This window comes from Pongo abelii, chromosome 5, assembly GCF_028885655.2.
Source record: "Pongo abelii isolate AG06213 chromosome 5, NHGRI_mPonAbe1-v2.0_pri, whole genome shotgun sequence".
In the NCBI taxonomy this organism is placed as follows: domain Eukaryota; kingdom Metazoa; phylum Chordata; class Mammalia; order Primates; family Hominidae; genus Pongo; species Pongo abelii.
Window position 1 is genome coordinate 111,708,269 of NC_071990.2, and position 261,532 is coordinate 111,969,800.

The 261,532-nt window shown below is 40.6% G+C and overlaps 1 protein-coding gene and 1 pseudogene across 25 annotated transcripts; both read right to left on the reverse strand.

Annotated features, from left to right (window-relative positions):
* Positions 1-14,651: 14,651 nt before the first annotated feature.
* CDK19 (cyclin dependent kinase 19) lies at positions 14,652-226,948 on the reverse strand. 25 transcript variants are annotated; one of them, XM_054558016.2, is made up of 18 exons: positions 204,560-204,622; positions 196,339-196,434; positions 184,704-184,765; positions 182,772-182,876; positions 153,990-154,125; positions 153,042-153,117; positions 76,944-77,054; positions 73,658-73,798; positions 43,785-43,842; positions 37,154-37,285; positions 31,847-31,990; positions 31,621-31,690; positions 27,969-28,041; positions 27,495-27,592; positions 26,767-26,845; positions 25,781-26,047; positions 22,420-22,537; positions 14,652-19,341 (listed from the first exon to the last, which is right to left on the reverse strand). In XM_054558016.2, exons 6-18 carry the CDS (start codon positions 153,063-153,065, stop codon positions 19,145-19,147), a joined length of 1,512 nt encoding a protein of 503 aa, XP_054413991.1. In that variant the 5' UTR covers positions 153,066-153,117; positions 153,990-154,125; positions 182,772-182,876; positions 184,704-184,765; positions 196,339-196,434; positions 204,560-204,622; the 3' UTR covers positions 14,652-19,144. The 25 variants fall into 25 exon arrangements, with proteins under 25 accessions (XP_054413991.1, XP_054413995.1, XP_054413990.1 ...); XM_054558020.2 differs by lacking the exons at positions 153,990-154,125; positions 182,772-182,876 and adding an exon at positions 153,597-153,690; XM_054558015.2 differs by lacking the exon at positions 182,772-182,876.
* On the reverse strand, positions 129,375-129,472 carry LOC112133993 (U6 spliceosomal RNA; annotated as a pseudogene).
* Positions 226,949-261,532: the final 34,584 nt, after the last annotated feature.

Sequence of the window (261,532 nt, forward strand, 5' to 3'; positions counted from 1 at the left end):
ATTCTGTTATAGCAGCACAAAATGGACTAAGACACTTGGGATGACTACAAAACTCCTCTGCTCCTCTACCTAAGTTCCTCATTCATGTTCAGTAGCTGGCACCAATAAGTACACAAAGATCTAAGAAAAATGTACAATTTAGAAAAAGACTTTCATTGACAGAAGTTGAACTAAAAAAGATGTTGTATTTTATGCTCAGCAAACAAAATGAGATTTTTGTATTTATGTAAGATCACCTATTTTCTTCTCCCTACTCCCAAAGACTAAGATTAATTTAGTGCTCAAGCACCCACAGTTGCCTGTCACGGTTAGTAGTGTTAAAATTGAGAATCCTCAGTGGAGCCAGAGACTAGGAAGGAAAGGAGGCCCAAGCAGAGGCAGGAGAAGGGACAGAACCTGACTCTCTCATTAGAAGAAGGACCAAAATTTTTTTTTAAGGCACAAGACACACTACTTTTTGCCAATCAGATTGGTTCATAATTTAAAGATTGCTCACAGTGAGTTTTGGTAAGGCCAAAGGATATGGGCATTCTCATACACTGTTAGTGGGGGTGTAATTAGTACAGCCATTTTCGAAAGTAATTTGGGAGAATGTGTGAGAAGAGTACACATAAGTCAGTGGTTCTTAAACTCCAGCATGCATCAGAATCACCTGGAGGCTCATTAAAGCAGATTGTTGAGTCCTACCCCCAGAGTTTCAGATTCAATGGTTTAGAGTGGGGTCTGAGAAGATGTATTTCTAAAAAGTTCCCAGGTGATACTGATGCTGCTGGTCCAGGGAGAACACTTTGTGAACCACTGGTAGAAATGGTTAGGAGGCTGGCTCTGATGCTTTTCAGCTGTGTGACTTATACAAGTTATTTAATCTCTCTTAGTTTTTTTTTTATTTGTTAAAAATGGGGACAGGCTGCGCACAGTGACTCATGCTTGTAATCCCAAGAGTTTGGGAGGCTGAGGCAGGAGGATCGCTTGAGTCTGGGAGTTGAAGACCACTCTGGAGAACAAAGTGAGTACTATTTCTACAAACATTTAAAAAAATTAGCCGGAATTCAGCTGTGAATCCGTCTGGTCCTGGACTTTTTTTTGATTGGTAAGCTATTAATTATTGCCTCAATTTCAGAGCCTATTATTGGTCTATTCAGAGATTTAGCTTCTTCCTGGTTTAGTCTTGGGAGGGTGTATGTGTCAAGGAATTTATCCATTTCTTCTAGATTTTCTAGTTTATTCACGTAGAGGTGTTTATAGTATTCTCTGATGGTAGTTTGTATTTCTGGGGGATCGGTGGTGATATCCCGTTTATCATTTTTTATTGTGTCTATTTGATTCTTCTCTCTTTTCTTCTTTGTTAGTCTTGCTAGAGGTCTATCAATTTTGTTGATCTTTTCAAAAAACCAGCTCCTGGATTCATTGATTTTTTTGAAGGGTTTTTTGTATCTCTATCTCCTTCAGTTCTGCTCTGATCTTATTTCTTGCCTTCTGCTAGCTTTTGAATGTGTTTGCTCTTGCTTCTCTAGTTCTTTTCATTGTGATGTTAGGGTGCAATTTTAGATCTTTCCTGCTTTCTCTTGTGGGCATTTAGTGCTATAAATTTCCCTCTATGCACTGCTTTAAATGTGTCCCAGAGATTCTGGTATATGTTGTGTCTTTGTTCTCATTGGTTTCAAAGAACATCTTTATTTCAGCCTTCATTTCGTTATGTACCCAGTAGTCATTCAGGAGCAGGTTGTTCAGTTTCCATGTAGTTGAGCGGTTTTGAGTGAGTTTCTTAATCCTGAGTTCTAGTTTGATTGCACTGTGGTCTGAGAGACAGTTTGTTATAATTCCTGTTTTACATTTGCTGAAGAGTGCTTTACTTCAACTATGTGGTTGATTTTGGAATAAGTGCGATATGGTGCTGAGAAGAATGTATATTCTTTGGAGTGGAGAGTTCTGTAGACGTCTCCACCCCAGATTTGGGGTGGAGAGTTCTGTAGATATCTGTTAGGTCTGCTTGGTGCAGAGCTGAGTTCAATTCCTGGATATCCTTGTTAACTTTCTGTCTCGTTGATCTGTCTACTGTTGACAGTGGGGTGTTAAAGTCTCCCATTATTATTGTGTGGGAGTCTAAGTCTCTTTGTAGGTCACTAAGGACTTGCTTTATGAATCTGGGTGTTCCTGTATTGGGTGCATATATATTTAGGATAGTTAACTCTTCTTGTTGAATTGATCCCTTTACCATTATGTAATGGCCTTCTTTGGCTCTTTTGATCTTCGTTGGTTTAAAGTCTGTTTTATCAGAGACTAGGATTGCAACCTCTGCCTTTTTTTGTTTTCCATTTGCTTGGTAGATCTTCCTCCATCCCTTTATTTTGAGCCTATGTGTGTCTCTGCACGTGAAATGGGTCTCCTGAATACAGCACACTGATTGGTCTTGACTCTTTACCCAATTTACCAGTCTGTCTTTTAATTGGAGCATTTAGCCCATTTACATTTAAAGTTAATATTGTTATGTGTGAATTTGATCCTGTCATTATGATGTTAGCTGGTTATTTTGCTCATTAGTTGATGCAGTTTCTTCCAAGCATCGATGGTCTTTACAATTTGGCATGTTTTTGCAGTGGCTGGTACTGGTTGTTCCTTTCCGTGTTTAGTGCTTCTTTCAGGAGCTTTTGTAGGGCAGGCCTGGTGGTGAGAAAATCCCTCAGCATTTGCTTGTCTGTAAAGGATTTTATTTCTCCTTCACTTACGAAGCTTAGTGTGGCTGGATATGAAATTCTGTGTTGAAAATTCTTTTCTTTAAGAATGTTGAATATTGGCCCCCACTCTCTTCTGGCTTGTAGAGTTTCTGCCGAGAGATCTGCTGTTAGTCTGATGGGCTTCCCTTTGAGGGTAACCCGACCTTTCTCTCTGGCTGCCCTTAACATTTTTTCCTTCATTTCAACTTTGGTGAATCTGACAAGTATATGTCTTGGAGTTGCTCTTCTTGAGGAGTATCTTTGTGGCATTCTCTGTATTTCCTGAATTTGAATGTTGGCCTGCCTTGCTAGGTTGGGGAAGTTCTCCTGGATAATATCCTGCAGAGTGCTTTCCAACTTGGTTCCATTCTCCCCATCACTTTCAGGTACACCAATCAGACGTAGATTTGGTCTTTTCACATAGTCCCATATTTCTTGGAGGCTTTGTTTGTTTCTTTTTACTCTTTTTTCTCTAAACTTCTCTTCTCGCTTCATTTCATTCATTTGATCTTCAATCACTGATACCCTTTCTTCCAGTTGATCGAATTGGCTACTGAAGCTTGTGCATTCATCATGTAGTTCTCGTGCCATGGTTTCCAGCTCCATCAGGTCATTTAAGGACTTCTCTACACTGTTTATTCTAGTTAGCCATTCATCTAATCTTTTTTCAAGGTTTTTATCTTCTTTGCGATGGGTTTGAACTTCCTCCTTTAGCTTGGAGAAGTTTGATCGTCTGAAGCCTTCTTCTCTCAACTCGTCAAAGTCATTCTCTGTCCAGCTTTGTTCCCTTGCTGGTGAGGAGCTGTGTTCCTTTGGAGGGGGAGAAGCATTCTGATTTTTAGAATTTTCAGCTTTTCTGCTCTGTTTTTTCCCCATCTTTGTGGTTTTATCTACCTTTGGTCTTCGATGATGGTGATGTACAGATGGGGTTTTGGTGTGGATGTCCTTTCTGTTTGTTAGTTTTTCTTCTAACGGTCAAGGAGGAGCTGGTACCATTCCTTCTGAAACTATTCCAATCAATAGAAAAAGAGGGAATCCTCCCTAACTCATTTTATGAGGCCAGCATCATCCTGATACCAAAGCCTGGCAGAGACACAACCAAAAAAGAGAATTTTAGACCAATATCCTTGATGAACATCAATGCAAAAATCCTCAATAAAATACTGGCAAACCGAATCCAGCAGCACATCAAAAAGCTTATCCACCATGACCAAGTGGGCTTCATCTCTGGGATGCAAGGCTGGTTCAACATACAAAAATCAATAAATGTAATCCAGCATATAAACAGAACCAAAGACAAAAACCACATGATTATCTCAATAGATGCAGAAAAGGCCTTTGACAAAATTCAGCAGCCCTTCATGCTAAAAACTCTCAATAAATTAGGTATTGATGGGATGTATCTCAAAATAATAAGAGCTATTTATGACAAACCCACAGCCAATATCATACTAAGTGGGCAAAAACTGGAAGCATTCCCTTTGAAAACTGGCACAAGACAGGGATGCCCTTTCTCACCACTCTTAGTCAACATAGTGTTGGAAGTTCTGGCCAGGGCATTCAGGCAGGAGAAAGAAATAAAGGGTATTCAGTTAGGAAAAGAGGAAGTCAAATTGTCCCTATTTGCAGATGACATGATTGTATATCTAGAAAACCCCATCATCTCAGCCCAAAATCACCTTAAGTTGATAAGCAACTTCAGCAAAGTCTCAGGATACAAAATCAATGTGCAAAAATCACAAGAATTCTTATACACCAATAACAGACAAACAGACAAACAGAGAGCCAAATCATGACCGAACTCTCATTCACAGTTGCTTCAAAGAGAATAAAATACCTAGAAATCCAATTTACAAGGGATGCAAAGGACCTCTTCAAGGAGAACTATAAACCACTGCTCAACGAAATAAAAGAGGACACAAACAAATGGAAGAACATTCCATGCTCATGGGTAGGAAGAATCAATATCGTGAAAATGGCCATACCGCCCAAAGTAATTTATAGATTCAATGCCATCCCCATCAAGCTACCAATGAGTTTGTTCACAGAATTGGAAAAAACTACTTTAAAGTTCATATGGAACCAAAAAAGAGCCCGCATTGCCAAGTCAATCCTAAGCCAAAAGAACAAAGCTGGAGGCATCACGCTACCTGACTTCAAACTATACTACAGGGCTACAGTAACCAAAGCAGCATGGTACTGGTACCCAGACAGAGATATAGACCAGTGGAACACAACAGAGCCCTCAGAAATAATATCACACATCTACAACCATCTGATCTTTGACAAACCTGACAAAAACAAGAAATGGGGAAAGGATTCCCTATTTAATAAATGGTGCTGGGAAAACAGGCTAGCCATATGTAGAGAGCTGAAACTGGATCCCTTCCTTACACCTTATATAAAAATTAATTCAAGATGGATTAAAGACTTAAATGTTAGACCTAAAACCATAAAAACCCTAGAAGAAAACCTAGGCAATACCATTCAGGACATAGGCATGGGCAAGGACTTCATGTCTAAAACACCAAAAGCAATGGCAACAAAAGCCAAAATTGACAAATGGGATCTAATTAAACTAAAGAGCTTCTGCCCAGCAAAAGAAACTACCATCAGAGTGAATGGGCAACCTACAGAATGGGAGAAAATTTTTGCAATCTACTCATCTGACAAAGGGCTAATATCCAGAATCTACAAAGAACTCAAACAAATTTACAAGAAAAAAACAAACAACCCCATCAACAAGTGGGCGAAGGATATGAACAGACACTTTGCAAAAGAAGACATTTATGCAGCCAAAAGACACATGAAAAAATGCTCATCGTCACTGGCCATCAGAGAAATGCAAACCAAAACCACAATGAGATATCATCTCACACCAGTTAGAATGGCGATCATTAAAAAGTCAGGAAACAACAGGTGCTGGAGAGGATGTGGAGAAGTAGGAACACTTTTACACTGTTGGTGGGACTGTAAACTAGTTCAACCATTGTGGAAGACAGTGTGGCGATTCCTCAAGGATCTAGAACTAGAAATACCATTTGACCCAGCCATCCCATTACTGGGTATATACCCAAAGGATTATAAATCATGCTGCTATAAAGACACAAGCACACGTATGTTTATTGCAGCACTATTCACAAGAGCAAAGACTTGGAACCAACCCAAATGTCCATCAATGATAGATTGGATTAAGAAAATGTGGCACATATACACCATGGAATACTATGTGGCCATAAAAAATGATGAGTTCATGTCCTTTGTAGGGGCATGGATGAAGCTGGAAACCATCATTCTCAGCAAACTATTGCAAGGACAAAAAACCAAACACTGCATGTTCTCACTTATAGGTGGGAATTGAACAATGAGAACACTTGGACACAGGAAGGGGAACATCACACACCGGGGCGTGTTGTGGGGTGGGGGGAGGGGGGAGGGATAGCATTAGGAGATATACCTTATGTAAATGACGAGTTAATGGGTGCAGCACACCAACATGGCACATATATACATATGTAACAAACCTGCATGTTGTGCCCTTGTACCCTAGAACTTAAAGTATTAAAAAAAAAAAAATTAGCCAGGCATAGTGGCACACACCTGCAGTCCTAGCGACTTGGGAGACTGAGATAGGAGGATAACTTGTGCCCAGGAATTAGAGGTTGCAGTGAACGGTGATCATCCCACTGCACTCCAGCCTTGGCAACAGGGGCAAGACCCCCATCTCTAAAAACAATAATAATAATAATAATAAATTAAAAATTTTTAAATGGGGATAACCTGGGCAATAGCAAGAACCCCATCTCTAAAAACAAAAAATAATTGAATTAAATTTTTAAGAAATGGGGATAATAATAGTGTCTACTTCATACACTTGTGAGAATGAAATGAATTAATATATATGAAGTGCATATCAGAAGTGCTCAATAAATGTTAGCTCCATAAATGTTATCATAATTAAAGGTGCTCATTGCCTTTCAGTTGGTAATTTCATATCTAAGTATATATCTTATGAGAAATATTTATATTACAACATAGATGAAGGTATTCCTTGCCTTGTGGTCTCATCATTCCAATCTCTGCCTCCACCTTACCATTGCCTTATCCTCTGTGTTTCCCCCAGGAATGAATGCAAGGTTCTTCCAGCATTCAAAAATCAATGTGATTCATTACATTAACAACATAAAAGAGAGAAAACTCATGATCATTTCATATGTAGAAAAGGCATTTAACAAAAGTTAGCATCAGTTCATGATGAGAACTCTTATCAAAATAGGAGTAGAAAAAAACTTATTCAATTCAATAAAGGGCATCTATGAAATTTTTTTTTTTTTTTTTTTTTTTGAGATGAAGTCTTGCCCTGTCACCCAGGCTGGAGTGCAATGGCACAATCTCAGCTCACTGCAACCTCCACCTCCCGAGTTCAAACAATTCTCCTGCCTCAGCTTCCCAAGTAGCTGGGATTACAGGCACCTGCCACCATGCCCAGCCAATTTTTGTATTTTTAGTAGAGACGGGGTTTCACCATGTTGGCCAGGCTGGTCTCGAACTCCTGACCTTGATCCATCCGCCTTGGCCTCCCAAAGTGCTGGGATTACAGGTGTGAGCCACCTCGCCCGACCAAAAAACTTTTACCGAACACCATACCTAATGGTGAAATATGAAACACTTTCCCTCCAAGATTCAGAACATTACAAGGTATTCACTCACACCAATTCTTTTGATATTGTATTAGGAGTATTAGCCCATGCATTTAGGGAAAATAAATAAATAAATAAATAAATAAATAAATAAATAAATAAAAGTTATACAGATTGGAAAGGGAGAAGTACCAGTGTCTTTTTTCACAGATGACCTGTTTGTGTATGTAGAAAACTAAAGGAATCCTTCCTCACACACACATAAACACTTCTAGAACAGTGAATTTAGCAAGGTTACAGGCTATAAAGGCAAAATGCAAAAAACGATTGTATTTCTATTTACTGGCAACAAATAAGTAGAAAATGAAATTTTAAAAGTGCCATTTCTAGTAGCATCGACATCTAGGAATAAATTTAACAAAAGATCTGCAGACCTCTACACTGAAATTTGCAAAACATTGCTAAGAAACATTGAAGAAGACCTAAATAAATGGAGAGATACATCATGTTCATGGACCAGGAAACTCTATATTATTAAGATACCAGTTCTCTCCAAGTTGATTTATAGGTACAAGGAAATTCCAATCAAAACATAGCAGGTTTTATTTGTAGAAATTGACAAGCTGATTTTAAAATGTATATGGAAATGTGCAGACTCTAGAGTAACCAAAATAATCCTACAAATAAGAACAAAGTTATAAAGCTTACCCTATCTTGTTTTAAGACTTATTTTAAAATTCCAATACTTAAAATAGTGAGGCCAGACGTGGTGGCTCATGGTTGTAATCCCAACAGTTTGGGAGGCCGAGGCAGAAGTTTCGCTTGAGCCCAGGAGTTTCAAATCAGGCTGAGGAACATGGCAAGACTTCATCTCTACAAAAAATAAAATAAAATTAGCTGGGTGTGGTGGCACATGCCTGTAGTCACAGCTACTTCAGAGGCTGAGGTGAGAGGATCACTTGAGCCTGGGAAGTTGAGGCTGCAGTGAGCTGTGATCACACCACTGCACTCCAGCCTGGGCAACAGAGTGAGAGCTTGTCTCAATAATAATAATAATAATAATAATAATAATAATAATAGTAGCTTAGGATAGACAACAGTTAAATGGAACAGAATAAGAAGTCCGCAAATAGATTCACACACATACAGTCAATTTTTCAACAAAGACACAAATGCAATTCAGTGAGGCAAAATGACATAGTTTGGGTATTTGTCTCCTCCAAATCTCATGTTGAAATGTGATTCCCAGTGTTGGAGGTGGGACCTGGTGGGAGGAGATTGGATCATGGGGACCAATCCCTCATGAATGATTTAGCACCATCCCCATGGTGATAAGTGAGTTCATGTGAGACCTGGTTGTTTAAAAGCCTGGGATCTCCCTCCTTTCTTTCTTGCTCCCACTCTCGCCATGTAATGTGCCTGCTCCCACTTTGCCTTCCGCCATGATTGTAAGCTTCCTGAGGCCCTCACCAGAAGCCGAGCAGTTGTTGGTGCCATGTTTGTATGGCCTGCAGAACCATGAGCCGATTAAACCTCTTTTCTTTATAAATTACCCAGTCCCAGGTTTTCCTTTATAGTAACGCAAAAATGGACTAATGCAGAAAGGAATGTCTTTTTATCAAATAGTAGCTGGATAACTGAGTATTCATATGAAAAAAATGATCCCTGACCTCCACCTCACATATTACACAAAAATTATTTTGAAATGGATCTGAGACCTAAACATAAATGCTAAAACCATAGATCTAGAAGAAAGTAAAGGTATCTTCATATGATAGTCAAGGGTTTCTCAGAATACACACACACACAGAAAAAAGGGATGAACTCTACCTCATCAAAATTAACATTTTGATGTTAAAATTGACATTATTAAAACAAAAAAAACTTTACGTTGCATGTATCTGACATAGGACTTATATTCAAAACATATAAAGAATGCTTACAAATCAATAATAAAACTTTTAAAAGTGGAAAAAGTCTTAGACACTACAGAAAAAAAAAGATAATACAAATGGCGAAAAAGCACATGGAAAAGTGCTCAACCTCATTAGTTAGTTGGGAAATGTAAATTAAAGCTATAATGACATACCATTAGAGACCCATTTGAATTGCCGAAACTAAAAACATTGACAACATTAAATGTTATTAAAAATGTAAAACAATTGAAATTCTTATGCACTGCTCATAGAGTATAAAAGGATACAATAATAATATTGGAAAATGCTAGACATTTTTTAAAGATGAAATATACAGCTGTCCTATAACTCAACAATTCTAAGTATACCCAAGAGAAATGGAAACATTTGTCCACAAAATTTATACAAAAATGTTCACAGCAGCTTTATTCATAATAGCCCCAAACTGGAGACAACCCAAATGTCCAGTAACAGATAAACGATTAAACAAATTGTGGTATATTTATGTAATGGAATATTATACAGCAATAAAAAGAAACAAATCACTAATATACTCAACATAGATAACTGTTAAAAACAATATTTTGTACAAAAGAACCTAGATAAAATGAGTACAAACTATGTGATTCCATTTGTATGAAATTCTTAAAAGGCAAAATTAAAATACGATGGTAGACATCAGAACAGTGGTTGCCTCTGTGGGTGAGGAGGTATTGACTACAAATGAAAATGAAGGAATTTGAGGGGATGGTAATGAAAAGATTCTATTTCTTGATTTGGATTTTGGTTATATGGGTGTGCACATTCATCAAAATTCTTTGAACTGTACACTTAAGATCTGTGCATTTTACTACTTATAAAATATATCCATAAAGAAAAAAGAAAAATTTAATCAGACGTTTACAACCCAAACACGGCATCTGCAGCTGAATTCAGTGAAATCTGGCACCATCTGGTTTATAACGTAAGGCCTACAAGTTTTAATTAATGTAGGTTAATCTTGCAGCCAAAGAGGAAAGCTCAGTATAGGATAGTATTTGCTTGGAGGACCCAGATCTTTCATTCATTCATTCATTCGAGACTGAATCTTGCTCTGTCACCCAGGCTGAAGTGCAGTGGTGCAATCATAGCTCACTGCAGTCTAGAACTCTGGCCTCACGCAATCCTCCCGCCTTGGCCTCCCAAAGCACTGGGATTGCAGGTGTGAGCCACTGTACGCAGCCTATGGGCCCAGATCTTTTTTTAAAAGAGGATTTTCCCAGGACCAGTGAATTCATGTAAGAGAATAAATGCAGAGGACAAGGCTGGAGGAAGGTACAAGTCTGAAATGTACCTTTTCTGCCTAGTCTCCAGTCTGCCTTCTGATATGCTGTGAGTTGGACCTATTCAGCCTATCCTCCCCACCACCACGAAAGAGATCTTCCTAAGATGCAAATTTGAAATTCATGTGGTCTTTCCAGATTCATCTCCAGCCTTTCTTCTCTCCCCCATCCAGACACACACACACACACACACATCATTCTCAAGTTCTTGCTGTTCTCATATACACCTCACTCGTTCATGCTTCTTTCTTTGCCTGGAGTCCTTACCCTCTGGTTCACTCTGTCAAACATCTGTCTTTGACACACGCTGTGACCCCCCAGGCAGCTGTCCCACTCCTCCATGCCCTCTTGTTTAGTCCCTATCACACTGTCTTTTTGTCTCATGACCTGCCTTAAGTCTTTGCCCTTCTTCAACTCTAGTTACAGGGCTGGGAATGTCTTACACACATTGGCCATGTCGGCGTCTCCAATTTTCCAGCATAGTGCCCGGTTCACAGTAGGTATTTATGGAATGACGATCCGGACAGGGGGTGATGGGGACACATTTACAGTTGTTCTTCCCAGGAACGTTAGTAATTTTTAGGAAGACAGAAGAATAATCTCCAAGTGTGTGTAGTAGGTGCATGTACCTGTTCAAATGTGAGGATAATCTTTGGGCAGGAGACTCTTGGAGACCCTTTGAATTCACACCAGATTGGTAGAAAAGAGGGGTTCAGAATTCAGTTAAAATTAAGTCAGCAAAAACCATGTTGGAAAAGACAGGAAATAGAAGGTAAGGACTGTCTTACCAGTTCAGGGACAACTGACCTCTATAGAGGAGGGAGAGAAGTCAGAGACCGAGCAAGGTGTATTACTCCATTCTCACACTGCTACACATACCTGAGATACGGTAATTTATAAAGAAAAGAGGTTTAATCAGCTCATGGTTTTTCATGCTGTACAGACTTCTGTTTCTGGAGATGCCTCAGGAAATACAATCACAGTGGAAGGTGAAGGGGAAGCAAACGCACCCTACATGGCTGGAGCAGGAGGAAGAGATGGAAGGGGGAAGCGCTACACAGTTTCAAACAAACAGATCTCGTGAGAACTCAATATCACGAGAACAGCAAGGGGGAAATCTGTCCCCTCGATCCAATCACCTCCCACCAGGTCCGTCCCTTAACACTGGGGATTGCAATTCAACATGAGATTTGGGTGGGGACACAGAGCCAAACCATATCACAAGGGTAACTCGTTTTGCTAGCTAAAAGGTAAGATGAGCATCCACATCAGTCAGCTCGGGCTGCCATGACAGAATACTATAGACTGGGTGGCTTCAACAACAGAAATTTACTTTCTCACAGTTCTGAAGGCTGGAAACTTCCAAGATTTGGTCTGGCAGAATCCGCTTCTGGTGAGGGCTGTCTTCCTGGCTTGAAGATGCCCACCTTTTTGTTGTGGAGAGGGAACGAGCTCCCTGGGGTCTCTTCTTATAAGGGCACCAATCCTGTCAGTTCAGTGCCCTACCCTTATTAACCTTACTTACCTCTGTAAAGGCCCTATCTCCAAATATAGACACATGGGGGGTTAGGGCTTCATGTGAATTTGGAGAAAACACAAGCATTCAGTCCACAGCAGCATCATTGTGGGAACTCAGCAGCACTTTTTGAAAAAGCTTGTGCAGCAAAGAATGTGCTGAACAGATACATTTTGACGTTTTCAGTCAACATTTTCATTTCTTTCCCTGATACTATATTCTCTCATTTAGATAAATAAAATTTCCTTTTAGGTTTGTATGTTGCTTGTCCAAGCTGGTTTCCTACTGCCTACTAGATAAAATGATGTTATACAAGGCTTTAAAATGCCTACCTCTAGGTAGCCAAAAGAAAGACGGCTTCTGGCTGAGTGTGGTGGCTCAGATCTGTAATCCTAGCACTTTGAGAGGCCGAGGTGGGCGGATTGCCTGAGCTCAGGAGTTGGAGAGCACCCTGGGGGCAACGTGGTGAAACCCTGTCTCTACTAAAATACAAAAAAATTAGCCGGGCTTGGTGATACATGCCTGTAGTCCAAGCTACTTGAGAGGCTGAGACAGGAGAATTGCTTGAACCTGGGAGGCAGAGGTTGCAGTGAGCCGAGATTGCACCATTGCACTCCAGCCTAGGCCACAAAGTGAGACTCTGTCTCAAAAAAAGATGGCTTCTAAAGAAGATTGGCAAGTATGGCTAATTTATCTTTTTTTTTTTTTTTTTTTTAATAAGACAGGGCCTCATTTTGTTGCCCAGGCTGGAGTACAGTAGTGTGATTACAGCTCACTGCAGCCTCAACCTCCCAGGCTCAAGTGACTCTCTCACCCTAGCCTCCCAAGTAGCTGGGACTACAGGTATGTGTCACCATGCCTGGCTAATTTTTTTTATTTTTTGCAGAGATGGGATCTCACAATGTTGCCCAGGCTGAGCTCAAACTCCTGGGTCCAAGTGATCCTCCCACCTCGGCCTCCCAAAGTGTTGGGATTACAAATGGTGTGAGTCACAACACCTGGCCATACTTCTTTTATTCAAATGCAATTTGAATTGTTTGTTTGTCCCTTTGGGGTGAATTTTATGACTCTGCAGTCAAACATAGAAATAAACCTATTTTAAGAAAGTGAACCAGGCCGAGTGCAGTGGCTCACACCTATATCCTAACACTTTTTATAGAGACTCCATCTCTATAAAAATTTTTAAAAAATAACCAGGTGTGGTGGCATACACCTGGATCCCAGCTACTAGGGGGGCTGAGGTGAGAGGATTGCTTGAGCCCGGAAGGTTGAGGCTGCAGTGAGCTATGATCAGGCCACTGCACTCCAGCCAGGGTGACAGAACAAAAGACCCTGTTTTAAAAAAACAAAACAAAACAAAACAAAAACAAGCAAGCCAGGCATAGTGGCCTGTGCCTGGGAGGCTGAGGAAGGAGGATCCAGCGAGGTCAGGAGTTTGAGGCCACAAAGTGTTATGATCACACCTGTGAATAGCCACTGCACTTCAGCCTGGACAACACAGATGCCATCTATCCAAAAGAAAAACAAAGTGATGCCTGTTTCTAGTATTTTTATTATTCATGGAACAAAATTATGTTCATCCTTATCCACATACAATATTACATGACCCAGGAATTCTATGCAAGTGTACAAGTGATGCTATGACTTACCATATTAAGCATCTGCTCTGTGTTGGGCATCTTGACAGCTGCTGCGCAAGAGGGGAATAAAACTCAGGCCCTGTTCCCAAGAATTTACAGTCTGCTAAGGTGATGTATATCACCTGTCCAGTTCTCCCAGGAGTGGTAAAGGGTTTGTCCAGTCATCTGCTTTGTCTTACCCAGATGGCTGGTGAGAAAGGCAGCTGAGACCAAACAACAGTTTTCCAGGAGAAGATCTATCCTACAAATAGCACAGCACTGAGTATGAAATCTGTGCCAAAAAGAGAAGCAGCCAAGTGGGATGTGATTATTTTAAATAGAAATGAAAGCTCTGTATTTATGCCACTTTAACATTGTTCAGTTCACTCTGTGATGCCTTTGGATATTGGAGTAACAACCATAGAAGATTCATCAAACAAATTATAGAAAGAGCAGCCAGGTACCACAGAGTGCTCTTATAAAACAAGAAACTCCCAATCCAACCCCATCCACAAAATGCTTATTAGTCTTTTTCTAATTCTCATTTATATTTTTTTAAAAAGATGTTTCTCCTAAAGATGTATAAAAATCTGCAATTTTACTTATGAGGTATTTGCAAGCCTTGCTTGCTTTGCAGTATTATGACATCATAGCATCCTGAACAAAATAACATATTAAAACTCACAGAAAGACTTCATCTCTCTGCAGGACAAGTGTAATTATAAAAGCTTGTAGGCACACAGATAAAATTTTAATGCTAGATGGGGTCTCGCTATGTTGTCCAGTCAGGTCTCAAACTCCTGGCCTTAAGCAATCCTTCTACCTCAGCCTCCCGAAGTGCTGAGATTACAGGCATGAGCCACTGTGTCCAGCCACTAAACCTTATTATAAGATTTTTTTATATTTAAAAAATCCACACAGAAGCAAAGTCAATTAAATTTTATTTCAACCAAGAATATAAAATAAATGCAATGTAATTTATTTTAGTTTTAACAGTCATTTCAAGAAGGAAGTCAGGTCAACTCAAAAGCAGGAAACCCTTGCTCCAAAGCAGTAGCTCATCCTGTACTCCATGGAGCAGGCCTCGCTGGGGTGCAGTGGCTCTGAGCACAAACCTCATAGTGGAGCACGAAAAGCTACAGTCATCTCTATAACCATATAAAGGGGGATGCGTGCAGCAAATGACTGAAAAAAGAGACAAGAACAGGTACACTTCACAAATAGGAATTATAGGAATATACAAACTAGGCAGTTTAGAAAGGATATACTACATAACATATATAAAAAGTACTTTAAATTGTTGTTAAAAAGGACACCTTCAGTCCAGATTTTGTGTAATACTTTTAGTGTCTACACAGACAAATCTTTAAAAAAATTAAATAGTATTAATTTACTAAATATTTAGGAGATAACAGTGCATTAAGGGTTTTTTTTCATATAGTACATACATATCACCCCTTTGCAGTGATAGCATAGAAGAGTAAGTATGGCCTTAGGTACAACACATATTTTAAAAACCCTAAAACAATGAACTTTGTTATAAGATACTTGTGACTATTTCTGAGGATTATGGGGACCTAAACTGCTATGTTTTATATAAAATATTACTTGTACTTGAATCCTTCAAGCCTCTGTTGGTCTAACTGCCATTTCACTGCCTTTCTCTACTCCCTAGGAAGACATCATCATAGAGTTTTGGACTTGTAATTTCCATAGAATTCTTCCTTCATTTTATAGTTTCTGCTGCATAAATTTACTCAAAAGCACATCAAGTTGCATGTCTTATTCTCCAACTATTTTTTTCTTTTCTTTTACCTTTAGCAGAGAAAACAGCATCATTTTAGAGGCATAGAGAACAAGTAGCAGTTGCTTCACCAGGAATGAGGCAGCACACATAGGTAAATGTCATCCCTTTCCATTCTTAAGAGTCCATTATGTTCGTAAGAGCAAAAGAGTAGTGCAGAAGGCCAAAATTCTAAGTACTAAAGTTTCAAAACCACAGAGATATAAAAATATACATAATCCTTGGTCTTTGTATGTCACTGCATGATCTACTTCATCACAAGGATTGTTTCAGCCTCATAGTATCGGCCCTGCTGCCAAAGCTACCTTATCTTGAGTTCATCTGTCCTGCAACACTTGAATTCCTTTCACAAACACACACCTCCCCAGAAAGCTAACTCTGAAACTGGTTTGTAACACGAAGAGCAGAAAGCCTTCACTTGGATTCATTCCTTCCTGCCAATAACCCCTCCTAGTTTGGGTGTTCCCATAGGCTGAGGGATGCCCCTCCTGTACCCTTGGGGGACACAACAGTATCTAATAAATTTGAAAGAGAAATGCAGTCATTTGGGGACCACAAAGGTAAAGTTTGCCCTCAAAAAGCTTCAAAGGTCTCCTTAGAGGTCCCACAGTTTGAGGGCCCTTACGTTGTGTTAAAAAGGCTTTGTTCCCAACCGGGTGCGGTGGCTCACACCTGTAATCTCAGCACTTCGGGAGGCCGAGGCAGGCGGATCACCTGAGGTGAGGAGTTCAAGACCAGCCTGACCAATAGGGTGAAACCCCATCTCTACTAAAAATACAAAAATTAGCCAGACGTGGTGGTGCGTGCCTGTAGTCCCAGCTACTTGGGAGGCTGAGGCAGGAGAATCACTTGAACCTGGAAGGTGGAGGTTGGAGTGAGCCAAGATCGTGCCACTGCACTCCAGCTTCGGTGACAGAGCAACACTCCGTCTCAAAAAAAAAAAAGGCTTTGTTCCCCTTTAAAGAGAAAGAAAATGATCCAAAATTATTACTAAGGGTAAAGGGAATCAGTGGGTAGCACTAACCCTGAGGCAAGGAAAGAGGAGAAAAGAGCCAATACCAGTGCAGGGATAGGAACCCAGTCACGTGTGGAATGGAGATTTCTGGCTATGTCCTGGAGGATATTGTATACTGGGAGCAACTGACGAAATCCCCTTACAGTTTATATTTCAGTTCTGCCAGCAAAAGTCATTATATACAAGGAAAGCAGGGTAGTTCTGTGAATGTATAAGCGAACTATTTAACAATGCTGCTTATAAAGTATTAAGGGGCATAGTATTTTGGGTTACATATCTATTTGGGTTTGTCTTCTTTTATTAAAGGTAATCTCCTTGAGAGCATGAACAGAGCTTCTACTTTCCTTGCAATTTCCTACAACCACTTAGGAGAGCATGTTCTGCCTACAAGGACCACCCAGTTGTTAAAAGGCTGCTGTGAACATTTCAAAGATACATCGATGCCTTTTGTGATACTGAATCACTGGCTTTCTCTAAGGTAGACTGACATAGAAACCCTTCCGTAATATTATTTACAGAACAGATTTGGGGATAGTAACTACCCAAGTAGGTTTAGAAGTAAACAAAAAGACCTTCATATTATAAAAGTTTCACTTGTAAGTCAATCACATGGCACAGACATCCCAGGAGGGCTTACTGTCACAGATCACAAGCTCCTTAAGGACAAGAAGTATGCCCTGTCCTCTGTGTTCTCTACCCAGCAGGGCACTGGGCACATGGTGAGGGTGCAATGAACATCTGATGACCAACAGCTCTGGACAGTGAGGCTTTAGGGCACAGGATAAAACTGCATATAGGCAGCTACATTATGCAGAGGGCTGCTAATTTCTTATTTTAAAAAATGGAAGGGGTAAAACAGCAGGAAACTATCAGAAACTCCTTCCAATGGAGCATGTAACCTGCTTCATCTTCAGTCTTGATGAGTGTCACTATGCAGACTTCATTATTAGTGAGCATTATTATGCTGAGATCAGTAAGGTCCTGGCTGGCTACAGTATCACATCAATAGTGCAAAATGTATACTGGCTTCTGTCTAATCTTATTTTACTTGTGTATGGACCCAGAGTATCATAACCAGGTAGATAAGTTCAGAAAGAATAGTTTTTAAAAATGCATGTAATTTGCATATACAATAATCAGCTATTTCTTCTAGCTCAAGAAAACATTTAAAACAAGGCTGGTGCTGCTAGTAGCATTCAGAAGAACACAAATTTCTTGCCCCTGACCTTACAATAGGAGCTCTAAGTTTTTACATTTCCTTTTGACTCTGGGGAGTGAGGGGCTCCTTAAAGCAGCTAAGAAAGAACTCAGCCACTAATTCATAGATCATGGAAATGCAAATATTCACTTTGTCTAGTATAGTCTTATACTATCCGCCCACAGTTTTTAGGCACAATTATTAAGTTTTCTCCTAGGGGCAAAAGAAATCATTCAGTGCAATGAAAAAGATTCTTGATAGAATTAAGTTTCAGTAACAACAGCAAAATTAGGCATACATAATACATACTTTAAACATGAATAAAACCTAAATTTTTAACATGCTTTAAAAATAGTCACTCTATACCTAATACAAATACAAATGGAGAACACTGCTCTTTATTTTAAAAGCAGATTAATTTGCAGGCTTCTACTTGAGTAACCTTGATTATGCAAGAAAGTTACTCACGCAGACCCAGATATGAAGAAACCAATGGTTCTTTAGAGAAGCCGACTTTATGTACAATACACACTAAAAACTTTTCCTTCAAAGGAAAGTAACATGTCTTTTGATCAAAATTACTCCTTAAAGAAATCCTAGTACAGTTGTTACTCTCTTCAGCGTTTTGGTGTGGGCCATCGAGACTGTATTTCATCAAAGCTCTTGAAACCCTTAAGGTAGACTTAGCTACATGAAGGTTAAAATTATAATTCTTAATTACTGAATGCTATTCAGAATAAGATGATGCTGGGAACTCAGTTCCATATGAATGATTATATAAAAATTACCACATACTTCAGTTCTTCATAGCATAAAGCACAGTAACTGCAAAGATCTAGGCAGTTTTTGGTTGTAGGTTCCCTCTGTCCCACCGCTTGCCTTTTTATTAGACCTTCCCTGAAACTAGATAAATAAGAACGTAATAGTAAAGTACTTTGGGACAGCAACAGTTTCTGTTTAAGACTTCCATGAGCAGAACAGTTATTGTCTGTGAAAACGTAGTGCTTTAAAAGGTGCATTTTTACCTGTGTTGCTAAATCAGTTCATGAAGTATAAAACTATACACCACTGGAATCCTGTTTCTAAAACATTAAAATCCTATTAAAAGAGCTTTGAAAAGATAAACCATAGTGATTGCTACAGCATGAGAAAGGTGCACCAGGAAATCCTTCAAAAAAATGCTGAAGGTTACAGAAGTGCTGGGATTAGATCAGACGCTTTATCAGAGAAGTCACAATGGAACACATGCAGGGAAAGGGTGCCGGGGAAACTTCACAAGAATCTTCTTTAAGTCAATAAAGAAGAGATATCAGTCCTGCAAAATGCTCAGTATATAAGGTTTTCCTCCCACGTGTACGAGTTTTAAATGGCATCATAGTTTGCATTTTTTTTGGTTCTTTTCAATGCAGACATATTGCTGGAGCCTGTGCTCTGGGCTGGGCTGGCCTGGCCCAACGGGAGCTGGTCAGTACCGGTGGGCCTGGTGAGATGGGTGGTACTGTGAGCTCTGCTGAGACGAGGAAGAGTAGCCAAGTGTGCTCTGGGACTGAGAGGATCCCTGAACGCTGCTTTGGTAATTCAGGCGAGAACTGGAGTGCTAGGAGAAGGAAACAGGAAAAGGGAATTACTGATGGAGGAAGAGGATGACCCAAGATGCTCATCACAGTAGGATAGAGATATAAGCTGTTTTCATCATTAGGCTCCTGGTTCAGACACACATAGCTGACAGCAACTTAAGTTGTTAACACATTTTGCTTATTTGAAATCACAGTTTGCCACCACTGTAACCACACATTCTGGCAGGCATGAAATTTGGCTAGATTTTTGTGGGAGATAAGCTACACTGGAAAGAAAGGAAAAGGGGAAATTTCAGTGGACCCTCTTCTCTTTATTCCAATTCTGGGGTGTAACTTAATTGTTTGCATAACTGAGACATGCAAACAAGAATAATCAATTTGGCATACTGAAATCAATAGTATTCATAATGTATACTGACATGCTATTATTTTTCCCATTATAAATAACAAAGCTGTGATTAAGAAATCATTATTTTAGAGCAAAGGGTTTTCAGAGGTAGAAGCTAGGGGTATCAGGAGTTCTACCTACAAGACAAAGTAAGGCAAGATTAAGATTAGGTGGGGTGTGGCAGCAACATGTGGGTTTTATAAACTTCAGGTAACATTTAGAATAAAGCAATTTTCACATATGATTGTCCTCAAGAGAAGATAAAAAATGCATTTCAATTCAATATATTTTTATCACATTAAATGAAACCTTCATCTTCATAGTACCTAACGCAAATACAAAAAAAAAAAAATGTGTAAAAGGAAAAATCATCTATAGAATAAGAACAGTATGTAAGAGACAAGCATAGCTGGAAGTAGTATCTTTGGCTATATTCAGAAGGCTGGTTTTTCTTGTAAGCAAAGTGGGAAAGAATATATGTAATAAAGCTATTACTTTTTAAACTTCCTTAGCAAAAATTAAACAGCGAGAAAATTATGACAGTGAAAGAGATCTGATTTAACCCACTCGATCTTGCCTTTAACCTCCAAACTGTTCTTGGTCACTCCTGGGCATGGGCCAAGGTAACTTTGGGAGAAATTTAGTTTATAGTTTAAATGACAATAGCCCATCCCAAAACTAAACTGCCTTTATAAAACTACTAAAAGGCCACAAGTTTAGGATTATGAGAGAGGCCTGAATTCTGCTAAGATGTAGGTGCAGTTAAACAATTACCAGTCATTGTTCTAGAGGTCAATTGGCTACTCCCCAATTACTCCTTAAATAACATCACTATTGTCAACCTTTTCAGAAGGCTTTTCAGACTTTTGCATTTCGGATGACTCCACCCAGACTGAGACTCACGACTCAACCAGTCCTGTGGCCCCCACCCAGAAGTGGACTCAGCAAAGGAAGACCATTTTTCACACCCCTTTGATTGCATCCCCAACCAAGCAGCAGTAGTCATTCCCTAGACCCCTGCCCATCAAAGTATCTTTGAAAAATCCTAGCCTCCAAATTTTTGAGGAGGCTGATAATAAAACTCTGATGTCCCATTTAGCTGGCCCTATGTGTATTAAACTCTTTCTCTATTGAAATTCCTGTCTTGATAAATTGGCTCTATCTGGGCAGAGGGCAAGAAGAACCTGTCGGGTGGTTACACTTTGGGTTAAAAATGTAAATGATCTTGAGGTAGCACTGGGGGGTTAGGAAAGAACAGATCAGCAAGGTCCTCCTGCTCAGTGCTCAAAGGCTGCCAAACTGGACTTGGAATATCTGGTCCAAGATAACAGGGCACTAAGGTAGTTTTGGTTAAAAGCAACTCAGTTGTGGCTGGGCACAGTGGCTCACACCTGTAATCCCAGCACTTTGGGAGGCTGAGCTGGGCAGATCACCTGAGGTCAGGAGTTCAAGACCAGTCTGGCCAACATGGTGAAACCCCATCTCTACTAAAAATACAAAAATTAGCCGAGCATGGTGGTGGGTCCCTGTAATTCCAGCTACTCGGGAGGCTGAGGCAGGAGAATTGCTTGAACCCAGGAGGCAGAAGTTGTAGTGAGTCAAGATTGGCGCCACTTCTCTCTAGCCTGGGCAACAGAGGGAGACTCCATCTCAAAAAAAAAAAAAACAAAAAACAAAACAAAACTCAGTTTTGCTCCTTCCTAAGTTACACAACTGAATAGTTACACTGGTTACAGAAGTCTTTAAATTTTAATTACGTGTTTTATTTTGAAGTTTATTATGAAAAATGTTCTTTCAACTCATACGTTATTTGGGGCAATTTTGCCCTAAAATATAATGCAAACATGTAAGAATCTAATGTGCTGTAACATAGCTTTTTTAATGACAAGGGGTTTTTTAGACAGAAAATAAGCCAATGTCCCGCTTTTCAAAGTGCTAATTGTACTTGCTTACAATACATTGATGAAACAGCTCAAAAGCCTTGAAACTCTACTAATGGATCTGTTGGGGCACAGAAAACAATACCCCAAAATGAAGGCCTCAGGAGCAAAAGTTTTTCTCTGACCTTTTCATGCCCTCTTGTCTCACAGTCCCATTCTCCCCAGAGCCAGCCATAGAAACTAGAATTCCCCTTCCCTAAGGCAGGCTATAGAAACCAGAACCCCACTTCCCCAACACCAGCTGTGAAACCTAAAAATATTACTCTAACTTCCCCCTACCTTTCTGTGTAAAAACTGGCCATGAAGAAATGATCTGGCATACCCTGTCTGACTGTAGGTCATGAGACTCCTGTCCCAGAGGGGGTCCTGCCCCACACCCAGTGGCAGGAATGCATGCTCAGAGAGACCAACAGGAACCTAGACAGGCCATGCTGGGTCTCCCCCTCAGTCTATTAGCATCAGATCATACCCTTTCTGTCCAATCATGTTTCTACATGGCTGTCCACACTTTCTTGACCCTAAACCATAAAAATGGACAATTTCTGGCCGGGCACAGTGGCTCATGCCTGTAGTCCCAACACTTTAGGAGGCCAAGGAAGGTGGATGACTTGAGGTCAGGAGTTTGAGACCAGCCTGACCAACATGGCGAAACCCTGTCTTTACTTAAAAAAAAAAATAATAAAAAATATATGTACACACACACACACACACACACACACACACACACACACACACACACACACAAATTAGCCAGGAGTGGTGGTACATGCCTGTAGTCTCAGCTACTTGGGAGGCTGAGGCATGAGAATCACTTGAACCCGGGAGGAGGAGGTTGTAGTGAGCCAAGATCACGTCACTGCACTCCAGCCTGGGTGACAGAGTGAGACTCTGTCTCAAAAAAAAAAAAAAGACTACATGAAACACACTTTGAATTTCTGCTTAAAAACCTAGGACATCACTATATGCTCATTAACATACTAAATCACACACTCACCAGCACCATGACAGTTCCAAGAACATCCATATTTGGCACAAAAATGGGTGGCACCACAGTTCCAAGAAATCTCCACCTTTTTCCAGGAATTTTCATGAATATTCCACCCTTTGGTTAAAGAAACCCATAAAGATAGAAACCCAAACCAGACTGCATGACTCTCTATTCATTTATTTTTTTTCAGATGGAGTCTCACTCTGTCACCCAGGCTGGAGTGCCGTGGTGCGATCTCAGCTCACTGCACCTCTGCCTCCCAGGTTCAAGCAATTATCCTGCCTCAGCCTCCCAAGTAGCTGGGATTACAGGCTTGCACCACCACAACCGGCTAATTTTTATATTTTTAGTAGAGACGAGGTTTTGCCATGTTGGCCAGGATGGTCTTGAACTCCTGACTTCAGGTGGTCTACCCGCCTCAGCCTCCCAAAGTGTTGAGATTACAGGCATGAGCCACTGTCCCCAGCCAGATTCTCTCTTGCATATACCCACACTCCCCTTTCTTGAGTCGTGTACTTTTCCCTCTGCAATAAATCTCCATACTTTTGCTATTTTTGATTCATCCTTTAATTCCTTCTCCCGATGGTGTTAGGAGCCTGGACACAGGGTGGGGTCGAGGTCCCACCAGCATTTGGGGACCTCCCTCAGCCCACTGGTATCAAAGTTGTATGCCTTTCTGTCCTGATAAGTAAGCAACAAGGAGGAAGGGGCTCCAGGTGGGGAAAAACAATGAACAATTGTTCTGAGACACTGCTAGTCACAAACAACTGATGGGCACAATGAACTCATTTGGCACATAGCTCCCTCCCGCAAGACCCTGTAAAACTTCCTTCCAGCCCCTGCTCTTTGCAGACAGCCCCTTCTCTGTTGTGCTGTCTGTTGCAACAACATGTTTTCATACATTCTGTAATAAATCTGCCTTTCTTTACGCAGAACTGTCTTAGTAAAAACCTTGACTGCCTGAGACACTGGCCCTAGCTAGTCGCACCCATGACATTTTCTCCAATTAACCTGCCTTTTGTGAGTTGATTTTTCAGCGAACTTTCAGAGAGTGAAAGTTTTTCCCTTGGCCCCTAGATGGTGTATGAGTTGCAAGTTCTGCGTAATGGGACACCTGACTGCCCCTCATGACAGTCTCTCTATTAAATGAATAGCTGTATCTATTCATTTAATAGATATGTTGGAAGGTTTATTATTTTTTTCCACAGACATCGGGACTCAGCTATGAAAGGTTTATTTTTAAGTCAACAGAACAATATGGACATAGAAAAGCATTTCAAAGAATTTTTGAATTTGGGGAAAAAAAAGAAATACAGTAATCTGTCTATAATTGACTGTAATTGGGTGACAAAGACTCTTTCCTTTGACAAAAACTGCAGTCAGGCTGCTCTCAGGCGGTCAAGGTTTTAACCAAGATGATTTTGGGTAAAGAGAGGCAGGTTTATTACAGAAGGTATGAAAACATGTTGTTGCCTGGGGCAGCAGAGTAGAGGAGGTGTTGTCTGCAAAGAGGCTGGAGGGAAGTTTTACAGGGTTGTGTTGGAGGGAGCTCTGTGAGTCTTCTGCTTGACTAGGCCTCACCTTGGGCTTTCCTCTGTCCTTGAAGAATCCTGTTAGAGCAAGAATCTTGCTAAATTGGCTTGGCAAAAATCCCCCACCTTTAAGAGCTTATGTACCCAGGCCTCCCTTCAGCCTAATACTATGCAGTCTGTTTAGCCAGAAACCTTTTATCCTGGATGTTTCCTCTTGGTAACTTTCCATCCACTGATCCCCACCCTGCTCTTTGGCTATACCTCTCCACTTGTCATATGGGAGTTTGAATTGAATCCAGTCTTCCTCCCCAACTGCCAGCCCCTGTTGCAGTGGTCCCTTTATGCACTGCCATGGCCCCGCCTTGAAGAAAGTCTGCCTTACCAACTTTAACAAGTGTTTAGGCAAATTATTATTATTTTTTAACACAGGTTAATATAATTCAAGCAGACACACAAAGATGAACCGGTATATAGTAAGTATTTGTTGCTCATATAACTGAGGGGAAACAGATTTTATAACAAAATTCAAATATGCTCGTGCTACTACCCAGCTAGCAAGCTGTTTTTAGTAGATCAAACTGAAGCCTCAATTTGTTTAATTGGAACCAAGTGGAAGTATTAGGTCCTCTTCTGCTTGCAGGGATATTCTGAAGAGAAGTTTTTCAGAGAAGTAGTTGTGTGGAAACACATTAGTTTGTTGAGCTATTCAAAATGTGAAGGCAGTTTATGCAGCTATTTGTTATGTCTTTCTTGTTAAAGTTTCTCTTTATTGCAGTTCCTTATCAGTGAGTTTATGGTTCCCTTGCCAGAGGTTTTGTTTTCTATTATCTCTATCCTATGCACTCATCTGCAAGAGTTCCCGGAGGGACTGTGGTTCTAAACTTAAAACAAAACAAACAAACAAAAAACTTAAGTTTTCCCTTCTTCCTAGATGTTTTCTTAACTTGTTACTACCTTGAAAAAAATTTTTTTTCCAAAATTTCCCATGGTTATCACAATGGGTATCTTTACCTCTCTCTCCAAATACCAATCCTTAGACTTAGCTCATTTAATTTCCTGAATTAGTACTGCAATTGGTGTTCTCTTTTTATCTGAATAACAAAAAGTATTTTCTAGTCTCAAAATTATTTCTAATGAGACTTAACAGTTATTTCGGAGAAGCCTCAGTCTTAGCTCCCTTCTCTTCTTTATCTATGTAGCTACTTCCTCCCAGAAAGAGCATATCTTTCTAAAAAATGCAATTAATTTTGGCCAAAGTAAGACACCACTCCCCTTCCCTTTTCAACTGCATATCTACGTATCTTTTTCTGATACACCAAAACTGCTAAGGCAGCTGTAAGGGTAAAATGATGAAATTTTCTTTAAGGATGGGGGCATTGGCCTCCCTACCTTCCTCTCCTCAGGGTGTCAGGATAAACAAGTCAGAATATGAGATATCTTACAATTACATGAAATATGATGAAAATCTTTCTCTTCATAGAATGCCCTAGAAACAGGATTGCAGAGTCAAATGTAAGAGTTAAATTAAGTATTACTTAACTCTAAAAGGATCTAGGATAAATCTTTTCCCCACTTCATAAAGCATATGAACATTAGACATTCGGGGAGTACCTGATAATCCGAGGGCATCACAGGTCCGCCTGAGTTTGCGCCTGAAGGCCCTAGCCGTGGCTTCTTGTTTGGAGGCACCTGGTTCAGGCTGGAGTCCTGGCTGTGCTGCAACCCTGCTCCGGTGCCCCCGACCCCGGCCCCAGCCCCACCTGTGGTCCCATTGGTCTGGGTGCTGTTCTGCTGTGGCGGGGGCGCCTGTGCAGGGGCTGCTGCCTGCTGTGGAGGGGCTGTGGGCTGCTGATGCTGGTTCTGCTGCTGTTGCTGATTCTTTTAAGGGGAAAAAAGCAAGCTTGGTATGAAACCAAATTAACAGGAGCTTTCTTTAATTATTTGATATGCACATGTGGCTGCTGACCAACCTGGGGGAGCAATCTATGTGGGACACTAGAGTGATGGGGAGGACTGGAGAATGCAGCAGCCAGGGAACACAGTGTTCCCAAAGGGCAAGGCGCCGAGCCCCAAACAGGACTCTTTCCCTGAAGTTCATTTAGGTTGCACAGTGATCCTCCAAATCAGTCACAGACATCTCACTGAAGGCCACAGGCACATCAGAAATACATTTCTTATAGCTCATTAAAAAACAGCTATAAGAAATCTTTTCAATCATGATTCTGGAAAGGCAGAGCAGTCTGGAGAGTGAGCCAATATATCCAGTTAAGAGGAAAGAACAGAGTGATGCTAGCAAAAGCCATCCTGCATAAAGGGGTGGTAGTGACACCAAACAAACAGAAAGAGCAAGAAGTGGGAATCCAGGAGTAGAACTGGCTGTGACACACACCGGAAGCTCAGTTATCTGTGAGCTGGTCATACTTCAAACTTCAAGGTACCTTTACAATCCCCAAACTTCCACAGAAAATAAGATACATTCAAATTTAATTAAATATTAGAAAAGGTAGTTAAATGTATAGGAATTATGGAACGATACCTAAACTATCTTTTTGCCTCCCTCGCTCTTTGGAAGTGAAAGTATACCATGCAGTTTATACCTTGTCACCTTTTTCTTCAGGATCATCTTCATTCAGGAATTCTCGTTTGGGGTATGGAATCTGGCAGCCGGCAAATACACTAAAAATCATTAAAAAGAAAAAACATATCATGATCTAAAAATCTGTAATATCATTACCTTGTTAATTTAAAATTCCAATTTGTTTTTCTTCACTTATTTCCTACTCTTCATCTGCGGCTAGTGTTCAAATCTTGACTGCTGCTAGCTAGGTGACATATAGGACACAGAAGTTTCTCTATACTAACTTCATTAGCACCAAAAATAACTTAATTTGTATTTGCCTTAACAAGAAAAACTGTACCTCTTATAGATGAAAACACAAAGTCTACACTTGGGGGTAAGAAGGATGAAGGAGTAGAGAGGTTTTGTAGTGCAGTGGACATGCTCTGGAAGACAGATTAACTTCTGTTGCCTACTGGTTTGGCTGAATTTCTGATCTGGCCAATTGGTCTGTAAAGGTCTTATCTCTTCTCAGCTTTAGTTTTCATCTGTAAAACTGAAAAATGGTCGTTCCTAAAGTACTTGTTTTCATTCATCCCTCTCTACAGCTTTGTCTGTTTCAAAAGGTGGAAGCTTGCTCTTGAGCAGTCTTTAGGTGGTATCACTGAAAAAGTTAAATACTTCAGTAGCAAGTGCTTCCCTTGCTTTCAACCACCATGCGGCCTCCTCAGCCTGGAGCAAAGGACACAGAAAAGACGGGATACGTACTCTAATGTTGGCAAAGGGTCCTCCTGAAAATAGGGATCCTGCAGAGCTTGCTCCGAGGTAATTCTCTTGGTTGGATCCATGGTCAGGAGTTTCTGAAGCTAGAGTGACACACAGGAAATGTACAGCACATGAAAAGGTTATTTACAAGTCAACACCTTGTCTTTTGTATTACTGTGTAACAGGATTAATATAAAATACATTTTGTATAGCTCACTGCAGATTATGCATACTACATACTTTTATGTGAAACTGGCAGAAATCATCAGCATTAAAGCCCTTATAAAGTTCATTTTCTGCTGATAAATCATTTAAAGTGAAGGCTGAAAGACAAGGGTGACATCTCAACAAAAAAATACTTAATTTTACCCCAGCATCCACTAATTTCTTTTGTTTCTAAAGAGGAGGACTAGTTGAGTAATAGAAGGCACGATTTGTGCTGAGAATCAGATTTCAGTATGGGAGAGAAGCACCTACCAAGAGGAACACTTTGCTGTCAGGCTTGACCTTGTGTTTCTCCATGTACTTTATCAGGCTACTGTTGGCATACCTGCAAGGACACACACAGTCACACATCACTGGGAACACTCATCCAACTGATTTTTTTTAATGATAAGCTCCAAGATTGGCTTTCCTATAAGGTATGTGTTTAAGCCATTGTTTTTTCTGAATAAGAAGGAACACATTACCAAATATTAGCAAATGTGTGAAGAAATAGGAACTGTCACACACAACATGAGAGTTTATACTGTTACAATCCCTTTGGAAAACAGTTATGCAGTAACCATTAGTGTTGAAAATGTGTATAGCCTATGACCTAGCAACTCCATTTCTAGGCACATACCTGAGTCAAAGAGATGCTTTTGTACATGTATATCAGGATACAGGGATAAAAATGTTCTTAGCAGCCTTTTAGTAATGGCCAAAATATATATATATATTAAAATATATATAATATATATTTAAATATATATATAAAATATATATAATATATATTTAAATATATATATAAAATATATATAATATATATTTAAATATATATATAAAATATATATAATATATATTTAAATATATATATAAAATATATATAATATATATAAAATATATATATTTAAATATATATAATATATAATATATATTTAAATATATATAAAATATATATAATATATATTTAAATATATATATAAAATATATAAATATTTAAATATATATTATATTATATATAATATATATTTAAATATATATATAAAATATATATTATATATTTAAATATATATTATATTATATATAATATATATTATATTATATATTATATATATATAGACAATCCAAATGTCCATCAACTGAAAAATGGGTACATTTTTATACATTCACAGAATGGAATGTTACACAACAGTAAAAATGAATATGCAAGGTTGAGTGAGGAGAAAAAGCAAGTTGCAGAAGAAAACACGTAATATGTTACCATTTATAAAAAGTTGAAAGACAATAAACCAAACAATAACTTTCAGAGATACATATACATGTGGACTAGAACTATAATAAAAATTGTGGGGATAATAAACCCAAATGCAGAGCACTCAGAGTTTACTCTCTGGAAGGGATGTGGATAGGGAGGTGGGGCATACAGGGTACTTTAGTAATCTTAGTGATGTTCTAATTCTTAGGTTCAGAGGTGAGCAAAGGGGTATTCATTTTATTATTCTAAATATATTAGATATTTTTTCATTATATATTCTTTCCTACATATGAAATATTTCAAATTAAAAGGTCTAAAAATAGGTAATATATGTTCATGATAAAAAGAATTACAGAATATAGAAAGTATAAGGAAGAAAATTAAAATCACTCACAATCAAGCCACTCAGTGACAAAAAAACCACTGACAAAATTTTTATAATGTCCCTTTGATGTTTTGTGTGTGTGTGGCATATACATATATGGTAAAAACACAGGAATTTTTGCTTTGTTTTTATAAAATTGGAATCCTACTAAAAAATTGTCTCAGCTTTTTAATATTGTTCCATAAATATTTTCTCTTGTCAAATACTCTTCAAACTTATTATTTTGAGTGGCTGCCTATCTCCTACTGGTACGGGTATTACTTCTTTCATAATAGCTGTAGCATACAAGTCCTTGTAGCTAAATCTGATGTGCATGGCAGGGAGCCGATACTGCCTAGCATGTGAGACTCAGAGACCCCTAGTAGACCCTGATTGTCATTCACCAATTGTATGATATTGGGCAAGTTAGTTAATCTCTAAGAAAGCCTTAGGTTCTGAATCTGAAAAGTGGAAATTATAATTATGCCTACCCTATAGATTTGCTAGGAAGATCATACGAAAAAATGTAGATAAAGGGTTTAGCACCACCCTGGTATATAATAAGTACTCATCTATTTGTGGCAGCTCTGATTACTTCCACAGAATAAATTCCAGGAATTATCAGGTCAAAGGGCATGCATATTTTAAAGCCTTTTTTAGGTGCTCTAGAATCTCGCTACACAAATGTAGCTTTTACCAGCAACCTGAGCATCACCTGAGAGCCTGCATTAGAAATGAAGGTTCTCAGTACTCACCCCTGATTCTGACTCAGAATCTACATTTTTAACAAGGTCTCCAGGTGATTTGTAGGTACACTGAAGTTTGAGAAGTACTCATCCTCACCAGTAGCATATGAGTAATAATTTTTTTTTTAATAAAAATAGAGATAGGGTCTAACTATGTTGCCCAGGCTAGTCTCAAACTCCTGGGCTCAAGAGATCTTCCCACCTCAGCCTCCCAAAGTGTGGGGATTACAGGCGTGAGTGAGCCACTGTGCCTGGCCAGAATGTCCATTTTATTGTACCCTTGCCAACAAGGGTACAATAAAATGTTAAATGAAAATAACTAGTTTGGTTTTGAATGTTTACAGAATTTATAGAACATTCAGGTTGGGATTCCATAAGGCAATTAGATAAATGATTTTGAAACTTGGAAAAGTGAACTGAGTAAGATAAATATTGGGAGTTATCCACATAATTGATGGTAAATTGTGGCCATCAAAATCATAGAGTCTGACTGGAAAAATATCTAGAGTGAGAAAAGAGCCCAGGATAGAACCTTGATAGCAGCACTGTCCTTAAGAGATGGATACAGGCAAAGGACCCCACCAAGGACTGTGAGAAAAAGGGGTCAGAAATGATCAATGCCATTCTCTATTTCTCTTTATGATGTCTGCTTTTGTTCCTATAAGCCATCCTGTCCTGAAATTTTCCTGGTAAGTTGTCCGTAGAGAAGCTCTTCCACAATTTTCAGTAGGTGTGCATATTTATAACAAACACCTCACATGCCATCACTCTTAATCTCCTTTCTGCTCAAAGTAAATGTCTTCATCAGTTTGTTTTACTCATATTCCAGGCCACGTGTTCTTCCTTCTGCCAGCCTTCCAGGTTTCCTAGTCCAGCATGTCAGTCACCAGTCATTACTCAGATAAAGATAAAACCACAACTGTGACCTAGAACTGAGAACTTTATTCATGCTAAAACAGAGCAGATATAAACTACTTATTGACCCTTAAATTCTTAAAAGTTTTTAATACTGCAGCCTAAACCTGAACTATATATGTTAACAGTATCTGGAATATCTTCTTTAAATCACAGGCATAATTAATACACTAAAATCTCAGTTTCTAGTTTAAATAACAATCTACATCTGTTTTTTAGAAAGATTAATTTAACTATTCTCTTTGAAATTACTACCTCTAATTAATGTGCACTATGGTTTGAATGTTTATGTCCCCTCCAGAATTCATGTTGAAACTTAATTCTCAATGCAACAGTATTAGAAGATAAGGCCTTCCAGAATTGAGGGCCTTGCTTTCAAGAGTGGGATTAATGCCTTGTAAAAGAGGCATCACACAGCATCTGCCCCTTTTTGCCCTTCTACCTATGTGAGGACACAGCAATAAGGCGCCACCCTGGAAGCAGAAAGCAACCTTCATGGGATTCCAAACATGCCAGTGCCTTGACCTTGGACTTCCCAGCCTCAAGGACCGGGAGAAAACAAATTCCTGTTGTTTATAAATTACCCACTCTAAGATATTTTTTTATAGCAGCACAAAAAGACTAAGACCGTGTGGAATTACTTACGTTGTTCTTCTAAAGTCTTTTTGAAGTGTGGGATATTCTGGCATCTTTCTAATATCTTCCCAGTCTTTATCTTACAAAAAAATTAAATATTGTTATAGAAAATAATGTGTTAATTTAAAATCTCCTAATTATGTTAGTTTATAAATATACATTAAAATATACTTTTGAGAAGAAATGATTTTGAAATATGACTCAAAATATGACTTTAAAAAGGAAAATAAATTACCTGCAGGAAAACCCATGACACTAAATATCCGATCCAGCTGATCATGATGAAAGGGATTGCTTGTTTTTATATCTTCCTGACGACAGTGAAAAATAGGTTCCGAAGTCAACAATTCAGCAAATATACAACCTATTGCCCATATATCTGGGAAGGAAGAAACATAAGTTTTTGTATATATTTCCTTGGTTATAATTTCTAGATATAATCCCAGCCTACTTATAAAAATACTTTTCAGTAAATCAATATACAAAGTACAATAAGTGCATTAAGAAAACATTATTGTACTTTGTATTTTGACATATGTGTGGGTATGTGTGTATATATAAGTATGTATATATGTGTGTGTGTATGTGTATATATATACATGACATGAAATAGCTATATCATCATGTAACAAATTGAAAGCCAAGTAATAAAAAACATTTACTTGTAAATTTTCTGATGACAATAAATGGGGAAAGTCAATTCAGCAAGCAACAAATTCTTTAGATTTAGGCAAAGGTCTTTCTAACCACTTTTTTTGTTGTTGTTTTTAGGGTCTCTGTCACCCAGGCTGGAGTACAGTGGTGTAACCACGGCTCCCTGAAGCCTTGACCTCCTGGGCTCAAGCAATCCTCCTGCCTCAGCCTCCAGAGTAGTTCAGACTATGGGTGTGTGCTACTATACCTGGCTAATTTTTTAAAAAATTGTTTTGTAGAGACAAGGTCTTACCATGTCTAACCACTGTTAATAATTTAATCATTAAATTATTCAATTGATAATCTAATACCAGGCATAATACACAGATCTGATATACTGAAACAATATCATCATCAGACATGGTGATGTAATTCTTTTAAAGCCATCCAATGTATAATGATAGAGTAGAATTTATAAGTTTTGAGTCTAGACAGACAGTATAGACCATATAAAAGAATTGGGGAGGCTGGGTGCAGTGGCTCACACCTGTATTCCCAGTACTTTGGGAGGCCGAGGTGGGTGGATCACTTGAGGTCAGGAGTTCGAGACCATCCTGACCAACATGGTGAAACCTGTCTCTATTAAAAATACAAAAAATTAGCCGGGTGTGGTGGCACACGCCTGTAGTCCCAGCTACTGACGAGGCAGATGCAGAAGAATCTCTTGAACCCAGAGGGCAGAGGTTGCAGTGAGCCAAGATCACGCCACCGTACTCCAGCCTGGGCGACAGAGTGAAACACTATCTCGGAAAAAACAAACAAAAAACTATGGTATAGCATAAAAAAGTACTGTGTTTACTAGCCTATTAAATATGTGAATCACATTCTGCGATAAGCTAAACAAGGAAAAAGGTTAATTACACTATTCCTTCCTCATCTAAGTTTTTGCCCCTCCAGTTTCAGTTACCTGCAGTCAACCACTGCAGTTCGAAAATATTATATGGAAAATTCCAGAAATAAACAATTTATAAGTTTTAAATTGTGTACCATTCTGAGCAGTGTGATGAAATCTCATGCTATGCTCTCCATCTTCCCGGGATGTGAATCATCTCCCTGTTCATCCACACTGTATACTCACTACCCGCTGGTTAGTCACTTAGTGGTCGTCTGGGTTATCAGATCAAAAAAACATAGTATATACAGGGTTCGGTGCTACCTGCAGTTTCAGGCATCCCCTGGGGGGGTCTTGGAACATATTCCCAGCAGATAAGTGGGGACTACTGTATATCCATTAGCTAGAAGACGTATCAGAATGCTCTCTCCTAAAACAAATTGCCAAATGGAAAAATCCATACAGTAATGCCTTACTTATTTGACCACATTCAGGTACAGTTTCCTTCCACATAATTTAGCCTTCTGGATAATGGAAACATATTCCTTCAACAACCATTTTTTAATTACACCATTGCCTGCCACCATAAGAGGCTATAAAAAATGTAATCCTCCTTAATGATGCAGCAAGGTCATCATCATTATGAACATCCATCACTACAGAGTAGAGTAATAATACTGCTCAGCGTCCATTTCTGAATTCTTTTCTCTCTCCCATGTCATACTGGTTGCACTCTTCCCCCGATATGGCTGCTTCTGATGGTCCCATCTCTCTTCCTCATTATCACCTCTACTATGCAGTATACCAGGACTACTACTGCATGTGCCTGGTCATGCCAATTCCTGGTTTGTCCTCCATTCAAAGGACAAGAGCCAGGGTCTTGAGTTCCCAGTGAACTGCTAACATAAGAAACCTCAGATAGCAGGTGGCAGTAAATTCAAAGCTTTTCTGCCTCATATTAGCCTATAATTTCAGAAGGCCATCTGGCTCCTGCACCATCTGTAGCTACTTCTCAGGTTTCTTTCCTCTATCGATGACTTGTTCTCCTGACACACCCATAAACACGCCCGCCCCAACACTGCTTGTCACCATCACTGCCACTCCCCTCCCCAACTGTCACTCCACAAACCTCCACTGATATCAAATGCCTCCCGGGTTCAAGCGGTTCTCTCACCTCAGCCTCCTGAGTAGCTGGGATTATAGGCACACACCACCATGCCTGGCTAATTTTTGTATTTTTGGTAGAGACGGGGATTCACCATGTTGGCCAGGCTGGTCTTGAACTCCTGACCTCAAGTGATCCACCTGCCTCAGCCTCCCAAAGTGCTGGGATTACAGGCATGAGGCACCTTGCCCGGCCCTAAGTACTCATTTCTAACATGGACCAGGTATGGAGAAGAGTATGAAAAAGTGAGTAAGTATGTACTTATAAATGTCTGCTATTAACATATTTGAAGCCCTAAGATAACTGATTTGGGGATTATTCTTTCTGTCTGTCTTAACTTTCTCCTACCTTCTATCCAGAATGGATAATTGGGAATTGACTAAAATTAGAAATTAATGATTATGTTTTTATCTTTAAGCGGTAAATTTCATTTACCAAGCAAGTGAGTTGCAAGCTGGTTAAAATTCAATTTCATTTTTCCTTACCCTGAGGAAATAAGAAGCATAATTGGTTTTCAATTCATATCCAATTACATTTATTTAAAAAAAAGCATCTATTTTCATTTCAACAAGAGAAAAATAAATCAGAAAATATTCATAAAACTGTGCTTCTCAAAGTGTGGGCTCTCAAATTATATGGGTCCTGCACAACAGGATCACCTACCTAAGGGCATGGACCTGCTGTGTTAGATTCTCTGAGAGTGGGACAGACATTGGTGGGAAGTCATTTAGCTTAACAGAAGGTTTTGACTGAATGTGCCTTTTCCTAAAAGAAATCTCCCTTCTAGATATAGACTGTCCTAGTGTTTGGATTAAGTCTAAGGTATATGGATTTCTACAGAGATTGCATCCTCTTCTCCCTTCCTCGTGTCCTGGGTTATCTGTCATTAACCTGTTCTAAGGCATCACCTGTTACTTTCAACTAACACTCTTCCCTTCTCTGGCTTACTTTCAGTCTCCTCCTATCCTCTGGTTCCTTCTGAGGTTGTCTAAGGGATTTGACTGTTTTAAATAGTGGGTAAGGAGACCTAAATGACAGAAAAAACAAACTTATGATTCTAAAAGTCTCAAAAATACAGCTCCATAGTAAAAGTCACTGGTTGGAATGTACACAGGCAGGATCTGATTTTAGCTCCTCACTCACAGGGCCACTCCATCCCTTCCATTTGCTGTCTGTAGTTCTTTCCTCACCTTTTGCAGACGGCTGCCACTATCCACTGATGACCACCTGGCCTTGGTAGCCTCTGATCTGCTGCCTTACCAGAGGCCCAGCTGCACAGGTAAGGGTTTTATGTCACTCTCACATTCCTCTACTGTCAAACACGTACCAGTCTACTCAGAGGCTTTTTCACTAATTTAACAAAACTATTCAGCAGTATTTATCAATAATTTACAATATTCCAGCACTGTGCTAGAGTCTCTGTCTCTGGACAAAATCTAAATGTGTTCTGGTGTCTGAGTTTTGCAGAAATCAGACGTCTTAATGAATGAGGACTTACTATATTTTAATTTTTGTGTTCTTTTTTAACCCATGAGTAGGCTAATTATCAGTCTAATCTTTCCAAGTGTGAGAGTTTCCTTTGTAGCTCTTTGGGTATCACCAGGTTTTTCATAAGCTTGTTTAGCAGAGAAAGGATTGTGCTTGTCTATTTTTAATAATTTTATACTTGCAGTGCCTTTATTAAATAGAATTCAACAAAAACAGCTAAAGGTAGCCAAAACTGATATGAGACTAATGCCAGTAAACAGAAAATTCAATAAAAGGAAAATTTAAAGAAATATACTTAAGAAATTTGGATACCTTGTAGAACTAGCCCTTCTAACAGCTACAATGTACTCTCCCCTACTCTCTCCTTTTCCTTCCTTTAAAGAAATCTCTAGGTTTGAGGAGGGCCAGCACGTACTGACTCCCTCCATTCACAGCTGGGCCGTCTGAGGATACTGGAGTCACCAGGTAGCAAATCTCTGAAGCCACTGTTCTGAGGCAGACTTTAAATCTTACAGAGAGTGTGTTTATAACAGATTTTCTTACTCAGTTTTTTTAACTTGATGAGATGGCAAGATGCTGAGCACAGCTAATCTACCCAGACTCTATTTCCTACCTTAATGGAGAAACTGCCATTCTCATAACTGTAATGGCAAGAGAGAAAGATTAGTTATATTGCTTCTTGCTTAGGAAACAATGTGACTAACTTTTCCCCAAATAGAAGGGGTTCTTTCCAATACTGCACTACTCCTGTTTTTGTTTTTCATTTTGTGAAGAAAACAATTCTAAACTTCTCTCCAGTTCTTCTGATCAACAGCTACTAAGTACAAAATAAAATGTGCATGTTATTGTTTCTGTAGCAACTCAACAGAATCAGATACTGATACCTCTATTCTCTGAAAGAAAATGTTTTCTTCTTTTAAAATAACCATATTCTCCTATACAGTTAAGAATCTAAATCATCATTCTCAGTAAACTATCTAAATTGGAAATCATCATTCTCAGTAAACTATCACAAGAACAAAAAACCAAACACCACATATTCTCACTCATAGGTGGGAAGTGAACAATGAGAACACATGGACACAGGAAGGGGATCATCACACTCTGGGGACTGTTGTGGGGTGGGGGGAGGGGGGAGGGATAGCATTGGGAGATATACCTAAAGTATAATAATAATAATAAAAAAATAAAAATGAAAAAAAAAAACCAGAATCTAAATCTACCAGAAATCTAGGAATATAGAAGACAATAGGGCTTTTACAAAAATGTATAAAATGGTTTTTATCAAGTAGCTTTATTATTATACCATTTTATATTTATGATCGTTAGATGACAAGATAGTAAATCATTTTAGACCAACTTACCAATGGCCTTTGTATAATGCCTTGCACCAAGCAAAAGTTCTGGAGCCCGATACCAAAATGTCACAACTACTGGATCCAAATCTGCTAGTGGCTTTAGAGGAGAATTGAATAATCTGGCAAAACCCATGTCAGCTAAAAAAATAAAATAAATTAACATAAAATTCAGTTTGATTGTTTCTCATCCTTTTGGCTAAGATCAAGTGTAAAATTCAGTTTGACATGCTATTAGAACCATGCAAGGTTGACAACAATAGCTGCTGACCTTATAAAGCAATCCTTTTCCTCCCTTTTTAACCAGAGGTCTACAACAAGTACCAGAAAGGAATTAACTTCATAATACCTTTATTATCTACCATCAGAAGTACATACTATTATTATGCCTGTTTTACTGATAAAGAAATTGAAGCTTAAAGATATTCTGGGCTGGTGGGGTGGCTCACACCTATAATCCCAGCACTTTGGGAGGCCGAGGTGGGCGGATCACCTAATGTCAAGAGTTAGAGACCAGCCTGCACAACATGGTGAAATATCATCTCTACTAAAAATACAAAAATTAGCTGGGCATGGTGGTGCGCCCCTGTAATCCCAGCTACTCGGGAGACTGAGGCAGGAGAATCGCTTGAACCCGGGAGGCGGAGGCTGCAGTGAGCCGAGATCACACCACTGTACTCCAGCCTGGGTGACAGAGTGAGACTCCAACCCCTGTCCCCCAAAAAAGATATTCTGATTTGCCTAAGGTCACAGAGCTAGTAAGTGCAGAGGCAGAATTAGAATCCAGGTCTGACTTCAGATTCCTGGCTTTCAGAGACAGTTACAAAAACATTCTTAAGTGATTTTGAAATGTAAAATAGTTCAAAAGTCTCCCTGATTAATGATGACTTCTGTATGCTTATCCATTTAAAAACTGACTATGGCCAGGCGCGGTGGCTCACACCTGTAATTCCAGCACTTTGGGAGGCCAAGGCAGGCGGATCATGAGGTCAAGAGATCAAGACCATCCTGGCCAACATGGTGAAACCCAGTCTCTACTAAAAATACAAAAATTAGCTGGGCGTGGTGGCGCACACCTGTAGTCCCAGCCACTAGGAAGGCTGAGGCAGGAGAATCACTTGAACCCAGGAGGCAGAGGTTGCAGTGAGCCGAGTTCATGCTACTGCACTCCAACCTGGGTGACAGAGCAAGACTCTGTCTCATAACAAACAAACAAGAGACAGAGCAAGACTCTGTCTCAAAACAAACAAACAAACAAAACCTGACTATGTCTTAGTTCAGCGTGTGCTGCAGCTAGATCCAACAGACTCGCAAGAGCTGATATATACATATCTTTTCCCAATTCTGCATTCAATGACAGCATACTGGTGATTTGGAATTGGCTATGGTAGGAGTATCTACAACATGGAAAACAGCAAATGCTACAAATTGGGACATTTTTTGCTCCAGAGAGCCAGTTGCTGAATGGTAATCAGCACATCACATGCATGTTTTCAAGAGCATACACAGAACACTTAAAAGATAATTTGTTGTAATTCAGCATTTAACAAAGGTCTAAACCAAAGCTAATCAATTGAAATATTGGGGGTATATAAAAGTAGTAAAAAAAATTACTACTGCAATAAGATCCTGGAAACTAATTTTCTTAAGATATCATAAATAACAAACACGTTTTATCTACAAAGTCCTTTGCAGTTTACAAATGGCTTTCATATACATCATATTTCACCTCATTGAATCCTCATAAGAACACTGGTTTAATCAGTATTTTGCTCCGTATTTCAGAGATGAAGAATCTAAGGCCCAAAGCAGTTAAATGACTTGCCTATGGTCACAGGGACAGTAAATAAAGATGCCAGTACTCAAACAAAAACCATGTTATAATTTAGGAGTTACCTCCTTAACTACTAAATCTGACATCCAACAAATTATACGTATGATAATTGCAAGTCACAAAGGCAAAGTCACAAGAATAAGCCTCTATCATTTGAATACATAATATACATAACAAATTTTGATTGTATAAGGGGCCCCAATGTACTATAAAATGCATAAATGCACATAAAACTTTCAACCACAGAATGTCATTTAATCTAAAACTAATGTGCTACGGTATAACATAAATTAAAATTTTAATTTACATTTACATAAGCAGAATAGGCAAAAAATCTTTTTAATTTATAGAAACTTTGGGTTTTTGTCTTGTTGTGTTTTTGTTTTGAGACGGAGTCTCGCTCTGTTGCCCAGGCTGGAGTGCTATGGTGCCATCTTGGCTCACTGCAACCTCTACCTCCTAGGTTCAAGCGATTCTCCGGCCTCAGCCTCTTGAGTAGATGGGATTACAGGCACGCCACCACCATGCCTGGCTAATTTTTGTATTTTTAGTAGAGATGGGGTTTCACCATGTTGGCCAGGCTGGTCATGAACTCCTGACCTCAAGTGATCTGCCTGCCTCAGCCTCCCAAAGGGCTGGGATTACAGGCATGAGCCACTGAGCCCGGCCTGTAGTGATTTTGTTTCTTTGGATTTTGAATAATTTGTAAGACTTTTTTGGGAATGCTTTGGAGTATCCAACTCTTAAAAACTAAAGCTATCCAAAGGAAGCCTATGCTGATACCTACTCTTTTTAAACTACATTTCCCTATAGCAAATAAAAATATTCAAGTTCATTCTACCAATATTACACCTGTTATTCTACAATATTACACAATATTCAAGGCACTGTTTTATATATTTAATAGATGCCAATTGTTGTTGATGACAAAGTAATATGATGGAATGCTGTTTCATCCATTGAAAAACATTCTAAAGTGAAGTTAGCTAAAGCCAGTATTTCTCTCCTTATTTTCTACCTCCTCAGTTTTACCTAAGCCTCATCTATTCACTCGCAGATGCAATCAAGGCCCGAAGGAAAAAATACATACTTTTAAAAACAATTCCTGTCTATTTTATGAACTTTAAAAGAGTTTCAAACTACTTTTCAAATAATTACTAATTTAGACAAAAGGTAATTAGCCTAAAGATTACTATAACAGTAGACTTTCTAAAATTACACATGGATGAAATTGTTCCAGTTCACAGATAAAGGTAGTAAAATTCTGGTGTGAGTGCTAATTAGTATCAAATGATGAAAAGCAGCAACAAACAAGGTCTACCACTAAGGAGCTTACACGAAGGTGAGATGACAAAATACACAGAGTAGAAGCAAAAAAGTGATAAGTACTGTGAGAATAAAGGAAGTTGTAACCGGTTTCTACCAGATGCTAAGTCCCCTGGGAGAAGGTCTATTTTTCCTTTATTATGTTATCTGGAACAATGTATAATAAACATTTGTAAAAGCAGACTAAATTGAAAATGGGACTTAGGCTGGATCCTGAAGGATGAATTATTTTGAATAGCAAAAGAGGAAGGCAATAAGCATTTTAGGTAAGGCCTGGGAAGTTTTTAGGTTGCTGAGAATGGGAAGGAAGGCTCAGATACAGCAAAGGGCAAAATGTGTTTTCCATGCAAGTATCCTTTTCTTACCCACTCCCACTCCCCCACCGCCCCCATATGGAGTCTTGCTCTGTCACCCAGGCTGGAGTGCAGTGGCACTATCTCGGCTCACTGCAACCTCCGCCTCCCGGGTTCAAGTACTTCTCCCACCTCAGCCTCCCGATTAGCTGGGATTACAGGCACGTGCCACCACGCCCAGCTAATTTTTGTATTTTTAGCAGAGACGGGGTTTCACCATGTTGGCCAGATGGTCTCGATCTCTTGACCTCATGATCTGCCTGCCTTGGCCTCCCAAAGTGCTGGGATTACAGGCATGAGCCACTGTGCCCAGCCCAACTATCCTTTTCTTTTAAGCAAAAAAGAACACTGTATCAAAGCATTAGGCATAGGCATCAGTATTACTCATGTTTAAAAAACAATAGTGGCTACTAAAACAAAATTTAAAATCCATTTAATAAACTATCTTGATTGTCCATTGGATCTTTATCATTAATTATTACTTACTTTTAACCCTAGTTTTATCCCTAATCTTGGCAGAATTACAATCTTAAAACTCTTAATAGTAAGGTAACTAACTGGCCTGGCCAGAGTACAGAATTTTGCTAAGGAGTACTAAGGAACAAATTAGATTTGGGTGACTGGGAGAAATGTGACGAATGGTACAAACAAGGGGAATACAAGATGATGATGATGAATTTGGTTTGGGACAATGGAGGATAAGTTACCACAAGATATCCAAATAGAAATAAAGACTTCCGCTAGGGTGAGAGATTAGACTCTGGTATCAAGATCTTAGAATCATTTTCATAAATCCATGATCCTGAGGATCAATTTCCTAAAGAAGTAATTTTAGAGGGAAGCCATGTCCTAAGCCAGTGCCTTGAAACAATAGGTTAGTAGGAGTAAGAGGCAAGAAATGAATAGAAGGCAAAGTCACAGCAAAAGTGGGAGGCAGAAAAATGGAATTATGGTATGCCATATAGACCAACAGAGAAGACACCCTCAAAACCAGACTGTCAGAAGAACAAATGGTTTACTGCAGTAAAGGAGAAAGGTGATTAATACAGGCCACTTGATTTGGTAAGGTAGAGGTCACAGGTGTCCTTTTAGAGAGGACTTTTGATAGAGGGATGGAATTAGAGGCCAGGTTATAACAAATTACAGTAAGTGGAACCAAAGAGTGAACATCATGCATTCTAAAAGTAGAGGAACAAAAAGGGAAATGAATAGAGCAAGTGCTAAAGAAAAACAAGATGGATATAAGATTTATTTTAAATTGGGAAAAGGACAATGAAGGTTTAAAGGTGAAAAAGAGAAACTTGAGAAGGGGAAATGGCAATATTGTACTATGAGGTAGGAAGACATTTAGAAGCTAGGAAGGGCACTAGTAGATAGGACTCAGGAAAGGAGAGTCTCTCTTTCACAGAGGCTTTCTCAAGGGCAGGGCTGTACAGCCAAAGAGTAGAGGTCAGTGAGGTCACACCAGACAGCTCTGATATCACTAGGCAGGGATGTTTGTAGGGAAAGAACCTCAGGACTTGGAATTCAAATTCTAGCTTTGACAGGCTGAGGAAGCTACAACCTCTCTAAATCTTGTCTTCCTTATTTTCAGAGGGTGGTTGTGTAAAATAAATGTGGTAACGTGAAAGTACATATTGCAATGTATAGTAAACTGTTCATTTTACTGTCTCTCACAGAAGGGACCATCCTTTATCTCCCTTTCGCCTGTATCTGGCAAAAAGTAGGAACTCAATAAATGCCTCTAAGAAAAGGAGTGCAAGAGTAAAATAAAAATAGAGACAAGTGAGAAATTATGGTGGAAGTGAGGGAGGGAAGAGAAAGAAAGCTACCAGCTACTTAATTAACATCAACAAACTTTTGAATGAATCTGATAATCTCAGCAAACTTAGGATAGAGGTGTTTAAAGAAAAGCAAGTTGGTTTAGAACAGCTTCTTTAGCAACTGGGCTACAGAGTTAACTGAAGAAGTAGAAAACTAAACAGCAGGGTGGGCTTCAAATAGGGCAGCATGAATTTGTAGTGGGTCAAGTGAGCACAATTTTGCATCACCTTTAGCATGGTATATTCTAAGTAGCAAAGAAACCAGGCTGATTAACACATTTTATTTTAACATATTTCTAAAAAGCATTCAACTTTCAATAAATATAATTTCTAGTAAAAGAAACTAGAATAGGCCTAGCGTGGCGGCTCATGCCTGTAATCCCAGCACTTTTGGAAGCCAAGGCAGGCAGATCACCTGAGGTCAGGAGTTCGAAACCAGCCTGGCCAACATGGTGAAACCCCATCTCTACTAAATACACAAAAAAATTAGCCAGGCGTGGTGGCGGGAGCCTGTAGTCCCAGCTACTTGGGAGACTGAGGCAGGGAGAATTGCTTGAACCCAGGAGGCGGAGGTTGCAGTGAGCCAAGATCACGCCACTGCACTCCAGCCTGGGCAACAGAGTGAGACTCCGTCTCAAAAAAAGAAATTAGAATAAAGCATTTCTTAGCTCATCTTCTCCCCAAATATGTAATAGGTATAAATGATGCTGATTTTTCTTTTTTTAGAACATTCAGGATTATAAGGAAATCTTAATATACAAATAAGAATCCTGCTAGTGCCTCAATCTAAGAGAGGCAGTTAAGAGAGTCTGTAAACATATATATCCATTTGGAAAAGATATGTTAGTATTTGGCGCAAGACATGCAGGCCAGGTATGGTGATGTAGGGAGAACCTGTGAAGGTTTAAATGTATTCGCTCAGGGTGGGGAGGAAAATATTCAGGAAGAGAATAGTTGGTAAACCTGAAACAAAAGTGAGATTTACAGGATTATATTTAAGGTGGCTGTGCAGGACAGTGGTGGTGACATAAACACATGCTTGGGTTACTGTATGGGAATGAATGCGTTTGTGAACTTGCTTGTCAATTTCCAGTGATGCCTCAACTTAGAACTAAAGAATCTTATTTTGGGAAAAAGCCTAGGAGTTTTGTAGACTATCTGTCTACAATTTTCCAGTATCTTTTCTAAAAATAATGAGAAAGTAATTTTAAAATGAACTACCTAAATAAGGGCATTAAAAAGGGAAACCATCTTTGCAGTTAACTTCAGTTTTTAAATAAATTATTTTAGGAATAATTACCTACCTATTTTGACTCTCCCCCTCTCAGGACCTTCTCCCATTACTAGGATATTTGCTGGTTTCTAGAAATAAAAATAGAGCATTCAAATTACCATGTTTATTCTTTTGACATGCTCTAAAATGGAGAAAAGTTCTTATCATATAAAAAATCATTTCTGTATTTTCATCAAAAGTAAATCAAATATTAAGCACCCTCTACATAGTTAAGCATTTGACATAATTGAAGTTGCACTAACTTTATATAAACATCCTTGCTATGGAAACACACCTTATTTTCAAAATTATATCATACAAATAATTACGAAGCAATTAAAGCTATCATTCTAAATAGATTCATCCCATAGAAAAAACTAATAATAATTTTTAAACCTGCATAGAGTTTATGTGGTTGAAAAATTTTATATAAAATTTCAAACCACAACATAATCACCTTCATGTGAATAAGTTGAATGGAATATTCCTTCCTAAATATTTCTAAACTACCATAGAAAAACATGATCAGCCAACAACTCTATTAAAATTCATGCATCAGCTATCATACATGCAAAAGTAGGAAATTCCAAATATAATTTCAAGATGTAGGAAAAAACCAAGGCTAATACAGAACTATAAAAAGAAAAGAGTAGGCTGCAAATGTATCTACCATATTTTCAGTCACCCTTATCTGTAGACACTTGGAAATAGAGAAACTGTTGAGATAGGCTTTGGAAGGGGGAGAGAGTGAGTCTCCTTTGCAAAGTCTTTGAAGGAAAATGTATGTGTTATTAACTTACTGGATTCATTTATTCAATCAATGAATGTATTTTTAGCATCTTCTAAGGATAAAGAACCATGCCAATCTTTAAGAGGGAAAACAAAAGCACAGTAAAAACCAAGTTCCTAACCTCCAGACGCTTACTACATAAGTAGAAAGAAAACTAAGAAGGATTGTGTAATATTAAAAGCTAGTGCTATGTGTGAGTTATAGAGAAGACTGAGGTCTTGGGTTCAAAATTAAACTGGATTACTTTAAAGATCCCTTTCAATTTGCTGACTGTTAAAAATGTTTCAATGAAAACAAAAAGCACTTAAAAAACTAATTCAAAGGAGGAAGTGATGAATTAAAGATTCCATTGTTAAGGGAAATGCTCACTGGGGATGGAAGTGGGAATGGTGTCCATTAGACAGATATGAAAATGAACAGGAACCATCATGGCAGAGCAGAGGAAGGGCAAGGACACCATAGGAAGTGGAAAAAGGATATGACCAGGTATGCATAAGACACAGAAGTCTGACTTGGGCCAGGTGCAGTGGCTCATACCTGTTCTCCCAGGACTTTGGGAGACCGAGGCGGGAGAATCACCTGAGTCTAGGAGTTCAAGGCCAGCCTGGGCAAAACACAAAATAGTAAGATTCTGTTTCTACAAATAATTTTTTAAAATAGCCTAGCCTGCATTTTTTAAAATGCACCTGGAGTCCCCGCTACTCAGGAGGCTGAGGCGGAAGGATTGCTTGAGTCCAGGAGATTGAGGCTGCCAGGGTACTACCGTGAGCCATGATTATGCCACTGCACTCCGGGCTGGGTGACAGAGCAAGACCCTGTCACAAAAAAAAAAAAAAAAAATTCTGAAAAGGGCTCATGTTGAGGGTAGCAGGATGAACCTAGACTCTGGATAGTCTTAAATGCCAAGTGAAGTAATCGGACGGTTATATTACAGTCAGTGAGTTTACAGGAGAGGATGAGGGAGTGAAATTGGGTGTGAGGTGGTAAGAGCTCTGTCCAATGTCTTGTCAGCAGAAATGGCGAGGGAGGTATGGAGCTGAGAAGCATTTTAGAGGAGAAAATTAACAGGACTTTGTGACTGGCTTAAGATAAAAGATTAAGAAAAAGGGTGGTAAAGATTTTACCAAGGTTTTAAGTTTATGTGACTGGAAGAATAATGGTGCCTTTTATGGACACAGAAAAGTTATAAGAGGTAATGGTTTAAAAATAAGGAACAACAAAGAGAAGGCGACAACATATTGAGTTTGAAAAATGGTTAGGCTGTTGCTCAAACCTGTAATCCCAGCACTTTGGGAAGTCGAAGCAGGAGGATCGTTTAAGCCCAGGAGTTTGAGACCAGCCTAAGCAACATGGAAAGACCCAGTCTCTATAAAAAAAAAAATTAAAAAAAAATTATCCAGGCATGGTGGTACATGCCTGTGGTCCCAGCTACTTGGGAGGCTGAGGTGAGAGGACTGCTTGAGCCCAGGAGGTCAAAGCTACAGTGAGCTGTGAGCATGCCATTGCACTCAAGCCTGGGCAACAGAGTGAGACCCCATCTCAAAAAATAATAAATAAAATGAAAGAGTTTGAGAATGTGAGATGCCTAAGTCATACTAGCCAGAGGAGTGAGAAGAAGAAGATTTGGATTTGAAAGTTATTATCACCAGAGTGTGATACCTGAAAACATGAGATGAGATTGGTTCACCATATTAGAAAGAAAAAACCATTTATCAAAGGTCCATTATGTATAAAGTGTTGTACTTCAGGCCTTTAGGAAACAACAGGAAATAAAACATGAAGATCTTGACTTTAAGGAGCTTAAATCCAGGAGGAAAAGACAGACTGCTTTTAAGAATACAAGGAAGAGGCCGGGTGCAGTGGCTGACACCTGTAATCCCAGGCACTTTGGAAGGCCGAGGCACGTGGATCACCTGAGGTCAGGAGCTCAAGACCGGCCTGGTCAACATGGTGAAACCTCATCTCTACTAAAAATACAAAAATCAGCCAGGCATGGTGGTGTGCACCTGTAGTCCCAGCTACTTGGGAGGCTGAGGCAGGAGAATCGCTTGAACCCAGGAGGTGGATGTTGCAGTGAGCTGAGATCATGCCACTGTACTCTAGCCTGGGCAACAGAGTGAGACTCCATCAAAAAAAGAAAAAAAAAGAAAGAAAGCAGAGGAAAGGAGGAAAGGAGGGAAGGAGGGAAGGAGGGAAGGAGGGAAGGAGGGAAGGAGGGAAGGAGGGAAGGAGGGAAGGAGGGAAGGAGGGAAGGAGGGAAGGAAGGAAGGAAGGAAGGAAGGAAGGAAGGAAGGCAGGCAGGCAGGCAGGCAGGCAGGCAGGCAGGCAGGCAGAGGGCAGATTATGAAAATTACCAATATAGAAAGAAAAATTGCATGGAATGAATGATTCTTTTCATTGAACATCAGAATAGCCTTTAGGAAGATGACTCTGGATGACTTTAAGTGAGGATAACTAAGATTTGGATAAGCATGAACAACAAAAATAAAGAGTTTTCAGGCTCATGGAACCCTATAGGTAAGGACATAAAAACACAGACATGGCATATTGAGAGCCTAGACATATTTTGATGTCACAAGAGCAGTGAATGTTTGGTGTAGAAATGCAACTGGAAAACAACATTGGGAATAAAATACCAGATTAAGGAAATTGGAGGCTGGGCGTGGTGGCTGACGCCTGTCAGCCTCCCAGCACTTTGGGAGGCCGAGGTGGGTGGGTCACTTGAGATCAGGAGTTTGAGACCAGCCTGAACAACATGGTGAAACCCCATCTCTACTAAAAATACAAAAGAATTTAGCCAGGCATGGTGGTGCACACCTGTAATTCCAGCTACTTGGGAGGCTAAGGCAGGAGAACTGCTTGAACCCAGGAGGCAGAGGTTGCAGTGAGTCAAGATCACACCATTGCACTCCAGCCTGGGCAACAAGAGCAAAACTCTGTCTCAAAAAAAAAAAAAAAAAAAAAAATTGGAATTTATTTTATAGGCAAGCCAAGACAGGACAGTGAGATAATCATATCTATATTTAGGAAGAAAGTCTGGCAGCCATATGAAGAATGGATTGGAAAGGATGGACGGACCACAAAATAGAGACAGAGAGACCAGCTAGAAGTGGGGTAAAATGGTCTAGGGAAAAGTAAGGGCACCCTAACTTGTGAAAATGGTCATAGAGGAACATACAAAAGCATTTCAAGGTAAGAGTTCAAGACTTGGCCGGACATGGTGGCTCACACCTGTAATCCCAACACTTTGGGAGGCCGAGGCGGGCGGATCACGAGGTCAGGAGTTCGAGACCAGCCTGACCAACATGGTGAAACCCCGTCTCTACTAAAAATACAAAACTTAGCTGGGCGTGGTGGTGTGCACCTGTAATCTCAGCTACTTAGGAGGCTGAGGCAGGAGAATCGCTTGAACCTGGAAAGCGGAGGTTGCAGTGAGCCAAGATTGCGCCACTGCACTCCAGCCTAGGCAACAGAGTGAGACTCTGTCTCAAAAAAAAAAAAAAAAAAAAAAAGAGTTCAAGACGTGGCATTGCCTTTTCACACCATCTTCTCAACCCTCATTCATTCAACAAATATTGTTTGATCACAAACTAAGTAACAGGCAGTGATTTCGATGCTACAGAAGCAGCAGAAAACAAAAACAGGAAAAATCCTTGCCCTTGTGGAGCTTACAGTCTAGTGAGAAGAGAAAGGCAATAAATAAATAAGTATACAACATATCATATACTGATAAGTACCATGGAAAAGAAAACAAAAAGAGAATACAAAAGATTGTCAAATCTGCTGTTATGGCTGACTAGGTGCTCTGAGGGACCCTCCCCTTAACAGAACAGCTATATGCTATAAAAGAAACAAACCAGGCATGGTGGTCCACACCTGTAATCCCAGCTACTCCAGAGGCTGAGGTGGGAGGATTGCCTGAGCCCAGGAGTTCAAGGCCAGGCTGGGAGAAGGGGAGGAGTCAGGAAGGGGAAAGGAGGGTAGAAGAGAAGAAGGGAGAAGGAAAGGGGGAAGAGGGAGAGAGACAGCAGAGGAGAAGGAAAGGAGAGAAAAAGGAAAAAGAAAGGAAATATTCCTTGAAGCATCCCAGATTGCACAAGAGATAACAAACTTTACCCTCACTCCAAATAAGGCATCCTTGTGGCTGGAGAGTTAGGGAAAGGCAAGGTAGTCCTGAGAGCAGCTGCCAATAATGCACTTCAGCAAGGACACTAAGCCTTGGGCCACCAGCAAGGTAAGGAAGCTGAGCCTGCTACCCCACAATCACTAAGACCTTCAAGGGCGCTAAAGGAAACCTAGATGCTACCAGTAGAAGCCAAAGTAAACCCCTTCTGGAGGAAACACCAACTTAGGCCTGACGAGTAAAACAATACATTTTCCAGCTAAAAGACAGAGGTATTTCCATAGTGGATTAAAAACAAAATCCATGCTATTTAAAAGAGGTGCACCTAAAGGTAAGAACCATAAAAGCTGAAAGTAAAAGGATGTTAAAAGATGTATTAGGCAAACTGCCAAAGGAAAGCTGAGTCAACTATGGTAACATCAGACAAAATAGCTTTTAAGACAAAAACATTATTAGGATAGAACTGGAGATCATAACATTAAATTAAATAAACCAGGCATAGAAAGACAAACTTTGTATGTTCTCACTTATTTGTGGGAGCTAAAAATTAAAACAATTGGCTGGGTGAAGTGGCTCAATAAATAAAAAACGGATACTAAGATTTTGGGGTTATAGCTAAGGATAACTAAGATTTTGATAAGCATAAACAACAACAAAAAAAAAGTTTTCAGGCTCATGGAACCCTACAGGTAAGGACACAGTCACATAAAAACACAGACATGGCATGTTGAGAGTTTATACATATTTTGATGTGACAAAAGCAGTGAATGTTTGGTGTAGAAATGCAACTGGAAAACTATCTTGGGAATAAAATACCACATTAAACAAATTGGAATTTATTCTATAGGCAAAGCCAAGACAGGACAGTGATCCCAGCACTTTGCAAAGCTGAGGCAGGAGGATCACCTGAACCCAGGATTTCAAGACCAGCCTGGGCAACATAGTGAGACCCCATCTCACTATTAAAATTTAAAATTTTAATTAAATTATTTAAAAATTAAATTAATTAAAAATTATTAAAAATTAAACTTTTTAAAATTAAAACAATTGGCCAGGCGCAGTGGCTCATACCTGTAATCCCAGCACTTTGGGAGGCCAAGGCAGGCGGATCACAAGGACAGGAGTTTGAGACCAGCCTGGCCAACACGATGAAACCCTGTCTCTACTGAAAATACAAAAATTAGCCGGGCATGATGGCCAGTGCCTGTAGTCCCAGCTACTCGGGAGGCTGAGGCAGGAGAACTGCTTTAACCCCGGAGGCGGAGGTTGCAGTGAGCCGAGATGAGGCCACTGCACTCCAGCCTGGGTGACAGAGCGAGACTTCATCTCAAAAAAAAAAAAAAAATTAAAAAAAATTGACTTTATGGAGATAGAGAGTAGAAATACAGTTACCAGAGGCTGGGAAGGGTAGTAGGGGCAGGAGAGAGGAGGAAGTGGGGCTGTAATGGGCACAAAAAATAGAAAGAATAAATAAGAAGTAGTATTTGATAGCACAACAGGGTGACTACAGTCAATACTAATTTAATTGTACTTTTAAAAATAACTAAAAGAGTATAATTGGATTGTTTGTAACAAAAAGGATAAATGCTTGAGGTGATGGATACCCCATTTACCCTCTTGTGATTATTACACACTGCATGCCTTTATCAAAATATCTCATGTAACCCATAAATATACACATCTACTGTACACCCAGTCCCTCGTGGGCTGGAACCTCGGCACACTTCTTGCCCCCAACCATGGAACAGAAAGCCATGATGTTTTTAAGCAGAACCAGCAAAATCCAAGCCCCTCCCTCCTCTGGTGTTTTAGAACTACAGAGGAGGTGAAGGGGGCCAGGGGGAGGGGAGGCAAGGGGGGAAGATAAAGGGTAGAAATCTACTATGTGCCTGTAAAAATTTAAAAATTTCAAAAAAAATTAGGGCTAGAAATGATCACTATATAATGATACAAAGTTCAATTCACCAGGAAGAGGCAATAATCCTAAATCTGTTATGTACTTAAAAAAATATATATGTGAAGCAAAATTAATATAACTTCAGGGAGTAAAAAGGCCAATGATAACATACTTTCCTCAATTATTCATGTCAAACAGACAAAAGATTAGTAAAATATAGACTATCCAAAGGATACAATTAACTAGGATGGTCTAGAGAGTATATACACAACTTTCTATCCAGTAATTAGAGAGTACACATTTTTCTCAAGCACACATGGAACATTTACAAATACTGATCATATACTAGCAGGTCTCAAGAAATTTCAAGAAATTTTTTATCAAACAGACTATGTTCTCTAACCACAATACAATTAAAACTCTATATATTTGAAAATTTTTAAATATTTCTAAATTACTCAGAGTAAAAGGAGAAACCATAAAAATTTAAAATACTCCGAATTGAAATAATGAAAATACTACCTACCAAAACTTTGTGGAAGGCATCTAATACAATACGTATAAGGAAAATGTATAGCCTTAAATATTTATGTTAGTAAGAGAGTAAGAGAGAAAGGCTGAGAATAATGAGTTATGTGCTCAAGAAGTTTAAAAAATAGAGAAAGAGAGAAAAGTTCAACAGAATAAACCAAAAGAAAGTAGAAGTAGAAAGATAAAGGGTAGGATGTGGGGGCAAGTGCAGAGGACCGTTCAGATGCACATCATCCTCGGTCCCTCGGGACTAGAGGGACTCATGAGCCGGAGCCCAGAAATCCAGGGGTGGATAAGACACTTTGTCCCCTCCAATTTCCGAACTCTTGACGACGGCTGGAGGCCAACAGAGTCCCTACAGGCGGTGTCCACGGTGACGCATGGACAATGAGTGGCTGTTTTCCAGTTTCTGGCCTCTGGTGCCTATCTAGGGACTGCGGGATGGCCGCGCACGGCGCGCCGCGCTTCCTCCTGACCTTCGATTTCGACGAGACTATCGTGGACGAAAACAGCGGCGACTCAATCGTGCGAACTGTGCCGGGCCAGCAGCTGCAGGAGAGCCTGCGAGCCACCGACCGCGAGGGCTTCTACAACGAGTACATGCAGCGCGTCTTCAAGTACCTGAGCAAGCAGGGTGTGCGGTCGCGGGACCTGCGTGCCATCTACGAAGCTATGCCTTTGTTGCCAGGCATGGGCGACCTGCTGCAGTTTGTGGCTAAGCAAGGCACCTACTTCGAGGTGATGCTCATCTCTGATGCTAACACCTTTGGCATGGAGAGCACGCAGCGCGCCACCGGCCACCACAGCCTGTTCCTCCGCATCCTCAGCAACTCGTCGGGGTCCGACGCGCAGGTGCTGATGGCTCTGTGGCCGTTCCACACACATAGTTGCGTGCGCTGCCCCGCCAACATGTGCAACCACAAGGTGCTAAGCGACTACCTGCGCGAACGGGCCCACGACGGCGTGCACTTCGAGTGCCTCTTCCATGTGGGCGACGGCGCCAACGACTTCTGCCCCATGGGGCTGCTGGCGGGCGGCGACGTGGCCTTCCCACGCCGCAGCTACCCCATGCACCGCCTCATCCCTGAGGCCCAGAAGGCGGAGCCCAGCTCGTTCTGTGCCAGCGTGGTGCCCTGGGAAACCGACGTGCGCCTCCACCTGCAACAGGTGCTTAAGTCGTGCTGAGTATGGCCACCTGCAGGGGGTCAACCGGGCCAACGGCGGAGGGGGCGGGGAGGGGGGATTCGGAAAAGACAAAGTTAGTTTTACTACTCCCTTTTCCCTTTGGCTTTGCTATATGTCCCTCTGGGAATTTCTGGAATCTCGTTCATTTGGGGGCTTAGGGAGAGGGGCTCAGAGCCGTCCCTATCGATGCGGTTAACCCACCTCGGCTGCCTCCCCTGTTCCACTGCGCACGGTTGAGTTCTGGCGTCTGACTCATCGTGGGGTGGCGGGCAAACCTTGGAAGGCAACAGTGTTTCCTGGTCCTCCCAAGCGGGAGGAAGGGGCTCCCCGGCGGTGAGAGAAGGAAAATCTCCCACCACTGTAACTGTTGCCTCGGGCCGCGTGACCGACCACCTCCAGTCTTTTGTGGAGGGAACCCAGGATCCTGAAATCCTCGTGGCCGCAAGGACTCCCCACAGAGACAGAGGAGGGTCTCCGCCTATGGCCCCAGGCCTTCGCGATCTTGCTTCACCCACCACGACCCCACACTATTTCTGCGCTGTCTACATCCTCTTGCCTCCCGACCCCTGCACTCCCCTCTAACACCCCCAAAGGAAAAGCCAGAGGGAACAACCGCCTCCTGGTGGCGGTACGAGGTAGCGCACCGTCCAGCTCGGGTACGGCCGGCCAGTAACCTCGAAGCATGCGACGGTGTCTCTCTCCTTGCACCCCAGCCTCGTCTATGCAGCAAGAGACCAGGGACTTCACCAAAATCCCCCAACAATGGAACAGAAAGCCATGATGTTTTTAAGCAGAACCAGCGAAACCCAAGCCCCTCCTTCCTCTGGTGTTTTAGAACTACAAAGGAGTTGTGAAGAGGGTAGATAAAGGGTAGAAATCCATGAACCAGAGAGAATTATGAAGCCTTTGGGACGACTGGAGCAAGAAGAGAGAAAGTGCAAATAAACTACATTAGATCCAGTAGACGATAGAAAAATTTAAAAATCCCATGAATAACTTCATATCTATTAATTTGAAAATGTAAAGTAAAAAATGTAACCTACAAATTGATTCACAATGAATTAGAAAAACTGAAGAAACTAAGAAATGCTAAATAAACTAAAACTGTAGTTAAAAATCTTTCTGAGAAAACACCAACCACAGATGATCTTAGAGGCGAGTTCTCAAAATTTTCAACGGATTGTTTCAATATGATTCAAATACTGCCAAATAACAGAAAAAGATTAAATGCTCCAAACATATAAGGTCAACATAATGTTGGTAGCAAAACCAAAGAATGAAAAAGAAAAACTTCAGGCCAACCTTACTCATGAATATAGTTGTAAAAATATTAAACAAAATATTAGTAAACCAAATCCATCCAGATGGCTTAATATGAGAAAATCTATGGAAGTTTATCGCCATATGCACAGACTAAAGAAGAAAATTATAAAATCATCTTGATAGATGCTGGGGAAAAAAAACAGCTGATAGAATTTAACACCCATTTATGATAAAAATTTTCAGCAAGTTAAGCTAGAAAAAAATCTACCTTAACCTGACAACAGGCACACACTAAAAACTAAGAAGGAAACATTAGAAATATTTCCTTTAAAATCAGAAATAATACAAGGATGCCTACTATCACCACTTCTAAAATCAACATTGTAATATAAACCTGGTACTATAAAACAATAATTAAAGGTATATAGATTGAAGGGCAGAAACAAAAGTATTGTTATTTGCAGATGCTATAATTATCTACATAGAAAACCAAAGTATTTACAGACAAATTGTTGGCAATAGTAACAGAGCTTAGCAAGATGTCTGGCTAACTGAATAATATGAAAGAGTCAATTGTATTTCTATATACCAGGAAAAAAAGAGCTAGGAAATATAATTTTTCAAAGGTAACACTTCTATAGCAAGAAAAACCATACAATGCCTACGAATAAATATATCAAAGAATGTACAAGATTGGTATGCAGAACACCATGAAATCTTATCTTTTTTTTTTTTTTTTTTTTTGAGAAGGAGTCTCGCTCTGTCGCCCAGGCTGGAGTGCAGTGGCACGATCTGGGATGACTACCATCTCTGCCTTCCAGGTTCAAGCGATTCTCCTGCCTCAGCCTCCTGAGTAGCTGGGATTACAGGCGTGTGCTACCACACCTGGCTAATTTTTGTTTTTTTGTTTTGTTTTGAGACGGAGTCTTGCTCTGTCGCCCAGGCTAGAGTGCAGTGGCGCGATCTCGGCTCACTACAAGCTCCGCCTCCCGGGTTCACGCCATTCTCCTGCTTCAGCCTCCTGAGTAGCTGGGACTACAGGTGCCCGCCGCCATGCCTGGCTAATTTTTTGTATTTTTAGTAGAGACGGGGTTTCACCATGTTGGTCAGGCTGGTCTCGAACTCCTGACCTTGTGATCTGCTTGGCCTCCCAAAGTGCTGGGATTACAGGCATGGGCCACTGTGCCTGGCCGAAACCTTATCTTAAATGACATTTTGAAAGTCTTAAATAAATTAACCCATATATATATATAGATAAGATTTGATAGAGTAAAAAAAAATCAATTCTCCCCATACTTATCTGTAAATTCCATTTACAGTAATTTCCATCAAAATCCCATCAGGGATTTTGTTCCTATGGAACAAATTGATCAGTGGGATAGAGCAGAGACCCTCAATGGAATCATGATACCGAGAGAAAGGAAACCTGAGATCAGTAGAGAAAGGAGGATCTGTTCAATAAATGGTGTTGGTACAACAAGTTATCTAAATGTGGAAAAAATCAATTAAATGAATCTTCACCTCATACCATAAACACATCAATTTTAGGCAGATTAAAAAAATAAATGTGAAAAAGCAAAACTTTAAAACTTTTGGAAAAAAATATAGAACATCTTTTTGATCCTAAGTTAGGGAAGAATTTCTTAAACAAGATACAAAAAAAACCCTAATAATAAAAGAAAAGACTGATAAATTTGGCTGTATTAAAATAACTTCCAATTATCAAAAGATAAAGAAAATAAATGACAAAGCACAAACTGGCAGAAATATATGCAACACATATAAGCAACAAAGATTTAGTATCCAAAATAGAGAACTCTTACAAGTCAATATGAAAAACAACAAAATAGAAAAATGGGCAAAATGTCTGAACAGGCATTTAACTAAAGTACAGACAGGTTTAACCAATACACATATAAAAAAAGTTCAACCTCATCAATAATGAGGGAAATATAAATTAAGATCACAATAACATACCATTTTATACCTACTAGATGGGTTCAAAATTTATAACTACTGAATAGGAAGTAGGTCAGTCAGAATTCCAGTACATAGATGGTGGCAGAATAGTTATTGGTACAACTTCTTTGGAAAACAATTTGGCATGACCTTGCAAAAGGAACAACTGTATATAGCCTTTGAATCAGTAATTCCATTTTTAAAAATGCCAGATTACAATTTTTTAAAAAAATTGTGGTAGAGTCACACAATGAATTTTAAAACAGCAATAAAAAAATCACTGAATTACAAATAAATGTAAAACCATGTTCAAATCTTAGAAGCATTATGTTGGGTGAAAAAAAAGCAAGATTTAAGACTATATAGAACAGGATGCCATTTCATAAAGCTTAAAATCAGACAAAGCTAAGGAATATACTGTTTAGACATTTATAAAAATGTGATAAATCTATCTTTAAGTAGAAGAAAGTAATAGATTCAAAATCCAGGATATATGTTACCTCTTGGGAGGAGTCAGGAGGACAGAATGGGGGAAACATAAACATAAGCATGCTACTGGTAATCTTCCACTTACTGGGTAAAGTGACAGGTTCTCTTATGCATGCTACTGGTAATCTTCCACTTACTGGGTAAAGTGACAGGTTCTCAACAGTTCACTGTATTTTTATGCTTTGTAACATCCATAAATATTCCAAATATTCTTGTATATGTATCATATAATAACAAAGACAAAAAATAAAGCAAGGCATGGGGACAGGCATTATTGGGAGTGGGTTGGGAGGGTATAATTGTCAGCATTATTTAAGCATTATTTTAGATTCTTCAGAGAAAACCTCTTTGAGAAGATAACATTTGGGATAACACCTGAGTCATCTGGGTGTCTAAGGGAAGGGCAGTCCTGGCAGACAGAGGAGCAAGCTGGAAGGCCCAAAGCAAAAGGGGGGATACCTGGAGACAAGACTAAGGAGAATAGGATGGGTCAGGAAAAATAGAGTGCTACAGCGATGGTAATTATAAAGAGAGGAAACCCAAGGAAGGGCTTGCTTGCTGTTTCAAATGGTTCTGTTTTCATCCATTTCATTTTAGTACCAGAATTGGGCAGGTTCTTGAGCACCTTCTGGCCTGTGCTTTGGCAGCTGGGGAGGACTGCTACTGCTACAAGGTTTGCAGGAGGGCAAGGGCAAGGGCAAGGTCATGGTGTTTAGAGCAGTTAGGAAAAACTTGGGTGAGCTAGCAGACTGGCTAATGAGAGAAAGAGCAAAGAGGTCAATGTAAGAACAGGAGAGTAAGGACCAGAAATCAAGAGGTCAGGCAAAGGATTGGGAAGGGGGTTGTCAATTATGCAGAATCACATAACTTGGAGAGACTTCGGGTTTTACATGACTAGAATTATCATCACTTGTTATATTACCTTCTGTCTTATCCACAATTTTTAAATAGTTGAAATAGATCTACTATCTACCTATCCGTCTAACACCTATCTATGTATCTGTCTGTCTATCTATCTTCCTCCTGCCCAATTTCTGATGGCAGAGGATTTGAAGAGACTATCACTTCTAGTACACTAAGTATTTCTATAATGTTTGATTTTGTCTATTTTGGTATTGCTTATAATTAGAGAAATGGCATTTTAAAACATATAATAAAAAATAGGCCAGGCATGATGGCACACTCTGTAATCCCAGTACTTTGGGAGGCCAAGAAGGGCAGATCACTTGCGCTCAGGAGTTTGAAACCAGCCTGGGCAACATGGCGAAAACCCCATCTCTTAAAAAAATACATTCGTATTCCTGGATTTGGTTTACTAGTATTTTGTTTAATATTTTTACAACTATACTCATAGGTGAGGTTGACCTGAAATTTTTATTTTTCATGCTTTGTCTGGTTTTGCTATCAAGATTATACTGGCTTTCTAGAATATGTTTGGAGCATTCCCTCTTTCTCTATTATTTGGCAATGTTTGAATAATATCAAAACAATCAGTTGAAAATTTTGAGAACCTGCCTCTAAGATCATCTGGGGTTGATGTTTTCTCAGAAAGATTTTTAACTACAGTTTTAGTTTATTTAGCATTTCTTAGCTTCTTCAGTCTAAGAAAGAAATAATAAATAAATAAATCAAGCAAGCAAAGGAAAATAAAGGGAGGTTGGAGGAACAAGAGTCAATGAAAGTGATTCTCTGTGAAGGGAGAATCACTTGAACCCAGGACGTGGAGGTTGCAGTGAGCTGAGATCACGCCATTGCACTCCAGCCTGGGCAACAGAGCGAGATCCTGTCTCAAAAAACAAACAAACAAACAAACAACAACAACAAAAACAAAAACAAAGAAAAAAAGAGAAAGATCCTGTGAAGGAACATCAAAGGTAAGAAAACCAAGCAAGTAAAAAATAAATAAATAATTAAGCTAAAAAAGAAAACAAAGGTAAGAAAACCTAGATAGCACAGGGTTCTCGAAGCTAAGAGAACCTAAAAAGTAGCCATCAGGTGCAACATAATGAAAGCTGAGAAGGCTTTTGGAACGGACAATTGGGTCATAGGTGATTCCAAAAAAATAATTTCTGTGCATTTACAGAAGCTAGACACAGTAAATGAGATCCAAATAAATAAGGAAAAGGTAAAGGCACATTTTAGAATACACTTTTGAAAGCCTTAGTGAGAATGGGATCTCTAGGGGACATAACAATTTTTTTAATTGTAAAATTATCAAATAAGCTATTTTATTTTTTAAATTATTTTTCATTCCTTAAGTTTGAGCTTAAACCCTTTAAAAATAAAGATAGTAAGATAAAAACACTGAGAAGTATGAGATCTGAGAGCAAAAATTGCTTCATGTAAGAAATGAACATAGATTATAAGCTGCTGAATGCAAGTAGTACAGGAAGGTGGTTTTAGATCACTCAGCTATCTCTTGATAGAAGTTCTTACAGTCGCACTATGTCGAAACAGAGAATATGAGCAACACAATGGAATGAAGACACAGAGAGAAAAGAGGAATATCTCTTTTCTAGTATTGAAGTTAGTAGAGAATATCTTTGATTTAACATACTTGAAGCCTATGGAAGCTCTAAGTGTGGACTCCCCATGTAAAGTCTGAGATGAGGGCAGAGGCAGTGACATCATTTAGGGGAGTCGTAGCTTATGAGCTCTTTTGCACAGTTTGAGAACAGAATCTAAGCTTGGGCAGTAATCACAGAGAAGGGCTCCTGTAGTCAAGTTAAGACCTGGAATTGCAGAGGGAAGTCATTTTTAAATATGCATTTCTTTACTGGGATTGCCTGATCCCTTTAGAACAAGTAAATAAATGTTAAGGTCTCAAGATACTTGATGTTTCAAAATATGAATGATAACAAAATGAACAATATAATCACCATCAAAGCGTGTTTAATTTTTCAAAGCATTTCACATCCATCATTTCATCTTTCTTAATGGAAATATTCAAGGGTATACAAGGCTATGGGTCAAGTCTCAGGGCAACTCCAGCCAATCCTCAAGATTCTATACTAAGTTGTGTTTGCAGATGTTATGCTTAATTTTCAAAAGACTAACTTTAATGGTGATTAATTTTAGTGAAAATATATGCTTTTTTTAAAAAAAAAAAAGAAAGAAAACTACAGTTCATGCATACACGCCTTCACCCACATAAAAAACCTAAAAGGATGAAGAAAGGATACCAAAATTGTTCTGACCTAGTTACATCCCAATTAACACAGACTATGCTTTACTAAAACTCCTCTTCTTACTGTGAACACAAAATGCCAGCTGTGAAAGAAAGTGATACTGCTGGGTTTGCACACTTTGGTTACCATAGAAACAGTAGAAATGGCAAGAGTTGGAGGCCTCGCATTTAAGTTATCAGCAATAAAATCAGATAGATAAACCAATGCCCAGGGTTCATTTTAGTTAAATTGTATTTTAAAGGCAAAAGTCAGGGAAATAATGTGATAAGTAATATGATTACTCAGAAGCTACTCCTGAAATATCTGCATTTTAGCAGAATTTACTTAATGCTTGAATTTATATTCATGATACTTTACATGTACTCCAGATTTGCTTTTTCCTTCTATAGAATCAATTTTTTCATAGGGTTAAATATATTTCAGTTAATTGGCACATTATGAGTAGCACAGCCTAAAGATACACAATCTTTCTACTACATTTGCTTTCTCCCACCCCAAGACATCTGGGACAAAAATATGAAACTCATAATATGACTCTTATCAGTACCAATAAAGAGAGAAAAAGACAAACACAATTGTCTACAATCCTGAATAACAGGAACAGAGACAATCAGAATATCAATCGTAGTAGTTTCTGAAACAATGAACAGTGCAGGCTTGATATTAATGGCTACAACTATACTTTTATTTAAATATTGTTAGTGGTGACACAACTTTCCTCACATTTGATACCAATGTACATTCCCAGGAAAAAACCCTCAGTTCATGCTCCTTTCTTTATACTGTTCTTCATTGTTTACCCTGAACAAATAAGATTCTGCACTGTAACAAATAGGGCAAAGAACTACCTAAGAATAAAATCTATGCCTTTTTCTTCTTTTTTTCTTAAGCAAACAGTTATTTGCTAATAGCATTAGTCTATCATAACTGCTTACCCCTTAAAACAACTTCATTGATTAGATAGTAGATGATTTAAAATATGGAGAATCTGATCATTGTGGTTGCAACTTCCTAGAGGGCAGGGAGAGTCATTCTGTCACAACTTTATATGTCTGCTGAGAATTAGGTACATACTGTGTTTAATACATATTTGTTGAATGAGTAAACAAATAAGTGAATGAGCTAAATTGCCAGTGGTTTGTACTCATAATCCATCCAGCTATGGGGTAAGGTATGAGTGTCCTCTGAGAGGCAAGTTCCCAATCTGAAAAGAAGATGGCTGCGTGCAGTGGCTCATGCCTGTAATCCCAGAACTTTGGGAGGCCAAGGCAGGCAGATCACCTGAGGTCAGGAGTTCGAGACCAGCCTGACCAACATGGAGAAAACCCACCTCTATTAAACATACAAAAAAATTAGCTGTGCATGGTAGTGCATGCCTATAATCCCAGCTACTCCGGAGGCTAAGGCAGGAGAATCACTTGAACCCGGGAGGTGGAGGTTATGGTGAGCAAGATCATGCCATTGCATTCCAGCCTGGGCAATAAGAACAAAACTCTGTCTCAAAAAAAAAAAAAAAAAAAAAGAAAAGAAAAGAAGTTGAAGGAAACTAGAGTAAATACCCCAAAACATGCCAAGCTCACTTCTGAATAAGGGTTTTTAAAAGTTATTATTTTACTTTACTCTGGGGTTTCAAAAATCCTCGATAGGCCGGGCACGGTAGCTCATGCCTGTAATCCCAGCACTTTGGGAGGCTGAGGTGGCTGGATCACGAGGTCAGGAGTTCGAGACCAGCTTGGCCAACATAGTGAAACCCTGTCTCTACTAAAAATACAAAAATCAGTCGGGCATGGTGGCACGCACCTGTAGTCCTAGCTACTTGGGAGGCTGAGGCAAGAGAATTGCTTGAACCCAGGAGGCAGAGGTTGTGGTGAGCCGAGATCGCGTCACTGCACTCTAGCCTGGGCAACAGAGCAAGACTCCATCTCAAAAAAAATAAATAAATAAAAATAAAAATCCTCTATATGCTAATGGCCCCCAAATCTATACCTCTAGGTCTCTAACTTTCCATATATCTCAGAGATATGTTGACTGTGGCCATCACCACAGTCACCTCAAACTCAACTTGTCCAAACTAAATTTTTACTTTTCCCTGTCAAAACTCCTCTTTTTTTGGTTAATCCTTTCTCAGTCACAAAGTCAACAAAAGCAGAAGTCTGAACTTGCATTGACGCTCTCCTTTCTCCCTCAAATCTAACCAATCCTCAGATCTGACTACTTACATCCTACACTTTTGTCAACTTTCTCCCCTCCTCTCAATTCGGATCACCTCTGTCATAGTTCAGGCCTTCCTTATTTCTCCACCAGCTGACTTCAACCACCTGATAAGGCTACTATCCCTATGTCCTCAAACCAACTCTCCATAGCCCTGTCTGAGTGTTCTTTCTTTAACAAAAACCTGACCAGCTCAGGAAACTGGACACAGGAAAAATCCACACTTCTAAACAGCACAACTAAGATCCACCATAATCTGGTCCTCTTTCTCCTGCCTCTTCTTTTACTACTTCTTGCCTTGTCCCAGTAATATAAAGTGCTTGTACTTTCTTCTCTATGCCCTTATTCATACTCCTCTGCCTGGAATGCTCCCCCCACCCGCCTCTCTTCATCTTACCAATTTCTATGAATCCTTTCCTATTCAGCTCAGTATGAATTGTCCAAGGTACTTAGTACCTTATGCTTAGCTGATCCTTGAATGTACCTCATAATTTCTTTTGTAAATCTTGTTGCTTTATGATTATGTTTGTTGGCTCTTCCCCACCATGCACTCATTGGGGGAAGGGATTGTATTTATTAACTCTGTATTCCCAGTACCCAGCATACTATCTGGTACATATTAAGAAGCCAAATATGTTTGTAATGCAAATATTCTGTATTTTATCTGTAAACCAGTACTTCCCCCCACAGAAATCCAGTTATAAATAAATAGCTAAAAATGACAATTAGGTTCCATAATTACATTAGTGTCATAACTTTAGGTATACTGTAGGCTAAATAGGTCTTTCTATTCAGAGACTCTAACTACTGTTTAAAATGTTATGTCTAATGAAAATGCCATTCCAGTTTGAAATTATGTATTTACAACTATATGTAGGCTATCTGTAAATGAGGAGAAACCTGCAATATTAAACGCTATGATTAATTTCATTTTAGCTTAAACTGGTTTAACAGTATCTGTAATATAACACCTATGTTGATCAAACTTCAGTATTCACAGTAAACAATGCTTGCCAACCCAGCACTGCCAACAGTTAACAATGTGTTTCTTTGTCTTTCAGGAGTAGTTACTGGCCTTAACAACAGAGATAAGGTTTTCTTTTCTCTAACAAGAGCCAATAAAAAGCAACCATTGTAAAAAGTTCAATGCAAAACAAATACATGTATGTAGAAGGCTATTTACCTAATTGACTTAAAGGTCATTATGTGAGTATAATCAAGATATATTCCACATTAACATCCATGGCAGGAATAATGCTACAAAGGTATTCAGATTTATTCCTGTTCATTAACAAGCACAATTCATCCTTAGAGAAGCAACACGGGTAGAGAGTAGCTTTCTATTTATGTTTGGAATACCCACATCCAAATCAAATAATTTGGTCTTATTATCATGAGAAATTAAGAACGTCAGAGATAGAAATTCTCAGACTGAGCCCTCTTGTTTTACTGATGAAGAAAGAGAGGCCCAGAGAAGAGAAAGACCTACAACTTGACCAAGTTCACTCTGTGCGGAGAGTAGCAGGTCCAGATGAAAACCCAGTTCTCTCAGAGATGCACTCCAAGCCAGAGTTTTGAGAGCCACAGCACTCTGGGAAAATGAATAGTACTTAACTGATTATGGCCTTCCCTATGGAAGACTTCTACCCGATGTGTGCTTAGTTGAGAATATGATCCCACAAAATAACTATCATATGTATCTCTTGGTAAAATGAATCATCAGTCCTTGCATGCAAGATTCCCTTATTCTTATAAGGTATCTATGTTGCTAGTCTAATAGAATACCTGTGGTGTTAATTACCCAGGTATACATTTATCAAAACTCATGAATTTGTAATTAAAATGGGTGTACCTTACTGTATATAAATTCCACCTCAATAAAATTTAATAAAATAGCATGCCTAAATTGATTCTTCAGTAATAGCCAAAGGCCTCAAAGTACTGGGGCTCTGTCTGTAGCCTTTGGTTCTCAACTAGTTCCTGCCATTGTTATCAATGTGGGATGTATCTTAATTAGACCCTCTTAGTGACCTTGAAGTTAGTTTGGTAAATAGTCTTCTTAATACATGTGTTTGTCAGCACAGGCCACTAAAACTTTATGCTTAAGTCAGTGATTATCAAATGAGCCCTGTCCCTGAGTTAAACCTTAAGAGACTTTCTATGTCACTGTGAGTCAAACCATGGCTCCTTGCAAGCTGGCCCTCTTGGAAGTGGGATTCTTGGTGTGTACCCTCTCACTATGGAATAACTGGTGGAGCATTAATTCAAACTGACAGATAGATGTGCAGGACTCTGTTGAAAGCTCCAACTACAGGGCTATGAACTCAGATGATTAAAAAAACTGTCATGCCAAAAAGAAAAATCATAGCCCATGTCTAGAAAACACATCAATATTACCTTCTTACATATGTAAGGTGTGTGTCACCATATCCAGAGCACTGTAAGAAACATTGTGTCTGATCTTCACAAGGCCTGTGTAGAGGCAGCAAGACAGGAGCATGGATGGCATCACTACCATCAAAGGCCTCCAGACTGCAGACATGAATGGCTAAGCCATAGACTATCAAGGACTCAGCTTTAAGGAACTTGTTAGGAACCAGAGGTCACTGGCAGGAACACTGGTATGATTCTTCAGCATGACAAGATTTGCAATTGTCCAAAATCACCTAAAATAGCAGGTCAGAAGATATCCAGGCCATACTTTGCTTTTTGATTGCTAACTATGCATTTTAAAAGAAATCAGAATGATTAAGTCATATTGAAATACTACTTCTTGTCATAATCCTCTTTAAGTAGAATGTTAACTGATAAATCAAATAAAAATAACAAATAATTAAGTCATTTGACTAGCATGGAATTGCTACCTCCAAAGCCTCTCTTAGTAATATATCATTCAAGAAGAAGAATGAAAAGTACATTTGAAGCAGTTGCTAATTGTGATCTCATTTAATCAAGCTTTTTAAAAACTTCCATATTTTAAATATGAAGACTTGGCAAAAATATTTGTAATATTTAAATATAAACAGGATAAAACACAGCCTACTTTTTTTGTTTTAACACCAGGAGGCATATTTCACATATCTACACTAGATCTCTGCTTTGTAAAGCTGAAGGGGCTAGGAAGAGTATGAGACGATAGGCATTCTGGGGGGAAAAAGAGGTTAAAGAAAGGGCATCTTTGGATTACTGGCAGGATCAAGAAAGAATGTAGAAAGGAAATGAGATATTCAGGAACTCTGGAGCTACATTCAGGAACTTTGGTGGAACTGAGGGTCAACAACCATATGAATTACTTCTCAGTATTCCCCATTTTACAAATGAGTAAACTAAGGCTTAAGGATCAAAATCTTAGAAATAATTTTTTAAAGTGTAGGTTCTCAAAGTTTCTATATCTTAAGGACTAAGTAAGGCTAAAACTCTAGAGAACGATATTAAATGCCTGCAAAATGCTGGCATAATGGTTACAGTAAGATTTTAAGGGTTTTGCCTTATCAGGCCCTATTTAGCAGAGACAAAATTAAAGACCTGCTGTATCTCCTTGTCAGACAATTTATGAAGAGAAGCTATGCTGCATGCAGAGATTTCTGAGCACTTATTTTAATCAAATGTTCAGAAAGATGAACAGTACAGCATTTTTCTTACAGCTGAGTGAAAACAGAGGGTGGTCTTTGACTTTTGCATACATAGTATTAGACTTTCATACAGAGATATCTTCACTCTCTTCAGCTAAAGGGCTTTTTCATGTTTCTGCATAGTGTTCTTTCAATGCCTCTTGGCTAGCTATTACAATTCAGCAGAAATACCAGCCTTGGAAAACAATGTTTTGCCATTATTTAAAATGTTCTTCGCATTTTTGCCTCTGCTTTACACAAAAGAATAGAATATAGAAATAAGAAAGTACTAATACTAGTGATAAGCACAGGCCTCAGACTGCATAAAAAGATAGAAATGTCTAGGTATGTTCAAAGTAATAAATTCTGGACCTCAATTGAATACATCCTCTGAACTTAAGTGGATTAAACCTGTGATTCGACAGCAGGGAGGGGAAGAAGAGGAGGGGAAGAAGAGGAGGGGAGAGGAGAGGAGGGGAAAATTAGGACACATATTTTGAATTCTGAAAATCACTGAACAATGTTTCTGAAAGGGAAGAGATAACTAGTACATTATAACTATTTTTTAGCTCTTTCCAACCAGAACTGCCACTAGATCATATCATCCATGTAACTTTTACACATGAAAAAATTATATATGAAAGGTGGGGACTTTTTGCATTTTCTACATTGCAATTCTCACTAAATAAAAAATGACAATAACAGGATCCAGGTATCATTTAATTTTTGCTCTGTTTTGTTTTTCAGAGACAGGGTCTATGTTACGCAAACTGGACTGGAACTCTTGGGCTCAAGGTATCTTCCCACCTTATCCTCTTGAGTAGCTGGGACTGCAGGCATGTGCCATCACAGCTAGCCCCAAATATCATTTAAAAGCTTCCTCAACTCTGATAGTGAAACAGGATATTTCCCTGACCCCTTCGCAGGCTGGAACTGGAGTGCACAGGTGCCAGCAGGGGCGAACTCCACTCACTCGACCTGCTCTCAGGAGGGGGAGCATGCAGGCGAGTGGGTACAGGAGCTAGGGAAAGTGTTTTTGAGTGCCAGCAGGAGCAAAACTCTGTGCGGGGCCCATGGCAGTGTCTAAGGGGTGTGCCCATGACCCCTTAAGCCACAGAAGGATGGTACAGTGCCCTTTTAGCTTTGCCATCTGTAGACAGCTTAAGTGTTAACAGCTCACTGGAGGGTTGCTGTGACAGCCTTTTGCAACTGCACTCATGGCACCCGAGTTCTTGTCCAGCATCCAGCAGGAATGAGGTCACCTGGGCAAACTGAAGATGGTAAATGTAGGGGATTTGGTTGCCAATAAAAGTGGCTCTCAGCAGGAAGGGGAGCTGAAAAGGGGATGGAGCAGGAAGCTAATCTTCCCCCAAAGTCCAGCCATCTCCAACTGGACTCTTCTCCAAAGCTACACCATCAAGCTGTCCTTCTGAAGTCAGCTGCTTATCTCTAATATGCAACCAGTCTCCGACCTCCAGCTGCTTCTCCTCCTCTCTGCCGGCTGAGCCTGAGGTTTTTATGGGCACAGGATGGGGAGCAGGGCAAGTCATGGGTGGTTTTGGAAAAGGCAACATTCAAGTGGGAAAACAGGGATGTAAGTTCTCACTCTGGGCCACAGTATCAGGCCTTTAGGCTTGAGGGTAGGAACTTCACCAGGGACCCACCCTCTTCTGCCCAGAATTTCCCTGCCTCCTGTCCCTATCAATAGGTAGCTTCAGACATAGTTTCCAATCTTTCCCACCTCCTGGTATACACACTATTGTGTAAACTCCTCTCCTTGAGTGTGGACTATACCTAATAACTTGCTTCTAGTGAAGAGAATACAACAAAAGTAATGCAATTTCACTTCCATTACTAGATTACAGAAGACTGACTTTCATCTTATTAATACTCTCTCTCTTGCCTTCTTGCTCGCTCACTCTGGTGAGCAAAACTGCCATCTTGTGAGATGCTCTATGAAGAAGCTCATGTGGCAAGGAACTTCACCTCATGAACTGATAGATGAAGGTTTCCACCCATCAGCTCAGGAGGAAATGAATCCTGCCAACAACCAAATGAGCGAGCTAGGAAAGGGATTCTTTCCAGTCAAGCTTTGAGATCACTACCTCCTCTTAAAAGATCTTGAAACAAAGGACCCAGGTAAGCCACACATGGATTCCTGACCCACAAAAGCTGTGAAATAATAAATGTTGTTTAAGCCACTAAGTTTGGGGTTAATCTGTTACACCACGACAGATAATTGACACAGAATTAAAATATACATCGCCAACATATCATAACCTAGAATGCTGTTGAAAATCCAATAAGTATTCTGCCTGAATACACAGGTGTCACAAGAAAGCAAAATCAACAAACCAAAACTACAATTTGTTGCCAATTAGTATGAAAAAATATCCAAAGTCATATAATATATAGATGGTTCCCAACTTACAATGGATCAATGTATTGATCTTTCAACTTTAGGATGGTGCAAAAGCAATACACATTCAGTAAGCTCCTTAACTTACAAAGAGGTTACTTCTGGATAAGCCCACTGTATGTTGAAGATACTAGAAGTTAAAAACATACTTTTGCCTTATAGTATTTTCAACTTATGATGGTTCTATTGAGATGTAACTCTATGAAAAATTGGGAAATATCTGTACTTTCCTCTGCAACTAGAATATCTATTACAACATTTCTTTTTTATTTTATTTTATTTATTTATTTAGAGATGGGGTCTCATTATGTTGCCAGACAGGAGTATAGTGGCTATTCACAGATACAAACAGCACACTACAGCCTTGTACCACTGGCCTCAAGCAATCTTCCCACCTCAGCCTTTGGAGTAGCTGGGACTACAGGTATGTGCCACTCTACCCAGTTTGCATCATTTCCTTTAATCAAATGAAGAAATCATATCTGACTCAAAGTATTGGCAAGGTTTTTTGTTACTTCATTCTGATAGACCTCTAATAGAATAAGTTTTTAGTTCTGTGACAGAAGTAACAGCTACTAGACATTTTAATAGCTGTTAATTAACAATAAAAGCCAAAAGATTCCTGGATACAAAATTATTTTCTCTCTCAACTGGATCTCACAAAATTTTGATATACTGTACCATGTTTGCAGATCATATACTTATTTGTGCCCACAGACTTCAAAAGACTGTAAATTCACCCACTAATGTGAAAAGAGCTTTGGGATGGAAACTCCACACATATTTTTTGATTTATTTTTATTTATTTATTTTTTTGGGGGGGACTGAGTCTCTCGCTCTGTTGCCTAGGCTGGAGTGCAGTGGCATGATCTCAGCTCACTGCAATCTCTGCCTCCTGGGTTCGAGCGATTCTCCTGTCTCAGCCTCCCAAGTAGCTGAAATTACAGGCATGTGCCACCACACCCAGCTAATTTTTGTATTTTTAGTAGAGACGGGGTTTCACCATATTGGCCAGGCTGGTCTCAAACTCCTGACCTCAGGTGATCCGCCCGCCTCGGCCTCCTGAAGTGCTGGGATTACATTCATGAGCCACCGCACCTGGCCTCCACACATATTTTTTAAAAGACAGACCTAAGTTTGGGGCCCTAAAGCATTCATTCAAATCCTTCATTCAATAAAGACTTCGTGCTTATTGTGTACTAGGTTCTGGGATATGATAATGAAAAAGAAATAGTCTAACTGATAGTTCAATTTATATCACTGATCTAGTAGCAAGATTCTGAAATGAAGGAGTCATAAATCCACTTAATAATATTATCATTTAGCTGGCATTTCTCTATCATTGCTAAAGAATAATGTGAAATTGCCAGATGCCTTGCTGAAATTCAATTCAAATAACTTATGAGCACAAACAATATGCCAATGCTGGGACTACAAAAATTATTGAGATATGAACCTTGCTCTCAAGAAGCTCATAATTTTGAAAAAGAGATAAACTATATCTTGGCATTCTTCCAATCTACCAAATAGTAATCCCATAAAAATAAGTCATCCTATATTTCATTTTCTTACTCTTAGCTATATCCTGCTATAAAATTAAAATATATCTTTTCTCCCTTGGTGTTTACAAGTTCCAAATATTTATAGACTTATGCCTCTACTTCACTGTCTCTCAGCCAAGATGAACATATTTAGCTCTCTTTCTCCTTTCCTTTTAAAGCAATTCCTCATTTTAAGTTATTTTTGGTGACTTTATTTACATTCTCTATTTCTGTATTAAATTCTAGGATTCGAATGACATAATTAAAATATTGATTCAGATATAAAATCAATCATAATGAAAAACACCAACCTTTATGATGATGTAATGCCTCTGTGTGTGATGTCCAAAACACTGGCTTTCATTTACTTTAAATTTTTTATATTATACTGTAAATTTATATTTACTCTAACACATTTAATTATATGGATTTTCCAGGTTTCTCACATCAAATGAAATTTAGAGATGGTGAGCACTCAGTTGTGACTATCAAATAGTGTAAAGCCAAATTTCTTACAGCAATAGAAAATGAAGCATTAAGAAAAACAAAACTAGTCATTGACTACAACAGCAACTCTTAAGCTCACAAAACATAATTTTTCAAATGTCTCCATCATCCTCTTTTTACGACCATATTCATATTTCATATACTTTATATTTCTGTATCTACTACAGAATGTATTTATAAAGCAAGCATACAGTTTAAATCTACTCCTGAAAGTACTTTGGCAAAACCATGACAATATGGCACAGATATCAGGACTCAAGATTAGTGAATCAAGAATTGAAGAGGCTATCACAGACGAGATTCCTGTTGGTTCAAAGTTTCTTTTTCTTTTTCTTCAGACAGGGTCTCGATTTGTTGCCCAAGGCTGGAGTGGAGCGCAGTGGTACAATCACGGCTCACTGCAGCTTTGACCTCCTGGGCTAAAGCAGTCCTCCCACTTCAGCCTCCTCAGTAGCTGAAACTACAGGCATGCACCACCACACCCAGTTAACTTTTTATTTTTTGTAGAGATGGGGTCTCACTATGTTGCTCAGGCTACTCTTCAACTCCTGGGCTCAAGTGATCCTCCTGCCTTGGCCTTTGAACGTGCTGAAATTACAAGCATGAGCCACCATGCCCAGTCAGTTCAAAATTTCAAATCTTATTAGAGTTACTCACTTGAGGAGTTGGAGGCATTCAGTAAATGTGTGGCTAAAATATAAACCAGTGCTATACTATGTAAGAACCATATTCAGAATGCATTTTCAACATTGTGTTCATGCCACTGATGAGGTAATAATAATCAGTGGTGGCTTTTCTAGTGGGGTAAAAAATCATTCTGTTGCTCACAAACTGTCAGTACTTAAACAAACAAAAATACCCCAAAAACTCTCTAACTCTAGCAGGCTCCGACCCATATCTTCTGAGCACAACCTCACACTACTGCAATTCAGCTTATCCATATTTGAGCCAACCAGAACTGCACATCCTTTCTGAGATAATCCAAGTGCTTCTTTACCTCAGAAATTTTTCATCTAAAACTCCCTTAGGTTACCCTCATCACCCAAGACTCTATTTAAATTCTAGTCATCCTTCAAAGTCCAGCTCAAATGCAACCTGCTCTTTCAAACTTACCCCTATCCCCCACTCAGAAGCTCTTCTGGCCTTGCATAGATTCAGTCTGTACTTCTCATGTAGCTACAATCACATTCTCTCTCATCTATCTTATAGTATAATTGTTTGTGTGTATGTCATATTTCTTCAAGGCTCCTTGAGAAGAAGGTCTTTGACATGGTCATATTTGTGTTGTTCCCGTCCCTCTGTGCTTTACACATACAAGAAAACAAAAAAATGTTCACTGAGGATAGTGTATACAAATGCCTGATCCCCAAAATGTCAGTACTATTCTCCCTGATACTCATTCACTGAGGAAATACTTCCTCAACACCTATTGTGTACAGGGGCAGTAGTGTACAAAAAGAGTCAGACATGGACCTTGCTCTCTCAAGAAGTTCACAGGCTACGAGATGTTCTAAGAGATCTCTAAAACTGCTATAATACTAATAGATAAATGCCGTAACAGAAGTAAAGATGCAGTACAACAGGAACCAACAACAAGAAGAGATTGGTTCCAAGTAGACATGGATATGAGGGTAAGTTTTAATTAACATTTGTGTTGGGCCCTGAAAGACAGATAGTATTTGAATATGTTGAGACAGGGATAAGGGGTTTTAAGATAAGGGAAATAAAGGCCATTAAGGCAGGAAATCCCAGGAGGAGACACGGAACACTCAACAGTTCAGTAGTAAAGTATACATGAAAGATGACAGGGATAGAGAAAAATTTTAAAGGCAGTTAAAGCTATAATTGGTAAAACTCTGAGAGCCAAATAAGGAAGCAGAGTTTTAGTCTGTAAGCAATGAGGAACTGTTTCAAAGTTCTTGAGCAGGAGCTGAGTAATTAGTCAGAAGGTCCAAACTGGATTGGAAAGGAAACAGACTGTTGACAACAGACAAGTATAGAGACTAGTATCACAATGCAAGAAAGAGGTAATAAAAGCCTGAACTAGGAATGAGGACTAGAGATGAAAATAGATGAGCGCGAGTCATATTTTAGAGACAACACTGAAAGAACTTGACAAGTTCTGAATGTGGGGTGCAAAGAAGGGTCTGCAGAGGTGAAATAAATTTCTAGGCTAGGAAGAGGGTGGTGCCATAACCAAAAGAGAGGACACTAAAGCAGCAGCAAATCCGAATGGGAGGAAACTGAGTCCTGGGCATACTAAATTTTGGTATCAGTGGACATTCAGGTGACAATATCATGAATAAAATATGTTAAGCTATGCTGTTTAGAACAAAATATAGAATTTCATGAAAAAGAGAGAGGAGCTCAGATAAATTAATCTTCAATAAAAGATTCTGATCAATGATTCAAACATGAACATAACCTCAAAAATATAACCTGCATAAGTTTCATTAAGTGCACAGCAGATTAAAATCTAAAAGCCCATTTATGAAGGAGTTCTTCTCATGATCTAGAACATCATCATGTACCCAATAATCTTTTTGTTTGTTTTGAGATAGGGTCTGGCTCAGTTGCCCAGGCAGAGTTTGCAGTGATCTCAGCTCACTGCAACCTCCACCTCCCAGGCTCAAGCCATCCTCCCACCTCAGCTTTCCAAATAGCGAGGACCACAGGAGCGCACCACCCCCAGCTAATTTTTGTATTTTTTGTTAGAGATGGGGTTTTGCCATGTTGCCCAGGCCGGTCTTGAAGTCCTGAGCTCAAGTGATCCACCAACCTCGGCCTTCCAAAGTGCTGGCACTACAGGCATAAGCCACCACACCCAGCCCAATAATCATTTTAAAACATGCTGATTCATAGCTAATAGTAAAGTGGACATATGGAAGCCTCAAAGAATCTTACAGTTAAAAATTATAAGGAGAGGCTGGGCATGGTGGCTCACACGTGTAATCCCAGCACTTTGGGAGGCCGAGGAGGGTGGATCATGAGGTCAGGAGTTCAAGACCAGCCTGGCCAAGATGGTGAAACCCTGTCTCTACTAAAAAATACAAAAAAAAAAAAAATTAGCCCAGCATAGTGGTGGGTGCCTGTAATCCCAGTTAATTGGGAGACTGAGGCAGAGAACTGCTTGAACCCAGGAGGCGGAGGTTGCAGTGAGCCGAGATGGCGCCACTGCACTCCAGCCTGGGCAACAGACAGAGACTCTGTCTCAAAAAACAAAAAAAAAAAAAAAGGAGAAATGCTTCCATTAATATGGTAAATGCATCTTTTGTGGTCACTATCATTTAACCCCAATTTATACAATGTCACAGCAAGAATGGTTAAGTCAGATGAGTAGCCCTGACTGACAAGGTCCCAACGGATACTAACTAGATCCTTTCATCAACAAACACTGCTCATCAGTTAATAAAATGGAATTTACCTAGATGTATCCCTACCATATCCCCAGAATTCCCAAAAGCCTAAGAAACAAAAGATCATGAAATCACGTTGTGAAGCCAAAATAAAACCTCCAATGATAAACTGAGGAGAAAATGAGGATTACAGCTATTCCATAACCATATCTTCTTAAGAACAAACAAAAGAAACTTGCATCAACATAAACTAAAATAACAACAATGTGAAGATGAATACCTAGCAATATAATTTGACATCAGTAAATGATGGTTACATGTATACTGAACAAAAAAGTAAAATCAAACACTAAATTGCAGCTAATTTGCCTAATAAGTATATACCACCTGTTAATTTATTCATTTGTTTATTAATATTGATAACATTCTTTTTACTAGATGCAATGTCATTATTTCAGTTTAGATCTTAAGAGAAAGAAAAATGAGAACTCAGTATTAATTACATTTTTACTAACGATGAGCAATAATATGAAGAACAAATTGGATTGAAATGTGCATGTTTCACATGTAAAATTGTACAGTAATCATTTGTTCAAAATCACACTGATATCTTACAGCTATGCATAAATATAATGGAATGATATACACCAAATGTTAAATAGTGTTAACCTTTTGATTATAGGTTTATGGGTGATTTTTATCTTCTTTTTTGCTTATGTATATTTTCAAATTTTTCTATAATTAATGTTTTATTATAATGGTACCAAGAAGAAAATATATTTTTTAAAAGAGGAGGGAAAAACATATTGATGAATTTAAAAGAAAAATACTTACCAAGTCTCTGTGAAGCACCCAATTTGCATGGAGGTAATGGATACCATCAAGAATCTGGTAAAGTAAGGATTTAACCATAGATCTTGGCAACTGCATGGGCTTTTTATTTGCTTTTGATGCACGGTGAAACTTAATAATATGCTAAAAATTAAAAAAAATAATAATACAGTCTTTGCTAATATCTATGCCAATAAAACACAATCAATGCTGTAATAAATGCTGTATATTTTAAAATTACTTATTAAAGGCCAATAATGACACAAAGAAAAATAATTTGAATAAGTTCAACCAAAACTGAATCTATTTTGAGGGTGAATGTGACCGTGTTAATGAGGGGTTACAGTGACTAAATTTACTGAAACCATTAAGATTTTCATTAAATAGGACCAAAAGGACTGATATTGAAACAGCTACCTAAGAAGAGTATTATATTCTCTACTGACAGAATGAAAGATTAAAAAAAGAAAGAAAGATTGTAAATCTTCACTTTCTATAAAAAGTTAGCACTTAGTACACTTGGGTAACATCACTAATCAGGTGTATATTTGAATTATTGGAAAAGTTTCATCTTTGTTTGGCACAGAATAAATTAGAATATATTCCTGGGAGTTAATGTTAAATATGAAATTGCTAAGAAGGAGGAGAGAGAAAAAATAGGAAATTCAATCCCACTGAAATAAATACAACTGGGTCATCATATTCAATTTTTTTTTTTTTTTTTTGAGATGGAGTCTCGCTCTGTCGCCCAGGCTGGTGTGCAGTGGCGTGATCTCGGCTCACTGCAAGCTCCACCTCCTGGGTTCATGCCATTCTCCTGCCTCAGCCTCCTGAGTAGCTGGGACTACAGGCGCCTGCCACCATGCCCGGCTAATTTTTTGTATTTTTAGTAGAGATGGGGTTTCACCATGTTAGCCAGGATGGTCTCAATCTCCTGACCTCGTGATCTGCCCACCTCAGCCTCCCAAAGTGCTGGGATTACAGGCGTGAGCCACCGCGCCCGGCCCCGTATTCAAATTTTTATATCCACATGTTATATTGTGGGTTATAAAAACACTGTACGGAAAGGGAAAAAATGCTACCTGCTCCCGCAGTGCTCCCACCTCCACCTCCATCCCCACCCCATCCCTGCCTCTGTCCAAAACATAAAATGGACACTGAGGACCATCAAAATCCTATGCGAACAATACCGATGAAATTGTCAATAGTGCTCCAGTAACTTTAAGATGACCAAATGGTATGTAAAATTATTAAGCTATTTATACAGCTTTCTTATTTTTATAAATTGTTCAGTAATAACATTGATTTGATTTTAAGAAATAATAGAAAATTAGAGTTTATACTATAGCAGTGATTTCCAGTAGAAATATACTGGGAGCCACATGTATAACTTTCCACTTTTTAACAGCTACCTTAAAAAAGAGGCTGGGTGTGGTGGCTCACACCTGTAATCCCAGCACTTTGGGAGGCCTAGGCAGGTGGATCACCTGAGGTCAAGAGCTCAAGACCAGCCTGACCAACATGGTGAAACCCCGTCTCTACTAAAAATACAAAATTAGCTGGGCGTAGTGGCGTATGCCTGTAATCCCAGCTACACAGGAGGCTGAGGCAGGAGAATCACTTGAAACCAGGAGGCGGAGGCTGCAGTGAGCTGAGATTGCATCAGTGCACTCCAGCCTGGACAATAAAAGCGAAACTCCAACTCAAAAAAAAAAAGAAACAGGTAAAATCAAGGTGTGCACTTCAGATACTTCTGAAGTGAATTTTCTAAATATTACAAATACTATCTTCTCAGTAAAATGTCAGTTTATTGCTGAAATTCTTTAAAATCAACATTTATGATTATATTTATTTTGAAATATGGTATTGGACAGTACAGTTCTACAGGACCTGACTATTCCAATGTACTACATCATCTTCTTTCACCACCTCACTGATGTTCAAAGTACATACACTATCAAGTAAGCCTTGGTTGACATATAGGGGAATATAGAAAAATGGGGAAAATACAATGTCTGTGAATATCCATGAAAATAATTGAAAAAAAAACACACTGAAAATTCTTGTCCATATCTGCTATAATAGCATATACTCTGAAAGTTTCTTTAAGACCTGAGTCTGTTAAACTTATTCCTCAAAAGATTTATAACTTATATAGATGACAAACCACATTATATTAAATCAAAATTTATTAGTCAGGTGTGGTCATGCACCTGTGGTCCCAGCTACTTGGGAGGCTGAGACAGGAGGATCGCTTGAGCCCAGGATGTCAAAGCTGCAGTGAACCATAACTGTGCCATTGCACTCCAGCCTGGGCGATAGAGCGAGACCCTGTCTCAAACAAACAAACAAACAAACAAAAAAGGCTGGGTGCAATGGCTCATGCCTGTAATCTCAACACTTTGAGAGGCCAAAGTAGGAAAATCACTTGAGTCCAGGATTTCAAGACCAGCTTGTGCAAGATGGCAAGACATTGTCTCTATAAAACATTTTTGAAAAATTAGCCAGGCATAGTGGTGCTAAATTAATTATCCATAATTTGAACTTATTGCCAGATTTGAAGTTTGTTACTTTTAGCAGTTCCTCAGATAAAGTGTTTAAATGTTCTGATTCCTAATTTGAAAAGACAGGAATTAGAATTTTTTGCTTTCATATGTTGATAAAACATCCTTAAAGTAATCTTCACTATACATATTAGTAAATTGCCATTAATTACTTTCATAAAAGTATAGTCTCCTGACAGGCGTGGTGGCTCACGCCTGTAATCCCAGCACTTTGGGAGGCCGAGGTAAGAGGATTACCTGAGGTTGGGAGTTCAAGACCAGCCTGATCAACATGGAGAAACCCCGTCTCTCCTAAAAATACAAAATTAGCCGGGCATGGTGGTGCATGCCTATAATCCCAGCTACTCAAGAGGCTGAGGCAGGAGAATCGCTTGAACCTGGGAGGCAGAGGTTGTGGTGAGCCAAGATCGTGCCATTGCACTCCAGCCTGGGCAACAAGAGCAAAACTCCCTCCCCCCCTCGCCCCCCCACCCAAAAAAGTATAGTCTCCCATTCATTAAAATCTTTCTGAAGTAAAATTGCTAAATATTACAAATACTATCTTCTCAGTAAAATGTTAGTTTATTGCTTAAATTCTTCAAAATCAACATTTATGTTTATATTGACTTTGAAATATGGCTAACAGAGCAAGCTTTCCTTTCTGTGCATTAACAATATGTATTTTATATAAATATGTTCCATACCTACATAAAATAATCCTAGAAATACAGTGAGATTATACTTACCCACAAGTCATGCTCTGCATAATCAAACAGCAGCCATACCTTCCTGTCACTGTGAGAAAGGAACACCTTCTGCAATGCGATCACATTAGGGTGCTTCAATTCTCGCAAAAGCTGAATGCAAAAGAAAGAGAGGGGTCACTGTTGTGTTAGCAAGGAGGGGGAAACGATGAACATCTTATAACTTCAAAACGAAATTTCTGAAAATCTAGAGAATCCAGGTAAGCAAAATGAAAGAAAAAAAATACCACCCAAAATACCTCTATTCAGAGATAAGCTCTGTCAACATCTTGGTGCATATCTTTCCAATCCTTTTTCTATGTGCTTAGGTATATTTGTTTTGTTTTGTTTTGCTTTCTTTCTTGTCAGAGACTGCAAGCAGGAATGTGTTTTTAAAAATAGGATTTTAAATGGTAAAATGTAAAACAGCAAACAAAAGTAATATCATATCATTAAATAATTAATTCCATTTGTGTACATGCATATCTTTTTTACTAAAGAAACTGTTCCTTGGGAGGCAGGAATCATGTATTGATACTGCTTATATCTACCCTAGCACTGTATTGGTGCTCAAGAAATATGCGACAAAACAAGGAAAGATATTTAACAATCCCTGTACTTATCCATCCCTAGAGTGTGTGGTTGAGGGTTTTTTTTGAAGAGTAGTGAGCATAAGGGAATGACTATCATGCCCACTTATAAAAACTGAAGTTGAGAACAGGTCCTGTAAACAGAAAAAAAGAAACAGGACTTCATAAAGTAAAAGCTTTAAGCTGGACTCTGATGATATGTAGGAAAGACAGACCAGAGCAGCAAGCAGAAACAGCACTTTGCGCATAACAGACAGCTGCTTGATAAAATATTTAGCCACAATGACATTATTGCTCAAGGTAAAAGCCTTAGAAATACACCTGCCTCAGGCTGTCCTTAACCAGGGTTCAGATTTCATAGGTAAAGAGAAACATATTCAATTTAATAAATATTTTGAATACCTTTTAAATGTAAAGCTCTGTGAAAGATGCAAAAAGGGAAAGACAAAACTTCCCTTGAATATTTTATATGTGCAAGATGATTATATACAAATGTTTTTCTCTCACTTAATCTTTAGAACAATTTTATGATGCACACAGAATCCAAGGCTCAGTGTGATAAAAATAACTTGACCAAAGTCAAATAGCTAGAAAGAGAAGGGGTTTGGACTTAAATAGATCCGCCTGATTGCAAAGTCCATGCTTTTTCCACTACAGCCAAAGTTCATGTCTTCAATTCCCACAATGTGGTAAGGAAGACAGACATATAAATAGATCAATAAGACAGAGAAAAATAAACTGCTTACCCATTCTAATAACTTTAGTAACTTTATTTTTTAGACGGAGTCTTGCTCTGTTGCCCAGGCTGGAATGCAATGGCACAATCTCAGCTCACTGCAACCTCCGCCTCCAAGGTTCAAGCGATTCTCCTGCCTCAACCTCCTGAGTAGCTGGGATTACAGGTGCACACCACCATGCCTGGCTAATTTTTGTATTTTTAGTAGAGATGGGGTTTTACCATGTTGGCCAGGCTGGTCTCGAACTGCTGACTTCAAGTGATCTGCCCACCTTGGCCTCCCAAAATCTAGAGAGTTTGCCATTTTGAACACTTCAGTTTCTCTGGCTCTGGCAAACCCTGTTTTTAATGACCCCACTGCCATGGCCAGCCTTGAAGCACTTAGACTCTGGTAAGAGACTTCACCCTGGGCACAATGACTGTCTCCTTCTTTCTGACTCCTTGATACTGATGAATGTAGAGAGTTTGCCTTCATTACCCATGCAAAATATGTTCTCTTTGCAGCCTGAAGTAGATGGGAAAGTAAAACTCCACTTCTGCATCTAAACCAGGCTCTTGAAACACCCAACATTGGCACAGATCCCTGATTCCTGGACCTCGCTTGTCTGGGAATGTGGTTGTCACAGTAGCAATATTTAATCAACACTTCTAAAAAACTACATTCTCTGTGACTTCCAATTGTTGATCCCGCTAGAATAAATTCATTTTAAGTCCTCTGTTAAAAAAATTGTTTTGACTAGATAATACATTCACATGGTTCACAAATCAAAGTATATACAAGGATATATATTGAAATGTCTCACTACCACTCCTCTTGCTTCCCTGGAGGTAATAACTTTTATTAATTGCTTATTTTCCTTGCAATGTTTCTTAATGCAAATAAAAACAAATATGAATATACATTTTATCCTCCATTGTTTACACAAAAGATAGCATAATATACACACTGCTCTGAACTTTGTTTGTTTTTTTACCCTTACTCTATCTTGGAAATCTCTTAATATTAGGACAATATCAATATTAGAAATACTTCCTTCAGGTGAGAAGTGATTTGGCATAAAAGAAAAATTTTTTAAAAGAAAAAAATAAAAATAATCTTTCTTGTTCTTTTTTACAGTAGCATGGTATTTCTAGATCACCGTTTTTAATGTGGTAAAATATATACATAATGTAAAATTTACCATTTCAACCATTTTTAAGTATACTAGGTATACTTAGTATATTTACTTAATCCCACTACTTATACTAGTTCAGTGGGATTAAGTACAACCATCATCACTGTGTATTTCCAGAACTTTTTCATCCCAAAATGAAAATCTATACCATTAAACAATATCTCCAGGTTGCCCCCTACCCCCAGCTCCTGATAACCATTACCTAATTTATGTCTCTATGAATTTGACTGTTCTCAGTATGTAGCTCATGTAAGTGGAACAATACAGTGTCTGCCCATTTGTGTCTGCCTTTTTTTCACATAATATAATGTCTTCAAGGTTCATTTGTGTTGTAGCATGTATGAGAATTTCAATCCTATTTAAAGCTGAATACTATCACATTGTATGTATAGACCACATTTCATTTGTCCATTTGCCCCTCAATAGACATTTAGGGTGTTTCTACCTTTTGGTTACTATGAATAATATTCCCTAAATATTGGTGTATAAATAACTATTTGAATCCCCACTTTCAATTCCTTTGTATATATACCCAGAAGTGAAATTGCTAGATCCTATGGTAATTCTATGTTTAATTTTTTGAGGAACCACCATATAGGTCATTTTTGTAAAAAAACTTTTTTTGTAGAGATAGAGTCTCACTATGTTGTCCAGGCTAGTCTCGAACTCCTGGCCTTAAGCAATCCTCCCACTTCAGCCTCCCAAAGTGCTGAGATTACAGGTGTAAACCACTGTGCCTAGCCTAGGTCTCCTTTCCATATGTCAAACGGATAGTTACTTCGTTGCTTCACAGATACTGTGTTTTTCCCAAGTAGAAGGTTTGTGGCAACCCTGCATCAACCAAGTCTACTGACACCATTTCTCCAACAGCATGCTCACTTAATGTCTCTGTGTCACATTTTGGTAATTCTTACAACATTTAAAACTTTTTCAGTATTATATCTGTTGCAGTGATCTGTGATCAGTCATCTTTGATGTTACTATTGTAATTGTTTTGAAGCATCACAAATTGCACCCACATAAGATGGCAAACTTAATCTATAAATGTTGTGTGTGTTCTGATTGCCTCACCCACCAGCTGTTCCCTCATCTTTCTCCCTCTCTTCGGGCCTCTCTATTGCCTGAGAAACAGTAATATTGAAATCAGGCCAACTAATAAAACTACAATGGCCTCTAACTGTTCAAGTGAAAGGAAGAATCTCACATATCTCTTGCTTTAAATCAAAAGCTAGAATGATTGAGCTTACTGAGGAAGGCACACTGGAAGTTAAAACAGGCTGAAAACTAGGCCTCTTGCACCAGTTAGCCAAGTTGTGAATGCAAAGAAAAAGTTCTTGAAGGAAATTAAAAGTTCTACTCTGTTGAACACACAAAGATAAGAAAGCTAAACAGCCTTATTGTGGATAGGGAGAAAGTTTTAGTGATCTAGACAGAAGATTAAACTAGTTGCAACATTACCTTAAGACAAAGCTGGCTGGGCGCGGTGGCTCACGCCTGTAATCCCAGCACTTTCGGAGGCCAAAGTAGGTGGATCACGAGGTCAGGAGTTCAAGACCAGCCCAACCAACGTGGTGAAACCCCATCTCTACTAAAAATACAAAAAATCAGCTGGGCGTAGTGGCGGGTACCTGTAATGCCAGCTACTTGAGAGGCTGAGGCAGGAGAATCACTTGAACCCAGGAGGCGGAGGTTGCAGTGAGCTGAGATTATGCCAGTGTACTCCAGCCCGGGCGACACAGCGAGACTCTGTCTCAAAAAAAAAAAAAAAAAGACAAAGCCTAATCCAGAACAAGGCCCTAATTCTCTTCAATCTGTGAAGGCTGAGAGAGGTGGAGAAGCTGCAGAAGAAAAGGTTGAAGCTAATAGAGGTTGGTTCATGAGGCTTAAGGAAAGAAGTCACCTCTATAACATAAAAGTGCAAGGTGATACAGCAAGTTATCCAAAAGATCTAGCTAAGATCATTGATGAAGATGTCTACACTAAACAACAGATGTTCAATGTAGACAAAAGAGAATTCTATTGGAAACAGATGCCACGTAGGACTTTCACAGTTAGAGAGAAGTCAACGCCTGGTTTCAAAGCTTCAAAGGACAGACTGACTATCTTACTAGGGTTTAATGCAACTGGTGATTTGAAGTTGAAGCCAATGCTCATTTACCATTCTGAAAATCCTAGGACCCTTAAGAATTATGCTAAATGGCCGGGTATAGAGGCTCACGCCTGTAATCCCAGCACTTTGAGAGGCCGAGGCAGGTGAATCACCTGAGGTTGGGAGTTCGAGACCAGCCTGACCAACATGGAGAAACCCTGTCTCTACTAAAAATACAAAACTAGCCGGGGGTGGTGGCACATGCCTGTAATCCCAGCTACTCAGGAGGCTGAGGCAGGAGAATCACTTGAACCTGGGAGACAGAGGTTGTGGTGAGCCGAGACCGTGCCATTGCACTCCAGCCTGGGGAACAAGAACGAGACTCCATCTCAAAAAAAAAAAAAAAAAAAGAATTATGCTAAATCTACTCTACCTGTGCTCCATAAATGTAACAACAAAGCCTAGATGACAGCACATCTGTTGACAGCATGGCTTACCGAACATTTTAAGCCCACTATCGGGACTGACTACCTAGAAAAAAGATTCCTTTCAAAAGATTACTGCCCATTAACAATGCACCTAGTCACCCAAAAGCCCTGATTGAGATGTACAAGGAGATTAATGCTGTTTTCACGTTTGCTAATGTAACATCCATTCTGCAGCCCATGAATCAAGAAGTCATTTTGACTTCCAAGTCTTATTCTTTAACAAATACATTTCATGAAGCTATAGCTGCCATAGATTGTGATTCCTCGGATGGATCTGGGCAAAGTAAATTGAAAACCTTGTGGAAAGGGTTCACCATTCTAGATGCCATTAAAAACATTCATGATCCCTTCAAGGAGGTCAAGGCATCAACATTAACAGGAATGTGGAAAAAGTTGATTCCAACCCTCATAGATAATTTTGAGGGGTTCAAGAGATCAGTGGAGGAAGTAAATGAGATGTGGTAGCAATAACAAGAGAAAAACAATTAGCAGTAGAGCTTGAGGATTAACTGAATTGCTGCCATCTCATGATCAAACAGGTTTGGATAAGGAGTTGCTTCTTAAGGATGGGCAAAGAAAGTGATTTCTTAAGATGGAATCTACTCCTGGTGAAGATGCTGTGAACACCACTGAAATAACAACAAATAATTTGGAATATTACATAAACTTAGTTGGTAAAGTAGTGGCAGGGTTTGAGAGGACTGACCCAAATTTTGAAAGAAGTTCTAATATGAGTAAAATGCTATCAAATATCATTGCATGTTACAGAGAAATCTTTCAAGAAAGGAAGAGTTCACTGATGCAGCAAACTGTATTATTGTCTTATTTTAAGAAATTGCCACCCCAGCCTTCAGCAACCACCACTCTGATCAGTTAGCAGCCATCAATACTGAGGCAAGACCATCCACCAGCAAAAAGATTATGACTCACTGAAGGCTCAGATAATCATTAGCACCTTTTAGCAATAACGTATTTTTTAATTAAGATTTATACATTTTTATACATAATGCTACTGGACACTTACAGCAGTGTATGTTTATACTGTAAACTACAGTATAATAAATATGACTTTACTGGGAAACCAAAAAATTTGAGTGACTTGCTTTATCACAATATTTGCTTTACTGCAGTGGTCTGGAAGCAAACTTGCAATATCTCTAAAGTCTGCCTGTGTAAGAGGGAAGAGTGTAAAGTTCACAACTACATGCATTTACTAGAAATTCTTCCCTAATCCCCAAATTTGCATTTTCTAGAGCATCAATATGCACTTTCTATTTCTGTGTACCTCTTATGCTTTTTCTACCCTATGGGTTTCTATAAGTCACTAAATATCACATGAAGGCAGACTGAGGCAAAGAAATAGCGAACTAATGTTACCTGTATCTATTTTGTTACTTCTTCTAATTCACCTTTCACTCTGCAACCAGGAGTGGTATTTCAAAAATCCTTAACTGATCATCTGTCACTATGAACAGGTCTAAGGAATCAAAGCAAGAGATGAGGGAAAGACCATATAAAAGGAGCCTTGTAAGCCATGCAGAAGTGTCACCATTGGCCGGGTGTGGTGGCTCATGCCTGTAATCCCAGCACTTTGGGAGGCCAAGGCGGGTGGATCACGAGGTCAGGCGATCGAGACCATTCTGGCTAACATGGTGAAACCCCATCTCTATTAAAAATACAAAAAAAAAAATTAGCCAGGCATGGTGGCGGGAGCCTGTAGTCCCAGCTACTCAGGAGGCTGAGGCAGAAGAATGGCATGAACCCGGGAGGCAGAGCTTGCAGCGAGCCAAGATCGTGCCACTGCACTCCAGCCTGGGCAGCAGAGAGAGACTCCACCTCAACATTAAAAAAAAAAAAAAAAAGAAGAAGTGTCACCATTGAGGTTCTCTAGTATCACTGGCAACATGGCAGGGTAAATGGGTCAGTGGAGAAGCCAGCTGTTAGAAAAGGTACCACCCTTTGATTACCTTCTGTACATGTTTCATGACTCTCAGATTTGGCCTCGCTGAATTATATTAGAGTATCTTACAATGTTTTAACTGTTTGCATCTCTCCCTTGCCCTCCTCCTGCATTAGACCATAAGGTTCTTGAAGACAAAGACAATTTTTACTTACTAACTTATTTATTTTGAGACAAGATCTCACTTTGTCTCCTAGGCTGGAGTACAGTGGCACGATCATAGCTCACTGCAGCCTCAAACTCCTGGGCTCAAGCCATCCTCCTGTCTTAGCCTCAGTAGCTGAGACTACAGGTGTGAGCCACCATGCCCAGCTGATTTTTTTATTTTTTTGTAGAAATGGGGTATCACTTTGTTGTCCAGGCTAGTCTTGAGCTTCTGGCTTCAAGTGATCCTCCTGCCTCGGCCTCCCAACATGTTAGGATTCCAGGTGTGAGCCACCACACTAGCCCAGAAAGACATTTTAAAATTTATTTCTATATTCTAGGGACTAGCACAATGCCTGACACATTGAAAGAGCTCTTTAAGTGATCTCATCTAGTCTGCGGGCTTTAAATGTCACCCATATGCATTAACTCCCAAATGTTTACCTCTAGTCCACCCATCTCCCCTGAACTCCAGCTGTGTGTATCCAGCTGCCTCAAGAGCTCCATTTGAATGTCTAAAAGCCAAAACTGAGGTCGCGCTCTCTACCTCCACTACCCTCTATTCCAGTACCTCCAGTACCCTCTATTCCCACTGCTCTTCCCCCGCCTCAGTTAATAGCAACTCCATCATTGCAGTTACTCAGGCAAAAACCTCATCTACTTTAACTCTTTTCCCAAATATCTCCTCCTCAGTGAGTCTTCCCTAGCCTTTCTATTTAAAATCGTAACCACCATTCTGCACTTTATCTTTCTGCAAGTACTAACACTTTCAAACATACCATAACTCTATATCCCTTATCTACAATTCTAAAGAAACTGTAGAAAATCAAAAGCTTTCTAGTAACTCAGGTAGAAAAATTATTTGTAATTCAATAGAAAAAAATGCATTGTTAGGGGCACATCCTTTCAGTTACCTGATTCTGATTCTATAGAAGCTATTTTACAACTCTGTACATTACACATAACTGATAATGATGCAGAATAATTCTCAACTATAAGCATACAAATTCTGTGCTGTCTGGTAGAGGTTCACTGACTTCCTTCCCCAATAGTGGAAGAAGCTGGTTTTGCCTCAATTTGCATATCCATTTCAATATTCCTGATCTGTGCATGTATCTGTTTTAAAGTTTCTCCTTTGAATGGGCTATAATATCAACTTGGTTCCTTCATTCAAAAAGTTAAATAAGCTGGATGTAGTGGCTCACACTTGTAATTCCAGCACTTTGGGAGGCCAAGGCAGGAGGATCACTTAAGGCCAGGAGTTTGAGACTAGTCTGGTCACACAGCAAGAGCCCTATCTCTACAAAAAAATAAATTAAATTAAATTATCCAGGCATGGTGGTGCAGGCCTGTAGTCCCAGCTACTAGGGAGGCTGAGGTGTGAGGTGTGAGGACTGCTTGAGCCCATGAGTTCAAGGCTGCAGTGAGTTATGATCGTACCACTGCCCTACAGCCTGGGTGACAGAATGAGACCCTGTTTTTTTTTAAAAAAAAAAAAAAAAAAAAAGAAGGCTAGGTACAGTGGCTCATGCCTGATGCCTGTAATCCCAGCACTTTGGGAGGCCAAAGAGGGCAGATCACCTGAGGTCAGGAGTTTGAGACCAGACTGGCCAACATGGTGAAACGCCATCTCTACTAAAATACAAAAATTAGTCAGGCGTGGTGGTGGGTGCCTATAATCCCAGCTACTCCGGAGGCCGAGGCAGGAGAATCACTTGAACCTGGGAGGCGGAGGTTGCAGTAAGCCAAGATCACACCATTGCGCTCCAGCCTGGGCAACAAGAGCAAAACTCTGTCTCTAAAAACATAAAAAAAAATTTTTTTTAAAGAAAGTTAAATAAAATCATTAAAATGTGTTCATCTTATACCTGTATCACAGTCATAATTTTACCTTTTTTGAAAACAATCATTTAATACTCATTGTATAGAAATATGTCACTTAAACTGACAAGAAGCTGTTTATTGTCTGGCATGAAGCTATTAAACGGACATGAAACTGTTTATATGTTATTTATTGTCTGTCTCTCTCCACTAACATATAAGCTCCATGACGGCAAAGGTTTTTGTTGATTTTATATCTCCAATGCATAAAATGGTACCTAGCACATAATAAGCATTCAATAAATATTTGTCAAATAAATTAAATCTACTGAACTTAACTGGTTCTTACTCACAAAATAACTAGTAATGGCCTGTAACCTAATAAAACTTTGCTACCCTTTCATAAGTTATTCTTTTTCAAAAGGTGTTTTAAATTATTTTGTTTTCAACAAATTGAATAGACAATATCTAAAATAATTATTCCAGGGACGCTAACCCTCCACAAGCTCCATTTACTTTAGGCTTAAAAAGGAAGACTTCTTTCAATTAGCACCTACTCTACCAGAAGAATAAGAGTGCTGGCTTGAGGTAAAGAGCAGCAACACAGCTCTGAATATCTCAGGATGGGATCTTTAACCTGGTGTATAATTCGAAGAGCAAAGGAGTGCAATGAGGGTGTTTCCTGAAAGGGATGTGAGCACAATAAGTGCTACAAAATCCTAAAGAAAATAACACAAAGGAACAGGGGACACAGGGGAACACAAGTGAAGCAGACATTAACCTTATTAGTAGTTACGTCCAAGGCCAGTTTACTAAGAAAATGCTAGGTTCTAGATAAACATCACACAAGAGTGTATTCACTACCTCTATTTACTGAGAAAAACAAAGAAGTTAACTTTTCTACTGCTGTTTACTGAAAGAAACAAATGAACAACAACAGTAAACAACCTAAGTGTTCAATAATAAGAAAACTGATAAGTAAATTATGGTAAATAGCCACATATTGTAGCCTCAAATATATATACTAAAATATTTTAATTACTCGAGGAAAGACTATAACGTTGTGATATAATGTAAAAGGACAACAGGCTGGGTGCAGTGGCTCACATCTGTAATCCCAGCACTTTGGGAGGCCGAGGTGGACAGATCACTTGAAGCCAGGAGTTCGAGGCCAGCCTGGACAACATGGCAAAACCCCGTCTCTACTAAAAATACAAAAATTAGCCATGTGTGGTGGTATATGCCTGTAATCCCAGCTACTCAGGAGGCTGAGGCAGGAGAATCACTTGAACCTGGGAAGCAGAGGTTGCAGTGAGCAGAGATCGTCCCACTGCACTCCAGCCTGGGCAACAGAGTGAGACTCTGTCTCAAAATAAATAAATTAATTAATTAAATAAAATAAAATATGAAGAGATATAAATAACAGAAAATGGGCTGGGCGTGGTGGCTCACACCTGTAATGCCAGCACTCTGGGAGGCCAAAGCAGGCAGATCACTTGATGTCTTGAGATTAGGAGTTCAAGACTGGCCTGGCCAACACGATGAAACCCCGTCTCTACTAAAAACACAAAAATCAGCCGAGGGTGGTACCGCATGCCTGTAGTCCCAGCTACTCGAGAGACTAAGGCAGGAGAATCGCTTGAACCCGGGAGACAGAGGTTGCAGTGAGCCGAGATCGCACCACTGCACTTCAGCCTGGGCGCCAGAGTGAGACTCTGTCTCAAAAAAACAAAAAACAAACAGAAATATGCCAAAACATTAACAATAGTTATTTCTGGGTGTGAGATTATGCATGATTTATATTTATATTTTTTCTATTTTACAAGTTTTCTTCAATGAGCATTACTCTTATAATTTAAAAACAAATACATACACACACCAAAAGACAGAACTTTCCAGAAATCCACCAACAAAAATAAGACACTATCATACTATCTCAGCTTCTTTTTATGTGGTTATCTGAGAAGGGACACAGTGAAAGAAGGAGATGGCCATACGTGTACTTTCGCCATCTCTTGGCAAAATCAGATTTTACCAACGGACTTTAATCTCTTGTCTAACAAATATTTGTTCAACATGACATCATACAACTACAAATACGTGTAATCATACTTAAACAGCAATTAAGTTCCATGATTTTCCTGTGTCTCATATTACATGATAACATCTTCCATGCCAGATACTCACAGCATAGTAACATGATCCCACTGGAGCCTAATGAAGAATGTTCAATGAACATGCCAGTATTTTATCTGAGCTCCTTTCAAAGCATGTAAGTAGCTATTTTTAAAGTGTCCACTTTTCACTGTCCTAAATGTAAAATAATCTACAGTTAGAATTCTAAACTTTCTCTAGGATCCTGACTCAATTTAGAGAGTCTGTACTAGACTAAAAATTCCAGAATCCATTTGTATTTTTATCTATACATCTTTCTTCCCTTTTCACTTTCTGTTCTCCAAGTCTATGATGCCCCCATGGGTCCCTGACTCCTTTTTCAAGGGTATTCTGAATGGAAAGATCTTCTTATACTTCAATAACTCACTTATCTCAAAGTAAATCCAATTTTCTATTCTTGTTTGATCTCTTTTAAGTAACAGTGTGATTCATTTGACCATCAATCTTACCCCTTGGTGAGAACAGTATCACCGACTTTATTTTAGAAAGCACTGAGTATCATTTTTTAAAATGTCTTAACACCTCTTTCCCCTTCCCAACGAACTGAAGGTAAATGAAGTAGTGTGTTTTATGGTAAATAGGAGATTTGCCTAATTCCAAAATGTTCTGATACTCCTAAAACTGTAATTTAAGAATTAGTATTTGAAAGTTGACACTTTCACACCTATGACAGGCCTTTTGGAAGCTGCTCTTTATAAACACATGAGATTTATCATAACCTTCCAGCAGGTGGCACTCATACTCTGAAAAGGGGTCTGTACAGACTAACACAGCTCTGGTTCAAGGTAGCCCTAAATCTGCTTCATTTTACTTCAGTGACACTTCTTGGTTACCAGTCATAAGCTCCAGGAAGGTCAATGTTCCTCATTGCTACCCAGTTGAAATGACAGTGAGGCAGTAAGTAAAATGCAAAAAATATAGGTTTTAGAATCAGAGGTTGAGTTTGAATCCTGTCTTACTAGCAGCAGTTAAGACATAAGGCAAATTGCTTAACTCTTCTGAATCTCATAGAAGAATAAGATGTCTACTTACAAACATAAACAGTTTCCACAAAGAATAAATTAATATAAACAGATTAAATACATAGCACAATAGGCCAGGCACGGTGGCTCACGCCTCTAATCCTGGCACTCTGGGAGGCCAAGGCAGGTGGATCACCTGAGGTCAGGAGTTCGAGACCAGCCTGGCCAATATGGTGAAACCCAATCTCTACTAAAAATACAAAAACTAGCCAGGCATGGTGGTGGGCGCCTGTAGTCCCAGCTACTCGGGAGGCGGAGGCAGGAGAATCGCTTGAACCCAGGAGGCAGAGGTTGCAGTGAGTCAAGATGGTGCCACTGCACTCCAGCCTGGGCAACAGAGCAAGACTGTCTCAAAAAAAAAAAAAAAAAAAAAGTACATAGCACGATGCTTGGAATGAATTAAACATTTGACAAATTATAGCTTTTATTATCATTTTTAACCACCACTATTTGCAAGAATGTTATGAAGAGTAAATCAGATAATCCACATAGAATGCCTGGCATTGTTCTTGATAAACAGTGGCTGTTGTCGTTGTTGTACTTAAGTGAAAATTTCAATGCTAACCACTCCGGTTAGCTTTGACATCAGAGATACTTAGAGAGTGAGGCTGAGTTGGAAAATGCCACAGCATTTCCTTGCCAAAGTCCATGAAACACCCACTTAGTAGTTTCTATAATAATAAAATGGCTATATGAAAGTTATTTCCCTTCCCATTTTTCAACAATCTGGTTTCATCTTCTCTCTGACTTTTAAATTCTGCATGTACTTGGTCTAAGAGAGGTATTTGAAACCAAGTAAGCTTTGCGATAAATAAGAAATGCACATCTCCCTTGACTATGAGAGCATACCTATTCTTTTTTAGTGTAAGTATTTAATCTCTTTTTTTTTTTTTTTTTTGGAGACAGAGTCTCACTCTGTTGCCAGGCTGGAGTACAGTGGCGTGATCTTAGCTCACTGCAACCTCCACTTCCCAGGTTGAAGCGATTCTCCTGCCTCAGCCTCCTGAGTAGCTGGGATCACAGACACATGCCACCATTTCTAGCTAATTTTTTGTTTTTTTTTTTTTTTTTTTTTTTTAGTGGAGATGGGGTTTCACCGTGTTGGCCAGGCTAGTCTCAAATTCCTGACCTCAGGTGATCCACCTGCCTCAGCCTCCCAAAGTGCCGAGAATACAGGTGTGAGCCACCATGCCCAGCCTTAATCGTTTATTAACATATTCCACATGAGAAAATTGGATATGCTTCTTATAAATCAAGGGCACTCTGAATATATACAATTTAAATATGAAAAATGAAACAGATACAAACTAAAACAAAGAGTTTACAAAGTAAAATCTTAATTACCTGGAATTCTGAGGGGCATTCTAACTCATTTACTGATTCATTAAGTAAACTTTTGCTTGCAACCCTCCTTGTCAAAAACCTTCCTACCTTGACAATCAAACAAAATGAAATTTGCATTTGACTCTATGTAGTCTTCTTTATTTATTTTTGTTGTTGTTGTTGATTTTGCATTGCTATAAGACCCTAGGCAGTCTTTCAGTCCCTTGGGATTTCAATAATCAACTACTAACAAATGTTTATGTCCTTCTTATTTATCCTTTTCTCTCCTTGAAATAGAATGGTGGGGTGGGGGTGGGGAATAAGGGGTGGGGGACGTGGGTGAAACTAACCTAAAATTCCTTATTTAGATTCCGGCTTAAAAGAAAAAAAGTATCGACTTATTCTCCAAATTCTGTCCCTAGTTTTCTTGTCCTTCCCCATTCCACAGTTTTTCTTAACATCTTACCCATGGACCTGAGCTTTAGCTGCTCCTTCTATGGAGAATCTCAAATCTCAATCTCTAGCCCTAATGACATCTAAACTGACATCAATTTCCCAAGATGCATAATACAATACAACCAAGAGAATATCCCACTGTAACTCAAAATCCACAGATCCAAAACTGAGTTATCACTTGCCCAACTTTACCTCCTAGTGTGTTCACTATACCTGCAATGATGTCAACATTTCCCAATCATCAAGGCAGGCTGAAAATCTTATCAGCTGGGCACGGTGGCTCACACCTGTAATCCCAGCACTTTGGTAGGCTGAGGCAGGTGGATCACCTGAGGTCAGGAGTTAGGGTCCAGGCTGGCCAACATGGCGAAACCCCATCTCTACTAAAAATACAAAAATTACCAGGCATGGTGGCTTGTGCCTGTAGTCCCAGCTACCCAAGAGGCTGAGGTAGGAGAATCTCTTGAACCTGGGAGGCAGAGGTTGCAGTGAGCCAAGATTGTGCCACTGCATTCCAGCCTGGGCGACACAGCGAAACTCTGTCTCAAAAAAAAGAAAAGAAAACCTTATAACCAGTGTTCACTCACCAAGTGCTACATACTCTGCTTCTTAAATATCATTCATTAATTCTCACCTTAATAATTAAAATAAACCCTTAACTAGTATATACACAGGTGTTCTTCTCTCTGCCTAGAAAGGTACAGAAAAATATTTCCTATCTTCTTTGCCTGATAAATGCCTACTTACCTTTTAGAAAGAACTCATTTATCACTTCTTCTAAGAGGCCTTCCCTGAAACTCTTCTTCTGAAGTGTCTCTTCTATGTTCCCATCCATACTGAATTACCCTTAACACACTGCTAATTAAATAAAGTTATGACATAGTATAATTGTCTCCCCCTAACTGACTGTAAGATGCAGGGACTGTGTCTTCCATCTATACATTTCCATTGTCTTGCACAAGCCAATACATGTGATTTTCAACAAATGTTGGCTAAGTGATAATCCATCTCCTCTCTTCTAATATACTCTATGCATTGACATCAGAATATCTTCCTAAGATAAAAAGTCTCATTAATTGTTAACTCTCCGACCTCGAAATTTTAGATGGCTTCAAAGTTAAAACTCCTAAATAGACCATTCAAAGCTATTCACCCCAAAGGTTAAAACTATTTTTCCTGTAAATAATTTATTTTGGAGGGCCTGAGGCTCAAGCAAAAACTATACTGTAAAGATTTTAACCAAAAATATGGCAGGTAACTAAGATCAAGTTAAGGATAAGTGGGCTTTCCCCTGGAAAAGTGAATATCATAATTGGCATATGTATGGCCTTTACCTTCAGGATGCTCCATATGCAATCATCATGAATTGGCTTCTAAGTCGTCACTGCACAGAACTCTGCCCATTACCTCCCATGAAGCCTTGCCCTGGGACATGGGAATGAGGCAGAAGCATGATGGAAAATACCCAGCAGACAGCAATGGGAAAAAAACGTCTAAAAATCTACCATTAGAAAACATTTGAGTGCCAAGCATATTTGAGGCACTGAGAGCCTGGGGACTTTACAGCCTAAAAGGAACTGAAGAGGAGACAAAACGAACAATTTTTAAATTACAGTTATGGTGAGGCTATTAAGGAAAAATACAGAGTGCATATGTAGGAAACCTAACCCAGTCACAAAAGTCAGAAAAGGTGCTCCTTAGGAAGTGTGCCTTATTGGAAAGAAGAGGAAATTGAGAATTTGAGCATTAATCAGCAGAAATGAGTGCTGGCAGTTATTTTCATTATATCATGAATACACAGACGCTAAAAGAACTCCTCAACTATTCATCTTCTGGGTGCAAACATCAGATAAAATCCCTACTTTATTCTAAATTTGCTACGGCAGATTTCCATCACTACATGATAGGGTGTATCTCTTATCTTTCCATATGAATATTAATAAAATCACCTAGCACAGGACCTAACACAAAGTAGACACTCAACAAATTTTAGATGAGTAAATGAAAGTAACAGTACATGAACTGGTTTTCAAACATGTTGGTTACATGAAATTTATTCCATATTGAGAAAATATTATTTTCAAAACTGCCATTATCAAGCACCTACAAAAATATTCAAAAAAAATTAAATAGATTTCTCAAGGAAATAATCATAGGTTTGAAAAATAATCTGACATTGACATTTGATTAATTAAGCATAATAAAGTGTAATTTTATCCTATGTGGCCATAGCAAACCTTAGTTTTATGTCAGTGCAAACTCGGGCTATTTGGTTTTACACCTAACCCATATCTTTGTAACTTACACTTCTAAAATACATAGTTTCGGCCAGGTGCGGTGGCTCGTGCCTGTAATCCCAGCACTTTGGGAGGCCAAGGCAGGAGGATTGCTTGAGCCCAAGCATTCAAGACCAGCCTGGACAACATGGTGAGACCTCATATCTACATTTAAAATTAATTAATTAATTAAAAATAAAATACATAGTTTGCATTTTCTGCTTTTACTAAACAAGCTATCAGGTAAAGCCCCCTAGAATTCATAACTTTCTCTACCTCCTAGATGGCACTGGCTGAGGATCTGAAGGGAGAGGAGGAGGTCAGCTTTCTGATGGAACTTACCTAACACATGTTGGAAGTTCCACTTTTCAGGACACTGGGCATTATCAGTGGTCAGACACCCCACCCCAGACACAAGAAATGGTACTAACTTTAACCAATTACAGCCAAGGGTTTTAATTATTAATGGCTAAATTACCAGTACCAATGATTCAATGTATTTTAGATCACTATGCTTCTAGAGAAGATAAACACAGTGAAGTCAAGGCTCAGACAAATTATCCATTTGTAGTTCCTGAAGACCTCACAGGAATTTTAACAGTAGTAATAAGGAAAGCAGCTAAATGATCTGACCCAAATACAGTCCATGAAATAGTTACTGTATTGTTTCCATTAAACAAAAATGCCACTTCCTTCCCACTCTGCTAAGAAAACTTGGTACGTGTTATGAGAAAACACAGAGGGGAATGAGTTTCCACAATGAAATAAATGATTTCTTTTATACTAAGCATTTACTAATTTTAATCAATAAATCCTAAAAATAGTATTTCCACTAAGAGTGATAACTTTAATTTTTTAAAAGAGCTACATTATTACATGTGTGGCTTTTATGAAAATGTTAAACAATGACTAGAAAAAGAATCTAGAAATCATAAATTATAATAATGAAGAATAAGTAACAACACCATAACTTTCGATAATTTTGTGTTTTACAGTGCACATAAGGAAAACATTAATCTGAAAGTAAGCTTTCCTTGAATTTCTAAGCTTTGACATTTACTGTCTATTCAAAGCTGCTTGAAAATAAATTATATACATATTTTTTGCAGGGATGGGTCAAATCTCACAGACACTCTCCTCTTTGAAATTTTCTCCAGTGTAAGTTCTGGTCACATACTTTGATACACTTCAAACAAACACCCACAACGGGGAAAGGTTCTTTTAAATAAAATACACGGGGAAGGCCGGGGACGGTGGCTCATGCCTGTAATCCCAGCACTTTGGGAGGCCGAAGTAGGCAGATCACTTGAGGTCAGGAGTCCGAGACCAGCCTGGCTAACATGGCGAAACCTCATCTCTACTAAAAATACAAAAATTAGCCAGGCGTGAATCACCTGAACCTGGGAGCCGGAGTCGTGCCACTGCACTCCAGCCTGGGCAAAAGAGCAAGACTCCATGTCCAAAAAAACAAAACAAAACAAAACAAAAAAATATATATATATAAAATGCAGGGAAGTTTTTTTTCCAAGATGGCACATTGGAGGCAGTGTTAGCATGCCTCTCCCACTAGGAAAGACAAAATAGTGTGTAGAGACTCACTCCAGGAACTTTTTTTCTGAGAAGCAACGCAGGAACTTAGGAAACCTGAAAAAATCCACAGACCCTTTGAAAGAAGTGGCAGGCCGCAGCCTACACCGTGAACCAGGCAAAAAACTGTAAGTCTCCTAAGTGTGAGAAGAGGAGAGACTGCCTCCAAGATATACATCCCCACCAGGGAACCTGGAAATCCAGGCCACAGAGAAGGGCCTTAACCCCACTCAGCACAGGAGCTGATTTAGGGAGTGGTGAGGAATAGAAAGGTAGAAGCAGCAGTGGGAAGAGCCTTGCATGCATTCTCCAATGCAGACTGAGGGAAGCCATTCTACCTCACAGGGGACCTCGTGGAAGTCGGCCAGCTAACTCAGGCAGTGGCTGCAGGTTGAAAGAAGCCCTCAACTGAATTTCACAATATAACCTCAAGTGGGGACAAACTCCCTTGGCCAGAACTAGGTGACAAGTGGGAAGTGTGCTGCAGCCATGAGTGCAGGAGCTGGGTGCCCTGGCTTTGCCAGCACACTGGGAGGGGCAGTTGCTATCTCCAGGTAAGGCTTACACCCTGGGGCAGTTTTGAGTTCTGAGCATACACAGCCTGAACTTAGCTCACTGCTGCTAGCAGAATATGGTGGGTGTCAGATCTGCCTTGCCAAGTGCATGGGAAGTGGGTGGGGCTTACTGCCGCATACTACTCCCCACTCCCTGCATGAACTCTTCTGTGCAGCAGAGGTAGCTATGTTCCTCTCTGGAACATTACCCCAGAGGTCAGAGAACCACCTCCTGACTCTCACAGAGGCTGCTGCTTTCCCTGCATGCAGGGAATCAGAGCACAGACCTACCTGACTGAGCCCCAACCTGGCTTTGCCCCTCCACCTACCCTGGTAGCTTAACACAAAAGACAAAAACTTTTGGGAGCTTTTTGGCCCCACCCATCACCTGAGAAATCAGAGTACCTCCCCTGGGTAACACAAGGGAAGTAAAAATCCCACCACTACTACCACAGCTGGTGCTCTCTTGCAAGTGTCATTTCCTGGCTAGAGGCCAATCAACACAGTCCATTAAAGCATCTCCAGGTAGAATAACACTGACATTGCGGCCAGGAAGGAAAAAACTTGTGCATCACCACTGCCTGTACCACTCTGCCTAACCAGGAGGTCCTGAATCTGCCCACATGACAGGTTCATTACTATTACAATCGGCATTTGAGAAAGCCAACATACTAAGGCTATCTATATCTAAGGAATCTCAGAGTCTGCGTCACTCCCCGGCCACCCCCATCAGACTTGGTGCTGGTACCCACTGCTGAAAGACTTGAGGACAGGTCACATCACTGGATTCTTTGCAGACATTCTGCAGCACCAGCCTGGAGTGTGGCAGCCCCACTGGGCAGCTAGACCCAGAGGAGCAACAGCATTCACAGTAATGTGGCTCTCAGGGACTCCTACTCCTAGGGGAAGGGGAAGTGCACCATATCAAAGGAACACCCCGTGGGACAAAATAATTGGGACAGCAGGCTTTGAGTCCCAGATCTTTCCACTAGTGGTAAATTTCTTTCAGCAGAGGCATAGTTGCAGTGCTGGGCTCAGTGGGGAAAGTCTGCAGCTCTACCTCAACAGTCAGGCAGCCCTGGTGCTCATGAAGGGTCTTGGAGAAGGGGACTTCTTTTCCCCCTCGTTCAACACTGCAGACAGTTAGGGCTTCTCCCACAGGAGCTCAGTATGTGTGCACCTATAGACAGCCTTTCTGGAACACTTCACGGTGACTGCATCCCCACAGGAGGAGTATCTGCCAGGTTCAGGCTTGCCTAAGAGGTAGAGTCACAACTCCTCTCTACTCAGAACATCAACATTCCTGCAGATGAAGAAGTGCCCATCTGATAAATAGCCAGACTACTGGGTCAGAAGTGTGTCTAGGAGATAGATAGCTTCCCTGCTGACCTGGCAGGCGAGCTGAGATGGCTCCCACCTTTCCCTCGATAAGACCTCAGTGCATTCCACTGAGAGCTTCCCCAGCCACCTCTGTCAAGGCTGTGACTTCTGCCCACCATTGGCTATTGCATTTACCCAACTGCTTTAGCCACAATGGGTTTCTACCCAAGGACACCTCCCCTACTGGCCTGAAGCTTAAAATAGTCACCCTAATAAATAAAATACTGGGGAAAAAATAAATAAGTCAGTCCACCACAAAGGAATAAGATAAGCTTCAAGACACCTCTGCCATTCCAACCCTATAGGAGACAATGAATTTGCTCACACACTGAGCACATTGCTACTACAACCAGCATCTGAGACAGTCATCAAAGACTCTCTATAACGAAGGAACTCATATAGAGTCATCATCCCTGAAAATACCAAAAGCCAAATTAGGCTACAATAAACTATAAACACTAAAGTCACATCCTTAAGGAAGAGAAAAAGAAATTTATAAAAAGTCAAATAAAAAATAAATTCAAGAATAATTAGGAAAGATAGTTTACCCAAATGAGAAGGAACCAGAAAAATAATTCTGGTAATACGATAAAACAGAGCTCAACAACATCCACAAAAGATTACACTAGCCCTCCAGCAATGGATCCAAACCAAGATGAAATATTCGAAATATGAGATAAAGAATCCAAAAGGTTAATTATTAAGCCACTCAAGGAGATTCCAGAGAAATGTGAAAACCAACATAGAGAAATTTTTAAAAAAAAAATCCAGGATATGAATGAAAAATTTTCTAAGAGATAGATATCTTAAAGAAAACCCAAGGCCAGACGGGGTGGCTCACACCTGTAATCCCAGCACTTTGGGAGGCCAAGGCAGGCAGATCATGAAGTCAGGAGTTCAAGACCAGCCTGGCCAACATGGTAAAACCCCGTCTCTACTAAAAATACAAAAATAAGCCCAGCATGGTGGCATGTGCCTGTAATCCCAGCTACTCAGGAGGCTGAGGCAGGAGAATCACTTGAACTCAGGAGGCGGAGGTTGCAATGAGCCTCCTGTGCCTGGCCCCCCTGAGCCACTGTGCCTGGCCCCCCACCTCTATTTTAAAAAAAAAGAAAGAAAAATCAATCAGAACTTCTGGAAATGAAAGACACACTGGCTGGGCACAGTGGCTCACACCTGTAATCCCAGCACTTCGGGAGGCCGAGGTGGGCAGATCACAAGGTCAAGAGATCAAGACCATCCTGGCCAATATGGCGAAACCCAGTCTCTACTAAAAATACAAAAATTAGCTGGGCATGGTGGTGAGCGCCTGTAGTCCCAGGTACCAGTGAGGCTGAGGCAGGAGAATCACTTGAACCCGGGAGGCGGAGGTTGCAGTGAGCTGAGATCATGCCACTGCACTCCAGCCTGGCGACAGAGTGAGACTCCGTCTCAAAAAAAAAAAAAAAAAAGAAAGAAAGAAAGACCCTCTCCCTCTCCCTCTCCCTCTCCCTCTCCCTCTCCCTCTCCCTCTCCCTCTCCCTCTCCCTCTCCCTCTCCCTCTCCCTCTCCCTCTCCCTCTCCCTCTCCCTCTCCCTCTCCCTCTCCCTCTCCCTCTCCCTCTCCCTCTCCCTCTCCCTCTCCCTCTCCCTCTCCCTCTCCCTCTCCCTCCCCTTTCTTCGGTCTCCCTCTCCTTCTTTTTTCGGTCTCCCGCTGTTATCGAAGCTGGACTGTACTGCCATGATCTCGGCTCGCTGCAACCTCCCTGCCTCGGGCTCCTGTGACTCTCCTGCCTCGGCCTGCCGAGTGCCTGGGATTGCAGGCGCGCGCCGCCACGCCTGAATGGTTTTTGTATTTTTGGTGGAGACGGGGTTTCACCGTGTTGACCGGGCTGGTCTCCAGCTCCTGGCCTCGAGTGATCTGCCTGCCTCGGCCTCCCGAGGTGCTGGGATTGCAGACGGAGTCTCGCTAACTCAATGCTCAATGGTGCTCAGGCTGGAGTGCAGTGGTGTGATCTCGGCTCGCTGCAACCTCCACCTACCAACCTCCTGCCTTGGCCTCTTAAAGTGCTAAGATTACAGCCTCTGCCCCGCCGCCACCCCGTCTAGGAAGTGAGGAGCATCTCTGCCTGGCCGCCCATCATCTGGGATGTGAGGAGCCCCTCTGCCCGGCCGCCCTATCTGGGAAGTGAGGAGCGCCTCTGCCTGGCCGCCCATCGTCTGGGATGTGTGGAGCGCCTCTGCCCGGCTGCCACCCCGTCTGGGAGGAAATGAGGAGCGCCTCTGCCCGGCTGCCCCGTCTGGGAGATGAGGAGCACCTCTGCCCGGCCGCCCCGTCTGGGAGGTGAGGAGCGCCTCTGCCTGGCCACCACCCCGTCTGGGAGGAAGTGAGGAGCGCCTCTGCCCGGTTGCCCCATCTGGGAAGTGAGGAGCGCCTCTGCCTGGCCGCCACCCCGTCTGGGAAGTGAGGAGCGCCTCTGCCCGGCTACCACCCCATATGGGAAGTGAGGAGCGCCTCTGCCCAGCCGCCCCTTCTGGGAGGTGAGGAGCGCCTCTGCCCAGCCGCCCCGTCTGGGAGGTGAGGAGTGCCTCTGCCCGGCCGCCCCGTCTGGGAGGTGAGGAGCGCCTCTGCCTGGCCGCCGCCCCGTCTGGGAGGTGAGGAGCGCCTCTGCCTGGCCGCCATCCCATCTGGGAGGAAGTGAGGAGCACCTCTGCCCAGCTGCCCCATCTGGGAAGTGAGGAGCGCCTCTACCCGGCTGCCACCCCGTATGGGAAGTGAGGAGCGCCTCTGCCAGGCCGCCCACTCTGGGAAGTGAGGAGCGCCTCTGCCTGGCTGCCCACTCTGGGAGGTGAGGAGCGCCTCTGCCTGGCCACTCCGGCTGGGAAGGGAGGAGCGCCTCTGCCCGGCCACCCTGTCTGGGAGGTGAGGAGCGCCTCTGCCCGGCCGCCACCCCGTCTGGGAGGAAGTGAGGAGCACCTCTGCCCGGCCGCCCCGTCTGGGAAGTGAGGAGCGCCTCTGCCCGGCCGCCACCCCGTCTGGGAGGAAGTGAGGAGCGCCTCTGCCCGGCTGCCCCATCTGGGAAGTGAGGAGCGCCTCTGCCCGGCCGCCCCGTCTGGGAGGTGAGGAGTGCTTCTGCCCGGCCACCCCGTCTGGGAAGTGAGGAGCGCCTCTGCCCGGCCACCCCGTCTGGCAAGTGAGGAGCGCCTCTGCCTGGCCACCACCCCGTCTGGGAGGAAGTGAGGAGCGCCTCTGCCCGGCCGCCACCCCGTATGGGAAGTGAGGAGCGCCTCTGCCCGGCCGCCCCGTCTGGGAAGTGAGGAGCGCCTCTGCCCGGCTGCCACCCCGTCTGGGAGGAAGTGAGGAGCACCTATGCCCGGCTGCCCCATCTGGGAGATGAGGAGCACCTCTGCCCGGCTGCCCCGTCTGGGAGGTGAGGAGTGCCTCTGCCTGGCCGCCACCCCGTCTGGGAGGAAGTGAGGAGCGCCTCTGCCCGGTTGCCCCATCTGGGAAGTGAGGAGCGCCTCTGCCCGGCCGCCACCCCATATGGGAAGTGAGGAGCGCCTCTGCCTGACCACTCCGTCTGGGAGGTGAGGAGCGCCTCTGCCCGGCCGTCACCCCGTCTGGGAGGAAGTGAGGAGCACCTCTGCCCGGCCGCCCCGTCTGGGAGATGAGGAGCACCTCTGCCCGGCCGCCCCGTCTGGGAGATGAGGAGCACCTCTGCCCGGCCGCCCCGTCTGGGAGGTGAGGAGCGCCTCTGCCTGGCCGCCACCCCGTCTGGGAGGAAGTGAGGAGCGCCTCTGCCCGGCTGCCCCATCTGGGAAGTGAGGAGCGCCTCTGCCCGGCCGCCACCCCATATGGGAAGTGAGGAGCGCCTCTGCCTGGCCACTCCGTCTGGGAGGTGAGGAGCGCCTCTGCCCGGCCGCCACCCCATCTGGGAGGAAGTGAGGAGCACCTCTGCCCGGCCGCCCCCTCTGGGAAGTGAGGAGCGCCTCTGCCTGGCCGCCACCCCGTCTGGGAGGAAGTGAGGAGCGCCTCTGCCTGGCTGCCCCATCTGGGAAGGGAGGAGCGCCTCTGCCCAGCCGCCACACCGTCTGGGAAGTGAGGAGCGCCTCTGCCTGGCCGCCACCCCGTCTGGGAGGAAGTGAGGAGCGCCTCTGCCTGGCTGCCCCATCTGGGAAGGGAGGAGCGCCTCTGCCCAGCCGCCACACCGTCTGGGAAGTGAGGAGCGCCTCTGCCTGGCCACCCCGTCTAGGAGGTGAGGAGCGCCTCTGCCCGGCCGCCCAGTCTGGGAAGTGAGGAGAGCCTCTGCCCGGCCGCCCTGTCTGGGAGGTGAGGAGCGCCTCTGCCTGGCCACCACCCCGTCTGGGAAGTGAGGAGCGCCTCTGCCCGGCCGCCCCGTCTGGGAAGTGAGGAGCGCCTCTGCCCGGCCGCCCCGTCTGGGAGGTGAGGAGCGCCTCTGCCCGGCTGCCACCCGGTATGGGAGGAAGTGAGGAGCGCCTCTGCCTGGGCGGCCCCGTCTGGGAAGCGAGGAGCGCCTCTGCCCGGCCGCCCTGTCTGGGAGGTGAGGAGCGCCTCTGCCCGGCTGCCCTGTCTGGGAGGTGTACCCAACAGCTCCGAAGAGACAGCGACCATCGGGAGCGGGCCATGAGGACGATGGCGGTTTTGTTGAAGAGAAGGGGGGGAAGTATGGGGAAAGGAAGGAGAGATCAGATTGTTGCTGTGTCTGTGTAGAAAGAGGTGGGCATAGGAGACTCCATTTTGTTCTGACTAGGAGAAATTCTTCTGCCTTGGGATGCTGTTGATCTATGGCCTTTCCCCCAGCCCCATGCTCTCTGAAACATATGCTGTGTCAACTCAGGGTTAAATGGATTAAGGGCGGTGCAAGATGTGCTTTGTTAAACAGATGCTTGAAGGCAGTGTGCTCTTTAAGAGTCATCACCACTCCCTAATCTCAAGTACCCAGGGGCAGAAATACTGCAGAAGGCCGCAGGGTCCTCTGCCTAGGAAAACCAGAGACCTTTATTCATGTGTTTATCTCCTGACCTTCTCTCCACTATTATCCTATGACCCTCCCATATCCCCCTCTCCGAGAAACACCCAAGAATGATCAATAAATACTTCATAAATTAAAAAAAAAAAAAGAAAGACACTCTTACGGAATTACAAAATGTAATGTAGTAGAAAGTTTTAACAATAGACTAGAACAAGCAGAAGAAAGACTTTCAAGTTCGAAGCTAAGGCTTTTGAACTAACCCAATCACGAAAGAAAAAAAAAAAGAATTTGAAAAATGAACAAAGTCTCCAAGAAATACAAGATTATGTAAAATAGGCAAAGCTAAAAATAACTGGTATTCCTGAGGGAGAAGAGACAATAAAAAGTTTGGAAAACTTATTTGAGGGAATAATTGAGGAAAACTTCCTGGCCTTTGGCTAGAGATTTAGATACACAAATATAAGAAGCACAAAGAACTCCTGGAAAATTCATTGCAAAAAGGTCATCATGAAGGCATATAGTCAGTCGGTCAACAGGCTCTCTAAAGTTAACATGAGACTGGGCACAGTGGCTCACGCCTGTAATCTCAGCACTTTGAGAGGCCAAAGTGGGTGGATCACCTGAGGTCAAGAGTTTGAGACTAGCCTGGCCAACATGGCAAAACCCTGTCTCTACTAAAAATACAAACATTAGCCAGACATGTTGGCGGGCACCTGTAATCCCAGCTACTTGGGAGGCTGAGGCAGGAGAATCACTTGAACCCGGCAGGCAGAGGTTGCAATGAGCCAGGATCGCGCCACTGCACTCCAGTCTGGGCAACAAAGCGAGACTCCATCTCAAAAAATAATAATAACAATAAACCCAAGGTAAAGGGGTGAAAAAAGATATTCCACGCAAATGTAAAGCAAAAGTGAGCAAAAGCGTTAAAATCTGATGGACAGGAGACAGGACTAATGTGGAACTCCCACTTGGACAGACAGAACAGCGTGTGGAGACTCACACTGTGAACTTTTGCTCCAAGAACCACTCACTGCAGGAGCGTACCAGGAAAACTGAAAGAATTCACAGACCCTTTGAAAGAAGCAGCTGGCCACTGCAGTTCCCAAAGTGTGAGAGAGGGAAAAGTCTGCCTCCGAACACATATCCTCACTGGGGAACCTGAAAATCCAGATCATGGGAGAAGAATTTAGCTTTACCTAGAGCCGAAATGGATTTAGTGAGCTAAGCAAAATATAAAAGTAGAAGAAGCAGTGGAAAGAGCCCTGCAGACTCTCCCCGTCTCCAGCAGGTGGGAAGGGGCAAGGCTGGAAAGCCCTGCTTGCTTTCTCAGTGGAGTTATGCCCTGGGGCAAGAATGCAGCCCTGTAGGCTGGCTGCCTGGATATAAACTTGGTGCTGTTAGTGGGGCACAACAGGAATGAGGTTGGCCTTGCTGGCTGTGTGGGAGCTAGGTGAAGCCTGTCATTGCTGGCTTTCCCCTACTTCCCTGGTGACCTGAATGACACAACAGAGGCAGCCATAATTCCCCTTGGAACATAATCCCATTGGCTTGAGAACCACCCCATCCCCCATACTGGCCACAGCAAGCCCTGCCCTGAGCTCAGACCCACCTAACCCTGCCCCCACCTGATGGTTTTTCTCTACCTGCCCAAGTAGCTGAAGACAAAAGACATAAATGCTTGGGAGCTCAATGGCCCCACCCATAGCCTGAGAAACCTGAATATTTACCCATAAATGAAGGGGAGATAAAGTATTTTTCAAACAAGCAATTGCTGAGTGAATTCGCCACTACCAAGCAAGCACTACAATAAATGCTAATAGGAGTTCTAAATCTTGAAACAAAAACCTCAAAATACACCAAAATAGAACCTCCTTATAGCATAAATCTCACAGGGCCTATAAAACAATAACACAATGAAAAAAAAAAAAACCAAGGTGTTCAGGCAACAACTAGCATGATGAATGGAACAGTAACTCACATCTTCATACTAATGTTGAATGTAAATGGCTGAAATGCTCCACTTAAAAGATACAGGATGACAGAATGCATAAAAATCCACCAACCAAGTATCTGCTGTCTTCAAGAGACTCACCTAACACATAAGGCCTCACATAAGCTTAAAGTAAAGTGGTAGAAAAAGATATGCAAAAGAAAACTATGTTTCCATGCAAAAGGAAACTAGAAGCCAGCAGGAATAGCTATTCTTATATCAGACAACACAGACTTTAAAGCAACAACAGTTTAAAAAGACAAAGAGGGACATTATATAATGATAAAAGGATCAGTCCAACAGAAAAGTATCACAATCCTAAAGATATATGCACCTAACACTGGAGCTCCCAAATTTATAAAATTACTACTAGACCTAAGAAATGAGATAGATGGCAACACAATAATAGTGGGGGACCTCAATACTCCACTGACAGCACTAGACAAGTCAAGACAGAAAGTCAACAAAGAAACAAGTGACTTAAAGTATACCCTAGAACAAATGGACTTAACAGATATTTACAGAACATTCTACCCAACAACTGCGGAGAATACATTCTTTTCATTAGCACATGGAACATTCTCCAAGACAGACCATATGATAGGCCACAAAAAAAGTGTCAGTAAATTTAAGGAAATCGAAATTAAATCAAGCACTCTCTCAGAAGACAGTAAAACAAAACTGGAAATTGGCCGGGCACGGTGGCTTATGGCTGTAATCCCAGCACTTTGGGAGGCTGAGGCAGGCAGATCACCTGAGGTCAGGAGTTCGAGACTAGCCTGGCCAACATGGCAAAACCCCATCTTTACTAAAAAGAGAAAAATTAGCCAGGCATGGTGGCAGGTGCCTGTAATCTTAGCTACTCAGGAGGCTGAGGCAGAATAGCTTTAACCCAGGACGCAGAGGTTGCAGTGAACTGAGATGGCACCACTGCACTGCAGTCTGAGCAAGAGAGAAGGGAAGGGAAGGGAAGGGAAGGGAGGGGAGGGGATGGGGGAGGGAGGGGAGGGGAGGGGATGGGGGAGGGGAGGGGAGGGGAGGGGAGGGGAGGGGAAAGGAAAAAAGAAAGGAAATTGGAAATTAACTCCAAAAGGAAGCCTCAAAACTATACAATACATGGAAATTAAATAATCTGCTCCTGAATGACCTTTGGGTCAACAATGAAATCAAGATGAAAATTTAAAAATTCTTTCAACTGAACGATAATAGTGACACAACCTAGCAAAACCTCTGGGATACAGGAAAAGTACTGCTAAAAGGGAAGTTCATAGCATTAAATGCCTAAAAATGTCTGAAAAAATCACAAACTGACAACCTGAAGTCACACCTCAAGGAGCTAGAGAAACAAGGACAAACTAAACCCAAAGTTAGCAGAAGAAAACAAATAAAGATTAGAACAGAACTAAATAAAATTGAAACAAAAAAATTACAATAGATCAATGAAACAAATAACTGGTTCTTTGAAAAGATAAACAAAATTGATAGACCATTAGCAAGATTAACCAAGAAAAGAAGAGAGAAGATCGAAATAAGCTCAATTAGAAATGAATCTGGAGATATTAAAACCGATACCACAGAAATACAAAAGATTATTCAAGGCTACTATGAACACCTTTATGTGCACAAAGTAGAAAACCTAGAGGATATGGGTAAATTCCTGAAAATATATAACCCTCCTAGATTAAATTGGGAAGAAATAGAAACTCTGAACAGACCAATAACAAGTACTGAGATTAAAATAGTAATTTAAAAAAAAAACTACCAACAAAAAAAGTCCAGGACCAGATGGATTCACAGCTGAATTCTATCAGACATTCAAAGAAGAATTGGTACCAATCTTACTGAAACTATTCCAAAAGATAGACAAAGAGGAAATCATCCCTAAATCATTCTATGAAGCCAATATCACCCTAATATCAAAACCAAGAAAGGATATATTGAAAAAAGAAAACTACAGACCAATATTCGTGATCAACATAAATGCAAACATCCTCAACAAAATACTAGCTAACCAAATCTAACAGCGTATCAAAAAGATAATACACCATGATCAAGTGGGTTCATAACAGTGATACAGGGATGGTTTAACATACGCAAGTCAATAAATGTGATACATCACATAATCATAGTTAAAAACAAAAATGATATGATCATGTCAATAGATGCAGAAAAAGCATTTGAAAAAATCCAGTATCCCTTTAGGATTAAAACCACCAACAAAATCAGCATAGAAGGAACATAGCTTAAGGTAATAAAAGGCATCTATGACAGACCCACAGCCAACATTATACTGAATGAGGAAAAGTTGAAAGCATTTCCGCTGAAAACTGGAACAAGACAAGGATGCCCACTTTCCCCACTTCTATTCAACACAGTACTGGAAGTCCCAGCCAGAGCAATTAGAAAAGAGAAAGAAATAAAGGGCATCCACATTGGTAAAGAGGAGGTTAAAGTGTCGCTGCTTGCTGATGATATGATTGTATACCTAGAAAACCCTAAAGATGCATCCAAAAAGCTCCCAGATCTGATAAATAAATTCACTAGGCCGGGTGCGGTGGCTCACGTCTGTAATCCCAGCACTTTGGGAAGCTGAGGCAGGCAGATCACCTGAGGCCAGGAGTTCGAGACCAGCCTGGCCAACATGGCAAAACCTCGCCTCTACTAAAGATACAAAAAATTGTCAGGCACAGTGGCTCACACCTGAGCACTTTGGGAAGCCGAGGTGGGCAGATTTCTGGAGCTCAGGACTGGCCTGGGCAAGATGATAAAACCCCATCTCTACAAAAAATTAGCCAGGCATAGTGGCACATACCTGTATGTTAGGGGGTTGAGGTGGGAGGATTGCTTGGGCCCAGGAGGTCGAGGCTGCAGTGAGCCATGTTCATGCCACTGCACTCCAGCCTGGGTGACAAAGTGGGACCCTGTCTCAAAAAAAAAAAAAGTGGTATATATACACCATGAAATACTACTCAGTCATAAAAAAGAATGAAATAATGTCTTTTCAGAAACTTGGGGCTGGGCGCGGTGGCTCACGCCTGTAATCCCAGCACTCTGGGAGGCCAAGGCAGGTGGATCACCTGAGGTCAGGAGTTCAAGACCAGCCTCGACAACATGATGAAACCCCGTCTCTACTAAAAATACAAAAATTAGCTGGTTGTGGTGGTGCATGTCTGTAATCCCAGCTACATGGGAGGCCAAGGCAGGAGAACTGCTTGAACACAGGAGGCGGAGGTTGCAATGAGCCAAGATCATGCCACTTCATTCCAGCCTGGGCAAGAGAGTAAGACTTCGTCTCAAAAAAAAAAAAAGCATGGATATAGCTGGAGGCCATTATTTTAAGTGAAATAACTCAGGAATGGAAAACCAAATACCATATGGTGTGAGCTAAGCTATGGATACACGAAAGTATTCAAAGTGGTATAACGGATATTGGAGATTCAGAAGAAGGGAGGGTGGGAGGAGATAAAGAAAAACTATATATTGGTTATAATGTACACTACTTGGGTACAAGGTGCACTAAAAATCTCAAAATTCACCACTATATAATTCATCCATGTAACCAAAAACTACTTGTACCCCACAAGCTATTCAAATTTTTAAAATATTAAAAATATAATACACAAGAAAAGGGTCAATAAATTTAACTACAGAACTATCTTGTACAGAAAATACATCCTGAACAAAGTCAAAAAGCTAACAAAATGTTTGGAAATCATCAAGTTATAAGAAAATAGAGGGCTAATTTGCTTGATTTACAGCAGGGGTACCCAACCCGTGGGCCATGGACCCATACTGGCTCATGGCCTGTTAGGAACAAGCCACACAGCAGGAGGTGGGCAGCTGGTAAGTAAGCGAAACTTCATCTGTATTTACAGCTGCTCCCCATTGCTCACATTACCACCTGAGCTCTATCTCCTGTCAGATAAGCAGCAGCATTAGATTCTCATAGGACCATGAACCCCATTATGAACTGCATGTGCAAGGGATGTGGGTTGCGCACTCCTTATGAGAATCTAATGCTTGATGATCTGTCACTGTCTCCCAGTACCCCCAGATAGAATCAATTCGTTGCAGGAAAACAAGTTCAGGGTTCCCACTGATTATACACTATGGTGAGATGTATAATTATTATATATTACAATGTAGTAATAATAGAAATAAAGTGCATAATAAATGTAATGTGCTTGAATCATCCAGAAAGCATCCCCCGAACCCCGGTATGTGAAAAAATTGTCTCCACAAAACCAGTCCCTGGTGTCAAAAAGGTTGGCGACTGCTAGCTTATAGAGCTTATAAAATTCAGCTTTTTTTGAGAAAGATGTGGTCATAGGTGCTGGAGAGCTCTGGTCTGCCACTCCTGCTCATGACTCAATGCTGTTCACTCTCGCTGAGGAACAGGTCAGTAAGGAAGCTGTGCCACACCCATGGCCTTTAAAGATATCAGAAAAACACCTGTGGAGCCGGGGTGGTGGTTCATGGAATTAGAATAAAACCCCTGGAGAAGATGTGTGCTGACTTGATCACAGGCAAAAAGTTTAAAAATCTCAAAGTAAAAGGATCAGTCTGTATGCCTACCAAGACTCTGAAAATCACTACAAGAAAAACTCCTTGTGGTCAAAGTTCTAAGGCACGGGGATGGTTTCCAGATGAGAATCCAAAAGTGACTCATTGACTTGCACAGTCCTTCCACGACTGTCAAGCAGATTATTTCCATCAGTATTGCGCCAGGAATTGATTCTGAAGTCACCAATGCAGATGTTTAAGTCAACTATTTTAATAAATTAATTACCAGTTGTTAAAAAAAAAGAAAAAGAAAAATGGAGCCGAGCGTGGTGGCTTACGCCTGTAATCCCAGCACTTTGGGAGGCCAAAGTGGGCGGATCACGAGGTCAGGAGATTAAGACCATCCTGGCTAACACGGTGAAACCCCATCTCTACTAAAAATACAAAAAAAAAAAATTAGCCGAGCGCGGTGGCGGGCGCCAGTAGTTATAGCTACTTGGGAAACTGAGGCAGGAGACTGGTGTGAACCCGGGAAGCGGAGGCTGCAGTGAGCTGAGATTGCACCACTGCACTCCAGCCTGGGCAACAGAGCGAGACTGTCTCAAAAAAAAAAAAAAAAAGAAAGAAAAATGGAAAACCCTTCAGAGTCCAATGGGCAGAGAATACGAACAGACATTTCACAAAAATAAATATAAATTAGTCAAAAATTATCTAACACTATGACTATCTCAACTTAAGAATACAAATTGAAGCAATGGAGACATATTTTTCACTGATCAGATTGGGAAAAATTTTAAAGCTTAATAGCATCTAGACGGCATCAATAAGGAACTGGTTGAAGAAACTAAAGTCCATCCCTACAATGGAATATTATATAGCCATTAAAAAGAATGCAATAAGAGGCCAGGTGGATGGGTTGGGCACAGTGGCTCATGCCTGTAATCCCAGCACTTTGGGAGGCCGGGGTGGGTGGATCACAAGGTCAGGAGTTCGAGACCAGCCTGGCTAACACAGTGAAACCCCATCTCTACTAAAAATACAAAAATTAGCCAGGCGTGGTGGCACACGCCTGTAGTCCCAGCTACTCGGGAGGCTGAGGCAGAAGAATCACTTGAACCCGGGAGGTGGAGGTTGCAGTGAGCCGAGATCGTTCTACTATACTCCAGCCTGGGTGACTGAGCAAGATTCTGTCTCAAAAAAATAAAAATAAAAATAAATAAGAGGCCAGGTGGCTCATGCCTGTAATTCCAGCACTTTGGGAGGCAAAGGCAGGAGGACTGCTTGAGCCCAGGATTTTGAGACCAGACTGCAACATAGTGAGACCTCATCTCTACAAAATATAAAAAATTAATTAGCTGGACATGGTGGCTCACACCTGTAGTCTTGGCTACTCAGGAGGCTGAGGCTGGACAATTGCTTGAGCCTGGGTTGTTCAGGCTACAGTGAGTTGTGACTGTGCCTCTGCACTGCAGCCTGGGCAACATAGTAAAACCCCATCTCTACAAAAAAAAAATTAAAATTAAAAATATTAGCCAAGTGTGTTGGCACGTACCTGTGGTCCTAGTTAACTTGAGAGGCTAAAATGGGAAGATTGCTTGGGAAGACTGCTTCAGCCCAGGAGTTTGAGGCTGCAGTGAGCCATGATCGCATCACTGCACTTTAGCCTGGGAGACACAGAAAGACTCTGACCAAAAGTAAAAATAAATTTAAAAAATGACCTTTGACTTGGGGGGTTAAGAAAATAAGATCTGTATTGTCGATATGGAAAGATCACTAAGACATAATATTAAGTGATAAAGATGGAAAAGAATATATATATCTCTTTGGTAATTTTAAAAGATACATATGTAGTGGTACATGCACAAAAAACGTCATTATAAGAAGCCATTCTTACTAGCTACTTTTGTGCAGAATGACCAGGTGTTAAAGAAGACAAAGGTTTAACATTTTTCATTTTGTATCTTTCTGTACTACTTTAATATAACAAATAGCAATTGTGATATTGTTTGAATTCTTATTATGCACATATTTCTATTTCTGAAATGTCAACAGGAGTTAACTGGTGAATCAAGTTTGATTTGCTACTTTATATTGCTCTGTATTTTTCAAATTATTTTTTGTAGAAGTCTACTCTAGGGTATTGTTTTTCAAACTGCAGCTTATGACCCATTAGTGAATCATGAAATCCGTCTATTCAGTTGAAACCAGCATTTCCCCCACCATACCCCCGGCAAGTGAAATAACCTGAACTGGACTAAAATAGAAAATAATTGAAAACACCAGTGCACATCATAGATTATGAGCAAGAAAGAGCCAGACCAAGAATAGGCAAGCTGACTCAAAGTTTGAAAACCACTGCTCTAAGATATTATGTTAGTAGTACTTTGAATAGGGTGCTTAGGGAAATATATTAATTATGTTATAATTCATATTTCAAAACCAAGAATCATTTTATGTTAAATGGAATTTTTATATGTCAATTCTTAGTATGACCAATTTCAAAAAATACTATTAATTGAAATGATAATGGAGAAAATATATAATTTCTGAAAATTCAGAGACAAAACTCTAGAAGGACAGCTATACAACATACACTGATTTGAATGAAATTGAAAAAATGAACCTGCCAGGCACAGTGGTTCACACATCTAGTCCCAGCACTTTACGAGGCCAAAGCAGGAGGACTACTTGAGCCCAGGAATTAAAAACCAGCCTTGGCAACACAGGGAGACCTTGTCTCTACAAAAAATTTTTAAATTAGCCAGGTATGGTGGCATGCACCTGTAGTCCCAGCAACTCGGAAGGCTGAAGTGGGAGGATTGCTTGAACCCAGAAGTTTAAGGCTACAGTGAGCTATGATCACACCACTGCACTCTAGCCTCAGTGATAGAGCAAGACCCTGTTTCTAAAAAATAAAAATTAAAAATGAACCCATATACATATATTTAGAATAGTCCCACATTATAAATTATACACATTCATGTCTTTGGAATAGATAAGATTGAAATTAGAGTGTTTACCTATGAAGAGGTCACCAAAATAATAAATTTTTAAAATGCTAGGCTATCTGAAAATTCCAGAATATTGACAGAAGACCACATAGTTCAAATATACGTACAACGATAATCAGGGTACGCATTTTAAGTTGCTGTTTTTGGTGTCAAAGGATGTGTTTGTTCTGATTACAAACACAATCAATTGCCCAATCTCCTGTTTGGTCAAGACAGATAACTCCAAAATGACTAGCCAGGATTGGGAACATAGGACTAGGGGAGTATGAAATCAAAAGACTTTACTTTCATTAACATGGCAACCAAACCATGTACTGTGTATTATGCAGTCAGAGCAGCCCTGGGAAGCCCTATCTTTTTTTAATTTCATGAACCCCAGTGTCATGTATCTTTACTACTTACCTTACATTATCTTTTTCTCCCTTTTATCCAACTCTCCACCCCTCCTCCCCACCAACCCTTGTCTGCTTTTTACTTCCTTTGTTCCTTTCCATTCATTAAATCCATTACTCTTAATGATCTCTCACTCTTCCAAATCCCTACGGGGATTATCTATACCACTCATTTAGAAGTCAGCAAATGATCTCTTGTATTATTTATCTTTTCTATACATATCCTATTTTTACATACACTTATATTAACTATTTGGTAAAGTGTAAAGTCATTCCATGTTATGAATGCAGTCAATATCAACAAATCTTTTTAGTTATCTTTTTAAGTTCTCATATAACCCAGAAGTCAAAAGTTGTTCAGGGCATGTGTTCTACAACTAAATAGATTCAGGTAATCTACATGTGCCCCAGGACTGTGGGATCATAGGCCAAGGCTAACTCTGGAAGCAATGAAAGGGAGATGGAGGGAGGGAGAATAGGACCTGGCATGGGCAATGGCAATAAAAATAGAAAGGAGGGGTTAGATAAAAAGAGAGCAAAAAAGAGTGACTAGGATTTAGTAATTGATAGGCTGAGGGAAAATGACCCAGGCTGGTACAAGCAACCAAAAAAGATGGTGGTACAATTTAGAGATAAGGAAAAGCATTACAGGTTTAAAGTGTGAAGAAATGTAGATTTTTTTTTTTTTTTTTGGAGATGGAGTTTCACTCTCGTCACCCAGGCTGGAGCAACGGCACAATCTCAGCTCACCGCAGCCTCTGCCTACCAGGTTCAAGCAATTCTCCTGCCTCAGCCTCCCGAATACCTGGGATTACAGGCATGCGCCACCATGCCCGGCTAATTTTGTATTTTTAGTAGAGACGGGGTTTCTCCACGTTGGTCAGGCTGGTCTCAAACTCCCAGCCTCAGGTGATCCACCTGCCTCGGCCTCCGTAAGTGCTGGGATTACAGGTGTGAGCCACTGCGCCTGGCCAGAAATGTAGATTTTAGTATCAGATGTGATGAGCTCAAGATGTTCATGGGGCATACAGTTAGTGATCCTGGTTATCTGGTTCTGAAGCTCAGGAGAGGGTGCTCAACTGCAGGTAAAGAACTTGGGAGTCATTAACATAGAGAAGAGATTGCCCAGAAGCATTGTAAGGGAGCAAATGGGAAGGGCATTTAGTAGAGAGCTCTTTTGGAAAATAAAAACATTATAAGGGTCTGAAAAAGAGATATTTAAGGCACAGGATTACACAGACTCCGAAGGTATGTTCACAGAAGCGAAGCATCCTTCTCTCAGGAGAGGATATTGTTATGAAAACCACGAAAGATTACCTTCCTCCCAGAAGCAGAAACAGATAACAATTTCAGTATTAAGAGAAATGTCTCAGCAAATTAACACAGAAACAGAAACCAAATGCCACATGTTCCCACTCATAAGTGGGAGTTGAACAATGAGAACATATGGCCACAGGGAGGGGAACATCACACACTGGGGCCTGTCGCGGGTAGGGAGTAGGGATAGCATTAGGAGAAATACCAAATGTAGATGACGGGTTGATGGGTGCAACAAACCACCATGGCACACGTATACCTATGTAACAAACCTGCACATTCTGCGCATGTATCCCAGAACTTAAAGTATAATAAAAAATAAAAATAATAATAATAAAAAGAATCTGGACCTTAACCTGTTTTCTTTTCTTTTTTGTTTGTTTGTTTGTTTTTGAGACGGAGTCTCGCTGTCGCCCAGGCTGGAGTGCAATGGCGTGATCTCTGCTCACTGCAACCTCTGCCTCCTGGGTTGATGTGATTCTTCTGTGTCATCCTCCCGAGTAGCTGGGAATACAGGCGCCCACCACCACACCCAGCTAATTTTTGTATTTTTAGGAGAGACGGGGTTTCACCATGTTGGCCAGGCTGCTCTCAAACTCCTGACCTCAGGTGATACACCCGCCTCAGCCTCTCAAAGTGCTAGGATTACAGGCGTGAGCCACCGTGCATGCCCAGCCAACCTGTTGTTTACAACAATGTCAACAGCATGCTGGGTAACACTGTTTTTTTTTTTTTTTTTGAGACGGAGTCTGGCTCTGTGGCCCATGCTGGAGTGCAGCGGCATGATCTCGGCTCACTGCAAGCTCTGCCTCCCGGATTCATGCCATTCTCCTGCCTCAGCCTCCTAAGTAGCTGGGATTACAGGTGCCCGCCACCACACCCAGCTAATTTTTCTATTTTTAGTAGAGACGGGGTTTCACCATGTTAGCCAGGATGGTCTCTATCTCCTGACCTTGTGATCCGCCCGCCTCGCCCTCCCAAAGTGCTGGGATTACAAGTGTGAGCCACCGCGCCCGGCCCGCTGGGTAACGCTGTTGATAGACTCTCCCAGTTTTGCCAGAGTAACATTGTGGGACACTCCTGTTTGAAATTTTTGAACAGTACCCATACCCTTGATGTCTACAATATCACCTTTCTTGTAGATTCACATGTATGTGGCCAAAGGACTAACTCCTCGTTTTCTAAAAGGCTATATTTTTAAAGAAAATATAGCAGTGCTACTCCTCTTTCCCTTTGTCATTTTGGCAAAGTGGAAGATGGCAGTTCCGGCCAGAAGACATTATTTTTACATCTCTCTTTTACAGAAAAAAAACAAAACAAAACCAAACAAAAAAACCTGAGAAGGCAGCCAGGCATGGTGGCTCACACCTGTAATCCTAGCACTTTGGGAGGTGGAGCAGGCGGATCACCTGAGGTCAGGAGTTCGAGACCAGCCTGGCCAAACAATGACAATCTTTTAGTAGAGACGATGGTGAAACCCCGTCTCTACTAAAAATACAAAAATTAGCCAGGCATAGTCGCACGTGCCTGTAATCTCAGCTACCTGGGAGGTTGAGGCAAGAGAATCACTGGAACACAGAAGGCAGAGGCTACAGTGAGCCAAGATCTTACCACTGCACTCCAGCCTGAGTGACAGAGGGAGACTCTGTCTCAAAAACAAACAAAACAAAACAAAAAAACTGAGAAGGCTGGAAGGCTAAGTACACAGCCAATAAATGGCAGAACAGGCATCCAGGTATCCAAAGATGTGTTTTACCAGGATACAGATCATATCATCTATCTGTATATGCACACAAATGTATAATATTTTCACTAAAAAATGGGAACACACTAACCACATAGTTTTGTAACCAGCCCTTTTTCACTTAACATATTGTAAACAACTTTTCTCTCAACAAATACGTATCTACAACAGCAGTTTGAACAGCTGCATAGTACTCCACTGCCAGGGTATGAAATTGCTTTAAATAGTATGTTTCAGCCAGGCGCAGCAGCTCATGCCTGTAATCCCAACACTTCGGGAAGCCGAGGCGGGTGAATCACCTGAGGTCAGGAGTTTGAGAGCAGCTTGGCCAACATGGTGAAACCCCATGTCTACTAAAAATACAAAAATTAGCTGGACGTGGTGGCAGGCACCTGTAGTCCCAGCTACTCGGGAGGCTGAGGCAGGTGAATCTCTTGAACCCGGGAGGCAGAGGCTGCAGTGAGACGAGATCATGCCACTGCACTCCAGCCTGGGCGACAGGGTGAGACTCTGTCTCAAAAATAAATAAATAGTATGTTTATGTTACTCTAATATTATAGTATTTTTTTAATATTATAAACAATGCTATAATGAATAGTGTGTACATCTGCATGATTAACTCCTTAAGATAAAAATACCCAAAAGAGGAAAGCGCTCTTTTCAGGCTTTTGGTACTGATTCAGTTTCTAGCTACATTTCAAGTGTCCAAAAGCCCTTGTGACTAGTGACTACCACAATGGACAGTACAGATACTTTCCTCATTGCCAAGAGTTCTATTCAACAGTGCTGGTCCACACTGTTCCAGACCATGCAGATCAGTGTTGAATCTTGGGGCATGGCCTCCCACTTCAGCCTGATATTGGAGCCCCTCTCTATCCTCCTACTCCTGAAGGCCACCCTCCACAGTGATTTCTGCTAACCCTGCAGCTGCAGCACATAGGATGTGCACTGGAGAGCTGGTTCCCTCCCCCTGTAGCTCCACCTAGGCTAGAAGAACAGAGATTTACCTGCAGACATCATTGTTCCTACTCTTGTTTCCAGCCCCAGCTCCCAGCCTGCATATGTTACTAGGTTTGTATGGAAGCGCAGGCTCTCCAACCAACCTCTAAGCAAGTTTCCCTCAAGTGTGCTGGCTAACAATGGGCAGGCTGATGTGTATCCTCCCTCTACTCTTACTTTACTGTTTTGTACCAAAGCTCTTCAACATGACACTGGGAGTGAAAACTTCTTTTAATTTTGCAAGGGTGATGTAAATTCTTCTGCATTCTACCATTCAGGTGTTTCAACAAAAAACTGGTAAGAGGGTGAAAGATGACTCACCACCTTGGACTAAGAAGTAAAAGCTTTTAAAGCTTACAGGCGTTTCAAATGCTTTTAAATAACAACTTGATATCTCTACTGGCTCTCTTTACTTTTCCATTTGAAATCTGCTTAAGAAATAAGCACCTAGAAAAGGTTTGCCTAACTGAATCCAGCAGCACATCAAAAAGCTTATCCACCATGATCAAGTGGGCTTCAACCCTGGGATGCAAGGCTGGTTCAACATACGCAAATCAATAAACGTAATCTATCACATAAACAGAACCAATGAGAAAAACCACATCATTATCTCAATAGATGCAGAAAAGGCCTTCATACTAAAAACTCTCAATAAATTAGGTATTGATAGAACCTCAAAATAATAGATATTGATGGTATCTCAAAATAATAAGAGCTATTTATAACAAACCCACAGCCAATATCATACTGAATGGGCAAAAACTGGAAGCATTCCCTTTGAAAACCGGCACAAGGCAAGGATGCCCTCTCTCACCACTCCTATTCAACAGTGTGATATACAGATGAATGGAACAGAACAGAAGCCTCAGAAATAACACCTGTTGAGGGGTAGGGGGCTGGGGGAGGGATGGCATTAGGAGAAATACCTAATGTAGATGACGAGTTGATGGGTGCAGCAAACCACCATGGCACATGTATACCTATGTAACAAACCTGCACATTCTACACATGTACCCCAGAACTTAAAGTATAATTAAAAAAAAAAAAGGTTTGCCTTAGTTAAGGGTCGCAATGTAATAAGCAAGAAATAGCAGACTGTTACAAATTTATTATGCAAATAGCAAATAGACTTTATACAGGATCTTTAGTCATGGAAATGCAATTTCTTTGAGGTAGAAGGGAAAAATGTATTTTCCAATTACATTTGCAAGATAATAAATAACAACCCACATGTAATTACGGAATGAACAAAGACTAAAAAATAGAAATTCTAATGTAATTCTAATTCACAATCATGCTAGAAACCCTACTTTAAGAAGCTGTAGTATTCTTGAAATGTTTACACACCATCAAAATATATATACAAGGGTAGAATCTAACCTAATAAAATTAAAATAAAACTTCTTATGCACAAATCATCTATGTGTTAGTGACACATCTGAATATCACTATGTATTATTTTCCCAAGCTAATAAATAGGTTTGACTTTAGAAATTTATCATCACAAAAAAGATTATAGTATCAATTATAATTTCATACTCAAACTCACTCTTTTCAGTCAACAAAATATATACAGAGTTCAAAGTATGGTATATAACTGGTAGATCACACATAACAATGCAAAGTACTAAACACCATTTAAGAAGAAAGGCGGCTTATGACTAGAAAAAGTAAAAGCAATAGAAAAGTAGTCATTTATAACAAACTAATCTTGAAGCCAACTCAACCAAACACAGTTTTGTTATATGAGCCTTCACTTCATGCTTTGTCGAAGTGTCAAGACTCATGTGAGAGAAGATCTGTTCTGGCTCTTCAGCAACTCACCGGGGAGTCATTTTTGTCTTATGTGGGAGAGGCTCTGAAACCATTATGTTCTATCACTGCCAGAATTGGCTGACTTGTCTAAAGGATCGGGAGCCAAACACATAGAAACAACTATGAAAGAACCTGGGATCATCAGTCAAAAGACATACCAAGCCTAAATGGAAATACAATAATACCCTTTGTCTCAATCTGTTTGGGCAGCTATGGCAAATTACCATAGACGGGTTGGCTTATAAACAAAAGAAATTTATTTCTCACATTTCTGTAGATCAGGAAGTCCAAGATCAAGGCACCAGGAGATTTGCTGTCTGGTGAGGGCCACTTCCTCAGAGACTGCCATCTTCTCACTGTAACCTCACATGGTGGAATGGGAAAGGGGTCTTTCTGTGGTCCTGTTTATAAGGGCACCAATCTCATTCATGAGCGTGGAGCTGTAGTGACTTAATCATCTCCCAAAGGCTTCACCTCCTAATATCATCACCTTGAAGGCTAAGATATCAACATATGAATTTTGGAGGGACACAAACATTCAGACCATATCCTCCCTCCCATAGAAGACACAAGGGGAATCTAATCTACAAGGCTACAGACTTCATTTCTGCATTAGATTCATGTATTGCATGTAAAAAACAACAAAAGGGGCAGAGGGGTTAGCCACAACTGATCTAATCTCATATCGTCTATAATAAGAGCTTACAATCATTTATGAATATTAGAGACATCCATTAAAAACTATAAAGTTCTCAAAAGCAAGAAAAGCATGTAATAAATGAGTTATTTTATAGAGAAAAAAAATTCAAGTACACGAAAAAGCCAAAATCCTACACTAATAAAACCTAACGAAAAGAGGAATGATATCTACAATAGGTTTCCTAGGAATATATTGTGATATAAAATATTAATGTCTACATATTTCTATGTTAAGAATGGCTAGACACTGAATGTCAGCTATTTTCTGTAGAGAGGGGTTAACAAAGAAATAAATTGTGCTTATTTATTAATTATACCTTCAACATTTAAAGTTAATTATTTTCTTAAAGAAGAGCTTGCCTTGACAATATCCTTAGTAAATGAAGACATTTGGATTTCAAAAGGGTATTTGAATTATTTAAGTCTTACATTTTATACCAGGATCAACAAATGTACTCTTACATACAACAGTTTTAAAAGAGGTAAACAAATTTACGTATCAATTAAAATCAGGAATGTCCTAGTACTTTATTCAAACCTTAAGAAATAATTTTGTGTAGCAAAAAGAAAAAAAAATCACTGGAAGACAACAATATGACACTTGTAAGTAAAAGGAAAATATCAGGTCTACTTTGATGGAGAATTTATATATGAACTAAATATACGTAACATGAATATTAAATAGATTACAATGGGTTGGGCACAGTGGTTCACGCCTGTAATCCCAGCACTTTGGGAGGCCAAGGTGGGCGGATCACCTGAGGTCAGGAGTTTGAGACCAGCCTGGCCAACATGGCAAAACCCTGTCTCTACTAAAAATACAAAAATTAGCCGGGCGTGGTGGTGGGTGCCTGCAGTCCCAGCTACTTGGGAGGCTGAGGCAGGAGAACTGCCTTGGGGGTTGGAGGTTGTAGTGAGCAGAGGTTGCGCCACTGCACTCCAGCCTGGGCAACACTGCGAGACTCCGTCTCAAAAAATAAATAAATAAATTACAATGAATTTCAGGTAGTTTTTGGTACCAGCTAGTAAGATTGGCTACCTTTTTTTAAACTGCAGTGACACAAATTTACAATGCTCTAGGACAGTTCTCCCCAAATGATGTTATGTAGGCCATTAACAGACAGGCTACTACCCCTGTAAAAAAAGTTCTGAGTTCAAATAAGTTTGGGAAATGCTAACTCCAACAGGTTTCTTGACTGAGTAAGTAATACAGCACTTAACAGGCTAAGGTGTTATGGACCTCCAAGAACAGGTAAGCAACCTTTGCTAAATATATTTGAGCATAGAATCTTCTCCTCTCTTCCAAAGCAGAGCTTCTTTTTGCATTTCCAGGTACTAATACTCTATGGAACATAATTTGGGAAAGAAACACTACCCTCAAGATAGTCTATATGTTCTACATTGGATAGAAACATCAATTTACTAGATAAAGATACTGAATCAGCATTAAATAATGTTTGATCTTTAGAAAAAGCAGACTTCTGTGGAACTATAATACTAACTGCTATGGACAATTTCTCTTCTAGCGGATTTCACAAAAGAAGACTGGGCCTTTGCCTTATTAGATCTCATTCTCATTCCCCATCCCACTTCACTCTGGTCTTTGGGGTTCTTGCCACCCAGGTTTCCTTGCTAAGGCAGAGGAAGCAGAGATGCTGAAACATAAAAAGATCTAGGGAAGCCAGCAGTAGTGTGGGGAAGCAGGATAAACAGGATGTTTATCCACAGTGGCTAGAAACCGTGTCATTAAAGGAGTAGGTTAGCTAAAGGGAGTCAAAAATTAATGCCAATAGAACAGAAGAAAGTTTCAGGTCAGAAAGGCATGAGTGAAACTAATGGTAAGAAGCTAAGCAGATTCAGAATAAGATGGCAGGGAAAGTGTAAACAGTTTGAGACATACTGTTCATCACAGTTAAAAAGCAACATACGGCCGGGCGTGGTAGCTCACACCTGTAATCCCAGCACTTTGGGAGGCTGAGGCAGGCAGATCATGAGGTCAGGAGATTGAGACCATCTTGGCCAACATGGTGAAACCCCGTCTCTACTAAAAATACAAAAATTAGCTGGGCGTGGTGGCACATGCCTGTAATCCCAGCTACTTGGGAGGCTGACACAGGAGACTCACTTGAACGAGGGAGTTGGAGGTTGCAGTGAGCCAAGATCGTGCCACTGCACTCCAGCCTGGTGACAGAGTGAGATCCCATCTCAAAAAAAAAAAAAAGCAACATATTAGGCACAATAAAATACCCTGCATGAGACGACCTTGTGGGGATTTATCCTAGGGTTCTTTGTAACTAGCAAAACTCCTAGCTGGGTACGATGTTGCATGCCTGTGGAGGCTGAGGCAGGACAATGGCGTGAACCCGGGAGGCGGTGCTTGCAGTGAGCTGAGATCCCACCACTGCACTCCAGCCTGGGTGACAGAGCGAGACTCTGTCTCAAAAAAAAAATCCTGGGCTCAAGTAATCCTCTTGTCTCAGCCTCCTGAGTAGCTAGGACTACTACCACACCCAGCTAATTTTTTCATTTTTTGTAGAGATGGGGTCTAGCTATGTTGCCCGGGCTGACTTCCATATATTTTCACCAAACATAACGTTTTGTAATTTTTCTAAGCACGAAACAACAATATTGAAATAAAATTCCTTTTAGTTTTAAATTTTTTACTTTGGTAATATTTTACTAAGAAAAGAATTATAGGCTGGGCACTCAGGCCTGTAATCCTAGCATTTGGGAGGTTGAGGCAGGAGGATTGCTTGAGGGTAGGAGTTCAAGACCATCCTGGGCAACATGGCAAGACCCCAATCTCTACAAAAAATTCAAAAATGTTTTAAACTTAAAAAAATTTGTTTTAAAGAAAACCTTACTGAGTATTCTTTCTTTTTACTGAGGTAAAATTTCACATAACATAAACTTCACCATTTTAAAGTATGGAATTCAGTGACTTCCAGTATATTCCCAATGTTGTATAACGATCACAATTATATAATTCCAGAACATTTTTATCACCCCCAAAAAGAAACAGCATATCCATTAAGCAACAACTCCCCATTCTCCCTTCATCCCAGCCCCTGGCAACCAATAATCTGCTATGTCTATGGATTTACTTATTCTGGACATTTTATATAAATGAAACTACACAATATATATATAGCTTTTGGTGTCTGGGTTCTTTCACTTCACATAATGTTCTCGAGGTTCATCCATGTGTGGCCAGTATGGCTGAATAATATTCCTTTATATGGATATAGCACATTTTGTTTATCCATTCATCAGCTGATGGATACGACAGTTATTTCTAATTTTTTGTTATTGTGAATAATGTTGCTATAAACATTTACATACAAGTTTTTGTTTCAACATCTGTTTTCAATTCTCTTGGGTATACATCTAGAAGTGGAACTGCTGGGTCATATGGTAACTTTTTGAGGAACCACCAAAATGTTTTCTACAGTGGCTGTACCATTTTACATTCCCAACAGCAATGGATGAGGGGTCCAATGTCTCTAAATCCTCACCAATAGTTGTTACTTCCCTTTTGTTATTATTATTACCATTCTAATGGGTGTGAAGTAGTATCTTGTGGCTTTGATTTGCATTTCTTTTCCTAATAATTAATGATGTTGAGCATCTTTTCATGTGCTTAAAGGTGATTCATATATCTTCTTTGGAAAAATGTATTTTCTTTCTTTTTTTTTTTTTTTTTAAATTTTTTGAGATGGAGTCTCACTCTGTCGCCCAGGCTAGAGCACAGTGGCACAATCTCGGCTCACTGCAACCTCTGCCTCTCAGGTGCAAGCAATTCTCCTGCCTCAGCCTCCCAAGTAGCTGGGATTACAGGCGTGTGCCACCACGCCTGGCTAATTTCTGTATTTTTAGTAGAAACGGGGTTTCACCATGTTGTCCAGGCTGGTCTTGAACTCCTGACCTCAGGTTGTCTGCCTGCCTCGGCCTCCCAAAGTGCTGGAATTACAGGCGTGAGCCACCATGCCCGGCCGAAAAATGTCTTTTCAAGTCCCTTGCCTGGTTTTTAATGGGGTTTCTTTTTTGTGAATATTCATTTTTAAATCTATTAGGCAATCACCTTTTCTTGAATTCTTCAAGTCTATAGACTGGTTTTAGCCATATTTTGCTAACGTTTAACATTTCCTCACCCTCTTCTGAATTTACATCTTATAATGCTCTCTAGGACACTGAGGACCAGCTCATGATACCTAACATACCTAAAAGTAGCTTAATCATTAAGTGAAAAAGACAACATTATGCTAATAGACTAATAGGGTCAAAAATAACTTGGTCATTTAAACTCAACCAACATTTTCTGAACACTCCTATATTCAAGGCGCTGTATGGGGCTTTGTTTAAATACTTAAGAATCAGACAGAAAATGAGTCTTTAAGGTCTTTACAATGGTACTAACTACTCTGTCATTCATTTTGTGTATTCAGTTCTTTGGCAGAAACTTTTTTTTTTTGAGACTAGTCACTCTGTTGCCCAGGCTGTAGTGCTATGGGGCAATCTTGGCCCACTGCAACCTCCGCCTCCCAGCTTCAAGCGATTCTCCTGCCTCAGCCCCCCGAGTAGTTGAGATACAGGCGTGCGCCACACACCTGGCTAATTTTTGTATTTTTAGTAGGGATGGGGTTTTGCCATGTTGGCCAGACTGGTCTCAAACTCCTGACCTCACATGATCCACCTGCCTCGGCCTCCCAAAGTGCTGGGATTACAGGCGTGAGCCATCACACCCTGCCATCTTCGGCAGAAACTTTTTGTAAATGATCGTCAAAGTCTCTGAATCCTAAAACATCAAGCAGTTTGCATTTCAAAACATTTTTATATGATTTAAGTAACAGACAGAAAACAATGGAACATCCTTCTTTTATAAGCACCCTAAAATAGTATGGCACTACTTAATGGCATTCTTCATGAACAAAAGCATACTACATTTACTAAGAAAGCATGCATTTTCTGTCTGGAAGGAAGTGTAACAATGCTAATTATATTTTAAATCCATGAGGCTCATTAAGAGGAATCACATAACTAATATTATAATTTCTCTTCTGAGCTTAGGGTAGGCAGATTATTTTTAAAATAAGATAATTAATTTAAAGATATAACATATTTCTTTAATTCCATATCTAACATTTAACTTTAAAAAATGTTCTTTTAAAAATGAAGGATGCTCAAGTATAAGGAAAACATAAATATACAAACACATACATAATTTTTATTAGAGTATGTAGCATGGTATTACACTGTAGAATTAATAAGCACTCCTATATAAAAAAAAAGCAAGCCACAAAACTCATACTTTCTATTTATTAAAAGTATTAATCACTGGACCACCTATGAGTTGAAATATTTTATCAAACTTTAATTGAAAAATCGTAACAAAGAAAAAAAAAAACCTAACGAATGACTTAGGAACAGTACACACTGTATGATCCCAGGTGATGCTGGTGCTGAGGACTCGGGAACCACGCTTTGAAAACCACTGTCTTAGATCATGGCAAAGAATCTTTCTACAGAATGAATATAGAAGTATTAAATAATCTTTCTAGAATATTCAAACATTATCTGAACATGCCTAGAATAGTCTCAGGCTTTGAAAAATTCCTCAAGTTAAACATGAAACAGTGCTCAGGTAATTTCATAAGGGATATACAGATATAGATATATAGAGAACAAAGAGAAAGAGAGAAAGAGATCTATGTGTATCTCTACTCTCTATATATTCTTCTCTGTATATCGATATATCGATAAATATATATATTGGTCCAGTGATCCAGTGGTCCAGTGATTGATACTTTTAATAAATAGAATGTGGCTGGGCGCAGTGGCTCACGCCTGCAATCCCAGCACTTTGGGAGGCCGAGGTGGACGGATCACGAGGTCAGGAGTTCAAGACCACCCTGGCCAACACAGTGAAACCTCGTCTCTACTAAAAATACAAAAATTGGCCGGGCATGGTGGCATGTGCCTGTAGTCCCAGCTACTCTGGAGGCTGAGGCAGGAGAATCGCTGGAACCCAGGAGGCAGAGGTTGGGGCTGAGATCATGCCACTGCACTTCAGCCTGGGCAACAGAGCAAGACTCTATTTCAAAAATAAATAATAAATAAATGAATAAATAGAACGTATGAGTTTTGTGGCTTGCTTTATTTTTTTATACAGGAGTGCTTATATGATATATATTTATATATCACATATATAGATACATATGTATATATCCCTTATGAATGATATACTTGGGCCCCTGTATATACATTGATATATTTTGAGATATATATATATATATATATCTCAAAATACCACTTTAAATCTTTTTATGGAATAAAGCAGACAATCAGCCAATGAGCCCTTAGAGCTGTGGACATATTATACATTTCAACTGACAGATAGTACATACATTTGTAGTATATACATTTATACTAACACTCTAGAAATCTCATGAGATGGAGAAATAAATTCTCCATGTTTCAAAGGTCTCTAATTCCATTATGACTCATCTTTTCAAGACTGTCTCATTTTCTTTATTTCCCTTATTAAACACATTTTAAATGGTACATGTGAAAAGTCGAAAAGGAAAATTCCTGGGTACTATGGTTTTATTAAGAAGTGGGGCCTTTCGGGGGTGATTAAGTTCAGAGGGTGGCATCCTCATGAATGAGATTAGTGCCTTTGTTTTTTTCTTTTGTTTTGTTTTGAGGTGGAGTTTTGCGCTTGTTGCCCAGGCTGGAATGCAAGGGCACGATCTTGGCTCACCGCAACCTCTGCCTCCCGGGTTCAAGCAATTCTCCTGCAACCTCAGCCTCCCAAGTAGCTGGGATTACAGGCATGTACCACCATGCCCGGCTAATTTTGCATTTTTAGTAGAGATGGGGTTTCTCCATTTTGGTCACGCTAGTCTCAAACTCCCGACCTCAGGTGATCCGCCCGCTCGGCCTCCCAAAGTGCTGGGATTACAGAGATTAGTGCCTTTGTAAAGGAGGCCTAAAGGAGCCTGTTTGTCCCTTCTGCCACGTGAGGCCACCATGAGAAGGCTCCATTTATGATGCAGAGAGCAAGCCCTCACCAGACACCCAATCTGCTGGCACCTTGATCTTGACCCCAAATTTCTGTTGCCTGTAAGTTACCCAGTCCAAAGTGTTTTGTTGGAGCAGCCCAAATGGACTAAGACACCAGGTGCCAGGAACAAATGAAAGCCAAAAGAATGCAATGGGCTGATGTATAAAGCCCAGGAGGATTTGAAATTTGGATATAGGCCCTAGAAGCTGGGGGTCTAAACCGCCACTCAAAAACAGATGACGACGCCTTAGGTGTATATATTTGAGGTGTGGAATTAGCCTCCTGCAGAGTCCAGAGCCCTGGGAAGAGCTACTGTGTCAGTAAAAACAAGACTAGGAAAACTCTATCAACTGGCCTGGCCTGGGGAGGCAGTAAGGAAGCTTGTTGTATGTCCTGGGATTGTGTTGTGTATAGTGTGTAGAACAAAAGCAAAGAGAAAACCTTAAAATCACACACAGAGAGAAAAATTTACCTAGAAAGGCAAGACTATTACACTGATGGCTGACATCATATCAGCAATAACCAAAGCCAGAGAACCATGGAGAAATCTTCAAAGTCCAAAAAAAAAAAAAAAAAAAACCTAATTCTTTATCAAGCTAAATTATATTTTTTAAAATGAGGGCAAAATAAAGACATTTTCAGGCAACAAGTGAAAAAATTTGCCATTCACAAATAGTTGCTGAAAGAATCACTAAAAGATATACCAAAATAAGGAGTATATGCAAAAAAGCAAAATCATATACGTCAATCCAAACAAGTCCTGACTGTAAAGGAACTAAAATATATAAAGTTGGGGTAGAGTGTGGAGCAGTTATGTGAAAACAAGGTAGAGCTAAAATAATAGAAAGAAATAGCAGGAGGGAAAGATCTGAGGTAAAGAGTTTAAAGTCCTTGTACTACTCTGGCAGAAGCTGGGAGGACTCGAATATTTAAGTCAAATATGTTTGTAAAAATGCAAGCATAACTACTAAATTAGAAAGAGTATAAGTCATTTTCAAATCATTAGTTCAGGGAGAAAAAAGAAATAAGAAAAATTCAATTAATATTACACAAGTCAGAAAAGAAGGTGGGGGGAAAGCATGAGACAAAAAACATTACAAGAAGACAGCAGAAATAATTCTAGGCCAGGTGCGGTAGCCCATGCCTGTAATCCTAACACTTTGGGAGGCTGAGGTAGGAAGATCACTTGAGCCCAGGAGTTTGAGACCAGCCTGGACAACACAGTGGGACCCTGTCTCTACAAAAAATTTTAAAAACAACCAGGCATGGTGGATAATTTTTAAATTTTTGGTAGAGACAGGGTCCCACTGTGCCTATGCCTGCAGTCCCAGCTATGTGGGAAGCTGAGGTGAGGGGAGCACTTTAGCATGGGAGATGGAAGCTGCAGTAAGCCATGATCTTACCACTGCACTCCAGCCTGGGTGACAGGGTGAGACCCCAACTCAAAAAATAAATACATAAATCTAAACATATGAATAAATACATTCATGTAAACAGATTAAACTCTCCCAATGTAAAAAAGATGCTTAGACTAGAAAAGATAATAAAGTTAAAGGAAAATAAAAACAGATTCCACAAAAACCTATTTCAATTAGAAAGCTGCTACTGTTTCTCTTAAATAAAGAGTTAGAATAGTAAGCAGTATGGTTTTTTTGTTTTGTTTTGTTTTGAGACAGAGTCTCACTCTGTCGCACAGGCTGGGGTGCAGTGGCGCAATCTGGGCTCACTGCAACCTCTGCCTCCCAGGTTCAAGCGATTCTCCTGCCTCAGCCTCCTGAGTAGCTGGGATTACAGGCATGCGCCACCACGCCCAGCCAATTTTTGTATTTTTAGTAGAGACGGGGTTTCACCATGTTGGTCAGGTTGGTCTTGAACTCCTGACCTTGTGATCTGCCCCCCACCCCCACCCCCCACCCGCCTCGGCCTCCCAAAATGCTGGGATTACAGGCATGAGCCACTGCACTCTGCCATGGCAGTGGGTTTAACAATCCAATTGATTGCCCCAAGTGTTCTGAAAACCCTGATTCATGAAGTTATGTAGCAGCAAAGAGAACCAGAATTCCCAGTGCTTTGATACTTGTTCTTTACAGAATCAATGAACTGCTCTGCAATAGAAAATAACCTCATAATCCTCTCCTATTTCTCAAGAGAAGTTCTTGACAAGGCAGTGATTCAAAGCCCTGACTAGGTTAAAATGTGACTTTAGAGACCTTAGACAAGACTTCTTTCATGATCTTTGGCAGAGTCTTTGATGCCAATGTAAAAGCAATGATTCATAGCAGCTCGTGGAGCTTCTCCCTTCACCAAAGCAGCAAAACCAGATGTGCTGTCAGGTACTCAATCGGTTTTGCTGGCAAGCCACTTTTCACTGTTTTATGTCTCAGTGGTCTTTTCAGTTTCCAAAATGTGTTCACAAAACAGTAATTATTTGATGACATTAGCATGCTCTTAAACGACAAGAAAGAGAAGCTAGCTTCACTAAGATACATCAGAATTTCATTTGCGCCAGGCAAGGGTGGCTCATGCCTGTAATCCCAACACTCTGGGAGGCCAAGGCAGGCAAATTACCTGAGGTCAGGAGTTCGAGACCAGTCTGGCCAACATGGTGAAACCCTGTCTCTACTAAAAGTACAAAACTTAGCAGGGTGTGGTGGTGCACACCTATAGTCCCAGCTACTTGGGAGGCTGAGACAGGAGAATCACTTGAACCCAGGAAGTGGAGGCTGCAGTGAGCTGAGATCACATGACTGGCACTCCAGCCTGAACAACAGAGCAAGACTCTGTCTCAAAAAAAAAAAAAAATTCATTTGGTTACATGCTATACATGTCAAATGGCACAGTTGCCAATTCCTGTAAAACCTTGATTTGGGGTCAGGCGTGGTGGCCCACGCCTATAATCCCAGCACTTTGGGAGACCAAGGTGGGCGGATCACCTGAGGTCAGCAGTTCAAGACCAGCCTGACCAACATGGTGAAACCCCGACTCTACTAAAAATACAAAAAAATTAGCTGGGCGTGATGACAGGTGCCTGTAGTCCCAGCTACTCAGGAGGCTGAGGCAGGAGAATCGCTTGAACCTGGGAGGTGGAGGTTGCAGTGAACCAAGATTGCACCACTGCACTCCAGCCTGGGTGACAGAGTGAGACTGTCTCAAAAAATAAAAATAGAAATTAATTAATTAATAAAACCTTGATTTGAGAGACTCCAAGGAAATAAAAAAGTCAACAATTCTAGAGGAGTAATATCATATGTTAGAGGCCTTCATTGTTCCCCTGCACCCAACCACAAACCATCCAGAGTTTGGAGGACTTCACCAAGGCCTCTCCAATCATATCACTTCTTTTGCTTGCAAGATTTTCTAAGATAACTTTTGTGGGGGCACAAATTCAAGTTTAGGTAAGGTCCCCAGCCTTTTCAAATTAAGTCACCTTCTTATCAGATAAAAGGATTCCCAAGGCCCAATATTTTCTGGCTAGGCACATAAAAGGGTTTCTTCAGCTTTGTTGGCCTCTTGCTTCCATTAATAAAACCCTTGCCAGATAAGAAAAACATGACTTGTGCTTCCTTGCACATTCATTCTTAAGAGTAAGATCAGGCTGGGCGTGGCAGCTCACGCCTGTAATCTCAGCACTTTTGGAGGCCGAGGCAGGCGCACCACACATCAAGGATTTGTGATCAGCCTGACCAACATGGTGAAACCTCGTCTCTACAAAAAATACAAAAACTAGCCAGGCGTGGTAGTGCGCGCCTGTAATCCCAGCAACTCAGGAGGCCGAGGCAGGAGAATCGCTTGAACCAGGGAGACAGAGGTTGCAGTGAGCTGAGATCATGCCACTGCGCTCCAGCCTGGGCAACAGAGTGAGACTCCATCTCAAAAAAAAAGAGTAAGATCAAAGGACACACAAGTTTATCCTACTTTTTCTTTTGTTCTTATAATTTCTCTTATCTGTGTATGTGTAGGATTTTTTTATATTTAAACTAGAACCTGCATAAATACATATGCCATGGCAAATTTTAAATGATTCCTCTCAATGGGAAACTTTTATACAGTCTTCACATAAAGCAATAATTAAAACTGCACATAATCTAAATGGATATGCTAGCAATCCACAATACCCTACACTTGTGGGGTTTTTAAAATTTTATTATTTTTTTAAAATATGGAACTCTTCACAAATTTGCATGTCATCTTTGCACAGGGGCCATGTTAATCTCTGTATCGTTCCAATTTTAGTGCTGCCAAAGTGAGCACCCTATACTTATTTAAAGTAAGAGATGGGAAACAAATTCCTGAGCAATTTTGACTTGAAAAAAAATGTTTTGGCCGGGTACGGTGGCTCATGCTTGTAATCCTAGCACTTTGGGAGGCCAAGGCAGGAGGATCAGTTGAACTCAGGAGTTTAAGGCCAGCCTAGGCAATATAGTGAGATCTCATCTTTGTTTAAAAAAAAAAAAGTTTTAAATATTTAATTTTCAAATTAATAGGAAAATACATTTAAAAAATACTTTCAAAAAAATGTTGTCAAATTTCAGTTTACAGACCTCTCCTCAAAGTCCTGGAATAAGATAAAGAATTCCTAGCCTAGGCAACATAAGGAGACCCAGTCCTTACAAAAATTAGCTAGGCATGGTGGCATGTGCCTGTAGTCCCAGCTACTAAAGAGGCTGAGGTGGGAGGATCACCTGAGTCTGGGGAGGTTGTGGTGGCAGTGAACCACAATCGTGCCAATGTACTACAGCCTGGGTGACAGAGTGAGACCCTATCTCAAAAAAAAAAAATGGATTCCTGATCTTCTATCTCTAATGTTATTATAAAATACACATTCAAAACAAACAACAGTGGCCAACTATTTAACTATTGTGACAGAATGTCTTTTCTAAAGATGGTCACAACAGTATCTTTGTACCACAGGCTCTTCCAAAACCTTGTCAACTCCCTCAGCAAGAGGTGAAGTCTAATTCCCCTCCTCTGTCTGAGTGTGCACTTGTAACCAATAGAATGCTGTGGAAATGACAATGCTCAGCTTTCAAGGCTTTGTCAAACAAAAAAAAAAAATGCAGATTTCTCCTTGTTCACTTTAACACTTGAGGCCGCCAGGTTATACACAAGCAAGGCCACATGAAGGCAGTCTGGCCAACAGTCCTAGCCTAGGTACCAGACATGTTGGTGAAAAAGCCATCAAACTATTTTGGCCCCCAGGAGTCAAGTGTGTCAATCTCAACTTTCCAGTCTTCCCAACTGAGATCCTAGTCACCACATGGCTGAGAAAAATCTATCCCCACTGTGACCTTTCAGAGGGCACAACTTGCAGAATCGATGTGCATAATAAAAAGAGTGTTTCACGCCACTAAGTTTTGGAATGAGTGTTAAACAGCAGTATAACAATAATAAATATATTAGGGGAAAAACTTAACCCTGTCTCTAAAATTGGATATTTTTTAGTCTAAACAATGCTAGGCTCCTGACCTACAAAACACCAACAAAGTAAATGCAAAAAAATTACATACGGATTTTCTCTTGTGTCCGCCACCAAAAGCTCTAAATAAAACAAACTTAATCACTCCTGATTTTCACAAATGACAATTAAAGGCCTTTTTATACTTCAGCTCTTAAATAAGTCTCACAGAAATTATGTGAACAAAGCCATGCCCACAGGCTCAAATGCTAGCTAGCTAAATTGTTAATATAAATTGTGATGTTTCTTCCCTTGCTGAGTATTAGAATATTCTCTTCCCATTATCTAGAAAAAAATGATTAACAAAATCCAAAAATACTGAACATATCTTTTATATGTGGTCTACAATTGATAGTAATCATTTACTGCACAAGCCAAGACTGGAAAACATACCAACATTCTTAAAAAAAAAAAAAAAAAAGAGTTTAAAAGAAATTTCAAAAACTAGCCATTATAGGGCCGGGCGCAGTGGCTCATGCCTGTAATCCCAGCACTATTGGAGGCCGAGGCGGGCGGATCACAAGGTCAGGAGATCGAGACCATCCTGACGAACACGGTGAAACCCCGCCTCTACTAAAAATACAAAAAAAAATTAGCTGGGCGTGGTGGCGGGCGCCTGTAGTCCCAGCTACATGGGAGGCTGAAGCAGGAGAATGGCATGAACCCGGGAGGCGGAGCTTGCAGGAAACCGAGATCGCGCCACTGCACTCCAGCCTGGGCGACAGAGCAAGACTCCATCTCAAAAAAAACAAACAAACAAACAAAAAAACTAGCCATTATAAATGCAACAAAGTACATAAAACTTTACTAAATTGCAATCCCTGACTCAAGGCAATAGAAACTAGATCCAAAATAACCTTTCTACCTTTACTATTCAGAAAGATCCCTTCTATCTCTTCAACAGCTGGAAAGAAAAACAGAGAAAGAAAAAATACAAAGCCAGTCGTGGTGGCTCACACCTGTAATCCCAGCACTTTGGGAGGCTGAGGCGGGTGGATCACCTGAGGGCAGGAGTTCGAGACCAGCCTGACCAACACAGAGAAACTCCGTCTCTACTAAAAATACAAAAATTAGCCAGGCGTGGTGGCGCATGCCTGTAATCCCAGCTACTTGGTAAGGCTGAGGCAGGAGAATTGCTTGAACCCAGGAGATGGAGGTTGCAGTGAGCTGAGATCATGCCATTGCACTGCAGCCTAAGCAACAAGAGTGAAATTCCACCTTAAAAAAAAAAAATACCAACAAAACAAGTACATAATGTGGTAAGGGAGTATGACTGACCACACTGCCCTGCTCATCCTTAGGGACACCAAGGTGGACTGTCCAATCTTCCTCCCCAAATTTTACTGTATGGTTCTAAGGGTCTACCTGGAAAGGTTCTGGAGCAGAATAGTGACACAACTGCATCTAAAATTTGAGATCAGTCCAGTGGCTTTGTTTAGGATAGGCTGGCAGAGAGGCAAGGAGAACAGACACTAAAGTTTAGGCACAACAAGATAATAAAGGCACACTACAAGTAAAAATGAAAAAGCTAAAGTTGAAAAGCTTTTTGAAAGAAAAAACAGACGACTTGGCAATCAAGTACGGTGAATCTTCAACTATTACATAAAAGATCTCTTCTAAATTTATTAGATAGCTAGATAAGATCTTTTTTTTAAATTATTGTTTCTGTGCCGGAATTAAGTATGTCTAAAACTACAGTGCAATATCAGAAGTATTAATATATAAACACCTAGGTGGAAAATGAAATATACAAAATTACTCAGAATTCTAAATTATACAGATATGGGAAGGGTACCAGCTATTGGAGTCTTTCAAAATGGCACTATGAATACAGAAATGAATACAGCCAAGTGAGCAAAATCAAAGTGTCTCCAACTGATACCTACTATGTGAGCTCCAATAGTACAGAATTATTATTGTATGCATTTTTCACTATTATATCTCCAGCATGTGGAATTTGTTGAATGAGCAAATAATTAAAGTACATTAAATCTAATCTCCATAAAATGTAATTTATGTTAGTTTCAAAGGATATCTTATGGCTCTGTAGCTTTCAAAAACTACAGCAACAAAGGATAGAGAACGGTACCCAAACTAGAATATGGAATAGATAATGCTTTTGGATGTTAAAAAATCCCAAAAGACTGAGGTAATAGAAATTAAACTAAATTTAGCAAGAGAGAACTAAGCAAATAGAAGAGGAAAACATGGGATTAATAATTTTAATTATAATACCTTCCCTAAACCCTTTCAGAAAAATAATGACTCAAATGTTGAGATGAAACTGAATATTACTAAACACAGATAGTAAGAAACAGCATAAAATGGGTAACATAATTTATACAATTTAAATGCAAAAAGATTTAAAATATCTTAGCATTGATTTTACAAAATCAGTAGACAGAGAGAGAGGGGCAGAGAGAGAGAAAGAGAGAGAGAGAGAGAGAGAGAAACAGATCCTGAACAAAATCCATCATCCCTCGTGCAGCCTAATTGGCTGAGAAATCATCACAAGGGTAATATGAGCACTGCACTAACAGTCTCACAAGCAGCCAATCAGCTTCTGGGTATGGATAATAAGCACCTTTAAACAGAACCTAGAAATTATTTCACTAAAATTTGGCAGTACTTAAGTTTTTTATTTAAATTGTTCAAGTCTAATTATGAGAGGGGAAATGTTGACTTAATACAAATTCAAAGATAAACTTTTACATAAGCAAGATAGGAAGCGCACTTTATTTACATCAAAGTGTAAAATCCTTTGTTACATTCTGCTTAACAATGCTTCTAAAAGAAATAAACAATTATGTTCTATTGGCTTGATTTTATAAATAAACTCTTTCAGAAAGCATTTCTTTTTTTTCAATCCAACTTGTAAAACATGCCATGTTTTCCATAAGAAACTAGTAGGGTGTTGCTATGGGAACAACATTTTAATACCATTTTTAAAACACCAGTAGCTTTAAAGAACAATAAGATAAAGAAAAATGAAGGGAAACTACTCTTATCTGATTGGGAAAAAAAGATAACCCTAGTATTTCACGATGCAACTGTTATAATCATGTTATAATCATGCAGCAAAAGCATTTCACATACTTTTTCTGTACTTGGGAAGGAAAGTATTAGGGAATACTTTAGGAGATAATTAGCAAAGGTAAATTAATGCAAGCATTTTGAGTAAGAATAAACAGATGTTACCAGGTCCTTGTCCCAAGAAATCAGAAAGGAAAGGACTCTGATGTGTGTTGAAACTCTGAAACACTATCTCTAGTCATAGTCCTAGAAAGCCATCTGAATCAAATATAAGTGTTCTTTCAACCCAAGCCTAAAGAAAATGGGGGAATTATTAAGTAATAATTGATATACAAGTAATGCCTGAAAAGGTTCCATTTAGAAAATGGCCCCAGTTATAGATACCTAAGTGAATAGGGTGGGGAGGGATCTTAAATCTTAATTTATTTAGAAAAATATTTTGAACTAGTGGTTTAGACTTATTTTATCTGTTAATAAAAAACTGTATTTTTGTTAATAGCAAACAAAACCACAATTGAGTGGGAAAGAAAGATCACTACACACTTCCAAAAATGAACCTGGCCTACAGAGAGCTGGGCTTTTTAGACTCCAGACTTTACAAAGGTGCTGGAAAAAAGTCCACTGGTTGCAGTCATTTTGCTACAGAGCAAAAAATATTTACTTCTAAGTTCTGAAGAGTAACATGGAATATATGGAAGGATTAATAACAATACTTTGCATTTTCATAATCCCATAAAGTCTATAAGGTACTCTCGTATAAATTAAATCACATGCCATTTTTCCCCTAAGATAATCAAGCTGGAAAGAACAACTATTATTCAGTGGCACATCTTCATAACATTCTGTCAGAGAATAATATTTATAGTTCTATTATAGGTCAACAATAGAATACTGGGTTTCAATAATATGAACTTTTCAATAAGTAGGAAAGACAGAGACATAAGACAGAATTAGGTTATATAAGACCATCTCTCATGAGATATATGAAAACACATTATAAAAGTCAAATTATTACATACAAAAGATTCTTGGTTGAGCTGTGATGAATACTAAATTGCTCTATAACTAGTAACTAACCACCCAGACCCTCGCCACACCCCTTTCACTAACTACCTATTTTTCCATTTACTGTTAAGAGTGCTTTTCCCTCCCTCCCACACTACTCATCCTTTAAAGCCCATCTTAAGTATTTCCTTATCTTTGAAACTTTGAGATCACCATGTCCAAAGTGGCCTCACTCCACTTACTGTACCTAGTCTTTCAGAATGCCTTCAATCACAGTCTTGTAGTATTAATTATATTCAAAAATGTGTCTTATCTTCTGGACCAGCATATAAGGTTCATGATGGAAAGAACCATGTCATATATTGCTCTTGTATAATCCTCTTCATTATTGAGATCATAATTGTCTCTTCCTCCTCTTAAATGTTTCAATGGAATCTCAAACTCAAGATGTCTTTTTTAAAAGAAAATCTCTGTCTGCCCTCTCCATCTTAGTTCTCTTCTAGAATTCCTCTCTCAAGAAGAGTAACTGCACCAGGTGCAGGAGCTGACACCTGTAATCCCAGCACTTTGGAAGGCCGAGGCGGGCAGACTGCTTGAGCCCGGAAGTTTGAGACCAACCTGGGCAACATACTGAGACCTCATCTCTACTTAAAAAAAAAAGAAAGAAAGAAAATTAGCCAGGCATAGTGGCAAATCCCTATTGTCCCAGCCTGGCTACTCAGGAAACTGAGGAGGATCATTGGAGGCCAGAAAATTGAGGCTGCAGTGAGCTATTATCCCACCACCGCACTGCAGCCTGGGCAACTGAGCAAGACTGTCTCAAAAAAAAAAAAAAAAAAAAATGAGAAAGGCCAGGCGCGGTGGCTCACACCTGTAATCCCAGCACTTTGGGAGGCCAAGGTGGGGGATCACGAGGTCAGGAGTTCAAGACCAGCCTGAGCAACATGGTGAAACGCTGTCTCTACTATAAATACAAAAATTAGCCGGGCATGGTTGCATGCACCTGTAATCCTAGCTACTCAGGAGGCTAAGGCAGCAGAATCGCTTGAACCTGGGAAGCGGAGGTTGCAGTGAGCTGAGATTGCGCCATTGCACTCCAGCCTGGGTGACAGAGCAAGACTCCATCTCAAAAAAAAAAAAAAAAAAGAGAGAGAGAGAGAGAAAGAGCACATGCTATCTATTAGAAGTCAAATTAGCTGCCAAAGCCAGAAAAAAATGGAAATCTTTGCCATCTCTCTCCCTTGCTGCCTGTATCCAATTCCTCAATTTCTATCCATCTGCCCTCAGGAAAAATCTCTAAGTTTTTTTCCACTTCTGTCTATCTTTCCTAGTCTGATTGCTGCAATGGTTTTCTAACTACTCTCCCTACAACTTCTCCTCCATCTTTACTCTCATCTATTGATACCATAGTCAGAGTGGTAAAAAAACCTAATTTGACTGTGTCATTTCCCTGCTAAAACCCAAGATCATTAACACAGCCCACACAGCTGCATGTGACCTGGCCCTGTTAGGGTGTCTTCCCCTCTCAGGTCACTGTCATCCTCACTCATCACTCCAGGCACACCAGCATCTCCTATACTAATGTGGCATGCTGCTTCATGCTTATACACAATGTTCCCTCTACTCTGCCTAATTAGCTCCCACTTATCCTTCAAATCTCTGCACAAATGTTACTTTCTTGGGGAAATCCTCCTTGATACCCTAAAGTTAGATAATCTTTCTCTTGTTATCCTGCCATGATACTATGCTTTTCCTTAGCTCTTATCATCTTGTGTGAATATTCGTGTGAATATTTGCTCATTAACAATCTCTTCTGAAAGACTTACAGTGCCTAGCACATAGAATAGGCAATGTATACCTACTGAATGATTAATAATAATAGAGTCTAATATTTAATGAACCCTATATGCCAGGCACTATGTTAAGTGCTTTCCACAGATAAATAATTATTATTCTCCCTATTTTTACAGGTGAAAAGAGATTAGTAATGTATACAATATCACAGACCTAGTAAGTAAAAGAGCTAGGACAGAAACCTAAATCTGTCAGGCACTAAACCCACGCTTTTTACCGTTAACTGAATTTGCTCCCTCAAACCATTGCTTGTAGAACTAAATAAATATGTGTTGATTATTTAAAATGTCTACCTTCTATTGGACAAGAGGTTACTGAAAAAAACTGTTTACTCATACTATGATAAATATTAAGACACTTTTACACTAAGATAAAGAACAGTGGAAAAATTAAACAGAGTTTATTTTATGTTATTTTGTTGTTTATTTATTTATTTATTTATTTTTGAGACAGAGTATCACTCTGCTACCCAGGCTGTAGTGCAGTGGCACAATCTCAGCTCACTGCAACCTCTGCCTCCCAGGTTCAAGCGAGTCTCATGCCTCAGCCTCCCAAGTAGCTGGGACTACAGGCACATGCCACCAGGCCCGGCTAATTTTTGTATTTTTTTTTTTTTTTTAGTAGAGATGGGGTTTCACTATGTTGGCCAGACTGGCTTGAACGCCTGATCTCAAGTGATCCACCTGCCTCCCAAAGTGCTGGGATTACAGGCGTGAGCCACCGTGCCTAGCCTTTATTTTTATTTTTTGAGACTAGGTCTTGCTATGTTGCCCAGGCTGCAGTGCAGTGTCTATTCACAAGCACAAATGTAGCACACTGTAGCCTCAAACTCCTGGGCTCAAGCAATCCTCCTGCCTTAGCCTCCCAAGTAGCCAGGACTACAGGAGCACAATACTGTACCCAATTCAGTTTTATTTAATTTGGAAATATTAATCCATTGAGTTATACAACTGGGTTGTATAACTGGGTCTCAGACTGAGAGCAATAGATGGCCCAAGACTAAATAGCTACATACCTCCACTGTTATAAGCAAGGCTCTGTACTGGTATAAAATAAGCCTTGCTGTAGTTTGCTATGTCCCCATTTCTGCCTTCATTGGAGTACTAACAGCCAAATCCAGAGCCTATCTTGATTGGATTTATTACACTCTAATTGGAGAGTAGGGAAGAATTTTAATGAAATCTCACAAAGTTTTTCTACATTAAGCTTAACTTGAATGACTTGAAAAAGGAAGTAGCTATAGTGGCTATTTTACTTCCTGGCAATCCTAATCAACCCAAAGACAATGCAAGGAAGCCATGCAGAATTGGATGGTTAGAGAACTCATTTGAGACTACCAGTAATCTAACACAAAATCTGTAGAAAAGTTTCTTTCAAAAAGGAATTAGAGCTGAATATCAGAAGAAGTTTAAACAACAAAGTTATACTTGTGGAACAAGTTCTAACTCAGCTTTCTTTACTATTTGATTTCACTAACCTAATTATGGATACAAATAAGCCCATAAACTGTCCCATAACATGTAGATAGTTACGATGTAGGGGAGAAGTAATCACTTTGAAAGGCAATTAACAAAGAAACACTATTAAACTCAATAGATTGGAATAATTTTCTCTAGATTAGTACCAGCTGCTATTCAACAATTCATGTATGTTTGTAATTAAATTTCTTCTGCTTCTGAGGCATATTTGAACCTCAGTAGTCAAAGTGTCACCTTTGGACCAGCAGCATCAGCATTATCTAAGAGTTTATTAGAAATTTAGAGTATCGGCTGGGCACAGTGGCTCACGCCTGTAATCCCAGCACTTTGGGAGGCTGAGGCAGGCCTATCACCTGAGGTAATGAGTTCGAGGCCAGCCTGGCCAACACAGTGATACCCCATCTCTACTAAAAATACAAAAATTAGCCGGGCGTGGTGGCGCATGCCTGTAATCCCAACTACTTGGGAGGCTGAGGCAGGAGAATCATTTGAACCTGGGAGGCAGAGCTTGCAGTGAGCTGAGACAGCACCATTGCACTCCAGCTTGGGCGACAAGAGCGAAACTCCGTCTCAAACAAAAAAAAGAAAGAAAGAAAAATAAATAAATAAATAAATAAATAAATTTAGAATATCAGGCTCTTTCCCAGGCCTGCTGAACGAGAATCTGCATTTTAGTATTTTAAGAAGATCCCCAGGTGATACGTAGGGCCATAAAATCTGAAAATCACTGGATTATAGAATGACTCAAGGAGAAACAATCTTCACAACCTTCAGTGTGGGATCATTGGCTGTGATGATGCTGGAGACAGGCTAATTGAAAAAGAATACTGGATAGGCAAATCCATAGAGGCAGAAAGTAGATTTAGATTAGTGGTTGCCAAGGACTGAGTTGGGGAGGGGAAGGGGTAATGGGAAATGACTACTACTGGGTACAGAGTTTCTTTGTGGGATGATGAAAATGTTCTGGAATGAGACAGTGGTGATAGTTGCACGATGTGTGAAAACACTAAAAATGAATGGATTATATAAAAGGACTGATTTTATGGTATGTGAATTGTATCTCAATTTTTAGAAAAGAAAAATATACTAGCACTGGGTCTTTTCCAGTCTCTCTCATGAAAGAGTCTAACTGGCTATTTCAATACTACATGACTGGCCATTAAAATTAAATATGGAGACTTATACTGACAGTCATTCTCTTGAATAAAACTATTCAACTATTTTTCTATCCTATTTGCATAGACGATCCAATGTTCAATAGTTGTATTTTGTATAGACTATGAATGGCAAATCATGTATCTCTTCATAAAGACAAATGAGAAGGGATAATGAATGGCTGGAACAGAAGGGGACACACAATAATTTACACAATAATAATGCCTTGAAAGGTGATAGTACTATTATATTTCTAGTTGTAATATTACTATTATATAATCTTCTATATCTTTCCCAAAACTAAGTAATCAGATCTGTGAAATTCAGGTCACCATTTTTACCCAACCCTCCGCATCCCACCCACCTTGGCTCTTTTGCTCAGTAAACTGCGCCATCTAGCTAACAGAGAAATCATCACTAAAAGTTTTGTTTCCTAAATCTCTCTTAAATCTCAAATACTTCTCTCCAATTCCTCCGTTTTTACAAAGTCATTCAAGGTAGGGCCAGGCATAGTAGCTCATGCCTGTAATCCCAGCACTTTGTGGAGGACCAAGGCAGGTGGATCACTTGAGGTCAGGAGTTTGAGACCAGCATGGCCAACACGGTGAAACCCTATCTCTATTAAAAACACAAAAATTAGCCAGGCATGGTGATGCATGCCTGTAATCCCAGCTACTTGGGAGGCTGAGAAAGGAGAATCGCTTGAACCCAGGAAGGTGGAGGTTGCAGTGAGCTGAGATGGCGCCACTGCACTCCAGCCTGGGCAACAGAAGACATACAACATTTCCATTACCCTGTAAAGTTTCTGTGAACTCCTTTCCACTCAACCCTCCTCCCCACCCAAGGCAACCACTATTCTGATTTCTATCACAATAGGTATTTCTGTCTGCTCTTAAATTTCATATAAATAAAACCATACCCATATGTGTTATTTTGTATCTGGCTTCTTTTATTTAAATTAATGTTTCTGAGATTCATCCATGTTATTAAGTACATCGATTTTCTTTTTTAGAGTTTAATAGTAATGCAGTCTATGGTTACACCATAAAGTATTGATCCACTCTCCTATTGCTGAACATTTGGATTTTCCCTTGTTTGGGGCTATTATGAATAAAGCTGTTATGAACATCCTTGTACAAGTTTTTTGTAGTCATGTGCATTAATTTCTCTTGGATACAAATTACTTAAAAATGGAATTGCTGGATCATGCAATAGGTATATGTATAAATTCATAAGAAACTGCAAACTTTTTGCCCAAGCGGCTATACCATTTCATGCTTCCATCAGTACCAGTTACTCCATAACTTCATTAACAATGGTACTATCAGTCTTCTTCATTTTAGCCATTCTGGTGGAGGTATAGTATATTTTTAAAATCTAGTTCAGTTTAATTATTAAGTTATTTTAATATATTTTATATATATCGTTAAAACATAAAAAACGTAGCAGAGATTATAATCAAATAAGTAATCCTCTGACCCATACTTCACCTTTCCCATATGCAACTATTAACTTTCTCTGGTTTTTGTTTGAGTATTTTCTGTCTTCAAGTGTTTATACCACTATTCTTAACTTACCAACTTTAAGCATTATTGACTTTCTGAAACAATGGATGAAACTGTAGCTCATTTACCTTCCATTTCCAACATTCCTCTCCTTTTGATCACTTTTAGTTCATCTACTGTTTACTTTAAAATTATTATTCATATAAGTTTTTGTTTCATCAACTTTGGTTTTTTTGTTTTTGTTTTTTTGAGACAGTCTCCCTCTGTCACCCAGGCTGAAGGACAGGGGCTCACTGCGATCTCCACCTCCCGGGTTCAAGCAATTCTCGTGCCTCAGCCTCTCAAGTAGCTGAGATTACAGGCACCCACTACCAAGTCAGGCTAATTTTTGTATTTTTAGTAGAGATGGGGTTTTGCCATGTTGCCCAGGCTGGTCTCCAACTCCTGAGCTCAAGTGATCCATCCGCCTCAGCCACCCAAAGTGCTGGGATTACAGGCGTGAGCCACCACGCCCAGCCATTTCATCAACTTTTAACAGTACCTCTATTCTCCACACATTAGTGAGGGTAACCCTAGTTGCAGCAGTTAAGTAAGCCCCAAAATTTTACTTGCGGAACACAACAAAAATTTACACATTGCTGTTTTAATAACTACAATTTGGTAGGCTTGAAGGAATTAAAGCAGTCAACTCCTCAAATACTATTCATAAAACTAAGAGGGTGAGCACTGCTCACTCTCTCTCTCTCTCTCATGTCTGGGCTTTCCTCCATGCTGTTTCAGACCAAATGTCCTTCTACATTCTCCCTTCTCCACCTGGCTAGCTCCTATTAGGCTTTCAAATTTATGCTACCACAAAATCCCCAAAGAGTCTTCCCGGACTGCCAAGTATGAGCTGGGTGCTCCTCCAGCACACTGTGCTTAACTTTGTCACAGTATTGATTATACAGTGTTGAAAATGACTTTCTTGTCTGTCTCCTCCAAAACTATAAACTTCTTGAGGGAAAGGGAAAAACTGTATTCACTGCTATATCCTCAGCATTTAGCACAATGCCTAGATTATAATAGATACTCAAATATTAAATGCAAAATTAAATTACTTGAACAGTAATTGGTACAATAGTAAATATTATTCAAATAATTACTTGAATAGTAATGGCCTCAAATTCCTATTCAAGTAATGTATATTCAAATGATTATTTTCCACCCCTTATTCATTAAATCATACATGGTTATGGAAAGGAAAATCAGAATGGATCAAAAATTTTAGATAATAAATAGTTCACAAAATTTAATTTTTAATCTTCTTTTTTTTTTTTTTTTTTTTAATGAGACTGGGTCTTGCTATTTTGCCCAGGCTGGTCTCAAACTCCTGAGCTCAAGCGATCCTCTTGCCTCAGCCTCCCAAAGTGCTGGGTTTACAGGCATCAGCCACCACACCCAGCACACAAATTTTAATTTTATATTTCAAATAAGAATATGCCTGAACACAAAGTTTAAAATCTTCTACTACAAAAAAAAAAACTTTACCAGAAGAAATACCACTCCCTTATAATGTTACTAATATTGTTAAAATAACAATTTCAAGCAATTTCTTCCATGTATTTAACAATTTATTAACAGCCCGCTTTGTTCCAAGCACCGTATAGACAGATTCCAAGGATTCAATAGTGAATATATCAGATACAAACTCTGAGCTAAATTTCATGAAGTCATAGTGAATCTATGCCAAAAATCCCCCATTTTAGACATGAAGAAACTAAGATTCACAGGAATTAGATACATTCTATTGACAGTTGCTTATGGGATTAATAATTCTTTTAAATCAAGAAACCAAAAAACAGGTTGCACAGACTGAGATATTTAATTCCAAACCCAAATTAAGCAGAATAAGTAGCCTGAAGAATAAACTAGAATAAAAGTAGAACTCATCCATATTGTAATCCAAGAGTTTATATACAGTATATATCACTAAAATATATGCAAGAGTAAGACTCTGCCCTCACAGGCAACCACTTCCTCCTGGTAACTCAGAAGATTTTTGAACATCTCTGGAAAGAAGTGCTTCGCCAAAACATTTCATGAGATTCAGTTGATACTGCGGTTATAGGGTGGAGCTGAGAATGACCGGAAAGTTTAGCAAGGAAAGAGATTCTGAGAATCTGAGGAACCTGTGAACTGCTGCACGGCATACTCCCTCAGCAGTGCCAGCCTTACTAGCAAATCAAAACATAACCTGATTCCCCTTTAAAATCTTCATCTCAGCCAGGCATGGTAGTTCACGCCTGTAATCCCAGCACTTTGGGAGGCCTAGGCAGGTGGATCACCTGAAGTTGGGAGTTCGAGACCAGCCTGACCAATATGGAGAAACCCTGTCTCTACTAAAAATACAAAATTAGCTGGGCGTGCTGGCGCACGCCTGTAATGCCAGCTACTCAGGAGGCTGAGACAGGAGAATCACTTGAATCCAGGAAGCGGAGGTTGAGGTGAGCCGAGATCACGCCATTGCACTCCAGCCTGGGCAATAAGAGCGAAACTCCATCTCAAAATAAATAAATAAATAAATCTTCATCTCTACTGCTACCTAGCAAATGGGTCCAGGTACTAACAGTAACTTGCCAAAGATGTACAGGATAATAGTGGAATCCAGATACAACCCCAAGTCTATCTGAATCCAAAGTTCAAGTTCTTTCCCACATTACAATCTGAAGCCAAAGGCATATTTAAAAATATATCTTTTTTTAGTTTTATCACTTCAATCTCCTATTTTTAATCTAGAATTACTAAGTTTATGTTAAATTTTATAGTTTGGTATCTTCTATAAGAACACATTCTAAAATGAAATTTATGGTCTTAAGGATAACTTACTTTGACCACAGTGAAAACAAGTTAAGCTATTTTCTTTGCTTAGAGTTTAAATAGGAAAAAGTTATTACCAATAATAATACCAACAACAAAAACCAGCATCATTTACTGCACATTTATATTCAGACTCTGAGCCAAGCCCCTCACATACCAGTATCAGATTTATTTTCAGTCTTTCACTCTGCATTTATATCACTAGCACAACTTTGCTTCAATATTATTCAAGAGAAAAATAAACACTAAAAATAGGGAATTAATAGCCAATTAAATCTAACTGCTTAGAGCAAGAATGTTAAATTGATAATTTTTATATTTTTAGGAGAACTAAAATAACTCTACTGATGTACTCAGTAGGGAGGGATACTGACACAGCAGAAAGCCAACTTTTCCATCATAACCCACCAATTCTTCAAAGAAGGAGAGCATTTGCAGCTACCACAAGAACCTAAAGGTTGTGCTAACAGCTAACTAGTCTATTGCCGTAGGGTGGCGGAAATGGAAAAGTTTTCAGCTACATTTATGATTTGTGTTACCACACCATCCCATCTTCCCTTACCATAACACACACACAAATACACACACACATCAGAAACTGATGAGCAAAGCTGATATCTTTTTTCCAACTGTTCCTTCTCACAAAAATGAGTAACACAAAAGTGAGAAGGGACAAAACCCCAGAAACCTGTATGGCCCACCTCTTTTCTATTACTGGCAATAATGGGTGTTTAAATCACCTTCTGACAATACAAAGATATGTCACTTAGTCTTCTCATAGGAAACACAGTAGCTTGAAAAATAGTCCAATAGGTGTATACATACACACACACACACACACATCTTCCAAGAGTCTCATGACTTCACAGGCATAGTAGAGCAGACGACAGACAGATACACGATAGGACTGGAGGTTCTATTTGCTGGCTGGCTCCTTGTACCTTTTCAGGTCTTAAAAGGAAATAAAAAATGCTACAGTGTAGCTCCTCCCTAGGCACTGACCTTGTATTAGTTTCCCAGAATCCTCCTAAAATAATAGCAAATTCCAATCCCAAACTCCTACAAGATTTCATTTTTAAGTATAGGAGTTGGCGGAAAGTCTTTATTTTGCCAAGGAAGCTAAATATATATTTGAGAAAAATATTAACTATCACCATATATTGCAAGGAAAAAAACCCACATTTTTCATAAGGAAATATCCATGCTGAGTCTTCAACTCCAAAAGTAAAATTTTTGTTTGTTTTTAAGGAAAACACAAGGATCACACCAAAGAACAGATCTTGCTCAAGGGAAATTTCACATATAATTTACTTAGTTCTATTCTCTTAACACCATACCAAACTTTTAAAGAAAATAACTGTTACAGAACATCATGTTAAAAGTCTGAAAAAAAAATTATTTTTCTACTTTGAGTGTTTTTTACAAAAATCTCAATACTAAACTTTGATTTTGTCCCTTTCACAGAAAAGGTAAAATACTTGATTCACACATCTATTTCCACCAATCTATACTTTCATAAAGTTGCACGCATATTTAAAAAGAAAAAGAAACTTGCACTCAGTGTAAAACATAAAAACAAGCCAGGTGTGGTGGCTCATGTCTGTAATCACAGCACTTTGGAAGGCCAAGGTGACCAGATCACTTGAGGTCAGGAGTTCGAGACCAGCCTGGCCAACATGGTGAAACCCCATCTCTGCTAAAAATACAAAAAAAAAAAAAAAAAAAAATTAGCCAGGCATGGTGGCACATGCTTGTAATCCCAGCTACTCAGGAGACTGAGGCAGGAAAATCACTTGAACCTAGGAGGCGGAGGTTGCAGTGAGCCGAGATCGCGCCACTGCACTCCAGCCTGGGTGACAGAGCAAGACTGTCTCAAAAATAAATAAATAACAAACAAACAAAGCATAAAAACAACTGAGATGATGTAATTAAATAATCTTAATAAAACTAAATAGATATTTCTCAACTTGCAATACATAAAATTTAACAAAATAATTTTAAGCTTGGTAGAAATTAAATTAAAAAGAATTAGAGCCTTGGCTCATAGACATTTTAGAGGTTTTCTCAGAGGAATCCTCAGCAAACATACATTCTATCAATTCCACTTCATAAACTTAAAAAAGCAAAGGTTTATTCCTTTACGCCAAGAGGAAAGTTCCAAGGATTCCACTGAAGTTTACAAAGCAGCCTGCTACACCACCATGGTGGCAAGAGAGGAAAAGAAAGAAAGAAAGAAAAGTGCTGCTCCACTCCACCCTGCCTGCTGGGCACTATGTGGAAGAACTGCAGGTGACAGCCCCTTTCAGCTGATCCTGCCTCTCACCACAGAAACATCAATGCTGGGATACTGGTGGATATATACACTGAGAAAGAACTGAGCAGAGGTGAATGAGGGAGTGGAGTTAATCAGCAACCCAAGCCAGAGCTGAGGGAGGCAGCAGTCTGCAAGAAGTCAGTATTTCCCTATTTCTCTTCCCTCCTCAATAAACTGAATGTTTATGCCCCTTGCCCTCCCAAATTCATATGTTGAAATCCTAACCCCTAACCAAAGTGATGATATTAGGACATGAGGCCTCTGGAGGTGACTAGGTAACGAGGACAGAGCCCTCATGAATGGAATTAGTTCCCTTATGTAAGAGAGCCGAGAGAAATGGTGGCTTTCCACCATGTGGAGACATAGGAAGAAGACGGCCATCCATCTGTGAACCAGGAAGCGGACCCTTACCAGACACTGAATGGGCCAGACACTGAATGGGCCTTGATCCTGGACTTCCCAGCCTCCAGAATGGCTAGAAATAGGTGTTTATAAGCCACCAAGTCTATGGTATTTTGTTATGACAGCCCAAACAGACTAAGACACCTCCTCAACCTATGCCCTTCACCCTACTTCCCCCTAATTTTCCCTTCAGCCGCTCTTCACTTCATTTGGAAATATCTCGATGTTGTTAGAAGTACTCAGGTGTAATAATATTTTATTGTATTTTATATATATACATTTTTTTTTTTGAGATGGGGGTCTCACTCTGTCACCCAGGCTGGAGTGTAGTGGTGCAATCATAACTCACTGTAACCTCTAACTCCTGGACTCAAGCAATCCTCCCACCTCAGCCTCCCAGGTAGCTAGGACTACAGGTGAGTGCCACTATGCCCAGCTAATTATTATTATTATTATTATTATTATTATTATTGAGACAGGGTCTCACAATATTGTCCAGGCTGATCTCAAACTCTTGGCCTCAAGCAATCATCCCACCTCAGCCTCCCAAAGTGCTGGGATTACAGGTGGGGGCCACCACACCTAGACTCAAGGGTAATAATCTTATAATCTTTATATCCTACAAAACTAGAATGATTAATAAATTTGAAATTTATACTTGTATTATTCCAGATTAAATTATATTTCATGAAAATTAATGGACTCTGCTCTTGTGGGGGGAAAAATTCTCTGTGTTTTTTGCAAAGAAAAAAGTCTAGAAGAATATACAAAAAAAAAATAATGATTACTTTTGAGGGTTACCATAACAGGTACTTTTACCAGCCTTTTTTTATATTGTCTGCTAATTTTACGACAAACATATTTTAATCTCATAATCGCAAAACAAATTAATGGTTGAATTAATAGCATTTACCATGTTTTCAACCTACCAACCTAAAGATCACAGAGGCCACAAATGTAACAGACTTTATATTAGAACTTCCCTGTAATCCCAGGCTAAAAATGCTGATGTTCACATGATCCTGGTATTTTAATCACCCAGAATTACTTCCTGTTGTGGCATAATGTAAAGTGTAAAGCACTGTACAAAGGTATGAGGTTATAATTAGCCTTTGGTCAATAAGGTTCAAATGAAATTAAAACGTGACATGACATTCTTTTTTAATGAGACGAGGTAATAACACATTTCATTCTTAAACTTTTTTCCTTTCTGTAAACTTGTACTTCTTCCAAGTTTATTCCACGATTACAAGCTCTTTAACTTATTTTCCCAGCATCCAACTATATCCTCAACAGTTATTCTGCAATCATAGTCCCAAGTTTTAAAGTAATGAGTGAAATGTTCATTCCTAATTATTTCCGCCTTAAAATCCTCTCAGCTATGTGTGCCTATATGAACTACAAAATACTAGGTGTTAGGTAATATAATGGTATGTAGAAGGAAGACGACAGAGAACAAGCCCTATCTACTCTTTAAGGTGTTGCCTCCATTCTCCCCAATCTATCAGTCCCTCTTAACCTCTCTGACTCTCAATTCCCTTACATATTCTGTCCTTCCATCACCAGGAAAACTAAACAAATAATAACTAAAATGAAAATTTCACCAGAGGGGCTCAACAGCAGAAGAAAGAATCAGCAAACTTAAAGACAGACAATTAAGAGTATCCAGTCTGACCAACAAAAAGAATGATGAAAAATGAACAGAGCCTTAGAGAGAGATCCATGGGACACCATGAAGCCTATAAACATATGTATAATGAGAGCTGCAATAAGAGAAGAGAGAAAAGAAAGGAAAGAAAGATTATGTGAAGAAATGATGACTGTGGTGGGGTGCAGTGGCTCATACATGTAATCCTAGCACTTTCAGAGGATGAGGCAGGAGGATCACTTGAGCTTAGGAGTTTTAGATCAGCCTGGACAACATAGTGAGACCTCATCTTTGCAAAAAATTTTTTAAAAAAAATTAGCTGAGCATGGTGGTGCATACCTGTAGTCCCAGCTACTTGGGTGGCTGAGGTGGTAAAATTGCTTAAGCCCAGCAGGTCAAGGCTGCAGCGAGCATGATTATGCCACTGTACTCCAGCCTGGGCAACAGAGTGAGATCCTGTCTCAAACAAAATAAAATAAAATAAAATTTAAAAAAAAGGAAATGATGGCTGAAAACTTCTCAAATTTGATGAAAAACATTAATCTACACATCCAAGGAGCTCAACAAACTCCAAGTAAGATAACTCAGAGAGCTGCACCAAGACATATCATAGTCAAACTGTCAAAGCCAAAGACAAAAACAGAATCTTGAAATCAACAAGAGGGAAAAAAAAAAACCCTCTTCATATACAAGAGATTCTCAAGATTAACAATTGATTTCTCATCAGAAACCACGGAGGCCAGAATGCAGAGATGACACAGTCAAAGTGTGAAAGAAAAAGACTATCAACCGAGAACTCTACATCCAACAACACTAATATTGCGAAACTCAAAAAGAGCTGGGTAAGACAGAAAAAGAATTACAGCATTCCCAGATACAAAAACTGAAAGAATTCATTGCTAGTATACCTGATATACAAAAAATACTAACAGGAGGCTTTCAGCTAAAATGAAAGGACTCTATACAGTAGCTCAAATCCACACAAAAAATTAAGAACACCAGTAAAAATAATGACATAGGTAAAGAGAAAAGAAAGCATAAATGTATTTTTGTCTGTAACTCTTTTCTTCAATATGATGTAAAGGACAAATACATAAAACAATGTTGCGGGAAGTCAGGGACCCCAAAAGGACGGACCAGCTGGAGCCGCAGCAGAGGAACATAAATTGTGAAGATTTCATGGACATTTATCAGTTCCCAAAATTAATACTTTTATAATTTATTACGCCTGTCTTTACTGCAATCTCTGAACATAAATTGTGAAGATTTCATGGACATTTATCAGTTCCCAAATAATATTCTTATAATTTCTTATGCCTGTCTGTACTTTAATCTCTTAATCCCGTTATCTTTGTAAGCTGAGAATGTACATCACCTCAGGACCACTATTGTACAAATAGATTGTAAAACATGTGTGTTTGAACAATATGAAATCAATGCACCCTGAAAAAGAACAGAATAACAGCGATTTTCAGGGAACAAGGGAAGATAACCACAAGGTCTGACTGCCTGCGGGGTCGGGCAGAACAGAGCCATATTTTTCTTCTTGCAGAGCCTATAAATGGACGTGCAAGTAGGAGAGATATGGCTGAAATCTTTTCCCAGCAAGGAATACCCTGGGGAAAGAATGCATTCCTGGGGGGAGGTCTATAAATCGCCGCTCTCGGCGTGTCTGTCTTATGCGGTTGAGATAAGGAATGAAATACGCCCTGGTCTCCTGCAGTACCCTCAGGCTTACTAGGATTGGGAAATTACAGCCCAGTAAATTTTGGTTAGACCAGATCTCTGCTCTTGAATCCTGTTTTCTGTTGAGATGTTTATCAAGACAATACATGCACAGCGGGACATAGACCCTCATCAGTAATTCTAATTTTGCCCTTGCCTTGTGATCTTTATTGCCCTTTGAAGCATGTGATCTTTGTGACCTACTCCCTGTTCATACACCCCCTCCCCTTTTAAAATCCCTAATAAAAACTTGCTGGTTTTGTGGCTCAGGGGACATCACAGACCTACCAATATGTGATGTTACCCCTGGAGGCCCAGCTGTAAAATTCCTCTCTTTGTACTCTTTCTCTTTATTTCTCAGACCGGCCAACACTTACGGAAAATAGAAAGAACCTACGTTGAAATATTAGGAGCTGGTTCCCCCAATAAAACAATAATTATAAAATTGTGTTAGTGGGCTTAATGCATAAGATGTATGTGCACAGTCACTGTGCAATACCATCCATGGTAAACTTGTGTGAAAATCCCTATCATGTTGGGGTTAAGTATTTAGGGTACTGATAAAATGCTATTCAATCTAGAAACTGCACACTTTCTAAAGTTCTATCAGGCAAACTCTCAATACAAATATGAAGGCTATGGCTGAGAGTGGTGACTCATGCCTGTAACTACAGCACTTTGGGAGGTTGTGGCGGGTGGATCACTTGAGGTCAGGTGTTCAAGACCAGCCTGGTCAACTTGGTGAAACCCTGTCTCTACTAAAATACAAAAAATGAGCTGGGCATGGTGGTGCACGCCTGTAATCCCAGTTATTTGGGAGGCTGAGACAGGAGAATCATTTGAACCCAGAAGGCGGAAATTGCACTGAGCCAAGATTGCACTACTGCAACCCAGCCTGGGTGACAGAGCGAGATTCTGTCTCCTACAAAAAAAAAAGAATGAAGGCTATAACAGATTTTAAGAGTTAAGTTGCTCCATCACATTCCAAATTTATATAAAGACACACATGCCCATGGATTCCTTGGCACATATAAGTCTCTGTTTCAAAAAGGACATTTATAATTGGGTTATCATTTCCTATTAATCAATACCTAAAATTTCAGCTATTTACCCAGTTAATTCATGGAAGGTAGGGCTGAAAATGCTGTGCTAAATTATGGTACTCTAACATAGAAAAACAGCCCACCAATAATATTTATATTGGTTGATATAATAACATGTAAGGATTTTAAAATGTGACAAATCACTTACCAAATGCTTATCTGGTAAAACATTACAAATACCTCCGCACATTTTTTTTTTTTTTTTTGAGACAGAGTCTTGCTCTTTCACCCAGGCTAGAGTGCAGTGGCACAATATCAGCTCACTGAACCTCCTAGGTTCAAGCAATTCTCCTGTCTCAGCCTCCTGAGTAACTGGAACTACAGGCGCATGCCACCACACCCGGCTAATTTTTGTATTTTCAGTAGAGATGGGATTTCGCCATATTGGTCAGGCTGGTCTCGAACTCCTGACCTCAGGTGATCCACCCCCCCACCCAGTCTCCCAAGGTGCTGGGATTATAAGTGTGAGCCACCGTGCCCAGCCACAAATACCACTTTATAATCAATGGAAAATCACCAAATCAGAATTTTTTCAAATAATTTGCATCCTAAAGCAAACATAGGTCCAAGCATGGTGGCTCACGCCTGCAATCCCAGCACTTTGGGAGGCCAAGGCAGGATTGCTTGCGGCAGAGGTTCAAGGTTACAGTGAGCTATGATTAAGCCACTGCACTCCAGCCTGGGTGGCAGAGCAAGACCTTGTCTCTAAAAAAAATTTTAAAAATTAAAGTAACACAAACTTAGAATCGTGGACCACTGCTAGAATTTTTTTATTCTGTTCATTCATTTATGTATTCAAGAAACATTTATGGCACACTTGCTATGTCAGACACTATGGTAGGAACTAGAGATAAAAAGACAAGGTCTGCCCCTCAAAGTACACACAGTCCAGGGAGAGGCTCCCATTCTAGAATTAAAGAAGGTATGATTAGAAGAGACCTAATAGTTCAGATGAAACTGGAACTCATCACTACTTAGCTACTAAGGCAGACAGATATCCAGGTCTAGAGATTTCCCACCCCATGTGTTCTTTGAACCACACTTCTTATGACTAAAAGCGATGAAGGAGTGTTTCCATGCAGGTGAAGCAGAAACATGGAACTGTGGGCAATATATGTAATAGTTATTAAATTAGAGACAGAAATCCCTAATGGATATGAACAATATAATTATTTAACAATTATTAAGTAACAATTATTTAAATAAATATCTAACAATTTAGAGATAAACATCTCTAATAGATGTGATATTATGGTAAAGCCCTAATTAGCAATCTTTACTGAAGAACTAAAATAAGGTAATATAATAGTAAGCCTTCTGAGCTATAATTAGTTTTGCCTCTGTTTTCTGATCTGTAAAATGGGGATATTAGAATTTTATTTCACAGATTGTTGTGAAAATTAAGTGAATTAATACTTGAAAGCACTTAGTAAGCCTGGTATCTAGTACACACTCATTAAATGTTTAGTATTCTTGTGAACAATCATTTCTTAAATGTACTAGTATGATACATAAAGACCAAAACAGAGAACTATTTTCTTTAAGGGATTATCCTATTATTATAATGGTCTTATTTTCTGGTGACTAATAACATCTCACTATATTATATATTTCAGAAATAGTATTTAAAATGAATAAGATTTAATACTATGACCCCTTTCTCTATAAAGACCTTATCAGTCCTAAAGCTACAGAAAAATAGACATTAATTAAATTACTAATTAAAATAAAATTCCATCACAATTTTAATAAATTAAATCATTTTGTTCAGTATTTCTGAGATCACAAATCTTAAATATCATTAAGAGGATATTCAGAGATGACTATGAAGTAACTGAAAAGTTTATGGGCTACACGTGGTGGCTCACACCTTTAATTCCAGCACTTTGGGAGGCCAAGGAGAGAGGATCATTTGAGCCCAGAAGTTTGAGACCAACCTAGGCAACATAAGGAGGCCTCTTCTCTACAAAAAAATTAAAAAATTAGCCAGGTGTGGTGGCACATGCCTGTAATCCCAGCTACTCGAGAGGCTAAGGCAGGAAGATCGCTTGAGCTTAGGAGGTCCAGGCTGCAGTAGACTCCAGCCTGGGCAACAAAATGAGATCCTGTCTCAAAATTTAAAAATAAAATAAAAAGTTTATGCAGATTTTCTCACTCTACATAAAATATTCTTAAACTAATATATGTAAAATAAACATTCATTATATATAAATGAAACTTTTATATTAAAATAAATCATCACCCAATATCAATAATAAAATAAATAACTGTATTTGTATCCACTTACTGCAATCTCTCTACAAGCCGACATGGATATTCCTGTGCCTTCAATTTGCTTCAATGCATATTCCTTTTCATCTTTTCTGCACATAAACAAAAAAACATTATTTTTCCATATATCACTTTCAGATTCAAAATTATAACTACAAAAACAATGGAAATGCACTTAATTTCTCAGTGATATGTAAACACTCTCATTATACCATGCATTGCTTATTATTTTTGATAATATTTCAACTACAGAAATATGAAATACCAAAAGAAATTCATGTCACAATGAAAACATCAGACAGAGCCAAAACACAAAATTCAAAATTGAAACAGAACAGGATACTAAACACAGCACTAGTTTCAAAGAGTAAACAAGCATAAATATAAACTCAAACATATTGCAAGATAATTCCACTCCTGTCTTAATTATCTGGAGTCTACAAAAGCATTCTGTTATAGACATTCGCTATAAAAAACTGAGAGATATAAACTCCCAGATTCACTTAAAGTAATTTCATAGTATAAGAAGCTTTATAGGAATGATAACTCACTGAAACACACTGTATCTCACCTAGGATTGGGACATTCAAAAGCCCGAGGACCTCAATCAAAGGCCTTTTAAAGATTTCAAAGTTCTAGCCACCAACATGTCATTCTCAGGAACACTAGGAGAAACCCAGTAGTTAAAGTGGATTTTTCAAACAATAGACAGAGTATTAGGAATCCTGGGAAATCCCAACAGTTACTAAGTTGCTTAACCAAGAGAATACAGCAGTTCAAAAACAAGTGAAACATTCTGTTAAAATACTAATAGTATAAGATAAGCAGCTAGTACAATACAGTAAGTACGGTAAGCATTCTCAAGGGTGCTGATACCAGAACCAGCCACACAAAGGTCTCAGCTGAATATCATAACTATAGTTCATATTGTGAGCTGTTCTTGTAACAGAAGTTAAATCCATGCCTTCCAAGTTTTGTCTTTTGATCATATTAGAGCCTCAGCAAAGTATCACCACGTCATGATGTTTTTGTCAAATATAGCGCCAAAGTAGTGCCACATCTGTCTTAGCTATTCCTCATTTTCCCCATTCTGTGTTTACCTGCAGATAGAGCAGTTTAGGATGTTATTCAAAATCCACATTTTAAAACACCATTTTACATCCCTTTTTGAAGATTTTCACAATCATCTATAAGCAAATAATTGAGTTATGGTTACCTTCCCTCACAATGAGTTTGAAAATTATATCCATTTTTCTTCCAACAGATAGCATTCAGGAAATAATTAAACAGTATTTTGACAAACAAAACATACTAGGTATGTCAACAAGATGGACTATGATGCAATTTTTTAAATGATGGCTAGAAGGTCATTAGAAACGTGGAAAATATTTACCATATACTACAGAGAAAATACACAAATTATACTATATAAAAATATACATCTACAAACATGTTGAAGGCAATACAAAAAATTAACAACAGTTACGTTAAGATATAGGAAGTTATGTCAACTAACTTTAGAGCTAATATTATATTGCCTTTAAAAAGCCAAAATAAATTGATATTCTGAGAATACCTACTGAAACAATCTTTAGTATTTTCAAAGTGATAGCTCAGGCATGTTTTCAAGAGAAAAGTCAAAAATAAGGAAAGTTTAAATGATCATTTTTTCCTTTTTCTCCATCCTGTTTTTTGCCCAGACATAAAACTAGACTTTTTCAGACCACTCAGAAGCCACTAAGAAGCACAAACTGCAGGTGATTGAATGTAATCAAAGCCAAGTGTCCCTCCTGTGCCTTAAATGTATTTGTGGGTATATGAATGAGAGCACATGTGCCTGAGAAGCTCAACACAATGCTTACAATGTAAATTTTATACATTTAATAATTAAGTTATCTATCAGGTATCTATTGCTAAATATTTAAGTTTGATGTATTCTTGAAACAAAATTATAAAAGCTTTCTGAAAAATTTTTCACATGAAACTATAATTTTTTCTACAGAAACATTTCAATCCTCAGTTCCCCCAGACAAAGTAGTCCAGAAGCTCATGTAATTGCATAGTTTTATTTTTAATACTGTAAAGAATATTACACAATCTGGATAGGTTATAGTTGCTATGGAAACTATAAGATCTTTGCAGTAAGTCAAAAAGTGCAAAATTAACACATCAAATTAATGGCTTTTGAATTTCACATCCAGGCTGTCAAAGGAATTTGAAAGCTTGAACAGAAGAGACTGAGCATAGGCCTTTTACTCTAAATTATGTGGACAGGAACAAGGAACAAACCCAGTAATTATTTCACTTAATAAGTTTAAATATAACTTCCACCTGTTAAAATAAAATACTAAAAAATTTGCAATTTTAAGGTTTATTTGCAACATTTAAATTGAGAATGAAAGAAAGTACATATATCATTACTATTTCTCTTTGTAAACTAACTGTCAGATGGTAAGTGATGATGCGGCATCTCTAAGGTTCACCATATGAAGAAGCTGCAAGGTCCCAGAGGGCATATGGGACTCCTTGGCACTGTACTACGTGAATGCCAATCTTTGGGCATATGCCAACACCTTAGTCTGAAGACGAAACATGTATCCTTTAACACAACGTCCAGAAATATTTCAATGATTAGGCACATGAGACAGGGAAGCTCCCATGTGAGTGCCCCTCTCCAGGAGTTCTTCCAGGTAGAGGAATTCATACCTCACAGCTTAGATGTTTCAGGCACATGTAATATTAAATATCATAAAAGAATAATTTTTTCTTTTACATGACAAGGCTGAAAGCAGGTGAACCTGCCTAGCCTACACTGCTATGATAATCTGGCTTTTAGAGGCAGCTTAGTTCCTCCTTAAAACTATTTCATTTCCAAATTACTTTTATTTCTGAATAACATAAAGACAGACAAAGCAATTCCAAAGCCTTCAGAGAAACTGTTTTCTACATTTTTGTGTATATTAGATAGTATGATTAGAGCAACTGCATATTGAAATTAATCAGAGGAACTTACTAAATGCATCCAGAAGAATTAAAAATACATGTATTTGTACTATAAACATGGATAAATGCTATATAGAATTTTTAAATATCAAGATGTTTCTTCTATATGTCTATAACATGTAGCAACACCATGAAAACTTCACTCTCAGCAGTCACAATGAAAAACAATTGTTTGATGTGAACATTACATAACAAAATAGAACAAATAAATTTGACACAGACCGATTCTATTAGGTCTTCCATCTGAGACACTATGTTCCCTTTTTTTTTTTTTTTTTTTTTTTGAGACAACTGTGTCCCCCAGGCTGAAGTACAGTGGCATGATCTGGGCTCACTGCAGTGTCAACTTCATGGGCTCAGATGATCCTCCCACTTCACCCTCCCAAGTAGCTGGGACTGCAGGCACACACCACACGCCCAGGTATTTTTTGTAAAGATGGGGTTTCGCCATATTGCCCAGGCTGGTCTCGAACTCCTGAACTCAAGTGATCCGCCCACCTCGGCCTCCCAAAGCTCTAGGATTACAGGCCTGCACCACCGCGCCCTCCTGGCTCTGGAAAATTCTTGATGCAAACAATTCTATAGAGAGTAGAAAATATAAAAAGCACACATCTGTGCAAAAAATAGAAATCATTACCTTAAAATGAAAGCTTACTCCCATACAGAAAATCAAGCTCAGTGGTAGAATTTACATGTAATACAGGGAAGAATTTCTCAAGTCTAGGGAAGCAAGCCCAGCAGGAACATCTCTAAATGAAATATTAGGACCTGTTTTAATGAAAAAGATAGTCTTACACCTTTCAATAACATCCAAACTTGGTGACCAGCCCCCACTCAACTGTAGCAAGGTAAAGCACAATTCAGTAGCCTACATGCAAAAACACAGAGTTTAACCAAAGTTCCATTTGTTGTAGTCACAATTAGACTGGCCCAAGGCTCTTTGACTCCTATCAATAATACTGCTGGATGTCCAGACCATCCCTAGGCCATGTTCATCCCAAAGACCTACAGTAGACAAAAAATTCAGAAGAAGCATCTTTTAAAGAAAGATAAGAAAAACCAAAAGCAGGCAAGCTGAAGGAAAATTTTAAAGTATTCAAAATAACAGAATAAAAATCCTTTTTCTTTGTTTCTAATAAAAACAGAAAAGCCTTATTATTTTATATCAACTAACAACTACTGAGTTTATATTATGTATCCCAATACTGCCAAACTCTTGGGATGAACAAATTAGAGTCAGGTATCAGGAAGTTCACAATCCACATGGAAAGAGATTCTGGGTGACCAGAAAATAATACAAGTAACCCTGATGTGCTCCACACCCACAAAAGATATGCACAGTAAGTGCAGAGAGAATGCAACCAATAATTCATTCAGAACTTTAAGGAAGGTAACTCCATAAGCCATGCCCGAGGGAGGAGTTCCCTAGGTAGAGGAGGGATCAAGAGGTTAGAGAATTCCAGGTAGAAGTATGGCATAAGAAAAACAACAGAAGCATATTCAAGAAACAGCTGGTATCCAGTATAAATAGAAAGCTAGGTGCGTTATGACTAGGGCAAGAGATGAGGTTAGAAAAGTAAAGAAAGAGACCATGTGATCTACAAAGAAGCTTGTACTTGATATGTAAACAGTGTAGAGTCAAAGGTTTTTGGAATAGAGAAGGTGCATTAACAGATCTTTGCTCAGAAAAATAACAATGATAACTACAGATAAAAACAGGTGGCACAGCAAACATTTGGTAGGGTGTGTCAAATGTCCAGATAAGAGAAGATGAAGGACTAGATCAGCAGCAGAGAAGAAATAATAGGTTCAAAAGACATTTGAGTCAGAACTGACAGAATTTAGTAACCACTTGATTCTGTGTGAAGGAGAAGATGACTCTGAAGAGGGATGAAGTTTCCACTTTGCCTCATCGTATGAATGACCACATTATTATTATTATTATTATTATTTTTGAGACAGAGTCTTGCTCTGTTGCCCTGGCTGGAGTGCAGTGGCATGATCTCAGCTCACTGCAACCTCCGCCTCCCAGGTTCAAGCAATTCTTCTGCCTCAGCCTCCCGAGTAGCTGGGACTACAGGCGCCCGCCATCACACCCAGCTAATTTTTGTATTTTTAGTAGAGACAGGGTTTCACCATGTTGGCCAGGCTGGTCTCGAACTCCTGACCTGGTGATCCGCCTGCCTTGGCCTCCCAAAGTGCTGGGACTATAGGCGTGAGCCACTGTGCCCAGCCAAATGATCACACCATTAACCAAAGAAATGATGACATGACCTAAATGAAGACCTGGAAACCTAAGATTTTATCCTAAAAGCAATGAAAATTACATATGAAGGTTAATCTTCTTAGAGAGGACTAAAATTAAAGGGATGAAAAACAATTAGGAAGTTACTGCGATGTAAGTGTGAGAAGGTGAAAACCTGGATGAGTAGAACAGAATGTTAGCTCTGAAAGGGATCTAAGACAATCCTGTATAATCTGTTCACTTCAGTGATGAAGAACCTAGGCCAGCAGCTAGAGGCAGAGCTAAGACCAGCTCTTCCAATTCTTCATGACAGAGGGGTAATAAGACAGAAGAAAAGAAGGGACACCTGTAATAGTCATTTTAAAGGAGGAATTGATGGGACCAAATGAACAGAAAAGATTAAGAAGGAAGAGTCAAAGATGAGTCTGAGGTTTTGAGCCTGGCTGATGCAAGGATGTGATGCCACTGAGAACAAGGTTCATATCAGATCTCAGAAGATTCTGTAGCTTATAAATGATTCCTTTACATAGAAAGAAACCCCAACCAAAAATGAAAATATCTCGGAAGTTCAAAAAGGAGATGCCCTGAAGATATTTATTTACTAAGGGTCTACCATAGCAGAGTTTCAGACTGAAAGGTTTGAGTCCATAGATGTGATGATATTGCCTAGAGGAAGTAGCACATAGATAAGAAGACTTTTGAGTGCCCAGGAAAGAACTGGAGGGAGGGAGGAAGGGAAGGAAACAGTTCTGAAGATACTTCTCTTTTTCTTTTCTGAAACAGAGTCTCACTCTGTCACCCAGGCTGGAGTGCAGTGGCGCAATTTTGGCTTCACTGCAACCTCCACTTCCTGGTTCAAGCAATTCTCCTGCCTCAGCCTCTGGAGTAGCTGGGATTACAGGCGCATGCCACCACGCCCAACTAATTTTTGTATTTTTGGTAGAGATAGGGTTTCACTATGTTGGCCAGGCTGGTCTCGACTCCTGGCCTCAAGCGATCCACCCACCTCGAACTCCCAAAGTGCTGGGATTACAGGCATGAGCCACCACACCCAGCCCAATACTTCTCTTTCATATCCCTTAGAACAGGGTCCTCAACACTTGGCCCACAGATCCCTACCAGTTGGTAGCCTGTTAGGAACAGGGCTGAACAGCTGGAGGTGAGTGGTGGGCGAGCAAGCAATGCTTCATCTGTATTTACAGCTACTCTCCATCACACCCATTACCACCTGAGCTCCGCCTCCCGTCAGATCAGTGGCAGCATTAGATTCTCATAGAAGTGCAAAACCTACTGTGAACTGCACGTGCAAGAGATAGGTTGCGTGCTCCTTATGAGAATCTAATGCCTGATGTTCTGTCACTGTCTCCCATCACCCCCAGATGGGACCATCTAGTTGCAGGAAAACAAGCACAGGACTCCCGCTGACTCTACATTATGGTGAGTTGTATTTCATTATATACTACAGTGTAATAATAACACAAATAAAGTGCAAAATAAATGTAATGCACTTGAATCATCCCGAAACCATCCCCAGCCTGCTGGGTCTGTGGAAAAACTGTCTTCCACAAAACCCGTCCCTGGTCCCAAAAAGGTTGGAGACCACTGCCTTAGAAGACAAACAATTCTATGAAGTTTGCTTTTTCTAAACCTTATGAGTCGAATTCAAATCATGAAATCATCAGAAATACAGTATCTAAAATAAGACAGTATTACCAGTTTTTACAACTAGGTGTTACTAATAAGACATTCTTCAAACTATGTGATGTGCATCCATTGGTCAGATTAAAAAAAAAAAAAGACATTCTTCATATCTGAGCCAACTATTTTTTTCTTCAAGAAGAATGATGAAATAAATCAATGTTGTATCCCTTTCCTTTATTATGTGATGATTTGGCTTAGCCGAGTAGGAGGCTTCCACAACATGGAAAAATAATTTTAAAACACAATGTGGAATAAAAATTTGAAATAACAAAAAAAAAGATCATCTTGTTTCATATGGGTATCATTCTGAATAATTCAGTATCATCATGAGCCCAATATTCAGCCAGCCTAGTAGTAATGATCCCTTATTTGGAAACAGTATTCTTTATTACATAATAACATATTTAAATTTTTTATGATGAAATTTTTCAAAAATAAATAAATGACAGTAATGCTGCATGTACCCATCACACAATTATCAACTCACAGAGAGCCTTATTTCTACTGCCTCCACTTTTCTTAATTATTTTGAAACAAATCCCAGACATCTTTCCATTTCATTCATAAATAGTTCAATGTCATAACACTTTAATATCAAGAATTTTTCTAGTTTGAATAATAGTCTTTTAAAGTAATTCTGAAACATTTAAAATCTTCCAACATAAGGTATTGCTATTATTTTGTCTTCCTCTTATTAATGAATGATGTCAGATAATACTAGCACCCTCTTTATGCTTTCCTTTTCTTTTCTGACAAAAATGTGCATCAGAAATTATGCTTTCATCCACCAAATATTTCACCTATTCAATCTCTAAACATCACCAAAATACAGTACTATTCTTCTTTATTCAACTTAAGAATTCCCTCGCAACATGAAAATGTGACAACAGTTTGATTATGTCTTTGCTTTCATTCCTTAGAAAGACTACCTTTATTTACTCCTGTTTTTGTGTATGTATGGAGACAGGGTCTCACTACGTTGCCCAAGCTGGTCCCAAACTCTTGACCTCAAGCAATCCTCCTGCCTGGCCTCCCAAAGTACTGGAATTACAAGTATGAGCCACTGACCTAGCCTACTCCTTTTTCTTACAAAATGATTGACTAGTTATGTTGGGTTTTTTTGTTTGTTTTTGGTTTTTTGTTTGTTTGTTTGTTTAGACAGAGCTTCACTCTGGCACCCAGGCTGGAAGGCAGTGGTACGACCTCAACTTACTGCAGCCTCAACCTCCCGGGCTCAGATGATCCTCCCACCTCAGCCTCCCAAGTAGCTGGAATTACAGGCATGCTCCACCACACCAGGCTAATTTTTTGTACTTTTTGTAGAGACAGGGTTGTGCCATGTTGCCTAAGCTGGTCTCGAATTCCTGGGCTCAAGCAATCCGCCCACCTTGGCCTCTCAAAGTGCTAGGATTACAGGCGTGAGCCACCACACCTAGTTAATTATCTTTCTCTTAAAAATGATCTTCATTATATACCATTTCCTTCATTTAGCATTCCAAGTCAGATAAATATTTAGTATTTTAAAAGCTCTAAAATTATAAAATTTTAGAAATCCCTATTAGTTTGGCCAAAAAAAAAAAACCTCTCAAAACAACTAGAATAATTTTTTCTTTTTTTTTAGACAAGGTCTCTGTCACCCAGATTGGAGTGCAGTGGCGCGATCATGGTTCACTACTGCCTCGACCTCCCAGACTCAAGCAATCCTCTCACCTCAGCTTCAGAGTAGCTGAGACTATAGGTGTGCACCACCACACCTGGATTTTTTTTTTTTTAATGTTTTGTAGAGATGGGGTCTCACTATGTTTCCCAGGCTGGTCTCAAACTCCTAGGCTCAAGAGATCCTCCTGCCTTGGCCTCCCAAAGTGCTGGGATTAGAGGGGTGAACCACAATGCTTGGCTTAGAATAATGTTTTCATTGATGAATTAATTGTATAATTTCTTTTTTTTTAAGGTGTTCATATTTAGTTGACATCTGTATGCAACCATATCCTGGAGAGTTTTAATGAAAAACAACAATTCACTGAATTGAATTTGCACATCAATATACTTCATCAGTGGCCCACTAATGCTTCAAATCTTATTAATTAGGATATGTTGATAATATTTCCCCAAGCTTCTTACTTTTTAGTCAACAACTACTTGAACTGTCAGTGCACTTCTAAAATCTCAAGTTCAATGTGCATTAGTAACTATATTACTACATATCATCAATATTTAATGCTTAGTTTGTTTCTAAAATTGGCAAATTCTTTTTTTTTTTTTTTTAGACAGGGTCTTGCTCTGTCACCCAGCTCAGAGTGCAGTGGTGTAATCATGGCTTACTGCAGCCTCGACCACCCAGGCTCAAACAATCCTCCCGCCTCAGCCTCCCAAGTAGCTGGGATTACAGGCACACGTCATCACACCCAGCTAATTATTTATTTTTTATTTTGTAAGACAGGGTCTCGCTATGTTGCCCAGGTTGATCTCAAACTCCTGGGCTCAAGTGATCCTCCCATCTCCACCTCACAAAGTGTTGGGATTACAGGCCTGAGACATCGCACCTGGCCTAAAAATGGCAAATTCTTATTGCTGGGAAATGAATTTTTAAAAAATGTATCTGCAGTAATGCTTAAGACTTCAGGCATTACTTTTAAGGCTTAGGCTTAAAACATTAATGATTAATAGACTGCAATCATTAGTAAATATTTAGTTAAACTAAATTTTTTTTTTTTTGAGACAGAGTCTCACTCTGTCACCAGGCTGGAGTGCAGTGGCTCAATCTTAGCTCAATGCAACCTTTGCCTCCTGGGTTCAAGCGATTCTCGTGCCTCAGCCTCCCAAGTAGCTGGGATTACAGGCACGCACAACCATGCCCAGCTAATTTTTTTGCATTTTTAGTAGAAACAGGTTTTCACCATGTTGGCCAGGATGGTCTCGATCTCCTGACCTATGATGCGCCCGCCTTGGCTTCCCAAAGTGCTGGGATTACAGGCGTCAGCCACCCTGCCCAGCCTAAACTAAATTTTTTATAGAAAACATTATCTTACTTTGAGAATTCATGAATCTTAAGTCAGACTTACTTGCTACAGAAGGTAATATAATAAGTGATGTGAAGCATTTATTTCAGAAATATTTTACTAAGCACATAATATGTGTCAAGCACTGTGCTAGGTTCCAGGAACAGGAGGAAGAAAGAGCTGATCCCTTCCCTTGTGATTTTTTTTTTTTTTTTTTTGAGATGGACTTTCAGAAAGAGCTGATCCCTTCCCTTGTGAATCTTTTTTGGTTTTTTGTTTTTTGTGTTTTTTTTTGAGATGGAGTTTCACTCTTGTTGCCCAGGCTGGAGTGCAGTGGCACAATCTCAACTCACTGCAACCTCCGCCTCCCAGGTTCAAGCTATTCTGCTGCTTCAGCCTCCTAAGTAGCTGGGACTACGGGCATGCACCACCATGCTCAGCTAATTTTTGTATTTTTGGTAGAGATGGGGTTTCACTATGTTGGCCAGGCTGGTCTCGAACTCCTGACCTCAGGTGACCCGCCTGCCTCACCTCCCAAAGTGCTGGGATTATAGTTGCGAGCCACCATGCCTAGCCCCTTGTGAGTCTTTATACAGAGAGACACACAAGCAAAGGGTACAACCTAATAAATGCTGTAACAGAAAAACATGCAAAGAACATCAGATAATGAGTGAATAGAAGGGCTTGGTTGTGGTGGAGGGGATAGACAGGGACTGCTATCAGGTAAATAATTTTCAAAGGAACATTTGAGTGGGTCCCGAGAGATAAGCAGGATTTCACTGAGCAAAGGAGGAAAGGACAGGGCCTTATAGACACCAGAAATCTGTGGACAAAGTCCAAAAATTAAGATCCATGCTATATCCAAGCAATTAGCCAAAGACAAATACAGCTAGAATACAAGAGGTGAAAAAACACAAGAAAAGAGCAAAGCAGACAGAATTAGCATAGTTTTGCATGGTATGCTGAAAACTTGGCACTTTTCCTGTACTATGTAAAGCCATCAGAGGTTTTCCAGGAAAAGAAACATGATCAAACAGGTATTCTCAGTAAGTAGATAGTATGCAGGGTGGGTCAGAAGATTTAAAGCCAGAGGTAGGGGGATCAATGTAGAAGTTTGAGGAGGGTGGATGAGGGCCAAAATTAGAGTAAATGTAGTCAGAATGGAGGGAATGGACTCAAGAGGCATTTCAGAGAAAAAAAATATATCTATTATGGCCAGACGCGGTGGCTCATGCCTGCGATCCCAACACTTTGGGAGACCAAGGCAGGCAGATCACTGAGATCAGGAATTCAAGACCAGCCTGGGCCACATGGTGAAACTCTGTCTCTACTAAAAATACAAAATTAGCTGGGCGTGGCGCACGCCTGTACTCCCAACAATTTAGGAGGCTGAGGCAGGCACATCACCTGAGGTTAGAGGTTCAAGACCAGCCTGGCCAACATAGTGAAACCCCGTCTCTACTAAAAATACAAAAATTAGCTGGGCATGGTGGTACATGTCTGTAGTTTCAGCTACTCAGGAGGCTAAGGCAGGAGAGTCACTTGAACTGGGTAGGCAGAGGTTGCAATGAGCTGAGACTGCACCATTGTATTCCAGCCTGGGAGACAGAGCGAGACTCTGTCTCAAAAAAAAAAAAAGGTACAAAAATGAGCTGGGTATGGTGGCTCGCCCCTTGGTCCCAGCTACTCAGGAGGCTGAGGCTGGAAGATCACTTGAGCCAGGAAAGTGGAGGTTGCAGTGAGCCAAGATTGCACCACTGCACTCCAGCCTGGGCAAGACCCTGTCTTAAAAAAAAAAAAAAAAAAATTATCTACTGTGGCCAAATATATTTAGGTACATTGTAGGCATTCAAGAAATATTTAACGAATATGTATGCATATGTGTGCACATGTTTGTGTATATGTGTATGTGTATATTTACGTGTGTGTGCGCATGTGTATATATATGTTTCTTGGGCAGACAGCCAAAAGAACAGCTGAAGGTAACTGAGGTTTCTAGTCTAAGTTTTGTCTCAGTGAAATTAAGTTCATTTACAAAAAAGAAAAAATAATACTGACAATGGGCTAGTTTGGAAGTAGAGAATAAATTCATTTTGGACATGTTGATTTTGAAGTAGCAACTGAAGAGGCAATAGAATATGAATGAAAGAAAATAACAGAACTGGAGTTCAGAAAAGAGAACATCTCCATAGAGGTGACTGTTAAAACCACAGAAGTAACTGTGATCACAAAGGGAAAGAACACAGAATCAAAGGGCTAAAGATGGTGGTCAGTGCAACCAAACCTCTTTCACATGATGGCACTCACATAATGCTATTATTTCTACCCTGGACACCAGGGTAGAAGCAGACAAAACTACACACGGGCAGAGAGAAAAGGACCCATGGGCTTCCACTGCCCTAAAGCCCACTGGTTGCCAAAGAATTTAGAGGATTAATTAACAGGACCCACAACCCATTCACAGCACCCATGCCACAGGAGCCCTTCTTCAGTAAACACCATCCTACAAAAGGCTGAAGAAAGGGAAACTATTAAAATTCCCCGATAGCAGCAAATCTGGATGTGGGATACTCTAAGAAAACTGGGTTGACTCCCCTCCGCTTAGAAAAGGAGAGCCATAAAAAAGGATAACCTAGATTAAAAGAGACTCAAAGCATGTAACAATCAAATACTATGCATGAAATACTTGACTAAATTGTGGTTCAAATAAAAATAGCTATAAAAGTTTACTTGTGGGACACCTGGGGAAATTTAATTATGAACCAGAATTTACATAATATTCCCATTATGATATCATGGTTAATTTTATTTTTTAATTTTTATTAACTGTCAAATATAGGATAATGGTATGGTAATGCAAGCAAATGTTCTTATTCTTAAGAGATATAGGTTCAACTATTTGGGGGTGACATGTAATGACAACAGCAAATTAATTTCAGATTGTTCAAATACATCAAAAACCATTCATATATATACACAGAGAGAGATAAAGCACTTATAGAAAGATAATAACAATTGAATCTAGGCATTCAAGGCAGCTGAAGGTAGGTGTTCACTGTTCTAAAGTAAACTTTTCTGCTTTTACAAAACTTTTCTTAATAACAAAATTGAAGAGAGAAATAACTAATAAGCAGCAGTTAAAGAGTTAAAGAGAAGGACGAGTATGGTGGCTCACATCTGTAATCCCAGCACTTTAGGAGGCCAAGGTGGGAGAACTGCTTGAGGCCAGGAGTTTTGAGACTAGCCTGGGGAACATGGCAAGACCCCATCTCTAAAAAAAATTTAAAAATTGGCTGTGCCACATCAAAAAGCTTATCCACCATGATCAAGTGGGCTTCATCCCTGGGATGCAAGGCTGGTTCAATATACACAAATCAATAAATGTAATCCAGCATATAAACAGAACCAAAGACAAAAACCACATGATTATCTCAACAGATGCAGAAAAGGCCTTTGACAAAATTCAACAACCCTTCATGCTAAAAACTCTCAATAAATTAGGTATTGATGGGATGTATCTCAAAATAATAAGAGCTATTTATGACAAACCCACAGCCAATATCATACTGAATGGGCAAAAACTGGAAGCATTCCCTTTGAAAACTGGCACAAGACAGGGATGCCCTCTCTCACCACTTCTATTCAACATAGTGGTGGAAGTTCTGGCCAGGGCAATTAGGCAAGAGAAGGAAATCAAGGGTATTCAATTAGGAAAAGAGGAAGTCAAATTGTCCCTGTTTGCAGATGACATGATAGTATATCTAGAAAACCCCATTGTCTCAGCCCAAAATCTCCTTAAGCTGATAAGCAACTTCAGCAAAGTCTCAGGATACAAAATCAAGGTACAAAAATCACAAGCATTCTTATACATCAATAACAGACAAAGAGAGAGCCAAATCATGAGTGAACTCCCATTCACAATTGCTTCAAAGAGAATAAAATACCTAGGAATCCAACTTACAAGGGATGTGAAGGACCTCTTCAAGGAGAACTACAAACCACTGCTCAAGGAAATAAAAGAGGATACAAACAAATGGAAGAACATTCCACGCTCATGGGTAGGAAGAATCAATATCATGAAAATGGCCATCCTTCCCAAGGTAATTTACAGATTCAATGCCATCCCCATCAAGTTACCAATGACTTTCTTCACAGAATTGGAAAAAACTACTTTGAAGTTCATATGGAACCAAAAAAGAGCCCGCATTGCCAAGTCAATCCTAAGCCAAAAGAACAAAGCTGGAGGCATCACACTACCTGACTTCAAACTATACTACAAGGCTACAGTAACCAAAACAGCATGCTACTGGTACCAAAACAGAGATATAGATCAATGGAACAGAACAGAGCCGTCAGAAATAATGCCACATATCTACAACTATCTGATCTTTGACAAACCTGACAAAAACAAGAAATGGGGAAAGGATTCCCTATTTAATAAATGGTGCTGGGAAAACTGGCTAGCCATATGCAGAAAGCTGAAACTGGATCCCTTCCTTACACCTTATACAAAAATCAATTCAAGATGGATTAAAGACTTAAATGTTAGACCTAAAACCATAAAAACCCTAGAAGAAAACCTAGGCATTACCATTCAGGACATAGGCATGGGCAAGGACTTCATGTCTAAAACACCAAAAGCAATGGCAACAAAAGCCAAAATTGACAAATGGGATCTAATTAAACTCAAGAGCTTCTGCACAGCAAAGGAAACTACCATCAGAGTGAACAGGCAACCTACAAAATGGGAGAAAATTTTCGCAACCTACTCATCTGACAAAGGGCTAATATCCAGAATCTACAATGAACTCAAACAAATTTACAAGAAAAAAACAAACAACCCCATCAAAAAGTGGGCGAAGGACATGAACAGACACTTCTCAAAAGAAGACATTTATGCAGCCAAAAAACACATGAAAAAATGCTCACCATCACTGGCCATCAGAGAAATGCAAATCAAAACCACAATGAGATACCATCTCACACCAGTTAGAATGGCAATCATTAAAAAGTCAGGAAACAACAGGTGCTGGAGAGGATGTGGAGAAATAGGAACACTTTTACACTGTTGGTGGGACTGTAAACTAGTTCAACCCTTGTGGAAGTCAGTGTGGCGATTCCTCAGGGATCTAGAACTAGAAATTCCATTTGACCCAGCCATCCCACTACTGGGTATATACCCAAAGGACTATAAATCATGCTGCTATAAAGACACATGCACACGTATGTTTATTGCAGCATTATTCACAATAGCAAAGACTTGGAACCAACCCAAATGTCCAACAATGATAGACTGGATTAAGAAAATGTGGCACATATACACCATGGAATACTATGCAGCCATAAAAAATGATGAGTTCATGTCCTTTATAGGGACATGGATGAAATTGGAAATCATCATTCTCAGTAAACTATCGCAAGAACAAAAAACCAAACACCGCATATTCTCACTCATAGGTGGGAATTGAACAATGAGAACACATGGACACAGGAAGGGGAACATCACACTTCGGGGACTGTTGTGGGATGGGGGGAGGGGGGAGGGATAGCATTGGGAGATATACCTAATGCTAGATGACGAGTTGGTGGGTGCAGCGCACCAGCATGGCACATGTATACATATGTAACTTACCTGCACGTTGCGCACATGTACCATAGAGCCTAAAGTATAATAATAATAATAATAATAATAATAATAATAATAATAATAATAATAATTGGCTGTGCATGGTGGTGCTCACCTGTGGTCCCAGCTACTCAGGATGTTGAGGTCGGGGACCGCTTAAGCCCAAGAGGTTGAGGCTGCAGTGAGTCATGTTTGCGCTACCACACTCCAGCCTGAGCTACAGAGCAAGACCCTGTCCCCCACCTCCCCGCAACACAAAGGAGTTAAAGAGAAAAACAATGAAAAACAATAAGAAAGGGGTGTACAGAAGCAAAGAAACAAGCATTAAAGGGTAGGTGGGCAAAAGTGTCAAATGCAGAAGCAAGGTCAAATAGGAGAGAATGGAAAAGAGCTCATCGAATTTAACAGTTAATGACATTTGTGAGAGCATCACTGGTAGAGCAAGTGCTTTGTTTAATACTCTCTCAAGGACCTTACCATACTTTATTATAATTACTTAGAACTGATTCATCTCCCTTACCCCATCCCCAAATGAGGAAGGAGACTATCTTGCTCATTTCTGTATATTCTCTAGGAGCTAACTAAGTACTTTGCAAACAGTAGGAACTAAACATGTTACCAAAATAAACTTGTTCATTAGTCTTGGTCATTTTAAAAAATATTTTCATAGTAATAAGAAAATCTAGAAAACTGTCTTTTAACTATACTCCAAAGATAAATATACATATATTCTGAAAAATAAAATTAAAATGACAGTGATGATCAAACATCAGTATTTTTATTGTAAAAGTAATTATATCTAGAAATTCACCTAAAAGCAAGTACCTCCTTCTGGAGGGAAGGGGAAAAATATAAATATTTTGCCATTCTTAAATCCCACACTGTCAGATCAGATAGAGCTAGATCATCAGATCAGACAGTACTGAATCAAAAATCTGCTCCCCTTAGGTGCATTTTAAGATTTAAGTCTTCATGAAATCATCTCAAATATAAATATCAATGAAAAATAAATACCAAAAAAAAAAAAAAATGATAGGCCAGGTGTAATGGCTCATGCCTGTAATCCTAGCACTTAGGGAGGCCATGGCAGGAGGATCACTTGAGCCCAGGAGTTTGAGACCAGCCTGGTCAACATAGCAAGACCCTGTCTCTACAAAAACTAAAAAAATATTTTCGCCGGGCATGGTGGCTCACGCCTGTAATCCCAGCACTTCAGGAGGCCGAGGCAGGCGGATCACAAGGTCAGGAGATCGAGACCATTCTGGCTAACATGGTGAAACCCCATCTCTGCTAAAAATACAAAAAAAAAAAATTAGCCAGACATGGTGGTGGGTGCCTGTAGTCCCAGCTACTCGGGAGGCTGAGGAAGGAGAATGGTGTGAACCCAGGAGGTGGAGCTTGCAGTGAGCCGAGATGGCACCACTGCACTCCAGCCTGGGCAACAGAGCGAGACTCCATCTTAAAATATATATATTTTATATATATATTAATTAGCCAGGCATAGTAGCACATGCCTGCAGTCCCAGCTACTCAGGAGGCTGCAGCAGTAGGATCGCTTGAGCCTGGGAGTTCGAAGTTGCAGCGAGCTATGATCACACCATTGCACTCTAGCCCAGGAGTTCAAGGCCAACCTGGGCATTATAGCAAAACTCATCTCTAAAAAATACATAAATAAGTAAAATAAAATATTAACACTGGAGATAATTTTATTTCCTTCTTTATACTTATCTATACTTTCTGATTTTTTCTATAATGAATATTAACTACTTGTATAATAATCATTTTTTTTTAAAGTTTCCATATAAATTGACCTGAATTTGTCTGTATGAAAGCTCAGGTTAACCTGACCTCATTAAATGATCCATTTCATAGAAATGCCAACCCAAGACCAAATTCTAGTCACTAAAAAGCTGAAAAACAAGAAGTTAGGAAAAGAAAGCTACTGCCAAAGCAGAATAAATACCAACAATAATGAGCCAATCAACTGAGAACTTATGGAGGGGAACAGCATTTTTCCATTTACCATTAAATCAACATTAAAACAAAAAGTAATACTATCCAATACAACACATTTACAATAAGATTTATAATAATAGCTACACTTTTATGGTACTTACTATATGGCAGAGACCGACTAAAAGCCTCAACTAGGCCAGGCGCGGTGCATCACACTTGTAATCCCAGCACTTTGGGAGGCTGAGGCAGGCAGATCACTTGAGGCCAGAAATTCGAGACCAGCCTGGCCAACATAGTGAAACCCCATCTCTACTAAAACTACAAAAATTAGCCAGGCATGGTGGCACGTGCCTATAGTCCCAGCTACTCAGGAGGCTGAGACACAAGAATCACTTGAACTTGAGAAGTGGAGTTTGCAGAGAGCCAAGATTGTGCCACTGCATTCCAGCCTGGGCCACAGAGCAAGGCTCTGTCTCAAAAAAAAAAAAAAAAAAAAGCCTCAACTATATTAACTCTTTTAGGCTGGGCACAGTGGCTCATGCCTGTTTATTCAAAACTTTGGGAGGCTGAGGCGGGAGGATTACTTGAACCCAGGAGTTCAAGACTAGCCTGGGCAACACAATGAGACCCTGTCGCTACAAAAAAATACAAAAATAAGTTGGACATGGTGGCACATGCCTGTAGTCCCAGTGACTCGGGAGGCTGAGGTGGGAGAACAGCTTGAACTGAGAGGTCAAGGCTGCAGTGAACTGTGATCACATCATTGTACTCCAGCCTGGGCGACAGGGCGAGGCCTCGTCTCAAAGAATACAAAACTCTTAAAATCCCTACAACATGCTATGAAGCAGGTACTATTAACCATCCCCACTACACAGATGAGGAAACTGAAAGCAGGTAGACTAAGTAACTCACTCTATATCACAAAGCTCATTAAGTGGCAGATCCAGAATTCACACTTAAGTAGTCTGGCTAAAGAGTCTGTGCTTTAATCGCTATAGTGATTATTTCCCTTCTCAGACAGGGAATATGCCTGTCCAGTCTCACAGGCAAGATAGCACCATACAACTGAAGTTCAGTAAGGCTGGTTTCAAGTAGGGGAAAGCAAGTTAAAGTTGGAGAAGCAAGAAGGGCCAGATGAAGCAGAACAAGTAGGAACACAGGTAAGGATTTTAAGCAATCTGGGTTGGTGTTTTCGTTTGTTTTTTGATATGGGGGGGTCTCATTTTGTTGCCCAGGCTGGTCTCGAATGCCTTGGCTCAAGTCATCCTCCTGCCTCAGCCTCCAGAGTAGCAGGGACCACAGGTACATGCCACCCTGCCCAGCACACAATCTGTGTTTTCTGTAGTCTGAAGGTGTGAAGATAGCATAGGCAACTGGTTAAGAGGCCTTTGCAAACAATTTAAATGAGAGGTGGCTATAGTCTAAATTAGGATAGTAGCAGAGGCAATAAAAAGAAGTGGATGGATCCTACAGGTAATTAGGAAACAGTGTCAACAGAACATGTGGTGAAGAAACAAGAGAAAGAACTGCAAGAACTTGATTCCCAGTGTCTAGCTCGGGCAATGGGTGATGGTGATACCATTCACTGAGTTAAGAAGAGCAGATTCGGCAAGTTTTAAATAAGTTGAAGTTGAGAAGACTGTGGTATTGCCTAAACCAAGATGTCCAAAAGGCGTCTGGACACACGTATAGTTTAGACAGGAGATGTGGACTAGAGATAGAGATGTGAAAGTATTTAGAAACTGAAGTCGTGAGACTAGGAAAAAAGACAGAACCCTGAAAAACATCATTTAAGGATGTTTTTCATTTAAATTTCATTTAAGTATGCTCAGTGGTTTACCAATTATTTTACTTTACTTTTGTCTTTCCAACTAAATACTAAGTTCATTGAAAGCAATGATGCCTCCTACAAGCCTCTGTAACTCCACAGCTTTTCATATATTTATGGGTATTTGTGAGGTACTTAACCAACTGAGATATGGAGAAGGGATAAATAAAATACACTTGACACTAGGAAAATCCTTTTCTTAGGATTCCTTTGATCTTCCATTTTCCCCCCAGGCTTTTGCTCCCTCAATTAGTGCTGCCCTGACCGTGCTAATCCAATGGAAAAAGATGAATTTGGGGACTGATAACTAGGGAGTTATGCAAAGGTTCTGTGATCTACTTTCTCATACCCAATACCCCATAAACAAATTAGGAAAAAATTATTTTGTTTAAGAGAAAAATGGAGAAGAAGGGTCCTTATTTAAAATAAAAGACAAAATTTGTTCTAGTGTATTTTATCGCTACAGTAGAAATTTGTATATTGTCAATCACAAAATATTCACTGTTTTTGGCCCTCCGTCTTCTCACTGATTGATCTCCCTGATCTCTCTTTCCTCCTATTCTTCCTATCAGACAAGATTAAGCTTTCCAGAAATTTTGTGAACACCCTAGCCTGAGGTCAAAGCTCTCTTCTCTGCATTCACCAAGCATGTGTATGCACTACACAAGTAGCATTCATCATATACCACTATGGTAACTTTTCCATAGTGTGTGACATAAAGAACTTGGGCTATGGACTCATATACCTCATATACCTATCCCACTAAGTCACACAGCGAATAGGTTACTTATACCCTCATATTATCAGTTTTTGCACCTGTAGATTAAGAATATTTACCTTATTCAACAGCTTTGAAGATAAATGAGATAAAGGAGAATACATAAAGCACCTAGCACAGTGTCCAGCACCTATTATAGGCTCATTAACGTCAGTTCCTCCAACAAAATTGTAAACCTTTTAGGGACTATGGAAGAAGTTCACACATAGACATTTCAATTAGAATACTTGGGAAGAGATACAGGAATATGACTTTTTGACAAATACATATCAGTAAAAATGGAACACAGCACTTGAAATTAACATTTCTTATATGAATAATAAGTTTCCAGAGAGGAAGTATCACTATCATGCATATCTTTGTAGCCAATGTAATACCTTGGAGCTAACAACCAAATATTTGATGAATTCGATTAGATGACTGACTTCACTGGCTATGTGCCTTTTCAAATAAGATAGAGGTTTACAGTAAGAGTCCAGAATTAGGTTTTACGTTCAACAGGGCATTGTAGTACATATTGGGCACTACAAGGCTTGCAACAATATACTGAGGTATAGTCTTTGCCCTCCGGAAGTTCAGAATAGAGAAACTAAAGAAAATAGAAGGTATTATATATTAAAACTGCCTGAATCCCATAATTTAAAATACTTTTATGACCATCCATTTAATCCCATCTTTCTCATAAAAGTTAAGGCAAAGTGAAGGAATGGAGGGGAGGAGAATGGAGCGCTCATATAATCTGATATAAGCAGTACTTGACAATTTTTGTACTACCAAATAGAATAATCTATTGAGATTATTATAATTCATGGAGAGAAACTAAACAGGTTCCCCCTAAAATCAGGAACAAAGCAAAGATGTCTGCTCTCACCACTCTTATTATTATTATTATTATTTTGAGATGGAGTCTTGCTCTATCACCAGGCTGGAGTGCAGTGGTGCGATCTCGACTCACTGCAGCCTCCACCTCTCGGGTTCAAGCGATTCTCCTGCCTCAGCCTCCCGAGTAGCTGGGATTACAGGCATAAGCCACCACACCCAGCTAATTTTGTATTTTTAGTACAGAAGGGGTTTCTCCATGTTGGTCAGGCTGGTCTCAAACTCCCGACCTCAGGTGATCCATCCGCCTCGGACTCCCAAAGTGCTGGGATTACTGGCATGAGCCGCCACGCCCGGCCTGCTCTCACCACTCTTATTCAACATAGACTGCAAGTCTTAACTAATATAAGACAAGAAAAGGAAATAAGAGGTATACAGATCGGAAAGGAAAAAATAAAACTCTGTTCAAAGACAACATAATTGTCTATGAAGAAAATCCCAAAGAATCAACAAAAAAGAACTCCTGGAACTAATAAACAACTATAGCAAGATTGCAGGGTACAAGATTAATATAAAAAGTCAATTGTTTTATTATATACCAGCAATAAAAAATTGGAGTTGGAAATTACAAATACAATACCATTCATATTAGCAACCCAAAAAAGAAATATTAGGTATAAATCTAACAAAAGTATAAAATATATATAAGGAAAACTTAAACTACAAAACTGTGATAAAAGAAATCAAAACAGATCTAAATAAGTGGAGAGATATTCCACATATAAGTCTAAGAAGACTCAATATTGTCAAGAGCTCAATTCTTTCTAACTTAATCTATAGATACAACATATTCCCAAACAAAATCCCAGCCAATTGTTTTGTGGACATTGACAAACTGATTCTAAAGCTCATGCGGAAAGACAAAAGACCCAGAATAACCAATGCAATATTGAAGGAGAAGAACAAAGTTGGAAGACTGATACTACCCAACTTCAAGACTTATTATAAAGCCACAGTAATAAAGACAGTGTGATATTGGTGACAGAAAAGACAAATAGATCAATGGAACAGAACAGAGAGCTCAGAAATAGACTCACACAAATGTACTCACGTGTTCGTTAACAAAGGAACAAGGAACAGCAATGGAGAAAGAAGTTGTTTCAACATACAGTGCTAGAACAACTGGACGTGCATATGCTAAAAAAAAGAATCTAGACACAGACCTTACACCCTGCACAAAAATTAACTCAAAATGGACTGATGACTTAATATAAAATGGAAAACTATAAAATTTTTAGAGAAGGCCGGACGCAGTGGCTCACGCCTCCAATCCCAGTACTTTGGGAGGCTGAGGCAGGTGGATCACCTGAGGTCAGAAGTTCAAGAGCACCCTGGCCAACATGGCAAAACCTCATCTCTACTAAAAATACAAAAATTTGCTGGGTGTGGTGGCGGGCACCTGTAATCCCAGCTACTCAGGAGGCTGAGAGAGGAGAATTGCTTGAACTCAGGAGTCAGAGGTTGCAGTGAGCCGAGATCGTGCCACTGTACACCAGCCTGAGCAACAGAGCAAAACTCCATCTCAAAAATAAATAAATAAATAAATAAGTAAAAATTTTAGGGGATAACATAGAAGAAAACCTAGATGACCTTGGGCTTACAATACTAAAACACAATTCATTTTTTTTTTTTAATTTGGGAAGTGGGACTTGACTAAAATGAAAAACTTAGGCTCTGTGAAAGACACTTCAAAGAAAATAAAAAGAGCCAGGCATGGTGGCTCACGCCTATAATCTCAACACTTTGGAAGGCTGAAGTGGGAGAATTGCTTGAATCCAGGAGTTTGAGACCAGCCTAGGCAACATAGCAGGACCATGTCTCTACAAAAAATTAAAAATTTTTGACATTTTAGGAAGAAGGATCACTTGAGCCCTGGAGGTTGAGGCTGCAATTAGCTATGATCACGCCACTGCACTCCAGCCTGGGTGACAGAGTGAGAATCTATATCAACAAAAAGAAGAGGACAGGTCAGACGCGGTGGCTCACGCCTGTAATTCCAGCACTTTGGGAGGCCGAGGAGGGTGGATCACGAGGTCAGGAGATTGACACCATCCTGCCCAACAACATGGTGAAACCCCATCTCTACTAAAAATACTAAAACTTAGCTGGGTGTGGTGGCACGTGCCTGTAGTCCCAGCTACTTGGGAGGCTGAGGCAGGAGAATCGCTTGAACCCGGGAGGCGGAGGCTGCAGTGAGTCGAGATTGCACCACTGCACTCCAGCCTGGTGATAGAGCAAGACTCCATCTCAAAAAAAAAAAAAAAAAGACAAGGAGGGGAGGGGAAGGGAATATTATATATATAAATATAACATGGGGAGAATTGAACAATTTAACACCCAAATCCAATTAAAAAATAGGTAAATGATCTGAATAGACACTTCTCAAGGAAAGATATACAAATGACGAACAGGTATATGAAAAATGTTCAACATCACTCATTATCAGAGAAATGCAAAACCCCAATGATACATATCATCTCACACCAGTTTAAAATGGCTATTATCAAAAAGAGAAAATAACAAATGTTGGCAAGGAGGCAGAGAAAGGGGAACTCTTATACGCTGTTGGTGAGAATGTAAATTAATACAGCCATTATGGAAAACAGTATGAACATTCCTCAAAAAACTAAAAATAGAAATACCATATGATCCAGCAATCCCACTACTTGGTATATATCCAAACAAAAGAGAATCAGTATGTCAAAGAGATAGCTACACTCCTATGTTTATTGCAGCACTATTCACAATACTGAAGATAAGGAATCAACCTAAACATCCTTCAAGAGATGAACAGATAAAGAAAATGTGGCATATATATATAATGGAAAATTATTCAGCTACAAATGAATGAAATCCTGTCATTTGCAGGCCAGGCATGGTGGCTCACACCTGTAATCCCAGCACTTTGGGAGGCCAAGGCAGGGTGTAGGACCACCCTGGCCAATGTGGTGAAACCCCATCTCTACTAAAAATACAAAAGAAATTATCTGGGTGTGGTGGCAGGCCCCTGTAATCCAAGCTACTCAGGAGGCTGAGGCAGGAGAATCCTTTGAAACCGGGAGGCAGAGGTTCCAGTGAGCCCAGATCACACCACTGCACTCCACCCTGGGCAACAGAGCGAGACTCTGTCTCAAAAAAAAGAAAGAAAAAAGAAATCCTGTCATTTGCAGCATCATTGACCCTGTAGAGCATTATTTTAAGTAAAATATGCAATGTATAGAAAGACAAATACCACGTTTTCACTTATGTGTAGGAGTACAAAAAGTTGATCCTACCGAGTGCAATGGCTCATGCCTATAATCGCAGCACTTTGGGAGGCTAAGGCAGGAAGACTGCTTGAGCCCAGGAGTTCCAGACCAGCCTGGGCAATATAGTGAGACCCCGTCTCTAAGAAAATAAACAAATAAGGCCGGGCATGGTGGCTCACACCTGTAATCACAGCCCTTTGGGAGGCCGAAGTGGGCAGATCACCGAGGTCAGGAGTTCGAGATCAGCCTGGCCAACATGGTGAAATCTTGTCTCTACTAAAAATACAAAAATAAGCCGGGCATTGTGGTGCGTGTCTCCAGTCCCAGTTACTCGGGAGGCTGAGACAAGAGAATCACTTGAACCAGAAGGTGGAGGTTGCAGTGAGCCAAGATTGCACCACTGCACTCCAGCCTGGGCGACAGAGTGAGACTCTGCCTCAAAAATAAATAAATGAATAAATAAATAGGAAAAAAAAAGTTAACCTCATGGAAGTACCAAGTAGAACAGTGGTTACCAGAGGCTGGGAAGGGCCAGGGGATGGGGAGAAAAGGAGAGGTTGGTTAATAGGTTCAAAATCACAGATAGGAGGAATAAGTTCTGGTGTTTCATAGCACAGTAGAGTGACTATAGTTAAGAATAATTGGCCAGGTGCAGTGGCTCAAGCCTGTAAACCCAGCAATTTGGGAGACTGAGGTGGGCAGATGACCTGAGGTCAGGAGTTCGAGATCAGCCTGGCCAAAAACCTCCACCTCCCAGGTTCAAGCAATTCTCTCGCTTCAGCCTCCCAAGTAACTGGGACTACAGGCATACGTCACCATGCCTGGCTAATTTTTTGTATTTTTAGTAGAGATAGGGTTTCACCATGTTGGCCAGGCTGGTCTTGAACTCCTGACCTCAGGTGATCCGCGGTCCTCAGCCTCCCAAAGTGCTGGGATTACTGGTGTGAGCCACAGCACCCAGCCAAGAAGAGAGAATTTTGAATGTTCCCAGCACAAATAAATGATAAATGTTTGAGGCGATGAATACGCTAATTATCCTGATTTGATCATTACACATTGTATACATGTACTGGAGTATCACATGTACCCCATTAATATGTAAAATCATTATACATCAGTTAAAAATATTTTTTAAATTTGGGAAGTTAGACTTGAGTAAAACTAAAACTTTTGCTTTGTGAAAGATATTTTCAAGAAGGCAAAAATACAAGCCATTGACTGGGAGAAAATAATTACAAAACAAATATCTGATAACGAAGTGGTATCAGAAATAAACAAAGAACTCTTAAAACTCAACAATAAGAAAACAGCGCTCCTTTCTTGAGAGGAGCTCTGAAAAGAAAACAAAAAGAAAAAGAAAACAAACAACTCAATTAAAAAATGAGCAAAAGACCTGAACAGACACCTCACCAAAGAAGAAATGCAGACGGGAAATAGGACACGTGAAAAGATGCTCAACTCTCATGTCATTAGAGGTTGCAAATTAAAACAACACCACTGCATACCCATTAGCATGGCTAAAATCCAAAACACTGACAACATCAAATGCTGACAAGGATATGGAGCAACAGGAATGCTCGTTCATTGCTGGTGGGAATGCAAAGTAGTACAGCCACTTTGGAAGACAGTTTGGCAGTTTCTTACAAAACTAAACATACTCGTGCCATGTGATCCAGCAATTGCACTCCTTGGTATTTGCCCAAAGAAGATGAAAACATGTCTAAAGAAAAACCTGCATACAAATATTTATAGCAGCTTTATTCATAATTGCCAAAAGCTGGAAGCAACCAAGATATCCTTCAGTAGGTGAATGGATAAACTTGATACGTCCAGAAATAGAACATTATTCAGCACTAAAAAGAAATGAGCTATCAAGCCATGAAAAGACATGGAGGAATCTTAAATGCATATTACAAAGTACAAGAAGCCAACCTGAAAAAGCTACATACTCAACTCTACGACATTTTGGAAAAGGCAAAACTGTAGAGACAGAAAAAGATCAGTGGTTGTCAGGGGCTTGCAGGGAGGGAACCAGGGATGAAAAGGTGTAGCACAGGGGATGTTTAGGGCAGTGAGCTACTCCGTATGATACTGTAATGGTTAAATACAGATCATTACACATTTATCAAAACCCATAGAATATACCTAATGTATAGAGAGCAAACCCTAATGAAGGCCAGGCATGGTGGCTCAAGCCTGTAATCCCAGCACTTTGGGGGTCCAAGGCAGGTGGATCACCTGAGGTCAGGAGCTTGAGATCAGCCTGGCCAACATGACGAAACCCCATCTCTACTAAAAATACAGAAAAATTAGCCTGGCATGGTGGCACGCACCTGTAGTCTCAGCTACTCGGGAGGCTGAGGCAGGAGAATTGCTTGAACCCCGGAGGCAGAGGTTGCAGTAAGCCAAGATTGTACCACTGCATTCCAGACTGGGTGACAGAGAGACTCCGTCTCAAAAAAAAAAAACAAAACCCCTAATGTAAACTATGAACTTTAGTTAACAATAATGCAACGATATTGAATTATCAATTGTAACAAATGTGTCTTAGTAAAGCAAGATGTTAATAATAGGGAAAATTGGCCAGGCACCGTGGCTCACACCTGTAATCTCAGCACTTTGGGAGGCCGAGGCAGGTGGATCATCTGAGGTCCGGAGTTCAAGACCAGCCTGGCCACCATGGTGAAACCCTGTCTCTACTAAAAATAAAAAAATTAGCCGGGCATAGTGGCACACGCCTGTAATCCCAGCTACTAGGGAGGCTGAGGCAAGAGAATTGCTTGAACCTGGGAGCTGGAGGTTGCAGTGAGCTGAGATGGCGCCACTGCATTCTAGCCTGGGTGAGAGAGCAAGCCTCCATCTCAAATAATAATAATAATAATAATAACAGGGAAAACTGGGGAGCAGGGGGTAGTATATGGGAACTCTACTTTCTACTCCAGGTTTTCGGTAAACCTAAAACTGCTCAAGAAAATAGTCAATTAATTTTTTTAATATTTTCATAACCATCCATTTAATCTCATAGAAACTGAGGTGGAGTTGGGAGCTGGGTAAGGAGTCTTCCTATGTCTTGATACAGATAATCTATTGAGATTCTCAACTGGTAGCAAAATACACCACAGTCAGATTAGCTAAACAAATATAAGAATGCATAATTCAACAGTGATGAAAATGGCCAACTAGCCTGCAAATGTATGAAAGGCTTTACATTGCTTCCAATCTATTATTGGTAAAGAGAAAACATCCTCAAAATAGCCACTGAAAAAAGTAAAATAAAGGCAAAAGGGTTTGGGAAGTAAAATTGTAGCTTACCCCAATAAACAGCCTGAAATTCACCTATCTCTTCTAGTTAAGAAAAATAGCTTCTCTGAATAGGAGGAAGCAAAATAGTGAAACTTGGTTCATTGTAAAATGGTGTGCTCCTGTGTTGGGCACACAGTAGAGATTTCATAAATACATACTATCCAACTTCACATAAGGTGTATATCCTAAATATAAGATATAATATGCAGCTACTTTGTATTAGTCCGTTTTCATGCTGCTGATAAAGACATACCCGAGATTGGGAAGAAAAAGAGGTTTAATTGGACTTACAGTTCCACATGGCTGGGGAGGCCTCAGAATCATAGCATGAGGCGAAAGGCACTTCTTACATGGCAGCGGCAAGAGAAAATGAGAAGGATGCAAAAGCAGAAACCCCTGATAAAACCATCAGATCTCATGAGACTTATTCACTACCACAAGAATAGTATGGGGGAAACTGCTCCTATGATTCAAATTATCTCCCACTGGCTCCATCCCACAACACGTGGGAATTATGGTTGTAGAATTCAAGATGAGATTTGGGTGGGGACACAGAGCCAAACCATATCATTCCACTCCTGACCCCTCCAAATCTCATGTCCTCACATTTCAAAACCAATCACGCCTTCCCAACAGTCCCCCAAAGTCTTAACTCATTTCAGCATTAACCCAAAAGTCCACAGTCCAAAGTCTCATCCAAGACAAGGTAAGTCCCTTCCACCTATGAGCCTGTAAAATCAAAAGCAAGCTAGTCACTTCTTAGATACAATGGGGTACAGGAATTGGGTAAATACAGGCATTCCAAAGGGAGAAATTGGCCAAAACAAAGGGGCTACGGGCCCACGCAAATCCAAAATCCAGCAGAGCAGTCAAATTTTAAAGCTCCAAAATGATCTCCTTTGACTCAAGGTCTCACATCCAGGTCACACTGATGTGAGAAGTGGGTTCCCATGGTCTTGGGCAGCTCCAACCCTGTGGCTTTGCAGGGTATAGCCCCCCTCCTGGCTACTTTCACAGGCTGGTGTTGAGTGTCTGCAGCTTTTCCAGGTGCATGGTGCAAGCTGTCAGTGGATCTACCATTCTAGGGTCTGGAGGTCTTCTCACAGCTCCACTAGCCGGTGCCCCACTAGGGGCTCTGTGTGGGGGCTCCAACCCCACATTTCCCTTCTGCACTGCCCTAACAGAGGTTCTCCATGAGGGCCTCGCCCCTGCAGCAAACTTTTGCCTCGGCATCCAGCATTTCCATACATCTTCTGAAATCTAGACGGAGGTTCCCAAACCTCAGTTCTTGACTTCTGTGCACCCACAGGCTCAACACCACATGGAACCTGCCAAGGCTTGGGGCTTCCACCCTCTGAAGCAACAGCCTGAACTGCACCTTGGCCACTTTTAGTCACAGCTGGAGTGACTGGGATGCAGGGCACCAAGTCCCTAGACTTCATACAGCACAGGGACCCCTGGCCCAGCCCACGAAACCATTTTCTCCTATGCCTCCAGGCCTGTGATGGGAGAGGCTGCCTTGAAGATCTCTGACATGCTCTGGAGACATTTTCCCCATTGTCTCAGGAATTAACATTCTGCTCCTGGTTACTTACGCAAATTTTTACAGCTGGCTCCCATTTTCTGGGTTTTTCTTTTCCATAACATTGTCAGGCTGCAAATTTTCCAACCTCTTATGTTCTGCTTCCCTTGTAAAACTGAATGCCTTTAACAACATCCAAGTCACCTCTCGAATGCTTTGCTGCTTATAAATTTCTTCTGCCAGATACCCTAAATCATCTCTCTCAAGTTCAAAGTTCCACAAATCTCTAGGGCAGGGGCAAAATGCCACCAGTCTCTTTGCTAAAACATAACAAGAGTCACCTTTGCTCCAGTTCCCAACAAGTTCCTCAACTCCATTTGAGAACACCTCAGCCTGGACCTTGTCCATATCGCTATCAGCATTTTGGGCAAAGCCACTCAACAAGTCTCTAGGAAGTTCCAAACTTCGCCACATTTTCCTATCTTCTTCTGAGCCCTTCAAACTGTTCCAACCTCTGCCAAAGTCACTTCCACATTTTCAGGTATCTTTTAAGCAGCGCCCCACTCTACTGGTACCAACTTACTGTATTAGTCCATTTTCACGCTGTTGATAAAGACATACCTGAGACTAGGAAAAAAAGAGGTTTAATTGGACTTACAGTTCCACACGGCTGGGGAGGCCTCAGTATTACAGCGGGAGGCAAAAGGCACTTCTTACGTGGCGGCAGCAAGAGAAAATGAGAAGGATCCAGAAACGGAAACCCCTGATAAAACCATCAGATCTCATGAGACTTATTCACTACCATGAGAGCAGTAGGGGGGAAACTGCCCCCTTAATTCAAATTATCTCCCACCGAGTCCCTCCCACAACAAGTGGGAATTGTGGGAGTACAATTCAAGACGAGGAGATATGGGTGGGGACACAGAGCCAAACCATATCACACTTACTTGATACCTAAACAACTATAATTTCCAGAAGCCCATAAGAAAACCATTCCTCTGATTCCCATTCAAAATCTATCTAAAAACTAGTCACATTACTAACTTTATGTCTAAGAGTACATTGTTAGCTGCTATAGATCTCTTTCTAAAAAAAAAAAAAAAACTCTTCAAGTATCATGTGAAGAAAGTTCATAAATGGTTAAATTCACAGAAAGTAACATCTATAATATCTGGCACATAAATGGCAAAATGTTTTCTTTTTTTTGTTAAAAGAAGCATTACTCAGGTAAAATACATATGTCAGAATTTCTGATCTCAGAGAGTCACATCATAAAAAGTGACTCCACCAGGCAGTGGCTCATACTTGTAATTCCAACATTTTGGGAGGCCAAGGCAGGAGGGTTGTTTGAGGCCACAAGTTCCAGACCAGCCTGGGCAATAAAGCAAGACCCTGTCTCTACAAATAACTTAAAAAGTAGTCAGGTGTGGTGGCGTGAGCCTGTGGTCCCAGCTACTTGGGAGGCTGAAGTGGGAGGACTGCTTAGGCCTGGGAGGTCAAAGCCACAATGAGTTGTGATGGCACCACTGCACTCAAGGCTGGGAAACAATAAGTCCCTGTCCAAAAAAAAATAAAAAAAAAAAAAGAGAGACTCATTAAGAAGGTCTCCATAGCAGGGCGTGGTGGCTGATGCCTATAATCTTAGCACTTTGGGAGGCTAAGGCGGGCAGATCGCTTGAGCCCAGGGCTCAAGACCAGCCTGGGCAACATGGGGAAACCCCGTCTCTTTTAAAAAAAAAAAAAAAAAAAAAAAAGGTCTCTATAAAAACATATTTTACAAGTGTGTGGGATGAGAACTAACTGCGGGCAGATCACGAGGTCAAGAGATCAAGACCATCCTGGCCAACATGGTGAAACCCCATCTCTAATAAAAATACAAAAATTAGCTGGGCGTGATGGTGCGTGTCTGTAGTTCCAGCTACTTGGGAGGCTGAGGCAGGAGAATCACTTGAACCCAGGAGGTGGAGGCTGCAGTGAGCCAAGATCGCAGCACTGCACTCCAGCCTGGCAACAGAGCGAGACTCTGTCTCAAAAAAAAAAACAAAAACAAACAAACAAAAAAAAGTTATCAAGAGACAGGTAACTAGCATATTGGAAACTAACATTTCTGGCAAATGGGACCTATAGCAAGAATGCCTATCTTCCAGTCATGAGTCATGGATTAGGCTGCCCCTCCTCTGTTGTGAAGCAGTTTTTCAGTAAAAGGAGCAGCATATGAATTATGACTTGGACAAGTTCCCACGAAGAAATCAGAGTAAAGCTAGGTCTGAGAAAATTACATGGTATATAGTATATAGCATACATTATACTAATGCTCTGCTTTCCTACTCACTCCTACTATTTCTTCATGGCAAAGAAAGTGAAATTTAGAGTCCTTAGTTCTATCTAAATCTGACTTTTTAAAATGAATTTTAGTAATACTGAATAAAATTGTACAGGTATTATCTTGGCTTTAAATTTTATGAAAGTGAATCATTTAATGCATCATTATAAATTACTTAGTGATTACACTTGTGAAAAGCTCTCACCTGTCACATACCCACCCCAGCACACACACACAATGACACCAGAAGGCAATACTCTGCTTTACCTTCTGCTGAAAAGTCTGCTACCTCCAACGCTTGAGGTCCATACACGAAGCCCTCCTGGAATCTATGAACACAGCAGAGGCAAAAGGCAGAGAAGTTTATGTAGATTTAAAGTTACACTGCCCAAAACATAAAATGCCAAATGCCTATCACAAGTCTACATATCTGCCAAGGAACTCAGATTTTAGATTTGACAATGAGCATATCAACAATATATAGGTAACATTCACAATTAATTATATATAATGCAGCTTATTGTATGAAAAGACCAAAAGTTGAGCCTTAACTAATTATATTCTTACCAAAAGAACCAATTTATACTATTGGAAAAACTAATGCAGCAATAAAGTATGAATTTATATACACTGAAAGTAACAATTCAACTTTTTAAATTATGTGAGAGAGCCAATACATATGCAGTAGTCCCCCCTTATCCATGGGGGATACGTTCCAAGACCCCCAGTAGCTGCCTGAAATCTGGGATACTACCAGACACCCTATACACACTGTTTTTTAATCTAATAACTAAAATGGCTACTAAGTGACAGGTAGTGTCTACAGCATAGATATACTGGACAAAGGGATGATTCATGTCCCCAAAGGGACAGAGGAGGACAGTGCTGAACAGCACAAGATTTCATCACACTACTCAAAATGGGTACAATTTGAAACACGAAATCTTTATTTCTGGAATTTTCCATTTAATATTTTCAGACCACAAGTCAGTAACTAAACAGCAGAAAGCAAAACCACAGATAAAGGGACAATTATATAAAGAATATAAAACAAATTAACGGCTGGGCACAGTGGGTCATGCCTGTAATCCCATCACTTTGGGAAGCCAAGGCCGGTGGATTGCTTGTGCTCAGGAGTTCAAGACCAGCGTGGACAACAGGGCGAAACCCCACCTCTACTAAAAATACAAAAACTAGCTGGACATGGCAGTGCACACCTGTAGTCCCAGCTACTTGGGAGGCTGAGGTGGGAGGATCACCTGAGTCCAGGAGGTTGGGGCTGTAGTGAGTCCTGATCACACCACTACACTCCAACCTGGGCGACAAAGCAAGACCCTATTTCAAAAGAAATAAAAAATAGGCTGGGCACGGTGGCTCATACCTGTAATCCCAGCACTTTGGGAGGCCGAGGCAGGCAGATCACAAGGTCAAGAGATCGAGACCATCCTGGCCAACATGGTGAAACCCCGTGTCTACTAAAATACAAAAATTAGCTGCGTGTGGTGACACGCACCTGTAGTCCCAGCTACTCGGGAGGCTGAGGCAGGAAAATTGCTTGAACCCCGGAGGCGGAGGTTGCAGTGAGCCAAGATCACACCACTGCACTCCAGCCTGGCAACAGGGCGAGAATCCAACTCAAAAAAAGAAAGAAAAGAAAAAATAAAAGAAATTAGGTAGAAAAATATACTTCGCAAAATAGAGAATGGCAAACCCTGCAGCTCAAGGTACATTCTCTTCTTAGAATCAGAAATTATAGGGAATATCAGAGAAAAGCAATTAAAAACAGACCTAGAAGAGGACAACGTAAAAGAAAAAAGGAGAAAGTAGCACTGTAAAGCTATTCTAGTGGCAAAATTTAATTTAATTCTGACAGTAATGTTGAAATAAGCAAGGTACTACATATGCTAGGCAGTATGGGAGAAATCTACCTTGTTCCAATATCAAAATAAAAATAATCATGAAATATGAAAGGCTTTTCAGAAAACATTCATGTAAAAAATTAAGGATTTAATCAGGTAAAATATTTAGATCTCAGATCTTATTTCATTATTTTCTGGTAATAGGGATAAAAGACCACAAAATATAGCTGATGTATGAGAAAAATGAATCAGATAAATTTTATCAGCTGTTAAATTTAAAAGAGAGAGGCATATTATCTTTATGGAATATTTAGAAATCTTTAAAAGTATCATCAAATAATTAGGAAAGAAGGAACAAAGTATTGTCTTAAAACCTGATGACATGTCAAGGAAAAAACAGTATTTTAAAACATTGGCCCTGAAGCCAGGTGACTTGAGTTCAAATCCAAGGTAGCTCATTTAATTGCTTTGTGATATCAGGCACTTAATCCCTCAGTATAACCAGAGTTGTTCAATGAGGACACCTTCACCATCTCTCAGATTTATACTGAATTTCAGTGAAACAAGGTTTTTAAAAATGTTATAAATCACAGAGTGCTATTTTATGCAAAAATTTAAGCCAGTGCATTCTATTTAAATTAGCGACTTAACAAAAGTTGTTAACTAAGAACCAGAGAAAATAGCAGGGCGCAGTGGCTCATGCCTGTAATCACAGCACTTTGCGAGACTGAGGCAGGTGGATCACCTGAGGTCAGGAGTTCAAGAGCAGCCTGGCCAACATGGCAAAAACCCGTCTCTACTAAAAATACAAAAATCAGCTGGGCACGGTGGCATGCAACTGTAATCCCAGCTGCTCGAGAGGCTAAGACAGGCGAATCGCTTGAACCTGGGAGGTGGAGGTTGCAGTGAGCCGAGATCGCAGCACTGCACTCCAGCCTGGGCAACAAGACTGAAACTCTGTCTCAAAAAAAAAAAAAAAAAGAACCAGAGAAAAATATTCTTTGCCCAGCCAAATAATGTGGGGGAGCTGTGTGAGGAAGCCTGAAGAAGCAATCAAAAGTTTGAGCTGGCCAAAAGAGCCTAGAATAGTTAGTTGTCAAAGCTAAATGGCAGCCAGAAGAGCACAGTCCCCAAGAGATGATTATATCAAATTACTAATTTAGCAATATGCCCAGCCTTAGCTGTATCTTCTCTTAATTCCCAAAACAGCCTTCTAGACTGCACCCTCCTCTAAAGCAGTGCTTGTGACATTCTAAGTTAAGTGCATTTGACATACTATGTTGAAACACAGTGACTACTTGAATATTACATATAATCCTGAAAACCAAAGAGATAAATTCCCATCCATTAAAACAATAATAGCAGCAAAGGCTTACATAGAATGTTTCATGTGCCAGGCACAGTTCTAAGAGTTGTACAAGCACTAACTCATTTGGTCTTCACAACTCTGAGATAGGTACTATTATACTTTAAAGATGAAGAAATGAGACACAGGACATTTAAGAAACTTGCCCAAAAGCATGCAGCCAGAAGTGGCAAGTCAAATCCAGACCACTCCCAGAAACATGTTCTTCGTCACCACATCATCCAGCCTATGAAATTAAAATCATACAAACCAGCATCTATCTATATGTAAGAAGCCAAACAATTATACGTGTTCTCAAGTATTCAATCATGCTATATATTCCTCAGCATAAGCAACATTTTCTCAGAAAATTTCAATTAAAATGATATTGTATAAAATATGTAACAAAATAAGAAGTGTTTGATATGAAACTAAAAGAAGAATTAGAACTTTTTCAAAACAAAAGGCCTTAAAATTTAAAATCAATATATCCGAATAACAAATAATATTGGTCTAAGAGTAGCAAGACTAAGTATTTCAGTTATTTAAACTTGCTGTCATTTGGTTACATAACTCACTCAAACATTCTGTAAACTTTAAAATCTCAATACGATAAGATACGACCTCATACCTTATGATGGCTACTATCAAAAAACTAAAAAATAAAATAAAATAAGAAGGTGAGGACGTAGAAAAACTGGAACCCTTGTGTACTGTTGGCAGGAGCATGAAATGGTGCAGTTGCTATAGAAAATAGTATAGTGGTTCATCAAAAAAATTAAACAGAGAATTACCATATGATCCAGCAGTTCCACTTCTGGGTATGGAGTCAAAAGAACGAAAAGCAGGGACTCAAGGATATACTTCTATACCCATGTTTGTCGTACCATTATTCACAGTAGTCAAAATGTGGAAGCAATCCAAGCTTCCCTTAATGGATGAGTGGATAAACAATTGGTAGCATATACATATAACAGAATATTAGCCATAAAAAGGAGGGAAATTCTGACACATGCTACAACAAGCTTGAAGGCATTATGCTAGGTCAAATAAGCCCTCACAAAAGGACAAACACTATAGATCCCATGTACATGAGGTAGGTACAGTAGTCAAATTCATAGAGACAGAAAGCAGAATGTGGTTGCCATGTGCTGGGGGAAGGGGAGAATGGGGACTTATTCTATAATAGGTCCAGAGTTTCAGATTTGTAAGATGAAAGAGGTCTGTGGATGGATGGTGGTGATGGTAGCACAACAATATGAATGTACTCAATGCCACTGAACTGTATACCTAAAAATAGTTAAGATGGCAAATTTCTTGTTATTTTATCACAATTTTTTAAAAAGTAACATGTGCTAAGTACAGAAAATCTAAAAAGGGAATTGCAAAAAAGAAAAATAAAATTATTTCATCTCCCAAAAAACCACTGTAAACCCGTTTAATGTATATTGTCATATAGTTTTTAAAAATCATACTACACACTTTTTTAAAAAAGGAATTGCTATCAATGCCTTTCTTAAAAACATTAATTCTCTTTAGTACTCATTTAATTTTACTAAAAGTTTAATTGGAAGTCTTTTAATTCAAAGATTAAAATAATTAAAGTACAATTTTTGCCCCACTAAAACAGTTATGTTATCAAAATAACCACTGGAGTCCTCTAGGTTTCCCAGCAGAATGGCTTTTACTCAGAGTTACTACAGAGTTTCAATTCTTGCATTATTAACCAAACCAGTCTCGTGTAAGCAATCACACGTATTACTACTTGGGTAAATTGTACTAAATTGTTCTCCCTACCTCCATTATCCATCCTCTTTGTGGCAAACACTACTGGCTGCCTAGTATACACCCATTCTCCCTTTCTTCCTTAGGAACAGACCATGGTTTTATTCTGGGTGGCATGTATCCAGGTAAAAGTGTATATTTCCCAGCCTTCCTCGCTGCTACGACTGGTCAATAAGCTAGAAGTGGAAGTCACTGGATGAGACACTTCCAAGATAGCTACTTAAAGGGAACTTAGCTAGAAGTGTGTCTGTAGTTCAGATATGGTGGATGGCACTCCAGCAGTCATTCTGGACAATAAGGGTAATGGAAGCTGTGCCAAGGGACAGTCAAACAGAAGGAACTCAGGTCTTTGATGATCCTAGAGTCATCATGCCAAAACTGGACTTCAGTGGGAGAAATATACCTCTATTTTGTTGAGACCACCTGTTTTGTATTATAGGTGAACCTAAATCTAATATACCCACCTTTACACTGCTGTATCAGTGATCTTTCTAAAATACAAATCAGAATCATCAAAATCCTTATCTTGGCACATGATTCCTTATCTTTCATGATTCCTTTGACCTCTGCTTATATCTGCAGCCTTACCTCCAGCCATAAAGAACCAATTATAGACTTCTAATACCACCCTGCCTTTGCACAGGTATATACACTTTGCTGGGAATAAATGCCTTTCCCCAGTCTTTCTCCATGTATCCTTCAAGTCTCGGCTCCTCCAAAAAGCTTTCCTGCTGCACTCACCCTATACACAGGCATAAACAACAAACTCATGCACCAAATATGAATGGACAATGTTCCTTTGTGCTTACCTTTCCTATGAAACTATAATGCAATGTGGAGATGTTTTGGTCTTCCTCTGTCATTAAAGTGAAAGGCCTTGAGGACAGGAAACCATTTGTAACTCTTTGACTTTCCATAGCCCTTAGCACAAGGTCTAGACTAGGGCATAAAGAACTCAATAAATGTTAGATGAATAAATGAAGTTCAGAGAAACAGTCATTCTTAAGTACTTCAAAAACCTTGGCGGGGCACAGTGCCTCACACCTGTAATCCCAGCACTTTGGAAGGCTGAGGCAAGAGGATCACTTGAACTCAGGAGTTTGAGGCCAGCCTGGGCAAAACAGTAAGACCCCATCTCTACAACAAAAAAATAAATTTTGTAAAATCTCATATTCTCAAGCACTTAAAGGAGGCTGAGCGCTGTGGCTCACACCTGTAATCCCAACTTTGAGAGGCTAAAGTGGACGGATTACTTGAGGTCAGGAGTTTGAGACCAGCCTGGCCAACATGGTGAAACCCTATCTCTACAAAAATACAAAAATTAGGCCAGGCGCGATGGCTCACACCTGTAATCCCAGCACTTCAGGAGGCCGAGGCAGGCAGATCACAAGATCAAGAGATCGAGACCATCCTGGCCAACATGGGAAAACCCTGTCTCTACTAAAAATATAAAAATTAGCTGGGTGTGGTGGCACATGTCTGTAATCCCAGCTACTTGGGAAGCTGAGACAGAAGAATCACTTGAACCCAGGAGATGGAGGTTGCAGTGAGTAGAGATGGCGCCACTGCACTCCAGCCTGGGCGACAGAGTGAGACTCCATCTCAAAAAAAAAAACAAAAAACAAAAATTAGCCGGGCGTGGTGGCATGCACCTGTAATCCTAGCTGCTCAGGAGACTGAGGCAGAAGAATCACTTGAACCTGGGAGGCAGAGGTTGCAGTGAGCTGAGATCGCACCACTGCACTCCAGCCTGGCGACAGAGAGACACTCCGTCTCAAAAAAAAAAAAAAAAAAAAAAAGTCACGCTGTTGCCTTCATTTCAAATCACACAAAATCTCCTATCAAGGTATATATCAGAAGACATCAGAATTTATTTATTTATTTATTTATTTTTATTTAAATTTATTTTAAGACAGTTGGTAATACTTAAACTTCCTAACTACAAAATACCATTTTTCTTCTAAAACAAACCAAGCTTCCTGAGTGGATAAACAAACCTCTTTTTTTCAGTACGGTTGTTCAGCTGTTCAAGAGAAGGCACTGGAGAACATTTTATCTCATTTCAAGACATCTCTACAACAAATATTTATTGAGGATCAATTATGTGCCAGGCATTGTACTGCACAATTAAAATACTGAATGATGAGCTGCTTGAAAGAAGAATGTTCCAAGGTACTATGAGTGCAAAGGAGGAGTATCATGGACATTTCTCATCTCTGGAAGATTTCCCATCTTCCAGAGATGAGAAAGCAGAGAGGAGGTGGCATTTAGATATACTTTTAAAATTTTTAAAGGAAAAATGAAACTTGCAAGAAAGAGATTTTAACTTTTCATTTTTTTTATAATCTCAAGTTTGTTCTTAGGTAAGACAGAAGAAGCCAGTGTCTTTTAGTGCCTACTACATAGCATTATGTAGTTCTTTATGCACATTATCTTGATTAACCATCCAAAAAGTTGTAAGGAAAGAAAATGTGTGAGATATTAGTGTATCAGTCCATTTTGCGTTGCCATAAAGGAATACCTCAAACTGGCTAATTTATAAAGAAAAGAATTTTATTTGGCTCATGGTTCTGCAGGCCATATAAGAAACATGGCACCAGTATCTGCTTCCGATGAGGGCCTCAGGAAGCTTTCAATCATGGCACAAGGGGAAGGGGAGCCAGTGTGTCACATGGCAACAGAGGGAGCAAGAGAGAGAGGAGGGATGTCCCAGATTATTTTTGAACAACCAGATCTCCCTGGGAACTGACAGAGCAAGAATTCACTCATTACCTAGGACAGCACCAAGCCAGTCATAAGGGATCTGCCCCCATGACCCAAACACTTCCCAGTTGGCCCCACCTCCAACACTGGAGGTCAATTTCCAACCTGAGATTTGGAGGGGACAAATATCCAAACTATATCTGACAGTTGCCTGTTCCCAGTAATAAGAAACACAGCAGAACCTGGTGAAAGCAAGACCCAATTCGGGCTGGGTGCAGTGGCTCACACCTCTAATCCTAGCACTTTGGGAGGCCAACACGGGCAGATGGCTTGAGCTCAGGAGTTCAAGACCAGTCTGGGCAACATTGTGAAACCCCATCTCTACAAAAAAAATACAAAAATTAGCCAGGCGTGTTGCCACATCCTGGTAGTCCCACCTACTCAGGAGGCTGAGGTGGGAGGATTGCTTGAGCTCAGGAGGTGGAAGCTGCGGTGAGCCAAGATCATGTCACTGCCTAGGTGACAAAGTGAGGCCCTGTCTCAAATGGAAAAAAAAAAAAAAACACCTATTCAGAGATACAATCAGCTCTTAGAGTCAAAGAATCTCTGTCAATAACTTGCCAAAGTGGCTCCCTCACCCCACCTCAATCCCAATTCCCCAGAATAAAAATTTAAAGATTCCGACATAAACTTTGTGAAGTTTAAAAGCTAATGCTATAATTACACAACAAAACAGAAGCAACTTCTCAAAGAAACCTGCTAAACTCAACTAATAAAAGAAACAGAATTAGTTAGAGAAAAGGGCATGATATAATAGCTTTTATCTGTCCAAACAAAATTGAATTCTTACTTGTACCCTCCCCTTCTAAATAAACCCAGAAACACAGGAGGAAAATAAGAACAAAAGGACAGACTTTCCACTCTGAAATTATGCTGCTGGCAACAACTGCTATTTGTCCCTTTTATGCCTGCTCAAATGATGCCACAGTTTGGTCCCAGGTTCTGGGAAATCCAATCAACTCTCATCCTGGCCACTTATCAGTCCTTCCACCCAGTTGCCAAACTGGTCACTGATTCCTAGCTCCTAAAAAAATCCCTTGGACTTTTCCCCAGTTCTGTACCTTTTCTACCCCCACAGCTACCACTAAGAAACAGGTCCTCATCATTTCTATTTGGACCTAACAGCCATCTACTTCCAATGTCATCCAACTTTTGTCCTTTCCACCATCCACACTGCTGCAAAACTGATCACAAAATTCTCCTCTGTAAAACTATACAGCAAACTGTTCAGCAGTGGTTATCTCTAGTGAATGGGATTACAGGGACTTCTCACTGCCTATTTTTTATTACTTGCTTGCATGTTACAACAAACATGTATTCTCTTTACAATCAGAAAAAAAAAAATCACTATTTCCATTTTGGGAACTAAAATAATTTATTCCATTTGGAATCTATTACTCCCTTTCTCCATCAGGTTAAACGCCAAATTCTTTAGCCTGGCACACATGATTATGCTCTCCCTCTCTCTCAAACGCATTTCCAACCTCCATCCTGAGTATTTGCTCTAGATATCCTGAATGACTTGCTATTGTTCTTTCCTCCACAATTTTATATATTTTGCTTTCTCTGCATAGACTACAAAGATGTAACAATAATCTTGAGTCTGTTCCATATAAGCAATCTATCTCCCACTAATAGCTATCATAAATTATTAATCTAAGAATGAAGTTTCACTTGCTCACCTGCAGCACACTATTCCTACAGTCTGCAGCCTACAGTCCCACCATTATACCAACATACTAAATTCTTTCCTTCTGGTCAGGGTAACTGATGTTTTTAAAAGGATAAAATAAAATGACACTTTGCATCCACAGCCTGAGAGATGACATGGGAGGAGGCAGCACAATGCAGAGTACTAACTTTGGGTAGGGGCAGGAACAGCAGACAAATATAGGGCAAGGACCCTCGTTAAATTTGCTGCACAACTTTTTGGAGTGTAATAGCTTTACTTGAAGTGTTGCAAATTTCCACATCAAGTAAAAGCACAATAAAGTTAAATTTAAAAACACTAAGAATATCTGAGCTGGGTGTGGTGGCTCACACCTATAATTTCAGCACTTTGGGAGGCCAAGGCAGGCAGATCACTTGAGGTCAGGAGCTTGAGACCAGCCTGGCCAACATGATGAAACTCCGTCTCTACTAAAAATACAAAAGTTAGCCGAGTGTGGTGGCACACACCTGTAATCCCAGCTCCTCCAAAGGCTGAGGCAAGAGAATCGCATGAACCCAGGAGGTGGAGGTTGCAGTGAGCCGAGATAACACCATTGTTCTCCAGCCTGGGTAACAGAGCGAGATTCTGTCTCCAAAAAAAAAAAAAAAAAAGCACTTCCAGACCTAAATATAAGAGCATAAACCACAAAACTCTTAAAAGAAAACAAAAGAGTAAATCTTTGCAACCTTGGATCAAGCAGTGGTTTCTTAGCACAAGCAACAAAAGAAAAAAAAGAGATGGATTGGACTTCATCAAAATTAAAAACTTTTGTGATTCAAAGTGAATCACAAAACCAAAGAAGTGAATCATCAAGAAATTGAAAAGGCAGGCTGGGCACGGTGGCTCACGCCTGTTATCCCAGCACTTTGGAAGGCTGAAGCGGATGGATCACCTGAGGTCAGGAGTTCAAGACCAGCCTGGCCAACATGGTGAAACCTCGTCTCTACTAAAAATACAAAAATTAGCTGGCGTGATGGTGCACACCTGTAACATAAGCTACTCGGGAGGCTGAGGCAGGAGAATTGCTTGAGCCGGGGAGACAGAGGCTGCAGCAAACCAAGATCGCACCACTGCATTCCAGCCTGAGTGACAGAGCAAGACTTCATCTCAAAAAAAAAAAAAAAAGAAAGTGAAAAGGCAACTCAAAAAAAAAACAAGAAATATTTGCAAATTATACATCACATAAGAGCATAGTATTAAGAATATAAAAAGAACTCTTACAATAATAAAAATACAACCTAATTTTAAAATGAGCAAAGAATTTGAGTAGGCATTTCTCCAAAGAATATATGCAATGGTCGCTAAGCACATGAAAAAATGCTCAACATCATAAGTTATTAGGGAACTGCAAATCAAAACCACAGTGAGCTACCACTTCACACCCACGAGGATGACTAAAATCAGAAAGACAGACAATACCATATGCTGACAAGGATGTAGAGAACTGAAACCCTCACACATTTCAGGTGAAAATGTGAAATGGTACAGCTGCTTTGGGAAAGAGGCTGGTAGTTCTTCCAAAGGTTAAACATCATAACAGCTAACATATTATGCTGCAGTTCCACTCCTAGATATATACCCAAGAGAACTGAAAACATATGGCCCAACAAAAACTTCTACAAAAATATTTATATCAGCATTAATCACAATAGCCTAAAAGTGGAAACAATCAAATGTTCATCAGTTGATGAATGGATAAACACAACGTGATATATCCACACAGTCATTTGAAAGAATGATATACTCATACATGCTACAATATGGGTGAACTTTGATTATGCTGAGTAAAAGCAAGACACACAATAACATATATAGTATGATTTCATTTTTACGTAATGTCCAGAATAGACAAATCCATAGACGAGCCACGAAAAGTTGATTAGAGGGAAATGAGGAGTGACTGCTAATGTGTACAGTGTTTGTGGTGATGAAATGTTCTAAAATTAGATAATGGTGATAATTATACAACCCTGTGCATATGCTAAAAACCACTGAATTGTCAAAAAAAAAAGCCCCTGGCTAGAAGGCCCTAAACAAACATTTAACTAATGGAAAATGCACTAATTCATCAATCAGTCAATATCCTAGAACGTTTATAGAAAAGTACATTCTGACAATTTTTGATAACCAATTTGCCTTCATCAGTCTCCCTTTATTAGAGATCATTGCTTGCCCCACAGGCAAACAGTTGATCCTTGAACAACACAGGGCTTAGCGGCGCTTACCCCACACACAGTCAAAAACCCACATACAACTTCTGACTCCCACAAACTTAACTACTCATAGCCTACTGTTGACTGGAAACCTCACCGATAACATAAACAGTCAATTAACATATATTTTGTATGTTATTTTTATTATATACTGTATTCTTACAATAAAGTAAGCTACAGAAAAGAAAATGCTAAGGAAACCATAAAAAAGACAAAATATATTTACTATTCATTAGTAGAAGTGGATCATCATAAAGTTCTTCATCCTCATTGTCTTCACATTGAGTCGGCTGAGAAGAAAGAGGGGAGTTGGTCTTGCAGTCTCAAGGATGGCAGAGGCAGAGGAGGTAGAAGGGGAGACAGAAGAGGCAGGCACACTTAGTGTAACTTTATAGAAATACGTCATAAGCCAGGTGTGGTGGCTCACGCCTGTAATCCCAGCACTTTGGGAGGCCAAGGCAGGCAGATCACCTGAGGTTGGGAGTTGGTAACCAGCCTGACCAACATAGAGAAAACCCGTCTCTACTAAAAACACAAAATCAGCCGGGCGTGGTGGCACATGCCTGTAATCCCAACTACTCGGGAGCCTGAAGCAGGAGAATCGCTTGAACCGGGGAGGCAGAGATTGTGGTGAGTCGAAATCAAGCCATTGCACTCCACCCTGGGCAACAAGAACGAAACTCCATCTCAAAAAAAAAAAAAAAAAAGCAATACATCATAATTTCTGCCGGACTTTTTTGCTTTTTCATTTCTCCAGCAATGTTTTGGTATGGTACCATTCCTTCTTCCACCGTCTGCTTTAGTTTCAGTGTCTGTATCATAGAAGAGGAGATATTGTAAAAGAAGTCCAAAGCAGCCTAAATAATCAGAACCATTTTGCCAGCTTGTCTAACATCAATTTGTTTCCTGATACTGCTTCTTGTGTGTCTTTTTCCTCATCATCTGGTACTGGTTTGGAAGCACGCATCTCCATCAAGTCATTTATTAATTCCTCTGGTGTGCCATCTATTAAGTCTTTAATTCTCTCAGATCTGTATTTTAAAACTCTTCACTCCCCCATCTTTTTTTCCATACCCACAAATTTCTTTCATGATTTCCTTAACTGGCTCTGTCATAAACCCTGTGAAGTCATGCACAACATCTGGACACTGTTTTCTCCAGCAGGAATGTATTGTTCTGAGCTTGATGGCTTCTGTGGCTGTAACAATAGCATCTTAAATGGTGCAATCCTTCTAGACTTTCATGATGTTCTCCCTATTGGGTTTCTCTTTCATAATGTAGACAATCCTTTCCATAGGGTACCGCGTGTAATGAGCCTTAAAGGTCCTATAACCCACTGATCTACAGGCTAAATTAGAAATGTGTTTGGGGGCAAATAGATTACTTCAACACCTTTACTGTTGAACTCATTGGGCTATGGGGGATCACGGCATTGTCTAATATCAAAAGAACTTTGAAAGGCAGTCCCTTATTGGCAAGGTACTTCCTTAGGGAACAAAGCATTGATGGAACCAATCAAGAAAAAGAGTTCTCACTGTCCAAACTTTTCTTTTGTAAAATGAAAAGACTGGCAGCTGGTGTTTATCTTTTCCTCCCAAGGCTCAGGGGTTAGCAGCTTTATAGATAAGGGCAGTCCTAATTATAAACCCAAACTGCATTTGCACACAATGGTAGAATTCTATCCTTCTATCCCTTCTTGCCTTAAATCCTGGGGCTTGCTTCATTACTAATAAATGTTCCTTGTGGCATTTTTTCCAGAATAAGGCCCTTTTGTCCACATTAAAAACCTATTCAGGGCCAGGTGCGGTGGCTCACACCTGTAATCCCAGCACTTTGGGAGGTCCAGATGGGCGGATCACTTGAAGTCAGGAGTTCGAGACCAGCCTTGGCCATCATGGTGAAACCCTGTCTCTACTAAAAATATAAAAATTAGCTGGGCGTGGTGGTGCATGCTGGTAATCCCAGCTACTTGTGAGGCTGAGGTAGGAGAATCGTTTGAACCTGGGAGGCAGAGTTTGCAGTGAGTGGAGATTGTGCCACTGCATTCCAGCTCGGGTGACAGAGCAAGGCTCTGTCTAAAAAAAAAAACAAACAAAAACCTATTCAAGCAGATATCCTTTCTCCTCAATGATTTTTTTTTTTGGGGGGGGGGGACAAGGTCTCACTCTGTCACCCAGGCTGGAGTGCAGTGGAACAATCACAGCTCACTGTAGCCGCTACCTCCTAGGCTTAAGGGATTCTCCAACCTCAGCCTCACAAGTAGCTAAGATTCTAGGTAACGTGCCACCATATTTTATTTTATATTTTTGTAGCGACAGGGTCTGACTATGTTGCCCAAGCTGGTCTCGAACTCCTGGGCTCAAGTGATCCTCCTGCCTTGGCCTGCCAAAGTGCTAGGATTTACAGGCGTGAGCCATGACACCTGGCAGGAATTTATTGTTTTGAGCTTCCATAATTCAATGATTTTCTTATTAGCATCTGGGAACTTATCTGCTGCATTTACTGTTATCTTGACTGGGTTTTGGGGTGTTTTTTTTTTTGTTTCGTTTTGTTATGAGACGTAGTCTCGCTCTGTTGCCCAGGCTGGAGTGTAGTGGCGTGATTTCGGCTCACTGTAACTTCTGCCTCCCGGGTTCAAATGATTCTCCTGTCTCAGCCTCCTGAGTAGCTGGGATTACAGTCATGTGCCACCATACCCGGCTAATTTTTGTATTTTTAGTAGAGACAGGGTTTCATCATGTTAGTCAGGCTGGTCTCGAACTCCTGACCTCAAGTGATCTGCCCACCTCGGCCTCCCAAATTGTTGGGATTACAGGTGTGAACCACTGTACCCGTCCTGTTTTTTGTTTTTTTGTTTGTTTTTGAGACAGGCTCCTGATCTGCTGCCCAGGCTGGAGTGAAGTGGTACAAGATTATAGCTCACTATAACCTCAAACTCCTGGGATCAAGTGACCCTCCTGCCTCAGCTTCTCAAGTATCTAGGACTACAAGTTTGCATCACCATGCCTGGCTAATTTTTTTTTTTTTTTTTTTTTAAGAGATAGGGTCTCACTATGTTGCCTAGGCTGATCTCAAACTCCTGGTCTCAAGAGCTCTTCCTGCCTCAGGTTCCCTAAGTGCTGGGATTACAGGCATGAGCCACCACATCCAGCCTATCCTGACAATTTTAAAGCCATCTCTTTCCAAAATTATCAAACCATCCTTGGCTGCCATAAAATTATCCAGCTTTAGATCCTTCACCTTTCTTTTGCTATAAGGTGTCACATGAATTCTTTTTTTCTCAAATCACATTAGAATCTATAGGTATGCCTCTCTTATAGCAATCCTGCACCCACAGAGAAGCTGTATCTTTTCAATACAAGATAAAAAGTTATTTAGCAAAAAGTGCAAGGTTTTTACACCTGTTGGCATAGCTGGAGAAATGGCTTCACAACTTTCTTTTTTTTTTTTTTTATGATCCTTATGCTGTATTCATTTATCTTGAAATGGTGAGCAACTGCAGCTGCAGACTTCAATCTACAGTACATATCAAGGAATTGAACTTTTTTTTCTAATGTCATGACTTCTCTCTGCTTCTTGGGAGCACTTCTGGCATGATTAATGGCACTCCATATGGGTGCCATGGTGTTATTCAAACTTTACAGTATTCCACTTAACATGATGAAAAATACACAAGAACCACAAGTGATCACTTTTTACTGCCATATCCAACTTACCAGAGAGACAAACTGCTTATGTGGAGATGATTAGCATCACATTGCATTTTAAGCGTATATCTGCAAAACTTGAGCTCACAGCAATAGCAAGAAGAAGTGGCTATTAAATTATTATAGTAAGTAGTACAGTATGTACAACAGTGAATTTTAAGTAGTTATGATTCAGTACTATACCTTTACATTTGTTTACATTTCTCAGGACTGCAAATGGCATCATGTGTGGTCTTTAAGTGTTTGTGTGCATAAGTTTTGATAAATTTTAACTTCTTTTTTTTTTGAGGCGGAGTCTTGCCCTGTCACCAGGCTGGAGTGCAGTGGCACAATCTCGGCTCACTGCAACCTCCGCCTCCTGGGTTCAAGAGATTCTCCTGCCTCAGCCTCTCAAGTAGCTGGGACTACAGGCATGCGCCACCACGCCCAGCTAATTTTTGTATTTTTAGTAGAGACAGGGTTTCAGCATGTTGGCCAGGATGGTCTCGATCTCTTCACCTTGTGATCCACCCGCCTCAGCCTCTCAAAGTGCTGGGATTACAGGCGTGAGCCACCACGCCAGCCAAATTTTAACTTTATTTTTAGACAGGGTCTAACCACGTTGCTCAGGCTGATCTCAAACTCCTGAGCTTAAGGAATTCTTCCACCTTTGCCTCCCAAAGTGCTGGGATTGCAGGAATGAGTCACCATGCCTGGCCAAATTTTAACTTTTTATAATAGATTTGTGTCTATTTTATGGTAGTAAATGATAAAATAGACTAGTATCTATAAACATTTTATACATTCATGACACACCTAATTTTTTCTTAATTTTTTCCATATTTCTAAGCAATGCAATTCATTTACCAATTTATTCAAATTGTTGCAAATCTCCAAAAAATTTTTCTACATACTTATTGGAAAAAGTTCATGTATAAGTGGACCTGCACAGTTCAAATTTTGTTCAAAGAGCAACTATAGTTCTCATTATCTTTATAAATCCTGCTACAGACTTAAATGTTGGGATAGGAGTTAGAAAAACCAATATATAGCTATTCATGTACTCAACACCAATATATCAGATGCTGAAACATATCATGTGATATTAAGGAAGGCACTGTATATTTCTGGACTTCTTCTGAGGCAAGCAATTTGAACCAGATAAGATTCCACATAGCTCTAAACGCTTATGTTGTATTTATACTGCTACCCATAAGTACATCCAAGAAGAGATTTTTAAGTTTTTAATTATACAGGTTCTTAGGCTGGGCATGGTGGCTCACGCCTATAATCCCAGCACTTTGGGAGGCGGAGGCAGGTAAATCACCTGAAGTCTGGAGTTCAAGACCAGCCTGGCCAACATGGAGAAAACCCGTCTCTACTAAAAGTAGAAAAATTAGCCCAGCATGGTGGCAGGTGCCTGTAATCCCAGCTACTGGGGAGGCTGAGGCATGAGAATCACTTGAACCTGGGAGGCAGAGGTTGCAGTGAGCCAAGATCACACCATTATGCTCTAGCCTGGGTGACAGAGCAAGACTCTGTCTCAAAAAATAATAAAATAAAATAAAAATAAAAAATAAATTATATAGGTGATTAAAGCTCCTACTTTATGTAAACCAATATAGTAATAAGAAATATTGATTCACAGATTCACTTTGAAATTTTATAATAATTATCATGATAAATTAAAGTACATTTTTATTTACATACTCTTTCCTATGCCTCTATATATTTCTACTTTAGAAAGTTCTCTCTCTCAGAAAAACAAAGTTTTAACTGGACATCTGTTTATCACAGTGCTATTTATAATAATAAAAAGTTATAAATAAGCATCAATCAACAGAGTAACTGGTTAGACAAATAAAGGTACACGTATACAGACTATAGTTATTAAAAATGTAGAACAAGGGCTGGGTGTGGTGGCTCACGCCAGTAATCCCAGCACTTCGGGAGGCCAAGGCAGGTGGATCACGAGGTCAGGAGTTCAAGACCAACCTGGCTAACACGGTGAAACCCCGTCTCTACCAAAAATACAAAAAATTAGCCGGGCATGGTGGCAGGCGCCTGTAGTCCCAGCTACTCGGGAGGCTGAGGCAGGAGAATGGCGTGAACCCGGGAGGCGGAGATTGCAGTGAGCTGAGATCGCACCACTGCACTCCAGCCTGGGCAACAGAGTGAGACTCCGTCTCCAAAACAAAAAAAAAAATTAATTAATTAATTAATTAAATAAAAATGTAGAACACTGGTTCTGATCTGTCATGGAAAAAAAGAAAAATAGAATTAAATTTTAAAAGTAAAAGAAAAGAAAAATGTAGAACAGTGATTTTGGGAGGAAAGAAGGTCAGAAAGCAGATTTTTATCCATACCCATAAGAATAACTGCATGTAATTAAAGATATTATTGATGGAAGGGTTATAGATGTAAATGGTATAGATTTTCTTTAGGAAAAAAGGACAGAACACAACTATTGGAAAAGATGGTTTAGTAAAATGGAAAAATATTCATTATATATTGTAAAATGTAAAATACAGGCTACTAAAAAGTATGTAGAATATGATCGCATTTTGGAGAAAAGTAGGTATTTCCTGAGAAAGAAGTGTAGAAAAACATACCACATCATTCATAATGGTTATCTATGAATAACTTTACTTCTTTTTGCTTATCTTTGTTTCTAATTTTTATTTTTTTTATAGAGACAAGGTCTCACTATGTCACCCAGGCTGAATTCAAACTCCTGGGTTCAAGCGACCCTCCTGCCTCAGCCTTCTGAGTAGCTGAGACTACAGGCACACACACTGTGCCCAGCTTGATTTTTTAAATAATAATCATTACTATTATTATTTTTAGAGATAGGGTCTCGCTATGTTGTCTAGGCTGATCTTGAACTCCTGGCCTCAAGCAATCCTCCCACCTCAACCTCCCAAAGTGCTGGGATTACAGGCATGAGCCACAAAGCCCAGCCCAGCCACCCAGCATGTTTTCTAATTTTTTCTTAAACATTTTTTTTTTTTTTTTTTTTTTTGAGACGGAGTCTCACTCTGTTGCCAGGCTGGAGTGCAGTGGCATGATCTCAGCTCACTGCAACCTCTGCCTCCCGGGTTCAAGCAATTCTCCTGACTCACCCTCCCAAGTAGCTGGGACTATAGGCATGTGCCACTATGTCCAGCTAATTTTTGTATGTTTAGTAGAGAAGGGGTTTCACCATGTTGGCCAGGATGGTCTTGATCTCTTGACCTCGTGATCCACCCACCTCGGCCTCCCAAAGTGCTGAGATTACAGGCGTGAGCCACCGCACCTGGCCCTTTATTTATTTTTTTAATTTAATTTGAGAAAAGATAAGGTCTTCTCCTTTATCTTTTTTCTTTATTTTCAAGGCTAAAATAAAAGAGCCCATCATCAAACCAATTTTTCTTTCCTAATATAATAAACTTTTTGTTGTTGTTGTCTTGCTCTGTTACCCAGGCTGGAGTACAGTGGCACGATCTCGGCTCACTGCAGTGGCGCAATCTCAGCTCACTGCAAGCTCCGCCTCCCAGGTTCAAGCGATTCTCTTGCCTCAGCCTCCCGAGTAGCTGGGATTACAGACGCGTGCCACCATGCCCAGCTAATTTTGGTATTTTTAGTAGAGATGGGGTTTCGCCATGTTGCCAGGCTGGTCTCGAACTCCTGACCTCAGGTGATCCACCCACCACGACAGGTGAGGGATGGACGTTCGTGGCGAATACTTTTTTATAACAATTCATTATAGATGTGGATAAAATTCTGTCTTCCTGCTGAATCTAACCAGATTAATCTCAAAAAATCACTCTCAAAAAACTGACTATAAGTTTTACTCAATATCTACACTTTTTATTTACTAACTTAACTTTCAGGGAAATTTATCATTGAAACCCCTCTATATAGATTTAGCGAATAAATAAACTAATGCTTTGCTGGAGACTTTTATACATTTTGATTCAATTACTCCTCGCAACAATCAGTGAGGAGTACTTTGTCATCCAACAGATCTTACAGATGGGGAAACTGAGATACAGAGAGATTATTTAACTACCAAAATCCCACTGCTAGACAGTATTTATTAGCTGATATTTGAAATAGGTTTTCAAAAGATTTTGGTACATCACAGTTTGTTTTTCCTTTGTATGTATATTTACTAGGAATCAGGAGCAAAAATCCTTCCCCGAGAACGGAAAATACAAGTAGTTTGTTAAGAGGGAATAAACATTATTAAAATCATTTAGTCCCCAAAAAATACTGTTTATTCAAATGCTGAAAAAGAAAATGTCTTTGTGACAGTAAACTAAAGAAGGAGCCTTGGCTAATCGGCCTAGAGCAAAGGTAAAATCTAGTATGACTCTGTTCTCTTCACTATTATAAATACCAAATTTCTCTGTGGTGTTTTGCTATCACTTATCTAAAAAGATAAGGACAACATTAGTGTTATAAGGCTTTGCTTAAAAAAAATTATCCTAAATGTTAAGTCTTTATACTTATATGGACATGAAAGTCAACAAAATGTGTTTTGGTTGATTATGAAAAGTCTTTACACAGTGTGGGAGACAGTTATAGTTCATAAATTGTACTTATCATTAAGAATGTGGGTTTTAACTGCTTACCATTAACTCAAAGATTTCTTTCCCACCTTTCACTGAACCCTTTGTTCCACACTGTGGCAGAGACTATTACTGACTGGCTTCCCCAGAGCCATTCACAGCCTGTTTTCCCTTGTGTTCCTCTAATCCATAGAAGGCATTTGCTTACCATTTTGCTGGCACAGTCTCTTTTGCCTTTCAGCCTTTGCCTCTTCCCCTTCTTCCTGCCTAGAATGTGAAAGAAATACCTGGAGGCATAACAATCATTTGGGACCACATGTACAAAAACCACTGAACAGACAGAGGAAAGGAGGTGAATACTTGTTAATATCCTGGCACAACTGCACCAGCCCAGCATGCCCCATCTCTGGACCTTTCATTACAAGAGAAAAATAAACACCTTATTTGTACAATATTGATTGGTTTTTCTGTTGCACAAAGCCAGAATGACAAATCCACACACGATAAACACCACAGCTGTGTTCTTCCCAGTTTTTTTGTTTGTTTTGAGATGGAGTCTCGCTCTGTCACCCAGGCTGGAGTGCAGTGGCGCAATCTCAGCTCACTGCAACCTCTGCCTCCCGGGTTCAAGCAATTCTCCTGTCTCAGCCTCCCAAGTAACTGGGACTAAGGGCATCCACCACCACGCGTGGCTAACTTTTGTATTTTTAGTAGAGACGGGGTTTCACCATATTTGGTCAGGCTGGTCTCAAACTCCTGACCTCAGGTGATCCGCCCGCCTCGGCCTCCCAAAGTGCTAGGATTACCTGTGAGCAACCGCGCCCGGCCTGTTCTTCCCAGTGTTAAATGACAGCTAGATCTGCACTCTCCTCTCTCCAGTAGTTTGAAACTTTTTTTTTGTTTCTGTTTTTGTTGTTTTTTTTTTTTTTTTGAGACGGGGTCTCGCTCTGTCACCAGGCTGGAGTGCAGTAGCGTCATCTTGGCTCACTGCAACCTCTGCCTCCCGGGTTCAAGCGATTCTCCTGCCTCAGCCTCCCGAGTAGCTGGGACTACAGGCGCCTGCCACCACACCCAGCTAATTTTTTTTGTATTTTTAGTAGAGACAGGGTTTCACCGTCTTAGCCAGGATGGTCTCGATCTCCTGACCTCGTCATCCACCCGCCTCAGCCTCCCAAAGTGCTGGGATTACAGGGGTGAGCCACCACGCCTGGCCTGATATTTTTTAAAATGCTTTTAACAATTTCTACACCAAAACACAACATGAAACTTTGTTTATTCTTCACTACTTTCCAGAATAATATATATATCTGTGAAAAAAAAAATCACTCATTATTCCAATAAAAATTAAGAGTAGGAAATTAAGATGACTAGAAAACTTCCTGGTAAATTATATTGTAGAACATATCTTTAACATAAAAGTAGAAAAATGTGGATGACAAGATTACATAAATGTAAAATATTCCAAGGAAAACTTCCTGCTGTCTTGTTTTGTTTTGTTTTTGTGACAGGGTCTCAGTCTGTCGCCAAAGCTTGAGTGCAGTGGTGTGATCATGGCTCAGTGTAGCCTCAACTTTCCCTGGCTCAGGTGTTTCTCCCACCTCAGCCTCCTGAGTAGCTGGGACTACAGGTGCATGTCACCATGCCTGGCTAATTTTTGTCTTTTTTGTGGAGACAGGTTTCCCCCTTGTTGCACAGGCTAGTCTGGAACTCTGGGCTCAAGCAATCCACACACCTTGGCCTCCCAAAGTGCTGGGATTACAAGTATGAGTCACCATGCCCAGCATAAACTTCCTGCTTTTTAATAAGTCAAAAATACTTATCAACTATAAAATGGGTAAAGACTACTGAGGTTGGAAGAGGGGTGGTACCTCAACCATGAACTACAGGTCCTAGGAGCTAAGAGAGATGTAAATTGTAAGGCTGGTAAGATCTTTAGCTCAGATGTAGGAAAATCATAGAGAAACAGCTCTAATTACTATCACGCTAAAGCAGAAACCATTTCAACTGTCAAATTGTGATAAAGAACATTCACAGCCACTGAGGTTGAGATGAGGGGCACTTTTTATATATTGTTAGTAGTAGTGGAGAAAACTATATACGAAAAAAATTAGGTTATATATACTAAGAGCCTTAAACAACTAATACCCTTTGACACAGCAAATTAACTTATAAGATGCTATTTTAAGGAAAGAATTAGATATAAGGACCAAGATTTAGACACAATAACAGCTATTAGTATTACATACATTATCAAAATATTAGGAAAAACTTAAATGTTCAACAAGCAGAAAGAGTTCAGTAAAGCATTGCATATTCATATGAGAGTATAAACATTCACTAAAAATCAAGTTCTTAAAGAAAAATTTGATAATATTAGATAAACACTGATCATATCTACAGTTAGAGGATCTCAAACTCATTCACAGAACGCTTAGTATCTTAGTAATTCGTTCACAGGACCCTAGGTCAAAGGAAATACCTAATGATTCCATTTATTACATAATTAGGTAAAGTAATTTAGTAACTACTTATGTCCAAACAACATATAATTATTGAAAAATAAAATACAGGCTGCTGGGCATGGTGGCTCACGCCTGTAATCCCAGTACCTTGGGAGGCCAAGGCAGGTGGAGCACGAGGTCAAGAGATCGAGACCATCCTGGCCAACATGGAGAAACCATGTCTGTACTAAAAATACAAAAAATTAGCTGGGCATGGTGGTGCAGGCCTGTAGTCCCAGCTACTTGGGAGGCTGAGGGAGGAGAATCACTAGAACCAGGAGGCAGAGGCTGCAGTGAGCCGAGATCGTGCCACTGCACTCCAGCCTGGCGACAGAGTGAGATTCCGTCAAACAAACAAACAAACAAATAAATAAATAAAAATACAGGCTGGGAGTGGTGGTACCTGCTTGTAATCCTAGCACTTTGGGAGGCTGAGGTGGGTGGACTGTTTGAGCTCAGGAGTTTGAGACCAGCCAACACAACATGGTGAGACCCCCATCTCTACAAAAACTACAAAAATTAGCTGGGCATGGTGGCATGCACCTTCCAGCTACTCAGAAAGCTAAAATCAGAAGATGGCTTCAGCCCAGGAGGCAGAGGTTGCAGTGAGCTGAGACCGTACCACTGCACCCCAGCCTGAGCAATATAGTGAGACCATTTCAAATAAATAAATAAATAAACATAAAATACACATAAATTGATCTTTGCCTCAGCTGTGAGAAAAAATATACATATATGGCCAGGCACAGTGGCTCATGCCTGTAATCCCAGCACTTTGGGAGGCCGAGGCAGAAGAATCACGAGGTCAGGAGTTTTGAGACCAGCCTGACCAACATGGTAAAACCCCGCCTCTACTAAAAATACAAAAATTAGCTGAGTGTGGTGGTGGGTGCCCGTAATCCCAGCTACTTGGGAGGCTGAGGCAAGAGAATAGTTTGAACCCGGGAGGCAGAGGTTGCAGTGAGCTGAGATCATCGTGCCATTGCACTCCAGCCTGGGCGACAGGGTAAGACTCCGCCTCAAAAAATTAGATAGATAGGATAGATAGATAGATTAGATAGATAGATAGATAGATAGATAGATAGATAGATTAGATAGATTAGATAGATAGAACAATAAATATAAAATAAAATTAAAAAATAATTTTAAAATTACAAAAAAGATTTAAAGAAAAAAGTATAAAATCAAAAAAGAGTGAAGAGGGTTGGGCATGGTGGCTCACGCCTAAAATCCCAGCACTTTTGGGGGATGGAGGCGGGCGGATTACTTGAGCTCCATAGTTCAAGATCAGCCTGGGCTACGTAGCAAAACCCCATCTCTACAAAAAAACACAAAAATCGGCCAGGCATAGTGGCACATGTCTGTTGTCCTAGCTACTTGGGAGGCTGAGGTGGATCACCTGAGCCCAGGGAGGTCGAGGCTGCATCACTGCTGTCCAGCCTGAGCAACAGAGTGAGACCATGTCTCAAAACAAACAAAAAGAAGAGCAAAGAAAAAAACAGCCAAGTGCGGTGGCTCACACCTGTAATCCCAGCACTTTGGGAGGCCAAGGTGGGTGGATCATTTGAGGTCAGGAGTTCGAGACTAGCCTGGCCAACATGGTGAAATCCCATCTCTACTAAAAATACAAAAAATTAGCCAGGCGTGGTGGCACACACCTGTAATCCCAACTACTCAGGAGACTGAGGCAAGAGAATTGCTTGAACCCAGGAGGCAGAGGTTACAGCGAGCCAAGATTGTGCCACTGCACTCTAGCCAAGGCAACAGAGCAAAACTCCATCTCAAAAAAAAAAAAAAAAAAAGAAAAGAAAGAAATACACATAAATTGAAATAAGAAATTGGATTTTTGGCTGGGCACGGTGGCTCACACCTGTAATCTCACCACTTTGGAAGGCCGAGGTGGGTGGATCACGAGGTCAGGAGTTCAAGATCAGCCTGGCCAAGATAGTGAAACCCCGTCTCTACTAAAAATACAAAAATTAGCCAGGCACAGTGGCAGGTGCCTGTAATCCCAGGTACTCAGGAGGCTGAGGCAGGAGAATCACTTGAACCTGGGAGGCAAAGGCTGCAGTGAACTGAGATTGTGCCACTGCACTCCAGCCTAGGCGACAGAGGGAGACTTGGTCTCAAAAAAAAAAAGAAAAAAAAGACTTTTTCTGTTTTCAAAAAACATTTGTCAGTAATTTAACATCACTACAAAGAAGAGTTTGTGAATACTCTGATCTCATGTTCTGAACATTTACTAGACTTTCATTTCCTTAATAACCCATTTCTGTTAACCTCTTAAGAAAGAAAAAAAGAAAGGAAATGAACAGAAGAAAGAAAATGGAGGGAAGGAAGATAGAAAAGAAAAAAGGAAGAAAGCAGCATTGAAAACAAACAGACATTCTTCCCACTTCTTGGATTTTTAAACCACAATCTGGAGCAATAGCTACTATAGAAAGGAAACAGACTTTTTATGAACTCTAAGTTGAAAAATATATAGGCCGGGCACAGTGGTGCACACCTGTAATCCCAACACTTTGGGAGGCCAAGACGGGTGAATCACCTGAAGTCAGGAGTTCAAGACCAGGCTGGCCAACATGGTGAAACCCCATCTCTACTAAAAACACAAAAATTAGCCAGGCGTGGTAGTGCATGCCTGTAATCCCAGCTAGTCGGGAGGCTGAGGCAGGAGAATCACTTGAACCTGGGAGGCAGAGGTTACAGTGAGCCGAGATTGCGCCACTGCACTCCAGCCTGGGCGACAGAGCAAGACTCCGTCTCAGAAAAAAAGAAAAAAAGAAAAAGAAAGAAAGAATATGTGGTTTGGATGTGTGCATTAATTCAGTTATAGAAATTAATACCACTACCCATGAATTATATGGCCTGACCATATGAGTCAGGTGTATTGTACTGAAGAACAGCACTCCACAAACATGAGTGGTAAAAAGAGTTCCATCCCAGGATGCCAACCAGTGTAACAGAAGGGTAGATTAGAAGCTATTAAGAACGCACTTCATAGTACATTATGTAAGATGGCAACTGTATTAAAGAAAAATCAGGAAAACAAAAAAAGTAAAAAATCCTAGAGATTCTGGAGAGGAAAAATACAAGTTTGGAAAAAGAAACCTCCTGGCCAGGCATGATGGCTCCCGCCTGTGATCCCAGCACTTTAGGAGGCCGAGGTGGGTGGATCACCTGAGGTCAGGAGTTTGAGACCAGCCTGGCCAACGTGGTAAAACCCCATCTCTACTTAAATACAAAAATTAGCTGGGCATGATGGCAGGCACCTGTAATCCCAGCTACTCAGGAGGCTGACGCAGGAGAATCCCTTCAACCCGGGAGAGAGAGGTTGCAGTGAGCCAAGATCGCGCCATCGCACTCCAGCCTAGGCGACAAGAGTGAGACTCTGTCTCCAGAAAAAAAAAAAAAAAAAAGAAAGAAACTTCCCAGGAACAACAAGATATACTAGAAGACATGAAGCAATAGTTTTGAATGCTGAGAAAAAAAATATTCTTAATATTTAAGTATTAATTCAGCCAAACTATCAATCAAGTATGAGAACAAAATACATCATCAGACATGCAAGAACTCAGAAAATCTACAAATCCTATATGAAAATGCTACTTAAAAAGACATCCTCAGCCAGGCATGGTGGCTCACGCCTGTAATCCTAGTACTTTGGGAGGCTGAGGCAGGCGGATCACCTGAGCCCAAGAGTTCAAGACCAGCCTGGGCAGCATGGCAAAACCCTGTCTCTACAAAAAAATACAAAAATTAACCAGGCGTGGTAGTGGGTGCCTTTAAGCCTAGCTACTCAGGAGGCTGAGGTGGGAGGATCACCTGAGCTAGGAGGTCAAGGTTGCAGTGAGCTGTGATCATGCCACTGCACTCCAAACTGGGTGTTAAGAGTAAAACCCTGTCTTTAAAAAAAAGACATCCTCATCTAAAAACAATTAAAAAAAAAAAGAATCCAAGAAAAACCACACATAGGATACAAAGAAAAACTACTAGCTGAATATGACCCAGAAGACTTGAAGAAAAGGCAGAATAAATTAACATCAACAATTAGGCCTTAATACCTGGAACACTGTTTCAAGTAGCACTTATTTAATACAGTCATCCCTCAGTATGGTGTGGGGAGGAGTATGTGGACCATGTGGTTGGTTTCAGTTCCTTCCAAACCAAAATCCAAGAATGCTCAAAGTCCCTGATATAAAATGGCACAGTATTTGCGTATAACCTATATGTATCCTCTCGTATACTTTAAATCATCCCTAAATTACTTATAATACTTAATACAATGTAAATACTTTATAAATAGTTATGCTGGGTTTATTTGCATTATTTTTTATTGTCTTGGAGTTTTTTCTAATTTTTTTTTTGGAGACAGGGTCTCACTCTGTTGCCAAGTCTGAATGGCTCAATCTCGGCTCACTGCAGCCTCAAACTCCCCAGCTCAAGTGATCTTCCCACCTCAGCCCCCAAAGTTAGCTAGGACCACAGGCATGCACCACTATACCCAGCTAGTTTTTTTGTTTACTTTTTTGTAGAGACGAAGTCTCACTATATTGCTTAGGCTGGCCTTGAACTCCTGAGCTCAAGCAATCCACTCGCCTAGACCTCCCAAAGTGCTGGAATTATAGGTGAACCACAGCACCCGACCTTGAATATTTTCAACACACGGTTGATTGAATCTGTGGATGCAGAACCCATAGAGAGGGCTGACTGTACTAAAGATTACATTTCCTTCTCCACGAGTCTCAACATACTCATCTACTCAGCAGTAAATAAATTTTAAAATCATAGTATTTTAATGCTGTTGAATGCTTAAGTGTTCACTTTTTAGAATCAACCCATGGACAAAAGAGCACTGAATACACCAAAATACTACAAACATTATTACAAACATTATACTTTAAAAATTGGGAAGTAGCAATAAACAGTAGGAAAGGTGTATTACTTCCTTTAACGTTCATGTTAGAAAGACACAATCTCTGAAGATTGAACCAGGAAGAAACTGAAACCCTGAACAGACCAATATCAAGTTATGAAATGGAATCAGTAATTAAAAGCCTACCAACCAAAAATAGCCCTGGACCAGATGGATTCACAGTTGAATTCTGCCAGACATACAAAGAAGAGCTGGTACCAATCCAACTGAAACTATTCCAAAAAATCAAGGAGGGAGGATTCCTCCCTAATTTATTCTACGAAACCAGTATCATCCTGATACTAAAATCTGGCAAAGATACAACAAACAAAGAAAACTACAGGCCAATATCCCTGATGAATATAGATGCAAAAATCCTCAACAAAATACAAACCAAATCCAGCAGCACACTGAAAAGATAATTCACTACAATCAAGTGGGCTTTATTCCTGGGATGCAAGGATGGTTCAACACATACAAATCAAGAAATGTGATTCACCACATAAACAGAAATAAAAACAAAAACCATACGATCATCTCAATTGGCACAGAAAAAGCATGTGACAAATCTAACATTCCCTTCATGACAAAAATGCTCAACAAACAAGGCACTGAAGGAACATAGCTCAAAATAATAAGAGTCATCTATGACAAACCCACAGCCAACATCATACTGAAAGAGCAAAAGTTGGATGCATTCCCCCAAGAACTGAAACAAGAATGCCCACTCTCACCACCTCTATTCAATACAGTATTGGAAGCCCTAGCCAGAGCAATCAGACAAGAGAGAGAAATGAAAGGCATCCAAACAGGAAAAGAGGAAGTCAAATTATCTATTTACTGATAATATGATCCTGTACCTAGAAAACCCTAAAGATTCCTTCAAAAGACTCCAAGACCTGATAAACGACTTCAGTACAGTTTCGGGATAAAAAATCAACATATAAAAATAAATCGCATTTCTATACACCAGTAACATTCAAGCTGAGAACCAAACCAAGAATGCAATATTGGCCGGGGGCTGGGGGAAGAAGCTGGCTCACACCTGTAATCGGCAGCACTTTGGGAGGCCAAGGTGGGAGGATTGCTTGAGCCCAGGAGTTCAAGACCAGCTATGGCAACATAGTGAGACCCTGTCTCCACAAAAAATTTAAAAAGTAGCCAGGCTTAATGGTGTACACCTGTGGTCTCAGCTACTCAAGAGGCTGAGATGGGAGAATTGCTTAGGCCCAGGAGATTGAGACTGCACTGAGCCATGATCATGCCACTGCACTCCAGCCTCAGTGACAGAGCAAAACTCTGTCTCAAAAAAATAAAATAAATTACAGGTTTTTTTTTTTTGAGACAGGGATTTGCACTGTCGCCCAAGCTAGAGTGCAGTGGTGTCATCTCGGCTCACTGCAAGCTCCGCCTCCCGGGTTCACACATTCTCCTGCCTCAGCCTCCCGAGTAGCTGGGACTACAGGTGCCCGCCACTGCGCCCGGCTAATTTTTTGTATTTTTGGTAGAGAAGGGGTTTCACCATGTTAGCCAGGATGGTCTCGCTCTCCTGACCTTGTGATCCACCTGCCTTGGCCTCCCAAAGTGCTGGGATTACAGGCGTGAGCCACCACACCCAACCTTAAAGTTATTTTAAATTTTTTAAAATAAGAAAAAGACAACCCTATTAAAAAGTGGGCGAAGGACATGAATGGACACGTCTCAAAAGAAGACATACAAGTAGTGAAAAAACATGGGAGAAAATGCTCAACATCACTAGTCATCAGAGAAACACAAATTAAAACCACAGTGAGATACCATCTTACACCAGTCAGAATGGCTATTATCAAAAATAAAAAGCAAGAGATGTTGGCAAGGTTGAGGAGAAAAGGGAGCGCTTATATACAGTTGGTGGGAATATAAATTAGTTCAGCCCCTGTGGAAAGCAGTTTGGAGATTCCTCAAAGAATCAAAAATAGAATTACCATTTGACCCAGCAATCCCATTACTAGGTATCTACCCAGAGGAAAAGAAATCATTCTACCAAAAAGACACCTGCACTTGTATATTTATCGTAACACTATTCACAATAGAAAAGTCATGGAATCCTCCTGGGTGTCTATCAACAGTTAAAAAGAAAATGTGGTATAGATGCACCACGGAATACTATGCAGCCATAAAAAAGAGTGAAACCATGTCCTTTGCAGCAACATGGGTTGGGCTGGAGGCCATTATCCTAAGTGAAATAAGTAAGATAACAGAAAATTAATTACCGCATGTCCTCACTTACAAGTGGGAGCTAAACAATGGGTACACACAGACATAAAGATGGGAACGATAGACACTGGGGACTCTAAAAGGGCAAAAACAGAGGGGAAAGGGTTGAAAAACTACCTACTGGGTACTATGTTCACTATTTGGGTGATGGGTTCAATAGAAACCCAAACTCAGCATATATACTGCAATATACCCATGCAACAAACCTGCACATGTATCCCCAAATCTAAAATTTAAAAGAAGAAAAAAAATTCACACTGAGATCAGAGATAGTATCTAAATTGATACATAATGAAAAAGAAATTTAAGTTTATAATTTAAAGCCATAAAAGTATTTACTAGAAACAAATTAAAATAGAAGTAATAAATTTGAAGGTTAGGATGAGAAAACAAAAGGGGGTAGTAGGATTTCACAAAATTGCTCAGCTTCTCTGATGGAAACTTAACAAAAACTGCCTAAAGTTGATAAATCAAGAAGCAGAATTATACGCATATTATTTAAAGTTATAATGGTAAGCAACAGTAAGCAACAGCAAAACTTAAACAGAAATGGTTAACACTGGTTACCTCTGAGATGTGACAAGGACGGTCTCTGGCACAGACAGTAGGAAGGAAGGCTTTGACTTTTGAGACGGAGTCTTGCTCTGTCGCCCAGGATGGAGGGCAGTGGCGCAATCCTGGCTCACTGCAACCTCCGCCTCCTGGGTTCACACCATTCTCCTGCCTCAGCCTCCCGAGTAGCTAGGACTACAGGTGCCTGCCACCACGCCCGGCTAATTTTTCGTATTTTTAGTAGAGACGGGGTTTCACCGTGTTAGCCAGGATGGTCTCGATCTCCTGACCTCGTGATCTGCCCGCCTTGGCCTCCCAAAGTGCTGGGATTACAGGCGTGAGCCACCGCGTCCAGCCTAGACTTTTACTTTTCATTTTATATACAACTATACTAAGTTTTTTACCATGTGTAACCATTATTTCATAATTTTAATAGCATAAAATTATTTCCACTTTGATACAAATATACAACAAAGATCAACAGATTGCTGAAAAATCAGTTAATAGAATTCTGGTTTTGTAAGTAAGACAAGATCAAATTACATAAAACCTTTCAGAAAACAGAAAAGTCCTTTTTTAAATTTGCACCTAAATCCTAAAATAATAAGATTTACTCAGTGTTTAAGTCACTCTTAAAATGCAATTACAATAACTACACTGAGGTTGGGTGAAGTGGCTTACACTTGTAATCCCAGCACTTTGGGAGGCCAAAGTGGGTAGATGGCTTGAGCCCAGGAGTTCGAGACCAGCCTGGGCAACATGGAAAAATCCATTGTCTCTACAAGAAATGCAAGAATTAATCAGGCATGGTGGTACATGCCTGTAGTCCCAGCTACTCAAGAGGCTGAGATGGGAGGATCATTTGAGCACAGGAAGTCGAGGCTACAGCGAGCTGTGACTGCACCACTTTCACTTCAGCCCGGGTGACAAGAGAAAGACCCTGTCTCAAGAAAAGAAAGAGAGGAAAGAAAGAAAATACAGAACAAAAAGAAAAGAAGAGAAAAGAGAGAAAGAAAGAGAGAAAGGGAGGGAGGGAGGGAGTTTTACAAAAACCCATGGACTTACCTTTCTGTCCAAATTTAAGTATCTACAAATATCAGCAAAACACTTTGCCATGAATAGGTTTTGTTCTATAACTACAGAACAAAACAAAGTTAACTGGCCTATTTGGTAAATAAATCCATTCCCTAATCACATTCAGCTTAGTAACTGAGATCATCCATCACAAACCCTCACTGAAAAAAATGTTTTTAAACAGAAAATACACAATAGGTTTAAAGCCTCTATAAGAAGAGTGTATTTTTCCTTTAGCAAGACTTATTATAGTTCAAGTTAAAGATTTTTTTTTCTTTTTTTTTTTTTTTTTGAGATGGAGTTCTATGGCCCAGGCTGGAGTGCAATGGCGCGACCTCGGCTCACTGAAACCTCTGCCTCCCGGGTTCAAGCGATTCTCCTGCCTCAGACCCCTGAGTAGCTGGGGCTACAGGTGCACGCCACCACGCTTGGCTAATTTAAGTATTTTTTAGTAGAGACGGGGTTTCACCATATTGGCGAGGCTGGTCTCGAACTCCTGACCTCGTGATCCACCCACCTCAGTCTCTCAAAGTGCTGGGATAACAGGCGTGAGCCACCACACCCCGCCAAGTTAAAGATATTTTATAAAGACCTGTCGCCGGGCGTGGCGGCTCACACCTGTAAACCCAGCACTTTGGGAGGCCGAGGCGGGCAGATCACGAGGTCAGGAGAACGAGACCATCCTGGCTAACAGGGTGAAACCCCGTCTCTACTAAAAATACAAAGAAATTAGCTGGGCGTGGCGGCGTGCGTCTGTAGTCCCAGCTACTCGGGAGGCTGAGGCAGTAGAATGGCGTGAACCCGGGAGGCGGAGCTTGCAGTGAGCCGAGATCGCCCCACTGCACTCCAACCTGGGCGACAGAGCAAGACTTCGTCTCAAAAAAAAAAAAAAAAGACACCTGTTATTTGAGGACTTTACAGGTTTTTATTTCTCTTTGATCACTCACTTCTGGATAAGAACTCAAACCCTCAATAAATAACTACTGCTGCACACTTGTATCCTGAATGACATCCTGTCTTCTCTCTTGAGACTCTCTTTTATCCTGTACAGTGCACATTCAAAACAGCTATTACAGGAAGTGTTGGACTATCAGCTATTTATAAATGGACAAAAATCTTTAAATAGCTTTGTATGCTACTCCTTTATGGTTCTAGATACTATCTGGTTTTAAAGAAATTGTCATGCTAGTTATTCATCTTGTCCCTTTTAGAATCCCAAAGTAGCACTAATATTATATAGTCACAACATTATAACAAGTTGATCTTTAAAAAAAACATTAGTTTTTAAACATCCAAATACTCTTACTCTAATAGTTTACCACCAAGAAAATTGCAAATTGTAATATATTGCTTTAAAATCTTCTATATTGTCATCTAACCCTGCACTATGGAATAATTTTTCAAAACAAATAGATGTCCCTCAGTATACCTGAAGGGTTGGTTCCGGGACCCCTGCATATACCAAAATCCACACATACTCAGGTTCTGCAGTTGGCCCTGGAGAACCCACCTATACAAAAAGTTGGCCCTCATATACGCAGGTTTCACAAATCTGTGTGTAAGTGGACCCACGCGGTTCAAACTCCTGCTGTTTAACAGTCAACTGTACACAATTTATAACACCACATATGAACTTATTTGTCTAGCGTATCAAGTTCAAAAATATGATACTATATTTTATATACTTTAAAAAATAAAAATACTTAATTCATCAACATTGACATAGACTGCATTAAAAACCTTTCCGTGGATCTACTCTTCCTATGTAAAACTCAGAGACATGCCTTTTCCATGCTCCTAAAACAGTAGCCATAAGAAGTAGCTTAAACCCAGGAGGCAGAGGTATAGTGAGCCAAGATCGTGCCACTGCACCCCAGCCTGGATAACACTTCTCAAAAAAAAAAAAAAAAAAAAAAGGAAAGTAAGTAACTTGTACTTCCTTTAATAAATGATTTATAGCTCATTTTTATGTGTTAATTATCACCGTCAGCTGGGTGCAGTGGCTCACACTTGAAATTCCAGCACTTTGGGAGGCTGAGGTACACAGATCTCCCGAGGTCAAGAGTTTGAGACCAGCCTGGCCAACATGATGAAACCCCGTCTCTACTAAAAAATACAAAATTAGCTGGGCATGGTGGTGCATTCCTGTAATCCCAGCTACTTGGGAGGCTGAGGCAAGAGAATTGCTTGAACCCGGGAGGCAGAAGTTGCGGTGAGCCAAGATCATGCCATCGCACACCAGCCCGGGCAAGAAAAGCGAAACTCCATCTCAAAAAAAAAAAAAAAAAATTATTATTGTCTTAACATTTCACTTCCTTATTCTTAGCCAACCCCCCCCATCCCCAGTCTTCAGATACTTCTATCTTATACATCACCATATTAGTAAACCATTCCAAGCCATTACTTCCAAAGGTAAACGGCTTCTAGGAATTTAACTTACAGACACATTAATAGATACAAAATGCTGTGCTTACTAGGATATTCACTTCAGTGTTAGTACTAGCAAGACTGGAGACAGCCAATGATGTAAGTCAATACAATGAGATACAACAAAACTATTAAGAGAAACAAGGCATCTCTGTATATAGATATGTCATGTTTAAGCAATGTTTAAGATTTAAAATATGGGCCAAGCAAGGTGGCTCACGCCTATAATCCCAGCCCTTTGGGAGGCTGAGGCAGATGGATCACTCGAGGTCAGGAGTTCGAGACCAGCCTGGCCAACACGGTGAACACTGTCTCTACTAAAAATACAAAAAATTAGCCAGGTATAGTGGTATGTGCCTGTCATCCCAGCTACTCAGGGGGCTGAGGCAGGAAAATTGCTTGAACCTGGGAGGTGGAGGTTGCAGTGAGCCAAGATCTTCCCACTGCACTCCGGCCTGGGTGACAGAGAAAGATGCCGTCTCAACAAATAAATTAAATAAATAAAAATAAAAATAAAAATAGGGTCAGGCATGATGGCTTATGCCTGTAACCCCAGCACTTTGGGAGGTCAAGGTAGGAAGATTACTTGAGGCCAGGAGTTCAAGACCAGACTGAGAGATGTAGCAAGACCTCATCTCTACAAATAATTTAAAAAACAAAAACAAAAAACAACTGGGCATGGCCCACATCTGTAGTCCCAGTTACTCAGAAGGCTGAGGTGAAACAATCGCTTGAGCCCAAGAGACAGAATTGCTTGAGCCCAGGCAGCCAAAGCTGCAGTGAGCCAAGATATAAAAATAGAGAAGTGTGCAGCACACTAGCATGTCATATTTAATGACATCTTTAAGTTAACACACATGCACATACCCCAAAAGAAAATCCTCTTAAAGGACAACCAAAAATGATTGCCCCTAAAAAAGGGAAAGAATGGCTGGGAAAGGGATGACTTATGTTACACTGGTGGTTTTTTGTTATTTTTGTTTTATTGAAACAGAGTCTCACTCTGTCACCCAGGCTGGAGTGCAGTGGTGCAATATTAGCTCACTGCAGCTTCCACCTCCCAGGTTCAAGCAATTATTGTGCCTTAGCCTCCCGAGTAGCTGGGATTACAGGTGTTTACTACCACACCCGGCTAATTTTTTGTATTTTTAATAGAGACGGAGTTTTCGCTGTTGGCAAGGCTGGCCTTGATCTCCTTGCCTCAAGTGATCTGCCCACCTCGGCCTCCCCAAAGAGCTGGGATTATAGGCATAAGCCACCGCGCCCAGCCACATTGTATATTTTTATGCACATATACTATTTACAAACTTTTTTTTATAATACCTTTTTTTTTTTTTTAAGAGAGTCTCGTTCTGTTGCCCATGCTGAAGTGCAATGGCATCATCATAGCTCACTATAGCCTCAAACTCCTGGGCTCAAGCAATCCTCCCACCTCATCCGGCCATAAAATACTTTTTTGAAAAAGTAGTTAAATATCCTTGATTCCATTCATAAATTGATACTTCTTCAAGTATTGGTTTGCTTTATCAAGCTATTTCAGCCTTAATATTTCTCCTATAACTTGAAAGAAGACATAACAGTTTTCCTATTTATCCACACCCTGATTTAAACATTTTTATTGAAAGGTCACTTGATGGATCAGAGAATTATTTGTTGCTAAGCCACTCATCCAAAGACTCTAAACCTACACAGTCCAATGTGATAGCTACTAATTAGTTTCTCAATCACACTAACTACATTCCAGTAATCGATACCTACGTGTGGCTTGTGGCTAGCATACTGGACAGCACGGATGCAAAACACTTTCAGATCACTGAAGAAAATTCTATTGGACATCACTGCTCTACACCAGGAGTCAGCAAACTATAGCCTGCAGACTAAATTCAGCCAACCGCTTATTTGTATACATAAAGGTCTACTGGAACACAGCCATCCTTATCCATATTGGTTTACGTATTATCTGTGGATGCTTTGGCACTACAATAGAGTTGAGTAATTGCAGCAGAGACAGTATAGCCCAAAAGGCCCAAAATATTTAGTATCTGCCAGAAAGTTTGCTGATCACTGCTCTGGATTATCAAATTTCATTGAAAAAGAAAACATTAATTTCCCTTAGGCCTCAAAAAGTTTTTGAAGGCTTGCATTGCAAAAATGACAAACCAGTTAAACATAAACAGATGTCTACTTCATTTACTAAGTGTTAAAGATACCTAATTTTTTACCATAAACCCATAAAACCGAAAGATGTCCTAAAATGTATTTAAATACTGGTATTTTCTAAGCATCTCTATAAAATAGCTAGTAAAAGCACAGAAGACAGATTACTAGTCTAGCAATTCTAAAAGAGCTAGCCTAACAGAAAATATTTATTTCTCAAAAATATGCCTATTTTCCTTAGCAATATCTGTTCAAAGAAATGGAGCCGGGCGTGGTGGCTCATGCCTGTAATCCCAGCACTTTGGGAAGTGGAGGCGGGCGGATCACGAGGTCAGGAGATCGAGACCATCCTGGCTAACACGGTGAAACCCCATCTCTACTAAAAATACAAAAAAAAAATTAGCCAGGCATGATGGTGGGCGCCTGTAGTCCCAGCTACTGGGGAGGCTGAGGCAGGAGAATGGCATGAACCCGGGAGGCGCAGCTTGCAGTGAGCCGAGATCACACCACTGCACTCCAGCCTGGGAGATAGTGAGACTCCGCCTCAAAAAAAAAAAAAAAAAAAAAGAAAAAAGAAAAAAGAAATGGGCCGGGCACATTGACTCCTGTCTGTAATCCCAGCACTTTGGGAGGCTGAAGTAGAAGGATCACTGGAGCCCAAGAGTTCGAGACCAGCCTGGGTAACACAGTGAATACAGTGAGACCTCATCTCTACAAAACAACAACAAAAAAAATTAGCCAGCACGTGCATCTGTGGTCCTAGCTACGCAGGAGGCTGAGGCAGGAGGATCACTTGAGCCCAGGAGTTCAAGGCTACAGTCAGCTAGGACTGCACGACAGCACTCCAGCTTTGGTGACAAGAGTGAGAAAGTCTCAAGGGAAAAAAATGAAAAAAGAAATTTATCAACTGTTTCGAAAAGCAGTACATTTCTTAGAAAAAATACACTAGAAATATTTACATCTAACCACATATTTCATGTAACATTACTGTATTTCAGGCTTTCAAAGCAATTACTGAAAACATTGTTTTTTAAGAAAAGTAAATAAACTTGTGTTTTTAAAGGAATTTGGTCTGCTTTTAAAATCAGTAGAGCATCTTTACCAATTAAAGGCATTTTTAATTGAATGTAATTTTGTGTATTATGTGACCAACTCTGTACAAGGCACTGGACATGGAATGATGATCCTTTTGCAGCTAGTAATTTATGAGGCATATTAGTATCACTTACAGTGACTTTACATACGTAAGAACAAAGGGGTAGAAACACAGCTGAGGAGTACACCGAGTGACTAAGAGAAGGCTTCAAGGAGGAAAGCTATTTGAGTTGGGTATTGAAGTATGAGCAGTTTGACAGGTTTGTAAGGGTAAGGTAAAAGGGGGAGGGAAGAATGGCACAGCAACACCCATTCTAGAGTGAATGTAGAACAAAGAAAATGAGACATGAAAGGACTTAAGTACCAGAAAATATGAGTTCAATGCTACAGAAGTATATAGCTTAAACGCAACTGGAAAAAAGAAATGGTGGCAGGTATAAAGACAACAGACTTCAGGGTCTAAATGCAAATGTCTTCACATGCCAAACTAAGGAATTAAGATTGGACCTGATTTAAGTCTCAAGTATGATTCACGCAAAGGAGAGGAGAGAAAGAGATGAGATTGGATCTGATAGTATAAGCCATAGCAAACGTATAGTTTTCCAAAAAGAGATATGACATGATTGATTTTATAGGAAAATGACACTAGCAGCAATTTGGATCTTGGACTATACTGAGAGACCAATCAGCTACCATCCAAATCAGAAATAATGGCCAAAAGTGTTGACAGTGAGGATGAAGAAAAAAACAGATGAAAAGCAGCAGCATGACTGGGTACGGTGGCTCACGCCTATAATCCCAGCACTTTGGGAGGCCTGAGGTCGGAAGTTCGAGACCAGCCTAACCAACATAGAGAAACCCTGTCTCTACTAAAAATAGAAAACTAGCTGGGCGTGGTGGCGCATGCCTGTGATCCCAGCTACTCGGGAGGCTGAGGCAGGAGAATCGCTGGAACCCAACAGGCGGAGGTTGCAGTGAGCTGAGATCGCACCATTGCACTCCAGCCTGGTCAACAAGAGCAAACGCCATCTCAAAAAAAAAAAAAAAGAAAGAAAAGCAGCAGCTACATGTTGTAGAATCTACAGTCCTGCACTCCCACTTTGTAAATGTCCTGTATATGTGATAATTTCCCTTTTCCATTTTTTTTTTGTATAAATGCATTTTTGGCATGGAAAAAAGTTTATACACTAAGTTATCAAGACTGGAGGTAAGATGGCCTTTTTTTGTTTTTCCTCCCATGGTATTAGGAAGGAAAATGCAAGAACTCTGAGTTAGATGTGGATTACAGGCTATCTCTGCTGTGACACTATGAGCATGACAGTTAACCTCTCAAAGCTCTAGGTTTCTCATTTGTAAAAAGAGGAAATTGAACTAGATGATGTAAAATTTTGGAAAGTTCTAATCCTCTGATGACACTGACAAATCTTTACTCTTCTGTAAGTGTCCAATAAAAATGCAAATACAATAATCTAATTTAACTACAAACCGATTGTGAAAAACCCATCAAACACAGGCAAATACTATGGTACCTATTAGCTATGTGCATCTGCATGTACTTACTGTGAAGAATTTCATGACATACATTAAGTTATGTAGTCATCAACCACTCATTTGAAACCCTGACAAAACAAACTCTGTAAGCTGTCAGCCACGCACGCCACCACGCCCGGCTAATTTTTGTATTTTTAGAAGAGACAGGGTTTCGTCTTGTTGGCCAGGCTGGTCTCCTGGTCTCAGGTGATCCACCTGCCTCAGCTTCCCAAAGTGCTGGGATTAAAGGCGTGAGCCACAGTGCCCGGCCAACAAAAGAACTCTTTAACAATATTCCTTTATCGATCAAACTTTTAAATGTTTCTAACTGGAAAAATGCAGTCTTGAAATTTGTAACCATAAATTGTCATGTGCGACTTCTTAATAACGAATTTATGAATTCTTGCTTGTATTAAAAAGTTCAGAAATATTCTGAACTTGTTTCTCTTCAAGAATAACATTTGGCTGGGTGTGGTGGCAGGAGCCTGTAAAGCCAGCACTTTGGGAAGCTAGGAGTTCAAGACTAACCCGAACAACACAGCAAGACCCTGTCTCTATAAAATGAAAAAAACAAAAAAAGAACAACTTTTAAACCGTATTTTTTTTTTTTTTTTTTTTTTTGAGAAAAAGAGAGTTGGAGGTCCAGCATGGTGGCTCACACTTGTAATCCCAGCATTTTGGGAGGCTGAGGCAGGAGGATCACTTGAGCCCAAGAGTTCAAGACTAGCTCTGGCAACACAGCAAGACCCTGTCTCTACAAAAAATATTCAAAAGTATAAATATTAAATAAAAAGGAGAGTTGGGTCAAAAGCCTCTCTTACTGCAAAACAAAAAGGTGAACAAACAAAGGTGAACAAACAACACTTTTTTGTTGTTGTTGTTGTTGAGATGGAGTCTCGCTCTGTCGCCCAGGCTGGAGTGCAGTGGCGCGATCTGGGCTCACTGCAAGCTCCACCTCCCGGGTTCACGCCATTCTCCTGCCTCAGCCTCCCCAGTAGCTGGGATTACAGGCACCCACCACCACACCCGGCCCAAAGAACATTTTTAATTAAAGGTGAAAAACTCAGATGCAAATCTTGTATTTCCAGCTTGTTATAAATTTATGTGATATAATTGCCTAAAGCCATACTTCAAGGGAAATAACAAGATTTTGCAAACTGTAGTATTAAACTTTTCTAATGATATTTTATTTCTTCCAATGTTTCTTCTAAAGACCTGATCAATGTTTTGGTTATATACTACATTATATATACCAGAATCATTTCTCTTTAATGTAACCTCTGTGATTTCTGGCTCCCTAAAATAGCATTATGCATTTTCTGAGTTAACCAAAATAAAATCTGGAAAGAGCTAAACTGTAATCTACCATGATCAGAGTGTAAAATCCTTTACTATGCAAATCTGCCCACAGTTTAAAACAGTAAAAGAAAAAAAAAAAAAAAAAAATTTAACATGAACCCAAAGGCCACAGCTGTTCTTTCAAATTGCTGGTATCAATGAACGTAAAACTAATCCCACTACCAACCCACAAGGGTAGTGGGTGTTTACTGTAAAGTTGCAAATCTCAACCAGATCTTTCACCCAGGAAAAAAGTCTTTATTATGGTTTTTCTTATACGTAATATGGTGATTTAAACTAATGCTTTCAGATCCTAGGAGTTTTTTTTTTTTAAGAAAAAAAGAGCATTATATTTTGAAGACACACAAACTAATCTTACTCTAGTAAAGAAGCTTTATTAATTCTAATTAACAAATTTCACTCAAAAAGGAAGTGTATTCGAATCAAGTATTTTATTAGAGGGGAAAAATATTCAAAAAGAATAGAAGCAGGAATTATCTGGTTTTTGTTGTAAGCCCATACTATTCAAATACAATTCAGAAGCAGAATTCTTAACTTCTCAAAAGTTCCCTAATAAAAGAAAGCTATTTTAACAAAAAAAAAACACTAAGATACATTTTTTAAAACCTAAAGTATATTACAAAGTTAGCATGAGGAGTAGGGGAAAAATCCACCTCAGATTTATTAACAACCTCCAAACAGGAAAACTGGATGTGATTTCCCCAAATATATCTGATAAAATTCCCACAAGAACACTAGTATAACAGGTGGAGTGGATATTCCAAAACCAAAATATGTTAATTCTAGTACCTCACATTCCATGATAAGCATTCAAGGACACCTGGTAATTAAAGGAATTATGAGAAACAACTGAGTACCTTAAGGCCTGTTCAGTTATTACAAGAGAAAAAAAAAACTCTGCAATAATAATAATAATCCTTTACACTTGGATAGTACTTTGCAATTTTCACGATACCTTATGACAAAACACTTTATAGAGTTGTTTTATGAAATTAGTGCATACGCACACAACCTACTTTAGTCCTAGAGTTCATATACCAACCACATCAAATTATAACAGCGCGCACAGAGATAAGCGGCACTTCAAATTGTACTAATGTCATTGTGGCTGATCATCACTTTATTCAGAAATGTTACGTTACAATCCCCTTCCGTAGAGTCTGATTCTCTTTAAAGTCTATGCTGGACAGTGCATCTTCCTGGGTCCCTAACCTTGGGGGAGGGTAATTCCTGCCAGGAAGCTGGTTCCACCAGTCCTGCTGTAGCTGCTGTCTGCCCTCCAGGACCAAGGAAGGATAGGCATTCTCAGTACATTATCCAGCTCTTCTTAAGAGGACAACCAGTAAAGGCTTCCCAAGGTGTTCTTACAGTTCTCCCTCAACTCCTAGGAAAACAAAGGTTCAGGCCCAGCTCTGTCACTCCGTATTCCCTTTTTGATAATCTAGGTACTCCATAAGCCTCAGCCCACAGTTATCTGGCAGAGGATAGAGTGGAGGACATAATACCCAAGATACCCAAGGGGCTGCGAGGTAAAGGGTGGGTAGCAGAGAATTCAGCCAACTCTTGTTACCGCTTGCGAAACCCAACTAGCCCATCAGGTCTCCTTCGAAGGGGGAAGGTACGCAATTAAGAATGCGAGAATGAGAAATCCGGGACGCCGGGCATACAACAGGGATGGGAGCACTGCATACAGAGGCCAACGGGCAGGCCAGCCCGAGCGGCGGAGATCGCTGCTGGGGGCGGCGGTGCCCAGCGGGGCAGAGCCGCGCGGCTGGCGAGGACCCCAGGCCGCGTTCGCCCGACAGCCTCCCCGGCGAGGTTTCAAACCGCCGCCCCCGCGAGGCGCTCAGCCGATTGGAAGTTCCACAACGACCGTCACTACCCAGGGCCGGAGCGGCAACTCCGCAGCGGAGCTCTGCCTGCCCGCTGCGTTCCCCCAAGAGACCAGACCCCACAAACTCCTCCTCCACCGCGGTCCCAACTCGAGTCCCCCCGCCGTCTCCGAGCACTCGGAGGGCGCCCCTCTGGGACGGGACCGACGCCTCGGACCGGGCTGCGCCGCGGGAGTTCGAGGGACGCGACGGGGCCGCGCGGGGGAGACGGGCGGAACGGGCGCCCCTAGGAGTCGGTGTCGGGACGCAACCCTGCGACCCCCTCCGCCTCGCCCCTCGGGCACCGCCCGACTGGGATCCGACCCACCCATACCGCCGGGTCGCGGGCAGGGCGAGGACCCGAGCGAGCCTACTCCTCCCGCCCCTGCTCTTACCCATCTTTCCGCCTCGCCTTGTAGACGTGACCGTAGGTGCCGCGTCCCACTTTGCACCCTTCGTACTCAAACAAATCCTCCACCCGCTCCCGCTCCGCCGCCAGCTTCGCCTTGAAATCATAATCCATTGTCTGCTTCCCCCATAGAGGCACGGGACGCGGGGGCCGCCGCCGCTCAGTCCCTCCTCCTCCTCCCCCCGCGACCGCCGCTCCACTTCTCTAACAGCCGCCTCGCGCGCGCGCGCGCGCGCGCGCGCGCCGCCCGCCGCTCCGCGGTCCGCCTTCAGCAAGGGACTCCTCGGCGGCCGCAGCAGCCACCTCCTCCACCTCTTCCTCCTCCTCCTCCTCCGCGACGGCGGCGGCTGCTCCCGCAGGCACCCCCAGTCCCGCCTCCCCTCTTCATTTCCTTGTTTTGGAACCTGGTGGGCCGCGCCGTGGCTTCCTCGAGCTCATTAACGAACTCACCGGCCCGCCCCATGGTCGCGGAGGCTCCTGGGAAATGAAGTCGCGAAGGCCTCAGCGGCCTACGCGGTTTTGCGGGCGTAAGAAATACAGCTCCCAAGTTACCTCGGGCCGCCACAGCCTCGCCCCCACAAAGCATGCGCGCCTGCGTACCAGGGCCACTGCCCCCCACCTCCCCCCCCCCATCCCAGGTAGAGCGCTGCTCCCGGTTCCTGTGAAGGTAGAAAGCTCGAAGTTCCAGTGCGCTTTCTGCGGTTCTCGGGGAGGCACTGGAAAGAAGTGCCTTACTCTAGTGGGAAGGGGATACTTCACTGTAACTAGGCCCCGCAGAAAGCATGGAAAGCATTAAATCAGCACCTTGCTGAGGGGTTGGCTGCAGTGACTTGGGAAGCGAGGGCTGGTGAGGACAGCTGTACCGCAGCTTGTTTGTTTTCTAGGGCAATGGGTCCGCCTATTGCCCCGCCCCCCGTCCCGCTGCTCATTGGCGGGGGCTGGAGAATGACGTCCTCGTTGGTGCGTGGGTATCCCCAGGCTTTGGCTTCTTTCCCGCTCTTGATTGGTGATTGAATGTGCTCGGTTCTTCCCGATAGGTTGATCTTTTTCCTTTACGATGCAAAAACCGTATTTCAAAAACTGAACCTTCAGCAGTTTCCTAGAGCCTGCCTTAGCCAGAGGAGAACATGCAACTTCTGAGCCCCGGCAGCCAATCATCATTTTCTTGGCGCTGTAGTCAGCTTTCTCTTAGCATATGCGGTTCCGATAACCAGGCTTTGGCCGTCAGTCTAAGGACAATTAAAAGTGCCTGGAGGAAGCCGCATTTACGATCCTTTGGGTTGAATTGTAAAGGATTTTTTATGGTCTATGCATGATGGTGAGGTTCTAGAATGTTTAAGAAAGCCCCTTTAGTTAGGGTGAACGTTGATTTCATTGTGTTAGGGCTCAGGACACACTACCCCAAATTATAACTGAAGGAGTCCAGAATATGCCACCCCAAAATACGCCACTCTGGCATATTGATGTCTTTTAGCAAAATAAATTAAGATCCAACCAACACAGGAAAATGCTTCACTTATCCCACTACTGCCTAAAATAAAGGATAAAACTCTTCCTTTGTAAAGAGAAATTTACATTTCTAAAGGAAATTTTCATAATTAAAGGAATCTGTACCAAAAAGAGAGCTGCTGCTAGTCAACTTGTATCAGAGATACTTTTATCTGCATAAAAGTCAACCTTTATTCACCTTACATTTTCTTCTCTTATCCTCCCTTAACTTGTCTCCACCACCCCTGGAAGCCCCAAACCCCAGTTTTATTTTGAAGAGACTGGCTTTGCTGTGTTGCCCAGGCTGGCGTCCAACTCCTGAGCTCAAGGATCCTCCTGCCTCAGACTCCTGAGTAGCTGGGATTACAGGTCCGTGCCACCATGCCGGGCCCCACTTCCTTTCTGAGGTCAGGATGTAATGTAAGTGTCAAACATCTGGCCCTTCTTTGAGTCTCATATTTTCTGGGACTCTTGTGCATACATACGTAATTAAAACTGTTTTTCTCCTGTTAACCTGACTGGTATCAATTTAGTTTATAGACCAGCTGAAGAACCTAGGAGGGTTTCCTCCCCTGTAATGGTGAGCCTAATGTCCCAAATGCTTGGGATACACACTTAAACATGATTGGTGCTAGGATAGGACATAACACATTCATTAGGAGGACAAAGAAGGGAATTGTCAATTCTAACCCAAAGTGGTAGATAAGGAAAGAATAGTGAACTGCCTGCTAGATTTTGAAAGAAGCTTGGAAAACTAGTGGGAGGGGGAATGATTTACCTTATTTGCTAGGTCACCCACTCCTGGAAAACTTCCTTAGACCTTAAGAGTGTCTTCAGGCTGGGTGCAGTGGCTCACGCCTGTAATCCCAGCACTTGGGGAGGCCGAGGCAGGTGGATCACGAGATCTGGAGTTCGAGACCAGCCTGGCCAAGACAGTGAAACCCTGCCTCTTATTAAAACGCAAAAATTAGCCAGGTGTGGTAGCATGTGTCTGTAGTCCCAGTTACTCGGGAGGCTGAGGCAGGAGAATCCCTTGAACCCGGGAGGCGGAAGTTGCAGTGAGCTCAGACCATGCCACTGCACTCCAGCCTGGGTGACAGAGCAAGACCCCGTCTCAAAAAAAAAAATGGTATCTTTAATCAAGAAAAATCTCAGTTGCTGTTGTTGCCATGCACTATAATAACTGCTGGAGATAGCAGGAAAAAAAATTGGTCTTTTTCCATTGGGGAATTAAACCTGAAAAAACAAATATGCAAGCAAATTAAAAATAAACTGTGGTTTAAAAGAGCACTGGTAGAATAGGCGGGGTTCTAAGTGAGTCAGGGTAGACTTCATGAAGTTGGTAGGTTTGAGCCAATTTTTTTTTCACTCCAGCCCCATCTGCTGAGTGAGAGCCAAAATTTAAAGCATGAGTAGGACTTTACTTGAAGGACAAGTCGAAGAGCAAGAAACAAGGAATTATTTCAGGTAGAACAGCATGTGCATAAATCATGAGAGAACAGCATGTATTCTGAGAAATGCAACTAGTTTGAATATTACAGATTAAGACAGGAAAAAGTAATGGATAAGAAAATACTAAACAGATAAGCAGAGGTCAAATTATGAAAAGCTATTTATGTCAAGGAGAGGTTTTAGGTTTCATTATTCTGTCTAACTAAAAGGAAAAAGCTGGGGCAAAATTAACATAAGTAGAGAGTTTATTTGAGCGAAGTTTTAGAATTGCAACCCAGGAGTATAGGTACAAGTTGCCCTGAATGTATACTCCAATCAGGAGCAGTTGCAAGTAGATTTTTAAAGGCAAAGAAAGGGGGATAGGAAGTGGGCTCAAAGTTGTTTGTGAGGAATTCTCATCGGTTTACAGGAATAACATTGATTAATGAATGATCTATACATTGTTAAGATATAGAGTGTGGGTTATAGCATCTGGTGCAGCATTATTGGATTAATTTGTAGCTACTTGTGGCAATAGCAAGCAGTTTCAGGAGATGAGTACATAGCTCAAGGGGAAAGTACCACCTGATTCCAGTATCTTATTTATTTATTTATTTATTTATTTATTTATTTATTTATTTTGAGACAGAGTCTTACTCTGTCACCCAGGCTGGAATGCTGTGGTGCGATCTCACCTCACTGCAGCCTCTGCCTCCTGGGTTCTAGTGATTCTCCTGTCTCAGCCTCCTGAGTAGCTGGGATTACAGGCATGCGCCACCAAGCCCACCTAATTGTATTTTTAGTAGAGACAGGGTTTTGCCATGTTGGCCAGGCTGGTCTTGAACTCCTGGCATCAAGTAATCCGCCCACCTCGGCCTCCCAAAGTGTTGGGATTATAGGCGCGAGCCTAATTCCTGTATTATTTTAATGTCTCTCTGTGCCTTATAATTTAAAAGGCCTCACATTCCTCAAATGAAAGTTTTTCTTTTCTCAATTCTGTAGGCAATAGGAAGCTATTACAGACTTTTGAGCTAAGGAGAACTATAATCAGCCTTGTGTATTAAGCAAATTCTCTGACAAAAGTGTTCAGGTTCGATTGGAGGAAGGTGAGACTAGCAAAGAAGCTATTGCAATAGTACAGTAAAAACAAGGATCTGGGCCGGATGCAGTGGCTCACGGCTGTAATCCCACCACTTTGGGAGGCCGAGGTGGGCGGATCACCTGAGTCCAGGAGTTTGAGACCAGCCTAACCAACATGGAGAAACCCCGTCTCTACTAAAAATACAAAATGAGCCGGGCGTGGTGGCGCATGCCTGTAATCCCAGCTACTCAGGAGGCTGAGGCGGGAGAATCACTTGAACCCAGGAGGCAGAGGTTGCAATGAGCCGAGATTGCACCATTGCACTCCAGCCTGGACAACAAGATCGAAACTCTGTTTCAAAACAAACAAACAAAAAACAAGGATCTGAACCACGGAAGAGCAGCACTATGAGAAAAAAGCGCATACTATAATTATTTAGGAGTAAAATTTAACAAGACTTAGTAATTAATTAAATGTGGGACTAAAGGAGAGGGAAGAATCCAAGATAACTTTGAGAATTTTGACTTCAGCAATATGGTAGAAATTTCAGAAAGTTAGGAAACACAGGGATGGGAGCAATTTTTGAGAGAAAGATAAGCTTGGTTGGGGCATGTCGAATTGGAAGTGCCTATGGGGGCATCAAGATAGAAATAACTGTCAGGCATTTGAACCACAGTGACTCCATCTTGAACAGGGTAGAATAAGGCTGAGACCTGCTGGGCTGCATTCCCAGGAAGCTAGGTGTTTTTAGTCACATGGTGAAATAGGAAGCCTGCACAAGATACAGATCATAAAGACTCTGCTGATTAGATGCAGTAAAGAAGCTAGACAAAACCCACCAAAACCAGGATGGTGACCTCTGGTCTACTCACTGACCTCTGGTCTCCTTGTTGCCCATTATATGTTGGTTATAATGCATTAGCATGCATTATGGTAGACATCCTACCAGTGCCATGACAGTTTACAAATGCCATAGCAACTTGAGAAGTTACCCTATAGAGTCTAAAAAGGGGAGAAGCCCTCACTTGTGGGAAGTCCCCATGTCTTTCCCAGAAAACTTGTGAATAATCCACCCCTTGTTTATCATGTAATCAAGAAATAACTATAAGTATACTCAGTGGAGCAGCCCATACCTCGGCTCTGCCTACGGAGTAGCCATTCTTTTATTTACTTCTCCTGTAAACTTGCTTTCACTTTACTCTATGGACTCACCCCAAATTCTTTCTTTTTTTTCTTTTTTTTTTTTTTTCGAGATGGACTTTTGCTCTTGTTGCCCAGGCTGGAGTGCAATCGTGCGATCTTGGCTCACCACAACCTCCACCACCCAGGTTTAAGCAATTCTCCTGCCTCAGCCTCCCAAGTAGCTGGGATTGTAGGCATGCACTAGCATGCCCGCCTAATTTTGTATTTTTAGTAGAGATGGGGTTTCTCCATGTTCGTCAGGCTGGTCTCCAACTCCCGATCTCCAGGTGATCCGCCTGCCTTGGCCTCCCAAAGTGCTGGGATTACAGGCATGAGCTACCACACCCACCTGGTAGTAAATCGTTTTTAGGGGAAATGAGTGGGCCCAATGCTCACAAAATGGTTAGTAAATGACTCTCATTAGAAACTAAATGGGCCAAGCGTGGTGGCTCATGCCTGTAATCCCAGCACTTTGGGAGGCCAAGGTGGGCAGATCACTTGAAGTCAAGAGTTGGAGACCAGCCTGGCCAACACGGTGAAACCCCCATCTTTACTAAAAATACAAAAATTAGCAGGGCATTGTGGTGCGTGCCTATAATCCCAGCTACTTGGAAGGCTGAGGCAGGAGAATCACTTGAACCCGGGAGGCAGAGGTTACAGTTAGCTGAGATCGTGCCACATCACTCCAGCAACAGAGCAAGACTCCGTCTCAAAAATAAATAAATAAAATAAGAAACTAAATGGGACCAGACAACAGAACATAGTGTGGGACAAAGTTCATCTGGTCTCTACTGTGGTGTTTAATTTTCAGTGTCTTCCTTTGTGATATGAGTTTTAATCTTCGCTGGTTAATGAAATTCCAGGGAGAAAATTAAAAGTTGTTGTGTTCTTCTACGGCAGTTTCAGTTTCTACATAGATAAGAAAACTTCAGAGAATAGCCTCATCCTGTGCTTTGGGAGGAACAGAGGATTGAGAAATGGTTGTGGCATGGAGGCAGCAGCTGGAGGCTGTTTCTTTAGTTCAACACGCCAAAATGCCATATTTTGGAGTTCTGTTTTCTGAGACCCAACATGTTCTATTTTTCCCATTTACATATAAACACACTGAGACAAGCCGGGTGCAGTGGCTCACGCCTGTAATCCCAACACTTTGGGAGGCCGAGGAGGGTGGATCACTAGGTCAAGAGTTCAAGACCAGCCTGGCCAAGAGACCACCCTGGTCAACATGGTGAAACCCCGTCTCTACTAAAAACACAAAAATTAGCCAAGTATGGCGGCGGGCACCTGTAATCCCAGCTACTTGGGTGGCTGAGGTGGGAGAATCACTTGAACCCAGGAGGCAGAGGTTGCAGTGAGCCGAGATTGCACCACTGCACTCCAGCCTGGGCGACAGGGCATGACTCCATCTCAAAAAAAAATTAATTTTTAATATTTATGGGTCTGGCTGAAACTTTTTTCTTTTCTTCTTCTTCTTTTTTTTTTTTTTTTTTTTTTTTTTGTGGAGACAGGGTCTTGCCAAGACTGGTCTCAAACTCTGGGGATCAAGTGATCTGCCCACCTCAGCCTCCCAAAGTGTTGGGATTACAGGTGTGAGCCACCACACCTGGCCCTGAAACTTTCTTAGAACTGTGTTACGGTCTGAGTCACTGCCTACCCAACCCTACCTTCCCTCTCCCCTTCACAGGGGTCAAGGCTGCATTACAATCTGATAGTTCCTCCAGCTCGCTCCCCATTATTTCCTCCAATAAATCTCTTGCATGTCTAATCCCATCTTGGCATCTGTTTTTCAGAAGACATGAACAGTGCAGAAATTATTTATTGATTGACATGAAAAGACCTCCAAGATATATTTTTATATGAAAAGAGCAAGAATATGTAGAGTGTCTATGATATGCTAACTTTTTTGTTGTTGTTGAGACGTAGTCTCGCACTGTCACCCAGGCTGGAGTGCAATGGCGCAATCTTGGCTCACTACAACCGTCACCTGGGTTCAAACGATTCTCCTGCCTCAGCCTCCCAAGTAGCTGGGATTACAGGCACCTACCACCACACCCAGCTAATTTTTGTATTTTTAGTAGAGACAGTGTTTCACCATGTTGGCCAGGCTGGTCTCGAACTCCTGACCTCGTGATCTGCCCACCTCAGCCTCCCAAAGTGCTGGGATTACAGGCATGAGCCACCATACCCAGTGCTAACTTTTTTAAAAAAGAAAATGTACACATTTGTTTGTATGCACATATACTTAGCTGTTGCAGGAAGTCAGGGACCCTGAACGGAGGGACCGGCTGGAGTCTCAGCAGAGAAACATAAATTGTGAAGATTTCATTTTAATATGGACATTTATCAGTTCCCAAAATTAATACTTTTATAATTTCTTATGCCTATCTTTACTTTAATCTCTTAATCCTGTTATCTTCGTAAACTGAGGATGTACGTCACCTCAGGACAACTGTGATAATTGTATCTAACTATACAAATTGATTGTAAAAAAATGTGTGTTTGAACAGTATGAAATCAGTGCACCTTGAAAAAGAACAGAATGACAGTGATTTTCGGACACAAGGGAAGACAACCATAAGGTCTGACTGCCTGCAGGGTTAGGCAGAATAGAGCCATATTTTTCTTCTCGCAGAGAGCCTATAAATGGACGTACAAGCAGGGAAGATATCACTGAATTCTTTTCCCAGCAAGGAATATTAATAATTAATACCCTGGGAAAGGAATGCCTGCCTGAGAGAAGGTCTATAAACGGCCACTCTGGGAGTATCTGTCTTAGGTGGTTGAGATAAGGACTGAAATATGACCTGGTCTCCTGCAGTACCCTCAGGCTTATTAGGATGGGGAAGAAACCCCACCCTGGTAAATTTGAGATCAGACCAGTTCTCTGCTCTCGAACCCTGTTTTCTGTTGTTAAGATGTTTATCAAGACAATACATGCACAGCTGAACATAGACCCTTATCAGGAGTTTTTGACTTTACCCTTTGCCTTGTGATCTTTGCTTTGCCCTTTGCCTTGTGGTCTTTATTGGCCTCAGAAGCATGTGATCTTTGTTCTCCTTTTTGCCCTTTGAAGCATGTGATCTTTGTGACCTACTCCCTGTTCGTACACCCCCTCCCCTTTTGAAGTCCTTAATAAAAACCTGCTGGTTTTGTGGCTCAGGTGGGCATCACGGACCTACCAATATGTGATGTCATCCCCAGCTGCCCAGCTGTAAAATTCCTCTCTTTGTACCCTTTCTCTTTATTTCTCAGACTGGCTGACACTTAGGAAAAACAGAAAGAACCTACATTGAAATATTGGGGGCAGGTTCCCCCAATACTTAGCCTGAAAGGACCACAAGAAACTGGTTACTCAGGAAAGGTTAACTGTGTACTTGAGAATGAGGAGTAGGCAGTAGAATTTTTACTGTATGTATGACTTTTTGAATTTTGTTCCATGAAATGTTTCCTTTTCAAATAAATAACATTTACATGGAAAAAATGTAGGGTTGGATGTCATGTCTCATGCCTGTAATCCCAACACTTTTGGAGGCTGAGGTGGGAGGTATGCTTGAGCCCAGGAGTTCAAGACCAGCCAGGGCAATATATGGACATCCCATCTCTACAAAAATAGCCAGCCATGATGGTGTGCACAAGTGGTCCCAGCTACTCAGGAGACTGAGGTGGGAGGAGTGCATGGGACCAGAAAGTCAAGGCTGCAGTGAGCTGTGATTGCACTACTGCACTTCAGCCTGGGTGACACAGTGAGACCCTGTCTTATGAAAAAAAAAAAAGAAAGAGAAGAAAAGAAATATAGGAGCTTGGCTAAGAAAAGAAAGAAAAAGACAGCTATCACAGTTAAGAGAGGAGTTTTGTTTTTTGTTTATCTTTAATAGGAAAAAGAAACTCTTCACAAATTGAAAGAAAAGGACATCACCAAGGCATATTGTCATCAAGCTATCTAAAGCCAGTATGAAGGAGAGATTTCTAAGAGCAGTGACACAAAAGCATCAGGTAACCTATAAAGGAAAACCTTTCAGACTAATGGCAGACTTCTCAGCAGAAACCTTACAAGCCAGAAGAGATTGAGGTCCTGTCTTTATCCTACTTAAACATAATAACTCTCAGTCAAGAATCTTGTATCCAGCAGAACTATGTTTCATAAATGAAGGAGAAATAAAGTCTTTTTCAGACTAGCAAATGATAAGAGAATTTGTCACTGCCAGGCCAGCCCTATCAGAAATGCTAAAAGGAGTTCTAAATCTTGAAACAAAAGGTTGATATGCACCAGAATAGAACCTTACAAGGTATAGATTGGCAGAGTGGATAAAAAGTCACAGACCAAATATCTGCTGTCTTCAAGAGACTCACCAAGTATATAAAGATTCTTACAGACTCAAGGTAAAGGGATGGAAAAAGTTATCCCACACAAAGGGAAACCAAAAGCAAGGAAGAATAACTGTTCTTATATCAGATAAAACAGACTGTAAAGCAATAACAATAAGAAAAAGACAAAGAAAGTCGTTATATAATGATAAAAGGATCAATCCAACAAGATGATATTGCAGTCCTAAATATATGTGCACTTAACTCTGGAGCTCCCAGCTGTATAGAACAATTACTACCGCACTTAAGAAAAGAGACAGAGGCTGGGCATGGTGTAATCCCACCATGTTGGGAGGCCAAGGTGAAGAGATCACTTGAAGCCAGGGGTTCAAGTCTATCTTGGGTCGGGTACAGTAGTTCACACCTGTAATCCCAGCACTTTGGGAGGCCAAGGTGGGCAGATCACTTGAGGTTAGGAGTTCCAGACCAGCCTGGCCAACATGGTAAAACCCTGTCTCTACTAAAAATACAAAAATTACTGGGGCATGGTGGTGTGTGCCTGTAATTCCAGCTACTCAAGAGGCTAAGGCAGTAGAATCACTTGAACCCAGGAGGCAGAGGATGAAGTGAGCCAAGATCATACCACTGCACTCCAGCCTGGGTGGCAGAGCAAAACTCCTTCTCAAAACATAAAAATAAAATAAAAAATTAGCTGGACATTATGGCATGTGCCTGCAATCCCAGGTACTCAGGAGACTGAGGCAGGAGAATCACTTGAACCCAGGAGGCAGAGGTTGCAGTGAGCCAAGATCATGCCATTGCACTCCAGCCTGAGAGACGAACAAAACTCCATCTAAAAAAAAAAAAAGAAGAAAGAAAAGAAAAGAAAATCTGCAATAAAAGAAAAATGTAATGCTTCTAACAGTTTGTTCAAGTTAAAAGGAAAGGTGGGTGTAGGCAATGGAATGAGACCTTGTCTCAAAATAAAATAAAATAAAATTATTTGAAATGAATAATAGTGACATAAGTTATCAAATATCAAAACCTTTGGGATACAGCAAAAGCAGTTCTGAGAGGAAAGTTTTTAGTGCTAAATGCCTACATCAAAAAGTCTGAAAGGTCACAAATTGACAACCTAACATCATACCTCCAGGAAATAGAGACACAAGAATAAACCAAACCCGAAGCTAGCAGAAGAGAAGAAATAACAAAGATCAGAGCAGAACTAAATGAAATTGAAAGAAAAATACAAAAGATCAATGAAACAGAAAGGTGATTCCTTGAAAACATAAACAAAATCAATATTCCATTAGCTAGATTAACCAAGAAAATAAGAGAGAAGGCCTGGCACAGTGGCTCACTCCTGTAATCCCAGCACTTTGGGAGGCCAAGGTGGCAGTGAGCCAAGATCACACCACTACACCGTAGCCTGGGCGGGGAAAAAAAAAAAAACAGGAAAATAGAAGATTCAAATAAGCTCAATTAGAAATGAAAATGGAGACATTACAACCAACACCACAGAAATACAAAAGATCATTTGAGACTACTATGAACAACTCTGTGCACACAAACTAGAAAATCTAGAGGAAATAGATAAATTCCTGGAAATATACAACACTCCTAGCTTGAATGAGAAAGACATAGAAATCCTGAACAGACCAATAACAAGCAGTGAGATTGCCAAGAAAAAAAAAGCCCAGGCCAGAAAGTTTCACAGCCAAATTCTAGCAGACATTCTTGGTACCAATCCTACTGAACCAATTCCAAAAGATTGTGAAAGAAGGAATCTTCCCCAACTCATTCTATGAAGCCAGTATCACTCTGATACAAAAGCCAGGAAAGGACATTTTAAAAAAAAGAAATCTTATCCTATTTAAAAAAAAAAAAAAAGAAATCTATAGACAAATATCCCTGATGAACATAGATGCAAAAATCCTCAACAACATATAGCAAACTAAATCTAATAGCAAATCAAAAAGATAATTCTCCATGACCAAGTGGGTTTCAGCCCAGGGATGCAGGAATGGTTCAATATACACAAGTCAATAGATGTGATTCACCACATAAACAGAATTAAAAACAAAAACCAGACTGGGCACAGTGGCTCACGCCTGTAATCCCAGAACTTTGGGAGGCTGAGGCAGGCAGATCACCTGGAGGTCAGGAGTTCAAGACCAGCCTGACCAACATGGAGAAACCCCATCTCTACTAAAAATACAAAAGTTAGCTGGGCGTAGTGGTGCATGCCTGTAATCCCAGTACTCGGGAGGCTGAGGCAGGAAAATCACTTGAACCCAGGAGGTGGAGGTTGTGGTGAGCCGAGATCGTACCATTGCACTCCAGCCTGGGCAACAAGAGCAAAACTCTGTCTCAAAAAAAAACATATAATTATCTCAATAGATGCAGAAGAAGCATTTTATAAAATCCAACATCCCTTTATGATAAAAACCCTCAACAAACTAGGCATAGAAGGAACATACCTCAAAATAATAAAAGCCATAAATGATAAACCCACAGCCAACATCACACTGAATGGGGAAGAGTTGAAAGCATTTCCCCTGAGAGCTGGAACAAGACAAGAATGCCCACTTTCACTTCTTCTACTCAGTGTAGTACTGGAAGTGCTAACCAGATCCATCAGGCAAGAGAAAGAAATAAAAGGCATCCGAATTGGAAAAGAGAAAGTCAGACTATCTCTGTTTGCTATTGATATGATTGTATACCTAGAAAACTCCAAAAGACTCCTAGTTTGATAAATGAATTCAGTGAAGTCTCAGGCTACAAAATAAATGTACACAAATCAGTAGCAGTGCTATACAGCAACAATGATCAAGCTGAGAACAAATCAAGAACTCAGGAAAAAGAATTTTCTTCTGTTACCTTTGGGTTTGGTTTATTCTTGTATCTCTAGTTCCTTGAGAGCTAGAGATGCGTTTTAGAAGAGAACTCAATGCCTAAACTAAACTATTTAATAGGGTGTCTTTTCCCTATTGAGTTCTTTTCTAGAAGAACTCAATCCCTTTTACAATATCTGAAAAAAATAAAATAACTAGGAATATATTTAACCAAGGAAGTGAGAGATCTCAACAACAGAACTACAAAACACTGCTGAAATAAATCATAGATGACACAAACAAATGGAAATACATATCATGCTCACAGATCAGAAGAATCAAGATAATGAAAATGATGTGGTGAAAAGGGAATGCTTATACACTGCTGGTGGGAATGTAAATTAGTGCAACCTCTATGGAAAACAGTATGGAGAATTCTCAAAGAACTAAAAGTAGATTTGCCATTCAATCCAACGATTCCTCTACTGAGTATCTACTGAAAGGAAAATAAGTCATTACATCAAAAAAGACACCAGCATGCCTATGTCTATCACAACACAATTCACAATTGCAAAGATATGGAACCAACCTAAGGGCCCATCAACCAACCAATGAATAGATAAGGAAAAGGTGGTATATATACACCATGGAATACCACTCAGTCATAAAAAAGAATGAAATACTATCTTTTGCAGAAACTTGGATGGGGCTGGAGGCCATTATTCTAAGTGAAGTAACTCAGGAATGGAAAACCAAAATACTGTATGTTCCCACTTAAAAGCAGGGCTAAGCTATGGGTACACAAAGGTATACAGAGTGATATAATGGACACTGGAGACTCAGAAAAGGGAGGGTGAGAGAGGAATAAGAGATAAAAAATGACGTATTGGGTACAATGCATACTGCTTGGGTGACCAGTGCACTAAAATCTTAGACATCTCCACTATACTATTCACCAATGTAACCAAAAGCCACTTGTATCCTAAAAACTATTGAAATTTTTAAAATGTATGTTTTTAAAAAAGTTATTTAATGAAACCAAATTATTTCAATAAATGATAGATTTAAAGTTTTTGGTAACATTCAAACATCATAGCTTAAGGCAAAAAAAAAATAAATTAAATTTTAAAAAGAGCATAAAGTTTTTGGTAACAAAAAAAGCACTGAAGGTAAGGGCAAAGGGCTTGAGGAAAGAAACGATGACTTTGGTATGTTTCTTGGAAAGTAAGTAGAGTGAACATGAGAGCTAACTTTTATTGAATCCTAGGCATACGTTAGCTAATATAAGCCTCATACCTGCCCTGTGAGGAAGGTATGTTTTATCTCCTTTTTACCTATATGAAAACTGAGGCTCCAGGAGGATAATTTTGTAGTTTTACAGTTGGACAGTGATAGGATTTAACCTCAGGTCTGTAAGACTATAGAGGGCAAAGACTGCAATGCCCAGTACAGTAGTCCCCCCTTGTCCTTGGGGGATACACACCAAGACCCCCTGAAGCCCAGATAGTACTGAACTTAAAATCCATATACACACACTGCTTTTTCCTATACATGCATACCTATGATTATAAGGTTTAATTGATAAATTAGGAACAGTTAAGAGATAAACAACAGTAACTGATAATAAAATACAATTATCACAATGTCGTATAACAGAAATTATATGAATGTGGTCCTCTTTCTCTTCGTCTCTCTCTTTCTCTTAACATCTTATTGTTCTATATTATGGGTAACTAGTAACTAATTGAAACCATGGAAATCAAACCTGTGGATAAGAGGAGACTACTATATCGATTTTGCCATTTATCAAGATCAAATGATCCCACTGAAACATTCCGTCCTCTTTGTCTTAAATCTTACTTTGTATATGTTAAACCACTTCTGCTTTCTTTTTTCCATATTTGATTGATAGTCATTTTTACCCCTTCTCCATGTACGCAAGAGTCACGGGGCTTATGAAATGCAGAGAATGTGTAGGTACCACTGCCACTGCCATTGACATGTTCATTGCCTCAGTAAGTATAAGAGGGCTTCCTTGCCTTTGCGCTTTCTAGTCTGCCAGTAACAGTTATCTAGTCAATCAGATTTCAGAGCATTTGCTGCCAAGTAAAAACCTGTTACTCTTCCAGGAGTGATATTCAGACTACTTAAACATTGATTAAAAGTCTGAGAACAAAGCTCCCTTAAATAAGGATGATTTAGGCTTGAAGAGTGTTCAGAAAACAGATTCTGGTCTACTTAGTACAGAGCTGCTGTCAGGACAGCTGAGGAGTAGGACTGGGAGACAGTGGGATTAAAAATCAGACATCTAGACAGGCACAGTGGCTCACACCTGTAATCCCAACATTTTGGGAGACTAAGGTGGAAGACTCGCTTGAGACAGGAGTTTGAGACCAGCCTGGGCAACACAGTAAGACCCCGTCTCTACAAAAAAAATTATAAAATTAGACAGGCATGGTGAATGGCCCTGTGATCCTAGTTACTCAGGAGGCTGAGGTAGGAGGATCACTTTAGCCTAGGAGTTCGAGGCTGCAGGGAGCTATGATCACACTACCGCCCTCCAGCCTGGACAGCAGAGACCCTGTCTCATTAAAAAAAAAAAAAAATCGCTTGAACCCGGGAGGTGGAGGTTGTAGTGAGCTGAGATTGCACCACTGCACTCCAGCCTGGGCAACAGAGGTAGACACCATCCCAAAAAAAAAAAAAAAAAAAGAATCAAACTTCTCTCTGTAGGATGAGGATGCAGCTGCCCAGACTAAGGAAGGGTTGCCCGCCTCCTCCTGATAGGGTATGAGAAGAGCTTGATTGATGCCTGTGTCAGTTTCCTCAGGCTGCTGTGACAAATTGCCACAAACTGGGTGGCTTTAAACAACAGGAACTGATTAGCTCACAGTCCTGGAGGCCAGAAGTCTGAAATCAAGATGTCTGGAGGGCCATGATCTCTCTGAAGCCCACAGGGGAGAATCCTTCTGTGCAGATTCCAGGTTCTGGTGTTGCCTGCAAGCCTCGGCAGTCCTTGCTTTATGGCAGCATAACTCGAATCTCTGTCTCCACATGGCCATCTTCCCTCTGTATTTGTGTAAACAAACTTCCCTTTTCTTTTCTTTTCTTTTTTTTTTTTTTTGTGACACGGAGTTTCACTCTTGTTGGCCCAGGCTGGAGTGCAGTGGCGAAATCCCGGCTCACTGCAACCCCCGCCTCCCAGGTTCAAGCGATTCTCCTGCGTCAGCCTCCCGTGTAGCTGAGATTACAAGTGCCCGCCACCAGACCTGGCTAATTTTTGTATTCTTAGTAGGGACAGGGTTTCACCATGTTGGCCAGGCTTGTCTCTAACTCCTGACCTCAGATGATCCACCTGACTCAGCCTCCCAGAGTGCTGGGATTACAGGCATGAGCCACTGCACCAGGCCCAGACTTCCTCTTCTCATTCCACAGACACTAGTCATAATGGATTTAGGGCCCTCACTAGCCCAGCGTAACCTCATTTTAACTTGAGTACATCTGCAAATAGCCTGTTTCAAAATAAAGGTCACATTCACAGGTTCCAGGTAAACATAAATTTTAAGGGAACAGCATTTAACCCAGAGCTGTGTCCAAACTTTGACTCTGTCACTGAATGAGGGACCATCCTGAAAAAGCCATTCAGTGGGAATTGGAGGGCATCTTTGATATCCATGGACAGGACTTTCTTATTCATATTTTTCTTTCTTTTTTTTTTTTCAGTTTTTTTGTTTGTTTGTTTTTTAAGGTGGGTTTCACTGTGTTGCCCAAGCTTGTCTCTAACTCCTGGGCTCAAGCAAGCCTCCCACCTCAGCCTCCCAAAGTGCTAAGATTACAGGCATGAGCCACTGCACCGGGACCTCATGTTTTCTTTCTATAAAGGAAAGTCTAACTACAAGAGGCCAGGTGTGGTGGCTCACACCTGTAATGCCAGCACTTTGGGAGACCAAGGTGGGTGGATCACCTGGCGTCAGGAGCTCGAGACCAGCCTGGCCAACATGGTGAAACCCCCGTCTCTACTAAAAATACAAAAACTAGTCCGGCATGGTGGGGGGCACCTGTAGTCCCAGCTACTTGGGAGGTCGAGGCAGGAGAATCGCTCGAACCTGGGAGGAGGAGGTTGCAGTGAGCTGAGATCGTGCCACTGCACTCCAGCCTGGGAGACAAGAGCAAAACTCCATCTCAAAAAAAAAAAAAAAAAAACTACGAGAATGTTGCTAAAACACACCCTCTCCATCTTTTAGTGGTATTACTCTACTCTGATGGTGAAAGCATAACATGTTAGACAAATTTCATTCTTAAACATTAGGTTAATGTTTTCTGTCAACAGGTTATAAGAACTTTTTTTGTTTTTATCGTCATTTTTTCCTAGATCCTGTGTCGAAAAATATTGAATGTCTTCAAATGTATAATAAACACAGTAACACAATAAGCTACAAAACAAAAACAAAGTTGATTAACCCACTATCAAGCTGATGCTAATTTCACAGAGCTTGGACATTTTAATTTTTATTCAGAAAAGAGATTTTGAAGTGAACTACGGGATGATTTTTTTAAAAAAGAGGCTGGCCAGGCCCGGTGGCTCACATCTGTAATTCCAAAACTTTGGGAGGCCAAGGTGGGCAGATCACTTGAGGCCAGTAGTTCAAGACCAGCCTGGCCAACATGGCGAAACCCCGTCTCTGCTAAAAATACAAAAATTAGCCGGGTATGGGTGGCAGGCACCTGTAATTCCAGCTACTCGGGAGGCTGAGACAGGAGAGAATCGCTTCAACCCAGAGGCAGAGGTTGCAGTGAGCTAAGATCACGTCATTGCACTCCAGCCTGGGGGACAAGAGTGGAACTCTGTCTCAAAAAAAAAAAAAAAAAAAAGAAAGAAAAGAAAAGAAAAAGAAAAAGAAACCTGCAATAAAAGAAAAATGTGATGGTTTTAACAGTTTGTCCATGTCAAAAGGAAAGGTGGGTGTGCCCAGCATCAACGGATTAGTCATGAGGAGAACTGAGCTGCAAATCTTGCAAGTCAGGTTCACTGCATATGTGATGGGAATAGTAAGCAAAATTATGACTATATTTAAATGCTTATGCCCTTCATCATAAGTTTATGAGCAATGTGGAAGTCAAATTTGAATCTGGAGGTAAAATTTCTCTTACCACAGTCTAATCTAGATCAGGGAAATTTACTGAAGAGATTTACCAAGCTGTTTGCTCATGGTCTAAGGTGAGCTCAGGATCATCTCCTTCAGGAAGTCTTCTCTTACCTCCCCTCAACTAGGTTGGGTACCTTTCATCTATCCTGCTGTTAAAACCCTGTGCTGGCTGGGCACGGTGGTTCACGCCTGTAATCCCAGCACTTTGGGAGGCCAAGGCGTGCAGATAACAAAGTCAGGAGTTCGAGACCACCCTGGCCAACATGATGAAACCCTGTCTCTACTAAAAATACAAAAATTAGCCAGGCATGGTGGCAGGTGCCTGTAATCCCAGCTACTTGGGAGGCTGAGGCAGGAGAATCGTTTGAACCTGACAGGCAGAGGTTGCAGTGAGCCGAGATCGTACCATTGCACTCCAGCCTGGGCAACAAGAGCAAAACTCTGTCTCAAACAAACAAACAACCCCTGTGCCCACCTCTTTACAGTTGTGCCTGGCCTGAGTATAGAATCCTAAGTGAAAAATGAATTTTCGGCTGAGTGCAGTGGCTCACACCTGCAATCCCAACACTTTGGGAGGCTGAGGCAGGCGGATCCCTTGAGCCCAGGACTTCGAGAACAGCCTGGGCAACATGACAAAACTCTATCTCTACCAAAAAAAAAAAAAATTAACCGGGCATCGGCCGGGCGCGGTGGCTCACACCTGTAATCCCAGCACTTTGGGAGGCTGAGGCGGGCAGATCACGAGGTCAGGAGATCGAGACCATCCTGGCTAACATGTCTCTACTAAAAATACAAAAAAATTAGCCAGGTGCGGTGGCAGGCACCTATAGTCCCAGCTACTCGGGAGGCTAAGGCAGGAGAATGGCTTGAACCCGGGAGGCAGAGCTTGCAGTGAGCCGAGATCGTGCCACTGCACTCCAACCTGGGCGACAGAGGGAGACTCTGTCTCAAAAAAAAATAATAATAATAATTAAAAATTAACCAGGCATGGTGGCGCGGGCCTGTAGTCCCAGCTACTTGAGAGGCTGAGGCAGGAGAATCACTTGAGCCTGGGAGGTTGAGGCTATGGTGAGTCATGATTGCGCCACTTCACTGTAGCCTGCATGACAGAGTGAGACTCTGTCTCAAAAAAAAAAAAAAAATTAAAAATTAAAAATAAATGATTTTTTCTCAGAACCCTGAAGGCATTTCTCCAGTATTTTCTAACATTCGGTGGCTCAGACGTGTTGTAAATCTGTTTAACTTCACTTTAAGTGTCCTATTTTTCCCATAGAAATGTTAAGGATCTTTGTTTATTTGTTTTTTTGTTTTTGAGACAGAGTCTGGCTCTGTCACCAGGCTGGAGTGCAGTGGCGCGATCTCGGCTCACTGCAACCTCCACCTCCTGGGTTCAAGTGATTCTCCTGCCTCAGCCTCCTGAGTAGCTGGGACTACAGGTGCACGCCACCACACCCAGCTAATTTTTTTGTATTTTTAGTAGAGACGGGGTTTCACCATGTTGGCCAGGATGGTCTCGTGGCCTGACCTTGTGATCCGCCCACCTCAGCCTCCCAAAGTGCTGGGATTACAGGCATGAGCCACCGTGCCCGGCCAGGATCTATTTTTTGTTTGTTTCGAGACAGGATCTCACTTTGCTGCCCAAGCTGGAGTGCCACTCAGGTCGGAGGAAGGACTCTACTCCAGACCAGATGGAAGACTGGCTGAAACAGGGAAGAAGTACCAAAAGCATTCCTCCACAAGACATGCCTACCAGCACAATGGTAGTTTACCATTGCCATGGCAATACCCAGAAGTTATCACTGCTTTTCTGAAAATTTCTAAATCACCTGCCCCTTAATTTGCATGTGATTAAAACTGGGTATAAAAATGGCTGCAAAACTGCCCCTGAGCTGCTACTCTGGGCACACTGTCTATGGAGTAGCCCTGTTCCACAAGGAGCAGTACCTCTGCTGCTGCTATACACTGCCGCTTCAGTAAAAGCTGCTGTCTAACACCACCAGCTTGCCCTCGAATTCTTTCCTGGGCAAAGACAAGAACTCTCCCAGGCTAAGCCCCAGTTTGGGGCTCATATGCTCTGCATCATCAATGCCTGATGGTAATTCGTTGCAGCCTTGACCTCCTGGGCTCAAGCAATTCTCCCACCTCAGCCTCCCCAGTAGCTGGGAGTACAGGCACATACCACCATGCCTGGCTAATTTTTATTTTTAATTTTTTTGTAGAGATGGCATTTCACTATGTTGCCCAGGCTGAGGATTCTTTAATCTTGGAGACTTAATGTTTCACAAGCATGTGTCTGGGTGCGGGTATTTTTAATTCATTTTGCTCTGTTATTTTCTCTGATATTTACTTTCTTTCTCTCCATGATCATTACTTTACCACTCAATTTTGCAACTCTTTTGAGGACTCTCGTTTTTATTTTTTGAAATGTATTTTTATGGCCAGGCGCAGTGGTTCATGCCTGTAATCCCAACACTTTGGGAGGCCAAGGTGGGCAGATCACGAGGTCAGGAGTTCAAGACCAGCCTGGCCAACATAGTGAAACCCCATCTCTACTAAATATACAAAAAATTAGCCAGGTGTGGTGGCAGGCACCTGTAATCCCAGCTACTCAGGAGGCTGAGGCAGGAGAATGGCGTGAACTCGGGAGGCAGAGATTGCAGTGAGCCGAGATCGTGGCATTGTACTCCAACCTGGGTGACAGTGCAAGACTCCGTCTCAAAAAAAAAAGGATTATTTTTTGTTTATAGACACAGGTTCTCACTATGTTGCCCAGACTGGTCTCTAACTCTTGGGCTCAAGCAATCCTCCCACTTTCACCTTCCAAAGTGCCGGGATTATAGGCATGAACCACCACGCCCAGCCTTGAGGACTTTCATTAGTCGAAGGTTGGACCTCTTTGATTCTTAAGGCCTCTTGTCAATTCCATCTTTCACTTTCCTCTGAGGAGCCAATGTTTGCATTGGGAACCTTAGCATTTCTTGTCTTACAACACCACTACTGTTTTCAGCTTGATGCTAAATGTCTAATGGCTTTGCTTTGACACTTTTCCCATAGGGGAAATGGGGTGGATAAGAGAAAATCAACTGTTTCATATGCAATTCTTTTTTTAATTTAATTTTTTTTTTAGACAAGATCACAGTTTGTCACCCAGGCTGAAGTGCAATAGCATTATCACAGCTGACTGCAACCTCAAACTCCCAGGCTCAAGCGATCCTCCCACCTCAGCCTCCCAAGTAGCTGGGACTACAGGTGCAAGCCACCATGCCTGGCTAATTTTTTTTTTTTTTTTTTTTTTTTGAGACGGGGTTTCTCTCTGTCACCCAGGCTGGAGTGCAGTGGCGGGATCTCGGCTCACTGCAACCTCCGCCTCCCTGGGTTCAAGGGATTCTTCTGCCTCAGCCTCCTGAACTACAGGCGCATGCCACCACATCTGGCTAATTTTTTTGTATTTTTAGTAGAGACAGGGTTTTACCATATTGACCAGGCTGGTCTTGAATTCCTGACCTCATGATCCACCTGCTTTAGCCTCCCAAAGTGCTGGGATTACAGGCATGAGCCACCATGCCCAGCCCATGCCTGGCTAATTTTTAAATTTTTTGTAGAGATGAAGTCTCACTGTGTTTCCAAAGCTTGTCTCAAACTCCTGGACTCAAGTAATCCTCCCGCCTTAGCCTCCCATTGTGCTGAAATAACAGGCATGAGCCACCACACCTGGCCTACATGCAATTCTTCAATTGATGTCCCAGCTCTGAAGTCTATTGCTGCACTCCCTCCTGTGCCAACTCTGATAGCCCCAGAACTTCTCAGAGGCCTGTGACAAACCACCTGCGTCTCTCCAACTTTGTAGACAAGACCTATAGCTGCCTATACTCTATTACAAACCTATCAGCAGTGTTATAGACATAATTTGTCTTTATTTTTTATTTACTTTTTAAATTTTAACTTATCACCAGTCAGAATAGTAAGTTTTAAAAGCTCATCCTCTAGTGTTCTCACTCTTAGATTACCCCTCTTTGTACTTCTGAATCTATTTCAGTGATACATTGAGAAACACAGGAAATGTTTGTTCTATCCACTTTTTGTTTTTTAGGTTTTGTTTTGTTTTTGAGACAGAGACTCACTCTGTCACCCAGGCTGGAGTGCAGTGGCACGATGTCAGCTCACTGCAACTTCTGCCTCCCAGGTTCAAGTGATTCTCCTGCCTCAGCCTCCAAAGTAGCTGGGATTACAGGCGCCCACCACCACGCCTGGCCAATTTTTGTATTTTCAGTAGAGATGGAGTTTCGCCATGTTGGCCAGGCTGGTCTCAAACTCCTGGCCTCAGGTGATCCACCCGCCTCATCCTCCCAAAGTGCTGGGATTATAGGCGTGAGCCACCGTGCCTGGCTGATCCACCTATTTTTAACCAGAAGCAAGAATCACAGTATAAAGGCAAAGGCTATGACTATTTCATTCACCAAGAAATACATAGTGCCTAGCAGTTTATCGTACTCCATAGACATTCATAATTTGTGAAATAAAAGAATGCTTCAGTTGTCCAGAGTATTTTCCTCCTCTGTTTGATTTATCTTCTACAATGGCCAAGAGAATGTGGTGATAGAATTGGGATATAGCACTAGTTTTGATGATGCAAATACATCCAGAAAAATTAAACAAAAATGATTGTATGTACCAGGGGGAAAAAAAGAACACTTCAGGTAGACTAATTCCAAGAGCCAGTTAAACCGAAATGGAAACTAGGAGCCATGATCAATAAGTCTGGAGAAAGAATTGCAATGTGCCTATTAAATATTCTCAGGAATAGTTTAGTTTAAAATCTTCTCAGTGACTTTATTATTTATTTCTCTATAACTCAGCATATATACCTATATACTTTTATAAAAATTAATTTGATTAATTAAAGTTGTTTTTTAAAACAAAACTCACATAGTAGACTAACTCCTCTCAAACTCTTTGGACTTTGCATTTCTTTACCCTCTTAAAAGCTGAAGAATAAAGGCAGGGCACAGAGGCTCACACCTATAATCCCAGCACTTTGGGAGGCTGAGGGAGGAGGATTGTTTGAGCTCAGGAGTTCGAGACCAGCCTGGGCAACATAGTGAGATCCTGTCTCTACGAAAAGAAATAATGATAATAAATAAAAATAAAATATCAAAGACTTGTGGAACGTAAGAACTCTTGCTTATGTGGGTTATAGTTATCAGTATTTCATGTATGAGGAAAAGCAATTTTTTTTTTTTTTTTTTACAGTGATGCAAACATGGCTCACTGCAGCCTGGACTTCCCGGGCTCAAGTAATCCTCCTGTGTAGCTGGGACCACAGGCGCCAGCCACCATGCCCAGCCAATTTGTCTGATTTTTTGTAGAGACGAAGTCTCACTTTGTTGCCTAGGCTGGTTGATAATTTTTTTGGTAATTATTAATTATTCAGAAATAACAAGGCCTGACATGATAACTCATGCCTATAATCTCAGCACTTTGGGAGGCTGAGGTGGGAGGATCGCTTGTGCCCCAGTGTCCCAGGCTGCAGTGAACTATGATCACGCCACTGCACTCCAGCCTGAGTGACAGAGTAAAACCTCATCTCCTAAAAAATAATAATAATATTCTAGCATGTTTATATGAAAATAATTGTGCTTTCCAAAACAGAAATAAAAATAGTGAGAAACGTGTCATTGTTTTACATCTCTATATCAAATGTATAGACTACAGGTAGATTTCCTTATCTGCTTCTGCAGTCATTCTATTGCAATATGTTGTTTTGGTTAAGTATATATTTTTTTAAATCTCACTGAGTGTGGGGGCTTATGCCTGTATTCCCAGCACTTTGGAAGGCCAAGGCAAGAAGATTGCTTGAGCTCAGGAGTTCAAAATCAGTTTGGGCAACATAGTGAGATCCCCATATCTACCAAAAAAAAAAAAAATCTGGCGGCCAGGCACTGTGGCTCATGTCTGTAATCCCAGCACTTTGGGAGGCTGAGGAGGGCAGATCACAAGGTCAAGAGATCAAGACCATCCTGGCCAACGTGCTGAAACCCCGTCTCTACTAAAAATACAAAAATTAGTTGGGTGTGGTGGTGTGTGCCTGTAGTCCCAGCTACTTGGGAGGCTGAGGCAGGAGAATCACTTGAACCCAGGAGGTGGAGGTTGCAGTGAGCCGAGATCGCCCCACTGCACTCCAGCCTGGTGACAGAGAGAGACTCCGTCTAAAAAAAAAATCTATAGTTAGAAAAGGGAAGGGCATTTTAATAGCCTTTTCAGATAATTATGCGGATACTATTTTTTTTTTTTTGAGACAGAGTCTCGCTCTGTCGCCCAGGCTGGAGTGCAGTGGCACGATCTTGGCTCACTGCAAGTTCTGCCTCCTGGGTTCACACCATTCTCCTGCCTCAGCCTCCCAAGTAGCTGGGACTACAGGTGCCCGCCACCACGCCCAGCTAATTTTTTGTATTTTTAGTAGAAACGGGGTTTCACCATGTTAGCCAGGATGGTCTCAATCTCCTGACCTCATGATCCACCCGCCTCGGCCTCCCAAAGTGCTGGGATTACAGGCATCAGCCACCGCGCCCGGCCTGTGGATACTATTATATGATACTACATAAAAACTCAGTAAGTGCTATGTTTACCAAAAGTTAGTTATAATGTGGAATCTGAAACTATAGTAATGAAGTTTTTATATTTAGTTACCTTAAAATCCATTGGTCTATCCTACACTTTGAAAGAATCTTTTTCTTAATTCGTAGCATCAGACATCAGACATTTGTCATTGGAAAATATTTTGTTTCACTGAGTCATGCAGATCTTCCAAATCTTGGCAAATTCTATTATTTAAAAAATCAGGCCGGGCGCAGCGGTTCACGCCTGTAATCCTAGCACTTTGGGAGGCCAAGGCGGGCAGATCACCTGAGGTCAGGAGTTCGAGACCAGCCTGGCCAACATAGTGAAATTATGTCTCTATTAAAGTACAAAAATTAGCCGGGCATGGTGGCAGGTGCCTGTAATCCCAGCTACTCAAGAGGCTGAGGCAGGAGAATCGCTTGAACCCAGGAGGCAGAGGTTGCAGTGAGCCGAGATCATCCCACTGTACTCCAGCCTGGGTGACAAGAGCAAGACTCCATCCCCCCACCCCACCCCCCCAGAAAAAATCAGTCCCAGCTACTTGGGAGGCTGAGGCAGGAGGATCACTTGAGCCCAGAAAGGCTGAGGCTGCAGGGAGCCGTGATTGCGCCACTGCACTCCAGCCTGGGCAACAGACCAAGACCTTGACTCAAAAAAAAAAAAAAAAAAATCACTGAAGCTAGCTTGGTTTTCACTAAAGATTGGGAAATTGGACAATGTTATATATTCTCAAAGGGAAGATAACGTAATATCATCTTTCCTGAAGGCAATCTGGCAATAGGAATACAAAAATATCCCTTTTGACCTAACAGTTCCACTTTGAGAACTCTTAAGAAAGTAATTAGACAAGTGTGCAAAGATACACGAACAACAACAAAAAATCAATGCTCATCTTTGGAGGTGTTAAAAAAATCTATGTATGATGTTGGCTATGACTGTTTTTATCATAAAAAATAGAAACAAATAAATAATAATATAACCTTTCAGTGGACTACACTGGAGCCATGTAACATAATGTTGTAGATCTAGTTTGTATTGATGGAAAAAGATGTTCATTTATATTGTGAAGTTAAAAAAAATACTACACAACAATATATAGATAACAGAGTCACTAAATACTGGAATATAAAAAATTTGACAAAATATTTTCATTTAGAATATTTCCTAAACATTTCTGATCATTTATTTTTGTTTCAAGCTCTTAGGAAATTCACAGGAAACTTCTATGCTAATATTTTCTTTCTAAAATCTTAATAAAACATAAGTAAGACATAATTGGCTTAAGTTCTGTTTTGGGTTTTTTTTTTGTTTTTTTTTTTTTGTTTTTTGGGGTTTTTTTTAGTTAAGAAAACCTTTCTGTACTTTTCTGTGTCTTGACCAAGTTTGTTTGTTTTGTTAGGTTTTTTAATGTACTTGTATTTATTTATTTTACTGGAAATGAACCTAGTGGGAATAGCAAGTCGAGATTATTTATAGGCTGGTGAAGAGTTGGTCTCTGTTGATAGATGTGAAACAATGTTTTCAGGCTAGGCACATTGACTCACACCTGTAATCCCAATGTTTTGAGAGGCTGAGAAGGGAACATGGCTGGAGGTCAAGAGTTCGAGACCAACCTGGGCAACATAATGAGACCTTGTCTCTACAAAAATTTTTCTAAAAAATTAGCCAGGTGTGGTGGCAAGTGCCCGTAGTCCTAACTACTTGAGAGGCTGAGGTGAGAGGATTGCTTGAGCCCAGGCGTTTGATGCTGCAGTGAGCTGTGATACCACCACTGTACTATAGTCTGATACCACCACTGCTCTACAGTCTGAGAAACAGAGCAAGACTGTCTAAAAAAAAAAAAAAAAAGACTCACACCTGTCATCCTAGCACTTTGGGAGGTCTAGGTGGGAGGATGACTTGAGCCCAGGAGTTCGAGATCAGCCTGGGCAACATAGTTAGAGTCCCATCTTTATCTAAAACTAAAAAATAAATAAATAAATAAAAATTAAAAAAAAAAGGAGAAGTATTTTCTTTCAGTTGTCTGCATGCTTTCTATACAGGTTACAATAATTCTGGCTGAAGTTTTACCAGGTTCATAATTGATACATAAAATATTCTTGGATGGACATGGTGGCTCACGCCTGTGATCCCAGCACTTTGGGAGGCCGAGGCAGATGGATCACCTGAGGTCAGGAGTTCAGGACCAGCCTGGACAATATGGTGAAACCCTGTCTCTATTAAAAATACAAAAATTAGCCAAGCGTGATGGCAGGTGCCTGTAATCCCAGCTATTCTGGAGTCTGAGGCAGGACAATCACTTGAACTCAGGAGGCGGAGGTTGCAGTGAGCCAAGTGTGTGGCTTTGCACTCCAGCCGTGGTGACAAGAGCAAAACTCCATCTTAGAAAAAAAAAGTACATATATATTCCTCTGGGTTAGGGGCGGTGGCTCACACCTCTAATCCCAGCACTTTGGGAGGCAGAGGTGGGTGGATCACTTGAGGTCAGGAGTTCAAGACCAGCCTGACCAACAAGGTGAAGCCCCGTCTCTACTAAAACTACAAAATTAGCTAGGTGTGGTGGCACACACCAGTAATCCCAGCTACTCAGGAGGCTGAGGCAGGAGAATCACTTGACCCTGGGAGGCAGAGGTGGCAGGAGAATCACTTGAACCTGGGAGGCAGAGGTGGCAGTGAGCAGAGATTGTATCATTGCACTCCAAACCTGGGCAACAAGAGCGAGACTCCGTCTCAAAAAAAAAAAAATCCTCTGATACATAAAAGTTTTCTGGCCAGGCACAGTGACTAACACCTGTAATCCTAGCACACTTTGGGAGGCTGAGGCGGGTGGATTACATGAGGTCAGGAGTTCAAGACCAGCCTTGCCAACATGGTGAAACCCTGCCTCTACTAAAAGTACAAAAATTAGCCAGGTGTGGTGGCATGCGCCTATAGTCCCAGCTACTCAGGAGGCTGAGGCAGGAGAATCGCTTGAACCCGGGAGGTAGAGGTTGCAGTGAGCTGAGATCGTGCCACTGCATTCCAGCTTGGGCAACAGAGTGAGACTGCATCTCAAAAAAAAACCAAAAGTTTTCTAAGAATTAGAGATAATCCACTTCCAGAGAGCTTATCAAACTCTGGATTTTAGTAATGAAAGAAGAAGAAAACAAATCAGCCTGTCTTCCATCTATATTAAGTCTACTAGTATGAGGCACCAGGGACCTTTTAAAAGTTGTATTTTTATTATGTTAACAACTACTTTCTAGCAGGGAGCAGTGGGTCACGCCTGTAATCCTGGCACTTTGGGAGGCCAAGGTGGGTGGGTCACCTGAGGTCAGGAGTTTCAGACCACCCTGGCCAACATGGTGAAACTCTGTCTCTACTGAAAATACAAAAATTGGTCTGGCATGGCGGCAGGTGCCTGTAATCCCAGCAACTCGAGAGGCTGAGGCAGGAGAATCGCTTAAACCCGGAGGGCTGAGGTTGCAGTGAGCTGAGATCGCATCATTGCACTCCAGACTGAGTGAAACAGCAAAACCTCCGTCTCCTGGGTTCAAGGGATTCTCCTGCCTCAGCCTCCCAAGTAGCTGGGATTATAGGCGCTCGCCACCACACCCAGATAATTTTGTATTTTAGTAGAGATGGGGTTTCACCATGCTGGCCAGGCTGGTCTCAAATTCTTGACCTGAGATGATCCACCAGCCTCAGCCTCCAAAAGTGCTGGGATTACAGGCATGAGCCACTACGCCCGGCCCCTAACTTCTGTTTTAATTTAAACTTTTTTTGTATATCTCTAGTATTATAAACTGTATTTCATCCTTCAAGGAAACTTATAATTTGTATCTTTTCTATTCATGTGCAAATGTTAACCATGTTAATATCTGACATTTCTCATGGATTTATAAAACACTGTTTTCTACACACTTGAATGATAGGAAAAAAAGTTATTCTCTCTAGGCAAGGAGTGAAAAGGGAAAAGAAAGTCAACTAACATTTATTGCCTACCTACTATGTGATAGGCACTGCTTAAGAAAAACCTTCAATCCATGTTTTTTCTTTCCTCTCAATAACAATAACACATGTTTCTGTGACCAAAGGTGTAGGTGCTTTTCCCCATAAACCAAGCATGGTGAAAACCTGTCTCTACTACAAATGCAAAAATTAGCCAGGTATGGTGGTGTGAACCTGTAGTCCCAGCTACCTGGAGTCCGAGGCAGGAGAATCGCTCAGTCCCAGGAGGCAGAGGTTGCAGTCAGTCGAGATCATGCCACTGCACTCCAGCCAGGGGAACAGAGTGAGTCTCCATCTAAAAAACAAATAAATAAATAAAATAAACAAACGTTTTATCTATTCTAGCCAGTATTTTAATTTTCCTTTTTTTTAGTGGGGGCATGTTAAGTTTATTCCTTGTATCTAATCTGCCATGCTGCCAGAGTGGCTGAAATGCAGGAAGACAATTATAATTGCAGCTTAGGGTATTGTGAGCCACCTGAATAAATGCTGAGGGCTGTTCAACCTTTTGTTCTTTATCAAGGAGGCTATCAGATTTGGAAAAGAATGTACTTAGCCAACATGGCTGGGAAATGAGGTTTTTCAGTTAACTGGGACATTTCCCTAAAAATGTGCCTGCTTTGGGATTAATATTACCCCACATAAGGCTGTTATACACGGGAAGTAAGTTCTCAGGATTCTCTCTCTTTTTTTTTTTTTTTTTTTGAGACGAAGTTTCCCTCTTGTTGCCCAGTCTGAAGTGCAATGGTGAGATCTCAGCTCACTGCAACCTCCACCTCCCGGGTTCAAGTGATTCTCCTGCCTCAGCCTCCCAAGTAGCTGGGATTACAGGTGTAAGCCACCGACCTGGCCATTCTCAGGATTCTCTAAGTTGTTCATAGTTCCAGAGTTACATTTGCTTTTTTCTTGGCAATTTTATTTTATTAACCAGTTGGGTGTCCTCCAATTCAATTCTGACACTGTCTACCTGGAGATAGTGTCAGATCCCACGGGTTGGGGGCTCAGTCCCCAAGACCACCACCCCCTTCACACACCAGTCCCAAGTCCAGGCCTTTGGAACTTCTGATCGACTGGCTTCAAGGTGCGGTTCCAACAACCTCCTCTTTGGGTTCAATTAATTTGCTGGAGCAGCTCACAGAACACTTACGTTTACCAATTTGTTATAAAATATAGGATATTCCAAAAGATACAGATGAAGAGACGCATAGGGCAAGGTGTGGGGGAAGGGGCTCAGAGCTTCCATGCTCACCCTGGGCCTGCCACCCTTCAGGAACATTCAGGAGTTCAGCTCTGGGAAGCTCTAGAAAACCAGTCCTCTCGGGTTTTTATGGAAACTTCATGATGTCAGTATTCATTCTCCCAGGGTATAGAGCAGGGCCCTCTCTGGTGAGGGTCTTAAGACCCACAGTCAGAAAGGGTTGAGGGGGTGGGGGAAGATTAGAGTCCCACTTCAGGGGGCAAGTGAAAGGAGGGCAGGAGGGCAGAGAGATTCCATTTCCTGAGGCCCGCCCAACACACTCAACATTATAACAAAAACTATAACGAGGAATATGGGAGTTATGAACCAGGGACTGTTGATAAAAACCAATATCTATTATATATCATTATACCACAGGCACTGTCATAGGCACTCTTTTATGTTTCTTTTTATTCCCTTAACAATCCTGCAAAATAAGAATCCTACTTTTTTTTTTTTTTTTGAGACGGAGTTTCACTCTTATTGCCCAGGCTGGAGTGCAATGGCACGATCTCAGCTCACCACAACCTCCACCTCCTGGGTTCAAGCGATTCTCCTACCTTAGCCTCCCAAGTAGCTGGGATTACAGGCATCTGCCACCATGCCCAGCTAATTTTGTATTTTTAGTAGAGACGGGGTTTCTCCATTGCAGAAAGTAAAAAGTTCCTCTTCAAAGTTTCCCTTCTTGTTAAATAATAAATCTTAACTGTTATAAATGATAGTTTCTTTTAAAGACTAACTTCCTTCAAGCCTTCTTGCTTGGTGCTAATAATTCTTTGTTAAACCCTAACCTATGTAGCTGTTAGATATAAGGGAACAAGTACATTCAATGTCCTTGTACTTTAACCAAGATGTCTGTGCTGGGCGTGCTCACGGGCATGTCCCAGCTCGCAGCCTATGCCCCTTCCTTATTTGGGAATTTTTATTACTTTTCTAAATCTTTTCATAAGCAACTTCCTCTTTTCCTTTGTTCTCCATTGCCTCTACCTATTTAAGAAAGTTTTAAATTACTAGCCAGTCAGGTTAAGTTTAGATTGTGCGGTCTGGCTCCAGCCAACGGAGACAAGACACAGTAGCAGAGACAAGCTGTGTAAGGGATAAAAATTGCTTCCCTCCTCTATTCAGGTGTGTTAGATACAAAGAATAAACTTCCTATGCCCCCATTAAAAAAAAGGAAAATTAAAATGCTGGATAGAATACATGAAACATTTATTTGTTTTATTTTACTTATTTATTTATTTATTTATTTATTTTTTAGATGGAGACTCACTCTGTTCCCCAGGCTGGAGTGCAGTGGCATGCTCTCAACTCACTGCAACGTCTGCCTCCTGGGATTGAGCAATTCTCCTGCCTCGGCTTCCCAGGTAGCTGGGACTGCAGGTGTGCACCACCACGCCTGGCTAATTTTTGCATTTGTAGTAGAGATGGGTTTTCACCATGTTGGCCAGGCTGGTCTCGAAATTCTAACCTCAAGTGATCCTCCCGCCTCAGCCTCCCAAAGTGCTGGGATTATATGCATGAGCCATCTAGCCTGGCAAAACATTTGCTTAAATACAAGTCTGGGTTCACAGCCCAGACTCAAACTACCTATTGATAGGAGACAAGTGTTCACGAGTCTCACATTTCTGCTCATCTGGTGAGCAGCAGCACTAACTGCCTTTGTTCCACACTATGTTTTTACCAAGTTGTGTAGTAAGCAGGCTTGGAAGATGAAGATGGTATATCCTTCCAGACCAGGGGGCAGATATGCTTACAGCATTGGAAGACAGGGGAATTGACTGCCTATGCTGGGGAGAAAAAGGCAGCAGGCTTAATGTCCATTATAAAACATTCTTGTTCCCTAAATTTGGGGATCCTTTCCTATAACACGACCCTCTGCATATACAGATGTCACCTGCCCCACTTTGTGTTTGGGACTTGGAGAACCAACACAAATGCTGACACTCTGACTACTGCTATTGCTTTGAGTAATAAACTGTCACTTGTCTCTGACCAAAGAGTAGCTTAGTAGTAATAGTAGTAGCAGCAGTTTTCTGCCAACATTCAAGCAACTGTGGCAGGCTAACCATGGCAGAGTAGAATCTCAGACCCTTCATAGTTTTTAATGTCTGTGTGGTCCCAAACACTTTATGATGAAAATTAAGTTGGTCTTAGGTTGGTAGTGCCCTAGACAGCTAGTATAAGGAAAAGAAAATCCTTTCTGGAAGAACACCCTTCAACCTAGACCTCAAACAATTCCCACAGATATTGAACCAAAACTTTTAGTCAAAAGTCAAAAAACCACCGGGCGTGGTGGTTCACACCTGTAATCCCAGCAATTTGGGAGGCCGAGGGGGGTGGGGGGGGGGGTGGATCACAAGGTCAGGAGTTCGAGACCAGCCTGGACAATATCGTGAAACCCCATCTCTACTAAAAATATAAAAATTAGCCAGGCGTGGTGGTGGGCACCTGTAGTCCCAGCTACTCAGGAGGCTGAGGCAGGAGAATCGCTTGTACCTGGGAGGTAGAGGTTGCAGTGAGCCAAGATCGCACCACTGCACTCCAGCCTGGGTGACAAAGCGAGACTCCCTCTCAAAAAAAAAAAAAAAAAAAAAAAACAAGTCTAAAAACATATGCTTTTGGTCAAAAGTCAAAAAACGGCTGGGGCGTGGTGGCTCACACCTGAAATCGCAGCACTTTGGAAGGCCTAGGCGGGCAGATCCCCTGAGGTCAGGAGTTGGAGACTAGCCTGGCCAACATGGAGAAACCCACCTCTACTAAAAATACAAAAAAATTAGCCGGGCATAGTGGTGCAGGCCTATAATCCCACTATGGATTGAACCCTGCCTCCCGGGTTCAAGAGATTCTCCTGCCTCAGCCTCCCAGTAGCTGGTATTACAGGCGTGAGCCACCATGCCTGGCTAATTTTTGTATTTTTAGTAGAGATGGGGTTTCACCATGTTGGCCAGGCTGGTCTCCAACTCCTGACCTCAACCGACCCACCTGTCTTGGCTTCTCAAAGTGTTGGGATTACAGACATGAGCCACCACACCTGGCCCGGTGCCACAGATGTTTAAACAATCAGAACTTGCCTATCACTAAGGGAATGGTGCTAGACCATTCATGAGAGATCTGCTCCCATAACCCAATTACATAGTAAACAGACTATCAAAAAGGGAATTTGGAGATTGAGTTGCTTACCTAACATAGCATAAACATGGTGAAATGAGTATATTAGCAATTCATGCAGGGCTGGCTTCATGGGCATACAGGCCAGGCCTTAGTCTCAAAAGGGACTCATACTGAGTTTAATACCCTGCTGTTGGGTCATTAAATTCCTAATAATTTTCTCTATTTAAGCTCTTGGACTTATACCAGCAATGTGCCAGGGGTTCTCAGGTCTTAAGCCAGAGACTGAAGGCTGCACTGTCGGCTTCCATACTTTTCAGGGTTTGGGACGGACTTCTTTGCTCCTCAGCTTGCAGACAGCCTACTGTGGGACTTCACCTTGTGGTAGTGTGAGTCAATACTCCTTAATAAACTCCTATTCATATATACATTTATCCTATTAGTTCTGTCCCTATAGAGAACCTTGACTAATACACCAGTTTTGAAACCTGCTGCAACATTTCAAAAAAAATATTCACAGGCATACAAATAAAACAGATTTTAGGCCGGGCATGGTGGCTCACGCCCGTAATCCCAGCACTTTGGGAGGCCAAGGCAGGTGGATCACGAGGTCAGATGTTCAAGACCAGCCTGGCCAACATGGTGAAACCCCGTCTCTACTAAAAATACAAAAATTAGCCGGCGTGGTGGTGCACACATGTAATCCCAGCTACTTGGGAGGCTGAGGTAGGAGAATCACTTGAACCCAGGAGGCGGAGGTTTCAGTGAGCCGAGATCGTGCCACTGCACTCCAGCCTGGGTGACAGAGCGTGACTCTGTCTCAAACAACAACACCAACAACAAAAACTGAATTTAAAGATTGTCACATTTAACAGAAAAGAACAGTTTTCATGTGGAACTCAGGTGAAAAAAACATTAATGAGGAAGACAAATCTAAAATTAATTTTTTCCTTTTAATTGAATATACAGTAGAATGCATAAATAGCTATCCTGAATTATATACATGAAGCTACTTTTCATTTCCTATATGATTGATATCTACAAGTTACAGAAACTATCAGAGGAAACATTAAATGCCATTGTATAAATTAACATTTACAATTAAATTCAGACTTACATGAAATGATGTAAATGTACAGTTAAATCTTTTTTAGAAAAATTATCTCAAGTAGGCTTGGTGTGGTGGCTCACACCTGTAATCCCAGCACTTTGGGAGGCTGAGGCAGGTAGATCACAAAGTCAGGAGTTCAAGACCAGCCTGGCCAACATGGTGAAACCTCGTCTCTACTAAAAATACAAAAACTAGATGGGTGTGGTGGTGTGCACCTGTAGTCCCAGCTACTTGGGAGGCTGAGGCAGGAGGATTGCTTGAACTCAGTAGGCAGAGGTCACAGTGAGCTGAGATCACGCCACCGCTCTCCAGCCTGGGCAACAGAGCAAGACTCTGTCTCAAAAAAAAAAAAAAAAAAGAACAATGCTTTATATTTTAGTATCTTAATTGCATTTTTTTTCTGCTTTTTGTACAAGGTCCTTACATTTTTCACTTTGCAATGCACCAAGCAAATTATGTAGCTATCTCCAAATGCATGGCATGCATATCAATTAGGATTCTACCAGAAAAAGAACTAGGAGTGTGTGTGTGTATGTGTGTGTGTAAGTTTATAAATTTATTGCAAGGAATCGTTTGTTACCTTTCACAATTGTGGGGGCTGGCTAAGCAAGTCTGAAACCTTGGGCAGGCTCTTAGGCTGGAAACTCAGGCAGAAGCTAAAACTGTAGCCCAAGGTTAGATTTTCTTCTTTCTAAAGGCCGGGCACGGTGGCTCACGCCTGTAATCCCAGCAGTTTGGGAGGCTGAGGCAGGCGGATCACAAGGTCAGGAGATTGAGACCATCCTGGCTAACACGGTGAAACCCCTTCTCTACTAAAAATAGAAAAAATTAGCCGGGTATGGTGGTGGGTGCCTGTAGTCCCAGCTGCTCGGGAGGCTGAGGCAGAAGAATGGCGTGAACCCGGGAGGCGGAGCTTGCAGTGAGCCGAGATCACGCCACTGCACTCCAGCCTGGGTGACAGAGCAAGACTCCATCTCAAAAAAAAAAAAAAAGAATTTCTTCTTTCTTAGGGAAACTTCCATTTTGCTCTTAGGCTATTTAACTGATTGAATAAGGTCCACCCAGATAATTAATGGATGATAATCTCCTTTACTTAAAGTCAACTGTAGATGCTTACTCTATCTACAAAATTCCTTCAGCAAATTTCCATTTTTTTTTTCTTTTTTTGAGATGAAGTCTTGCTCTGTCACCTAGGCTGGAGTGCAGTGGCACAATCTTGGCTCACTGCAACCTCCACCTCCCCGGTTCAAGCAATTCTCCTGCCTTAACCTCCTGAGTAGCTGGGATTATAGGTGCACACCACCATGCCCAGCTAATTTTTGTATTTTTTTAGTAGAGACAGGGTTTCACCATGTTGGCCAGGCTGGCCTCAAACTCCTGACCTTGTGATCCGCCTGCCTCGGCCTCCCGAAGTGCTGGGATTACAGGCATGAGCCACCGCACCCGGCCAGCAAATTTCCTTCTAGCAACACCTAAATTAGTTTTTGATAACTGGGTACTATA

Excerpts from the sequence above, each read along its gene's own strand:
- CDK19 (XM_054558009.2), bottom strand. The coding sequence starts at position 190,342 with ATGGAAAGTCAAAGAGTTACAAATGGTTTCCTGTCCTCAAGGCCTTTC. Across the intron at positions 43,843-73,657 it reads GGGTGCTTCACAGAGACTTG|AAACCAGCAAATATCCTAGT; the intron begins GTAAGTATTTTT and ends TTTTATTTCTAG. Across the intron at positions 22,538-25,780 it reads TGATGCCCTCGGATTATCAG|AGTCTCACTCTGTCACCCAG; the intron begins GTACTCCCCGAA and ends TTTTTGAGACAG.